This window comes from Astatotilapia calliptera, chromosome 7, assembly GCF_900246225.1.
Source record: "Astatotilapia calliptera chromosome 7, fAstCal1.2, whole genome shotgun sequence".
In the NCBI taxonomy this organism is placed as follows: domain Eukaryota; kingdom Metazoa; phylum Chordata; class Actinopteri; order Cichliformes; family Cichlidae; genus Astatotilapia; species Astatotilapia calliptera.
The window spans coordinates 24,045,001-24,333,358 of NC_039308.1; the positions used below are offsets into that span (position 1 = coordinate 24,045,001).

The window sequence follows — 288,358 nt, forward strand, 5'->3', positions numbered from 1 at the left end:
TCTCTTCACACCTTTCTGGAGTTGTGAGGGGGGAGCTTGCTGGCCTTGCAAGGGGAGTGCCATAATGGTAACTGCCATCTTGAACCTCTAAGGCTTCTGTTGTGGGTCCTGGTTGGATTTGATAGTTTTTTTAACTGCACACTGGCACTTTGTCAAGTTTATAAAACCTTTCAACACTCCCATGCAGCACTGGACGGTTATGTGACGGGAGATCTGTGAGGGGGCCTTGGAGTATCCATCCTAAATGGGTTTTGACTGCAGCAGAGACCCATGAGACTTAAGATAATACATCTGACTGGAGAAATAGGAGTAATAAGGTGGGTATAGTCAAAGCCTATGAGAAGCAGTAGAAAGGCCTTAATAGATGACAATGTGATGCTTTGAAGATGCTTTTACTTTCTATGAAGAAACAATACAAGATATGTGAGGTCTGAAAGTGCTAGTTAGTGCCTGCAGTTAAAGCATTCATAGTGAAAACCTTATCTAGGTGTAGGACAGAAGCGATCAGGACTCTTAAAGAACCTCGAATGGTTTCAACTTCTTGGTAAATAGAAAAGAGTGACAACTTTCAGCTTTCCCATTTAGGTGGACATACTACAAGAACTGTACATGTTTCAAGGGTTCTTTTGCTATTATGTAGAAACATTTCACAACTTTGAGAAATATGCTGTCACAGTCAGCATGCTGTATCTGCACTTTATAGTGCAGATACAATATCTGCACTATAAAGCTAGCAACATTGTTAGATCTCTGATTTACCTCTCACAGGACTTGTAGGTGTTCTCTGAAGCAGCCTGGTGAGTCCCAGTACTTTTTTATCTTTTCATACATCAGTGAACCCGGGACATTTGCTAATGTGTTGTTCAGAGAAGCAACAATATACACAAGTTGCTCTTTTTTTGTACACATTGCAAAAGGCTCTGAAGGCTGCACTAAAACACAAAGTTTATTTGCTCTATGTAGAATTGTTTTAGGGGGAAGTATGGAGTTATGAGATGATGATGATGAGATAGCCTTTATTTGTCAGTTGCAGGTCTTTTGCCCACAACCAAGATGACAGACCTTGCCGACCGTACATACAATACACAAACATCACATTGGGGAGACAGGTCAGGCTAGGTAGCGAGGAAAAAAAACATCGAAATATGTAACACAAAAGGATAATACAGGAATGCACAGATATCAACACACCATAGCACAATAAACGCAGACAAGCAACATGGGAAAGAGTTCCAGTGTGTACAGCTGATCTGGGACCGCTGCAATCTTCGACTGCGCCTCCAACTGTCCCAATGTCCACATCAGAGGGGAGGTAAGCATTGGAGGTGGCGTTGGATCCGGGGTAGGGAGGGTGATGCGTCAGTGAGTGCTTATCAGTATATGTATGTGTGTGCGTGTCCATAGTTCAGCTGAGACAGTGTCCTTCGCCCTGCCAGGCTAAGTAAACAGTCTTCCAGCCAACCTAGGTGGCCTTGCATGGAATGGGAAGGAACAGACTAAACACAGTCGTTATCAGAGAGTTTTTGTTCGGCTCCAGATTTGAGCCCACAGCTGGCGCTGAAGGGGTAGCCGGATTGTGATGGTAATTTTTCTTTTGCAACAACTCATGAGAATTTCAAAGCTGTTCTTTAACACTCCGACACTGGTCTCTCAATCTCTCGTTGGAGAACCACGAGCTTCCCCGTGATGGTATCAAACTTACTGGTGTTGTCATTCTTTTGCTCAGAGAGCCGATTCTGAGACCTCACGACTGCAGTTAGCTGCTCCACGATGTAATCCAACTTTCGCTCAAAGGTGTTATTCTGAGCAGGCCTCTCCTTGATGTAACCCAATATACGCTCAGAGGTGTTATTCTGAGTATTCACGGCAGCTGTAAGCGTCTCCAAGGTCTTAACCATGCTGCTTTCAATGAGCCCGTTCTGAGAAGTCGTGCCTCGTCCCATCGTTTCAATCCCAGCAGGCAGCCTTGGGGGGTTTGAACAGCCAGTTCCACTTTCTTAACTCTCCGATAAGCCAGGGCCAAGCCAGTTCCGATCAGCAAGAACCCTGTTATCATGGTTCCGAATAGGTAGATATCTTCAGCGTCCTCGATCGACAGTCCCGCCAGGCACACAACCCCCCATTTCTGCCACCCGTCCATCGTGTATCCGGCAGGGAAAGTCCCTCCAGGGCACTCGGGCTCTCCCGAGCCCAGACTTCTCATTGAGAAAAGGGTGTCAATAGCATTCAGAGACCAGTTGATCAAATCCATAATTCTCTTTAGGTTTTAGAAACAGACTGTGAGAGAGTGTTCCAGGGAAAGTAATACAAAAAAAACGAGACTAGACAAGGACATAAGAGCTAAGCAGGGAAGATAAGGGAGAAGAGAGGAGAAAAGTGCGTCCGCCTCCTCCGAGAGCCAAAAGGACACGTAGTAACATAGTAACGAATATGGTATAAATCTCTTTTCTTGATTGATACAGTTTCCAACTAAGATGAGAAAAATGGTAAGTCATATTTTATGTCGTCATTACCTCTAGAGATGCTGTTTAAAGTGACTAGTGCATTCTGCAGGCAGCTTTTCAAGGAGAAGAACAACATTGCAGCCATAGCGTAGTTCTGGATGTCCTTGATCATCCTTGGTGCCAAGAAGAAGAGTTTGTACACAACAACGAAAAGTTATTAAGAGCATGGCCTTCACCTACTCTGATAAAGAATGGAGAGATAAAAGGAGATAAAGAATATCTGCCTTTAACAGTTTGAATTTATGGGTATAAACAATATAAAAGGCAAGGGCTAGTCACTTAGCTTTATATTTAAAGTACTGTCTCATTAGGGTCAAGTAAGTTACTTAGTGCCATCTGCAATATCCCGCACTGCATTTCATCTTTAGTAAAGTGTGGTGAATGAAGGGCGCTCAAGCTGGTATGCACGTGCTCTACTAGTAAGTGGTCGTAGTACTGGCTGCCTTTGCAAGGCATGAGATGTAGATGATTATGGCCTTAAAGTAGAACACTGCCTCTGCCCAGAGGAAATGGAAATAAGAGGCTGAGTGGAGCCTGCAACTAGAGAATTTGAAAGCTGATCACAACAACTCAGTAGGGGACCCTGTAATAGTGATGCAAGAAAACTAGAAGGTATCTCATCATCTTGTGCAGCGAGGATTGGTATAGTAAACTAGCTGAAGCATCGAGAACTGACAAATCATTGTAACTGGGACATGGCAGAGGAAACAGATGTAGGGTGATGGCTAACCTGCGGCGGACAAGAACTTGACTGAAAGGTTGGTGGTTTAATTACCAGGTACTGTTCAGGTTGCCTTTGTATTTGGGAAACTGCTGGTTATTTACATACAGAGGGTTTGATATCTCCAGATCCAGATTTGGATATCTGAAGAATCATTGAGAATGGGGAGTGGATGAGTTAATCATAAACCAGCTTCCTTTATTATCGCTTAAAGTTCCTTCATAAATATAATAATTAGCAAGCAGAGGATCAGGGTCTGGATCTTGTTGGCTTTGCTAGTCTTGTTTATTATCCTGCAGCCATTGTGTGTCTGTGTCAACATGCTGACATACTGTTTGGCTTCCTGTTTCACATCCAGCACCTTTAGCTCCAGGATACCAAACGTTATAATCTTGCAGGAAAGCAAAGTGTTGACTTTCGTGACCGGAACATCTGAGGGTTTCAGTTGTTCCCTGTGAATGACAGTAACATGACTCCAGCTCAAAGTACCATTTTAATTAGGGGGTTCAAATGAAAGGACTGCTGTAAAGAATACAGATGTCAATGATTCTCCAGTGTTTAAGGTTCATTTTGTTTTTAGAAGGTTAGACATTAACTTGAAGAAAAATTTATTCAGTAAACTCAAGAGAAGACCAAAATAAGCTCCCCTTCGCCGCTGCGCCATGTGAGAGCGCAAGGAAGTGCAGTCGTCTTATGTGTACCAGGTGAGTCAATTAAGGAACGTAGAAAAAACAGGAGCCAATCAGCAATGGGAAAACAAAGACAGGAAGTGAGGTAAGGGACCTGAGCCATGGACAAGCAAGGAAAGGGGTAAATAAAATATCTTTACTATAGTGATGAAGTTTAACAGCTCTGTTTTACTCACTACGAGGGATATCTCCAAGGATGAATAACCTTTGCAACATAAATCCACATTACACTGAATTTAGGCTTATTCAAGGTCCTTACGTGAGACTTGCCTCTACACTAATGTAGTTGAATATTTTTATTGCACTTCAGCCAACATTTAAAAGATTTATGACACAAAACGTACATTTTGACAGACAAAGTAACACAGCTGACGTGCCGCATTAGGAGAAAAAGAGAAACTGTTAAAGAGGAAAAAGGCTTTTTATTTTCTCTCTGTTTCTATAAATAAGAAGCTCATCTCTCAGAATCAGCATCTGATAACCTCATCTCCCTGAAACATAAAACACTCTGTTTAGTAATAATAATGCATATAACACTGCAGATTTACCCCTGTGAATGTAATCAGACAGTGAAGTCTAGTTAGAGTGTAGGGATTTATTCATATATACTGTATCTAAACATTATCACAGTTTTTAGATCAGTTACATTAATTTATTATAAAAGTATCATGCACAGCACACCCTTTTATGCAGTTACTTTGCAAATTACTTTTTCCCAAGTCACAACAACAAAAACCATTTTCTTTAAAAAAATAACACCTTTAAGGTCAACTTAAAAGAAAGGCAGACGTGAAAAGTAAAAGTGAGGTCAGAGGTCAAATATGACATGATATTTGGATCCAAACTATGATGGTATATTAAAAAAAAATCCCCATTCACCCATATCGTTTGTTAAAAGTTGCCAAAACAAACAAACAAAGACAGCAGAGTTTGAAGGATAGTTTTAAAGAAATGTGACCTTATTTGACCTGGAAGAAGAGGTCAGAGGTCCAAAGTAATCTTTTATTTAAAATTGCCATACATCATGCCCTGTATTCCTATATGTTGTTAATACAAACAGTGGCAGTTTTAAATAGATCTATATTAGCATTACTATGCCATTCAGATCAATTTATTAACCTTGAATGAGAGGTCAAAGGTCAATGTAACAGTTGGTCAATGTGACAGTTGGTTTGAAATCTTTATACAGTGCTCTGTATATGTTGACAGTGTGTACCACATCTGTAAGAATCATAGTTAAGCTAGGTTATAAGGCTTTTTGTCAATTTTTGACCAATAAATTTTTATGTTAACTTTGAAGACCTTGGTGGATGTTGGTGGATGTAAGCCCAATTTTAACCCCACTCTACACCCCTACAAAGTTTTATCAGAATTAATTCAAAACGTTTTGAACTATCATGTTTTAGACAGAAAAACACGCATGCAATCTTCTTTGTGGAGGCAATACTACTACTACTACTACTACTACTAATACTACTACTACTAATAATAATAAGGAATGTTTTTAAAAAAAAAAATCAAACACTATGATAATGGGCTTAAACCCTGGTACTGTAACAACGAGGTGCGCCGGAGTGTTTTGACTTCAGGACCCAGATGCAGATGCAGAGAGAGAGGCGTTGTCAGCTAAATAAAGCTAGACAAAGCATGAAACTTAAAACAAAGAGGACTGTGAACACCGTGTAACTAAAAGACTATGAAACTCAGTGAAAAAACTATGAGGAAACCATGAACACTGAGTGACTATGAAACATAGTGAAGACAAAAAAACAACAACCTATGACTATGGATTTTTTGAGGCTGAGCTTTTATACATGTTGAATTGCTCTCTTCAGTTGGGTGTCTTCCCTGCTGCCTTTAAAATGGCGGTGGTGAGGCCCCTTCTGAAGAAGAGCAATTTGGATTGTAATGATTTTAATAACTACAGACCTGTATCCAACTTACCATTTTTAAGTAAAGTCTTAGAAAAACTTGTTTTTACTCAGATTACTGATTTTCTCAATGATAGACAGATCCTGGAGATATTCCAGTCTGGATTTAGGGTGAACCACAGCACAGAGACGGCTCTCCTAAAGGTTTTAAATGATCTTAGATGTAACTGGGACTCCCAAAAGCTCTCAGTCCTGGTGCTACTGGATCTAAGCGCAGCCTTTGATACAGTAGACCACGCTATTCTTTTAAACAGACTGAAACACATGGTGGGCCTCTCTGGTGCTGTACACAACTGGTTCACTTCCTATCTCTCTGACAGATCTTTTATGGTGAGTATGGATACATGCTCCTCTAAGATCCATAAAATGACATGTGGTGTGCCTCAAGGGTCGGTTCTAGGCCCTGTACTTTTTAATTTGTATATGCTCCCTCTCGGCAGTGTCATCAGGAGGCATGGAGTGAACTTTCACAGTTACGCTGATGACACGCAGCTGTACATCTCCGTGTCTCCTGATGACACCAGACCAATGGATGCCCTTTTTAACTGTATCTTGGATATAAGATCTTGGATGGCAGAAAACTTTTTACAGCTTAACCAGGACAAAACTGAAGTTTTAATTGTCGGTCCCGAGGCTCAGAGAGAGAAACTCTTGTCTAAATTACAGGCATTTTCACTATGTCCTTCGCTACAAGTGAAAAACCTGGGTGTTATTTTTGACTCTGAGCTTGGTTTTATCCCACATGTTAAAAACATGTAACCAAAATTGGATTTTATCATCTAAAAAATATAGCCAGAGTCCGCCCTATTCTCTCTCGGGCCAACACGGAGATGCTGATGCATGCTTTTATTACCAGTCGCATTGATTACTGTAATGCCCTGCTCTCTGGTCTTCCTAAGAAGAATATTTCAACTTTACAACTCTTGCAAAACTCGGCAGCTCGTGTGCTGACGAAGACCAGAGGGCGGGCCCACATTACACCGGTTTTAGAATCGCTGCACTGGCTCCCCGTGTGTTTCAGGATCGATTTTAAAGTTCTTTTATTGGTTTTTAAATGTCTTAATGGTCTTGGGCCTTCTTATCTCTCAGATCTGCTTTTACCATACGAACCCTCGCAGACCCTGAGGTCCTCTGGTACTGGCCTTTTGATTGTCCCTAAAGTCAGGACACATACTCACGGAGAGGCAGCTTTTCAGTGGTATGGTCCTCGTCTGTGGAACAGCCTGCCGGAGGAGCTCAGGGCCGCAGAGAACGTACATGTTTTTAAGAACAGGCTCAAGACCCACCTTTTTAATTTAGCTTTTACTTAGCGTTTATTTATTTTTTATGCTTATTTATTCTATCCTGTTATTCTATTATTAATTTAGGATTTACCTAATATTTTTTGATTTTATTCTTATTCATTTTTTAATCTTCTTACTCTATTTATATTTATATTTATATTGTATCCTGTTCTTATTTATTTTATCATTTTACCCTGTATATATCGTATTGCGTCATATCTCCAGTGTTTCCTCGGAGGGCGCTCTCTGCACTGGGGCTGTTATTGACCGTGGCTGCTGGGTCTCTGGGGTCCTCTCAGCCTGGTTGGGGGGCTCCTTGGCCTCCCTCCTGCTGTGTGCCCAGCCCGGAGGCTGCGGTCTGTGACCGGCTCCCGGTGCAGACGGCTCTCTGTTATAATGTTTCCTCACTTGGCTCATGCGAGCCCAGCCCAATTTTTACTCTTTAAGTGTGCGCGTGTGTGTATGTGTGTGTGGGTGGGGGTGGGGGGATATATGTGTATTGAGAGTGTGGGGAGTGAGTTGGAGGGTGGGGTGGGCTGCTTTTAACTATGTAAAGCACTTTGTGCTACATTTTTTCTGTATGAAAAGTGCTTTATAAATAAAGATTGATTGATTGATTGATTGATTGAGAGCTAACAGACGACGCAATGCTGAACACAGGAAGACTGAGGACTTAAATACACACATGAGGTGATCAGGGGAAGTGGAGACACACGGGGACACAGCTGACTAGAATCAAACATAATGGCAACACGGGAGAGAAAAAGTAACCACAGGAACCCAGAACACACGATTTACTTCAAAATAAAACAAGAAAGTAGACATGGCAACACTAAGCTCACAGACCTAAAACACAACACAAGGAAACAATAAATAATGGCTGCCTTTAACCTAAACTAAATAGGAATAACACACGATCACAACGCTAACATGAGAAGAATACAAAAATAAACTCAGAGCGCTGGGTCAGAGGCCCAGTCTGTGACAGGTACATTGTCAGTTACATGGCTGTAACACAGTTGGCAGGTTATTCATTTTAGACCCATGCGCTTACATCAAATAATGCTCTTAATGCTCTTAATTAACTGATGTTTAAATAAACTTTCTCTACGATTTTGTAAAAATAATATCTAGAGCAAAGACACATGAACATGTTGATCATACAATTGAAAAGCAAACATCTCTATGTGCGGACAGTAATAGAGAGAAATATTGAACATACTGTATTTTAAAGTCCATCCAATGGAGGAACTGAAACCATTTAGTGTTGATTATATCTCTTTGGGGCAAACTGTTGATTTATATAGCGTCAAATCACAACAACAGTCGCCTCAAGGCACTTTATATTTACGGTAGATCGTACAATAATAGATTCAGAGAAAACCCAACAATCATATGACCCCCTATGAGCAAGCACTCCCCACTTCCTTTCAGTGGGAAGGAAAAACTTCCTTTTAACAGGAAGAAACCTCCGGCAGAACCAGGCTCAGGGAGGGGCAGCCATCTACTGCGACTGGTTGGGGTGAGATTACACCTCAAGATGATTCCCAAGATATTAGCTAAAAACGTAGAAATGGTCTCAATCAGTTGCGTTCCCTCAGGGCAGGCAAGCCATGTGCTTGTGAAATCTATTTGTTTTCTGACAGGAGATTAGCGTGCAAGACAAGTTGTCACTACTCTGAGATCAGTTATGAGCTGCACTGTGGGAACACTAAGCACAGCTCCTAACCACCTCAGCCAACAAGTGTGACTTAAGAACTTGTTTAGCACATTAGTAATGAAAGCTTCTGGTCCTGCATGCAGTAACATCCAAGAATAAATCACAAAAATATGAAAACCATTAAATGTTTTTTGAAACAAACATATTTCTTGAACAAAGAAAAGCTCATTAAAGGATGTGTGTCTTAGCTCAAAGATACAGAGCCAAAAGTAACAGATGAATAAGTGATAAAATATCTAAAAGAAAAAAACCTACTGAAAAAAGTGCTACTCCAAGACATAATCCTGTTATCTTTGACGTTTCTTAGCCTTTAAAAAACATTTTAAAAAGCTGCCAAGTAGTAATGAAAATTTTTGTCCACACGGTGACAGGTGGACATGAACATATGGATCTATGAGCTGATTATGCAGTCTAACATTTGATTGTGGGATTACAATTGACTAATGTCAGTGGTTACATGGCCTGAACTGATATCCCTGCGTTGGTGTTGTCTGAGCAGTCAGTTAGCATTAGCCAAGAAGTTAGCAGACGAACGCGACCTAAATTTAGCTAACGGCAAATCTAACTGGATAATATGTTTATTATATTGTATAAATTAATAAAGGAAAAACACAAAAAAGTGCTTACTGTTTGTTCTAAAAGACAGGTTAATTTATAAAAAAGTCATTTTTCTTTCTCCGCCCCCCTCCACACATTATAAAGCTATGACGTCACAACAGTGTGATTGAGTAGCTGCAATTTTGATCCTGGACCAACATTATTCCAATAACGAAGGAAGAACACCAACAGGGGAATGGCAGATACATTGGGCATATGTAGAAATGCACCATAGCCCAGTGGTGTGCATACACGATGAAGCACTTCAATGTTTACATAAAAAGTTTGTCCCCGTAGCTCCAGACAGAAGGTCACAGGTTCAATCCCTGGTTCTTTCAATCCACATGTCAAAGTGTCTATAGGCAAATGTCCATCAGTGCATCCACTGGTGCATGAGCGCGTTTGGCCTTGCAGAATTATCTCAAAAGTAAACAGAAAGCACATGCAGAATGTTTAATTAAAAAAATGAATACTATGTAGGAATCTTAAGTTAATCTTTTCTAAACAACGGGTAGAATGAGGATAAAATGGGGAGATCTTTTGGGTGAAACAGATGGTTGAAGTGGTGTTTGAAAGTCATTAAAATACCAGTTTCTCCCTAAAATAATTTTATTTGGTCAGAAGCTTAAGAATAACAGCACTTAATCAAACACCACAAGAAAAATCTTCCAGATATAATGAAATGTGAAAATATGAAACAAGAAGTGCAAATTATGCCTACAAATGACATAAAAATGGGAATTATGTATTTGGTAAAAGCTAACTTTGTTAAAAGAAATTATAAAGTACATAATTACAAATATTGAACCGTTTCCCGTAATTAGCACACATGAGCTCAGAGGTGACACATCTTGTCTAATGTGTGTTTTTATGTCTATAGATAAATATTGCAAAAAATGAAATGAGGACCTTGGGCAAGGTTTAAAAATAGTGGAAAAGTACCAAAATATAGCTGAACCAGAATTACTTATCAGCGACAATGGACTTTTTCACACAATAAATATGATGGATTACATTGTCATAATATGTCTTCACACAGAGAGAAACACACACTACAACAATGATAATAGGCTGCATGTGTATATTTTAATGTTTTTAATTGAAAACATTTGTACCTGATTGAGGTTGCAGGTGAAGTTGCATCTATGACAATGCTTTTGGATATATAATTATGTGGTGAAACAAAAAGAAGGAGAAGAAACTTTCAGCTGCTCCCTTATTCACCAGGGCTCACCACAGCTGGTACATCCAAACTGTTTCCTCTTAACTATATGTTATGTACATGCTTGGCCACTAGGTGTCAGCATTTACAGTAAAACCAAGCTAGATGCCACACCAGAGCGCAACACTTGGAAGATCATGTAAATGCAGGGCTTTCTATTTTTTCTCATTGTTTGTTATTTGCTGTTATTATCAGATAAAATTCAGTTTATATAGGCCATGTTTGCTGAAACTAAGTTTTTAAAGTCCAGTATTGCCAAAAGTGATGTTTTCAAAAGGAGAAAAGGAGGAAAAATTATTACAGCAGCAGGTAGTCACATATCACAGATCAGATGGTGCACATCTTGCGCTCACACTGGCCCTGCTAAATGCTTCATTTCTCTGGCTGATTTAAAGCACCTGATTATACTTCTGAACTGATTAAACAGAGAGTCTGAGTACACTGTCAGTATTGTTGTACATCTGCAGAGAGCACAAACCTCCAGGTCATGTGGTTGTGAGAAAGGAAATCCTTTATGTACCCTGTCTGTTGGTTTTACAAGGCTGGCCTCTGTGATTCATTTTTTTTTTTTATGTGATCACTATCTAGCAATGTACGATAACCTCTCCACTTAGAATACCTGCCCCTGTGCACAAAGTCTGAAGAGAATGAATGATTGAAAGGATGATGTCATTTTCATAACTTGTGTACCTCATGGGATTCATTCCGAATTACCAAATGAATATGGCATATGTGCCATGTTTGTTTTGGACTTTTTGTTGGTGCTCTGTACAACCATTTAAAGAAGCCTAAGCTTAAAAGGTTGTCCATTAGTCGTTTTATGATAAGGCTGAGGATAAGTATTACAATCCTCAGCCATAAATCACAACACAGGAACACCAGTGACACAGACTCTATGCTTGGTGTCAGAGACACTGCTCACAAAAGCGACTTTTACATCTCTGCTTTACACCCTGTACTGATCTCTGTTCCCACAGCAAGTTTAGTTCACACAGGAAAGAAAGTGTGTCATTACAGCTGGATGGTGACACGTCCGTATGTAAATGTTTGCTAAATTTATAGAAAGAGACAGCTTCTTTCACAGTCTCTCGAGACAGGATCTCTGCTGCCTCGCTTTCACCTTCCTCTCAGGCAGAGTCAGGGGTGAACGCCTGTTTGAAGTTCTCCCCCTGGGCTCCGGGGTTCTGTGGGATCCGGGTGCGCTTACACTGTTAGCACGCCTGATATGAGAGCCTGATCAAAGCTGGCTCATTCTGCCTGACCGATTTCCACAGGATTAAGGATTAGGGAGACAGGAAGCTGTGAGAGGCACAGAGACAATCTGGGAGAGACAAAAAGGAATATGGAGAGTGAAAGGGATGGAGGAATGCTGAAGTTTTATAAAACATAAAACTAATGATTGTACACAGTAATAATAAAGCAAACATAAAAATATAAAAGGATCTTTCTGCAAAACTTATTTTTAGGATTTAAAAGACATTATAGCAAGTTTAGCCTTACTGGACTTACCTAACTTCATCAAAGATTAAATGTGTCAGTTTGAACTATTTTTTAACCATTTTCTCTTAGCAGTATGATTCAGCTTCCTATATTTCAGGGTGGCAATTTTCTTCGTTTTTAACACTTTTTGACCATCACTCATCTGTTAAGTTCACTTATATTTTTAGTTTGGGCCACTATTAGTGCTACATACTACTTTAAGTGAACTATTTCCTTTTAAGATGCTCTTTCTTTTTAAGATCTTGTACTCTGCAGTAGCCATGCACACACTAGCTGTTGCAGAAATATCTCCATGGGCATGTTAAATCTTACTTAAAGTGAAGCCCTTATGCTCCATAGCAGCTCCCTATTTTTTATTTGTTATTACTGTTAACTTTTGATGATTCACGGTTCAAAAATAAATCCTCATTTATTTTATAGTGGCTCTTCATTTGGTGTCTGAAACAAGCTGTTTGACCTGCTCTCCCCTAAAGGCCACCCTCCCGTGTGCCACATGTCAGCCATGTGCCCGAGACGACCATATAGAACAGCAGTCCCCAACCCCTGGGCTGCGGACCGGAGTCGTTTGGTACCGGGCCGCGAGAGTTGAAGCTCGGGTGTGAAATTGATGGTTTTCAGGTTTTTTATCGTTGTTTTTTAATCGTTAACTTGGTCTTTTCCCATGTGTTATGAATACATTTTCTTTTTTTTTTGGTACTGGTTTTATTTTGTTGTTTTTATCCGCGACACCTTAAAGGCCGGTCTGTGAAAATATTGTTGGACATAAACCGGTCTGTGGCGCAAAAAAGGTTGGGGACCGCTGCTATAGAGTCTAGAGCAGTCTGAACTTTTTGGCTAATAGCCTTTTAACCTCTTTATTTTAAACCTTTTGCCATGTTTAGTATGACAGTCCACCACTGTGACGATATAAATGGAAAAGCAAAACACGCTCCCTTTAAGAAGAAAAAGAACGGTTTTGAGTCTAAAAGCAGCAAAAAGATGAAAGCAGTGATATTTTTTTATTCTTTTTTTTTTAATTAAGAAAATATAGGATGAAAGCCATTATCATTTAATTATATGAACATTACATCCAAACGATTATCTCCAGACCTAGTGTAGCCTGAACAGCAGTGTGTTAATCGTGAGGCTTGGTTGTTAACAGTTATGAAAAAACACAGTATGAGACTGTGTGCCGCCAAACACTGGTGCTCTTCAGTGCACAGCGGCTTGTACAACAAGGGGAGACCAAAATAAGATCAGCGAGGTGTTTACTTAAACGAGTCAAGATGTTATGTGAACCAGAGGGAAAAAATGGTGGCAACGGTGCATATCATTTGTGTGTGTGTGTGTGAGTGTGAACGTTTTTGTATTCATATACATCAAAACATGCCTGACGCAAATGTTTCCGTCACACCTGGAGCTTTATCTCCTCTTCTTCAACAGGTATGTCATCACTGGCTTGACATTTGAAGGTGAAATGTCAACAACAGCTACTAAGCCTAAGTGAAAACACTGACTGAGTATAAAGCCAAAACGTCTTATCTGAACAGGCAGGTTGTGTCTGTGCCGTCCTCTGTGCACCAGTGAAGCCTCAATGCAGTCTTGTCCTGTTGAATCGATGATACGGATAGGGGCTCCCCACTGTGGGCGCTTGTGGTTGTGTGTACCTGACTTAGAGTGTGCTATTATACCCATGTTTTTAGTTTCAGTCACTCATCTATCAGAAAACAGTTCCCTCTGCACAGAAACCGAGATTTGGAAGATTTCTGCCGTAACCTGACAGCTGCTAAAGAGGAAGGAGCAGGGTGTTTAAAGTAAATATTGGTAGACGTTGAATGGGGTAATAAGGATAAGGAGAGACGAGGGGGAAAGTGACAGAGAGAAAGAATGGGAGCAGCACAACACGTGCCTGCCGGCCTGGATTAAAAGGCCCAGATGAAAGGTTGGCGAGAGGCAAAGTTGTTCACCCGCACCAGATGTGCTCTTGCTCTGGCCTATAGCCGATTAATTATCTCATTGTTCATGACACCAGGGTTGGTGTCCAGGCAATTGCATTACACTACACACCCTGAGCAACCTGATCTGGGGGATTTCTTTCTTGTTGATCGGTCTGATTTGGGTGTGTGCGTGTCTGTGTGAATCTGTGCGTTAGTAATATAAGGGGAGTCTCTTCACACACTAGCGGCATTCGTAATGACAAAGCAATCACACTCCAGCGGTGCAATCGTTACGTCTCTAGGGGTAGACTTGCGTGTGTTCTCCGTGGCCGCAGTCTAGTCAAACACATTTGTTTTATTGTCGTTCTCAGAGATAAACGAAAAGAGGAAGAAACACAGGAAAAGAACAACCCATTCACACCCCGCATGACACGCTGCCTCATTTGCCCAAGCCTCTATCAGTTCTTTGTTATAGCCAATAGCATTAAAGGAAGTGGTCACACTGTCACAGAAACAGTTGGCACGGAAACAGCACATTACACCATCGTCCAATCCCCCTCCCATTCCTTTGTCGTCATTTCTCCCCTCCCTTCCTCTCTTCTTCTGTCCCGTTCCCTCCTCCACCTCCCTCTCTCCCTATCTTGTATGTTTTTTTTTCAGTCATCAATGAAATCACAACCAATCCTGCTGCTGCACTGTCAACAAGGAGACAGCTCTTTAAGGGGCAGATCTACTTGCCATATATACTTATAATCTAACCTTCAGGATTGCTTAAATACCAATGTGTGTTTTTCTAGCATAAAGCAAGGATGCTGTGGCTCCCCCATCAAAGCCTGCTTTCTCTCTCTTTCTCTCTCTCTCTCGCTCTCTCTCTCTGTTACTCTCATGATTTAATCCTGACCATTTCCCCCTTCTCTCTCTATCCCTGCTGACTCCTCCCTCCATTTCTGCCCTGCGCTCCCTCTCGCTGCCTCTCCGTCTCTGACACACTCAAACACACGCATATACACACCCTCCACCCCCATCGCTGCAGTGTCTCAACTGCCTTGAAGCAAACAAGAGAGGATATAGAACACAGACGTTAATGAGAGCGAGAGAGAGAGAGAGAAAGAGGGCCGCGGGAAGAGAGAGATGTATATGTGAATGTTTCACTCTGTGAACATGAGGAAGGCATGAAGATGGAGCAGCAGGACTAAAGGTGGCTTGTACAGAGCCTTTCTCACCCTGCAAGGGCTTGTCTGCAGTATCCTTTGTAAATGGATGCTGGCTTGTGAACACGGTAAGCCTCGCCACTCTCACAACGCTTCCTATTTCGCTATTTTGGCTTGCTTTGAGACAGGAAGATGATATTTCACTGAAGCCGTTCTGCTGCTGAGGCAGACTGTATTTTCCCATAAAATGCACCAAAGCAAGCAAGCAGCCTGTCCAGTCCCCTCCTCCACCCTGTTAGCTCTGTGCCAGCGGACGCTGCTATCTGTGCTTGCAATTTGACTCATCATCTCTCCAGAGCATCCTCAATTCTTATAGAATGCTTTTATCTGCGTGCAGATAAATTAATTTAATTACTGTATATAGGGCAAGTGGAGGATGGATTAAATGTGTGTGCGTGTGCGAGGCTGTATGTTTGTATGAATGTCTCTATGCTCTGTCCAGGCCATAAGGTGTAACAGAAAGAGGGGAAATGAGCGAAACCGCCATCACACACACACACACGATCAGGTGTTCGGTGCTTACAACTGGCTTTACGAGACACTGAATGTGAACGTGCAGTGTGGGAGTGGGAGGTGTACCATTCCTGTGGAGCTTGGTTCTGCAGACAGTGGGATAGGAAGGCAAAATGTGGCCCGACACTGGCATGGGAACATTGTAGGATTTGCCAGTGTGGAGCTTGCTGTCCCATGAGGTAAATTTACAGCAATTAATAATCTGGATGTTGAACAGGGATTTATTTGGTTTGTTTTCTGTCCAGCTGTCTGTATCTGCCTCATGATTTTAAATCCTGACGGTGAGAAGAGGGAAAGAGGCAGAAAGCAGAGCATGTTCATTACTCAGCAGGCAAAGCAGGGCAATTTCTAACATTTTCTGTCTCAACATTTCACATTTCCAACAGAGCATTACTGTATTTTTATTTATTTATTTATTGTAAGTGGCAGTTGGAATTTTTTGTGTAGCATCAGGAGAGCATGTGTATTTGTGTATATTGTATGTGTGTTTGTGTTACATGCTCGAGAGAGAAAAAGAGAAAGCAAAGCAGGGAGGGGTTGAGGGGCCAGGGATTTAACGATAGGGAGGCAGATGTGGCAGAGGGGCGGAGGTTGATGCAGCATCGAGCAAGAGAGGGAAAGAAGGAAAGGCAAGATTTCGAACAGAATGGACGGATGAGTGGGACCAAAAGACTGTGTTAATGTCACGGTGGTAGAAAGCCAGCGCTCGTTCTGGGCGAAGACAAAGTGATGGATGTGTCTGTGATAGTTCCACCAGCAAAAGCAGCAGCGCCAGTGAGGCCCTGAGACATCTGTGAAGCAAGGCAAAGATGGTGGAAATTCCACCACGCCTTCTTTCTTCTTCTTTCTTGAGGACCAGTGATCTCAGGATGGCTCAGAAATGGTAGATTGATTAAAATAAGTGGAAGGAAATACTGTCGTACAGCATCTACAAATGCAGATAAACCCATTAGGGGCAGCAGGAAATTCAATCTAGTGTTCCTACGAAACTAAATGCTTTGCATTTTCAGACAAGGCCAGACTTTTAGCACTTTTTCGATGAACGTTCTGTTTGTAAATCACATGCAATCTTCAAGTGGGATATGACTGAAATCAATGTAAAACAAAAGGTATTGATATTAGTCATTTTGCCCACATATGTTTGACTTCAAGGGATCTGACCTGTTGTTTAGAGCTTGTAACAAAAACCTGCAGATGCATCGTGATGCTATCTCAAGAGAAGATGCCTGTCTTGGGTGAAAGAAAGAAACTGTGGGCTGTAACATTGCAGCCTGAACCAGGATTTGGTGCAAAACAGTGAACGTTTTGCATTCTCCCTGCATTCTCCCTATATCTCGCATGTTTCAGCTCCAGTCAGCAACGTGCGCTGCTCTAAATACAGATTCATCTCATTTCATTTCAGCTGTGCAGTTTGTTTGTTTTTTCCACTTCTCCCTGCAACATGTTACAAATGTCAGAGGTCACCGATGACCTTGGCTTTAAAATGAGGGATGACAAGGTCCAGTGTGAAGTATAAAGGTTAATCACATGCTTACATAATGGGCCTTCAAGTTTCAGACACAAACACACACACACACACACACACACACACATGCACATGCGCGCGCACACTTAAAAATGTCACGATACCCTCATGCCGATCACTTGGACGTGAGGTCGGAGAAAACAAGTGTATATATATATATATATATACACATATATATATATATATATATATATATATATATATATATATATATATTTTTACCCAGCACGCCCCTGTGGGCGGTTTATCCTTCAAGCTCGGGTCCTCTACCAGAGGCCTGGGAGCTTGAGGGTCCTGCGCAGTATCTTAGCTGTTCCCAGGACTGCGCTCTTCTGGACAGAGATCTCCGATGTTTTTCCCGGGATCTGCTGGAGCCACTCGCCTAGCTTGGGAGTCACCGCACCTAGTGCTCCGATTACCACGGGGACCACCGTTACCTTCACCCTCCACATCCTCTCGAGCTCTTCTCTGAGCCCTTGGTATTTCTCCAGCTTCTCGTGTTCCTTCTTCCTGATATTGCTGTCATTCGGAACCGCTACATCGATCACTACGGCCGTCTTCTTCTGTTTGTCTACCACCACTATGTCCGGTTGGTTAGCCACCACCATTTTGTGCGTCTGTATCTGGAAGTCCCACAGGATCTTAGCTCGGTCATTCTCCACCACCCTTGGGGGCATCTCCCATTTTGACCTATATATATATATATATATATATATATAACGTGGCAGTGTGCGGTTACACTGCACTGCTTTTCATATTCAAATAAGAGCAATAGTGTAGCAAACCCTATGCTGAGTTGACCTCCTTCCACCTCTTTTGTTACTTGCTACATCCATTCCACTGGGTGACATAATGGCAGGGGACAGCAGGGACACAGTTGGTTTTAAAGTGACAGCGGCTGTTGAGGTAGTCACTCGCAACACCGAGCAGGCCAGCGTCACCGTCCGGTGCACTTTTAGCAATCTTTTTAACCTTGTAGGTGAGCACACCACCAGCTTGGACAATTAAACTCAGCTCTATTACAGTTAAGTACCAAGGGGGCCTGAGCGTAGCTCCCTCAGCAGCCTACTTAATAAAATGATTAATCTAAGGTGTCATTTATTTCCTGGAGGGGGACCAGCAGAATTATCACACAACTCTTACAGCGTTTGTCTTGGTAGTTGTGAGAGTGAACATGAAGCCCAATCTTTATGCAGGCACGGTTAAATAAACACTAAGGAAATGCGTGTCCCTAAGGTATGTGTGTGTGTGTATGTATGTTTGAGCTGCTTTGCCGCTATGTTCAGGCGGGGCACCGCTCTGTTCAGCTGGCTCAGCATTTGTGTTTGTTTTGGGTCTTTAATCCTAGCCAGGTACTGGAACAAAGTGTCATCTCCACACAAACAGCTGTAAGACATGCTTTGGCAGCTCATTTTCAACAGGCAGCCGCTGATTGTAGAAAGGGCTAATAATCGACTTCACAGTAAAGCATCAATGAGGGAAAGCTGTCAGAGGAATCGAACAAAATCTTAGGGTGGGGTTCAGTGAATGAGTAAGGATTAGACTATCTTTGGTGTTATATAAAACCACACCAGCTCAATTCATCCTTCTCTCTCTCTCTCTCTCTCTCTCTCTCTCTCGTTGCCCTCCTTTCTAATCTTTGCTGGTAGTCGCATACAGGGGACTGTCTGTTTTCCTGAGGCAGGCCAGCAAGAGGGCCTTGCTTCCAGCACTCAAATCTGAGTGATGAGAGGGCACAGCAGAGGGGACTAACAGAGCAACTTTGTGTTCCACTGCACACACATAACAGTGGTCATATGACAACAAGGAGGTGGTGGAGAGAGAGGGTGGTGGTGAGCGAGGGCTACGGCCTACAACCGACTGCTGAGGGATGTTGATCTTCAGTGGAAGAAGTGAAAGCTGATATATGCCACATATATATAGAGAGAGAGAGAAAAGGAGAGGCAAGCTTTACAGTCTGTACTCTTAGTTCAGGCTTTCTGGATCACAGCCACTTTTCTTTGTTTTGATGAGGGCGTGCAGGTCGCCTTTTCCAAGAAAACATCTGAAAATGACGTGAGGCTGGTGGTGTATCTCGGTGACTTCTTCTTGCTCCTTGCTGTTTCCATAAAGTTCGGCACTTTCACATAGCCGATGCTCTAGGCTCTTTCTTCATGTAAACACACAACATACAGTTAAACTATACTCGTCTAATTGAACTCATTTATTGAAAAACATACTTCATCGTCATCTCCAAGACTTCCGCACCAGAAACCCACTGTAACATCAAAGATAGTTTGCGCCTAATAGTTTAAGTAGCACTTTTTTCCCTTTTCATTTGTCATTGTCCTTTGTGCTTTAATTCTACAGAGCTCATTGGGTGGGTTAATGGCAATTAAAGTGTTGCATCTGCTGCAGTGTAAGATGTTTCTCTTTTTCCTGTTCCCGTTATCAAATCACTAACAGCAGATAATGCCTGTGGGTTGTAGAAGCCTGAAAGTGTCTGTTACCCGCAATTTCCTTCTGTTAGAGAAGGCGTTTATCTTATCTGTCATGACCCAAATGAATGCTGTGCTGTAGTGAGTGTTTGAATGCAGATTACAGTGTTCATAGCACCAACCTGCATTTGATCTACCTAATACGGTTCAAAAGCCGAAGAATGCCTACTGTATCCAAAGGCATGCATGCGCGCCCCCGTTTGCTTTTATACAGCAGCACGTGCACGCGAGCCTCTAGTGTCCACCTTGTGCCATCTTATCCCTTCACATCACACAGCGTACAGGCTCAGCCTGTGCACAAACATGCCATTGTCATCGCTGGCTGGCCTTGTGATTCAGTGTGACCCGCTGGATTAGAGAAGGGGGAACACAGCCGCTGAGATGAGGAACATTAAACAGAGTATTATCACGGAAAAGCATCTATCATACAGCGACCTCACCCCCACCCTGTCTCCACCCTCTAAATAGCCCACTGTTTTGGGGGAGTGGAGAGAGGAGAACACTGCCCATCATTGTTTTCAGTAATGAATGAGTTGTGTCCTCACATGTGTATACTACGCAGGCATCTTCCTCAGAGGTCTGCGGTGAGGACGTGATGGAAAGTAAGAACGTGAAATGTTAAAGAAACAATTTTGAGGGCTAAATTAAGAGTTTACAATGACCAGACTCAGATATGGAACTTTTTTTTAAAAGAGCATTTAAGGCCATTTTTGATCCACAGTGTTTCAAGAGTGTTTACAGAGGGAACATAAGTGATGTTGGTGATTTTGAGTTCACTTAACTGCAACCACCAGCCAATGGTTGGTCTCCTGACACGTGTTTTTGAAGCAACTGTGCGGTCATTACAGGTTCTCAGAATGCCTCTCCTCAGATGCTTCTCAGACACATGGCTGCAGACTAGACTAGTTATTCTTTGACAGCCCATTCAAATGCCTCTTCAGTGTATATATGTTGTTAACTATCTATCAGCTCTCAGCCTGGATGACAAGGCTTACTGCTTCTTTAGTTTTCACTATAATCCAATCTCCTCTCAAGAACGCTGATGTATAAGAAGTGAGGATTATTAGTGTGTTATTAGAAAAAAATGAAGGTTAAGCCATATGGTTAAATCTAAAGAGGTGCAAACTGCTGAATAGAGCTGTGAATGTGACGTAAAGTGGGGCGACCACAAAGCTCTGACTCATCACATAGAACCGGGCCTTCTAGGTTGGAAAACTTTGTTTATTTAATTCCTGTGAGATATGCAAACCAACAGAGTGCCTTTCAGTTATCACGATCGACAAGACACATGGCATGTTTATCTGAAAGCATCACATGGACCACCATAATCTACAGAATCTGTATTAGCAGCTAGCATCAGTTTGCAGCTCAAAGCATGAAACTCACTGTCTGCTTTATGTCGCTCATTCTGCAGCGTTGTGTTGCAGCACAGCCAGTCAATGAACTGAAACATGAAAATCATTCAGTGCAGCGTTCAGATAACCCAGATATTATTTACCAATTCTTTCTGTCCTATTACACGTCGCAGCTCTCTATAAACACACTCTGTGCTTTCATCCTACTTCATCTAGCTAGATTTCTGCCCAGCGTGCCCTGCTTCACATGATAATACTCGCAACAGTGAATAATCTATCAATTAGAGTCAATCTATGTTTGTTTGTTTTTTACCCGTGGAAGCAAAGTGACAGCAATTATCTACACAACAAATGCAGTATGGTTAAAAAATCCAGCCTTTTTTATTTGTTTGTTTCCCCACAAGGATTTTTGAGAGATTTAGATTGTCATAGCCACAGTAACCAGTTCCATTTTATCTTGCTGTGTATTAGCTGTTAGATGTAAGATTTCCTGGAAACCTTCCCAGACTGGTAACATCTCCAGCACCCTTTCCAGAAGCTCGAGCAGCACTGATTTAAGACTCCTCTCAGCCCCTGCTCTGCTTCTTGGTAGGAGACCTAAACAGAATGCCACTGGGACAAATGAGAACACACAAACCCAGCAGTACAATTAAATAACATACACAAAAGAAAAATTAAGAGTGGGTTATGTAACTGCTCGTGCTGCTCCAAGCTAATTTGTCAGCAGCGCTGCCTGTAAATGATTACTTTTTTCACAAGGCCCATTTTAGTGTCTTTTTCTTATTTTCTGTGATAAGAAATCCTGGTTATCTGGGTCATAATTTCCACACTGGAGCCACTCAAGTATATCAAGCTGGCAACGATGATAGAAAGGCTGCAGCATCTTTCACAATATATTATTGTAACTTAAAAAAGACAGTTACCAACAGGTTATCAGTCACTGAGTGAAATGTCTTGTTTTTTGTAAATGTAACTTGAGACAATTCATTCTTAACAACTGTGATTGCCTCGTGCAGCTAAAGCTTCGGTGTCCTTGCTTGTCCTTGTGCAGACACCTACAAGTCCACATTGGAAACTGTTGCAAAACCACTAAAGGCACAATTGGAAACATTACAAATGATGAAATCAGAGTTCAGAATGAAAAAACTGCACAAACTGATCAGCAGTAACCGCACAGCACAACTGCATGCAACCACACAAAATGACAGGCGCACTTCATTGCTAAACAAAAGCAAAATAAACAATAAACAGACGATATTATGCAATAACTTGATGAACATAAAACTAATATAAAATGACCTGAAGTATCCAAAATAACAAATAAGGAAAACTAAGAAACTATAAAAAAAGAGTTCACTGTCGTCACATCCAGTAAGAACAAACCGATAAATAGGACTTGACCTGCATGAATGTCATGTGACCTGATTTGCGTCCTCACGAACATGCAGTAGTGGCTTTTGCTGACAAAGGGTAGCGTTATTTAGATCAAGAGGTTCGGGTGTGGATTTAGAGGGACATGAAACAAAAGTGTCTGAATATTACAGCCTTCTCTCATTTCTTTCAAGAAGGTGACGTTGAGCGAGGCTTTTGTGTTTGAACTCTCTTCACTTATGAATAGCCAATATGTGGTTTTGGAGACACCTACTGTAGCAGGAATTACCACAAAAGCTGCTTTGTATACTTTGTAAGGCTATCTGTCTATCAGCACACTGCCATGACACCTCACAAGAGTGCATTTGAGTTTAAAATCAATGTCAGTTTTGTAGACGGGTATTTTCTGGCTCACAAAGGGGGTAGAAATACATCAAACGCGCCACTGGTCCCTCCACTTAAGCCTCTCCGCTTATGTCTGCTATATAAACATGTAACATTTGTCAAAGATTAAAGTTTGCAAGTCATTTTGTGGCTAATGTAATAATCTCTAATATTTCTCCATATGGTATCTACTTCACTCACTCGCTTTCTCTGTATCTGAAGCCGGATCAGCTAAAAGGCAGTTTGAGCTTTCAGACTTAATTTCAGTCATGTGTAGTGCATCAACCACAATGATGTTGTGGTCCAAAGTATTCAGGAAAATACTGTATAAGATGTGAATCACATGCCTTCAATTCAAATTAGTTTTTACCGAGCTAAATATAAAATTCTCATCTTCTTCCAAATAAAACACTTCCTTATTTCAAGAGTCTTTGCTGTATGAATGTGGATGTGTTTTTTTTTAAATATTTATGGTAGAAGTAACATAAAAACATGAGCACAGCTCCAAATAATATCCATGACTGTGTCAATGCCAGCCTGACAGATGAGGGCATTTTCTTATATATACCTTAATTTAGGAAAGAAAGCTTTTAAACTTATTGCATCATCACCTGTCGGTCAAATTGACTTAAGAAAATCCAGTCTGTACCAAATGGTGTTATTCATAACTTCTTGGAAGTTGCAGTCATCTCAGATTATTCACCACCTCTGTGGTAATCACATGATTGGGCAACTGGCTTTAAGGGCTGATGGTTTTTAAGAATCTCTTACTCGAGAACACCTCAGTTTCGTTTTAGACTGGACTTTTCTATATAAATACGACAATTACTCTGAAGGCAGAAGTGAAAAATGACATACTCAAAGGTTTGATCACTGCTTTATATTTAGAGATTAGCTTCTGTTTCATTTCTGAGGTTTCAGATATGACTATAAAAACAGGGGAAGAAAATTCTTTATCTTGATTCCAGTAAGTTGCTTACTTACTAGTAACTTTTTTTTGTGAGCAGTAAGCAAGCTTTCAGTCAGCAAAACAGATGCCTTTTGGTCAGAACACATAAGCACTGTTCCAGCACAGGGTACAAATGCTCGACTGGACTGGGCTCCAGAAAGTTGGGTGAAGTCCTCGTCGTTCTCGTGTCTTTCCCAACCCACTCCTGCGGAATCTGTAGGACTTGTGGGGCAGTCTGTCCTGTTTCAGGAGGCTGGAGTGGTCTACAAACATGCTGTGACTGGTGCTACCTGGACCCAGTGGTTCCCAGTGGAACATTACATTGGGAAAAAATGTGATATACACAACGCAAGGTCATCCACACCACCTATCAGTGGTTTTAATGCTGCGGCTGATAAGTGTTCATCAAGAAGAATTACGTGAATTTCTGTGTGATCCTATTAGAAACACTAAATGAAATAGTTGCAGTTTCACGTCACAGGTGCCACTTCCCAGATAGTTCTGCTTATATTACAGTCACACAAGGGAAAACTGGTGGGAGACTGTAGCATGACCAAAATGATTGCAAATGTGTGCAATGAACTTTAAAATGGTTTCTTCACAGACAGGGACAACTCGCACTCAGTTGGCATCTTCAAAGCAACTTTGGTGCACTAAGACTTCAATAAAATGGTAATAGGACAGAGTCAGTCTGCATTTAGTCTGTCATCACCTTGCAATTGAACTGCATGCAGTCTCTTTGTGATAATGGTTAACTGTAATCATTCGATTAAAATGGCAATTCTGTTCCTGTCTACATACACAGAAATTCACAAGAATGGCCTGAAACTCATAGATTTGAATCCAAAATTCAGAAACTCCTCCATAAATAGTGATCTAGTTGGCGTACTTTACTTTAATATAGGAATTGGAGTTGGCCTGTCTGCGTTTATTAATTAGATAGCAGTTATTTGCAAACCTTTGGCAATTTGAGTCAGTCTGAGTCGGACTGTGATTGTTTGGAGATGGGCTTCTTACCACATCTGCACAATCACCTTGTAAGTGGTCACCAAGAGGTTGAGGGTGCTACACACTCAACCAGTTTGTTACTGCAACTACTTGCAACCTGTGACTGTAGATTTCTTTCAACTCATAACCAAATGCAAAAAAAATAAATAAAACAAAAAAAAAAAGGCAATAATCAGACTACCTAGTTGCAAGGTCTTTGCTGCCTCATTTTCACTCTAGTGTGACTGAGACATTAGTCATAATAAATGTCCTACCTTTTGGATTCATTCAGTATGGATTTCAATAATTGCTGATTAAATAATAAATCTGCCTGTGAATTAACTTGCACACACACACACACACACACACACACACACACACACACACACACACACACACACACACACACACACACACACAGCCCTGCTCACCTCATTCATAAACCATTACAAGATGACTAAAAGCACACCTGCACTTTTCACCTTTCTTTTAACATTCGACATTTTTCCTTTTCATTTATAAAAACAGTAGAATTTCCATTCTGCATATCACCAGCAGTTCTGTACTGCATTTGTCAGTCTCATCATTGCACATCTCAGCACCGTCTTGGACCTTCAGTTGCCTTTTCTTTGTTATTCCGTTGACATAAGTTTCATTTCACAAAGCAGACTTCAGCAACATGTCTTCATTAGCTGCAATCAGATCTTCCAAACATGCTTTCTAATTGCTGTTCTTATCCGGAAAACTAAGTTCACTGTCAGGATCTGGTCACCACTCCAGTTTAATTTTAACTAATGTTTAAATTCTGTTTAAAAACTAAGGCTTTTAACTGATGTGACTAAAAGAAACACTTTCCCTACCTACCTATATGGTGTGATCCTTCCTGTGTGTTTAAACATCAGTATGAGATGTCAATGTTTGTTCACATACTGTCCATTCTGGTAAGTCATCTGTAGTCGTTACATAATGCATTTTTCTTTGAACAAATTTCATGTCTGAGCAATACCATTCAGCCTCTAATGGATTAAAATCGCCACTCAATCTAATGTGACTGACCCTAATTGTAAGAGCATTTTCGTGGGCTAAATAACTACAGCAGTAGGACAGTAGGAGAGGTTATACAACAGAAACCACCGTGACTGCATATACTCATCTTGAATCAATCGTGTGATTGTAATTATTTGCAGCATGGTGAATTAATAATTAGAGGTAAGCCTCTGGGAGCAGTAGTGAAGGGGGAGATGATGGGCCGTGTGCAGCCAGAGCTGTGCAGGAAAGGCAAGAGAGTGACCAGGCTCTGTCACATGATGGCTATCAGATTTCTTCAGCCCTCATGATGCATCAAGATGCTGTCCTTTCTGCCTGGCCCCCGTGGCTCTGCATTCACTCATCACTCGGCCTCCACGCTGATACTCAGTCATTCGATGTACCCATAACACTCACTTTCTAGAAGACGGTCTGCAATAGTTCTAGTACAAATATTCAGAACTATTTTGTGCAAAATGCAGCAAAATCAAATCAATAGTTAGTGTATTTAGTCAATGCAACAAAACAAACAAACAAAAAACAAACAAACAGGAGAAGCTTTGTATTGTAGACTTGCAAACAGTTTTTCAATCCATTTGCAAGGTGAGCTCCTCCAATGATCTTTGAGACCTTGTAGTGGATTCATGCTGTGTTAAGCTGAGCAATTTTGCACTTTCCCAGACAAAAACTGACCAACAGGAGAGAATCGTTATATCTTACAGTGCTCCAGTGTTGCACTGTGAGAGAGGTTCAAAGTTGGTAGTTGCAACTAAAAATACTCTATATGGACAAAAGTACTGGGCCACACCTATTAATCTTTGAATTCAGGTGTATAAAATCAAACACAGAGCCATGCAGTCTGCCTTTACAAACATTCGTGAAAGAATGCGTTGTTCTAAAGAGCTCGCTGGATTCCAATGTTGTAATTGAACAAGATGCCACCTTTTCAACAAGTCAGTTTGTGAAATGTCTTCTAATGGATATGTCACCGTCAACTGTAAGCACTGTGACACATTGTGTGTAAAAGTCACCAGTGCTCTGTTGACTTATTTTCTTTAGTTACAAACCTCCTCTGGCATTAACATCAGCACAACAAATTTCCCCTGAGAGCTTCATTGCACAGGTTTACATGGTTAAACGGCTCCTGTAGGTGTGATGTGTAGGTGTCCCACATTTGTCCATGTAGTGCAACTGTGGTCAACTGAGCAACCTATAGGGCGAGACATGAAAGCGCACAATAATCAAAAATACATTGGCATAATAAAAAAAAAATACAAAAACAAACCCAAGTGGAATAAGTGGAGGCAACAAAAAAAGAAAACAAAGTTACTAACTCACATGATTTATTACAGCAGCAGGATGCAGTTAGAGTTTGCCATCTAGTGCAAATATTCAATTCAGTTCAGGTGTGTAACAATTCACAGCAACGGCCGCCCCAAGGTAAAGATCCTGCGGTATTCTGGAGAAAACCCCAACATTCAAGCGATCCCTTATGATCAAGCACTGTGCAATGGTGGGAAGTAAAAACTCCCAGAGAACCAGACTCGGGGAGGGGCGACCATCTGCTATAACTGGTTGGTGATGGTGGTGGATGAAGAGAAAGAGAAAAGATAAAAAAGAGAGCTGTGGCAAAACACAGACTAAGGGAAAAAGAAGACAAAAATTTGATAAAAATTGTGAAGTGATGAGTAAATATCCTCCTGGAGCCTATCGGTGGATGTTGGGGTGGTGGAATGGTTGAATCTGCAGGCAGCAATGCTTAAATGTCACGATGGGAAATTCATCAGCTTAAATACACAGAAAAAAAACTGGTGAGGTGTGCTTGAGATATGGCGTGAGGAGACTGAGACACGCTACATAAATGACCCTATGTGACTCGAACCAGCTCATAGGCTTCACGTCATTTGTGACATCAGAAATGCTGCTTGTGTGTGTCGTCCAGAGGTCTTTTTGTCAACAGCGGCATGCAGTTTACTAGACTGCTGAAAGCCCACAGTCTGTAGGCGCCTTTAGTTTCATCTGTCTTCATGTATTCTTGAACTGGCTCCATGATGTTGAGATCAGGTCACAGTGGCATCTGTTGTATATTGCCTGGATATATTTGGGGTTGTTGTCATGCTGTGGAATGAATTTGGGGCCTTTGTGATAGTATTGTGTCTGGTTACAATTACATTTTAAGTCTTTGCGCCAAACTCTTTGTAAGTTTTACCAAAGCCTGAGATGTATCCTTGTAAAGTAAAGTTGGCACTGTAAGCATGATGTGAAATCCTGATATAGAAATGATATTTTCTTGACCTTTAAAAGCTAATTATTTATTTGCTGTCGCTTGCATTTGGAGCTATTTCGACTTTAAACTAGACTGTATAATTTGTTACAAAGAGTAAGCATGTTTTCATCCTCTAGGCACTTTCCTAATTAATTTGTGTTTGTTTTTTGTTAAAATTTTGTGGGTTCCTGCTGCGATATGCTCTAGTTATCCATGTGTAAGGAAGAAAAAGGCCACGTTCCTCTCCATGCAGTGTGTAAATGTGTCTAATATTACTTCACCAGTGCACTACTTCCACAGAAATTATCAAATAAGAGGTATAACTTCAAAAAGTGCAGAAATGTCAGAGCTGCATATTTGTGAAATAACAAAATGGAATGACTTCGCACGCAGCTTTAATGTGTTTCATGGGCTCTAAAAATCAGTGATGTGCATTAACCGGTTTGGCTGGCTTTGCCATTTTGAGAGGGTAGTAAGGTGCCTGAAGCCAGGAACCAACTCTCTTTTCTGTCTGTGTCATGATGCTTTATTATGGCTTTGTTCTGCTTTGTTGTCCTTTGTCTTTTGAAGAGTGGACGCCACGCACCAGAGTAAAAAAAGGTGCTCTCCTTCTCTCTGTGTGTGTCTAAAGATAATACCAATATTCTGCCATCGCTTAGTCTGTTCCAGTGTGCACCCATTTGTTGCTGAATCTGATAGAAACAACAGTAGCACAGTTATTCTTGCTTGTAATTATTCACGTCAGCCTCTGGACATTTGAGACATTTATGTAAATTCAAGCAACCAAGCTTCTTCCAATGCAGTATTTGTTTTATTTAAATAAAAGTGATGCCATATGCAAATAATGTATGAAAATGGGAGATGAACGAAAACTATTTGCATGTGAAATATGAAAGATAGCCACACATATGACTGGACAAAGAGTAAGAGCTTTGCAGTAGCATGAAAGCATGAGAGGCACCTGCTGGCTTGAGCCTGTTATTTTCCACTTTGATAGTAAATAAGCATTTCACCTTGTTTTACTGAACACCAGCGCAGAAAGAGTGCAGGCAGAGACACTGGCTTGTGAGGGAACTAGCATGAGATGCTGTTGTTTGCAAGAGAAAACACATTTTTGTTTACACTGCATCACTTCCCTTTCAAACGGTGGATAGTGTTTGTTTGTTTTTTGTTTTTTTAGTTTATCTCGCCTGGTTCAATCCTATGTTTGACCTTGATTGTGTATAAAATGAGTCTGTGTGTGGTACTGTTAAGTGGATAGGCAGGGTTAGCTTGCCTCAGAGTAAGTGGTAACAAAAGACTCCTGTTAAGGGAAGTAATCTGAAGAGGCAGAACATAGGTATTATGACAATGTTTAAATGGGAAGTGTGCAGGTTAGTAAGCGTGCTTTCAGTAACTATCTGCTGGATCAAGGAAGAATCAATAGTGCATTTATTTTTCATTTCTTCTTCTCAGTTTTGCATAAATATGCAGATAATAATGTCATACTAGGCTAGAGCTTGGCTTGGCATAAAAACCAAAAGCAGTGCTATCCCTACTCCCTCGAGCTCAGAAATAAATCTACCAGCACCTTTAGAGCTCCCTCATTCAAACACCTACCATAAGTACGTCTATGGCCTTTAGTATGCAGCTTGTTTGGATAACGACTTAGTCCCAGTCTTCGAGCAAAATGTTAATAGTTACAATCAGAGAAGTTTTTAAAAGTAAGCACACTTACTGCTTACATAGAAAGAAGAGGGAAAGAGGACACCAGATACTAATAATAAAATACAGAGATTAACTGACCATCAATAAGTGTTAGCATCTCTATAAAAGCAGGAGTTTTGGCAGTTTGCAGGTCTGGAGCATTCAAGTGTGTGTTAACACAATGCCACCATCTTCTTGAGAGTGGACATCCCAGCAAATTCACCCCAGGGCAATGCTCAGAAAATAAATAAATAAATAAATAAAAAAAACCAGAAAAAAACCCAACCTGAGCTACATCTTAGTTAAAGTTCATGACAGCACAATTAGAAAACTGAATAAGTATAGCTTTTTTGAAGGGTTGCCAATAGAAAGCTTCTTCTCTCTAAATTGAACATGGTAGCACAGCTTAGGTTTGCAAAGGTGAATCTCAACAAACTACAGGACTTCTGTAACAATGTCCTTTGGACAGATAAGACCAGAGTGGAGATCTTTGGCTAAGATGCAAAGCTCTACATCTGGTGAAAACCAAAGGCGGCATATCAGCACACTGTGTGGGCATCCCACATACTAAGCATGGTGGTTTAGGGCAAATGATTCAGGCTTGTTTTGCAGCCACACAACCTGGGCACCGTGTAATCATTGAATGGACCATGAACTCCTTTGTGTACCAAAGTATTTTAGAGTCAAATGTGAAGCCATCTATCTGACAGCTCAAACTTTGCTAAAATTGGGTCATGCAAGACAATTATCCCGAGCACAGCAGCAAATCCACAACAGAATGTTTGCAAAAGGAAAGATCAAGTTGTTGCAATGACCGAGTCAAAGTCCAGATCGCAACCTGACTGAAGTGTTGTGGTAAGACCTTAAGAGAGTTGTGCAGAAACAAATTCTTGCAAACCTCAATGAACTGAAGCAACGCTGTAAAGAAGAGTGGAGCAAAATTCCTCCACAATGATGTGACAGACAAAAAAAAAAAGATTACTTCAAGTTTGTACTGCAAAAAGTCTAACTACAAAATGTAAAACATGGTATTTTCACAGTAAATACTATGACTGATTTAAAAGGTATTGCCAAATGGAGCTTTTAAATGTAACTTTCGCTTTTATAACCATAGACTTAAGATGCAAAAAATACAATCCATTACAAGCAAATGAAAACATATTGTCTATAATTGCACAAAAAATGGACATGATATGAACCTCACTCCCCTAGGAGAGAGTCTGTTGTCAGCTGATCTGTTTGTGTAGGTACCAGACAAAGTAGGTAAGTGTTAATTCCTCCAGTGGTAACTATTTGTGCTGAAGTAAGCTTCTAACCTCCAGAAAAACAAAAACATATATAATGAATTGTCGCTTCAGCACAATTGTCATTAATAAAACTGTTGCTATTTATCTTGCTCACGACTCCTCTCTGTCTTGTGTGTTGGCAGATTTGGAGGCCTTCAGTTGACTGGGAGATATTTCACCACAGGAAGACCAAGCAAAACAGGCCAAAGATACAACTTTGGTGGATGATTTCAGAGGCTGAAGAAGGGCAAAACACTGCAAGAGCCATGTGGGAAGAGAGTGAAAGGGGTTTGCTATTTGCTCGCATCAAGCCTAAACACTTTCTCTACTGACATACACTGAACGTTCTCGAACCTTCCTCCAGAACATTTCCTCAGGGGGAGCCCCTGCTATGAACCCCAGGCTTCAGTAGGCAGTCAGACCTCAGAGCCAGGCCACTGTGTGGGCATCCCACAAGTCTGGGTTCTGCCCACACAGAACTCACAGACTGCCCCTGAACAAAAAGCATGAAACACTCCTGAGTCACTCGTCAGTGTGGTAGCTTTCCTGTCTTGTCCTCAACTAGTCTATTGTGAAATCTCTGAAGGCCTGTACACACAAACGCCCCTCTTCTCTCCTTCTACCGCCACATATTCAGTCACCACTTCATTACTATTTGCTTCCCCATCAAGTAGCAGCACGAGTTCCTTTGGGTTTACCACGTGGTGGAGGACCATGGGATGCCGTCAGAGCTCGGAGGAGAAGGAAGCGGCGCGGCGCTCGCGGCGGATCGACCGCCACTTGCGCTCAGAGAGTCAGCGGCAGCGGCGTGAGATCAAACTGTTGTTGCTGGGCACCAGCAACTCTGGCAAGAGCACCATAGTCAAACAGATGAAAATCATCCACAGTGGAGGCTTCAATCTGGAAGCCTGCAAGGAGTACAAGCCACTCATCTTGTACAATGCCATCGACTCTCTCACCCGCATCATCCGTGCTCTCAGCACTCTTAAAATTGACTTTCACAATCCTGACCGCGCCTATGATGCTGTGCAGCTCTTTGCCCTTACAGGGCCAGCTGAGAGCAAGGGGGAGATTACTCCAGAGCTGCTAGGGGTAATGAAACGTCTGTGGGCAGACTCAGGGGTCCAGGAGTGCTTTCAACGATCCAATGAATACCACTTAGAGGACAACACTGCCTACTACCTAAATGACCTGGACCGCATTTCTGCACCCGAGTACATCCCCACGGTCGAGGACATCCTACGATCCCGTGACATGACCACTGGGATTGTGGAGAACAAGTTCACCTTTAAGGAGCTCACCTTCAAGATGGTAGACGTGGGCGGACAGCGTTCGGAGAGAAAGAAGTGGATTCATTGCTTCGAGGGCGTGACAGCAATCATTTTCTGTGTCGAGCTAAGCGGCTATGACCTCAAACTCTACGAGGACAACCAGACGGTAAGAAAATTCAGCCCTAAAAAAAGGCCCAACTTTTGTTCTGACAGTGCAAATGCTCTTATGCACAGATGCCTAAACAAATGCAGACAGGCAGCAGCCACTCAGAGTAGTGTGAAGAGGGACGAGGCAAATATCTACCCAATTTGCACAAATTCAGTAATTATTATCTCTTGTTAAAAGTTAATTGCAGTCATGAGAGAGGGATGTTTCTCACCATCAGATTAGAACATTAAAGTGGAGACAATTCATCTCTTTTATACAACAAACACCATTTATCCGATTTACTGTGTGGATTTTAGGTACCATTTATCTTATCAGCAGCATCCTAGTCTGTAAGATTACTTCTGATTCTTTGACAGGCAAACTTAAAAGCAGAGATATCTAATAATCACCTGCCAGTGAACTGTAGTTCAGTTTCACAGCTTGGATATTCATGCTATGAAACAATCAATGCAAGAAATGGCTTCCGAAAAGTCATTTTTGCTGTGTCACTTCCTCTCTGTGCATCCCCTTCTAGAGCACAGATAAGCCTCCTGTGGTCACATGGATCCACCGAGACACACATGGTTTTTAGTTCGTGTCAGAAATTGTTTGCTATAACATCACTCTGAAAGTATTAAGGGATATGTTCAAAACACTTTTTAGAATCGGTGCTGTTAGATATTTGCTGACAATTAAGGTAACAATTGTGTAGTTTGATTACTGAGTTTCCTGGAACAATTAAGAAATAAAGATTACTCAGTAAAGCCATTGAGGCTTACATAACTTGTATGTTTAGTCTGGTCTCCTCTAAACCAATAAAATTATTAATTGCACATTTTCCTGAAAACCCTGGCAGGCAACTGTTAATAGAGACAAACTGAAGGGAGCAAATGCACAGTATCCAAATTTAGGGAACTTTGGTTGCATGATCTCTTCTAAGGAAAACAAAGATTTTTTGTCATTTTTATTTTTCAACAGGCAAAGGATCTAGGACTTTTTAATTCTCTGCATAAATCCAGATTCCAAAATAGTTCTCTCGATTAAAACATGAAGCTCTTCTCCTACCTTGGGCTAAATGTGCAAAAAAACCCCACCGAAAAACAGTAAACTGTGGTTCCACTTTGTGCGTTTGTTTTCTGTGTGGGAACATTTTGTAATGCTGCCACTTTACAGTGTAAAATTTGCAAAACACACCACTGAGCAAAACCAAACCATGTGCTGCTGCTGACAGGTGCTGCTGTTACAGCTGTGACGCCAATAAAATTTCTGATAACTGCTTGTGCAACAAATGTAATTACCACAATAAACAAAAATGAACTTAGCCACATTAATTCAGACTGGTAGCCACTTGTGACATGGTACCCAAGACTACTCAAAACACGGAATGATACTGCTTTACTGAACTTCATTTATAGTTTTAGTTTTCAATTTAGAAAGCCTTATCTACATTTTAAGTTCCTTATCTAATGTTTTTGGATGGTGAAATGGATTCTCTTTGCCTTAATGTAGTAATCACAGTTATTTTATATCTGTCTAAAAGAGGGGAACGGCTTGTGTTTGTTATCTTCTCTTCATGGTTTTGGAATTTAAACGATTTCTTCTCCATAGCATATTCATCATCTTATCTGAGTGTTTTAGAAAAGTTACTTCTTGTTTAACTGCCTCCGGGATAACGGAGGATCAACAATATAATTGTATTTGGTTATGAGGGGAGATCGTCTCTTGCTTCACTTTTTCCACGATCCCAGCATCCACTTTCACCTTGATGTTTTACAGTCAACTCCAGAAATAGCTCAAGCGCAGAGGAAACTTGGTCATTGCTGGAAGTGGACTGGCCTGATAATGCATGGGTTACCCGGATAAAACAGGGTGTACATCGAGCCAGGTTGGAACATGAAATCAATTAGCTTTATAGGTTAAAAATAAAGTCTGAGGAGAAAATGCAGTATGGTGTTAATTGAGTTCACAGAATAAAGTGTGAGGTTGTACCTGTGAGAATTAGCAGATTGTGCAGGCACTGTATAGCAATGGGAGTTAACTGGTGCAAGGAAAAACAACTTTTATTATTCAAACAAAGGCGAGGAAAGCTATCAGAGTGTATAAATCCAAAGGAAGGGGAGTTATGTGGATTGTCAGGAAAATGCATGATATACTTATGAATTTAAAAACCAAAAATGCCCTCATCAGCCACTTGATTGGGGACACCTTGCTAGTATTGGGTTGGATCTCTTTTGCCTTCAGAACTGCTTTAATGCTTTGTGGCATAGACTCAAAGTGTTGGAAAGGTTCCTCAAAGATTTTGATCCACATTGACATAATAGCATCACAAAGTTGTTGCAGACTCGGCTCCCACTCTACTACGACTCAGCGGTGCTCTACTAGATTGGGATCTGGCTGCTGTGGAGGCCATTTGAGTAAAGTGAACTGTGTCTTGAACACCGCCACATTCAAGAAAGCAGTTTGAGATGATTGGAACTTCGTGTCATGGCAGAAGATACACTGTGGCCATAAAAGTATGGACATGGTCAATAGCAGCATCCAGATAGACTGTGGAGCTGTTACTAAAGGGCCCAAAGTGTACAAAGAAAATATCTCCCACACCATTACACCATCACCAGCATTCTGAACCTTTAATACAAGGTAGGATGTAGCCATCTTTTTATGTTGTTTACAAGAAATTCTGACCCTACCATCAGAAAATTGAGACTCATCAGACCAGGCAACATTTTTCCAATTTTCTCTTGTTCAATTTTGGTGAGCCTCTGCGAACTGATAGCTTCAGTTTTCCGTTCTTAGATGACAGGAGTGGTACAAGGTTTGGATTCAGAGATGCTCTTTTGCTTATATCAGCTGTAACAAGTGGTCATTGCAGTTACTGTTGCCTTTTTGTCAGCTCAAAGCAGTTCGGCCATTATCATTATCATTGCCCTCAATGTAAAGTTGTTTTGACTGTGAATACACAGTTTTATTCTTTAGTTGGACAATTAATGCAATTCACACTTGTGTCAAGGGGAATTCTTGGCTGGAAAAGCAAGAGGAAAGATATCCATGATATCCATGCTCTTTGGCTCAAAGTAATAATTTAATCATTAAGCATTTTTGCAAAAGCAAGTTTTGATCTTGATCTACAAAACAGCACAAAAGAAGGAGGTTTTAGTGTTTGTGTTATTACGAAACAAGAGGAGTTCCCAGATGGTACAGTGGACACATGTGTGACTGCTGTGATTAAAGCATCTTTCTTTCAGCTTCACGAGTGAACCGTCAGCTGTTCAAACACACGTTAAAGTCCGTTTGGCTCGACACCACCGAACAGAGGCAGCAATATAACATAGCTAACATTAACAGTGCAGTGAATCCTCCTTGTGCTGTGATATTCAGGACTGCAAACCGAGCAGCATCACTGACTTTCAGCTTGTTGTGTTTGTGGATATATGACTGACTTTAATTATCCATAAAATCATCACATTCTCTGTAAGATTAAGGTCGACTATTGAACGGCGTATATTTTGAAGTAAAGGCTTTAAAACCAAGTTAGTACAAACATCGCTAATGTCACATAACTTTCCCGACATGTGGCCAACATGTTTTAATGTTCTTCATTATAAAAACATTTGCGCATAAATAAGTGACATAATATTCAGTACTTACTTCCGAAAGTTTACTCTTCGGCGACTCCGCTTCCGCTGTTTTTTTCAGCAAAATTATCCACACCACCGCGGCGCTATGAAATCTGGGATATGTTGGGCCATGAAGGCTACACCGACCCATCCTTAAAATTCAGGAAAATTAAGGACACATTTGAGGGCTGCATTTCGAGCAGCCTTTGAATTGGGACAGCCTTCATCGTGTCGCTGTGACGTAATCGGCCTTAAAATGCGGCCTTTAAGGCTGCAGACCGAGCAACCTGAAACAGTTTCTCATCTGTTTTGGTCATGTAAATTTACGTGTAAATTCTGGAAGGATTTCCACAAGTTTATTACTGACTTTGTTCTCCCTAATCTTCAACTGTACTATAAGGATGTTATCTTTGGCTATTATAATTTTAAAGACAAGGACAATGATGCTTTCTTTTTTATAAATTTGGTTTTTATTTTTGGCAAAATTTCATATACACAAAAGCAAAGTCCTCGGCAGAAAGCCTGAACTTCTTGTATTAAAAATGGAACTTGCACAATATATAAGGACAATCTCCTCATCAAAAAACACTAAGGCTCTCAAGACTGTTAACATCTGTAACCGATTGAAACTGCTAACTTGATTTTGGCTCTTGCAAACTTTTGTTTATTTATGTTCCCCTTAATTTATTTTATTTTTTGTACTCACTTTTGTCTCACTGTCCTTGTCACTCTTTCTGTTCCTCATTGTACTACCACAATGTCATCTTTTATGTGATCCCTGTTTTACTTGACTGTATGTCTATAATGTGATAAATAAAGTTTAAAAAAAAAAAAAAAGGCTGCAGACCCTGAATTGGGATACAGCGTAAATCCTGTCATTGGTACTTCCTGGCTTGTGTAGTTACTAGGTAACAAAAGCTCAACACTGCCCCTAGCGTCCTGGAGCACTTCCGTTGTGTTTTGGAATTTGCATGTGTTTTGGAGTTTGTACGTGCTTTGTCTCTAGGGGCCACTGTAGCTAACCCACATGCTGTGAAGTGACAGCGCTAATCACCGAGTCACATCAATCATACTCGTCAAAATTACACAAGAGAGCATGTAACTAATATTGCTTTATAATAACCATTGTCAACAATAATTTTTAACTCTAGTGAAAACTAATAAAAAATAATGCTTATTACTAATGTTCTAATTTATGGTAGTTTGTGTTGTTTACTGTACTGTAGCTATAAGATGTGGATGACATGGGCACACATTATATTTTATATGCCATTTTAAGCATGTCTTAGTGGTTAACACATGCTGCCATTTTAAAACAAAAGTTTGATAATCAGGTAGTTTTCAGTCCAAAAGTATCAAATACTGCAGTTTTCTCAAAGCGGATAGTATCTAGCATACAAACCAGGCGTACTTTGAGGTTTGTGCTGTATCAGCAAGACAAATCTCACGATTCATATGGGTTCATGTGATGAGACAAACCAAAACCAATAGTATTACAGTGCTGAAAAATCTGGTTAAAAATCTAAAGCTCTGCACAAAGTTTAAAACTACATTAGCATACAGGCAAGGTAAGCTGCTCAAAAACAGCCAGAGAAGAACAAGTTAACATGTTTGTTACACAGAGAAATTGTGTGTCTGAATTAATCTACCAAAGCTACCCGACTCTTTGTGAAAAGTAATTACCCCTTAAATCTAATACTTGGTTGAAAACATGCAATCAAGTGTTGGTGATAACTGACGATGAGTCTTGCACATCACTTTGGAGGAATTTTGGCCCACACTTCCTTGCAGAATTGTTTTAATTCATTCACCTTGGAGGACTTTTCAAGCAGAAAAGGCCTCTTCTAAGGTGATGCCAGTGCATCTCAATCTAATTTAAATCCAGACTAGGCCACTTTAAAAACCTTCATTCAGAGGTGGACTTGCTGCTGTTGGACATAAACTAATATCTGGATATTTTCCTTCAGAATTTTCTGGTAGAGAACAGAACTCATGGTTCTGTCATTCGTCCAGGTCCTGAAGCAGAAACCAGACCCAGACCATCACACTACCATCTCTTTCTCATTGTTGAATCATGAACTCTGACCTTAACTGATGAAAGTGAGGCCTACAGATCATTAGATGTTGTTCTGTACTTTACTGTCATTTACTTTTTGTGGTTAGAAAAAAAGCAAAAATTAAAAAAAAAGTGCAGATTCTGACAAAAATGGTGATTACGAAGCGAAACATTGGTGACTTTTAAAACATTAAAACTAAAATGAATTAGTATTCAGTACAGAATGCAGGGCACACATGTGTGAAGCAGGAAGTGTAAGACTCTTATGTAACAAGCAGTGTCAAAACTCTATGTCTTGTCTTACAACAGACACAACAAGCAGTGTCAAAACGCTATGGCTTGTCTTACAACAGACACAACAAAGACTATACATGTCCAAAGTCTGTTGTTTATACAGCGCTACATATAAAATACATATGTATAACAGATATTTATATTGGATACTTAGTGGTTTAAAATTGAGGAACTTGGGTATAAATTCTGGCAATTTAGTACAGCTGCCACACCACACCCAATAAATCTACATGATCATCAGGTTGCAGTATTACACCACAGCTACATCGCAAAGGTTGCCGGAAACAAGCAGCTTCCGTTCAGGGGAAACATTTTTTATACATTTCTGAGAAATGTTACATTTTCCATCTTTTTAAGTTAGGTTATAGGGAGTCAGCAATGTAGACTCCAAAGATTTAGATAACAAGGCATGACCACATCCTTGCTTTAACATTTTGCAAGATAATCTGCAATAAAGTTGAAATCAAAAGCAGCAAAATGAAGCTGGGTTGACACATTATAATAATGTTGTTAGAGCAGCTGGCTCCATAATGAGGCATTTTAAAGGTCTTTAAATATCTCTGACCTTGTTAAAAGCATGTCAGTAACACTGAATAAATTTGCACAGTATGCAAATTATTTGCGTAGACTCATTCATATTTTTTTTTATTGCATCACAAATATCGAACATTTTATTCAATGAAAACACTTGGAAAGATTATTAACATCTACATTAGAAGTGCCACAATTGAGTCACAGAGTGTAAAACCATTAGTTCGTGGGAATTAAAACTTTGCATTACAACAAGTTTCTCATGAACAAAAACCAGGGTACTGATTCAATAGTCCTACCCAAGAGTGACTCATCAGTTTTCATTTAAGTGCATCTCTGACTCACTGATTTCTCAGAGTAAGGTGGAAGTGCTGTAGGTTTGAACCCAGTCATTGCAGGATGGTTTAATAGAAAAGTTTGCCCTGAGGCTTTGTAAGAAATATATAAGAAATATATTAAACATAGTGACAAACAACACAAGAGGACTGAAAAGGAAAGCTGAATTGCACAACCACATTTGGTGTGTGGTCGTTGTTGGTGTTCTTAACAGTCATTAGAACTTTTGAGACATTCATCAGATTTTTCTGCGCATGTTTACAAATACATTTAAGCTGCTTTCAAGAACAAAAGGTCCCATTTTATTGTGATACCTTAATGCTGTGACCGGTGATCACTTAAGTGGTTTCAGCATTCAGGATTCATACAAGCAGAAAAAAATCAGAACTCATCTGACCGATAAAACACTGGTTCCGTTTCCATGCATCAACTCGCGCAAGACAGAAAATGCACCATAATAATTACAGTATATTTACCCATCATCCCATTGCCTGATGCATTTTCGCTGTCCCATCCCTGTCTTCATAATGAATCGGTTACCACGGCTACTGTTGCTTAGCAACAGGCCAGTCAAATGCTCCTAATCCTGTGCTGTTGACAGTGAGCTGTGACTAGGGAAGGGAGGATGAGAAGGGAAAGGAGCGGGGGGGGGGGGGGGGGGGGGGGGGGGGTACAATAAACAGCAGCGCTGGAGAGAATAGATGAAGTTTCATGCATGTATTGTGTTCCTGTTCGAGTGTTTGTGTTATTATGAATATGTAGCGCAGGTTTATATGCAACGGCTGACGCCGAGCAACTGCAGTCAATTCTTTTTATCTGTGAGGGGAAAATGAAAAGCATAGATATGAGATTAGCGCTTGCTTAAGCTTGTGTTTGCCAAACATGAGCACAGACGCTGACTGTACTGTCAGCTCTACTTCTATTGTTTCATTTATTATTTCAGTAATCTCTCAAATGGGAATTCATTACCTGTCACATGAAAGGACGCTGGAAATCAACGAATAGGGTTTCACGTTTTCGAATGTGGACCTTTGTTGTGTGTGCCTTATCTTTCAAGCTACAGCAGAGATGATGTGTGAACGGGCCTGGATGTAAAACATTTTCCCTGATCGGTGACTTTGAACAGTAGTGGCTGTTTTTCAGAATCGCTCGGGCATTAAATGTGTTTCAGACAGATAGTTTTTTTCAGAAATATTTCCAGCCCTGTGCTTCTTAACTGGCTAATGGGTTATCAAAGGCATTACCATCATGTTTCTTCGTATCAAATAATGGTGTTTTGGAAAAAGAGCTTTCCATTATATGACTAAGAATACAGAAGATATATATGACCCTTGTTATAGCGACATACAAGCCTAGTACCTGTCATGGCCTCTATATTTTTCTTAGAGTGCTTTGAACTTTGTCTTATTCACATCATTGTCATAATAAGGTGACAGACAAAAATATTAAACAAAATAGCCTAGATGAATTTGTTAAATTTGTTTAGCTCATGTTCAACTTTTTTTTTTTAAAGTGCTTCTGGTCATGTGTACAAATACATTGTGTTTATGTTTGTTTGCCTGTTCGTAACAGCTACACCCTGCAGTGTTGCTGCCCACAGTAACAACATTAGTAATTAAAAAGAGAGCGGAAATAGAAAGGGAGCGGTCTGAATAATGCAACTCTCAGGTGCAACAGGGAAAAAAAAGAAATATGTTGACAGAAAAAAAGCAACCTTGGCAGACAGATGCAGGGTGTCATTTCTTGTCAGGCAGTGACATGTAAATTTAACCTTAATGAGTAATGGAGAGATGGCTGCACACTTAAATGGCTTGTATTTGGGAAACAAAGCAATGACACAGTGATGAACTTCCTCATTAATACTTAAGCTTAATTAAAGCCCACACCGCTCTCTTGAGTACTCTGGCAGGAGGAGGTGAGGGGGAAGCAGGGTGTGTGTGCGTGCACATATGTGTGAGCATGTCTGCATCAGTGGGTGCTTGAAGCAAAGGAGGGGGTCTGCGTACTTTGGGGACCCCCCAACCCTGCTCTCCTTCCACCCCCCGTTAGGAAACACTTGCTGTAAAGTGATAGGTGGCCAGGTGAGGAGACTTGAGAGTCCCTTGGCTCAGCTGGCTGTCTCCTGCTATGCTCTCTTTACCATCTGGGCTCTTGTTTTGACACCCTGGAAAAAGGAGGAGTGAACTCAAACAGCCTGACAGGACCATATGCGGTATACAATGTTTAGGTCTCAGCACCCGGGATGCACACTTGTGAAGGAAGGAGAGCTTGTGATTCAATCTGATTAGGTAGCGACATGGGACTGGTAACAGAAAGGAAAACAGACAGACAATAAAAGAAAAAGGCACTTAAATGCTTAAGTGCAGAGCAGATTTGGCAAACACACTCTTATGCAATTTGTATTGAACACTAAAGCCAAAATTATTTCCTTCTTCCTGTTGTGTCTCATTTTGATTTTTTCAAGCAATTAGCTCATTTCTGGATGGGACAATAAGGCTTTAAAAAGACATTTAGACAGAGCTCGGTGAGTTGATCACCTTCTGTTACAACAGATTTTCTTTTTTACTTTTGAGGCTGCTTCCTTCAGTGGTGCATTTATTATTGGATACTCTGTCAAACTGTTGCATTGATAGCGAAAATGACTGCCAGGGAGCCATTTAATGATTCTCAAAGTTAATGGTTTAGTGCATACTTTGATTTTCAGTTTTTCTTTAGCTTTCTACTACACTATTTAAATTATGCTCAAAAAAGCATATATTATTCTGGCTTTACAGTTCACTCTTTACTTGAACAGTCTGTAAAGATTACAGCTTTCACCAGACTAGCTTGCTTTCATTTCATCTGGCTAACTATCACCACTCAATCCACTTTATCACAGTTATTTCTCAACCTAATTTTTTCAACATGCAGGGGTGCCTCCAGGATTTTTAAAGTGGGGTGGCACAAGCTGTGCCAATAACCAGTAAAAGGAGGGTCATTGGAAATTTTTAAATTTTAAACCCAGGAAAGCAGAAATATGTGCACAGACCTGCTTCCTTAAACATGGATTAGAAGATGTTGCTACCTCCATAATAAGACAGCAGCTGCACTGAATCACACACAAGCAAGGTAAAGGTAACATAATCTAGTTAGAAAAATCAAAATATGTTACATTTTACTGAGTGCTAGAAGAGTTAGACTGGTTGGCAACTACCTACCAAGCAGCGGTTGGGGGTTGCTGTCAGTGGCTGAAATTGAAATTGATTGCCAAAATCCCAGTTGTAAAGACTTAGAGACCAGTCTGGTAGAGACCCCTGGTAACGACCAATCACATGTTTTTCTGTTGCTGAGTGGACGGTGGAAGTTGCCTGCTGTTGCTAAGTGAAAATAGTTGCACTATAGCACTGCATCGACAACGTCCTTCAAATTGCTTTGGTCTCTAGAAGATTGTAGCCATTGCCCATTGGAAGATGTTTAGTTGTGTTCAAACAATAGCCAGCTATTTGCTAAGCGGTGGTGATACTGTGAAACTTTGCCCTCAAAGTAAAATTAGCATATTTTGAAATGTGATGGTTTCGTGGTTTAGGCACGGCATTTACTATGGTCTGTGTTTCCAATCTGTGTCGCACTTTTCAAAATTTCATTACTGCTCCATGGTTAGTTACAGAGTGTGCAAAAATTTGGCATCTTCCGTACAAGCTACGGGTGACTGCGGTAATCTACTGGCGATGAAAGCAATCACAAAGAGGTTTTTAGTAGATTTCACCAAACAACAGCCAGCAATCCACATACCCACTAGCAAACAGTCACGGAGTGCTCATTTTTCCCTAGCGACAGTGGTTGCCAGGTGGCACTCAACTGGTCTGTGTGACTGAGGCCTTAGATGACGACAGGCAATGGACCAAGCCACTGTAAAGTATTGTATTCAGGTATTGTTTCCCATTCAGGATTCAACTAGTAGCTTGATATACTATTATTTAACATTACATAATTATCTATTTACAGTGCCTTGATGAAGACAGTTGTTGTGCACGGCACCTCTGTTAATAAGGCTTAAAAGGTGGCTGCCGGTCAGGAAGAGGCAGAATGTACAAGGAACCAGGACTGAAACTTCGGACTGTTTGTATCACAAATTCATTTTCAGTTTCACAGTCAATACACCCCTGGTGGCATTTCTGCTCTTTCAGTGAACTGCAAAACAATTAGCATAATCAAGGGTACTGTAGTTAAAATGAATAATCACTGGATGTACAAAAAATAAAACTAGCTAAAGTATAAACAATATATAGAGGTTAATTAGGGGGTAAATATCAAGCCTGAGGAAACTTTGGTGAAAGTGTATGGAGATTGTGATGTATATGTGCGTGAGTGTGCTTTTATTGCTTAAAACTAGCACTGAAATGAATAAAATAATTATAAGAAAACATAAAAAGTGCACTAACACAGTTTGTGCATGTGAATGCGGTCTTCTTGGCACACATTAACAGCTTTAAATGCATTTTTTGGAGCAGTATCTAAGGGATACCTGCAATACAAGTTTCTCATAACTGCAGTCTTTTCATCATTATCCAAAAATAATGCACTTACACCACTGAATTATGAGGGTTTACTTTGAATCTGGCAGCGATTTCCTAATCCTGTGCTATTTCCCTCAGTATCTCTTTTTTTTCATGCTGTGCAGATCTTGTGATTTGCTCAGAGCATCATGTTGTTTCTGTAACCTTTTAAACAGCAGCGTTTCATCTGACAACCTCCCAGTCACAAGCTACTGGCCACTCGCCACATGCCAGCAGATGCCATGAACAGATCAGCTTTCTCTTTCTTAGCTTTGCCTTATACAATCAACATCACATGAGCACAGCTGTAAGAAAGTGCATACATACTCATGTTCGCAGGCTTTTTGTTTTTTCTTAAGCACCCTAACCTGCATGTTTTTAAAGATTACTGCAACACGCTATCAAAAATGAGCTGCATAAAGTTTCAAAAAAACACATAACTGTGGTAGTCTCATTTCTCTCGCTAGTAGTCCTCTCTGCTCAACCCTTACTTTAACTTATGGCTAACGGATTTGTCTGCAGGATACAGCAGGCATCAGCGATTTCCATCAGAGAGTTGTGAAATCTATTTTTTTATCTCACTTTAGAGAAAATGAATGTGACATCTAATGTGGTCCTACGGCTAAATGTGATAATTGACCCACTTTTTGAAAAGCTCCAATGTTATTTATCAAAGTTTAAGGCTGAAGGTGAACTTTGTCATCAAGCCACAACAGTTATAGCATGCTAGGAAAAAAAAGTTTTCAGCATCCAAATGAACCATAACGGAAAAGAGGTAGGGACTGAGAGGGAGAAATCAGTGTTGTTCTTATTATCCTTCTGTAAGCTTTCCTAAGTCTCAGCTGCACAGTGTTTCTGTTATGACAAACTATATAAGGCCATAGAAGTGTGTTCCACATGAGCCACTCACATTTTCTTATATGTGAGCTACTCTTTAGGGAATAAGTTAGTTTGTTTGACTAAAGACTTGAACACGTTTTCCCTGACTGATCATTTCACTGTGTAGGACTTGGATTAAGCAAGCAGCGGAAGAAGAGATAATCAGCAGTTTTAGAGGAGAGCATAAGAGTTCAAACAAAGGTCTGCGGCTGTCTTAGTCTCAAGTCTGTGTTGACATAACAGAGAAGGCGTACCTTTGGCTAGTCTAGTAGATGTCTGTGACATGTGCTGGATGATTTCAGACTTAACATGTCCTCATTTACCTGAAATCTCGAGCTACCAGAATGAGTCCAGTTCGGTTAGTCTATGTTCTTAACTCTTCACAATGCGAAAATCTGGGCTGGTTTGAGTTGTTATTACAAACTAAATGCTACATTTTCTTTGTCATGAAGTCATTTTTCTCATGATCTAATCCCCCCCCCCCACTACTTTTCTTCCCTTTTCTCCTTCACACAGAGCCGTATGGCCGAGAGCTTGCGTCTGTTCGACTCCATCTGCAACAACAACTGGTTCACCAACACGTCGCTCATCCTCTTCCTCAACAAGAAGGACCTGTTGGCTGAGAAGATAAAACGCATTCCCCTGACAGTGTGCTTCCCCGATTACAAAGGTCAAAATACCTATGAGGAGGCAGCTGTCTATGTGCAACGGCAGTTCGAGGACCTCAACCGCAACAAGGAGACCAAGGAGATCTATTCGCACTTCACCTGTGCCACCGACACCAGCAACATCCAGTTCGTGTTTGATGCTGTCACGGACGTGATCATCCAGAACAATCTGAAATACATTGGGCTATGCTAGGACCTGACACGGGTGGGGTGGGGTGGTGGTAGGGGGTGAAAAGCGGGCTGCTGTTAGCCTGCCGCGAGGCTGGATAAACAAAGGCATGTTAGCCTGCCGGGCAGTTTATCTCTTTGAAGAGGGGGCAACAGAGGACTGGAAAGGAAATGAGTTAATAAGACAGTGAGGGATGGACAATACTGTAGATTCAAGTGTTTCAATGGAAACAACAGAGCTGAAGGTCCATGGTTGAGGTGGGATTTCTACCCTACATGTTTGCACTGAATATGAGTATGCAGAGACACCCAAACACATGCACACCAACACACATCCTTATAGTTTGCTCACACGTGCGATCTTCAGTCAGACACTGGTTTGACAAGGCAACACTGGAAAATTTTTAGAAAGCTGCCCCCAACTGCCTGTCAAACCTGAAACCTGAGTCAGTTAATGCTGCTTAATTGAAAATAATTTCTGCAGAATCAATGCTCTCTTTTGGCTTTTTACCCAAACAATAGTAAACGGCGAGGGCACCTGAGGAGACACAGATATAGAGACAGAGAGAGAGCCTGTATTTCTGGGGGAAAAAGAAGTCAGTAAACATGACGTCACAGGTTTTCTGCCGAAAAGAGGAAACTGCCACAGTCTAAAGTTGAAGTGAAACATGTTTTTTACGCACCATTTCTGTTCTTTCCTTATCAGCTGTCTGTTGTTGTTCTTTTCCTCTCTTTCTTTTATCTTTTTGCGCTTAAAAAAAAAGAAAAGAAAAAAAGAACATGTCTCTCAAACCAGCTTTTACAGCAGGTCCCTGACTTAAAACCAGGAGTATGTTACACTCGGAAGAGTCAAAAGTATTTTTCATTACCGTTTCCAGCAAGAGACAAAAAAAAAACAAAAAAACAGTGCCAAGATCAGTTTGTAAATAAATCTGGATCCCATCCTTTATGTTACTTTTTTTTTTCTTTTTTTGGTTTAGTTTTTATGGACGAAGACATTAAATCATGCATGATTTTGTTACTTTGGGATACTAATATATTTTCTTTGGGATTATGTTCCTCTTTTCCTAGGTTCTAAATAATATATTCCCAAAAATATATATTAAAGTCAAACACTGTGTACGATTGTACAGTTGTCAGAGAGGAATCTATTGAAAAGAGTTATATAAATATAATAATGATGATCAGAATTTTTATGGTGACAATGCTAACGGCGATGATGAATATACTGGTGATGAAGATAACCTCACTACAGAAGTTTGGGGGTGAAAGGGGAGACTGTAGAAGAACCTGAAAACAAAGAAGCAAACTTTCAAAGTTCAATCGTCCTTGCATTATCTAAATGGAAATTGTTAAACCAGTCAGTCAGTATGATGTGTAAATATACTGTAAGGTACACTCTTTGTTCAAACAACATGAAAAATAACGGTTGAGTTGGGATGCTGTGAGTGCGATAAAGAGAGAGTGAGAGACAGAGGAGGAAGATCCCACTCCACTCCTCCTCTTACCCTTTCTTTTTTTAGTTCAGAGAACAACTCAGCCAAGGGCTTGACTTTACAGGATGTCCACTTCAACAACAGACTAAAACGATGAAACAAACAAACAAAAAAAGACGTATAAAAGGACAATAACTATTAATAAAACAACTTATGCAAATTTTTATGGTGTAGTAAATGTGTTTTTGGGTGGTGATTGTGTCAACGGTGTTTTAAATGTGTTCGGGAGGGGAATGTTTATAGAGGACGGACTGCCGCAGGCCCTCCATATTCTTTCGTAATTATGCTGCATCGAGTGATTTTTTTGCAACTCGGAATAGAGCACCCTGTCTGAAACTTTGCTTCCATCTTCAGTGTCCAAACGATGACAAAAAAGTGTTTGTCCTCCTCGTACAATGTAGCCACTGGGCCAAGCAGAACTCGGACCTAAAGTATGCAATTAAATCACTGCAGAATGAACTTGGCCTACGTGTGATTGGGTGACGGTGCACAGCAGCACACAGACTTCATTCTAATTAGTGTATAAACTCCAGCATCACCAGGTGGGCTGATAGAGTCCACAAATACTTTTGGATTTTTGCACTTCTTAGTTTTTAGTCAAGTAGTCATTTCAAACTTCCCTACTCTAAAGGAAGAAGATATGCTATTAAAAAAATACTTTCACTGTATTCAAACCTATAATAGGATGATATGACCCTGTGGCCATCCTAGTACGCTCAAGTGGAACAAACTTTTTCGTGTTTGATTTAGCATTCAGTATGTCACACAGGGGACCAAGCGTTAAATAAAACTACTATTTTGCCTTTTACATCCTCCTCCTTTCATCATGATCTACATCCATGTGTGGGAAATGTCTTCAGGTCATGGGGATATTGTTTTGTGGACTGATTGAACCAACAGTGGGAATCTGTTTGAGGGATGAACATAAATAAAATTCATTTCTGAGAAGGCTGAAATTGTGCCTTATGACTGTCATGTGGTTGGAGTTGGTGCCAACTTTGAAAACTGAGAGAGAAGTCGCTGCAAAAAAAAAGAAGGTCAAAGTCCTGCATTTCTTTCATTAATTTGTTTATTAATTCAAATGAGACTGGAGTTTAAATAATTTATTTGTTTATTTATTTATTTTCCAAATAAAATTTGAAGTACAAACTGGTCGGCCTTATGCTGTCAGAGGGTAGCACTAAGCAGCTCATTGTGACACTGACAGAGGTTTTTAAAGAAAAATAACACAAAAAGTAGCAGTAAAATGTTTCAACACACTCAACAAACCTTTGGTGATGTGTACAGATCTGGGTTTTGTGGTCTAATAACTCTTAAGAAATTCGCTAGAAATGATCGCAGTTTAGCTTGCCAAAACTCATGACAGCTTAAAATTTCATTTTCTAAATACAGTAAAAATAAAAATGCACTCTTGTTGGCCAATCCCAGTAGTTTTAACAATTTTTGAAATACTCACAGCAGTCCATCTGGAAACCAGCAATGTTCAAATTAATATAAATCACCTTTCATCCTCATTCGATGCTCAATTTGACCTCCAGCAGGTCGTCTCGTCTACGTTTCTAAATGCATTGAGTTCAGAGTGATAGACCAAGAGTTTGTCACTGAATGCTTTGGTAAGTATGAAAATAATGTGAATCACATGCTGCCTTTGTAGCCAGAACAAAGTCCGATTTTGGACTGACCTGTCAGACAGCAGCCTCTATGATCAAAATAGCTGGCATATTTCATCCCTGCAGAAGAAACTGGAAGAAATGCTCAGGACTTCACCAATACATGTGACATGATAATTTTTTCAGTACATTGTGTATATACATTGTAAAAAGATGCAAAAATAATTATTCCCCAAGAAAATTAACAAAGAGTGATCTAGAGTAACAAAAATTAGGATGGTAACAGGGGTAAAATAAAGATGATGGAAGGTTCCCTAACTTTTCAATGGTCAGTGTTCCCAACATTTTGAGATATTTAAAAAAAAGAATATAAAATCTTGTGATCTGCTATATTTTAAACTTACCAAAATGAAAAAAATCTATCAGAATATTACAAGAAACTTTGTCACCTAGTAGTCTGTATGGGTCAGTGCGTTCTCATATGAATTCAGAGGTCAGGGTCAGGTTTTTGCTGTTTTACGTGATGGAAATACAGTACATGGAAACAGATTGATGGGCCTATAAAAAAATTACCGGCTTATAACAAAACCTCTGACTGTTTTTACTTTTAGATTGTGAAGCATTGCCCAAAAATCTAAGACTTAAACGGGGGCCAGAAACCTCCGGTTTGTCATCAGTATTGGGACATACAATAAATAATAAGGAAAAAGGACTGAAGCATTTCTAAAAATAAGAAGTAGTTCAAAAAACAACCACAGGCACAGAAAGAGACATTTTTGGCCATATGATGACAGCTCTGAAACAATAAATATCTGTAATTCCTGGCATGCTCCAGCCCTGTCTATTTGTAGGCCTCCTGAATCATTCAGACATTTTTCAAAGAAAGAGAAGGAAAACAAAGCCTTTCCCACTAACTGGTCTTGTCTGTTTCCATGTTGTTGACCAGAACCAGACCTCTATAAGTACACTTCCTCACGCCATTCCCACTAGGTATGTCTTGTGATTCTGTGTTTCCGCTTGTCCTCAGCTCAACTCTTTTAACTTACTTCAGCTGACTTTTCCCTGTGTCTCCGCACTGACCTCCACATTTATTCTTGCACTCTATTTCCCTCAGGGCGCTCTCTCCCTCTTTCCCTCTAAGCTTTCCTATCTGCTCCCACCTGCTTCTTGGCTGTAAACAGCCTTGTGAATCAAATGGACAAACCTCAAGCAGCTGTAGGAAAATTCCACAGGTCTGGCTTTCTTGGAAGAGTTTTAGTATTTCATCTCTGTCTTTCTTTGCCTGTATCTGGTGGCAAATCTGCCATTTACCACTTTAAATCCAGTCGATCCTCTCATCTCATCTCAGCACTGCTCAGCTTACTCCTCCCTCCTCTGTTTGCTTTGTAAAAAGAATGATGACAGCCAAGCCTCATCCTTCAAACTAACCTTTGGACACTGTCTCCTCCTCTGACCCCTGTAACACAAGCTTAACGCCCTAAATGAAGTTCTGAAAAACAGACTTAACTTCTGTCCTCTTGAAACGACCTCCTGCTTGCTGTCCCGGACCACTGCTGCTGATCTGCACTACTTCCTAATGAGTATTATCAACCGTCCCTGACATCTGGCTGTGAACCATCTGCCTTTGAGTCAGCTCTCTGAGCTAAAGTTACCCTCACAAAACATCTTCTGGACCCTGTGACATCAGCTGTCAAAAACAATAAGTTATTGCCAAATATTAAGTCATTTTTAAAATTTTAGCAATGCCATTTTACTGGATTTTAATGGGTGGATAATGCATACTTATCAGTGTATGGGTAGAGAGGTGAGCTCAATTTAAAAGCAAGATTTACATTCTGTTACATCATTTTGTGAAAGCCCAATAAAAGCTCAATCATAAATTACAGAGTAATAAATTTAGAACTTACATTTATTTATTTTTCCGGAAAATGAACGAGCAAGTGTGCAGGTCCTCTTCTTTGACGATCTACAGCACAATTCCAGGATCACTATAACTGCAAATATCCAGTAAGCAGCTACAATGCATGCTTATCATTTAGTAATTTATGAGCATGCTTTGTTTTATTAAATTATGCTAACAAGAAACAACATGTGGTTGATTGCATTGGCGTTAGTTATGCAAGCATTAGTCAAGAACTAGAACACAATTATGATAATTACAGTAATATAATAATATCTGATGATGGTAGATGTTAAAAACATAAATAAATCCAGAATTCAAAAAGTTTCTGCAATGCATCATGGTGGAGGCACAACTTTGTGTGCTGAGATTTAGGCTAAAAAACAAAACTCAAAGGATTACGAACTCAGCGGGCCGATATCATCAACCAGTATCAGCTGTCTATAAATGCTGATATTAATCTATCAGTATCGATATTTATTTATCGATATCATTCTATTAATGATAAGGGAAAAATGAAGAGATGATTGAAGAGATGATTGAAGAGATCACCATTCAGATGTTACGAGTGTGAGTTTGCATAGCTTGTCCACCAGAGGGCACTATGCAACTGCCCTGTTTGTAACAACCAGCTGATCCAAGCTGCGTGAACAAGTAAATAAATATCTACGCAAAATCAGTTTACATTTTGTGTCTGAAAGAAAACAAATATTCCTGATAAATTGATTATTAAATGTGCAAATATCAATCTGAAAAAACGTACATCAAGTTGGATGGTTATGCACCATCAATATCTATAAAGAAAAACTTGTAATTCTAATCTTTCTAATAGTGGTTCAAATGTTTCTATCATAAGAAAAACAATGTCCACCACAACAAGTCTTTATTATACTGGTATGAGAGGCAAAAGCAGAACTCTCTGTACTGAAAACAGGCCTTAACAGGTCTGAAGTGGTGGGGAAGGCCTTGGTCAAGTCCATATCACAGTGCCTGTGGGCATCAGATAAAGTATGCCAACATTCCTCTGCTGAAGCAGAGGGTATAAAATAATATTTCACTCAGCTGCAGTTTGGCTGTGATTGCACAACGCCAGGCAATATAGACTGAATCACAAAAAAGGCTGAGGGTTAGGGCCCAGTCCTACTAGTCTTAAATTTGAAGCTTAAATCCATTCCGGTAAATGGTTTCCATATTTAACTTTGTACCAAGCCTTTAGTTATGTTCACAGTATGGGCAATAAAGTTACAAAATTGCCAAACACTGGCAGCTACATTGTCACTGAGTTGCAGTTAAACTGTTGCGCAAAATGCAGGATTGCATTTGTGAACTTTCACTTCCTATTCAGTTAATGTTGCAACAGTAAATCACCAAAACACTTGTTTCACAGGGTTCCTCAGTCTCAGTGACTGAACGAGCAAAAACCTCTGACAAAAAACAAACAAAACAAAAAAAAGTCTGACAGTAAATTCACCACCACCAATCCAATGAAACCACAAAACTAACACCAGCACCGCCAACCCACAGCAACCCTCGTCGGCTTCCTGCTTCCAATGCGTGTCCCTGCAGCAGTGCCAACTGATGAGGTGTCAGAAATTGTCAGACTGACAGATATAGAGACAGTCACACTAACACAAGGCCAGCAGGAACTGATCAGTGAAATAGTGATGCACAGTAGCTGCTTTGCCATTTGTCTTATTCTGCAATGAATCACTTCCTCCTTTTTTTACTATTTTGGTTCCAGGAAAGCACATACAGGACGAAGTAGCTCCTGTGTTTAGCTTTGGTCAAGTGTGATAGTCTAATGCTGTTAGCCAGTTAAAAATACTTTTTTCCGTCTTTTGTGTGCGTGTGTCTGTGTGTCTGTGTGTGTCTGTGTGTGTGTGTGGGGGGGGGGGGGGGGGGGGATTTGTCTGCCAAACTCTATGAAAAGCTCTTCTCCGCACTGTGCTTTTATGAACTGCACGCTCTTTATTTCTGTAACACTTCTCCAGCTCTGTGGAGAGACAACACTCTGTCTGTTCACATTTTCTATGCTGGCCTCGGTTAATTGCCATAATGTGCTCCTAGTCTGTTGCAATTACTTTTCCCCCCTAAAACATTTAAATGCTTGGGTGTGGGCAAAATGGCCTGCAGGCATTATTAAGGTGTCAGAAAACATACTAACGCCACAATCATTTGCTGTACTGTTGACAAACTTATTTTTGACTGGGAGGTTCTGTTTATGAATGAACAGTATGTCTGTTTTGCATTGACCTTGTGACCTTGATTTGTTGATTGCTCTGCACTAAATAATTTTCATCGTTAGTTGAAAATTGACATCTGTCTATTATTGCAATATAGCCTGTATATAAAAGATAACCACTATAACATCATGCATTGGTCAATGAAGTCCTGTCTTTCAACTGTAACTTGGTGTTATGCAACTTAACAGTGGTGGATCTGACAGTAGGACCCTTATGCCAGTCCTTTATCTTCCATTTTGAATCTAATGAAGGCTACAATTATGTTGTGTTAAATAAAACATGAAATTAGCAATTGAGACTATAAACACAGTAAACTGGGCAGTTTCCCCACAGATCTCAAAACAGCTTCTTTTTGCAACCAGAGGAGTTACTCTAAAGAAATCAGACTGGCTTTCGATTGGCCAACTTATCTGTGCGATTAGGGTTACATCGCCACCTGCTGCTTCGGCATGCTGTGGACATTAATATTTTCATGTGGACAGTAGAAAACTCCTCATTTTCATGCACTCAGAATAACCCTTTTAACACAATACAGCGACAGAACAGGTGCGAAAGTGAGAGAAACTGAAGCATGCGAAGGCTTGCACTGAGATGTGGTGAAAAGAAGCATAGAAACAGATGCAGGTAATGTGTGTTTTAATTGAACAATAATACTGTAGATGCTATTAGTTGTAACCATAGCTGTTCCATCACATTTATCTCTCCCTAACTCACTTCCATTTCTGAGCTTTCTCTAAAACTTATTCAACTTTCATTGTGTTTTCCCCCCACTTTTATGTTTTATTCAGTTTGTGTTTTGCGTGCTTTTTCAGCATTTTTCTATTATTTTTTCACGGGTTCAGTACAATTAACTGATTTGCTATGGATTTGGATTCTTTCAGATTGACAGTGTGATGGATTTTGAAGGATACACTTTTGACAAGTTGAAGTAACACTCCTTATTTTCTTCCTGAACCTGGTCCACAGAGTAAAAAATCTTCTTGAAAAAGTAGCTAATTTATGATCGATACTTGCTGAAAATCCTGTTTGTAATCCACATCAAGATTGCAGCTGCAACCATATTCCAGTTCATTTTCTTTTTATCTCCCTTTCCATGGTGACCCTGCATTTTATAACCCCACTTAAGGACCAGAATCATTTCCAGCCTCTCTGAGACCTTTCATTGTCATCTGTTCCATTACTTCACAAAGATCACAAAGATGCGAGTTCAGAGAAGCAATCCACCTATAATTAACAGGCTTACAGGTTTTCCAAATTCTGGGCAGTCTGCCCTCCAGTCTAAAAATGCCTCAGATGCCTTATCACTAACATCATCTGACCTAACCTTTTGGATGATTTTCGCTTTGATTTTTCCATCCTTCCATCCATTCATCTAAAAAAAAAAAAAAAGCACTTTTCCGTGAGATTTGCTTATGTCTGATAGCTTTTTAACAATCACTTAGTTTCTGTTTTGTTTTGTTTTGTTTTACAGCCAGGTTGATTCCACGTGCATGCTGCCCTATGTCACTTACGTCATTTTCTTTGCTGAGAAGATAAATTTATCCAAAGGTAGACAATACAGAGTAGTCCAACAATAGTTCACAATCTGAACCCCTTATCCTGCTCAGGATTACTTCCCTAGCACATCACATTCAGGAAAATGTGAGGCAACTGCATCCACCAGGACATTTGGTGCTGATAAAAGCATTTGTCTTTATTCAAAGTCCATGTAATATAGGCCAAAAGCATCTAATCACAGAAACACTTTGTCCATGTAATAATTATTAAATGCCACTATATGGGCTACTACAGGGTCATAAATGATACTTACTCTGTCTCTGACGTATGAAAAACTGATACTAGCCAAGCCGCTGTCCTAACAGCACCTCTCCTGACAGCTATTTTAAAAACATAATGTAAAACATTCACCTTCTCAAAATTGTACATTTGCAGCGTCTATGTAGAAATAACAACCCCAGAAGTTCTGTGTCCATGAGGCCCAGGCTGTTTTGATGGACAAAAGGAGCCTACATAATATAAGACAGGTGATTTTAATTTGTGGCAAATAATATCTTACCAAATCATCCAAATAACTTATCTGGAAACTTATCCTGGAAATCCAAATGCATGTTAACAACAACAACTTGGTTACAGTATTAGTTTAACATGTGCTTACTTTTTAACTTTGATAACAAAATGTTTACGCACATAAAAATATTTATCTTGGACTTGATAAGTCTGAACATAGTAGCTTATCTGGCATCACACACCCCGGTCATTACTAAAGGAGAGCTGAGCATAAATTAAGAACACGTACACTAAGTATAAAAGTAAATTATCTCCTGGAACGGGATCAGAAGATGACGGTGACAAGAAGGTTTGAGTGTTTTATGCCTACAAGTAAATCTAAAAACAACCATATCATAGCTGTTTTAGGAACCGTGGAAATAGTTCTCAAAGTGGGTGATTTTTTTTTCCCCCACAGAAAAAAGAGAAGAAAATAAACCAGTCGGACCATAAAAGCAGGAGACTAAAGCTCAAAGAGTTCAGAAAAGCATCACTGTAATTGGTTTAAGGTAGTTGGCAGAATGAATGAACGGACCTCTGGGGCTGGCTTTACAAAGATAGATTAGACTGGTCTGTATGGTTAGATAAAGTCTCACATTTCCACAATGGAAGTCAGACCATTTAACAAAAACAACAATGGACTAATTTTCAGCCACAGAAACATCTTAACCCCAGACTAACTAACTCTATTATAATAATCTAATATAATAATATACCAACTATTTGTACCCAAATAAAAAAGAAAAGGGAAAACTGCTGATATGCAAGTGGTCTGTAGTTTCCTTGTATGCTGTATTATAAATTATATTAGTGAAATTCAATTCAACCTTTCAATTTAATTTTATTTATTTGGCACCAAATCACAACAACAGTCACCTTATATTATAAGCTAGAGAAACTAAAACAATAAAGAGAAAACCCCAACAATTAAACAAGAATCTATGAGCAAGTGATTTTGGTGACAGTGTGAAAGAAAAAATCCCTTTTAACAGGAAGAAACCTCCGGCAGAACAAGGCTGAGGGAGGGCCAGACATCTGCTGTGATCGATTGGGTGATGGGAGGACAACAGGACAAGAGACACACTGTGTAAGAAAGCAAGAGATACATAATAACTAGTGATTAAATCCAGATAGGTGTTTCAACGTATAATGGGTGAAAAAAAGGTGAGTAAAGAAGAAACTGAGTGCATCATGAGAAGCCCCCCAGCATCCTGGACCTATTACAGTATAACCAAGGGAGGATTCAGGGTCACCTGACCCTGCCCTAACTATATGCTTTATCAAACATGAAAGTTTTAAATCTAATCTTAAAAGTAGAGAGGGTGTCTGTCTCTTGAATGCAAATTAGGATCTGATCCAAATTAGCTTGTGTTTTATTTTTCCATTGATTAATATCAACCTGTCCACTGTTTATTCCCTAGACCAGAGGTGGCAGCTCATATATATCTTCAACGCTATATGTTTTATGGTCCTCCTCTTAATTTACCCATAATTCACTGCACTATTGTCCTGCTTAAGATAGTCAGAGTCTAAAGTTCTTTGTGCAATGGATGAATTTAGTCACCTACAGTGTATGTGAACTATGACTGCTTTATCAAAGCCATAGTCAAAATCTGTTCCCTGAAACTTCTGTGTACTCCTCTCATAGGCTCTGTATGTAATGAAGGTTTTACTTTGTTTTTTTAGCTGCTGCCATGTCTAATGTTGGTGCTGTTTCAAATTTCAGCAAAACTTTTGCTAATGCCACTATCTCAACGTTTATCTTTCAAAGGCAGAAAGAAAATTGTATCCCAGATGTGATTATTTGAGATCTCAAGACATCTATATGTCACCTTCAGACTCCAGAAGTTATCCTGTCCTTTTCTTAGGTAACAGTAATGTAAAAATTGCTCAGTACAGGTGAAGGTTATGCTTTCAAAAGTAGAAATACTTTCTTTGTATATAACTATTGGATGTGGCTGATACAATACTACATATGGTATAACATTACTAAATCTGCTTCATCTACTTAAGAGCAGTAAAGGTGTTCTATCACATAAACTCACTTAAATCTTTTTGTCTTTTTTTTTTAAAACTATTTGGCTCTTTGGGATTTAAACAGACATAAAATTACTCATGTCTGAGAAAGATTATGAAGAACCTCGCGAACCTGAATGGATAAGTGTTTAAGAAAATGAATAGGAAGAAGTTAAACAATGTGGCCCCAGCTAAAGGAGATACATTTCCACAAATTGGATACATTTCCACAGCAAACTGTAGTAAGAAACAACAGAAACTGGAAAAGTATAGATCTTGAATGAATGCCGTTGATGTCCAGCTAAGAAACGCCTCTGAACTACCTGTTAAATATAAAGTAGTAGACAATATTATCTCCATTTTTGGCTTCCAGAGTTCTTTCAGTTATTTCTCTTGTTCAGTGACGCACCACTTTTGCAGAGTTATGCTACTATGCCACCTTGTGGATAATATAATATAACATATCTAGTCTGTCTGTCACAGAGTGAACACAGAGGGGCATACAACCATTCACACCTAATTTAGAATTACCAGCTAACTTAACACGCATGTCTTTAGACTGTCAGGGGAACCCAGAGTGTCACGGATAAATACAACAAAATAAAACTAGTACTGGTACCGAAAAAAAGAAAATTTATTCATAACACAGGTGAAAAGACCCAGGGAAACCAAGTAAACGATAAAACGATAGCAAAATAACGCTGAAAACCGATAAAAACCCTGAAAACCATACATTTCACACCCGAGCCTCAACTCTCGCGGCCCGGTACCAAACGACTCACGGACCGGTACCGGTCCGAGGCCCGGGGGTTGGGGACTGCTGACTTAGATCACCTGGCTTCCCCTTTCTGATGCTCGAATTGATCTTCTGTATTTTTCTTGACCATGTCTACCTTAATGGACTGAGTTGCTGGATGTGAATGGCTGATTGGATATTTGCTTTAATGAGCAGCTGACCAGGTGTACCTAAGAAAGCATCCAGTGAGTGTATATTGCAGTTTGATGCCTTTAAAAATATTTTTTCACATCATCAAAACTAAGTAGTAATTCTATTTTCTTTTCTCTTTTCTAAAACTAACTATTATAGGCAGCTTTAAGGCATATTATTTATTTATTTGTTACATATTATTAAGGCAGTGTCTCACAGTAATGCTTGTATTTTGTCAGTTCTTTTGTGTTGGCATACGTCTTCTTCAGGATTATATTTCTCCCATTTTCCTAATAATAGGAGATAAGGTAAAGATCAGTTAGAGACAGTATCTGTAAATAATGTGAGATTTGTACAGCCACAATGTTTACACCATATGAGAATTAACCAGCTTTCACAACTTCTAGGCACACAGCACTGAACACCATGGGTGTCCCATTGGGATCATCACTTATTTGGAAACATTTCTATTGTTGTTTGGGCTACACTCAGAGTAGCGCATATTTGGAGCTTATTTTTTTCATATTTGGATTTTCAATTTTCTTGTGTTTCCATCAGTTGCATGGTTTTTCTCAGCCTGATATTTTTATTAAAGTTTTTGCATCGACTTTTACAAAAGACAAATTGAACAATATGCCGTTTTCTTTTTAAAGAACATAAAGCAATATAAGACATACACTCCCACCTCATAATTATAGCAGTACCAGTGGGTGTACAAACAGAAAAAGGAAAAAATCCAATCTAATAATACTAGTAACAAACCCTAGGGTACAAGACAACAGTTCCTGAGTGTACAAGGGAGATGTGGAGAGTATCCAAAACCCCCACCTCCACACAGACACATAAAAACCAAAACACACAAAAAACAAAAACAAAAAAAAAACCCCACACATGATAAATGGTCAACTTAGTTATAGGGATAAATCAATTCTGTTAGAGAAAAGAAATATGTATAAAGTAGTTAAATAAATACCATCATAGAACGCAGGCACAATAGAATCCATATACTTAAACTTAGGCCTCTTACTTGAACATAAGATAAGAAAAAATAAAATATGATAGAGTCTGAGCTGGCTAATGCATGGTTTTTCTTAGGTTGCAGCCCACTTTGTTCTCAGAGTCACCACACAATAGGGCTCTCTGCAGACACCAGCGACAGAGAGATATGCTCATAAGGCATCACATCTGCATTGAGCGCTGGAGATCACAGTTTATTTACCCAAGACTATTTTTTCACACTAGACTCACCCTCCCACAAATGATTGCTTTTTGGCACTATTCAGTAGTGTCTGTTTGTAGTCTTGCAGCACACTGATAGGATCATCTTTTGTGCTTAAAATACCAAGATGTCCCTGCCACGTTATAGATTGAGTCTTGGTGAACAGAAGCCGAGAGACATAAAACTACAAAGAAAACATTACCCCATCTGGAGACTTTTGATGGTTGAAGTCTCTGCTTGTGTTTTAAAATCAGGACCAAATTCAGCGCATGCAACTGAGCCTTAATCCCCAAAGAGCATGGCCTCATTCCAGTGATTGATTCTCATTCAAATGAATATTGATTGTCCTCATTCAGAGAGTTCAAGCAGCCATTTGTAACAGTAACAGTCTGATATCTCCTCCTCTATTCCTCTTCCTCTCGCTGTCCTGGCTGTATTCAGTATCAGTAGGATGCTGTGGTGTAATAGTTACAAAAGCCTACAGACAAGGTTCAAGGTAAATAATAGTTTTTTTTATCAGAGCTCATAAATATAATCGGTATCATAACCATATAGTATTATAATCATTGTCATCATGCCAGCCTTACCAGGCCATTACTGCCAGAGCTGTCCAGGGTACTCTAGTGTTTAGCTCATCATTACCTAACACCCTAATCTAATAGATAGACAGAGCAACCTTTTTCTCTAAAGCTCACTCTGCAGGGCACAATCCCTCACGTACTGCTGAAGCTTTAAGGCACACGGTGGTCTCTCTTAATTTGATGCTAGCAAACATCTCAGCTCCTGTTACTCTGACAAACTGCAGCCTGCATGGCAGACAGATTGTCCTAAATACAGGTGTTACTTTCTTAAGTTTGGCAACATTTGATTTTTGCGTCATCGTTGACCACAAGTTTGGTGATTTTTATTCCATTTTCAAAGTGATGTGTCTCTGTTTACATTCCTTGTGTTGTGCTAAATCAGTTATTGCCTAATTGAGCCAGCAGTCTCTGATGTATATAATAAAGAAACCTATGGAGCAACAAAGTGTATTTGTTTTTTTTGTACACCTATCTTGGCTTTAAAATACAAATATACCTGAGATACCCAATAACAGTCATTAGTTACTTCTTTTCCCTATTCGCACTTTGCTCCTCTCAGATGGTTAATGCATATCACTCTTCAATTAGTTTCGTTTTTGCATGCTGCAGTCTGGTGTTGGTTCTCATGCTGACAAAGAAATGTTTGCTTATCATAACAGGAAATTGTCATGCTCTGTGGTGACCACTGGGTTGTGCAGCGTTCCATCTGTACCATGTAATTTTTGCTGGCAGTCTTTAAGTGTACCACATGCACCTGTTTCCTGTCATTCTGTATTTGTAGTGGTTGTACAAATGTACCTAACACAGTGCCCCTTCAACCATGTCGTCACGCCCTCATCTTGTTGAATTCAGTTGGGAAAATCCAAAGTTAGCTGCGAAGATTAGACCAGGTCAGCTGATCATAGCCTGTATGCAAATAAAATATAACAAGTCATTATGTGACTACTTTCTAATTAAATATTTTCCTCACACTGCACCGGTACACCCGATCTTAGGTTGGGTTCCCCCACCTCCCAAATCCCACTTTAACTACTGACCCCTTTTTCCCCTAAATTTTTTTTTATCAGATCATAAATATGAGTAAAAATTGGGCAATGTATGTGTTTTAACAAAAATTAAACATTTTTAGTTTGACAAATTTCCTTAATATATATTATATATATAATATATTCTAAAATTGAGGCGTGAACCCAATAAAATATGGAATAACAAGTTTGCTTGTTTGTTTTTTCAGAGAAAATAAACAAATTATAGTTTGGTGCTATTTTGCAGATATTTATTCCACTTAAATTCAGCTTTGATCCTCTGTTGTTGTTAATGATTGATTAAAAGAAACTGTGGTGTGTGGGGCGTGAACCTTTTCCAGTTTCTCAAGTTTGAGAAGCAATGCTCTAATGGTTTCTCCTTTGCTCGCTCCTCGTGGAGCTGGCAGTAAAAGAATACTATAACCTTGGACATAGATCTCACCATAATGATGATAGATAAAGTGCCAAACAGAAATTTACTGGTTGGAAGGAGTACAGAAGCACTCGAACAAGTAAGTGTGAGACGTATGTTAGTGCAAGAAATCCTGTGCAGGCTACAATATGTGCCTTCAGAGGTGGTAAGCAGAAGAGTCTAAAAAGAGTAAAGTATTTGCCGCAGCAACACTTTTAGGAACAACTAATACAGTTTTTGCCCTATCCAAGCTTTTTGAGCCAATTCAAATGAAAAATTACCTTTTTTTTTAAATGTTACAATTTCTCACTTACAACATTTGATTGCAATAAAATAAAGTTTCTGTTTTTATCTCCATTTTATTTTTTAAATTCAGTTGAAAACATCATCCTTGAATAAAGTAATCACTGGTTTAAGCTTCAACTTAAACTGTTTATATATTTGGTTGGTTATTGTTCAGTTCCTTAGGAGTTAGTTCATTTGCGTTATAATTACAGAGGATTATAATTAGCACATTTAAAGTTTCTGAAGATGCCAACAACCACTGCTAATTTGCCTGTGTATATAAAAAGCATAGCTACATTAAATCCCCACTGCTTCTTTAAGGAAATGAGTGTAGCTCTGCTGAGTAAACATTTGCTTTCTATATGGCTGTATTTATTGCTTTAAAAACAATAAAACCTCTGCTGAACAAATGGCAACTACAATAATGACTTTATTGTGCTGATGTCATGAAAGATTTTGATGAATCATGCAACAGTGTAATGCAGGAGGCCACACCTACATCGCTATCAATTACAGCACCATTTGAAAGTTTCAAGCATCACAGGTGGGAGCAGAGCCTTGAACACTAATCTATGGTTTGTCAATCCGGTGGCAGTTCCTCATCTGTACGAGCTTAGAGCCATCTGGTTTAGAAAATTGTTACTGCAGAGACACCTATTGGCTGCTGACAGTATTAGCTTCTTTATTTAGCTCACTATAGTTTTAATGCAGATTTACAATATACATTCATCCATTTACTTTGTGAAAATAATATATATATATATATATATAAAAAGTAAAAGCTGTGATTTATTGATGTACAGAATTCAATTTGAGGTATTTGGTGGTGATAAGGATCGGGGCATTACCCTGTAGACACGGGTGGTGGAGATGAAGATGAAGGCTTGAACTGGGTTGCACAAAGGCAACTGCAAGGAAAAATGACAGATGAGCGGTGAGATTTAAAGTATGGAGTGAAGGCTGATTGGCCTGAAGAAGGCAAGCAGAAAGCTGATTGGGCTAGACCTGTGGTGTCACAATCAGCTTGAGAGTGTGGGAAAGTGGAAATGATGTAAAGCTTAGATTAGCCAGAAGCATAAGCTTCATGTAAAACTGAGGTTATTGTAATCACCTCTAAACATTGACTTAATACTTACATTGGTATGACATATACGTATGTATGTACAAATATGTAGGGACTGCTTTCTTGCATTTGCCCAATATAAAATTAGAAAAATCCTATATTAGAGTGATGCTAAAAACTCTCCTCATCCCCAGCTGATCCAGGCAGACGGCTGCCCCTTCCTGAGCCTGGTTCTGCCATCGGTTTCTTCCTGTTAAAAGAGGGTTTTTCCTTACCACTGTCATCAAGTGCTTGCTAAGAGGGCTGGCCATTTGCCAACAAACGATTGTTGGTGTTTTCTCTGTATTATTGTAAGGTCTTTACTTTATAATATAATTCTCAAATTTAATGGACTTGAATTACTTCTTGTATGTTTGTGTTTTTCAGGCTCTTGTTGTGGTTGTAATTCTGTAATGGATCTTTGTGCCCATCTACATTAAAGCTGGGGTAAACAGAACTCTAAGGCTGCATATTGACCTGAAAGATCCTCAAAATCTATTCATTTCCACTACCCAAATGACATAAATGACTACTATGTCTGACAACACTTTGAGTAATGACAAATATCTCATGCTTTGTGGATGTATTTAAATCATCACCTGAATACCTGAATACTTCAGAAGAGGTTTGGAGGACAGTGCATTCGCATTTATCTCTCTGTTCTCTCCCTTGTCTTGTATATCTTCACCAGAATTTCAGTAAGTGCCTCCAAAAGCAGCAGAAAATATTTATATTATACCTGTTTTCGATGGTCCTAAATGAAATCCTACACTTTTTTTCTCCCAATACAGGCAGATATTTTTTCTGGTACAACCTTTGTCCAACAGGCCCTTGGGCCTTGGTTTTTCACTTCTAGCAGTTACTGCACTATATACTGTCAAAGGTTTGTACACAGGAAAAATTTCCTTCCTTTTCTATGGAACTCACAGATATTTTCCTAGAAAACTACAGTGTTATCGTACTTGAGAAGACTATGCCCAGTCATGGTACGATAATACTTGTTATCATACCATGACTGGACATAAAGTCTTCACAAGGCCATGTGACTACACATGGAGATTTAGAAACACATCACACACACACACACACACACACACACACACACACACACACACACACACACACACACACACACACACACACACACACACACACACACACACACACACAAATTCTCTGGCTTTCTTCATTGCTGGTTTAAATGTGCTGACTTGTTGTAGTCAATTGCCCGTGGACTATGATAACCATGAATTGGCCTACAATATGTGTGTTTCCAATAAATAAATAATACATTTTATCCAAGGTGGACTGATCTACACAGACACTTTACAGACCATCATCGTGGTTATTGGATCATTCATTTTCATGGGCTTTGGTAATATTTTACTTACAATTTATTTGTTGGACAGTTTAAAAAAAGGTGGGTGGTGGAGATTCTCCTCAGCTTTCCATGAAGTGAAGGGCAACGAAAACTTCAAGAGACTCTAGATGCAAGCTGTCCCTCAATCAAGGGTAACATCAGTGCAAACTGCTATGAGCCCCTGCCAGACTCCTTCCATATCTTCAGGGATCCAGTTACAGGAGACCTCCCATTGCCTGGCATGGTGATCGGACTCATTATTTAGGCTACCTGGTACTGGTGTACTGATCAGGTAAGTAAAGAAATAAACAGAAACACTGGGCAGCTCAGGTGCAGTTTTTAGCAATCATTTACAGTTAGTCTGTCGTCATAACCAGAGACTCAAACAACTGATTTACAGATTAACTCATTAACATATACACATTAATGCCCCTTCATATTGCTTTTTGAAGCATACTCAACAAGCAGTCTACAATGGGAGGATAACTATGCTTTTAGTTTAGTTCTCTTAGTAAGAGCCTGACGCCAATGTAATATTTTTTGTTCCATTACAGATAAAGATGAGTTGATTCATTGGTTGTGAAGGAAATTAATATTTAAAGTGGAAATCCATGACAACCAATTTTCATTTACTTACCAATCCAATCAACCATTCATGGAATAAAGCAAAACCCTCTTAGTCTCAGACTTCATCAGCCAATGCTGTGTTACTGCTGTACAGTTTTTGGTTTAAAGTCAAAATTACAAGACTAAACACACAGAAAAATGAAAAAACTCAACTGATGCAGAGTGGGAATGGATAGCTGCAAAATTAACAAGGACTTCTTTACCAAGTTTCATGAGGAACACTCAATAGCATCTTTCTGACTTCACACAAAATTACAAAAAACAGCAAGCCATTTTCTGATGGGAAGTTTATCAACGATTGTTGGTGGGCTCTGATCTGCTAGTAAGCCCATAGAAAAAAAAAGAACAGGCAAGAACACTGAGTCATAGACAGTTTGTCGGACTTTGAAGCACGTGAAACGGAGCATGGTGCCATAGGCTTCCACACAGCTGTCAGGTGGCTAAGTCTGCGTAAAGTGCTAAAAAGAGTATGGGAGCAGAAACTCAAGCATTTTGTGAGGAGAAAGGCAATTGTATTTCAGATCTCTCATATGACAAATTATTGATGTGCACTAATAAATGAACTAAATAGCAAACTACAAGACCAGAATCTAATATGTGAATTGCACACCCTGTGATGACGTTTATGAGAATGTTGCAATTTATATCAAACCAGTTGGAGAGCAGCATTCGTACTCACATGTCAATAGTGAAAGAAATTGTACCATCCGTTGATCGCCTCAGGTGGTACTCACCCATGTTTGGAGCCTTGCATTTTAACTTTTTAAGGTGATTTGAAGACTTCAAATTAGTTAAGAGTGAAATGCACATGATTTTGTCTCCTCCACTTGCACTTTATATACTACATCCAGTGATGTTCAGCTTGAACTCACTGACCTGCAGTCTGATTCACTGCTGGCAAAGCATTTCACGTCAGTATGCTGACAAGGTGTAAAATATACACTCAAGTTTTATCCCAAACATTCATGTTTTTACACACTGGGTTATTCATAGATTAAATAAAGGATGTGTGTTAGTTACACAAACTGGTAAATGCTATTGTGACCATTTACCTCACGGCATTCACACTATAAAGATGGCCTAGGCTATAAGAAGATTGCCAACACCCTGAAACTGAGCTGCACACGGTGGTCGAGACCATACAGCAGTTTAACAGGACAGGTTCCACTCAGAACAAACCTCGCCATGATCGATCAAAAAAGTTGAGTGCACGTGCTCAGTGTCATATCCAGAGGTTGTGTTTTGAAAATACATGTATGAATGCTGCCAGCATTGCTGCAGAGGTTGGAGATGTGGAGGGTCAGCCTGTCAGTGCTCAGACCGTACGCCATACACAGCATCACATGGCTGTCCTCCAAGAAGGAGACCTCTTCTAAAGATAATTCATAAAAAAACGCCTGCAAACAGTTTGCTGAAGACAAGCAGACTAAGGACATGGATTACCTGTGGTCTGATGAGACCAACACAAACTTATTTGGTTCAGATGGTGTCAAATAACCAGGTGAGGAGTACAAAGAGTGTGTCTTGCCTACAGTCAAGCATGGTGGTGAGATGTCATTGTTTCGGGCTGCATGAGTGCTGCTGGCACTGAGGAGCTACAGTTAATTGCAGGAACCATAAAACAGAGCATGATCCCCTCCCTTCATAAACAGGGCCACAGGACAGTATTCCAACATGAAAACAACCCTACACACACCTCCAAAAAGACCAGTGCCTTGCTGAATAAACTGAGGGTAAAGGTACTTAACTGGCCAAACATGTCTTCAGACTTAAACCCTTTTCAGCATCTCTGGGGCATCCACAAATGGAAGTTGGAGGAGCGCAAGGTCTCTAACATCCACCAGCTCCATGATGTCATCATTGAGGAGTGAAAGAGCATTGTAATGGCAACCTGTGAAGCTCTGGTGAACTCCATGCCCAACAGAGTTAAGCCAGTGTTGGAAATAATGATTGCCATACAAAATATTGACACTTTGGGCACAGTTTGAACATTTCCACTTAAAGGTGTACTCACTTAAGTTGCCAGCGATTTAGACATTAAGGGTTGTATGTTCAAGTGACAAATAAAGTATGCTGAAAAGCATGAAACCATGGTCGGGTCTGTCGTACAGTGATGAATTAGAATGGATGAGATGGATGGTAACGTTTTCAGACAATTTAATTGAAATTTTTGCTGTATAAGATGTATATATGTGTTTAAATGCTTTATTATTGCTCACTCACAACTTACATAACTTCAAATGGAGCTTTATATTCATACACAGGGAATTGCTGGTTGGGCTCCCATGAACCCCAGCTGGATGGGCTCTCCAGAGCCTCCGGCCAACGTGGAAGGTGCAGTCTCTGCAGAGTGTGCTCACTCTGAATAAACTGGCTTGGGTGCATAACAGTCCATAGGGGAGGCCTCAGTCTTTGCAGGTGCCAAGAAGAGGCCTAAGTTACAGTTTGTGACATTTGTATTTACAGACAGCTTAGAACCCAGCTGTGAAACACATGGCTTGGACTGTTCATGAATAGTGAACAGTATCGACCAGGTCCAAAAACAGACAGATAAACTGTGCTCACCTTACAGTAAGCACAGTTTGAAGAACACATTGCTGAAAAGCTGGTTCATGAACAAGGTACATGGATCTTTCCAATAACAGGCCTGAAACTAAATACTGCAGCCAGCTTTAGGTTTAGAAACATTAAACATTTTCTTATAACTCCCATTAGCAGAAATGAATGTTATTTTCAGTTGTCCCAGAGAATCCTTAATTATGGCAGATTTGGCCATGCTACATGCAGTCCTATTCCCATTGTTAAACACCTCTAAACACATAGCTACAGTTCTTTCAGGCACAGGGGTTATAATCACTGGACTTAAGTCTTTAGAAACAGAGTCAGTAGAACAATAATAGTCTCTTTTACTAGGCAAATTGGAAACAAAAGCCTCCTAATTCAGCTCTGCTGGATTGGCGGTACATGGAACTGATATGGAACCTATAGTCAGTACTATTTTAGTCTCAGCTCTCTCGGTTCTCAAGAGAGCTGGTGGCAAGAAGCCGCCATTACTCATCCCCGCTGTTTGATCCGGCAGCGTGGTGCAGAGGAAGCCGCTGGGTAGCCGACTCCTCATTCCCAGCTCACATTCTGGCCAGAAACATGGCCGGGCAAACCTGCTGCTGCGGCTGGGTGATGACTGGAAACCTGGAAGGCAGTAACGGGGAGGAGCCTCAGGGTGCTGACCTTAATCGCTGGGATGCCAGAAATACAAAACGAAACTGAACTGGAATATAGAAACCTAAACCAAACACACAGAGAAACACATAGCCATGAGGGAGATGGCAACACAGGACAGAGTGAGACGCAGACATGAATGAGCACGAGGGAAAACGAGCGAACAAACCACGGGAGGGAACACAACTGAACATGATCTAACTAACCAGCCAGACAGCTGTCACAATAAAACAGGAAACACTGAGACGTAGACTGACACGAGCTTGACAACAGGACATGGAACAAACATGAAAACTTAGAACAGACTGGGGAGACGAGATGGGAAAAAAGGAGAGAAACTCTGGAACAGGTAAGGGAGACAAAACAGAGACACCTCTAAGACTGCAACGGCAACAGAGAGGTAGAGAAAACACAAGACAGAGGTCGAGCGAGCGAGAGAGGGCGAGGGAGGGCGAGGGAGAGCTGATGGGCTGGGGAAACATGGGTAAACATGCCAGACAGGGGAGACATGGAATGAACACAAGGAGGGGGAACTTGACAACAGGAAAGGAAAACAAGACACAAGGACACACATAAACAAAAAACACACAGAAGACAAAGACACAAGGGCAACCTAAATAGACAAGAAACTAAAACATAGAATAAACTCAAAATGACTAAATAAACCTGAATAAAGACCAACCAACCAGAATACAAAATTGACACCAAAACAAAAGAACTCAAAAACACTTTGTCAAATGACCCAGGATCATGACAGTTACACATTTTAACACATTTTTCAGGTCAACATTCTTGAATCAGCAACGTTCATATGTGCATCCACCTTCAGCCAACTGGAGTATGTGTTAATGTCTTAGACAAACCCACTCTTTGTTTTCCCTTCTTTTACATCTACACTATCTACGCCTCCTGCTTTCATCTCCCTCTCACATGCACACCAAAGGTTATAAAGGTAATCGCTTTCTGTAAACGCTTCAAACAGAGCCGACTCAAACAACACTGCTGTTGTCTGTCTCAGCTAAAATGTCTCAAGATTATTCTTATTTTGAATTCTCTTACATAAACAGAAATGCAGAAAATGATGCAAAAAACACCACGGCTCTTAATAATGCTGCAGATATCTCTGTTATTGTGGTGTACTTCCTGGTCGTCTTGGCAGTTGGAGTTTGGGTAAGTTTTGCAATCACTTTTAAAACCAATTTCTCTGCAATTCCTCAATAATTTTATAAACTGTTTCCAGCTAAGAAGATTTAGTATAGTTTGTATGTTAATGTGTCCTAATGTGTCTTACACCCCTGATTCTAAAAAAGTCAGGACACTGTGTAAAACGTAAATGAAAGCTAAATGCAATGATTTGAAAATCTCATAAATTCATATTTTATTTCTAGTGGAAATTTCAAATTAACCTAAAAAAACATGTACCATTAAAAAAATCCTAATTATGAATTGGATGGAGGAATTTTGTCCCATTTTTGTCTAATAATATAGGATTCTAGCTGCTCAACACTCTTGGGTGTTCCTCATATTTTTGCCTAAATGGTTGGAGTTGGTGAAAGGTCTGGATTAATGCCAGGGCAGATCAGTCTTTTCTACTATGAAGATATCCTGTTGTGATAGATGCAATGAGCATTGTCTTGCTGGATAATACAATGCTCTCACTGAAAAAGATGTCGTCTGGATGGGAGCATATGTTGCTCTAGAATCTGCACATACAACACCTTGCAGCATTAAAGGTTCCTTTACAGATGTGCAAGCTGCAACGGCATAGGAAGCAAGTCACCCTCATACCGTCGAGTGACTGAATGCTGTTAACAAGCCATGTTTTTCTTCTCCTCTTTAGTCTGGATGTCTTTGTTCCTTCAATGTAGTCTGTTACAGTTTTGCACATATTTAAGGATTTTCTAAAAACGTGCCTTTGTCCTGTTACAGTCTATGGTCCACACTAACAGATCCACTGTAGGTGGCTTCTTCCTTGCAGGGAGGAGTATGGTATGGTGGCCGGTGAGTATCTTTATATTTAGAATTAGATCATTTACAGTATTCTTCCTGCATTTAGAGCCATTAACAATTTTTTATTGCTGTGTTCAAATGGAAAACAATGTGATGTAAGCTATCATAAAAGAAGCATTTTATGGTACAGTGGTGGTTATCATAGTCACGTCATAGCAAGAGTGTCCCCCAGGTTCAAATCCTAGCTGTGCCATTCTGTGTGAGTTTGCATGTTCTCCCTCTGCCTCCAGGTATCCAGCTTCCACCTGTAGTTTAAAGACATGCATTTAAGGTTAGCTGATCATTCTACATGGACCATGGATGTGAGATAGATAATGTGCTGTATGAATGCGTGGTCAAATTATGACTACACATAAAGCATGTTGAATGCACAGGGTTTTCCCAGGTGCCTGGTTTCATCTTATAATCCTAAAAAATGCATGTTAGGTTAATTAGTGATTGTGTTCTTATAGCTGGAATGTGTTATTAAGATTTTGTTTTGTATGATTTGGCACCCTCTTGGGGCCACAGTTGGCACTTAGGAAGCTTGTTATGCCCAGCTAGTAGTGGTGGGAAGTTCGTTTTCAGACCTTTTCAGAGTCCTGCTCTTATGGCTTGTCTCCCAAAGAAGAGCTGGCTCTTTTGGCTCCCAAATGGCTCTTCATTTATTATCATCTGTAGCCTCACATTTTAGCCTTATTTGGCAAATATGAATGCTTTGTGTGTTGACAAACCCTTTTGCATTGAGTGTTTTTATGAGAAACCTTGTAATTGGATAATTTTGTGCATTTGTTCACACAAAAACAAAACGCTGCAAACAAATCCACAGAACAGAAACAGAGCCAAGGTAGCTGTTCAGTAGCCAAACAGTTTGTCCTCAGTGCAGGTTGACATTCAGAAAAATCAAATGCCTCAGCTTGGATGGGCTGATGCGGTTTCTCCACTTAGTTAGTGTCTGCTTCTTTAAACTGCAGCCAGATGCTGCTTTGTTTATGGGTGTCAGTCATATTCACCGCTGTATATCATCTCACTGACTGACTGAGGGGTAGTGATGTGTGGAGCGGTCCTGAACTATCAATGCTTCCATTACCAGCGTTTCATGTTGCAGGATCAATTCCCATATGAAAATATCAATAACTAATTTGATTACACTTTTCTAATTTTAAATTTTTTACATTTTTAATTTAAATATGACTTACAGACAAAAGTAAACTCCACAATTAGCGGGACATTTGGCAATACCCTTTGGATAGGAACTACAATCGCCTTCCGCCTCTCATTCAAGTGCGTGCTAAGGCTCCACAAGAATGTGAGTCAGTGAGATACCCAAGGCACAAAACAGACCACAAAACACTCAGTCTTGACTTTGTTCACAGATTATAACTGCGTTTATGTTCAGCATATAAATTATGCTGTGTGCAATGTGTGTGGGAAGACAGTTAAATACTGTAGCAATGCAAAAAACCTTGTTAAAAAAAAGTGGGGTGCTGGCTCTCACTTGATGGTTTGATACAAGTGCCCAGTAGAGGTGAAACCTTTGGCCATGAAGACTGTTTTGAAGCCTGAGGAAGAGTGCTGGTATCTTCCATTGTTTGGAGTATACCATCTGCAAAAGCCTGGACAAGTAAGGGTTGTTTTTGACTCAAGTGCCAAACACGAGGGGGAGTCATTGAATGATGTCCTTTTGGTCCAGACTTGAACAACACTTTGGTTGGTGTGCTACTGCAGTTTCTAAAGGAGCCCATAGCAATAACTGCAGATGTGAAACAGATGTTCTACTGCTTTACTGTAAGGGACGATCACCGAAATTACTTACACTTTCTCTGGTACTGTGACAATGACCTTGCAAAAGATGTGACAGAGTTCTGCATGACAGTGCATGTGCTTGGCAATAGCCCCTCGCCAACTGTGGCGATGGATGGGCTACAAAAAGTCTAGTTTTGAACAGAGATTAAGACTAGTAAAGTCCCATATAAATATGATTTATGAGGTTATATGAGATTAACAAATCATCATCATTACTTCTGAGTAATCAAATGTGTAAATCATTTACAATTTATACAATATACTGAGATGTGGGCTAGCATAAAAAGCATAACCAAGTTGATTCTTGAATGAATTCTTAAGTCTCCTTAATTTACAAATGGACCTACTGACAGATTGAACTGTGCTCTCCACAGATCGGAGCATCGCTGTTTGCCAGCAATATTGGCAGTGTCCATTTCGTAGGAATTGCTGGTACTGGCGCAGCTTCAGGAATAGCCATTGGTGGATTTGAATGGAATGTGAGTAACTGTTCCTGAGCCACTGATTCATTATCAGTTTTTATTTAAAATAATTTCCTCGCCTCTGATACTGAATCAGTTCATGTCAGCTCATAGTTTATTGATTTTTATGAGCGCTCCATTGTGCAGAGGAAAAAAGGATGAAAGGAAACAGGGTTCCTGATTATTGCATATTTCTTGTGTGTTTCAGTCTCTTTTTGTGATTGTTATCCTGGGATGGATCTTTGTGCCCATCTACATTAGAGCTGGGGTAAACAAAAGCCCTCATATATATATTTATTTACCCTTTATAAATAAGCAATGATTAATGAGTAAAATCTCATGTTTTGTGGATGTATTTAGATCATCACCATGCCTGAGTACTTGAAGAAGAGGTTCGGAGGACAGCGCATTCGCATTTATCTCTCTCTTCTCTCCCTTGTCTTGTATGTCTTCACCAAAATCTCAGTAAGTTCCTGAAAGAAAAGCAGAGAATATTTCTATTGTGCCTGTTTTGGATGATCCTAAATGAAATCCTACTTTTTTTTCCTCCCCATTCAGGCAGACATTTTGTCTGGTGCAATTTTTATCCAACAGGCACTTGGGTTGAATATCTATCTCGCTGTTATTGCACTTCTGGCGATTACGGCACTGTACACTGTCACAGGTTTGTACACGGGGAAAAAATCATTTCCTATTTTACTGAACAAACAGACATTTTCCTCATAAACTACCCAAGAAGCAATATCTACAGTTATATTATGACTGGGGGTAAAGACTTCTCAAAGCCGTACGTGGAGATGTAGACACACGCCACACACACACACACGCACACGCACACACACACACACACACATAATTGCTCTCTTTCTTCAATGTTGGTTTATCTTTGCTGAGTTGCTGTGGTTGATTGCCATGAACTAGGATAAGCCTGAATTGGCCTTCTGTTGCTGTTTTGTAACAACACATCCACAATTACAAGTTTTAAAGAATGAGTAGTTACATACGGTGGCCCCTACAGACAAAGCACATGCAAACCCCAAAACACAACGGAAGTGCTCCAGAACGCTAGGGGCAGTGTTGAGCTCGATTTGCAAAATAAACGGCAAGTTTGTCTGTATGGGACGGTCTAGTTTCCGTCGCGCTTCCCAGGTTGCCTAGCAACCATGATACTAACCGCTGGAAACGTGTCATACAACTTTGTTTGACAGAAATGAAGGAGAACATATTTTGTTCATTTGTTTGTTTGTTTCTACAAGAGCTTTGTGTGATTTGATAAGTATCTGAGGCTGAGACCACAGGACAGTAAAACATGATTTTTGGGCTTCATTTCTGTACTGAACAGTCATTTAAGATTAGTTAGTAAATAAGAATTAGCTAATGTTGTTCATGAGACTAAAGTCATATCACTTTGGTAATGTAAATATAATATGGCCAATATTATAGTTATTATATTAATCATTATTAGCTATTACAGCAGTGAACATGAACTCTGTGTCAAATACTGAGCTTCAGTACAGATTCAAGTTGCAGTTATTTATATGTCTTATCACCTTAAATCTTCACTCAAAGACAAGTATCTTTGACAGTGCATATATAGGTGTATCATATATAAGAGACAAATGTTGTTCCTTCAGTATGTTGGCATTACTAAATTTGGCTCATTGCTTACATATATTTATGTAGCGAGCGAAAGCCACCGAGTAACCGCTAAGGGCCTCTATACTACTTGTGCAAACTTTCAGGCCCAAAGCTCTCACAGGAACGAGCCCAGAATAAACAGGACAAGAGGGTCAATATCAGTCAGATATGTTAAAATTTATTATTTTAAAAGAACACAAAGGGTTTGCAAAAGGCCTAAAACATCAAAATGGTAAAAAGGTCACTAACGACCACAAGATAGTGTTATTGGTGCAACCTGCCAGCAATGCAACTATCACCTGAGGGCTTGCTCTCCCTTGGCGGTCCCAGATGCTCATTGCTTTAAAAGAAACAAATCCACCCCAAATAAATACGAGCCCAACAGAACACTTATCGCATGCACTAAGTGCTAGTTCAGGCAATAATCGGTGGCACTAAAAATCACTCTTAATAAAAACTTATTCACTGCAAATCCACACAGAGCACCTCTAAAGATCCTAATTCCCCTAAGGTAAGAGCCCCACTCAGGGATTGCACATTGCCCGACTAATATTGCACCAGCCCAGTAGAAATAAAAACAAACCCGGCATAAAAAAAAAACAGTTTTAAAAGGTGACCCTACCAAAACCAAAAACACAACAACAAGGAGAAGGAGGAAAAAAAAAAACAGCGACAAATTCACATGTGCAGCCTGCCCTGCAGGAGGCAATACAATATAAATTAGATTATAGTGCATCAATATACTTTTTTTAATGTCGAATATATTAAGTTAACATACCTCCAGCAGACAACTGTGTTTGCTGCACACCTGGCTTATCTTGGCTTATCTTGTGAAAATCACTACTAAAACATAAAATACAATAAACATCAAATACATTTCAACAAATTAAAAAAAAAAAAAAAAACACTAAAAGAAAAACAGCCTGTACCTCGAACCTCTGCTGTAGAGGTTTACAACAACTGTTTGTGTAGCAGACAATTAAAACTTCTCAGGCTCTTCACCTACTCACACAACCATTGTTCACAGCCGCTCGTCAGTGGAAATGAAGAGCACCTGCTGCTACTTCCTCTTTTATACCCTCCATTGGGTCCCCTGGGTCCTAAAGACTTCCCCATTACATTTATAAAAAGAAAATGTACAAGCTGTGATAACTGTTTCTGATAAAATGAAGAGTAGACTGATATATGAAATATTCCTTTATTGGGTGAGAAAATCAGACCATGTCATAACTGCTTTAAGTCATACAGAATAGATATCAGAGCCTTAAACAGGCTGACTTCTGCTAAATGGGTCAAACTGGGCAGAAAGTATACAAACACATAACATCCTTATAGAATATGATGTAACACTATAGATCAACTTAGCTCAGAATATATAAAGCATATAAACAATTACAGCAATATGATGCAACAAACACAGCAGTGCTACTAATCCAAAATACTCAAAGCTTCATAGAACTGGAACAAACATTTATTTTTAGGTCCATTCTGCTGCTGATACATACTTTAGGTTTCTGAACATTAAACTTGTTGCTGCCTTTCATAGTGTGTAACTTGAAGGCCCTGAGTACTTTCTCCCACACTGAAAACACTGGAATGATAAAATTATTTGAACATTACCTAATAAGACTGATTCAGGACGGACAATTAGTGATTCTAAACTTTTCTAGCAGTTCTTCACAAACAGGGAACGGTCTGTCTATTCTCTCCATCTGTCAGCTGCTGCTGGCTCTTCCTCCTCATCTTCCTCACACACTGCTGAGTTTGTCCTGGTGGATCATCAGGGGTGCAAAGCCTCACAGATGACGTGCAGCAGTGGGTCTCTCAGTCTGTCCTCACTCTGGACACTTGCAGTTGTCACACATGGAAATCAAATGTGTGATAAGCTGCAGGATTCAAACACAAGTGTGACTTATCAGAGGTGTGGACTCGAGTCACATGACTTGGACTCGAGTCAGACTCGAGTCATTAATTTTATGACTTTAGACTTGACTTGAAAAAATGTTCTAAGACTTGTGACTTGACTTGGACTTTCACACCAATGACCTGGGACTTGAATTGGACTTGAACCGGTTTACTTGAAAAGACTTGATATTTTACCCCAAATATAAAATTTAACATGCATATTATATAGAGATTGAAAATGTGACGTCATTCACGGGTAGAACCGCAAAGGATTCTGGGAACTCGTGGCAAGCGGTACTAGCGCACGCAGGCTTTCAATTGAAATCAGTCACACAGCAATAAAAAGAAACACAAAAATGTCAAGAAGCTGTTGTATTATTAACTGCAATAGCCGGTCGCATGACAGCCACGGGAAGCCGACGGGTAAAGAGATCGGTTGTTATCGGATTACGTCGTTGAAGAGAAATTGTTCGAGCCATGTTTCCGAAGTAACAAAGAGGCGACGGGTGGCCTGGATTGCAGCCATTCAAAGACCAAATATAACGTCCCAGAACACTCCAGCTCACAGGTTAGTCTGCTCCAAGCATTTACACGAAGGTCAGTGTTTTTTAGTAGTTAATACGTCATTTTCTTAACATAATTGGTGATATAGGTTACAAGCAAGTCTGGCGCTGAACAGAAATTGTCGCGCTATGCTCCTTTGTTTATTGTGTTTATTGTGCATAAATAGTGAATTGTCCTGACACAATATTGCGTTTCGCTTCTGTTATTATGGTACATTGACAAAAACATATACTTTTATTCACAGGATAAAACAGGTTTTTTGTATCACTAATTGCCCAGTACGATTACAGCATACAGTATTATTGTCACTGCTACATTTCTGTGATGCTACCAGAAATTATTTCCACTGCTAATTAATTACCGTTGAGCTCAAAGGTCCTATTAATAAACGGTTAACGAATGTGTATTTATGAAGACGATTTGTGAGACTGGTAAACTTATGATACGTACGATGGTCTTTCGTTCTACACGGTAAATCTCATCTTAGCATAAATATGCTAAGATGAGATAGCTGACTTCATCTAACTAGCAAATGTTGTCCAGGCTACGTTGGTGATGCAGTTTTTTTTAATGTGTATGATATTTTTGTCATGCGATTTTAAAGCCGGTCCTACAACCGCATCCAAGAATAACATGCAGCTTATCTCAGAACTGTCGGTGAAAATTATTCTTGGAGCTAGGTTTAATTGAGCTGCATTTTAAAGAGGTGCAATTTCACAATTTGTGTATATTTTCTAAGTTCACTATTTTGTTATGTGTTGAGATAAACACAGATTTAAAAATTACATGGTCTAATATTTACATTTAGCATATAACTGCAACATGCTTTTTTCGTTTTTTTTTTAAGACTCGAAAGGACTTGAAATTCAAAATTTCAGACTTGTGACTTTACTTGGACTTTTACACCAGTGACTTGAGACTCGACTCTGACTTGCCTGACATTACTTGAGACTTGACTTGAGACTTGAAGATAAAGACTTGAGACTTACTTGAGACTTGCAAAACAATGACTTGGTCCCACCTCTGTGACTTATAAATACATAAATACATTACACAATCAGAGAGAAAGAAAAAGAGAGAGAGTGCAGGACAGACAGACAGGTGACAGTCTCAGGTGTATACACTGCTACAAAACAGCACAAAAGAAGAAGGATTTAGTGTTTGTGATATTACGAAACAAGAAGAGTTCCCAGATGGTACAGTGGACACATGTGTGACTGCTGTGATTAAAGCATCTTTCTTTCAGCTTAACGAGTGAACCGTCAGCTCATTCAAACACATGTTAAAGTCCATTTGGCTCGACACCACCGAACAGAGGCAGCAATATAACATAGCTAACATTAACAGTGCAGTGGATCCTGCTTGTGCCGTGATATTCAGGACTGCAAACCGAGCAGCATCACTGACTTTCAGCTTGTTGTGTTTGTGGATATATGACTGACTTTAATTATCCACAAAATCATCACATTCTCTGTAAGATTAAAGTCAATTATTGAACGGCGTATATTTTGAAGTAAAGGCTTTAAAACCAAGTTAGTACAAACATCGCTAATGCCACATAACTTTCCAGACATGTGGCCAACATGTTTTAATGTTCTTCATTATAAAAACATTTGCGCATAAATAAGTGACATAATATTCAGTACTTTGTAATTTGAGCTACTCACCCCTCCCTTCCTGTACTGAATCGTAAGCGAATCACTCAGGACTCGCTCACCCCCTCCCTCTTGTGCTGAATCATAGAGCCAACGAATCACTCACTCACTCACTAACCCCCTCCTTCCTGTGCTGAATCGTAAGCCTAAGTGAATCACTCAGGACTCACTAACCGCCTCCCTCCTGTGCTGAATCGTAAGCGTAAACGAATCACTCAGGACTCGCTCACCCCTCCCTCCTGTGCTGAATCATAGAGCGAACGAATCACTCACTCAGGCTGTGTCCCAATTCAGGGTCTGCACGCTTGAAGTACGCGCACTACACGTACTACGTACGGTGCGTACTATAAGTACGAGAAGTGCGGAAAGTGAGAGGCTTGTGAAATGGGACGGTATACGCTTCGTCGCGCTGTTCAGGTTGCCTAGCAACCATGATACTAACCGCGAGACACGTTACATACAGCATTGTTTGACAGAAATGAAGGAGAAAAAATGTTTTGTTGGTCATTCATTTTTGTCATGACATCACTTTGATTAGTTGAGTATCTGAGGCTGAGACCACAGGACTGTAAACATGATTGTTGGGCTTCATTTCTGTGCTGAACAGTCATTTAAGATTAGTTAGTAAATAACAATTAGTTAATGTTGTTCATGAGACTAAAGTCATCTCACTGTGGTAATGTAAATATAATATGGCCAATATTATAGTATTGTCAGATTATTATGATATATATATATAAAAAAAACACCCAGCACGCCCCTGCGGGCGGTTTATCCTTCAAGCTTGGGTCCTCTACCAGAGGCCTGGGAGCTTGAGGGTCCTGCGCAGTATCTTAGCTGTTCCCAGGACTGCGCTCTTCTGGACAGAGATCTCCGATGTTATTCCCGGGATCTGCTGGAGCCACTCGCCTAGCTTGGGAGTCACCGCACCTAGTGCTCCGATTACCACGGGGACCACCGTTACCTTCACCCTCCACATCCTCTCGAGCTCTTCTCTGAGCCCTTGGTATTTCTCCAGCTTCTCGTGTTCCTTCTTCCTGATATTGCTGCCATTCAGAACCGCTACATCGATCACTACGGCCGTCTTCTTCTGTTTGTCTACCACCACTATTTCTGGTTGGTTAGCCACCACCATTTTGTCCGTCTGTATCTGGAAGTCCCACAGGATCTTAGCTCAGTCATTCACCACCACCCTTGGGGGCATCTCCCATTTTGACCTCAGAACTTACAGGTTATACTCGGCACAGATGTTCCTGTACTATGCCGGCCACTTGGTTATGGCGTTCCATGTATACCTTGCCTGCTAGCATCTTGCACCCTGCTGTTATGTGCTGGATTGTCTCTGGGGCATCTTTACACAGCCTGCACCTGGGGTCTTGCCTGGTGTGATAGACCCCAGCCTCTATGGATCTTGTACTCAGAGCTTGTTCTTGTGCTGCCATGATTAGTGCCTCTGTGCTGTCTTTCAGTCCAGCTTTGTCCAGCCACTGGTAGGATTTCTGGATATCAGCCACCTCCTCTATCTGCCGGTGGTACATACCGTGCAGGGGCCTGTCCTTCCATGATGGTTCCTCATCTCCCTCCTCTTTCTTGGGTTTCTGCTGCCTGAGGTATTCACTGAGCACTCGGTCAGTTGGGGCCATCTTCCCAATGTATTCTTGGATGTTCGTTGTCTCATCCTGGACTGTGGTGCTGACACTCACCAGTCCCCGGCCCCCTTCCTTCCGCTTAGCGTACAGCCTCAGGGTGCTGGACTTGGGGTGAAACCCTCCATGCATGGTAAGGAGCTTTCTTGTCTTTATGTCAGTGGCTTCTATCTCCTCCTTTGGCCAGCCTATTACCCCAGCAGGGTACCTGATCACGGTACCCTGCTGGGGCCACGGTTGATGGCCCGGATCTTGTTCTTACCAGTCAGCTGACTCCTCAGGACTTGCCTGACCCACTGCAGGTACTTGGTGGTTGCAGCTTTTCTAGCGGCCTCTTCATGGTTCCCATTCGCCTGCGGGATCCCCAGGTACTTGTAACTGTCCTCTATGTCTGCAATGTTGCCTTCTGGTAGTTCAATCCCCTCAGTTCTGACTACCTTCCCTCTCTTTGTTACCATCCGACTACACTTCTCCAGTCCGAACGACATTCCAATGTCATTGCTGTATAGCCTGGTAGTGTGGATCAGTGAATCGATGTCTCGTTCACTCTTGGCATACAGCTTGATGTCATCCATGTACAGGAGGTGGCTGACAACTGCTCCGTTCCGTATCAGAATCAGAAAGGGTTTTATTGCCAAATGTTGAGCAGGTAGTCGGTATCCGTAGCCAGTCTTGTTAATGATCTCACTGAGGGGGTTCAGGCCTATGCAGAACAGCAGTTGGGACAGAGCATCTCCTTGGTAGATCCCGCACTTGATGGTGACTTGTGCTATGGGCTTGGAGTTGGCCTCTAGTGTTGTACGCCATATCCCCATTGAGTTCCTGATGAAGGCTCTTAGGGTCCCATTGATCTTGTACAATTCTAGGCATTCCAGTATCCAGCTGTGGGGCACTGAGTCATAGGCCTTCTTGTAATCAATCCAGGCAGTGCACAGGTTGGTCAGTCTGGTCTTGCAGTCTCGGCTGACTGTTCTTTCTACCAGTAGCTAGTGTTTTGCGCCTCTGGTATTCTTGCCAATTCCTTTCTGTGTCCCGCTCATGTATTGACCCATGTGCCTGTTCATCTTAGCCGATATGATGCCTGACAGGAGCTTCCATGTAGTACTGAGGCAGGTTATTGGTCGGTAGTTGGAGGGGACCGGTCCCTTCTTGGGGTCCTTGGGGATCAGGACCGTCCGACCTTTGGTTAGCCATTCTGGGTGTCTCTCGTTAACTAGCAGCTGGTTCATTTGTGCTGCCAGACGCTCGTGGAGTGCAGTCAGCTTCTTTAGCCAGTAGGCGTGAACCATGTCGGGCCCTAGTGCTGTCCAACTCTTCATACTGGAGACCCTTTCTTGGATATCTGCCACTGGTTACTGGACCCTGTTCAGGGAGGTCGCTGTGGTCTGCCCTCAGATCCACTAGCCACTGAGCATTGCCGTTATGGGTTGCGTCCTTCTCCCATATGCTCTTCCAGTATTGCTCCGTCTCCAGCCTTGGTGGTGCTGTTCTCTTATTGTTCCCTTGCCACTGAGAGTACACCTTTGCTGGTTTATTCTCCTGCCTTCTATCTCTCTGGTGTACCTCCTCAAGCGGCTGGCCAAGGCTGTGAGTCTTTGCTTGGCAGTTTCCAAGGCCTCAGGTATGGACAGCTTGCTGTATTTCTTATGCACCTTCTTTGTCGCACCTTTCTGCAACTCCGTTAGTTGGCTAACCTCCCTCCGTGCTACTTTGATCTTGCCCTCTACCCTCCTTCTCCATGGAGGGTACTGCCCCTTGTGGCTGTTCAACTTGTAGCCAAGCATCTCACTGATCACTGCTGCCGTATTGTAGATCAGCTTGTTAGTGTCGGTAATCGTGGTTGTAGGTATTGTCCGTAGTGCTGCATTAACATCATCTAGCAGACCTTCAGAGGGTACTTCACGTAATCTTGGTAACCGGGGATCCAGGTTTCAAGCTTGGCCATGATCCTATTTTTCAGGTCAGTTCCTCTCGCACTCAACGATCCCTCTCCTATCGCACTTGGGGCGATGTACCCAATCTCGGGTGGGGGTGATGATATCTTTCCCACCCCCCCACCTGGCATCCTGACTCCTCCTTGCCGTAGCATTTGTGTTGCATCTCGTCACCTTCTTTTGAATGTTGGAACACTGAGCTACTAGTTGTTTCGCCGTCATTGTGGATGTTGGGTATCGAAGAATCCATAGGTCCCTCATCCTATTCATGTAGCCCCTTCCGCTGGGGTTACTTGCGTAGTAGCATTCCAACAACGCTCTGTTTTTATCTCTTGACCACTGATGCCTTCTTGTTCCAGTAGCCCACTTTTCGTCAGGGTGCCCTGGTTCCTCAACACCTGACGCGGACCTTGTTGATCCAGGCGACGTCCGAGCCGGCATGCCTTCATATTTATCTGTCTCGCTCATGTTTGCGGTAGGCTTGCTTAGCATAGGGGGTCTGGCCTTAGGACCCTTACTAGATACAGACTCCCCAGGCAGGAATCGAACTTGTGATCCTGTGTTGCAAAGGCATGTAGTCTAACCACTACGCTATCCAGCTGCTGTCAGTGATTTTTATATATATATATATAAATCACTGACTTTCAGCTTGTTGTGTTTGTGGATATATGACTGACTTTAATTATTAAACATTCGCACATAAATAAGTGACGTCATTTTCAGTACTTTTGACAGTTCACTCTTCGGCCGCTCCATCTTATTAGGGAAATTCCACATACATAAATGTAAATTTCAAAACTCAACCCCATCATTTAATTTGTTTTTGATTGAAATTGAATATTATTTAAACTCTCTTAAATTAACTTCCAATAAAAAAGGTTTATCATTGATTGAAATTCATTCAGAAATGTTTAACGAATGAGCTGTCACAACTTTCAAGTACACAGTTGTTATGAAGTCTGTCACATTCCCCCCCCCTTTTTTTTCTTTTTTTCTTTTTTATCCTTTATTTATTTATCCTTCTTATTTCATTGTACTGTATATTGTTACTCTTATTTGCCTTGTATGTCTACTGTACAAAGTGAACTGGAATGACTGACTGTTCGCTTTATAATTTCAATAAAGTTTTGAAAAAAAACAAAACCTCTTCGGCCGCTCCCTTCTGCCGTATTTTGCGGCAAAATTATCCACATCCACCGCCGCGCTATGAATTGTGGGATATATGGGACCACGAAGCGCGCACCGGACCACGCTTGATATTTGGGGAAATCGACAGCGCATTTGGAGTATGCATTTGAAGTACACTTCGAATTGGGACAGCTGTCGTCGCATGGCGGTGACGTAACCGCACTTAAAATGCGTACTTCAAGCGTGCAGACCCTGAATTGGGACACAGCCTCACTCACCCCCTCCCTCCTGGCTCACAGCTTCCTCTTCTTCTTGGTTGGCAACCAATGTTAAGGCGCATTACCACCCCCTGGCTCACAGCTCAGTGGACATTTAGATGAGAAAATATATATTTAACACATTTAAGGAAAATACTAATGAAATAAAAAATAAAAATATATTAAAATAAAATAAAAATGAATAAATGTTTATTAAGCAATTTTGATAGGAAATTGCTTAATTTTAGAAATGTTTTGCTCTTTTTTGCTCTCTAAAATAGTTGTTTTCTTTTAGAATCATTCATCTTAGCAGTAGGATTTACATGAAAAGAGAAACAAATTAAGTTTTAGTGAAAATGTACATTTTTTGCACTCTCTGGTCGACTGACTCAGTGACCCAAATGACTCAAAAAATCCGATTCACTTTGGTGAGTGACTCATTAAAACTGGATTCAGTAAAAAGAATCAAATTTACTATCACTAGCTGTGACATAATCGGCCTTAAAATGTGGCCTTTAAGGCTGCAGACCCTGAATTGGGATACAGCCCAAATCCGGTCATTGGCTGTATCCCAATTCAGGGTCTGCAGCCTTAAAGTACGCATTTCAAGGCCGATTACGTCACAGCGGCACGCCGAAGGCTGTCCCAATTCAAAGGCTGCTCGAAATGCGGCCCTGAAATGCGTCCTTCATTTCCCTGAATTTTAAGGCTGTGGCAGTGTAGACTTCGTGGCCCAACATATCCCAGAATGCATAGCGCAGCGGTGGGTGTGTATAATTTTGCCGAAAAAAAACGGCGGATGAGGGGCGGCCGAAGAGTAAACTTTAAGCAAGTACTGAATATTATGTCACTTATTTATGTGCAAATGTTTAATAACGAAGAACATTAAAAGATTACTGTTGGCCACATGTCGGCAAAGTTATGTGACATTAGTGACGTTTGTACTAGCTTGGTTTTAAAGCCTTTACTTTAAAATATACGGCGTTCAATAGCTGAGCTTAATCTTACAGAGAATGATCAAAGCTCATGTAGAAACAAACAAACAAATGAACAAAAGATTTTCTCCTTCATTTCTGTCAAACAAAGCTGTATGACACGTTTCCAGCTGTTAGTATCATGGTTGCTAGGCAACCTGGGCAGCGCAACTGAGGCTAGACCGTCCCATTTCACAAGCCTCGCACTTCCGGCCTTAGCGGTCTTTGAGTATGCGGCCCTTGAGGATCGTTGAGGCTGCGTACTTTAAGGCTGCAGACCCTGAATTGGGATACAGCCATTGGTACGTCCTGGCTTGTGTAGTTACTAGGTAACAATAGCTCAACACTGCCCCTAGCGTCCTGGAGCACTTCCGTTGTGTTTTGGAATTTGCATGTGTTTTGGGGTTTGCATGTGTTTTGGAGTTTGCATGTGTTTTGGAGTTTGCAAGTGTTTTGGAGTTTGCAAGTGTTTTGGAGTTTGCATGTGTTTTGGAGTTTGCAAGTGTTTTGGAGTTTGCAAGTGTTTTGGAGTTTGCATGTGTTTTGGAGTTTGCATGTGTTTTGGAGTTTGCATGTGTTTTGGATTTTGCAAGTGTTTTGGAGTTTGCAAGTGTTTTGGAGTTTGCAAGTGTTTTGGAGTTTGCATGTGTTTTGGAGTTTGCATGTGTTTTGGATTTTGCAAGTGTTTTGGAGTTTGCAAGTGTTTTGGAGTTTGCATGTGTTTTGGAGTTTGCAAGTGTTTTGGATTTTGCAAGTGTTTTGGATTTTATTGGAGTTTGCAAGTGTTTTGGAGTTTGCAAGTGTTTTGGAGTTTGCATGTGTTTTGGAGTTTGTACGTGCTTTGTCTCTAGGGGCCACCATAGTTACATAATGACATGATGAGTTTATTGAAGAGGACTTTTTTATGTATATTAGTGCTGATAAAATCTCAAGTGATTAAGTGAAGATTTTCACAGACTGATAACATCATATATTTTATCCAAGGTGGACTGGCAGCAGTGATCTACACGGACACTTTACAGACCTTTATCATGCTTATTGGATCATTCATTCTGATGGGCTTTGGTAATATGAAAAATTTTACATACAAATTATTTGTTGGAAAGTTACAAAAATAAATAATAATGTTGATCTAACTTGCACATGATTTTCCTCAGCTTTTAATGAAGTAAAGGGATATGAAAACTTTGAGAAACTCTACATGCAAGCTGTCCCCTCAATCACGGGTAACATCAGTGCAAACTGCTATGAGCCCCGGCCAGACTCCTTCCATCTCTTCAGGGATCCACTTACAGCAGACATCCCATGGCCTGGTCTCGTGTTTGGACTCACTATTCAGGCTATCTGGTACTTTTGTACTGATCAGGTGAGTTAAGCAAATAAGCATTGGGCAGCTCAACTGCAGTTTTCAGCAACCAGTCTGTAGTCAAAAACCGAGACAAATTCAGCTGATTGCCTCGGTGTGTTCATATATTCATGCTAGACTGAATTTAAATAAGGAGAGAACAATTGGAAGAAATTCAGTTAAGTTATGTAACCTAGAGGTGGTGAAGAAAATGCAGATGGAGTCTTGGATCCAGCTATGAGTAAACAGGGTGAAGCAGAGATGAGGAGGACCTGGGCTGCATGAATAGGAATCATAAAGGCAGAATGACAGACAAGCACTGAGATTTAAAAGTATGCAGAGAGGAGAGTAGCAAGGAGAGGGCAGGGGAAAATGATTGGACTAGAACAAGGATGTCAGGACTCAGTCTGATGTGGGAAGTGGATGTAAAGAATAGACCGAATGCCCGGGAAAGCAGGTAGATGAGTGATTATAGATCTTCCTCATTAATCGTACGTGTAAAGTCATTTCAATAACAAAAGATTATTTGAAAGAACTGAACATAATTTACAAAGATACAGAATTCAATTAAGTTATTTGGCAATTAGGCTATTGATCAATGGTCTTTAATCAATGGTCTTTAATCAATGGTCTTTGATCAATGGTCATAACAATTTGCATATTAATGATCAAGAAACTAACCTCACAGCCCATTGTTCATTCAGTGGGCTAGTTTCTGTCATTGTGCCAATGTACTGTGTATAAGGTTGGGCTCTAGTGTGGTGGCAAAATAAAAACCTAGAAACTTGGCTTGATACAAAGTACACTACAAGGCCGAGAATCCTGCGTGGCAGCCTGAAGAACATAACAGAACATTTCATAAGCAGTGACTGGTGTTGTGGTGCTTGCGGTGCGCACTAGAGTGAGAGAGAGAGAAAAGGTGTTGGTGGGTGCATAGTTTGGGCCAGAGGTTATAGTGACTACTGAAATGGAGTGTCGGAGTGGCTTACTTGGGCAGAAAGACGTTTAGGCTCAGAGGGGGAGGCAGAGGTCCGAGTGGCTGGCAGAGGAATGACCTGAGCTTTCTAGGCCCCTGTGTGGGATGGTGATAGCAGCAGAGCAGGCAGGTAGTGCGGTTGGTGGTACTCCCTGGAGTGTGGCTGAGAATCCTGAGAGGTTTTGTGTCCAGAATCCATAAAGGTGAACCTTAGTGTTGGTGTCGTGGTGTAGCAGGCTGGTAGAGCTAGGAGAGAAGATGACTAGGCAAGCATACAAGGACAGTGAAGCTGGCGATTAATACCCTCCATTAATTGGAAGAGGCAGGGAACCACACAGGTCACACCCAGCTGCTCGCACCCTCAAGCCCTTCCCCTCCAAGTCTTGAACAATTTTGTCTCATTGGTTACCTGCTAATTGCAGAGTAGGCATTTCCTTCTTAAAGTCAGGACATCAACAATTTCCATACCAGTCTTTTTATCACAATAAATCCACATCAAACAGATTAAAATGGATCCTCCCTCCAGTGTCTTTTGATTATTTTAAAAGCAACCTTCCAGGCTAAAACTATTTCCTTTAAAATGTTAACTTCTCTCACTGGAGTCTCCAATTTCAACTGGCTTCCCTGCTGCAACTGTGTCCTACAGATGTCGAGTGGAAAGCCAGTCTTGAATTTGCTATTAATGTTCATGAATGAATGAATCTAATAGAAAACTATAAGGCCAGGATCCCAGTGAACATTTTGATAGGAGGAAATATGCAGTAGGTCTCAAGCCAACTGAAGACCAGCATTCTTACTCAGATGCCATCAGTGAAAGAAACCATAGCATCAAGCGATCACCTCCACTGATGCTCTTCCGTGTTAGGAGCCCTTGAGTTTTAAAGGTGATCTGAGGACTTAAAATCACTTGAGAGTGAAATGGATCTCTTTTCACTTGCAGTGTAGATAATGCATCCAGTGATGTTCAGCTTCAACCCATTGAACTGCATTCTGATTCAGTCACAGGTTTCACCTCATAAGTTGACCAGGTGCAAGTTCCCAGCAGAAACATGCTCACTGTATGATTCAGGGTGAAAGGTCTTGTACCTGGGGAGCAGGTGTGAGCCTTCAGCCTAGAGAGAAAGATAAGCCATTCTCCTAAACTGATGAGCCAGTGCGTTGGACTCTGCAATGTGTATGAAAGACTGTCAGATGTGGTTTACATGGTGTGGCTGGTCGAATAGAAAAGGGTGGTTGTGCTCCATCGTGACTGTCATGCACTCAGGGCTCCAGCACTAACCCTAGACTCTCAACCCAACTTGAGAGACCACTGAGAAATCTTCTAATCTGACTTAACGACAGTGTCACCTCCCCCAACATCTCAAAGATTTTGACACAGACATGTGGGTTGTTGGGGACAGCTAATCACCTAGGTGAGGGCTGTGTGGAGTGTGGGAGTGTCTAAATGTAATTTCCCATCATGCCTCTGAAACACTGTGTTTCATATTGAATTTAAGAAATTTATGTTTACTGTTATGTAACCTGCTGGAAGTACAGTGTTAGTATGCTTTTTAAATGCAGAATAAAAGAGCACAGCCTTTGGATTTGTAGGGTTTACAGCAGTATTTGAAGATTCAGTGCCTCCTTGTGAGTTTCTTGCTGTCTGATTTCTCAGCTTGTTGCAATACTTTACATTGAATCTGGCTCTATGAGTAAATGTATTTTGTTGCTTACCACCACTGAATTGTACTACAATTGTTTCCTAATTGTAGGTGATTGTGCAGCGCTGCCTCTCTGCCAAGAGTCTCTCTCACGTGAAAGGAGGTTGTATCCTATGTGGATACCTGAAGATACTGCCCATGTTCCTCATGGTTTTCCCCGGGATGATTAGCAGGATCCTGTACACAGGTGAGTGTGGTGTGTGGTTTTAAGAGTCTGTTGTATGTAACTTATGTAGCAAGCTTACTGGTATATTTAAAGTTGTGATAAAATGAAATACTGTGGATTTCTGCCTTTAATCTAGATGTGGTAGCATGTGTGGATCCAGATGAATGTGAAAAACACTGTGGGACCAGGGTGGGCTGCAGCAACATTGCTTATCCGAAACTGGTCGTGGAACTCATGCCTAAAGGTTGATGACCTTTGTCTTATTAACTTTTAATAATTGCAGATTTTTTTATATTTCTACTTTTTAATCTGTTACTCTATTTCAGGCTTGCGAGGTCTTATGCTGTCTGTGATGCTGGCCTCTTTGATGAGCTCCCTTACCTCTATCTTCAACAGTGCCAGTACTCTCTTCACCATGGACATCTACACTAGAATCCGTCGCTCTGCTAGTGAGAAGGAACTCATGATTGCTGGCAGGTAAAACACATTTTTGCCATTGATTGCAATGAGAAAAATGATTGCATTGCATGACTGATTGCATTTTTTGTACAGAGTTTTTATCTTGGCCCTGATTGGTGTGAGCATAGCATGGATTCCTATGGTGCAGGGATCCCAAAGTGGTCAACTCTTTGTCTACACTGAATCCATCACCAGTTACCTTGCCCCACCTGTTGCAGCTGTCTTCTTGCTTGCCATTTTTTGCAAACGTGTCAATGAGACTGTGAGTTGCCTCCTTCAGTGTTTGCTTGACTTTTTCATGAAATAAGAAAGAAATCTGTTCTTCACTGTCGTTTTGTGCAGTGAAAGAATCCTTCACATACCTCTGGGATTTAGTCAGGAAAATGTTATCAAGAGCAAAGCTTTTGTCATTTGTCGCTTGGGGAAAAACTGTTTTTATGCCGAGTGTTAGGGATAAATGATTAAACCAATCTGTAAGTCTGTAGAGGAAAAATAAGACAAATAGTTCATAGCTCGGCTCAGTAGATGGACTGGGAATAAAATAGAGCTGTCAGAGTGCTTCTTGGCAAAAGTAGTTATTTCCACCCACAACCACTGAAAAAGTTCAATTAATAAGTTGTTTAATCATTCCAGACATCCCAGTAGGTCCTGACCAAAAAATAGTATTACACTTGGGCAAAAGTGGTAAATATTCCTTCATGAACTGTCAAACTACTTTTTGTAGACACATTTTTTATATTTTGGATCTGTACATGTACACAGGATGCATGTTAGCTAACAAGAGTTACAAATGCCGGTATGTTAATATACTGTAAGAATCATGATTCCAGCTTCCTGTTCAATATGCATCCAAATGTAGCGCTGATTCAATCTCACTTTTAGCAAGAAGCATTTATCCAAAACTATTTCTTCAAACACAATATTATATATACATATATATGTTGCTATCTATTACCATTTTACTATATTGTATTTATTTACCATTTTTAAAACCTTTAAACTTTTTAAAACTATTTCGATAAAAAGTAATATTTGTCCTTTTTTCTTTCTTTCCACAGGGTGCATTTTATGGCCTCATAATTGGGCTGTGTATGGGCTTGAGCAGGATGATTACAGAGTTTATTTATGGGACAGGTAGCTGTGCTATCCCCAGTAACTGTCCCACTATCATATGTGGAGTTCACTACCTTTACTTTGGGCTCATTCTGTTTGTCATCTCCGGCATCGTCATGCTGGCAGTGTCTCTCATGACCAAACCTATTGACGACAAACATGTAAGTTTTTAATTTAAGACACCAAAATACCAATGCACCTATAAATTGTTGTATAGAGCATGAGATTTCATGGTCATTGATCACACATCAACAGTGTTGGGTAAGTTACTTTAAAATAGTAACTTAGTTACATTACTAGTTACTTCTCTCAAAAGTAACTCAGTTACTTCAAGTTACTCGTTACTTTCAAAGTAACTAGTTACTAGAGAAAGTAACTTTGGTTTTACTCAGAATTCTCTTGTTAATGTGTTTCTTCCATAACTTTGCCAGTCTTCTAGCTTGCTTACTTGCCACAAGTGCACTGTGCCACCTACCAATAGAAAGGAAAAGATAATGTGCATATTTCCACGAGAGAAATCCCACGCCTGGACCGTCATTGACTGCTGCCATGATTCTAGCCTACGTCACAGCGTCATGTGCGCTTTTTACATGCAACACAAAAACTGTAGTCGTGGTGCTTTCGATTGTACTCAGAACTCGGAAATTCTGCCTTCTGAATAGGAAGATGTAGGTAACACCAGACTGCAGATGAGCTGCATACAGGGCTGGACTGGGACAAAAAAATCGTCCCGGGCATTTTGACTAGAGACCTGCCCACCATTATAGGAAAAATCATAAAGCCTTTGAATGAAAACAAACACTGTTGTGACAGTGATGTACACTGTTTTGATGGTATATATGCATCAATCTATCAATCGTTTGTTGTAAGATTCAGATAATTATTTTTTAAAAGCTAGACATTTTAAATGAGAATAAGAAAGAAAAGTATTTCTTTGTGCCCCCCTTTCCCTGTTAATGCCCTACCTGGCCCCTGGCAACACTTTGCTAGATCCGCACCTGCACAGTTACCAGCTGTCAGCTACCTAAAAAAGGATCCTGGTGTTATTTGTCTCTCAGAAACAGTTCATAACTTCCCTTCAACTCATTCATGTCACCTAAAAGGTAAACCTGTTTCTCCATCACCTGTTCAGCTCTGATGATTCAGTAAGGACATCTCCTGGTTTCATCTTCATGTTTCCCTCTCACCAGATAACCAAACCATATCATGACCAGCAGGTTTACAGCTGTGGCTCCAGCAAACATCAGCTGATTCTAGAAATTAATATTAAATAAATTCTAACAACAGCTGATCAAGCTTAAACGTGCTGCTGTTGTTTAGCGCGACATCCGCTGGTTTCCTCTTTCGGCACAAAGTGAGCGATAAACAAACAAGAGAGCCGATCAGCTGATCATTGATCAGTTTCATGATTGAAGTAGAAACGGGAGAGGGAGGTGGGAGAATGAGAGGAGAAGAGGCAGCTGTGCAGCAAAGACAGAATAACTCCAGCTTTGTGCCTTTTCCATTGTAGTTGAATTACGGGACAAACTGTTCCTTTTCACCTCAATAAGAAACGCGTAATATTTTCTCTGAATACCAGACAGGACGGTTGGCAACTCTAATAACTTATGAACAAAATAAAGTTCAACATCATTAACTTCATAGCACCACCCAGCTGTATAGAAACTCCGTCATGCTAGCTAGCACGCAGTACGGAAAAAGTCAGAATAACGAAAATAAACTCCACCTAAACTTGGTTTATATCTGACCCAGAGAGACTGCAGGTCATAACTTCTTACCTGAAGTTCAGTTCACACTTGGACCGGCGGCCGCCTCGGGTCTCTTTTCCTTCTGTGTCCCCTTTCCTTCATCCACCTGCTGGCCTCCACCACTTGCTAATGTTACTGAATCTGTGGAAGCTCCGCGATAGCCACCACACGAAGTAACGAGTAACGACCCTATCTAAATCCCAGTAACGAGTAACGCGTTCCTGATTTTGGCATAATAACTAGTTACCGTGCTCGTTACCACAATAATAACGTAGTTACTGTAAAGCGTTACTTAATAACGCGTTAGTCCCAACACTGCACATCAATGACATAGAGGTATTATGTCTGTAGCCTAGCGCAGCCTTGAAACTTTCTTCTCTTTGTTGCTCCTGTCATGATGATGAGGAACATACTGCTCTCCTATGAAGTCTGAGAGACATCCACCATCACATGAACTCCATTATTTATTTGTTTGTTTTTTTGTCTTGGTATCCCAGAGCAGCAACTTCCAGTCGCCTTTGTTAATCTAGGTTCTGATTGGAAAACAGATATTTGTGACATATTTGTAAGATAGCCAATGCTCAGTTTATGTGATTGACACTGAAGATATTTACACAGAGGAGCACATTGATAATATTCATCAGCTAACAGTAAAGATTTCGGATGAACCAAACTAGCCAGATGTGGTCAAGTGCTGATCCAGATCTTTGGTGACCTACCAAGCCCTGATGATGCTGCTGTTTGCTTGTCTGTTACAACCATTCAAGCCGTGGCTCAGGAAGACATCGGTAATGAGTTGGTTCAGAGATACTTAAAAGAACTAGGTGCGAGGTAGTGGTGAAGCAAGTTTATTGAGTGTTATTCAGAGTAAGGTCCAAAAAGCTCAACATAACCCCAACACTCACAATGACACCCAACTAAGAATAGTGGCACATCCCCCCAACACTGTAACTATTGATCAATTGATCATGGTGAACCTACCTACAGTGCACCTTCCAGTGCTGTGGTGGAACTTGATAGTATTGATCTCACTCTACTAAACCCAACTCAGATCTAGAAGCTCTTGGTCAACACAAACCAAATCACGCACCTTTGCTGGCCACACTCCCTCTCCCACTGGTGAGGTAGACTATGAAGCATGACAGACTCAAGTAGATCTCCTTCTTCGTGATTACCTTTATAATGATGAACAAAAGATGAGTAAATACTTTGAAGGTTGCTCAGTCCAGTTGCAGAAGTTGTTAAGCTTCTTGGTATGAACTCCCTACCCACTGCTTATATTAATCAGCTTCAATTAATATAAGCAATTTAGTGTTTAGAGAAGTGTTGTTTGCAGCATTTCTCAGATCCAATCAGAATAGTGAGGAAAAACTGTCAGCATTCTTGAAAATACCCCATCATTGCAAACAAGGAGGGGCTCATAGCTGATCCCCGACTTAATCCCACCCCATCTTGCATCCATCTGTTACTTCTACCGCACGCGACACTGTAGTTTCACTGCTCTCTTACATATTAATCTTACATACTTCTCTGCCACTCATGACTTCTTCACGCGATACAACAGTTCCTCTCTTGATACCCTACCATATACTTTCTCCACATCTACAACACCTCCCGACCTCTCATGATCCTGTCTGACACTCTCTTCACTTCTACAACAGTATACACATACTCTTAGTTTGAATCCATCTCCAGTGCTCTTGGCCTTGCTTCTATTCCATCTACTCTTTTGCACACAATACATCTATCTTCTTCATTATATCCTCCAGCTCTCTCCCTTTACCAGCCATAGTTGTAACCAGCCTACATTTAATGTTGCCTCTACACTCCTGCTTTTTTCTTCTATCTTGCTGCCTCCTAACACACCTTCCCTCTATCCTCATCCTCCAGCTTCCACCAGACTGATCTAGTATGGAGATTTAACTTGCTTTAACCTTCATATCTGCTGAGTCTCCTTGTTAAACTGTGTTTAATCAGTTATTAAGAAGTAAAATAAAATGATAAATTTTCTGATAATATTTTTCACCACATTTTGTGTCGTTTGACTAGTTGTATCGACTGTGCTGGAGCCTGAGGAACTGTACAGAGGAGAGGGTCGATCTTGAGATGGATGATTGGACTGATAACCAAGATTCCAACAGTGTGGACTCAGACGGTAATGAGCTGACATACGCAGCAGAGTAAAATATAGCACAGTAAATATGCATCCATACATATAAACAAATACATGCAGACTTTCGTTTGTCTTGTTTCTTCTTTTGCAGATGATGAGCCTGGCTTCTTGAAGAAAGCGGTGATGTGCTTCTGCGGCCTGGAAACCAAAAAAGCCCCCAAGCTGACTAAAGAAGAGGAGGAAGCGCTGCAAAGGAAGCTGACAGACACCTCAGAGGTGCCTCTGTGGAGGAACGTAGTCAATGTCAACGCCGTCATCCTTCTGTGTGTGGCTGTGTTCTGTCATGCCTATTTTGGCTAAGAGAGCTTTTTTCAACTGCTCTCTGACTCTCTAATTTATACCTCTCTGACCTGTCTTCCCCATGTGATGTTTTGTGTAATGTATGTATGGTCGAAGGGTAAGATGGCGCCGCCATTGCGTGCCTTATGAAATTTCCCCTTATGGGACTAATAAAGGTATATCAATCAATTAATTTATACAAATTTAACAGACTGCTCAATAGGCCTCAGCCCTAAAACCCTGTTTAAACCTTATATGTTTAGAGCACTGTGCTTGTCTTTATCGCTTCTTGATATTTAAATGTTTAAGTGAACCAGTAGACAGTACTGTAATAATACAGTGGTATGCAAAAGTTTGGGGACCCTTGATAATTTTCATGATTTTCCTTCATAAATTATTGGTTGTTTGGATCAGCAATTTCATTTAAATATATCATGTAGGAGATGAACACAATGATATTTGAGAAGTTAAATGAAGTTGATTTATGAAGGTAAATCATGAAAATTATCAAGAGTGCCTTGATACCTTGCCCTGTGTCATGTATTACTGCTAATGTTCATGTGATCCATTCCCTTCTCTGTCAGCTAATTCAAACGGCTCTACACTCTTGCACTTATGTATTCTGTATCATTACTACTGTATCAGTGTTGCAATTATTATATTTGAAAAGCACTCTCCTTTTTTTTTTTTTTTAACTCTTTGAGGTATTTGAAAGCTTAAGTGAAGTAAACTGTGCTGTAACATAATAACACATATTAGACCTCAAACAAGTTTAGGTAATATATAAATATTTGCACATTTATATGTTATCTATATTAACGGTAACTTTACAAAAGATCTTAAATGGAGCTGCAGGTTTGTCTTCACTCCAAAACAATTAGTGGAAATCTACGATTTTATTTTTCATTAATTATAATGGATGAGACTTAACATTTTCAGACATAATTTAATTGAAAGTTTTGTGTTTAAATGCTTCATTATTGCTCGTGTGTAAAAGGAATTGTTACATAACTTTAAATGGAGCTTTATATTTAGCCACTCTAAAGAAGGTCTCTCCACTCCACAGCAATCTGTGCATGTTTAGATTTACTATTCACCACAAAAATGGTTCAAAAGTTTATCCCAAAATAAACTTTCATAAAGTTTCTTTTACTTAAAAACTAAGGAAACAAACATTTTTAACACGATCTGTGTGAGCTTAGTGCCATGTGGCTCGTGAAGCTGTTACTTTAGAGACACCTGTTGCTTGCTGATAGTACTTGCTCCTTTTTACAGAGGTTCACTTCATAGATCATATCCCTAAGTTGACTTTGTGATGGAGATCAGCACAAAACTACAAAGTAAGAGATATTTATTTTGTTCTGCATAAGTCTCCCTCTTTTTTAGGGCTTTATTTTTACTTACAAATGTATATTTATGTTCTTTTAATGGAAAAAGATGAAGATCTGTCTTTGATGTTTTGAGAGAGATCGATAGATCTATTACTCAATTTATAAAAACATTTTTGGAATTGGTAAAATATTAGAAAACAAATAGATGGATGGTTACACTGTTATGTGAAGGCTGTGTGCAGGCAGAAATGGTGGACCCAAAATGCAGACGCTCGGAGGCACAACGTGAACTCAAAACAGCTTTAATGCTGAACTCAAAGTAACAAACTTCCAAAATACAAACATTAATGCAGGCAGGAAAAACCAAGACACACAGCATGGGTGAGGGTAGATAAGAGTAGATTGCAACACAGACACACACAGGGCTTAAATACACAGAGGGAGCAATCAGGGAATAGGTAAAAGGAGAGAAACACAAGAAGATGTCACACAACGCGCTCTGTTTAGACACAGAGCAAACAATATTGTTTGACTGATGGCCCTTAATATAAAGACTTCGGACTTCACGTTTCCCAATTTTTGCTTTAAGTTATTTTGTTATTTACATAATAATGTAGATAACCTAATAATTATCCTTATTGCTGTTTTAGAGAGGAGCGGTGCTTCAAAGGATAGTTGCAGATTTCTGTCAGAATCTGCAGATTATGCAGTACAAATAAAATGTTCACGTTTCTCCAACGTTGTCTTCCCAGCAGTTTCACCGGATGGCCAGGAAGCGTTCGCGATGTCTTATCGGGCGCTTCTCCGGTGCTGATAATTGGCGTCTGTCTTGTGTCAGTGACGTAAAAGACGGATTTAATGCGACTTGACCGTTCACACAGCAGTCGCTTTCTGAAACATCGGATATGTATCGGATTCAGGACCACATACGAAAGTGACCCAGATCGGATTTGAAAATATTGGATTTGTGCCGTTCACACTGTCATACCATGATCGGATACGGGTCGCATAGGATAAAAAAAAATCGGATTTGATGCGCTTTTGCCTGCAGTGTGAACGTAGCTTTACTCTTATGCTGTTTTGTGGATCACAAGGTTTAAAACTACTTATAAACACACACACACAAAGTAACTCCACCAGAGTGCCTATTTCGAGTCACTTTTGCCGGTCCAAGCCCGGGTAAAGGAGCAGGGTTGGAATTGTGACATTAAAAAAACAATAATTGCTAAAATAAATTTAATTTGTAGTTCTAAATAAACTCTAAATGCATTTAGGACGTTTTTTACTCACTTTATGTCTCTTCCACAATGTTATTTCTCTCTCCAACAACATAGGTTACAATTAGATTAGCATGACCAATTATGCAAATTAGGCGATGACGTCATTTAGCGACTTCTAGCGACTTCTAGGACAACCAATAGCGATTTTCCTTACTGAGGAGTTGGCAACACTGGACAGAGCAACTAGAGAACAAAGAGACATAAACCATAAGACAGAACTCTAACAAAGAAACCAAAGACTAGAGATGATAAGTAATATAATAAACTCAAAACCCTGGGTCAACGACCCAGGCATCCTAACATACACATTTACACTTAAATAAGAAACTTTTTTTTGCTGCTACAGCTTTATGTTAGCCTGCTGTTATCAGACAATGATAAGATGAAGGATTTGTATGCTTTACTTGACTGTTTTATTGCACTTATCACAAGGTAAAACACCTGTAGGTAAACAATGTTGTGACCAAAGACCCTTCCTGATTTTCTTATTGTAATATTTATCAGACTCTCATATTTCAGATCATTAAACACATTTTTTTATATTCAAATACAAATAAACATAAAACTGTTATTTTTAATTCATTAACCACATTTATTAAACATCCAAGTTCAATATCACAAGCCACAACCAGGCCTCATTACACCTCCTACACATTCTGAATCAAGAAATCACTGAAACAGAACCCGTCTGTCAAAATGAAGCAGTCTAAAAGATCTCAAACATCACGCCATGACCTAAAGAAACTGAAAAACAGATCAGAAGCACAGTAACTGACATCTATCAGTCTGTCAATTGGCAGGCGGGACTCAAAGGCAGGACTCTGACAACAGGGTAAATTAAGCTATTTAGCAGATAAACTATTTACAGCAGGAATTAATCCACAGTCTATTCACCAGATCTAGCTCTAACTATAAACTTTATCAAAAAGAAAAGTTTCAAGTCTAATTTTGAAAGTAGGGAGGGTGTCTGTCTCCTGAATCCAAACTGAGAGCTGATTACACAAAAACCTTCTGAGCTGTCCCACCATCTCTATCCACACTAGCCACAAGCCACCAGGCTGTTACTGTAGAGACACGGCAGACATTGCCGGCTTACAGCCAATCCTCCTGAGGTGGTCCATCACCGCCGAAGTTGACCCGTAGTCAAGTTCCATCTCTGACGCTGTCCAGGCCCCATAACTGTTCTACAGCCTTGCACCTCACCAGTGTTTGACTTTGCAGTGCTCTGTTTCTTGTTTTTGTTCACTTGAGCCTACGAGGTAGCTCTTCTGTGTTTGTAACCCTCTTCAACACAAGTTGTTTTGTTTCCCTGATGTATAATTTACAAGATTTGTAAATTGGCATTTAACAGTGTACACTAGGGATGGGAATCAAGAAAGAAACAGTTGCATTATACTCCTAACACAACTTTGGTTCTTTGCAAACATCTGCTGTTTTTTACAGGATGTGTAAAACACTGATGAGCAGTCAGGCTGGTGCCTCCATTTGTACCTATTCATGTTTCCACTGTATAATCACCACCACAGCTACAGTCTCACGCCACACACTTGGGAGTGTGTGGTGTGAGACTGTAGCCTCAGGGTTATATATTTTTAAATGATAATTATGAGACAATGTGTTTCAGTTATTTTACAGAATAACATGAAAGTAATGTAGCGAGTAGTGTAATGAAGTACTTCTCATTTTTCCCAACACCGATCATAGCAAAGAGGGGAAATACCTCCAACAATGTGTTATCCTGTGGCGGACCACCAGGTGGCTCCACTCACACCCAAGTTGAAGGGAAGTGTTGGGGTGGAGATTTTGGCGCTCACTATATGTGAAGTTCTGAGAGTCAGTAAATAAAGTTGGAGTGAGACACTGAGACCTCTCCTGTCGTTATTACATACCTCCACATTGGTGACCCCTGTAGCGAACATGCTAAGGCTCGACGACGAAGCCAGCTCCGGCCTGGAAGCATCGGCTGCCGCCGGACTTTCACCTCCGCCGATGGCTGCGTTTGCTGTGGCGCTTAAATTGCCGGATTTTTGGCTTCACGATCCTCCTTCATGGTTCGTGCACGTAGAAGCTCAGTTTGCTCTTCGTGGAGTTTCAGCCGACGATACTAAATACCACCATGTGGTGGCCTCACTTGACCCGCTGTCAACCCGCTGCGTGATGACCCCCCAGCCCAAGGCAAGTACGCCGCCCTCAAGGCGCTGCTGCGGCGTTACTCCCTCTCTGATGCTGAGCGGGCCGAGAAACTCCTTTCCCTCGCGGGCCTGGGCGACGGCACCGCTCTCGAGCTCATGGAGAGCATGCTGTCCTTGCTGGGCGCGGATGACGGAGGATTTCTCTTCACCCACCTCTTTCTCCGACAGCTGCCGGCTCCAGTGCGCGCTGGCCTTGCCAACTCCCCGCTATTGGCCACGAAGGATTACCACTCCCTTGCGGAAGAGGCGGATCGCATCCTCCTGGCTACCAGGACTTTCAGCGTCCAGGCGATTGTTCAGGACTCACCAGCGTTTTCCCCCACCCCCTCACCGATGCTCCAGGGGCCCTCCGACTCGTCCACGGTGGCCGGAATCGCTGCACGGCGGCACCGCGGAAAGAGGCTTTGTTTTTATCACCAGCGTTTTGGAGCGAAGGCACGGCGCTGTCTCCCGCCTTGCAGTTTCCAGACCCAGGGAAACGGGCATGTCAGCGCTCTGTAGCAGCCGCGACCGCTGGCAACAAGGAAAGGCTGCTTTTCTTAGAGGACTCCGTCTCGGGGAGGCGTTTCCGGCTCACAGAAGAGCCTTCTTCCCCCGGCTGGCTCGGACAGGCTAGCTGAGGGCTGCGGGCCATTGCTAACAGCGGCTAATGGCTCTCCCATCAAAACCTTCGGTGAAAGGTTGGTGACTGTTTGCTTTCACGACCGTGACTTTCAGTGGAACTTTGTTGTTGCTGCTAGCTCTGTGCCTATAATAGGTGCTGATTTTCTTTGTGCTCATGGACTGCTGGTTGATGTTGCTAACAGACGTTTAATTGATGCTGTGTCATTTTCCTCATTACCCTGTTTGACTCGGGGTGCTCAGCCCGTGGTGCATGCTAACTCAGTAGATTCGGGTGACGTTTTTCAGTGTTTGCTTTCTGAGTTTCCCTCACTCTCTGTCTCCACTTTCTCGAGCACGGTGACGAAGCATGGGGTGGAGCATTACATAACTACAGTAGGGCCCCCGCCTCGACCCTGCCAAACTGGCTGTCGCTCGGGAAGAATTTGCCACCATGGAGCGTCTGGGCATCGTGCAGCGTTCGAACAGTGCCTGGGCTTCTCCGTTACACATGGTGCCTAAATCTGATGGTCGGTGGCGACCTTGTGGTGATTTCCGCCGTCTTAATAATGTCACAGAGAACGATTGTTATCCCATTCCCCACATCCAAGATTTTTCCGCCCATCTTGCGGGGACCTCGGTTTTTTCGAAGATCGATTTGATACGGGGATATCACCAGGTTCCCGTGCGCGCGGAGGACGTCCCCAAAACCGCCGTAATTACACCTTTTGGCCTTTTCGAGTTTCTGCGCATGCCGTTTGGCCTGAAAGGTGCCGCCCAAACCTTCCAGCGGTTGATGGACTCGGTCTTGCGTGGGCTGCCCTTTGTTTTTGTATATCTTGATGATATACTGGTGGCCAGCAGCTCGAAGGAGCAGCACATGTTCCATCTGCGTCAGGTTTTTCAGCGTTTGGCGGAGTATGGACTGATTATTAATCCGTCTAAATGCCAGTTTGGTTTGCCCGTTCTCGATTTTCTTGGGCACCGTATTTCCGCCGAGGGCGCGGTTCCATTGCCTGACAAAGTCCGAGCTGTTTCGGAATTTCCGCGTCCCATGAATGTTAAGGCACTGCAGGAATTTTTGGGGATGGTGAATTTTTACAACCGTTTTCTCCCCAGAGCGGCACATCTGCTAAAGCCCCTTTATGGGGCGTTAAAAGGTAAGAAAGCTAATGACTCTGTTGACTGGTTTCCGGAAAGCATCCAAGCGTTTTCTGATGCTAAGTCAGCGTTGGCTAATGCTGCCCTTCTGGCCCACCCATCCCCCTCAGCGCCGATTGCGTTGACCACCGATGCGTCGGACATAGCGGTGGGTGCGGTGCTGGAACAGCGAATCTCGGGTGTCTGGCAACCGCTCGCCTTTTTCAGCCGTACGCTACATGACAGCGAACGCAATTACAGCGTTTTTGACAGGGAGCTACTGGCGCTCCACCTGGCGACTCGTCACTTCCGATTTTTTCTCGAGGGTAATCACTTTACCGCATACGTGGACCACAAACCCTTGACGTTTGCCATGTCCAAGGTTTCTGATCCATGGAGTGCACGCCAGCAGCGCCAGTTGGCAGCCATTTCTGAGTTTACCACGGACATTTGGCACGTGGCTGGTAAATCCAATCATGTGGCTGACTGTTTGTCCCGTGCGCTGGTTTCTCCCGTCTTTCTCGGCATAGACTACTCCACCATGGCTGCCGATCAGAGCGGTGACCCGGACATCCTCGCGCTTAAATCCACCCAGACGGGCCTCATACTAGAGGAGAGACCCGTGCAAGACGGTGGTCCCCTCCTCGTCTGTGACGTTTCCACCGGCCGCCCTCGCCCAGTGGTTCCCGCTTCCTGGCGTCGTCAAGTTTTTGACTTGGTACATGCTCTCTCTCATCCAGGGGTCCGGGCCTCTGTTAAGCTGGTCAGCTCTAAATTTGTTTGGCCAGGCCTTCGCAAATCTGTTAAGGAATGGGCGTCGGCGTGCATTCCCTGCCAGCGTGCAAAGGTTCATAAACACACCAAGGCGCCCCTGGAGCCGTTCTTCATACCCGGCAAACGTTTCGATCATGTGCATGTCGATCTGGTGGGTCCTCTGCCACAGTCACAAGGTTTTACGCACCTTTTGACTGTTGTTGACCGGACCACCAGGTGGCCGGAGGCGGTCCCCCTGGCGTCCACTACTGCAGCAGTGGTGGCCAAGGCGTTTTTGTCAAGCTGGGTCTCGTGTTTCGGCCCACCCGCGGACATTACGTCAGACAGAGGCCCCCAGTTCATTTCCGAGCTTTGGTCGGCTATGGCTGATGGACTGGGGACTAAAGTCCACCGCACAACCGCATACAACCCGCAAGCTAATGGGATGTCTGAACAGTTCCACCGGTCGCTTAAGGCTGCTTTTCGCGCCTCCTTAAAGGATGGCAATTGGGTTGACCGCCTCCCGTGGGTTTTGCTTGGGCTGCGCTCTGCGGTTAAGGAGGATCTCGGCGCTTCCCCAGCTGAGCTAGTGTTTGGTCAGCCCCTCCGCGTGCCTGGAGAATTCTTGCCCGAAAATCCTCCTCCCTGCTTCGATCCATCGGTGCTATCTCTCTACCCTCTTTTGCACTCGCTTCGGGTTCCTGTTCCAAAGACTTTAGAGACTGCTAAGTTTGTTTTCGTCAGGCACGATGCCCACAGGACACCGCTGCGGCCGCTGTATGGCGGCCCATTCAGGGTTATTGAACCGGGCCAGAAACATTTTGTTTTGGATTTTGGGGGTCGAAGGGAGACTGTGTGTGTTGACAGACTTAAACCTGCACATGTTCTTCCGGACAGTAATGTAGTGCCGGCCCAAGCCCCTCGCCGTGGCCGCCCTCCTTCGATGGGGTTGACAGACTCTGGTTTTCCCCCCAGGACTACCCCCGGACCACCGGCGTTTGAGCCTCCTCCTGCCTTTCCTGCTCGCCTTCACCAGCCTCGTTCACAGGATGGACCTTCCTCTGCCTGTTCTCTCCCTCCCAGGTTCAGTCGTTCGGGTCGTTTGCTTAGACCCAGGGTCCTGGACTGAATAGAGACCTAACTGTGTGTTCGGGGGGGGAGGGGGGGGGGGTATGTGTGGCGGACCACCAGGTGGCTCCACTCACACCCAAGTTGAAGGGAAGTGTTGGGGTGGAGATTTTGGCGCTCACTATATGTGAAGTTCTGAGAGTCAGTTAATAAAGTTGGAGTGAGACACTGAGACCTCTCCTGTCATTATTACATACCTCCACAATCCCACATTATCTGAATGATATCAACATTCAAAATAAATAAGACATTAGTTTAATAAGCAGAGATCATATAGACCAACTGAACATGATTTATGGAGATAAAAAATTTCAATTAATAAGCCATTTGATTTGGCAATTGGACTCCAATGACCCAACACAGCAGAACAGAATAACTGTTTATATTCATGGACTAGAGGAACAAGCATTGAGTTTGGCAGTGTGAGAAAGAGGAAGTGATGTAAAGAATACAACTGCAACTGAACACACGGGAATACAAATGAGTGATAACGGATCTTTCCTAATTGAACTTAAGCTTAAGCTTCATTTATTGCAACGGTGACACTGAGCTTTTGAGAACAAAAAGCTCTTTGTCAAATGTTTTTAAAGGTGGCCTGGATTATATCTATGCTTAAAAAATATAAGAGATTATTTAGCATATGCTCGCTTGAGATGCTGTGCAACAGAACTTTATGGCTACAACGTTCTCCCGTTTACAGCTGCACACTGACTATTTTTCGCAGCAGAAAAATGTCCAGCATGTAACAGTAGCACAGTATCAGTAGCATTGGTATCAGGTGATTTTTGCGTACACATGTAATGATCTCTAAGCAAACAGTAAACAGAAAACAGCTTTCTTAAAGCGAAATGAATGAGATTTATGAAGCTGAACTCCAACTCTGTTCAGGTTTTCCTATCTGCACTTGTAAAATAATTTCACATGGGTTCATATTTGTGTGCGAGTTGGAGCATGTATTTATGAGTGCTCAATAGTTAAACACAAATCATTGTACAGATTTATAAATCTTAGTTTAGGCTTGTGGATCATATCATAACTAACTGAAACTAATTTAAATCCATAATCAAACATTGTCCTTGATGTGCAAATTATGAGTGTGACAAGTTATCAGTGAATGTGTTTAATAGCAATGCTTATTTTACTGATGGGCATAGGTGTCAAAATCCAAACAGATTAGACTGGATCAATTGGACTGAATTAAATTTTAGCTATAAGTCATTGCAATGCAAATATTACCTGTAGAGTTTTGTTTTTACAAACCCTGGTGTATTTACTTGAGGTATTCCCTTTGTTATGGCCCTGTCCATAATCTGTTTTGGTGGCTGTTGTTGTCTGTGCCTTTAAGTCTTTGCAGGTCCCAGAGTGGATGAGCTGACGGCTGCTGATTGGTCCCCTGGCCATGTGATCTTCTTCAAATCCCTCACCAGCAGTTGTCCTGGGGCAGCCACTGACAGCAGCAGCAGACCTGACCCTGGCCTCCAAAAACCTGAGACTTTTGTGCCTGTGATTTTTGTGGCTTTTCTGAGTTTTGTATATAGTGTGTACACTAGTTTTCATTGTAAATAGCACATTGTAAATAGCACTGCAACAGAAGGGGTGAGCTGCCTTATTGTTTGTCCTTGCACTGTTTTCTCCTGTTTATTTCAAGTTAGGGAGTTAGGTGTAGCGCTTGTCTTTTGTTTGATGTTTGATTTCACATAGGGTTTTAGATAGCACCTCCTCCTGACTTAGCTTGTTTTGTTCGTTATTTTGGCCTTTGTTCACCCCAGAGCTTCATTTTTGCAGTGTAGATAATAAATCACGATTCACTAAGAAATTGGTTTCGTTCTGTGTATGGTTTTGGGGACCAGGGCGGGGCAATCTTTTCAAACTTGTGTTGCGTTCCTGTACCCCTAGACTGGGGCGTAACACCCTTGTAGGGTTAATAATTAACAATATTATTTGGTAAACAGTTACACATTTTAACACATTTTTCAGGTCAACATTCTTGAATCAGCAACGTTCATATGTGCATCCACCTTCAGCCAACTGGAGTATGTGTTAATGTCTTAGACAAACCCACTCTTTGTTTTCCCTTCTTTTACATCTACACTATCTACGCCTCCTGCTTTCATCTCCCTCTCACATGCACACCAAAGGTTATAAAGGTAATCGCTTTCTGTAAACGCTTCAAACAGAGCCGACTCAAACAACACTGCTGTTGTCTGTCTCAGCTAAAATGTCTCAAGATTATTCTTATTTTGGATTCTCTTACATAAACAGAAATGCAGAAAATGATGCAAAAAACACCACGGCTCTTAATAATGCTGCAGATATCTCTGTTATTGTGGTGTACTTCCTGGTCGTCTTGGCAGTTGGAGTTTGGGTAAGTTTTGCAATCACTTTTAAAACCAATTTCTCTGCAATTCCTCAATAATTTTATAAACTGTTTCCAGCTAAGAAGATTTAGTATAGTTTGTATGTTAATGTGTCCTAATGTGTCTTACACCCCTGATTCTAAAAAAGTCAGGACACTGTGTAAAACGTAAATGAAAGCTAAATGCAATGATTTGAAAATCTCATAAATTCATATTTTATTTCTAGTGGAAATTTCAAATTAACCTAAAAAAACATGTACCATTAAAAAAAAATCCTAATTATGAATTGGATGGAGGAATTTTGTCCCATTTTTGTCTAATAATATAGGATTCTAGCTGCTCAACACTCTTGGGTGTTCCTCATATTTTTGCCTAAATGGTTGGAGTTGGTGAAAGGTCTGGATTAATGCCAGGGCAGATCAGTCTTTTCTACTATGAAGATATCCTGTTGTGATAGATGCAATGAGCATTGTCTTGCTGGATAATACAATGCTCTCACTGAAAAAGATGTCGTCTGGATGGGAGCATATGTTGCTCTAGAATCTGCACATACAACACCTTGCAGCATTAAAGGTTCCTTTACAGATCTGCAAGCTGCAATGGCATAGGAAGCAAGTCACCCTCATACCGTCGAGTGACTGAGTGCTGTTAACAAGCCATGTTTTTCTTCTCCTCTTTAGTCTGGATGTCTTTGTTCCTTCAATGTAGTCTGTTACAGTTTTGCACATATTTAAGGATTTTCTAAAAACGTGCCTTTGTCCTGTTACAGTCTATGGTCCACACTAACAGATCCACTGTAGGTGGCTTCTTCCTTGCAGGGAGGAGTATGGTATGGTGGCCGGTGAGTATCTTTATATTTAGAATTAGATCCTTTACAATATTCTTCCTGCATTTAGAGCCATTAACAATTTTTTATTGCTGTGTAATAAAATGTGATGTAAGCTATCATAAAAGAAGCATTTTATGGCACAGTGGTGGTTATCATGGTCATGTCACAGCGAAAACGTCCCCAGGTTCAAATCTTGACATGCAATTTAGGATAGCTGATCCTTCTACATGGACCATGGATGTGAGATAGATAATGTGCTGTATGAATGTGTGGTTAAAATATGCCTGGAGGTCTAAAGCATGTTGAATGCAGGGGCTTTTCCCAGGCACCTGGTTTCATCTCATAAACCTAAAAAATGCATGTTAGGTTCATTAGTGATTCTATACTGACCGTGGATGTGAGGTCGATAAATGTGATGTATGATTGGGTTTGGTTACTAGTCTAGTTTTGAATGGAGATTAAGAACAGTAACGTCCCATATAAATATGATTTATGGAGTTATTTGAGATTAACAAACTATCTTAATTACTTCTGAGTAATCAAATGTTTAAATCATTTAATATTTACACAATATACTGAGAATATGGGCTAGCATAAAAAGTAGGGGTGGGAGTCGATTAAAAAAAATTATCTAATTAATTAGAGGCTTCGTAATTAATTAATCTTGATTAATCACATTTAATCGCACAAGAAGTTCAAATGTTTTTTAATTTTAAAGGGTTTTAGTGGACGACAGAAGAAATATTAGACATTGACATGAATATTGTCAACTGAAGCTCTTTTAATTTATGGGAAAAAAGGATTTAAACTGTATTTAAATGCAAAACAGAAAAAATAATAATATCCTTGGCCAAAACTGGACACACTTAAAAGTAGAGTTATTTTAAGTACTTTAAGTACATTTTTCAAAAAGGTATTGTCTTTAAATAATAATAATAATAACAATTTCAACATAAAGTGGAGTTTTAATTCTTAAAAAAAATAAGGCAGAAACATAAGGATTATTTATTTGACCAGCTTCACCTTTAAACTCTGAGTAACCTTAACCAACATTATTTTGTACATTAGGCTAAAACAGTGTGGTCATCGAACATTTTAGTGCAAAAAATAACAAACTCACTGGACTCACAATACCTCCATGCTTATTTACTGTCCACCTCTATCAGCCAGTTACTTAGGAAAAAACTAGCCTGTTTACTTTTTCAGAGCTCAAAGCAGTTCTCTTTTTTGTTACAATGTAACTTGGAAGTGAGAACATTCTCTCACATGGGACAGAAGTGGCAGCACTAATCAAATACTTGCAGGCCAGGACTGGGTTCATCCCTGCTCGACCTGACCACCAGTCTGTCTCGCTGATGGTGATTTTCTGCTCTGTACAAACTCAGGGCCCTGTTGCACAGGGCTTCCTCATCTGAATCTGGAGCACAATTTCTAACGCCACTGATAGTGGTCTACAGTCCAGAGCAATCCATTTTGCGAGAGAATTTGTACGTTTGTCCGATGTTGACTTACTAATTTTGGTCCCGAAACCAGTCATTTCATCAAATTTGGGCTGCTGACACCCTTTGTTGGTAGTCGAACTGCTAGCACTAACAGCTCCCACGGTTTCTGTGCTCGCTGCAACATGTTTTGCATTTAGATGGTACCGTAAGGTTGAAGTGCTTCGGTGGTATGCAAAGTCCCTTTTGTGCTTTCTTCTGATTCTTCCATTTTTGTAACTGTGTGCATCAGTGTAATTGGTACACAAGGAAATTGTGCATTGGTAAAAGTTCTCCTTTGATTCCACTTTGAAATTAATTAATCGCAATTCACAAGTTAAATTCCCACCACTAATAAAAAGCATAACCAAGTTGATTCTTGAATGAATTCTTAAGTCTCCTTAATTTACAAATGGACCTACTGACAGATTGAACTGTGCTCTCCACAGATCGGAGCATCGCTGTTTGCCAGCAATATTGGCAGTGTCCATTTTGTAGGAATTGCTGGTACTGGCGCAGCTTCAGGAATAGCCATTGGTGGATTTGAATGGAATGTGAGTAACTGTTCCTGAGCCACTCATCAATTATCACTTGTTATATAGAAGAATTTCTCGCCTCTGATACTGAATCAGTTCATGTCAGCTCCTGGTTTACTGATTTTTATGAGCGCTCCATTGTGCAGAGAAAAAAGGATGAAAGGAAACAGAGTTCCTGATTATTGCATATCTGTGTGTTTCAGGCTCTTTTTGCGATTGTTATCCTGGGATGGATCTTTGTGCCCATCTACATTAGAGCTGGGGTAAACAAAAGCCCTCATATATATATTTATATATACATGAGGCACATATATTTACCCTTTCTAAATAAGCAATGATTAATGAGTAAAATCTCATGTGGATGTATTTAGATCATCACCATGCCTGAGTACTTGAAGAAGAGGTTCGGAGGACAGCGCATTTGCATTTATCTCTCTCTTCTCTCCCTTGTCTTGTATGTCTTCACCAAAATTTCAGTAAGTTCCTGAAAGAAAAGCAGAGAATATTTCTATTGTGCCTGTTTTGGATGATCCTAAATGAAATCCCACTTTTCTTTCCTCCCCATTCAGGCAGACATTTTCTCGGGTGCAATTTTCATCCAGCAGGCCTTTGGGTTGAATATCTATCTCGCTGTTATTGCACTTCTGGCGATTACGGCACTGTACACTGTCACAGGTTTGTACACGGGGAAAAAATCATTTCCTATTTTACTGAACTTACAAACAGACATTTTCCTCATAAACTACCCAAGAAGCAATATCTACAGTTATATTATGACTGGGGTAAAGTCCTCTCAAGGCCGTATGTGGAGATGTAGACACACGCCACACACACACACACACACACACACACACACACACACACACACACACGCACACACACACATAATTGCTCTCTTTCTTCAATGTTGGTTTATCTTTGCTGAGTTGCTGTGGTTGATTGCCATGGACTATGATAAGCCTGAATTGGCCTTCTGTTGCTGTTTTGTAACAACACATCCACAATTACAAGTTTTAAAGAATGAGTAGTTACATAATGACATGATGAGTTTATTGAAGAGGACTTTTTTATGTATATTAGTGCTGATAAAATCTCAAGTGATTAAGTGAAGATTTTCACAGACTGATAACATCATATATTTTATCCCAGGTGGACTGGCAGCAGTGATCTACACGGACACTTTACAGACCTTTATCATGCTTATTGGATCATTCATTCTGATGGGCTTTGGTAATATGAAATATTTTACATACAAATTATTTGTTGGAAAGTTACAAAAATAAATAATAATGTTGATCTAACTTGCATATGATTTTCCTCAGCTTTTAATGAAGTGAAGGGATATGAAAACTTTGAGAAACTCTACATGCAAGCTATCCCCTCAATCACGGGTAACATCAGTGCAAACTGTTATGAGCCCCGGCCAGACTCCTTCCATCTCTTCAGGGATCCAGTTACAGGAGACCTCCCATGGCCTGGTCTCGTGTTTGGACTCACTATTCAGTGCATCTGGTACTTTTGCACTGATCAGGTGAGTTAAGCAAATAAGTATTGGGCAGCTCAACTGCAGTTTTCAGCAACCAGTCTGTAGTCAAAAACCAAGACAAATTCAACTGATTGCCTCGGTGTGTTCATATATTCATACTAAATTCTACTATTTCTATATGAACAGATCTATTGAAAGAAATTCACGTTCAAGGTGTTGAAAATGCAGATGGAGTCTTGGATCCATCTATGAGTAAACAGGGTGAAGCAGAAATGAGGAGGACCTGGGTTGCATGAATAGGAATCATAAAGGCAGAATGACAGACAAGCACTGAGATTTAAAGTATGCAGAGAGGGGAGTAGCAAGGATAGTATGTATTCTGCCCTCACTGCTACACTGGATACAGTTATGCAGATAGATAAACTCCTCAACAACTGACAGGTGTATCGTCCCTTTTATTGACGCTGCCTTCAATTATCAACAGAGTGAAACTACAAACAGAAGAAAATAAGCAATATTCAGTCTATATATTCACACGATAATGCAAATCAGTTGACTAAACTAGCTAACATTGGAAAGAAAGTAAATCTGAATACAGTACACCTTTAACCATAAAAGTGCATAAATAATAGCAAATAGAGTTGCATTAACTCTTGTTCAACTTAAATACTCACAAGTGATGCTTTCTGTAAAACAACGAAGAGGATGGATGCAGGTGTTTATCCGAACAACATGCTGAGTCAGTCTTTTCTCAAAGTGTGCTGCATTACTGACTCTACAGCTAATAACAAACAAATCTTGGCATGAAAGAACTGTAGTGACTCTTGCTGGTGGGAAGAAGAACTACACCAGCACAGTATGGCGTTATTTTTGTGCCACTATTCTGAGCGCACGTAAAAAAAATTTGCAAGTGTAGATGATGCATTTTGAGGAGAAATTTATTTTGAGCGAAGAAAAGCTCAATTTGAGTGAACAAAATTCATTGCTGTGTGCAAAAAATGTATTTCAGTGTTTGCTATTATCCACACACACACACACACACACACACACACACACACACACACACACACACACACAATGGCAGCCCCTCTCGCTCGGTTTTTGCATTTGCGCTTGCTCGCAATGTGTTGCTTGCGCTCTCAACATTTCTGCCCGTGCGCGTTCAACTCTTTCTGTACACCGTTATATTTGTGCCACAAAACCAGCCAATCACAGACTTGACTCACAAAAATTCTGATTGGCTGTTTTGGTCTCCAATCAGCTCGAAATGACGAAATGCAATATCCCAGAATCTATTTTGTCCAAAATTCAAACAAGGCAGTGGCGGAGGAACACAGAGTGGCGGAGTTTGAAATATTACTCTTTCTGATCACAAAATAAACTTTTAAGATATTTTCATGTGAGAATGGTGCTGAGTAAACTCCAAATATCTGCTCGATTTATCAAGACATCACATATTTGCATAAGTGCTCTAATGTTTTCGGAAATGCCTGTTACCCTCCAGCTGACCGCAGAGCTGGACTGGCCATTTGCCTGTGTGTGTGCGCGTGTGCGCGTGTGCGTGTGTGTGCGCGTGTGTGCGTGTGTGCGCGTGTGTGTGTGTGTGTGTGGATAATAGCAAACACTGAAATACATTTCAGTGTTTGCACACTGCTCAAAATAAATTTCTCCTCAAAATGCAACACTTGCACCTGCAAATATTTTTTACGTGCGCTCAGAATAGTGGCACAAAAATAATGCCATAGGAGACATGACCAAAGGAACAGAATATAGTCAACTGATGAAAAGGTCCAGATAGCAAACAGGAAAAAGGGAAGCAGGACAGAAAATGAGCCTGCGATAAAAGCTCAAGGGCCATCAGAGGCCAGCAGAGAGTGATATGAACCTGCAATAAGATTTGTGGGTTGACAGAGGTGAGTAGGAAGAAAAAGGCCTGTAATAAGGCTGGAAAGCTGTTGGAGGCCAGGCCAGAGCCTGCATTAAGGCTGCAATGTTACAGGGGCCAGGAAAGGAGGAGAGAGAGAATTTTGGCTCAAGGCCTGTCAGAGGCCAGAAGAGAGTGTGAGCCTGAGATAAGACTTAAGGGCCATCAGAGGCCAGGATGGAAAGCAGAAAATCTCCAAAAGGCTGAGAGTTCAAGAAAGAAGACAGAACCTACAATATCGCTCAAGGGCCAATAGAGGCCAGGAGGAAGAGCACAGAACCTGCAAAAGGCTGAGAATTGACAATGGTCAGGAGATACAAGAGAGTCTGCAATAATGCTGGAAAACCATTTGAGGAAAGGAGAGCAGAGAGAGAGCCTACAAAAGAGATTGTAGACTAATGAAGACCAGAGAACAAAGTACTTGTAAACAGTAATAGAAATTTGAATAAAGGTGGAAAAAGGCTAAAACTCGCTGTATGTCTTCTTACCAAGAATTTAACTTTTGAGTGACTTTAACATGAGGAGCAGAAACCACAGATAAAGAAGACATGGATGAAGAGAGAAAACACATGGACGATCGGGGCAATCGTGGCTCAAGAGTTGGGAGTCCGCCTTGTAACCGGAAGGTTGCCGGTTCGAGCCCCGGCTTGGACAGTCTCGGTTGTTGTGTCCTTGGGCAAGACACTTCACCCGTTGCCTACTGGTGGTGGTCAGAGGGCCCGGTGGCGCCAGTGTCCGGCAGCCTCACCTCTGTCAGTGCGCCCCAGGGTGGCTGTGGCTACAATGTAGCTTACCATCACCAGTGTGTGAATGTGTGTGTGAATGGGTGGATGAAGCGCTTTGGGGTCCTTAGGGACTAGTAAAGCGCTATATAAATACAGGCCATTTACCATATAGCATGATGCTGGAATTTAAGAAGAATAGGCTACTGCTGATCATAACAAGACAAGGAACAAAGCCTTGTGAAGCTGCTGAAGCGCCACCTGCCTAGCCTAGAGGTAGCAACCTTACTCAGAGCGGAAAGAGTGGTGCGGCTGGTCAAATAGAATAGGGTGGTTTTGCTCCATGATGAGCACTCCTTGTCTTGCACTCAGGGCCCCATCATCAACCGTAGACCCTAAACCCAACTTGAGAGACCACCGAGGAATCTTCAAAGCCAACTCAACGACAGTGTCACCTCCCCCACCAATTCAAAGATTTTGACATGGACATGTGGGGTTTTGGAGACAGCTAACCACCTAGTTGGGGGATCTCATAAGCTGATGAGGTAGGCCCTCGTTGATGCAAGTTCCCAGCAGAAACATGCTTACTGTATGATTCAGGGTGAAAGGTCTTGTACCTGGGGAGCAGGTGTGGGCCTTCAACCCGGAGAGAAAGATAAGCATTTCTCCTAAACTGATGAGCCAGTGCGTTGGACTCTGCAATGTGTATGACAGACTGTCAGATGTGGTTTACATGGTGTGGCTGGTCAAAATAAAAAGGGTGGTTGTGCTCCATCGTGACTGTCATGCACTCAGGGCTCCAGCACTAACCCTAGACTCTCAACCCAACTTGAGAGACCACTGAGGAATCTTCTAATCTGACTCAACGACAGTGTCACCTCCCCCAACATCTCAAAGATTTTGACACAGACATGTGGGTTGTTGGGGACAGCTAATCACCTAGGTGAGGGCTGTGTGGAGTGTGGGAGTGTCTAAATGTAATTTCCCATCATGCCTCTGGAACACTGTGTTTCATACTTAATTTAAGAAATTTATGTTTGCTGTTATGGTTATGTAGCTGTAATAGTATGTTCCATGCTGCAGGTCTGTTTAGACTTATACGTGTTCTTTATGATGGAAAAGAGATGCATATGTTATAAGTTATGCACAGTGATAGTAACCTGCTGGAAGCACAGTGTTAATATGCTTTTTAAATGCAAATGCTCTCGCACTCTGGGGCCTCTGGATGTCTGGGGCCTGGATCTCCTCCATGCCTGCTTCATGCCCTGGGGGACCGGGCTATGGCTCGCTACATCCTCTTGCAGACCATTACATGTGGAAACCATTTGAATACAAGCGCGCTGATCCACACAGGTGTGCACATGGGTGTTCACTGTTCGTAGACTTAAATTACACCTTTCTTGGCTACTACTTCAAAGCACATTGTGCGCTGTCAGTCCTGCGTGCTGCACAACAACATTGAATATTTAGTATTTACTGCTGTCTACACTTAGCTAGATTAATGCGATGATGTTGTGTTTAGTATGTTGCTTTGGTTTTTGTTGCTTGTTTTCTATCCTTTTTCTCTCAACAGGTGATCCAGGAGATTCCCCCCCCCCCCCCCCCCCTTTTCTCACTGTCCCTCTCACCTTCTGTTTTTCTTTTCCTTCCTCTTTCTTTCTCCCTTTCCTATCCCTCACTCATGTCTGTCCCGCCTGTAACAACTGAAAATAAAATAAAATAAATAATAAAAACAAAGGTCGATCAAATGGACCAATACGGCAATGCCACAATGATCCTTTTGGCAAAATAAATCCATTGGGTATCCTTGTTGGTCTTCAGACAACAATTCTGACGGCTAAAGAACCAAATGGGACAGGCAAAAAAATAATAATAATAATAAAAAAAATAAATGCAGAATAAAAGAGCACAGCCTTTGGAGTTGTAGGGTTTACAGCAGTATTTGAAGATTCAGTGCCTCCTTGTGAGTTTCTTGCTGTCTGATTTCTCAGCTTGTTGCAATACTTCACATTGAATCTGGCTCTATGAGTAAATGTATTTTGTTGCTTACCACCACTGAATTGTACTACAATTGTTTCCTAATTGTAGGTGATTGTGCAGCGCTGCCTCTCTGCCAAGAGTCTCTCTCACGTGAAAGGAGGTTGTATCCTATGTGGATACCTGAAGATACTGCCCATGTTCCTCATGGTTTTCCCCGGGATGATTAGCAGGATCCTGTACACAGGTGAGTGTGGTGTGTGGTTTTAAGAGTCTGTTGTATGCAACTTATGTAGCAAGCTTACTGGTATATTTAAAGTTGTGATAAAATGAAATACTGTGGATTTTCTTGCCTTTAATCTAGATGTGGTAGCATGTGTGGATCCAGATGAATGTGAAAAACACTGTGGGACCAGGGTGGGCTGCAGCAACATTGCTTATCCGAAACTGGTCGTGGAACTCATGCCTAAAGGTTGATGACCTTTGTCTTATTAACTTTTAATTATTGCAGATTTTTTTTATATTTCTACTTTTTAATCTGTTACTCTATTTCAGGCTTGCGAGGTCTTATGCTGTCTGTGATGCTGGCCTCTTTGATGAGCTCCCTTACCTCTATCTTCAACAGTGCCAGTACTCTCTTCACCATGGACATCTACACTAGAATTCGTCGCTCTGCTAGTGAGAAGGAACTCATGATTGCTGGCAGGTAAAACACATTTTTGTTGTTGTGTCTGATACAATGATTGTCTAAAGTGTTAAATACTGACTGGATTTTTTTCAACTATGTACAGAGTTTTTATCTTGGCCCTGATTGGTGTGAGCATAGCATGGATTCCTGTGGTGCAGGCAGCCCAAAGTGGTCAGCTTTTTGTCTACACTCAATCCATCACCAGTTACCTTGCCCCACCTGTTGCAGCTGTCTTCTTGCTTGCCATTTTTTGCAAACGTGTCAATGAGACTGTAAGTGTTTGCTTGACTTTTTCATGAAATAAGAAAGAAATCTGTTCTTCACTGTGGTTTTGCACAGTGAAAGAATCCTTCACATACCTCTGGGATTTAGTCAGGAAAATGTTATCAAGAGCAAAGCTTTTGTCATTTGACACTTTAAGAAAAACAGTTTACATCTTTGCTGAGTTTTAGGGATAAATGATTAAACCAATCTGTAAGTCTGTAGAGAAAAATAAGCCAAGTAGTTCATAGCTTAGCTCAGTAGATGGACTGGGAATAAAATAGAGCTGTCAGAGTGCTTCTTGGCAAAAGTAGTTATTTCCACCCACAACCACTGAAAAAGTTCAATAATTAATAAGTTGTTTAATTATTACAAAATGTCCACATCATGATTGAAATGTAAAACCAACAGATTAAAATGCAACATTGCGATAAGCGCTAGGCCACCACGAACTATTCATCCCCGTGGTGTCTTGGCAGACACTTACTACTTAAAACTCAGCAAGTCAGAAGGATTGTGAGCCCCTGCTTTCAAAGTCTGTATTCATAATTGAATTGCAAAATTTAATTGTCTTATAGTTATCTCTGGATTATATATAAATAGTCACTTTCTATGTGTTGACAATCAGCTTGCGTAACATCCCAGTAGGTCCTGACCACAAAATAGTATTACACTTGGGCAAAAGTGGTAAATATTCCTTCATGAACTGTCAAACTACTTTTTGTAGACACATTTTTTATATTTTGGATCTGTACATATTAAACACAGGATGCAACAAGAGTTACAAATGCTGGTATGTTAATATACTGTAAGAATCATGATTCCAGCTTCCTGTTCAATATGCATCCAAATGTAGCGCTGATTCAATCTCACTTTTAGCAAGAAGCATTTATCCAAAACTATTTCTTCAAACACAATATTATATATACATATATATGTTGCTATCTATTACCATTTTACTATATTGTATTTATTTACCATTTTTAAAACCTTTAAACTTTTTAAAACTATTTCGATAAAAAGTAATATTTGTCCTTTTTTCTTTCTTTCCACAGGGTGCATTTTATGGCCTCATAATTGGGCTGTGTATGGGCTTGAGCAGGATGATTACTGAGTTTATTTATGGGACAGGTAGCTGTGCTATCCCCAGTAACTGTCCCACTATCATATGTGGAGTTCACTACCTTTACTTTGGGCTCATTCTGTTTGTCATCTCCGGCATCGTCATGCTGGCAGTGTCTCTCATGACCAAACCTATTGACGACAAACATGTAAGTTTTTAATTTAAGACACCAAAATACCAATGCACCCATATATTTTTCTCTGTTGCTCCATTCATGCTGATGACACCCTACCATATACTTTCTCCACATCTACAACACCTCCTGACCTCTCATGATCCTGTCTGACACTCTCTTCACCTCTACAACAGTATACACATACTCTTACAGGGCTCTACACTAACTTTTTGCTTTTTGCCAATTGCACCAGCGCCAAAGTTAGGCACACCCAAATTTTTCAACCGCATTGCTTAACACCACAGTTTTAGATGTGCACTTTTTTGGGGGGGGGAATTGCAGTCCATACAGACAATATTGATTTGTAAATGATTAACTAACAATCTTGTCAACACAAAGTTCTTTATTTGGAGCACAGTTGTACAAGAAAGATAAGTTACTGAAAAAGTGCTTGTGCTTAAAGTGCATTGGCATTCTTTGGTAATATTGTTGACAAAATTAAACTTAATCATCACATCGGCCTCCTCTGACGACCTGTTTGCTGCTGCCTGCCGCTGAAAGGCAGTGGGGAGAGGGGACACTTGGGCAGTGCATTTATCACAGCATATAATGTGTTTTCTGGATATATGTATTTTTTCAGCGTTTAGATACTGATGGCTCCGCACTGACTATGAATTTCAGACGGATCAGGCCTTAACAAAAAAGTTGTCAATCGTTCTTTTCATCTTTTCTTATTACCCACAGCTACATCCACTTCTGTCGGGCCTAGGCTACTCACTAGGGCTGGGTATCATCACCGTTTTCTATAATCCATTCAATTCGATTCAACTTTGCCGCAGACAGTCAGAAATATTATAATTCTGATCATTTATCAGTGCTGATACATGTATGACTTCGTCAGAATTGTGAGCATCACAGCCTTTGTGTCAAAGTAACTGAGAATAAAACACAGAAAAACATGAAGGAGGTTTTCCTGGCTTTTTATAACAGAAAACTTAAAAGAAAACTTAAATTTAAAATTATTCTGCAATTTTACATAATTTCAAAAAGTTTAAATTTCTTCAGTATTGACCAGCAGAAATTAGGCTTTGTCCGAGGTCATTTAAGTAAAGTAAAAAAATTTTAAAAAGACAGCGGCCGACAGCACTGTAAACTACGGTAGACTGGTGGGTAATAAGCAGTGTTGGGTAAGTTACTTTAAAATAGTAACTTAGTTACATTACTAGTTACTTCTCTCAAAAGTAACTCAGTTACTTCAAGTTACTCGTTACTTTCAAAGTAACTAGTTACTAGGGAAAGTAACTTTGGTTTTACTCAGAATTCTCTTGTTAATGTGTTTCTTCCATAACTTTGCCAGTCTTCTAGCTTGCTTACTTGCCACAAGTGCACTGTGCCACCTACCAATAGAAAGGAAAAGATAATGTGCATATTTCCACGAGAGAAATCCCACGCCTGGACCGTCATTGACTGCTGCCATGATTCTAGCCTACGTCACAGAGTCATGTGCGCTTTTTACATCCAACACAAAAACTGTAGTCGTGGTGCTTTCAATTGTACTCAGAACTCGGAAATTCTGCCTTCTGAATAGGAAGATGTAGGCAACACCAGACTGCAGATGAGCTGCATACAGGGCTGGACTGGGACAAAAAAATCGTCCCGGGCATTTTGACTAGAGACCGGCCCACCATTATAGGAAAAATCATAAAGCCTTTGAATGAAAACAAACGCTGTTGTGATGTACACTGTTTTGATGGTTAATATGCATCAATCTATCAATCGTTTGTTGTAAGATTCAGATAATTATTTTTTAAAAGCTAGACATTTTAAATGAGAATAAGAAAGAAAAGTATTTCTTTGTGCCCCCCTTTCCCTGTTAATGCCCTACATGCCCCCTGGCAATACTTTGCTAGACCCGCCCCTGCACAGTTACCAGCTGTCAGCTACCTAAAAAAGGATCCTGGGGTTATTTGTCTCTCAGAAACAGTTCATAACTTCCCTTCAACTCATTCATGTCACCTAAAAGGTAAACCTGTTTCTCCATCACAGCTCAGATGATCCAGTAAGGACGTCTCCTGGTTTCATCTTCATGTTTCCCTCTCACCAGATAACCAAACCATATCATGACGAGCAGCTTTTTTGCAGCTGTGGCTCCAGCAAACATCAGCTGATACTAGAAATTAATATTAAATAAATTCTAACAACAGCTGATCAAGCTTAAACGTGCTGCTGTTGTTTAGAGCGACATCCGCTGGTTTCCTCTTTCGGCGCAAAGTGAGCGATAAACAAACAAGAGAGCCGATCAGCTGATCATTGATCAGTTTCATGATTGAAGTAGAAACGGGAGAGGGAGGGGGGAGAATGAGAGAAGAAGAGGCAGCTGTGCAGCAAAGACAGAATAACTCCAGCTTTGTGTCTTTTCCATTGTAGCTGAACTACGGGACAAACTGTTCCTTTTCACCTCAATAAGAAGCGTTTAATATTTTCTCTGAATACCAGACGGGACGGTTGGCAACTCTAATAACTTATGAACAAAATAAAGTTCAACATCATTAACTTCATAGCACCCACCCAGCTGTATAGAAACTCCGTCATGCTAGCTAGTACGCAGTACGGAAAAAGTCAGAATAACGAAAATAAACTACACCTAAACTTGGTTCATATCTGACCCAGAGAGACTGCAGGTCATAACTTCTTACCTGAAGTTCAGTTCACACTTGGACCGGCGGCCGCCTCGGGTCTCTTTTCCTTCTTCCACCTGCTGGCCTCCACCACTTGCTAATGTTACTGAATCTGTGGAAGCTCCGCGATAGCCACCACACGAAGTATCGAGTAACGACCCTATCTAAATCCCAGTAACGAGTAACGCGTTCCTGATTTTGGCATAATAACTAGTTACCGTGCTCGTTACCACAATAATAACGTAGTTACTGTAACGCGTTATTAAGTAACGCGTTAGTCCCAACACTGGTAATAAGCGAATGAATAATACCGAAAACAGAGACTTGAGATGAGAAACTGTTCTTGAAGTACACAGAGAGAGAGAGAGAGAGCTGTGCATGAAGTGTGATTTTTATCATGGTGGAAGGAAAAAAAACAGCAAAAGTAAGAGGGAATTAATGACGACATTTATCAAATGTGAATCGTAGTTTGGATCATCTTTTGCTGCTGGTTCAGTGAATTTTGGTTGGAGAGAGACAAAACCTGCAGCTCTGTGTACCTGCTCTCATTTGCTGTTTGGTGGTTGTTGAAATAGTTTTGTGAGCTTTAACCTGAGATTCTGGCATTTCTGGCAAAATACGTTTATATTTAAAAGTCGATTCAGATTTAATAAATCGATAGCGCTTTATTCAAGAAGCTCACTAGTGATGGGTCGTTCGCGAACGAAATGGCTCTTAGAGCCGGCTCTTTGACGTGAACGACGCGAGCCGACTTTTTATCGCGAGCCGTCACGTGGGTTTTTTGGGGTTTTTTCTTTCTCTCAGCCTCTCTCTCGCACTTTTTTCCCGCTTCACTCTGCACGCGGGCCTTGTGCTTTACGCTGGGCAGAGGGGGGAGGGGCGGTAGTTACACTCAGTAGCACAGGAACAGAGCCAGAGAGAGAGAAAGAGAGGCAGGGACAACAACATTAGAAAGGTATAGTAATCATCCACAACTATTTTCGGTTGCAGATGATAAAGGATTGAGAAAGTTTATTCATGCAGGTCCATATGACAGAGAATATGCATGTTCTTTTTGTTTTCATATTATAATTTATATTTAATTGTGTTGTGGTTTGCAGTGTTTTGTGTTCTTTTCACTTTAAATTTGTGAAAGGAAAAAGCTGAAAATTTAATAGTTAAAACTTGAAATGTGAATAGTTGATTTTTGTATTATATGATTTATTTATTAAATTTTATGTGGAGTGAATAAATAAAAGTATATTTACGGTGGCCCCTAGAGACAAAGCACATACAAACTTCAAATCACGTACGAACTCCAAAACACGTAAAAACTCCAAAACATGTAAAAACACGTACAAACTCCGAAGCACGTAAAAACTCAGAAGCATATAAAAACTCAGAAGCACATAAAAACTCAAAACACGTACAAAAGACAACAGAAGTGCTCCAGGATGCTGGGCGCAGTGTTGAGCCTTTGTTATCTTGTGGCTACACAAGCCAGCAAGTACCAACGACCGGATTTGGTGTGTGGTAATAACAGGTAAATGAACTTTTTTTTAAATTATTTGAATATATATATGAGTGCCTGTGTATAAATACACAAACAATACACACATGCTTTCAATTGTGTAATTTAAGTGATCTAGTAGCTCTGCTTTGGAAGTTCAGTTCATGCTAGAAATGTGTTTTGGAGTTTGTACGTGTTTTGTCTCTAGGGGCCACCGCATATATTTATATATAAACATATATAAATAAAACCACTTGTTTTTACCTTAGTAATTCCTTTTGTGCATAATTTTATATTATTGTTAATAATAAATTAATTAAAGCAACAAAACAACCTGAAGAGCCGGTTCGGAGCCGAAAGATCCGGCTCTTTTTAGTGAGCCGAACCGAAAGAGCCGGATCTCTAAAAAGAGCCGGAAATCCCATCACTACAGCTCACCTCTCTCTATCCGCCTGCACTTTCAAACGTACTTGCGAAAGGCTACAGGAATATCTAGACCAATCAGAGAGGTCCCACCCCTGACTATCCCTGATTGGTTTAGACCACGACAGAGGCATAATGTGTGTCTGTTGTTGACCACAGAGACTTTCAGAGTTGCGGAGTCTTTTTTTTTTCCACTCGAACAGTTGGTCACCAGTGCAACCTAAGATTTTTTTTAGTCGCACCATTGAAATTGGTCGCACTCTAGAGTTTGAATCCATCTCCAGTGCTCTTGGCCTTGCTTCTATTCCATCTACTATTTTGCACACAATGCATCTACCTTCTTCATTATATCCTCCAGCTCTCTCCCTTTACCAGCCATAGTTGTAACCAGCCTACATTTAATGTTGCCTCTACACTCCTGCTTTTTTCTTCTATCTTGCTGCCTCCTAACACACCTTCCCTCTATCCTCATCCTCCAGCTTCCACCAGACTGATCTAGTATGGAGATTTAACTTGCTTTAACCTTCATATCTGCTGAGTCTCCTTGTTAAACTGTGTTTAATCAGTTATTAAGAAGTAAAATAAAATGATAAATTTTCTGATAATACTTTTTACCACATTTTGTGCCGTTTGACTAGTTGTATCGACTGTGCTGGAGCCTGAGGAACTGTACAGAGGAGAGGGTCGATCTTGAGATGGATGATTGGACTGATAACCAAGATTCCAACAGTGTGGACTCAGACGGTAATGAGCTGACATACGCAGCAGAGTAAAATATAGCACAGTAAATATGCATCCATATGTAACCCGTTCATGTGTTACGCCTGTTGTTGTTGCATTGTGTTCTGGCATGAAAGTAAGAGGCACAAGACAGCACTGGGTCTTTGGCTCTTTACTGCACATCTGTAACACAGAAATAAGTGTCTGATCTGTGTGTGTCACGCACCTGCCAGTACACCTCTCCTCCGGCCAGGCTGAAAGGAGCTGTGCCTGCAGCTTTATTAATGCTACAATAATATAATAAATCAAATACAACAAATTGTTTTAAAACAGTAACTTAAGCTCTCAAAAACAAAAAGCACAAAATAAATAATATGTTACTGAAAAATCATCAAAAGAACTTATAAGAACAATAAACAAAATAATTCAAAAACAAATAAACAGTCAGACAAATACAATTTAATAACCAGGACCCAATATTCTAGTGCTTATAGTTCAAACATTATACTTCAGTACAATCATATTAACAACCGCCATCCAACAGGCAATACAACACTGTACCATTAAAAACACTGAATGAAAGACCGCATCTCCAAAACAAGAGAACATCTCCATACCTGCAACACAGAAATAAGGGTCTGATCAAGGTTCAAGGTTCTTTATTTGTCACATGCATAGTTATACAAGTATAACACACAGTGAAATGTAGCCTGACACGCTCCTCGACATGTGCAAAAAAATTGGGGGGGGGGGGGGATCTGTGTGTGTCACACACCTGCCAGTACACCTCTCCTGACGAAGGAGAAAAGAGTGCACACTGTTAAAAAAAAAAACTGCAGCGAATACGCCCACAAGCCGCTAGCGATCAGACTAACTTATCCCGAATGAGTCTCTTAATGACAAACAAAAACGCGGCGGTTCGGCTGTATTCAAATTGCAGCTTGGGGTCTGAGCAAACTTTAATTAGCTGAGAGCAACGTGGCAGTGACTTACCTCCGGCCATGCTGAAAGGAGCTGAGACCGGGGCACAAATGCACGCGCCTACGTCACCACGCAGCGCACACACACGAACGCACACAGACTCAGATCACACAGGTAGGAGATTGAGATGCAAAATGAAATATTTAATTGAAAAAAGGGGTGTTTTGTGTGAAACTGACAAGTATTTGAATGTGTGTGTGAATGGGTGGATGACTGGATATGTAAAGCGCTTTGGGGTCCTTAGGGACTAGTAAAGCACTATATAAATACAGGCCATTTACCATATTTAACACATGTTATGCATACATATAAACAAATACATGCAAACTTTCGTTTGTCTTGTTTCTTCTTTTGCAGATGATGAGCCTGGCTTCTTGAAGAAAGCGGTGATGTGCTTCTGCGGCCTGGAAACCAAAAAAGCCCCCAAGCTGACTAAAGAAGAAGAGGAAGAGCTGCAAAGGAAGCTGACAGACACCTCAGAGGTGCCTCTGTGGAGGAACGTAGTCAATATCAACGCCGTCATCCTTCTGTGTGTGGCTGTGTTCTGTCATGCCTATTTTGGCTAAAAGTCAGCTGATTTCAACTGCTCACAGAGTCTAATTTATACAAATTTAACAGACTGCTCAGTAGGCCTCAGCCCTAAAACCCTGTTTAAACCTTATGTTTAGAGCACTGTGCTTTTCTTTATTGCTTCCTGGTATTTAAAAGTTTAAGTGAACCAGTAGACTGTAATATATTAATACATATTAGACTTAAAAAATGTTGAAGTGCATAAATATTTACACATTTGTATGCTATTTGTCATTCTAAAATGTCTGAAGATCATTTGGGAGAAGTATGAATTTTCTTCTTTATCTTAATGGTAAATTTGAAATATTTTGTGAATGAAGCTGCAGGTTAGCCTTCACTTGTAAAGAACAATCCAGCACTGTGATCTGTGATCATCTTTGGGCTCTTGTTTGTGTATTCTGAACCATTATTACATTTAACTTTCATTGCAGTGGTCACCAGGACATAAAAACCTTGCAATGGCCTGTATTTTGTATAGCACCTTACTAGTCCCGAAGGACCCCAAAGCCCTTTATACATCCAGTCATCCACACATTCACACACTGGTGATGGCAAGCTACATTGTAGCCACAGCCACCCTGGGACGCACTGACAGAGGCGAGGCTGCCGGACACTGCCGCCACCGGGCCCTCTGACCACCACCAGTAGGCAACGGGTGAAGTGTCTTGCCCAAGGAGAAAACGACGAGACTGTCGGAGCCGGGGTTCGAACCGGCAACTTTCCGATTACAAGACGAACTCCCAACTCATGAGCCACGATCACCACGTATATAAACTCACTATTCACATCAGACAAAAACACTCCAAAAGTTTATCCTAGAATAACGTATCATAACGTTTCTTCTACCTCCATCTTTTCCGTTGTAGAACTCGCTCATAGAGTAACACTCTAATGCCATATCTTTTTCTTATATCTTCTCTGGCCTTCAGGCAATATAAAAAAGACAATATAAAAGCAATAAAACCTTAACTGACCAGATAGTAACTACAATAATAATTTTATTATGCTGATGCCATAAAAAAGGTCGCTGAGTGTGGTGAATCATACGATCATGGAATGCAGGGCGTTGCTTTTTGGGAACCACACCTACACCACACCTGTGTCTTCACAACCAAATAATTACTGCAAGCTTTGCGCATTACACGTGAGAACAGAGCCTTGAACACTATCATGTGGTTTGTTTATCAGGTGTCAAGCAAAGTAACTGGAAGCAAAGCATAAGGAAAGAAACTTTAACACAACCTGTTCTTCACCTGTCAGAGCTCAGTGACATCTGGCTCATAAAGCTGTTACTGTAGGGACACCTAGTGGCAGCTGATAGTACTTGCGTCTTTAGTCACCTCATAATATTGTTTGCTTGTGCTGCATCTATTTATTCCCGCTCTGTCCACTCTGATACTGTAATATTGTGAATTTCCCAACTGCTGGAACAACAAAGACTCTCTTATCCAAATGATATTAACATGCAAAGGTTCACAACATCAACTGTATCTGTCCATTGACTTTAACATACATACATAAAAATCATACATATCGCCCTCTGATGTGTTTCCTTTGTTGTTTTGGTGCTGTTTGGTTTGGCTGAATATCACAGGTAACATTTTTTATTCTGACATTGGTTCTCGTGTATTTTTCAGTCTGTTACAGACCTCCTCAAACAGCAGTGAGACTAATAAATAACCTAGAAAGGGGAAATAAAACATCTTTTATCAATATTATTTCCTGTGAGTATTAGTTGTCATAGACTTGCAGTAAGTGAGAAAAAAATATTTCCTTGTTTCCTTGACATGAGTGAGACAAGTTATCAGTGGCAGTGTTTGACGGCTATTCTTGTTTTACTTATCAACAAAGCTGTCACAGTCAGTTTATCAGTGACACAGCAAATGGTTATAGTTTAACAGAGCTGTCATGTACACACTTGCAGCAACCTAAACTGGATTATACTTTATTAAATTTGAGCTATAACCCACTGCGATACAAATACTACCTGTTAGGTTTTTGTATCTCAAGTATCTTCACTTGAGGTATTTCCTTGTAGGTTTATAATTAACAATATTATTTGCTAAACAGTTACATATTTTAACACATTCATTTTTAAACCAACATTTGTGAAACCGTAAGATTTACATGCCAATCTGTACATGCATCCACTTTCAACTAGTATGTGCTTTAACGATTTAGATGATTAAATCATGATCAATGATTAAATCCACTCTTTATTACCCTCCTTTACATCTATGCCTCCTTCTTTGACACACTATCTCTCCAACACACACACACACACACACACACACACACACACACACACACACACACACACACACACACACACACACACACCAAAGGTTATAAAGGTAATCGCTTTGTGTAAATGCTTCAGACAAACACGGGCAGCTCGAGCAACACTGCCGTTGTCCATCACAGCCAAAATGTCACAAGATTATTCGTATCATGGATTTTCCTACATAAACAGAAATGCAGAAAACAACACAATCAACACGGTGGCCCTTAGAAATGCGGCAGATATCTCCGTTATTGTGGTCTACTTTCTGGTTGTCCTGGGGGTCGGAGTATTGGTAAGTTTTACAATCCTTCACCTGATCATTCTTTAAATCCCCTGTCTCTGCAGCTCCCTGACATTTTTATAGCTTTAAGTTGTTTTGAGTTATTACATTTTCTGTTAATAGTAATAATGAATTACATTGCCAAAGAAAAAAATAGCATTTCTTTTTATGTTAATTTGAGAGGCAACTTACTAAATAACAAAGGTGTCATTCTTTACTAATAATCATTTTGCACAATTGACACAGTCATTTTTCTCAGCAACCTGGTACACAATAGCTTTCCACAGCAGATCGCAGACACATATTTTGCATTTCATAATGTTTATCTATCTTTTACTGTGATATCTTTAAGTTGTGTGAAATCACCCACAATTTTAAACATAAGAATTATACCATACGAACAAAATTACTGAGCCACGTAGCCATCACACCTACAAGAGCTGGCAGGCCATTGAAATACATCCTATGAAGCGCCCAGTTTACTCTGATGTTAGTGCCACAGGAGGGTTATTCATCAGGACTCAAACTGTAACCCAAACTCTGTAACTTTACATCGTCGGCTATTTTGTTGCTGAGTTGTTGGTAAATGTAATATCTAGGAGGGAAGACACTTAAGGGACTAGTTGCAACAGTGGTATTCTATTAGACTGGAGTTCTATTATTTTTAAATGACTCATTCTTCCACTAATATTTTTAAAGCACAGTGGCTAGGTGCTTGATTTCATACACCTGTGGCAATGGAACTGAAAACTTAAGCGGTCTGGCCAGATACTTTTGTCCATATATTGTATGTGATGCTTATGAACAGATTATCAGAGTAGTGTGTTGCTATTTTGCACAGATTTAATCATTTTCAAAAATTGTTCTATTACAGGCTATGATCCGCACCAACCGATCCACTGTAGGTGGCTTCTTCCTTGCAGGGAGGAGTATGGTTTGGTGGCCGGTGAGTATCTTTCCTTGGAAGACTCCTTTACTTTATAATCCATGCAAAGTAATTAGTTCTTATTGCTTTGTTCAAATAGATGGAATGTAATGTGATTAAGGGTGTCATAATAGAAGAATTTTATGAATTGTCATATTTTTATTAGAGCAATCAAGTGTGTAAAACCATTTAGTACTTATTTAGTATGCTGAGTATATGACCTTTCAAAAAAACCCATAATGGATTCTAATTGAATTTTAAAAGGAGCTACTGACAGATTTAACTGTGCTCTCCACAGATCGGAGCATCGCTGTTTGCCAGCAATATTGGCAGTGGCCACTTTGTAGGAATCGCTGGTACTGGCGCAGCTGCAGGAATAGCCATTGGTGGATTTGAATGGAATGTGAGTAACTGTTCTTGAGTCAGTTATACCACTTCTCATGTAGTTCTTGTCCCTGATACTCTATCAGTTATCTTTGTCATGTCAACTGATAGATTGTTACGAGAGCTCCGGCCTGAAGAGGATGAAATGAAACAGGATATCTGATTATTTCTTCTATGTTCGTGTTTTTCAGGCTCTTGTTGTGGTTGTCATTCTGGGATGGCTCTTTGTGCCCATCTACATTAAAGCTGGGGTAAACAGAATACTACTGCTACACACTGGCCTGAAAGCTCCTTATATGTATTAATTCTCCTATCCAAATGTGCATTCATAACCAGCCTGTTTATCTACAGTGTGATTAATGAGTAAAATCTCATGTGGATGTATTTAGATCGTCACCATGCCTGAGTACTTGAAGAAGAGGTTTGGAGGACAGCGCATTCGCATTTATCTCTCTGTTCTCTCCCTCTTCTTGTATGTCTTCACCAAAATCTCAGTGAGTCCCTCCAAGAGATGCAGAACACACTGTTCCATTTGTGGATGATCGTGAATAAAATCCTGCATTTTTTACCCTTCCCCATATAGGCAGACATGTTCTCGGGTGCAATTTTCATCCAGCAGGCACTTGGGTTGAACATCTACCTCGCTGTTATTGCACTTCTAGCGATTACGGCACTGTACACTGTCACAGGTTTGTACGCGGAAGAAATACACTTCCTTTTCTACGGAACTTATAGATTGACATTTTCCTCAGAAACTACCCAAGAAGTGTTATCTACAAAAATTATATTATGACCGGGGTAAAGTCTTCCCAAGCCCATATGTGGTGATGTAGACACACACCACATACACACAATCTCTTTCGTTCCTCATTGCTGGTTTATCTTTGCTGAGTTGCTGTGGTTAATTGCCCATGGACTATGATAAGCCTGAATTGGCCTTCTGTTGCTGTTTTGTAACAACACATCCACAATTACAAGTCTTACAGAATGAGTAGTTACATAATGACATGATGAGTTGATTTTTGTTCTTTCAAACAAGTGTAGTCTGTTAGTTGTGATAAGATGTCAAGATTTTAGGTGAAAATGTTTACAGATTGATAACATTGACATAACATTGATAATCCTATTTTATCTCAGGTGGACTGGCAGCAGTGATCTACACAGACACTTTACAGACCATCATCATGGTTATTGGATCATTCATTCTCATGGGCTTTGGTAATATGACACTTATCATATATCACATATCTGTTTGAAAGGTTTAAAAAATCTAATTTCCATATGATTTTCCTCAGCTTTCCATGAGGTGGGAGGCTATGTAAACTTTGAGAAACTCTACATGCAAGCTATCCCCTCAATCACGGGTAACATCAGTGCAAACTGCTATGAGCCCCGGGCAGACTCCTTCCATATCTTCAGAAATGCAGTTACAGGAGACCTCCCATGGCCTGGTCTCGTGTTTGGACTCACCATTCAAGCTACCTGGTACTGGTGTACTGATCAGGTGAGCAAAGAAATGAGCACTGGGAAGCTCAACTGCAGTTTTCAGCAACCAGTCTGTAGTGAAAAACTGAGACACGTTCAACTGATTGCCTCGGTGTGTTCACTAGACTCAATTTCTATACGGAGAGATAATTTGGAAGAAATTTATGTTCAAGGTGTTGAAAATGCAGATGGAGTCTTGGATCGAGCTGGGCACGTCAATAGTTTTTAGCAATCATTCACAACAAATGGGTGGTCATAAACACTGACTCAGCCAACTGATTTACTCACATGCGCATTCATGCCCGTTCATACAGATTTAAAAAAAAAAACAATATTCAAAAAACAGTCTGCAGTGAGAGGATAACCATGCTTTTAGTTTAGACGCTGGATCTCAGCGAGAGCCTGACACCAATTCATGTGACATAGAGCACACGCGAACAAAACACTATGGTATATCTATTTTCCGTTACAGAAGAAGATGATTTGCTTCTTTGGTTTACTCAGCAAACATTTTGAGTTCAACCACAAAGACTGAAAGTGGTTTGAAATCCATGACAACCACTTACCCACCCAGTCTATCATTCAGCCAAGTCCCCCTTATGCTCAGAATCAATTGGCCAGGCTGTTGATTTAAGCTTGATTTATAGTACTGTATTACTACAGCCTGACGTTCAGCTTTCTAGAAATGTTCATACATGTTGCACCAATGCAGACAAAAACAACTATGTAAACAGGGTATATCAATTAGCATAAGGATAATACATCTGCTAAACCAAAGAGACTGCAATTGTATCTAGTTTGTATCCTAACACGAACAACATATGTTGTGTTTTTAATTTTCATGGCTCTGACAATTCGTGTTTCAAGGTTAAGTAAAAGCCATGATCGTTCCAAATGTAGTTGTTTTTTGTTTTTTTTTCACATCAGCTCATAAGTGCAAATGTAAAAATGTAGTGTCAGCCACTTGTATAGGCTTTGCGGTCAATTAATGCAGGGCTAGGAACAGGTGTACACACAGAAGAGACTGGCAACGTGGCAACCAGAGACTGTAACAAGTCAATGAAATTCAGTATTCTCAAGCAACAATGAGTAAACTAACCATTGGCAATGCAAGCAGGTCAGCTGAAGGCTTATCAGGGGGCTTTTAGGACAAGCTGATAATAATGCCACCTAGAAGTAATAAGCATCACTAACATCACTCTGAGACCATATTTTTCTGATTTTGGAGATGTTGCACAAATGCAAGAACCACTACACTGCAATACCTGCAGCGACCCAAGTTAACTGTCTGTTGGGATCTCTGGATCTGTTTCCTGGTGTTTTGGACTTTTTGAATCAATACTGTATTGTGTTTTGAGAAAAGGGTTCTTAATTTATGTCTGGATTTAGTGATTATACTACTGTTGTTTTATACACAAGAGTGTTAGCCAGACAACAGGACCCTGGAATATATGCAAGCAAACTGCTTCCAAACAGGAAGCAACATGCATCAATAGAGAGCCAATGACTTCAAGAGAAAAAGAACAATACACTGGTGACCCAAAGTGGTTGGATCTTAAATTAAACTTTTAGCATCTTTAAGGTCAGCGCTCCAACAGCTTCAGCATTTATAAGGCTGATGAATTAAATTTCAAAAAGTAAAGAACATCACAGTGCACTCTGTGACATCCCTGCTGGCAATACAAATTAAACAAGTAAATAGCAATACATAACAAATGCTAGAGAAATAGATTTATGTTTCGTGTCTCTGAAAGGTGTATCCTGTGTGGATACAGATATATTAAACAAGCCCATAAAAGCCCATGTTTTCATGATAGTTGATGATTTCGAATTTATAAGCTTTTATTTAACACCATGCGCACAAAGCCTGCTCCAATGTGACTGGACAAGAGAACTCTAGAAAGCAGATAAAAGCTTCTAGTACCCAAAGTATTTTCCATGACCACATATTCTACATATTATTTTCTAAAAACGAGTCTTGTTGAAGCTTTTGCTCTTGAACGTTCATAGATGTTCCTCTACATGTATAAACTATACTTTATAATTTGGAAACATATCATATGATTTGTGAAATCTTAGTTTGAATGTAAAAGACATTACTATTCTACAAGTATAATATTTTGCATCGAATCTCAATGAACTAGAAATAACAACTACCACCAAGTTTAAAAGTACAGTAAATGTGGGTAAAATTGTGATACCTGAGTAAATGTATTTAGTTGCTTATGACCACTGAATTGTACTCCCATTGTTTCCTAATTGTAGGTGATTGTGCAGCGCTGCCTCTCTGCCAAGAGTCTCTCTCACGTTAAAGCAGGTTGTATCCTATGTGGTTACCTGAAGCTGCTGCCCATGTTCCTCATGGTTTTCCCCGGGATGATTAGCAGGATCCTGTACACAGGTGAGTGTGGTTACATGCGTGTGACATGGGTGGCTGTAGCTCAGGTGGCAGAGCAGGTCAGCCACTAATCAGAAGGTCGGTGGTTCGATCCCAGGCTGCATCCTGGCTGCATGCCAAATATCCTTGGGCAAGATACTAACCCCATGTTTGCCTACTGGTGGTGGTCAGAGGGCCCGGTGGCGCCTGTGTCCGGCAGCCTCGCCTCTGTCAGTGCGCCCCAGGGCAGCTGTGGCTACAATGTAGCTTGCTATCGCCAGTGTATGAATGTGTGTGTGAATGGGTGGATGACTGAATGTAGTGTAAAGCGCTTTGGGGTCCTATGGACTAGAAAAGCGCTATACAAATGCAGGCCATTTACATGCAACTTATGTAGCAAGCTTATTGGTTAACATTATATTTGTAGTTCATGCACAAAATTATTCAGTGCTGACCTCACGCACTGTGGATTTTCTTGCCTTTAATCTAGATGTGGTAGCATGTGTGGATCCAACCGAATGTGAAAAATACTGTGGGACCAAGGTGGGCTGCAGCAATATCGCTTATCCGAAACTGGTCGTCGAACTCATGCCTGATGGTTGGTGACCTTTGTCTTATGAGCTGTTAATAATAACTACAGGCTTCTTTGCTTATCTTTCCTTTTCTTGATCTGTTACTCTATTTCAGGCTTGCGAGGTCTTATGCTGTCTGTGATGCTGGCCTCTTTGATGAGCTCCCTTACCTCTATCTTCAACAGTGCCAGCACTCTCTTCACCATGGACATCTACACTAAAATCCGTCGCTCTGCTAGTGAGAAGGAACTCATGATTGCTGGCAGGTAAAACACATTTTCGTCGCTGTGTCTGATACAATCATCGTCTAAATTGTTGAATACTGACTGGATTTGTTTCAAATGTCTAGAGTTTTTATCTTGGCCCTGATTGGTGTGAGCATAGCGTGGATTCCAGTGGTGCAGGCAGCCCAAAGTGGTCAGCTCTTCGACTACATCCAGTCCATCACCAGCTTCCTAACTCCACCTGTCGCAGCTGTTTTCTTGCTTGCCATCTTCTGCAAACGTGTCAATGAGACTGTGAGTTGCCTCCTTTGATTCAATGTTCTTTTTTTTTTCTTTTCTAAATCAGATTTCCAGTGTGGTTTTGTGCACTGACATTATTTTTCCCATACCTCTGAGTTTTATTGAAAAATGACATTTGTTTCCATTCTTGCTGTGGGTTAAATGAGATGATTGGTACAAGTCTCATGTCTGTACAGGAAATTAGCTGGAGCCAAGAGCTGGTTAGCTTATGTTAGCTTAGTATATGGACTGGAAATAAAGGAAAGCCTTTAGAGTGCTTTTTGTCAGAGCCGCTCTACACACAAGCCAGTTATCCCTGTGTATCATTTCGGAAATTTCCTGCTTAAAAACCTGAAAGTCAGAAAGCTTGTGAGGCCAAACTTTGATGCTCATTCACAGCTAAATTACTGAGTTCTGAGGTCATCCAATTGTCACTTCTGGTGTGTGGAGACCTTAAGAATACCAGCATTTTGGGGGAGAATCAGTTTTAGGTCAGTAATTTTCTGCCTGGTCCTACTTTAGTCCAAAAGTGTTGCAAATGCTAGTAGGAGCATGTCATGGTGATAGCTTCCTAATTTTTGTGCAGCAAAGAGTGGTGTTGACGTGATCAAATGTACAGCAAGAAGGATCCATCAAAAATTATTCCCTTAAATACAATATTGTGGTAATATCACTCACTTTACTTGATTTAGACTGACCTTTGTCCTGTTTCTTTCTTTCTCCAGGGGGCCTTTTTTGGACTGGTAATTGGACTGGTTATTGGCTTGATTAGGATGATTGCTGAGTTTGTTTATGGGACAGGTAGCTGTGCTTCCCCCAGTAACTGTCCCACTATCATATGTGGCGTTCACTACCTTTACTTTGGGATCCTCCTGTTTGTCATCTCCTGCGTCATCATTCTGACAGTGTCTCTCGTGACCAAACCCATCGATGACAAACATGTAAGTGATAAATTATTATTATTATTATTATGTAAATTAGGGGAGAGCATTTACTCCAACATAACTGTCAAGTTTTTGATGATTGTCGCCAAAGCTCACCTGCCCACAGCACTTTAGGCAGCCATAGATCAGCCAATAAGCAGTCACTTGTTTTGCAGTGACACATTTTGGTTTGCTTCGAGTTCACTATTATTATAGTGAGAATAAATCTGTGAGAATAAAAATTAAACCCTCATATTCTTACACATACACACCTCATCGCTACTAAAAACACCAGTAAAAACAGTAACTATTCTTAATGTGCTGTAACAAACACCAAGAAGCTTGTATAAGAGCAAGAAGGCTAATTGTCTAATTCTAGGCACTCACATGTCACAAGAAATGTTTTACAGAACATTTGTGTTCTGTAAATCTTTCGTGTCAGTGCGTTTACTCACTCAAAACGATTACAGAACTTTGCATTAACCCCTTAAAGGGAGCAGCTGAAAGAAGAAGACACAATATTAAATTGAGAACCCCAATGATCAGATGAGTGAGGACTTGGCAATGATGTGGAGGAAGAACTCCCAGCAGAACCAAGATCAGGGAGTGGCAGTCAGCAGCTCAGGGATAAGAGGACAGAAAGGCATAAAAGAAGAATGTACAACCAGGATAAAATACAAACTACAAGAAAGAGCAGACAAAGGTTAATGCCATACAACAGCAACATAACAACAACTGAGGAGTAAAAAGAGGAGTGCAGCTAATAACCACAGGCAGCTAGCTATTTAAACGGCAGCATCTACACATGAAAAACTGCTTAAGTCTTTACTGGTGGCCTTCACATCTCCTCAAGCTGCCACGCCTAACTGCAGAGGACAAAAGTATTGTTGTTGACATCACTTAGGCATTACGCAAAAATTGTATGTTTGGCTGATGGTAAAAAGATATGTGCAAATTCCCATTTTGTATCTTATTATATTAATATTTAGTGACTATATTATTACTTCAATGCAAACAAACTAAACATGTGATCTATGCAGCATCTTTGATGTTTCTACAGCGCAAAAACTTACTGCAGTCTGAATAGTAATTTCGTAATAACAAAGTGAGTCATCACCAGTCTCTACAACCACATAGCCATCTAGTCAAGTCTTTGCATGAACCAACATTTAGTAAGCTATTAAGAAGCACCCCAAAATAAAATGACAAATAATCTATTTCTCACCACATGCTTTGTCATTTGACTAGCTGTACCGACTGTGCTGGAGCCTGAGAAACCGCACGGAGGAGAGGGTTGACCTTGAGATGGATGATTGGGCTGATAACCAAGATTCCAGCAGTGAGGACTCAGACGGTAAGGAGCTCACGTACCCAGCATACATACAGAGTAAATATGCATTCATGCACAGATACATGCAAACTTTCATTTTTCTTGTTTCTTCTTTTGCAGATGATGAGCCTGGCTTCTGTAAGAAGGCGGTGATGTGCTTCTGTGGCCTGGAAACCAAGAAAGCCCCCAAGCTGACTAAAGAAGAAGAGGAAGAGCTGCAAAGAAAGCTGACAGACACCTCAGAGGTGCCTCTGTGGAGGAACGTGGTCAATGCCAACGCCATCATCCTTCTGTGTGTGTGCGTGTTCTGTCATGGCTATTTTGGCTAAGAGTCAGCTGATTTCAAGTGCTCTCTGACTCTCTAATTTATACAAATATAACACACCACTCAGTAGCCCTCAACACTCTAAAACACAACCATGCACTTGCAACTATATTACAATGTTTAGCCTTTGATGTAAAATATATTTTTGTAAAGCACTGTGCTTTTCATGAACTTGTCCTGGTAGATCGCACTGTAATATATGAACACATATTGCACTTACTGTAAAACATGTTAAAGTTGTGTATATTCATATTTGCATGCTACCCATTGTCCCTATGAGTTTTCTTTGTCGTCTTAACAGAAACATTCAAACAGCTCACGACAGGAGCTGCAGGTGTGCATCCACCTGTAGAGACCACTCTCACGCAGTAAGCGTTATGTAAATGTGTGGTTTTATTTGCAACACATATTAACCACAACACGATAAAATGAGCTGCAGCACACGCTTGTAATCTATTTAATTAATGATTAATCTGTTCAAAGCCAATCTCCAACTAAAGGAATTGTAAAAACGTCATGAGTGTCTTTTGTACTTTCGAGTTTACACATGAGTGGGGAGAAGGGGAATAGAGCATGTCTGTTTTAAAATTCAGGATTCTGTCTTTTGTCAGTGAAGAAGGGAGACAAAATAATATGCAATACCACCAGCAAGTGATCTGTTATATAAAACCAACAAAGCACAGCATGGGAGACACTTTAAAATTCCTCGAATTACAGTGTGTGCTACCTCATTCCACTTAAGCTCTGTTTCCTGATTATGTGTGCTCAAAGTCCATTAGTGCTGTCACTTCTTAAATCCACACACCTTACTCTGTGTTGTTTTAGGTGTTAATGAATAAAAGCATCTCAGGGATGAAGTGCTGAGAATCACTCAATAGTCATGGCTGACTAACTCTACTGCCCTCTAATGGTTTATTCTTGTTTCTGTTAAACTAAATGTAAAATATTTGTTTTCTGATTGATTGTCATTTGGCTAAATTTTTCTTCTCTAACTGAGGATGAATTTCATTCGTATTGCTCGGTAAACAAATGTTAAATTTCAAACAAACATGTAGTACTATTTTTGAATTTACTAGGAGGCCTGTGAGTCATTCCCATTAACTCTATCTTATCAGTAACTCTGTGGTTAATGTGCACTGATTGCAGATCACCAGCATATGAACAGTTGAATCATTTATGATTGCTTGGACCTTCAGGCTCTGTTCCCTTAACTTTTATATCTTTTACCTCCAGCTTACTCTTCACCAGGTGTATATTACTTTATAGCTCCCTGCAACTAATCTCTGGCAGATCCAAACGGTAACTAAGCCTAAAAAAACCTAAAACAAACCAACAACCTGAGACAAAATATATGCTTATCTCACTCCCCCTGGGCAGAAGAGGTTTTTTCCCTTCTTTTTTTTTTCATTTTATTGCTAGTGTGCAAACACTGTCTGTAGATCAGCCTGTCTGTGACGAGGAACTGGAAGTGTTTGACATTATTTCGAAGCTGCAAACAAAAGATTGAGTGTATTGTGATATGCAGCATTGTATGACACTGTGCCTCTGTTTAAGGAAAAGAAGAAATGAAAATGAAATAAATTATCTTCAGTGTGTTCAGCCTAATGCCCATTTAAAATAAGGGGAAAGGGCTTGTGATAACAAATGCTTAATAGCACTGTGAGCCCTTGAGGACTGAATGTGCAGCACAAGACTTACACAAGTTGTGTGATTAAGAATGCAGTGAGTTTGATGAGACGTGAGCCTAAAGGTCCCTCACCGTGCCACCTTTATGCAATAAAAGGCACTGGTTATGACTCTCTATAAATCAGTTCCTAACTGATACTGAGGACGACAAAATGTCTCCCAATAAGCTTCACAAAGCTACTAAATGATTACGTCTGGTTATGGAATCTTTACAGATTTATAACAGGAAGCTATATCTGTGACCAACACTCAAATGATACTGAGTGAAAACGGCACATATTTGTTGTTCTGTAAAGATCCCAATCAGCGTTTGACACAGGAGGAAGAACGCAGGAGAAGACAAAGGTGGCTTAGACACAGGCGCCATCTAGTGGCAGAAGATTGGGGTTGGGGTTTAACATGACATGTGATATTACACGTCCAGTTTAATTGTGTAATTGGTGTGGCACTGGCTGTATTCGCACCCAGCACTCATTTGACTGTAAACTGACACCAGTGGAAGGGCTTTCTAATGAGTTTGATGTGTGTGCTGGATGATATCCTACTTTCTAAACAAAACTACAAAATCATCAGGAGAAACAATTTTCATCTTTCATGCTTATATAAAATTATTTCAGTTCTGTGTTCCCAAACAAATCAGAGCTGTTGTACCAGGAACGACATCATTTCACGCCCACCTCTTCTTATGCATTTGAAAAACAAGTATTATTAAATTTAACTGTGAATTTCAATGGTCAAAACCTGCATGTACAGAACCAACAATCAAGTCAGTTTAAAAATGCTTCAAAGGTTTTTCTTTCTCCTTTCTTCAAAAGGAGTTATTACTTCTTTCCTGTCACAAACAAATTAGTTTCATCTGACACAATGAAATTAAAGAGGGAGGAGAATTTTAACATCAATACAAATACACATGATGGACAGATGATGGACCTATGCATTATATGTTCCTAAAGTTATGTTTTTTTCATAGTGTGAAACATATAAAAGTTATACTGACTTTGTGTTATTAAAGGGTTACTTAAAAATACCAGGCAGTTTATTCCTGGCTACACTGGATGGTGTGCAGTGCTGTTTATAGCTGCTATATTGGACAGATGTAGATGAGCTGTGGTGTTCATGGTCTGTGTGAGGCTACGTTAAGTTTAGCAGACATAATTTTATTAAGGTGATGATACTGATTAAATTCATCCACTGAATATCAACTTCATACAAGCTTTATATAGGCACGACTCAGTACAGAAACTGTACTTGCACCCACAATGCAAATTATTGTGACTTATTTCTAAATAATTCTGTTCCCCATGTTGCCCCCTACCTGCCAAATCCCACTTTAACTTTAGTAATTGATTTTACTCATTTTTCTCTGTGGGTGCTAAGGCTAAGTCACTCTTTTACAATGCAGGTAACAGCAAATACAGCTAGATTTCTTTTACGCCCTTTGCTTTTCTCTGCTTTCTCTGGGATGAAATAAAGTTTATATTCCTTCCAATTAATATTGTTTTAAACCTGATATTAGTATGATACTCTTAAAAAAACGCTTTGTTTTTTATGGGCCACCTCTGATTATACATAACACCAGCAGGTACTTGGCAGCCACCTGGCAACAGCAAAAATTACCTGTTTTCTCCTTTTTGCACCTCCGACACCTTATGAAAGCATCCTGTCACTTTAATTTCAAGACAGCAACACTTCATCTATAACCAGAAAAGCCGAATTACAGGCCCTGTGTTACTTAACCTCATCATGTTGCATAGCAACCACCTAGCCATGGTCTCAAATGACCTACTTTTTTGTATTTGTGCACCTATGCCTTATAACAATCATCATTTCAGCTCATAAACAAACCAAACATTACTGTAGCATGGGCATGCACCAGTAAATAAAAATAACCGAGGTGCTAATTAATTGATAAGATATAATTACTTAGTAGCTATTAAAATAAATTACCTCTCATTGGTGCTGGTAACAGCGTGTATTGCGCAATATTTTTTGACACGTGTGTAATGGGAAATCAGACATTTCATCAAGCAGCCAGCTTACCTTCAGCTTCAGATATTAATGAGCAGATAGTTTAACTTTAGCCTTGAGCGCTCTCCAGACATCCTGTCTAGCCCTCAGCAGAAAGCCACAGATTTCACATGCACTCCCTCCAGCTCCGTATAAAGCCAGGTGATTCATGGCCTCTAAGGTAAGGTAAGGTACGGGGAGTGGGCCTCCTTTTTTTTCCCTACAGCATGCTGCCTTCAGGGAGACAATGCTACATGAAAAATTCTGCTGAAAATATCTTCGAGTTAGTCACTGAACTATTTCGATTCACATTTGGGTCAGATTTATGCAGCAGCATTGATTTACTGTAGTCAGCAGTTGAAGAGTTATTTTATTCTGCAGTTGTACTGCAGTTTTTAGACTTTTAAAATCCAGCTATTAAATGTGACTGTCTTTGTGAATGGTGTAGTCCTGTATCTATAGCAGGCACCATGAATGTTGGACATTCTGCATGATTTCAAACATGAATCGTTACCTGAGGCAAATGCTAAAAAATATGCTAAGAGGGAGCTAATTGGTATGCAGAGTTGTCAAATATATTATGCATTTGATTCCCACATTATGTAAGCAAACCCCTATTGCTTTAATAGAAAATTCACATGCTGTCTTTTCCTACTTTGATCTGAGGATTATCTATTGGTCAGCATGAAAGCTTGAGCAGATAGAAACTTATTATGCAACATCCCTGCTTATGTGGGTCCAGGGCTTAGGATAGTGCATTTAAGTTTTTGAGTGAATTTACAGAAAAGTCTGCAGTCTCAGATTTAGCTTTGAAAAAATCTAATTAAAAGTCTTAAAGAAGAATTAATACAAATAACATCACCCTGCTCCAGTTTGTGTTTATAGAGCCTGTAAACTGACGTGCAGTGACTGATTTGTTTTTCCAGAGTTTCCAGTCAGGTATGCAGTACATCAGTGGGTCAGTTTGTCTTTTGTTTTCTCATCTCGTGTATCAGCTGTACTCTGTAGATTACAGATCTGTTTATACCAGCTTCCTGTGCCCAGCTGGTGCACTGAACCATTCATTTCAGTCTGTGCATGTAAAGTATGATTCATAGCTTCTGGTGCTTTCATATCTGAAAAGGCCGCGTGTGCGCCTGTGTGTAAATATGCGTTTGTGTGCTTAGATGGGGGTATGAGAGTGGGGGTGGGAGTGTGGTTCTGCTCCTCATTGGCTGATTTTTTTTCTCTCTGACAACCAGAAAACGTGATGCTGGCTGCAGAGGCACTGCAGTGTGTGCTGCAGCGAGAGAGTGAACAAGAGGAAAAGAGAGGCCTGTGTGTGTGTGTGTGTGTGTGTGTGTGTGTGTGTGTGTGTGTGTGTGTGTGTGTGTGTGTGTGTGTGTGTGTGTGTGTGTGTGTGAGAGAGAGAGAGAGAGAGAGAGAGAGAGAGAGAAGGGGGCAGGCAGGCAAAATAAGCCACATGCATAAGGAGGGAGCCAGAAGCACAGAGAGAGAGTGTATATGTGTGAAAACACCGCGCATGTGTGACTGTGAGGTGCACTGACGGGAGCAGACGGAGGAGGAGAAAGAGCAGCGATGAACGGCAGTGGAGCCAAGAGGAGAGAGAACAGCAGGGGAGACGGAAGGGAGGAGAAGTGAGGTTTACCTGAAAACCAGAAGAAAGGAAGGAAGAAAGGAAGAAAGAAAGGGAAGGAGACATATGAGAGTCACAGCACAGAAGGTCATATCAGTGCACAGAATGAGCTGTATCATCTGAAGGAGGAAGAGGAAAAAAGGGATGGAGAAAAGGATACCGGAGGCAGACGTTCAGCCACAGCTCAGAGGAGAAGAAACAGGGTTAGTGGAGTGAAGGACGAAAGGCTCCAGAGAAACGAAACAAGGGATGTGGAGGTCGATGAAAGCAGCCCAGAGACGTGATGTATCCACCTAGCAGCAGCTTCCTCCATCTTACTTCCCCGTTGATGCCTCCCTTCGCTGCTGCTAGTCGCTGATGCTTCAAGAAGAAGACTGAGAGGAGAGAGAGCGTCCTCCCTCGAACAAAGAGACCACACGGTTTGGTTTTACCTTCACAGAACGAAAGATATCACAGCAAAAACAGAAAGACAGGAACGTGGCACGAGACAGGACTGAAACAAGACAACTGCGTAGACAGGCAGGTGAGGCTCAGTGTATGCTTCATGGTGAAGACGCTCAGGTTTTTGCTCTGTGTTGCTCCTTGGATTATCTGTGTGACCTGTACATTTAGGCTCTGAGAGGTGTGGCTCGTGTATGTTGCGTTCATAGCAACATACACACTTTTTGTTTTTTGTCTTTGTGCTTGAATGAAATAGACAGGCTTTGCCTTATTTTTTTATTTATGTTTTTGCTTTGTTACATTAAGCTGGGATTTGTGTGAGTGTTGCATCATGGCCATCCGTTCTGCAGACACACACACCCACCTGGATGTATGAATGGAGACACACGTGCGCGTCTGCAGAATGGGACCTGCACCTGCCTGCGTATTTATCTGCACGGAGCACAAACAAACATTGTCTGGAAACTGTGAACAGAGCCTGAGCATGTGTGAGTTTGCGTGTTAACAGTATATTCAGGTTTTCCTGTCTCTGGTTTTGACATTTGACAGACCTCTGCGTGGATGGACAACAGGGGCAGGAGGAGGAAGGGTAGTGGTAGCAGGGATGGGGCAGGAACGCGCTGTTCTGTAGCTGTCAGCATCTCCGTATTGGCCATACATTGGCGCCGCAGTGAGAAAGCGGTACACCACCATGCTGTGATTGCATAACTGCTGCTCCCGAACGCACCCCTCCCACATGCAACCAGCACACTGAAGCGAGCTCATCTCACACAGTCCGAACATTTTGGCCAACGCACATTAGTCCCTCCGGAGCATCATCAGTGCCATCAGCCTTAAACATGTGCCGAGACAGCCTCTTTAAAGAGAAAAAAAATCAATTGCCTCAGTCAATCGAGCCACTGTTGTTGAAGAGCTCACCCCCCCCCCATAATTCTTGTATGAGGTCTGTGTGAGGCATGAGACATTCAGGTTGTTGCTTTTATTTTACTGCCTGTGTGCGGCTCTGCCATGTTGCTGTGGGAGCTACACAGATGAGAACAAAGAGCACTTGGCTGTAATAAATTGTGAGGGAAAATGGCCGATGTCTGCCATGAATGGCAGCGTGCTTAATTATTAAAAACAACACCTCGCCGCTCATGCACGGAGCACTCTGTGCCCATCTAAAAACACAAACATCAGACTGCATTCAGCCAGTCAGTCAGCTGACTGTAAACATGACAGATGGATGGTTACAAACATGTGCCTAAAAATCCAGCAAATAACAGTGAGATGTATTTAAATGCTGTCATTTAAATTTTATTAGCTTGACAGCACTTTATTGGATTATGAGTGAATGAGTGTCCAAAGCCAGGAAATTAGACATCTATATGTCGCATATAATGGGGTTAAAAATATTAAGAAAAACAGGAATGTAAACAGGAGAAAAGCTCTGTTGTCTTTATAAATTAGCAACCACAATTAACCACAGGAGTAACTCATACTTTCGAATCAGCAACTCCATAATTTGCAGAGAAAAGCTGCAGCCAGCAAACATACAGTAAATCTGGGGATTTGCCCTCAGTGCCCGCTAAGGTCACCACACGTTATGCAATCAAAATAGAGCATAATATTTCACACGGGTCCGACTGGAAAGTTTGTTTGTTTGGCTTTTTTTACCAGCCGGGGTACGAATGTAGATGCAAATTTCAACATAGCTGGCATACTTGACATACTACTGGTATGAGGTATCGGGGCATGATGACCCAATCCTCTGCTCTCTCCATCCGGACAGATATATGGGAGACAGAAACGGTGACGGGCAGATTTTCACTGAGAAAATGAGACAGACAGACATGGAGACTCGCGCATCGTCTCTATGACTCATTCAGAACATGGTGCCCTTCTCCTGCACTCCGATGTGCACAGGTGGAATCTATCCACTGTGATCAGGAGGACCAGAGCAGAGCGCTACGTAAATGTGTGTTAATAAATCCACCACTAAGTATACGAGACGTTTAAAAATCCTAATTTTAGCGGCAGTTATCAGCCGGTTATCTGGTTTGTTTGTGTGTCCAGGAATGTAAAGGGTGGTGCCCTGTACGTGATGGGGAGTATGCTGGTGAGAATGTGCTGTGTGTGTGTGTGTGTCAGAAATGTGAATGCAGCTCTGTGTGTCTTCTAATGGTATGAGGAATGTGCAGCTGAGGCAGCCTCCTCTAACATCTCTGTGGTCAGCTCTGCTTTTCCTCCTCGTGCTTGTGATGATGAGGTCAAATGCCTGCCATGATTTCATTAGTGTAATAATTCCTGTGCAGGAAGATCCAGCTATGTACACACACAAACACACACAAACAGTGTCAAAGCTGTGTAGGGCAGTTTGCACTGTTAATATGGTGTCTTGGTAGAAGATGAGCTCCTTACATAACCGCAGAGGGCTCCGTTGGTTAGGAGGAGGCTGCGCCAAGGCTGGCCCATCAGCAAGCAATCTGCATCCGTTATCAGCCCTTTTTGTAACACTGTCACCAAATTAGAGGGTAATTTTAGCTTCTTCTACTCCCCCAGGCTCAAAGGATCCTCATGCAGTCTAGATACTTTATCAAATTGACCCTTGCCATTGTCAGAGTTATTTTTACAAGCTCCGTCTAGACATGAAAGATCTTTTTTGATTAATAATCATTTGATCCAAATAGAAATTTCAGACTTTTAGATAATGATATTTTCTGTGTTATCTATATGAACATATGACAAAGTTTATTTGTGCTGCTGTGGTGCATAGTAATAGTTGTTGTTGTTGTTGTTGTTTTCATCTTTTTAAGGCTCTACTACAGATTTTGTGTTTTAAGCTACATTTGGTGAAAACGTAGATAAGACTATAAGATTAGAGGGAAAAAACTTGTCTAAGTAAAATGCAGTCTAAAATGGACAAAACGAGATTTAAAGTAGACCTATTAAATTATTTACTTTCGCTCATACAGTATATATGCTACATTAGTGTCTATTCATGTCAAACATAGCTGAAGTTTTAAATAATAAGTACAAAGGATCCCTGTGAATGATGAGCTCAGGGCTCAGGCTGCTGTAAACTTTTGTTTCAGGTTGTTTTTCTGTTAGTGGCTCTGTATAATGTCAAAGAAAGGGCACATTCTAAATATGGTCATGTTAAGCACACTGCTTTCACTGTTAGCAAATCAGCTCCACCCACCTGCTGCTGGAGAGGGGCAGAGGGGCCACCAGTCAAAAGAAGGGCCTAAAGTGACAGTGGCATTAAAGTGAAGCCCAAATGGTTCATTTCGGCACCTTCTTTTTTGCTTTCTTTTGATAAATATATGTATATAATGCCTCCGCACAACAACACTCATTCCAAGGTGCTTTGTATTATAAGACGAAGACGCTGCAGTATTAGAGAAAGAGTCCCACTAACTTGGTGACAGTAGGGAGGAAAGACCTCTTTTTTAGCAGGAATGATATCTGATAGAAGCTAGCTCATGGAGGTACATCCTCTTTAACTGGGGTGGGTGGGTAAGAGCACAGAGAGAGACAGAGGATCAGTGGAAGAGTTCCATGAAGGCCTGGTATAATATAAAGAAGGATTATTTTACACTTTGAATCATGTAAAGCTACTGTCACAACATCCAAACATTAAAACATGAAGCTGGAAATTAACAAAGCATCAGAGACACGATCGAAGAATAAAGTATAGAAAGCAAAAAAGTTGGTCTTTGCACCTGACCTTAAATATACTGAATCCATGAAATAAGTTTGATATCTAGTAGAAAAATTGTACAAATATTTTGTCTTTAACAAAAGTTTTATGCCAATTATTAAACGAATTGTGAAATCGGTTAAACGTGTCCCACAGCATTAACATTGTCTAAAAGAAGGCGCAAATAAAAGTCTGTAAACTATATCATGTACATTCTTGTTGTTTATCTCTTTGAGAATTCCCACGTAAATATTTTTTGAAAGAATCAAGGATTTTAAATGAAAATGAGATGGCACTTTGTCTTAACTGCCAACACCACCGAGCCTTGTGAAATGCACAAATTTTATTAATGTTGATTGTGTGCGCAAGAGGATGAGAAAGGCTGTTTTTGGGAGGAGTGTTGTGGCATTGCAGTGTTGGATGATGGTGTAATTGTGAATGATGTTTCCCCACACCTATGCCTGTGTGCAAGTATGACAAGAGATTAATAGAGAGCAGATAAATGGGAGAAACAAATCCTAAAATGGCTCGCTGCAGAGTAATGAGCTAAAGACTTCCGCCGTCTGCGTACATCTTCCTCATTCAGCGTGAATCTGCAGCAGGGGTTGGGGGCAGGAAACCACTGAGAAGTGAATAGATAAACAACCCAGAAATAGAAACCAGGACCTGTGCTGTGCTCTCTCTCTCTCTATCTCTGTCTTTTTTTTTCCTCCTCGCCATGTAGGTCACCTCCTCTGCTCATTTTTTTCCCTCTCTCTCTAATGAATCATCACCGCTGACAGCCACGCGGAGAATGAAAGATGTGTCATCCTCCCTCTTCTGCTTTTCGACAGCTTTTGTTTTGGTCAAGCTAAAAAAAAATTCATCTGTGCATTTGTTCTTTCTCGCAAAAAACCCACACGCGGTATGACACAAGCTCCCCATTGCTTGATTGTAACCTGTTCCCACGCGTGTTGGAGTCGGACTGACGCAGCTCAGATGATGGCTGGGTGTTGACAGGAAGCAGGAGGAGTGACAAGAGTAGGCCTGAAACTTGTGGCACAATCACCTGCTCTAACCACACGGTGTAGCAAGCTATGACTTAAAATACATGTCAGTTACATTTACTGGGGGGGGGGTGCACCCAGTTCCCAGCACCGTTTACTTTATGTAGAAGATATAGGTACACACTAGTGTTTTTGAAGGCTGCTACTATGTTGAGGCACTTCATGACTCAGTGCTTCTTCAATCCTTGCTGCAGTGTTACCAGAACATTAGTGCAGTCTACTACACTGAATGATAGAGGCTCAAAAGAATAAAGAAAGGCATACACTGAGTGGTAACTTTGTTAGGCTCATTCCAGGCCCTGTGTTTGTGATTCTTTCGCCATTGCACATTAGATATCAGCACGATCTTCAGACCTGGCAGCGTGCTGATTGTGTTTAGTCACAGGAAGGCATGCTCCCTGTGCTGTGCCCCAGAGCGTCTGGAAACATGATATTTATCTGTCTTTGTAGAGACTCACCTGAGCCAAATGTCAAGATGCAGAAGGAAGTAGGACCATTTTTTTTTACCCCTTAATGAACTGTTGTAATATCCTCTGTCATCAGAATGAAAAACAATCAGTATACAGATAGAGCGGAACAAATTCCGGTCGGTCACACGCACATATTTGGCACCATTTTAGAGAAAGCAACCGTGGATTTTTCGAGAACCAATGCTAAAACTATTTTCTTTTTCTTTCTGATCACAGGTGGATGGACAAAAGGAATCCGGTTATTGGACTGAGGCACCAAACTGTTACCACTCTTTCTGCTTAGCTGGGACGACTATCTGAAAGTCCAAATAAACCACCCTTCACTCCCACCTCCGAGGAATTCAGGAGCCTTGGAGATTTAAGGAGTCATTGCAACAGCTTTTTTTCCTTTTTTTTTATGGCACCTTCCAATAAAAGGCCTCCTCGCTACTTCTTATCACTGAGCCAGTTCAATTCAACTTTATTTATATAGCGCCAAATCACAACAACAGTTGCCTCAAGGCGCTTACAAGGGTCACACAGGGTCAGCTGACCAACCTGGACCAAGAATTTATTCTTTCGTTCTCACACACTCAAGTTGATGTGTAACACATCCGCAGCCAAAAACAGGAAGCTAAGCAAGGCTGAGCAAGAAACATATCTAAAGCCTTAGCAGGGCACAGGATATCGTTTCAGACAATACCTCGTGGACCTTTCTGAACTGCCTGTAATCCAACCCTCCACTAAACCTGTACTGTATGTGTACATGTGAGAATCTGTGTGCATATGAGATTATTTATCAGTGTTTATCTCTGTGCTGAGCAGTTCTTGTGAGTGAATAGCCATCAGAGACAGCAGAGAACCATCAGCATAAGTGAGTTAAAACAGCAACAACAAAAAAAACTACCTTTAAGTAGTCAACACTGGTCCGATACTGTAAGCTGGACTGTTAAGTCATCTGTACATATTAGCTGTGACAGAATAAGAGCTACAGATTGTGGTGCTCTGGCAAAGCTCTCCTATCTGTCTCCACCTCATAAAGACTCAGGCTGACAACAGTGCCCACCAAGGGGAGGGTGTGGGGGATCTCTGAGGGAAACATGGAGGGAACCATCCGTCCCCATGTCCCCTCTAATGGCTGACTTCAAAAAAGGAGTCTAATCTTTTTTGCCGTCGCACAGAACCAGGCAGAGTTGTCTAGCGCTGATAAGAGCCATTGCTCCTCTCTTTCCCACCTCCAAAACCGTGCGAATGTCCTGCCTCAGGCGTCAGCCCGTGACCATCCCGATGGACACCGTCAAGATCATCCAGTCTGAGAAGTTTCCCAGAGAGTGTCCTGTGCCCGTCACCCAGCCACGCTATGCCCCGCCCCCCAGAGTGGCGTGGGACGGTGGAGGTGAGGGTGAGATCATCGTCAACCAGGCCTGCAGCGACCTAACTCTGGACATAGCAGGGTCTCCCAGGCCGATGGTGTCCCCCCCGGCCCCCGTGATGCGCAGGGAACAGAGCTTCCTGGCGCAGCGAAAAACCAGTGCCAATGAAATCTGCTACCACCAGTTCCACTACAAGATGGACGACGTCATAGTCAACCAGTACGTGCTACGTTCCTCTTCCACCTCCTCCTCCTCTTCTTCCTCCTCCTCCTCGGGACCCGTAATGCCCTGCGAGCCCCTGGATTGCCCTACCTGTGGCCACACATACAACTTCGCCGGGAAGCGGCCGCGCATCCTCTCCTGCCTGCACTCAGTGTGCGAGGAATGCCTGCAGATCCTCTACGAGTCGTGTCCCAAGTACAAGTTCATCTCCTGCCCCACGTGTCGCCGCGAGACAGTGCTGTTCACTGACTATGGCCTGGCTGCTCTGGCCATCAACACCAGCATCCTGAGCCGCTTGCCCTCTGACCCCAACGGGCCCGTGCAGTGGGGCGGGGACGCCGACCGCAGCTGCTACCAGACTGTGCGTCAGTACTGCCAGTCAGCCTGCACCTGTCAGATTGCCAACCCCTTGTCTTCCTGTGGCATCATGTAGACAAGGACGGACACTGCAGGCATGACTTGACGCTGCTCTACCACCACCACCACCACCACTCCTCGTCTATAAGCTCTGCCTGTTCTGCCAATTCCCTCCTTCACTCACACATACAGTAAATAAAGCCCTCCATAGATGTTATCTATATATATTTAATAGCACAGATGGATGCTGTGTGGGACTAATGGATGCCGGTGGTTCAATAAATAGTAAATAAATGTATTTTATGTATGGACTGGAATCCTGTTCACCCTCTCTCGTTTGGTTGGACGTGTTTGTCTTTGTTGACATCTCTTTACATGGGAATGCCTGGGGAGGTCCATCTCCCCCAACCTAGGTGAATAAAGATTATCTAAATGAGAAAAAGTACCTCTGTGTGGCCTGCACTTGTTGGGTGGGAATCATAGGGTACTCACAATACTGACTTTTAAGTACAAAAAAAAGAATGCTAAACCAGTTTCTTACAGCATTCAGATGAAAACCCCAAAATTGGATTAAAAAGTGTAAACTTTTTGATAAGCAAGGAAATTTTAAAGGCAGTTTTAGCCCATGAAACCCTTGAATTGAATAGATAAAGTTTCTAAGTAGTGAAAATCAATTTACTCCAAATCTGAAATAGCTGATTCATTAAGTTCAACAGTCCAACAGCAACTGATGAACAATACATTTGGCAGTTGGTTAAAATCTTCCACATACTGTAATGAGTTGGTTCAAGTCTGTTCTGAGTTTCCTAAAAACTTACTGGACGGTTTATTAGGTATACCATGTTAGTACTGGTTTGGACCACCCTTTATTCTTTGTGGTACAGATTCAACAAAGTGGTGTAAACATTTCTCTGAGATTTTGTTCCATTTAGCATGATACCATCACATAGCTGCTAAAAATTTGTCAGCTGCACATCCACGAGCTTCTTATTTCTAAAAGTGTTCTACTGGAATGAGATCAGGAGTCTGGAGGCCAATCCCTTGAGGTGGTGTGAGATTTGGGACATGGTTAATTATCCGGCTGGAAGCAGCCATCAAAAGATAGGTACACCGTGGTCATAAGGGGATGGACAGCAATAATACTCAGATGGGTTGTATTGTATTTCTGTAACAATACAGAAAAAACACTATTACACCGACACCAAAAGCCTGAACCAGTCATACAAGTGAAGATGGATCCATGTTTTCATGTTGATTATACCAAATTCTGACCCTACCATCTGAGGGTTGCGGAAGAAATCAAGAGTCATCAGACCAGGAAATATTTTTCCAGTGGTCTGTAGTAAATTTGCTTCAAGGTTCCATATGTTGTATGTTCAGAGATGCTCTTTGGCACACCTTGGTATTAATATGTTGTTGTTTATGTTGTCTTCCTATGAGGCCATTCTTGTTTGACATATCCTGTGGTCAGAGAACTGCTGACCACTGGATATTTTCTCTTTACTCTTTGTAAACTCTGGAGATGTTTGTGCTGAAAAATCCTAGTAGATCAGCACTTTCTGAAATACTCAGACCAGCCTATCTGGCACTAACAACAACACCATGCACGTAAGTCACTTAAATCACCTTTCGTTCCCATTCTTCTGCTGCTTGGTTTGAGCTTCATCAGGTTGTCTTGACCATGTCTACGTGCCTGAATACAGTCTGTTGCTGCCATGTGATTAACTGATAAGAAATGAATAAGTTGAGTCTATGAAAAGGTCACTGAGTGTAACCCTTGAACTCCTGATGATTAAAAATTCTAAATAATAAGAAGGAAAAAAGCAACATTGTTTAAACTGCACGGTCTAAGGTAGGTTTTCACATTAAGCAGAAACTCTGTGTTATGTAATCATGGTTCTTCTTAGACATGAACAACATGAACTTTGTGTTGTCAAATTACAAGAAGACAAAACTCTGGAACTTCTGTGAAGTATTTTCATCATTCCTTTATTTGACATTTGCAGTATAGCCTGCTTTAATTGTTAAAAACAGTAACATAGGACATTTTTGTTGTGCTAATTGTAAATAATGAGAGAACCACTTAACCATTTACTTCCCAGTCAAATAAACAGTATTGAAATTGCCTTTATTTGTCAATATAAATTTTTAAAAAGCAAGTAAACTTTTTACATTTATATAATGCAGCACACTGGTGCATAAAGGGATGAATAGGAAGTAGTTTTGAAAGCAGTTAAAGTGCTTGTAGTTTTGCAGAAAAGCCTTTTCTCCTCAGAATCTCTAACATCAAAACATCAAGCCAGACACTGTGGTCCATTTATACAGTTTTGTCTTTCCTCTTGAACAGTTGGCTCAGCCTTCGACGGGTCGAGTTTTTCTCAGATGGCTGCATCTGTTGGCTTTAAAAAATTCATTAGAAAGAGATGAAACGAGTCAACGTCAGAAAGTGGAGGTTGCGTTTGTGCTGCGTTTCATGAAAAAAAGAACAAAATGTTCAAGAGGAGCAGATGCATCGTCTGAAAATCAACACCAAAAATCTCACCAAAGCCTCCTTATCGATGATCCATTACCTGTGGACCACTGCATCAGTGTATAAATAACACAACTCACCTCCTTTTATATGAAGCATTAGACCCCTCTCTTCTCAAGGACAGGAGTTTTTTCCTCCAGTTCATTATAGGTTTTTTTGTCTCCTTCTCTGTGGATTCCTGAAGAGGAAAAGAAGATTAAGAGTACATTAATAAAATAACATATTTCTTATCACTTATAATTCATGATATACACATGTATTTTTTCTTATTTACTTCTGATGTTCTACCTGATTTTCTTGGACTTCCTCAAGCTCCTCCAGCAGGTCATGTGTACTCATATGCTGCCCTCTCCAGCCTGCATTCACTTTTTCTGCAGCAGGAACACAAATAAGGCTTCATGATCACAGAAAGTACACATTCTATTCAACAAATGGACAGAAATACAACCACAAGAAGTAATCAGGCTTTTTTTAAAAAACAACAGTAGGATGATAACTCACTTAAATGCATCATGGCAAGAGTTGTATCTGAAGCTGATCTCTGCCGAAAATGTCCGTATTTCCTCTGCTTGGGTTCGCTGCTAACATGCTCTACATTTACTGTATCTTCAAGGCTTTGACAAGTGGTTAAGTCCTTCTCTGCAGTTACAGAGTCAGTCTGACAGATGTCAGGAGTCTAAAAGAAAAAAAAGTGAGCTTTTTAATTCATATAGGTCTCCAGATTGCAGGATAATTTGTCATCACTAATCTGACAAACTCGTGTCAGTTTTATTACCTGTTGAAACTGTTACGAGTTCTTAACTGTGAGACATCATAGAGCCTTGAAGGGACTGTTGTTGTGATTTGGCGCTATATACATAAAATTGAATTGGACTGGACTGAATTGAATTCATACATTAAGAAATGAATGACGTTACCTGGCTCACTTGGAAGACTTTGTGTTGCACGAGGACGTCTGCCTCCATCTGTAGCGCTCGGTTTTCCATCTGCTGTCTTGCAATATCTTCTAGCTTCTGACACACCTGCTCCAGGTAGATGAACCCAGGACTCAGTTCTTTTATCTCATTGCAACCAAAGCCCTGCAAATGTCAAAGAGCAAATCAAATGTTAACTTAAAAATCCTGCTGTTTTGTTACAAATACACTTCGCACATGCAAGGAAATTTTGTGCAGATATTACTTCTGGGAGTGGGAAACTCTTCCATGATTCCCCTTTTTGTCAGTGCGCCCCAGGGTGGCTGTGGCTACAATGTAGCTTGCCATCACCAGTGTGTGAATGGGTGGATGACTGGATATGTAAAGCGCTTTGGGGTCCTTAGGGACTAGTAAAGCGCTATATAAATACAGGCCATTTACCATTTACCATTTTTTTAAATTTAGCACCACTATGAAACATACCTGTTTAAAACATCTCAACACTTTATTTAAAAAACTCCAACAACAACTGGATTTTCTGTCCCGCAACCCCTGCAAACTTGATTACAAGCTGTGAAGCCAACATTTGCACATGCCAGAAATTTGAGTCAGTACCTTTTATTAAAACAGGTGTCAAAAGATGAAACAGCTGCGGCAGTCATTTTACATTATAATGCTTCCTCTTGGCCACGAGGCAGAGTGGCTAATTGCCAGCAGAACTGGCTCTGACAGTTCCTGTCACAGTTAAACTGATTAACCTGCAGTTCTGCCGATTAACGAAAATCCCACTTTTTGTGCAAAATGTATGCGATTCTCTGCAAAGTTTTTACATAGCGCCTTCTTAGGGGCCTAATTTCACCATGCCTGTGGTGTTTGGAGCTAATTGAGTGTGTTAGCATGTTAAATGAAGCAATATCTCATATAACTTTTTCAAGTTATTAAGTTCAGATGAGTTGAGATGAAAACCTAACAATGGAAATCACAACCTGTTTAGTTAGAATATCCACATTCATCTGACTGACACATTCATACGCATCTGATTGCATGTAATTAAAAAAGTATATAGTTATGTAGATGTGACTACTTGGCATTAAGTAGCTTCCTTGTATTGCATTACCCAAAGCTATTTAACCTTGGCCAAACGAATACAAGAACAAACTTATGACACACACCCAGTGGCTAAAAACAAAGCATTGTGAACTAAATGCTTTCAAATGGTTCAGGTAATCCAGTTGTTTCTTCACCTTTGTGCACTGTCAGCGTGAACTGGTTTTCACATTTTTTGAGAATTGAATCCATTCATCTCAATCTTGTACACCCAAAATAATTTTCCAAAACAAGACATTTTTTCTGCCCTCTGATTAACGAAATATGTCTCACATTCTGAAAAAAAAAAAGACCCACAGACTTCTCCCCACATGTCCTATATCCATTCTTCACATGCCTGCTAACTGGGCAGACTGGTTTATGAGCCCATGCGCAGACGACGGTCTTGTGAAAGTTTGTTGAAAGAGATCTTGTCTGATTAATGACATGCAAGCCTTACTTTGAATATGAAAGCAGCTTTCTGTGTTGCAACCCTCCAGGAAAAAGTGGAGGGCCTGTTAAACCTCTTGTACAGTCTATCAACCGTTCCTCTAATGTCTGGCTTGTGCCGTGCAAGATGGTACATGTAACCGTGACTAAATTATGTCATCCCGAAACTGGCCCCAGAAAAGCACAAACAGAAACCAAAAACAATATTTAAGTGATAGAGCATTACTATGGAAAAAACACAAAATCTTAAGAGATTTAAAGCTTGGTTCATGATAGAAGAGCTTCTCACCTCTGATGTCCGCCTGTTACTAATCATAGACTGAGTCCGTCTGCACATTTCTGACACTGGCTGAATGGAAACAGGTGGACTGACTGTCCTTCTTTCGTCAAGTCTGTCTGATCTTTGACCTCTTACTAACTCCGATGTGTGCCGTTTGATCGGAAAAGACGCTTGAGGTCGCCGACTGAGCATTTCTTCTGGTGTCAGGGGCTTTGAGTTGCCCTTTGAATACATAGAATCAGTCCTTTGTAACACTTGCTCTAATTTAAGGTGCGAGGCAGTAGAGTCTTTCTGAGTGCTGCTGGAACATAGAAGCGGGGATGAAGAAGGGCAGCAGGTGGGCTTGGGAGAGGAGAACACAGGAGACTGCGATGTTAATGCTGGAGTGAGATCTTCTTCTATTTCTGTTGAGGCAAAGGACGATGTAGCACGAAAACATGTGTCACAGCTGGCCGTCTCCACTCCAGAGTCCACTGATTCTGAGCGCCCGTTTGTTTCCATCTCTGAGGAAGGTGTTGGAGGGTCTTTAGCATTGCGCTGAAACCACTCTGAGTCAGGACTTGTGTCATCAGTTACCCAAGTCTCCATGAGGTTTCCAAAGCTCTTGTACAGATTCATGCTTGTTTCGTCCCTTGCACCTGTGCTGCCAGGCTGAAAGAGGAAAATAAGCGAGGCACCAGCTCAGACAACCCACGCAGTCATTTGCAGAGATGAACTAGAATTCACAACATGCCTTCTGATTCGCCTGTGCGCCTTCACCACGCCCATCCCGGTCACAGCTTGCAGCTGCATGTTGATACCTGCTCCTTCCTCGCTAATTACTTGGAAAAGAAGGTGACTCAGATGCAATGCAGCTGAAATATTGCATTTGTCCTCACACCTGTAACAACGTCCAGAAAATGACATGAGCAAGCCTCAGCATGGCCACACATCTTCAACCTGGGAATCGTGTGTAATTACAGGTGAAATAATAATAATAATAACATGCACTGAGCTTCTAAGAAAGTGAGGTAGAAACGAAGGAATGCTGATATTTAAGGTAAATCGTATAAGTGCTGCCATTTATGTTACCCCCACGAGATAAAAGTGGAAACATACTGACGTTCCTCAGTGGATACAAAGAGTCCAAGAGGGAAAAGCAAAAGAGCTTGACTGATAAACGCTGCTTCGTCACTTCACAAAACTCAGGTTTATCTGATCCTGTAGGCATGTGCAGCACGGACGGTCATGTCTGCTGCATTCCCCAGGTGAGCGGTGACAGCACGGGTCATCTGAGCAAATGCAAAGGCTCCTTCGCAATCCTGGAAACACTGAACAGACATAATGTTCTCACAGTGGTGTTTGTTGTCATCTTGATAAATATTTTCCTTACTCCAAAACTTCATCACACTCTGTAAATGACTTTTAAGGATACTTATTCAGTCTTTTCAAAGGATTTTAACACACATATATGTGTGTGTGTGTGTGTGTGTGTGTGTGTGTGTGTGTGTGTGTGTGTGTGTGTGTGTGTGTGTGTGTTTTCAAAAATCAGTGTTTCTCACATTGTATTCTGTATTAGTACATTTTTTAATCTAAATGCAGTACTGTGCAAAAGTATTGAGCCACCTCTCATTTCTTTTTATTTTGCTTCCATGAAGCCAGACTTTCTTATCCTTTTTTTTAGCAATTGAGCAATCAATCAATCAATCAATCAATCAATCAATCTTTATTTATAAAGCACTTTTCATACAAAAAAAAAATGTAGCACAAAGTGCTTTACATAGTTAAAAGCAGCGCACCCCACCCTCCAACTCACTCCCCGCACTCTCATTAACATAAATGATGTGAATACACACATATCCCTGAAACACACGGGGAGCCAATGCAGCGATTCTAAAACCGGTGTAATGTGGGCCCGCCCTCTGGTCTTCGTCAGCACACGAGCTGCCGAGTTTTGCAAAAGTTGTAAAGTTGAAATATTCTTCTTAGGAAGACCAGAGAGCAGGGCATTACAGTAATCAATGCGACTGGTAATAAAAGCATGCATCAGCATCTCCGTGTTGGCCCGAGAGAGAATAGGGCGGACTCTGGCTATATTTTTTAGATGATAAAATCCAATTTTGGTTACATGTTTAACATGTGGGATAAAACCAAGCTCAGAGTCAAAAATAACACCCAGGTTTTTCACTTGTAGCGAAGGACATGGCGAAAATGCCTCTAATTTAGACAAGAGTTTCTCTCTCTGAGCCTCAGGACCGACAATTAAAACTTCAGTTTTGTCCTGGTTAAGCTGTAAAAAGTTTTCTGCCATCCAAGATCGTATATCTAAGATACAGTTAAAAAGGGCATCCATTGGTCTGGTGTCATCAGGAGACACGGAGATGTACAGCTGAGTGTCATCAGCGTAACTGTGGAAGTTCACTCCATGCCTCCTGATGACACTGCCGAGAGGGAGCATATACAAATTAAAAAGTACAGGGCCTAAAACCGACCCTTGAGGCACACCACATGTCATTCTATGGATCTTAGAGGAGCATGTATCCATACTCACCATAAAAGATCTGTCAGAGAGATAGGAAGTGAACCAGTTATGTACAGCACCAGAGAGGCCCACCATGTGTTTCAGTCTGTTTAAAAGAATAGCGTGGTCTACTGTATCAAAGGCTGCGCTTAGATCCAGTAGCACCAGGACTGAGAGCTTTTGGGAGTCCCAGTTACATCTAAGATCATTTAAAACCTTTAGGAGAGCCGTCTCTGTGCTGTGGTTCACCCTAAATCCAGACTGGAATATCTCCAGGATCTGTCTATCATTGAGAAAATCAGTAATCTGAGTAAAAACAAGTTTTTCTAAGACTTTACTTAAAAATGGTAAGTTGGATACAGGTCTGTAGTTATTAAAATCATTACAATTCAAATTGCTCTTCTTCAGAAGGGGCCTCACCACCGCCGTTTTAAAGGCAGCAGGGAAGACACCCAACTGAAGAGAGCAATTCATCATGTATAAAAGCTCAGCCTCAAAAAATCCATAAAGTGTTTTAAAGAGTGAAGAAGGGATTGGATCTAAAAGACATGTGGTGGGTCTCACTGTGGAGAAAACTTTCTGAAGGTTCTCAGCATTAACCAGGACAAAGCTGTCCAGTGTCTCCTCAGGTACAATCAAGCCATCAGATGTGTTTACAAACATATCGCGATTAGATAAAATATCAGATCTGATGGCGCTGATTTTTCCCCTGAAGTGGTCTGCAAACTTTGGGAGCTGTTAAGATCAGGGTTAAATAAATGATCTATGGTGGAAAAGAGGACCTTGGGATTATTTTTGTTATTACTGATTATTTTGGCGAAGTATGAATTTCTTGAGTTCCTTAATGTATTATTGTACATTTTAAGTTGCTCGCAAAATATTTGATGGTTGATAGTATTTTTATTTTTCCTCCACCTCCTTTCTGCTGCCCTGACTCCGGGGGCGTAGTGGTGGAGATGGCGCAGACCTCAGCAACACAGCGGGATGGCGAGGGCTAGCGGTCAGAGGAGGAAAGTCCACAGGATCCAGGACATTGAATTTATTCTCCAGTACTACCGCGCCGGAGGGGTGAGGGTGCGAGAGACGGATCCTCCTGCCCCCTCTGCAGCCACCACGCGTCTCAGCCACGGTCCATGGCGCTGGTTGGAGTGGAGTGGAGCTGACCAGAGCCTTGTGTCTGGCCCCTAGCTGAAACCAGGAGTTCTCGTCCATCCATGCGTGGCTGACTGTCCGTCCCGTGCACTGGTTTCTCCTGTTTATGTCGGCATAGACTTTGACGCTATGGCCGCTGACCAGCGTGCCGACCCGGACGTCCTTGCTCTGTGGTCTGCGCAAACGGGCCTTGTACTGAAGGACGTTTCGTTTCGGTCCCCCCACCGACATCACCTCAGACAGGGGCCCCCAGTTCTTTTCGGAGCTTTGGTCTGCCATGGCTGATGGCCTGGGGGGTTAAGGTCCACCAAACCACTGCGTACCATCCGCAGGCCAACGGGATGTGCAAGCATTTCCACCAGTCGCTTAAGGCCGTGCTCCGTGCTTCTCTTACAGATGGCAACTGGGTTGACCGCCTTCCGTGGGTTTTACTGGGGTTGCGCTGTGCGGTTAAAGAAGACCTCGGAGTTTCCCCGGCTGAACTTGTCCTCGGCCAGCCCTTCCGGGTCCCCGGGGAATTCTTGCCCGAGAGCCTGCCCCGTGCTTCGATCCCTCTGTGCTGTTTCTCTGTCCCCCAAGAGACTCGTTTTCTGATCCTGGCCCAGTGCACCATTGTGTGCCCGTCACTTTTGTTCCGAGGTTGTTGCAGTTTGTTTTCGTCAGGCATGACGCTCATAGGCCTCCGCTGCGTCCACTGTATGAAGGCCCGTTTAGGGTTATTCAACTGGGCTGGAAGCATTTCCTTTTGGACTTTGGGGGTCAGCAGGAGGTTGTTTCCAATGACAAACTTAAACCGGCACATGTTCTTCTGGATGATCAGGTGGTGCCGGCCCAGGCCCCCCGCCGTGGCCACCCGCCTTCCATTGGACTGGACAACTCTGCTTCTTCCCCCACCTGGCGGGGCCCGAGCTATCTTCAGCTTTTCCTGACTGCCCATGCCAGAACTGGACTGAAAATCAGTGTCAACAGGTTTTACGAAGTGATTAACCCTCTGGGGTCCAGGGTATAATTGGCCGTTTTTGACCACTTTTGATTTTACCTCTATATTTCACCTTTAAAATATGTTTTTCTTGCCTTGTTTGGTATCATTATTTTCAGCACAACCTCAAATATCTGAAATTTGAGTTCTTTTTTCATTTGGGTATACTATATTATCACAGTTGATCTAAATTCAAACAAAAAATTCAAAATCCGAGTAGAAAAAAGTTATATTTTTTACTGTAAAACCCACAAACATGTTTAACGAATCATTTTCATAACTTGAAATGCAAATAGAAATTGTATATTTCTAAAAATTATGCACAAGTTTTGCAAACAACAAAGTTATAAGGTACTATTTATTTACCTAAAAATGCAGCCAAGGCCTCAGGCGTTTTTTTATATAACCATTTAAATCTATTTACAGAACAATCAGGTGTGCTGCATCAAATAAGAAGGCACACAAATTATTTGTGCCAGTCAAAAAAAATAGTTTGTGTTCAGTATAAGACAGAGGAGAACACCACAGGCCCAAACCCTGCAGGTCTGACAGCAGGAGGTGCATCAGTCCAGTTTTCCATATGGGAACTTTGACGGCTTTTTTAGAGCAAATATGAAATTCAGCAGTCTAACTGACACACAATACAAGACAATAACTATACAACAAACTAACTATAGCCTCCAAACACGCTAAACGTCACTAATGTCTCACATATGAAAACTTGCGCTCTCTCTCTCTCTGTCTTTCGCTCACCCGCTTTCCGTTGCAGGTGTCACCCCTAAAAACTTCCCCTTCTCCCTAAACAACCAAATCTCACATGTTTGCCATATCATTTTTTTGATTGGCTGACATGGTAAACTCTAACACCAATAGGGAAGGGGTGTTTTTTCTTTTTCTTTTTTCACTCGCAAGCGGAGAGTGTTTGCTAGCGCTGTCTGTAGAAAATGCAGTTTTACCGTTCTTCCCGCTGTAAACACCACTGTTTTGTTCAGAAAAAAAACATCGCGTGTATTTTTTATCATAACTCTGGTTTTACGTGGCCCATCGACACAATTCAAAAACTGGTATATAGCAGGGGCGGAGCGGGGGGGTGGCTTACGGGGCTTAAGCCCGGGTTGTTTTGTCAGAAGCCCGGGGTATTTTGGAGTGTAATTTTTTCATAGTTAGATGCCTGGCTGACAACTGTATAAAACAAAAAGTACACACAATATTCGAAGCACATAGTGCACACTGTGGGAATTTACGACTGTGCGTGAATCCCCCCTGATATTGGTATGATCCAAGCTCAGGCACTAAGCGACTGAGCGAGGGGGCGGGGGGAGCTGCGGCCCGTGAGTGCGCTGTTGGAGAGACGGAGCCAGCCATACTAAGGAGAGCTTAAGTTTGAGCAGGTACCAAAGCAAATCATTCGTACCGTACAAATAATGTAAATATGACGGTGCATCACGAAAGATTGATATGAAACTGATCACTTGACCAATATTACGTTACTTGCTCTTCAAGTGAATCAACAAATGGCGAAATGAAAAGCCGAACAAATGCTATTTTTTTAGAGTCTTAGCTTACGTGTGTTTATTTCATATTTTCAGTTCTTACCCTCCCCGACTAATTCGGTTTCAGTTATGTACTGAAATATAAGAATGGACATTAGAGGGTTCTTTCAAAGAAAAAACTCAGGTAAATGTTATTTTATATATTATGCTTTGTATGTTGTTCAGTATATTTCTATGCAAAACAAGAGGGATTTCAGTACACAGCAGGATATTCACATTTGTAACCAGATATTTACATACACTTTAGGGAGAAAACATAAAACATTTTTACTGTACAACATCAATTTAGCGTAAACTTTTGTTTTAGATAAATATTGAAATATATTTTGAATTAGTTAAATGTCAGAATAAAGAGAGACAGAGCTGTCTATTTTTTATCACTTTCATTAAATTTAGGAGTACATGTACACTAAGTTTATTGTTAATTAATAAGAAAACTCCAGACGATTCCATTCTGAGCTGAAGAAGCTTCTGATAGGTTAGTAGAGTCCATGTGAGTAAATTGGTGGCACAGCTGTGGATGCATATAAGGCAAAACACAGAGCCTGTTTCTTTGACATGGGAAAATCAAGAGATGTCAACCAAAACACCAGGAAAAGAACTGTGGAGCTCCATAAGTGTGGCTCAATTTGAATACAATTTGGTGCCATTTGCAATTAAAAAACACAGACAGTTTCTCTCTTTACTCTTAAAGTTAACAAATATGTTTTTATATTTATCAATCTAAAAAAATAAACATTTAGTCTGATTTGATGTTACAATTAAAAAAGTGTTTGTGTTTTGATCTGAAGAGTTTGTAAATATCTGGTTTCAACTGTATATTTGATGATTGTCAGCACAAAGAGGGAGAGAGAGGAGCAGAGATTGAGATGGAGAATGAGGACAGAACAGAGATGAACAAGAGCAGGTGAGACACACATGTTAGTCAAATGGTTGCTTACTAAAAGTATCACTGTATCATAGGTACTCATGTATCTCGTACCTAGTGTTTCTTTTTAGGTTTGTTATTTTTCAGATTCTATATTTATTAAGTTCTGCAGGCTTGTTTGCACAACAAGGCTAAATAATTATATAAACTTTTCTCAATCTAAATATTGTACTTTGGTAGAATTAAATAAATAAGTGTAGTGCAGGTCTATGATGATTTTTAGTGCTACTATCATCTAGTTCTGATTGTGGTTATGTCTTGGTTAAGTCCTCAGTAATCCTGCTTTTGAACTGTTGTAGTCCTGTTTTAATTCTGGATCAGTTCTGGGTCTGGTTGAATTGGGGTTTAGTCCCTGTGTCTTGATACAGCCCCGACTTCGTTCTGTCTTGCTGCTCAATTAAAAAACTAGTTTAAGGTGTCCTGCATGTGTGATATATATATATTTCCCTATATGAAGTCATTCTTTTTTGAACAAAACTCAAAACAGAGCCTATTAATCTTTCAGTCATTTCTACACCCCCCCCCCCCCCCCTCAAAAAAAAAAAAAAATCCCACATGCATACTACCCTTTAGGGCTAAGCCCCGGGTGTTTCAAATGTCTGGCTCCTCCTCTGGTATATAGTTTGAAGTCCGCACTTTCGACCCAAGTTGAAATGGAGACTCTGACGTGCTGCATCTTGTAGCTGTGTCGTCTTAAATTGGTCATGTGATTTTGATGCGCCAGCGCGTCCGGTATGGAACGCCAGGACTGCCATAATGAATTAATTAAATACACCATTAAATAATTAATTAAATGTGGCAATAATTAATTAAAATTGGAATTAATTAATTAAATAAATAGCTATGACACATGTAATTAATTAATTATTGACACATTTAATTAATTATTTATGTATTTCACATTTTAATTAATTATTGACACATGTAATTAATTAATTATTGACACATTTAATTAATTATTTATGTATTTCACATTTTAATTAATTATTGACACATTTAATTAATTATTGACACATTTAATTAATTATTTAATGATATATTTATTTATTTCATTTTGGCAGTCCTGGCGCCTGGCTCTCATCATGAAATAATTTTATCTGTCAGCCTCACCCATCAAACTCAGGGGGCGGGGTTAACGCTGCCCATGCAGCTTCTCTAACATTTGATTGGTTGCCGTGCAAAGTAAGTCAAAACAGGTCGATCCTAGAAAATCGATTGCTTGTGTAGACTTGGGGCAGCCAGGTATCCCAGAATGCAGATCAAATCACAGGCAGCAATGGTGGTGGTGTAGTTTTAAAATACCCCGTTTTTCTGTCACCAGCTACACTTTTAACAGTGTTTTAGCCGTGAATGTCGCGCCGTATGTCTGGTCAGGTTGTCAACATAGAACATGTTTGCAAAAGTGCTCAGATGTTTTCAGAGATTTCACTAGCTCTGCTAACAGTTAGCATGCAGAGCGCACCGAGGGGGTACGTTAACCGGTTTGTTTACATATTCCACTCTCCGTGTTCCACATGTTGCATTCGCAGATTCTCATTTTCACCGAACGATCGTCTCTTTCCGCCTGGTCTTGTGTCTCTGTGCTTCTGTAACATAAAGAACGAGCTGACATTTTTCTCACGAAACCAGCGATCAGCTCAACAGACCCTCAGTTTACCTGCATGCATCCTCCTCCTCATCTGTCAGCTGTTTAACACCTGCTGCTAATTCAAGAAACACGCCTAGTTACCTGGTGATAGTCACAGTTTAACTGGGCAGCCGGTGCTCGATATAAAGCAATGTCAGCGCATTTTTCTGCACAAGATAAGTAAATATAGTGTTTTCCCCGAGCGCAGAGCTGCTGGAGCTCGTTTCCTTACAGAGCACTTTATAGGCCAACAGCTTCATCAGCGGCTGATGTCCAATCACCGGCACACAGCTTTGAAACCTCAGCTGAATTTTAGCTCTCAGTGGTTAAACGCTGGACTTCATTCACTCAGGTTCTGTCTGTCGGGTCACGTTTACGTCGCTGTTTTATTTACAACTGAGCAAATCGGTTTGGCTGAGGTTAAAGTTACGTTTCATAACTGCATAGTTTCACAGATGTTTAATGAACCACTGGCACATGTGTTAGACTGAACTATCATCTAAATATCATCTGTTTTTTAATAGTTATTCAACTGTATTCTAAGCACCAGCTGTCTGTTAGAATGTGATTTTTTTTCTCTCTCTGTTGGCAGAGGTATAAAAATGCGCAGGAAAATCTGACGTGCATGGCGAACTTCACCGACGATATTTAGGGAGGAATAAACACACATCAAACATAAATGAACCATTTGCCTGTCTCCATAATTGAGAGCATTTTCTCTTCTTATGTCAACACTCTCTCTCTCTCTCTCTCTTTTTTTTTTTTTTTGCTTTTTCGGTCATGTTATGTTTACCTGTCAAAGGCTTGTTACAAACTATGAAACGCATCGTGCAGACTTCTGGATGTTAGAAGAAAACTAATACTGCTCATGAATGAGACTAAAGGCAGGAAGGTGTCCTTTAAAACTAAACATGTTAATAGGACCTCCCTATTTATATCATAGTTTATGATATAGCACGTGTATTTCAGTAATAGCCTGCTGAGGCCACTATACGTGCTGGCCTCATATCAAATGTGAAGGCAGACTGAGTCTATGTTTGACGTTTGTTTATATCTAATCTTCCTTTTCAAACATTTAAACAGCAGCGAGTCTGCAGCTGAGGGAATACAAACTCAAATTGTCGGAACAGGTTTGCTCGTTTCTTGGATTCATTTATCAAATCTATAACTGTTATTCTAATCTGCTGCTGAGTCTCTTGCACTTTTCTTTATGCTGTATATTTTCACGTCTCTGGAATAGTTGGAAGTTAGATAGTCAGCTGGGAAACTTTGTGTTAACTCATGGAGCTGAGGATATCGTGGATATCGTGGATATGCTGATCTCGCTCCGTGGTGTACAGGGCCGTTTACCCTCATGATTAATATTCACAATAAAAATATTAGCCGAACATCATGAAGTCTGTATGTGTTTCATAGTGTCGAACAACCTTTGTACAGTTAAAGCCAGCAGTTACTACATGACGGAAACACCAACGTTATCTCTTTTATGTGTTTATACACAGGTCACGCTGATTGCTGAAAAAAAACCCCAAAGATCAGATGTTAAACAGATTTATTTGCTCTCTCTCCTCCTTAAACATGTTTTTAATGTTAGTTATAATTCAGAATTGGCGACTGAAACACGTAGGACACATAAGAACATCAGGAAATAAAACACCGATAAATATAACCTCAGTAAAAGAAGTCAGCGGGGGTTACTACAGTTGTGTACCGGGGCCTGCGCTTTGTCGGTGGGATTGCTTGCGAGGCGAGCGGGTCTATCCCACGCTTTGCCGTGAGACTGGGCAGACATCTCCGAAATCATCGAAGCACTTTTGCAAAGAGGCTGTATCTTGACAAACCGACCAGACACATGAAGATTAAACCACTACATTCTCGGCTAAAAAAATATTAAAACGGTATTTGGTAACACACAAACAGGGTTTTTCAAAGCTCAGTTCTGTTAGCTTCCACATGCCGGTTGTTGTGTGCTAGAAACAATGGCCACCAGGCCAAAGCAATGGTTTTGACTCGATCAGCGTTAACCCCGCCCCCTGAGTTTGATGGGTGAGGCTGACAGATAATTTTCCAATTTCATTGTACTACTGTACTATGTATGACTGTGCAATGACAATAAAGAGTTATCTTATCTTATCTTATCTTATAAAATTATTTCATGATGAGAGCCAGGCGCCAGGACTGCCAAAATGAAATAAATAAATATATCATTAAATAATTAATTAAATGTGTCAATAATTAATTAAATGTGTCAATAATTAATTAATTACATGTGTCATAACTATTTATTTAATTAATTAATTCCAATTTTAATTAATTATTGCCACATTTAATTAATTATTTAATGGTGTATTTAATTAATTCATTATGGCAGTCCTGGCGTTCCATAGATCCGGCGACCCCAGAGGGTTAATCTAAAACTTTAAATTTTCAGTTCAAAGAAGTACAGGAGTGAGTATGTATAGCTATCTGTAAAACATGGTGGAGGCTCTGTCATGGTTTGGGTTGCACAAAAATGTATCAGATTTTGATCCTCTATGTATCACCTGAAAGTGTCAGATTAGCAGCAGTTTCATTTTTTGGGCCCATGATGCTGAACACACTGCCAATCCAGTAAAAGTGTGTGTCTTCAGGTTGTGTCATGTGAAGGCTGTGTGCAGGCAGGAGTGGTGATATAGAGGACCCAAAGTGCAGACACTCGGGGGCAAAACGTGAACTCAAAACTGCTTTAATGCTGAACTCAAAAGTAACAAAACTAAGAATCCAAAATAAACTTATACAGACAGACAGAACACAGCAAGATGAAGGTAGATTGCGACACAGGAGACAGGAGGGAAACACAGCTGGGGCAAATCAGGGCTGACGAGACAAAGGAAGCAAAACCAGAGGCATTAACATGAGACACGGACTTTCAAAGTAAAAGAGGAACCACAGACTGAACTTACAGTCACAGACTCACAAGCAGGCACTGCAACAGAGGGAACAGAGACGTGGGACCAGGCAGCCCATTCTCACTCCCGAGGCGTAACATGTCGACGTTTTGTCACGTCCCGCGGCGTTCCTGAGGAACGCGAAAGGAGACCTTCGGCGTTCTTATGGTACGCGGCGGGTTATGGCTGGAATCCAGTGCAATGACGTTCCCGCGTAATAGACATTCCAGCCCTGTATTCCAGCCCTAAACCTAACCTTATCCGTAGCCCTGACCATAACCTTATTCCTGACCTTAACCAGGACTTTAATGATGTTAAATAGCGTGTTTCTAAGCGATTTGAAGAAAAAGAGCAAACGTGTAGATTCAGTCCAGACGGTTCTCATATTTCCTCTTTTTTCCGAGGTCGTCATTTAGGAACGTGGTGGGTAGCCGAAAGTGTAATATGTTGACGATTTGTCACCTAGCGTAAAATGTTACGCTTTGGGAGTGAGAACGTGTTGAGACACAGACAGTGACACAGATAGAATAGAGGGAGTATGGAAACTAAAACTTAAGAACTACATAATCACACAACAAGAAGAACTGGGGAAAATAGAAATGCAAAACAGAAACCAAAACCTTCACAATAATAACTAAGATGAGAACACAAATAAAGGTACAAAACTGAAACCACTGGCTCAACGACCCAGGTACCCTAACAGGTTGTGTTGAAGAATAAAGTTTGCCATACCACATGTTGACTTTTAGGCTTATTTTAATTGTACAAACTCTCATTTTACCTTGCATATTGTATTTCCATGTATGTGTGCATGTTTCAATAAATCACTGCAACTATTTCCCATTTTCCAAAGATTAAGTATCTTCTGGTAAGACACTGAATGTAACACTTTATAATACAGCCTGTGACTAAGCATGTAATTCTGCTGTAATAGGGTTGAATTTTGTTTTATTTGAAATTCAAAAGTAAATAATATTTACCTACAATTATTTAAAGGTAGGTAGACTAGATTAAAGTAAATTAAGTACAGCGTAAGTCATTCTAAGTAATACTTATATTTACTTTTACTTATAATCGAACCCAAAACTTAACTTATCAGAATTAACAATAAACTGTTCCAAATTCCTGCTAAATGCCTAATATAAAGTGGGGGAAACTCAATAATAGAACATCCATCGTGCACATTAACATAATCATTATTAAATACAGATGTAAAAAAAGGCAAGATTAATGCACTCCATAACATGAACCGCACCCTGAGAAGTACACATTAACAATTTAAGACATGAGGAAAGAATGTTTGTTTTTTTGCAAAAGAACCATAAAAATTATGCAGTACTTACAGTTACTTACACAATACTGTGTGCTTCCTTTCCTGTAAAGTTGTGCAATACTTATAATATTTAGAATTACTCGTGCACTAAGTAAAATTACTTAGACATTACTTAAAATGTACTTACAGTATAATTCTTTTTTCCCATAGACTTGTTGCTCCCTTATTCTAGCTTGTTTTTAAGCATTTGTAGGCAAATATAATTAAATTCTAATCTGAAATAAAATACTTTGACATTCTATTTAATTACAGGGGGATTTACAGCCTTGGTCATATTATAAAGTGTTAATCTATAATTTATGATCCCTTTTCAGTAAGTCTTTCGAAAAATTCCTCTAAAGAGTTTTAGTTAATGGTATTTCGTTTCTTCCCAGAATAAGATATCCACAGTTCATCTTCTTTCCATTGAAAACAATTTGTGAAACGTTCTCACACCCATCTTCGTCATATCACGTGTCCTTCCTGCTGACAGTCGCTAGGGGTCGCCCTTGAGCGTTTTCCCAGAATTTTATTTTATTATTGTTTTTGGTGTGTGTATTTGTATAAAATATTACTTATATGAAGAAAACTATCACTTGAAATTCTCTCTGAGATGAAATGCTGCTTACTCGACTACAAATATTTTTTGGTGGGGGAATAAATGGAGCCGATAATCTGTTAACGGGACTGAACAGAAACGTCTCAGCTCTGTTAGCGAGCACAATAAAATCACCAGACCACAGACTGTGCACTTCTTAGCAGACATTTTAAAGTCTTCTATCGGGAGAGGTTTCGGTGCTCTTGTTGGTTCCATTAGGACTTTGAGCTCCATCAGTTTGTTTCAATTTAATTCTCTGTAGCAACTGGTAAACACCACAGTGCAACCAGGAGGCCGAGCGCTGCTTCCTGTGTGTGCTTCCACATGGAGAAATACCCCCCCACCCCCGCCAAAAATAAAAGAAGTGGACAGATCTTTTTTTTTTCTTTTCCAGAATTCTGAGAAAACAGTCAGAATTCTGACTGTTTTCCCATAACTCTGAGGTGGGCACCTGCAAGCAACTAGCTTCAGTGACAGCGATGTGTTTATTTTGAGTGTCTTCATAGTTTTATTTTTGCAATACACCAATTTAAACTTCCAACAGTGCAATTTGAGTTCTGGGCATCCCAGGCACTATACAGAAAGGCATAAAGTCAAACATGACGAGTAAAGACAAAAGGACCAAACCATAAACACAGAATGAAGACAATAAAAGGAGACGCAAACTGAATCACTGTCTACTGTTAAAAACAGACGAGGCAGTAAGCAGAACACAATATATATATATATATATATATATATATATATATATATATATATATATATATATATATATATATATATATATATATATATATATATATATATATATATACATATATATGTATATGTATATGTATAAGTAGCTGCTGCCATTGTTGGAAACTGGAATTGACTGGGCCGCGCTATGAATTCTGTTATATTGTGGGCCACGAAGGATACACCTGACCCATCCTTCAAATCTAGGGAAAAGGAGGGTGCATTTGTTGGCTGAGTCTATGAATTTGGACCGCCCTGTGACATAATCGGCCTACAAATGTGACCTCAGGAGGATGCAGCCTATGAATTTGGACACCCCCCCTTCTGTCTCCAAAAGTGCAACATGGCAGCTCTCACAAGTGGGATATGTCTATTCCTACACCATCCTACAGGGTACCTTTTCCTGTGTGGACATACCTTTGGTAAACCTTCCCAGACTGCACTGGAAAAGAGCAGCAAGTCAAAAAAATACCACACATCCCAATAAAATGATCGTAACCAGCATGATGAAGTTGTAAAATTTGTCAAATCCTTTCAAATCACAAGCAGTTAAATGTAAAGACACAAAAAAGAAAAAGGTGAATACATGTGAAGATGTCAAGTCTTTATTAACAGGTTGATTGTCACTGGGCATTAGAGGAAGCATTCGGGGGAAAAGAGAAACTATAGGAAGAAGGAAAAACTTAACAGACCTCATACTATTCAATGAAAGTCACATTTACCTCCATTTTCTTCCATCTTATATCAATACCAGTCAATCAAAGTATACCTGACACACAGTTAAATACCTGAAACGGCCACAAGGTGGCTTATGTGGTTAACATCACTGGAAGACCTGAAGGCATGCTACAGTATTAACCAAACAGCTCTACACATTTAAAAGTTCCATGCCAGAAAATGTCCAGAACAAAATCTGCACCTGTAAAAACGTCAAAGGGGAGAAAAGCAGCGAAAGGAAGTTGAGAGATCCAATGAAGACAGGACGACCTTCTGTACTTTTGCTGACTCGACATGCATTTACAATAAATCCATGCTGTGAATATGGAGAAGAAAGGCAAGTTACTGGGAATAAAACCATCACTGACAATCTACTACAGGAGGCTGGTGTGTGTGAGTGTGTGTGTGGCGTATCTGGCACTGATAAGCACCTATTTCTTTCTTTTTTCTTTTTTTCATCAATAAAATGACAATGACGGAAAGTAATGTGAGAAACGGGAAGTTTTGAACATCTGTCTACAACAGATTCACATTGTATGAATGACATCGCCTTGCAGGAGAACCCTGTGTGTGGCACCCTGTGTCATATGTTGTATTTACACAGAAACCTCCCAGTCTCTACTACAGCCATGATGCTGGAACATGTGCATATCAGGTGCTGACGTCCTGATATCAGTTTAATCTTCCGAGAAAATGATGGTCGAGATGTTCTTGAAAGCGAATGCTGCCCCTCAAGGGCCCAAAGATCACCAGTACCATCTTTACTTCGGACAGACAGCGCCTCTATGATGCTCTTTTTTATCATTTAATCACGTTAGACTGCAAAGATGGTTCACAAAGTGCTTATTTTTGTTTTGTTTTGTCCCCTATTTTCTGAAAAGTGTTACTGGCATCAAATTAAAAAATTTGCTTAAAACCAATTACTTACCATTTTCAATATTTGATGCTGTCTTTTTCTACTTTTTGGTAAATGATGGGCTAAATTGTTTGCAGGTAATTTTATTCCTGTTTTTTGTTTGTTTGTTTGTTATTGGGGTTTTTTTTAAAGATTTTATATGGCTTCCCATCTTTTTTTAAATAGATTTGTATTTTTGTTAGCCTGATCATATTTATCAAGTCATATCTGACAACTTATGGCACAAATTACAAAACTCCACAGAAAAAAAAGAACCAATTGCTGTACTCCCTTTTTGAAACCTCAGACTAAGCAACCTACTGAGCAACCATCTGCAGGTTATAAACACACTAACTGGCTCTTAGAAGGTTTGTCACTGCACATGCACACACCTTGCTACACTGGGTTGAACCTGGACTTCAGAACAGCCTTTATTCTTTATGGCATAGATTCAACAAGTTGCTGTAAACATTGCTTGGAAATTTTAGTTCATATCAACATGACTACGGATGCAGATTTTTCAGCTGCACATCCATGATTTGAATCATAACGAGGTCATAAAGGGATGGGCGTCATCAGCAACAACACTCAGGTGGGCTGTGGTGTTTAAATGATGCTCGGTTACTCCTGAGCCCAAAGTGTGCTAAGAAAATATCCCCCACACCATCACAACAACAACAACCTGAACTGTTGATTCAAGGCAGCATGAATCCATGCTTCATGTTATTTACGCCAAGTTCTGACCCTACAGAAATCGACACTCATTAGACAAGGCAGTGTTTTTCAGATCTCGTTTTCCAATTTTGCGGACAGGAGTGTCAAGGTCCCAGGTTTGATGTGCTGTGCGTTCATGCTCTTCTGCAAACCTTGATTGTGACGAATGCTTATTTGAGTCACTGTTACTTTCCTATCAGCTCAAAGTAGTATGGCCATGCTCACCTGGCCTTTTTTTGACCATTCTCTGTATTTTAGAAACTGTAAACTGGTTCCTAAATTACCCAGCCTAGCCCATTAAGCAACTATTTTCATGCTCAGTTTGAACTTCAGCAGGTCATCTTGACCTTGTATACTTGCCTAAATGCATTGGATTGCTACCATGTGACTAACTGATTAGATGTGCATCAACAAGCAGTTGAACAGGTCTAGCTTATGAAGTGAGTGCATATCTAATCCAATTTGAGTGACTAGTTAGAGAGCTATTATATCAGTATCACTAGGTCTTTTCCTGACATTTATAATTTCATGAATACTATATGTAACACATGTTTCTGCATACATAGACAATTAATTTATACATTGACACATTATTAGTCTGATGTGAAGATCTGCCACTTAAACTAGTCTTTTTTTGCTGTTATGCTACACTTTGTGATGCTACACCCTCCCCTGTCCATAGCGCTAATTTGTTTTAAAAGCACAACATGGTGATAAGCTGATATTTAACAGGTACTCAGCAAGAACACAAAAACATTGCTTTGATTCACAACATTTGGTGTAATGCAAAGCTTGCTGAGTAAGAGCCAAAGCTGTTAATCTTGCGTTTTTGTGCTTTCTTCTCAGTTCTGCAGCAGCATGGCTAAGCGCTGCACTTTCATCCAGTTAAGACTTTTGTTCTTACAGTAAATAATCTGCAGTCTGGCTCTCCCCCATGGAGGGTTTAGTTTTCAGCAGTCCTTGTCTGTTTGAGCTCCTCCTAGCTTCATGGACCTGATGGATTGAGCCAAGAGTCCAAGCTGTGATCGGTCCAAACGTAGCCACTGTGATGGTCGCCTGTGGCTTCAAAACAAATGATAAAGAGATAATGCTCATGAGTAGAGTAACACACTGTCTGGATAGCATCCTCACAAAGACAACAACTACAACAACTACTACTCAGGATTACTCGCTCATTCACTCACTGGTTCTTACTTTGTGGTGTGTGCTCCTGTGTGACTCTGAGAAATTGCTCCCAGTGTGGATGAAGTACCAGTTGCTCCAAACAGTTTAGCCCAGCGAAGCCCACCCCAACAAGGACTTTGTGCCTGTTCGGTAGTAGGTGGATTTGAGATGCCACAGTCTTTTTCCACCTTTGTTTCTTCTTTCTTGTTGTCCATACTTATTTGAAACCAAGTATCTGTATGATTTTGGCTACAGTCCTCCATTCCATCCACAACGTCAGGCTCCTTAGGACACCACTCTGGAATAGGAGCTAACACTGGACTCCTGCTGGTCTGCATACAACCACACTGTTGCTTGTTGCAGCTTGAACTGTGAGAGCTGAGAGACTCTTGGTGGTGCAAATCAATCTGGTGTGAAATCTGACTGTAGTAGCTGATGCCTTCCTTTTTGTCGCCTTGCAGTCTTGGCCAGCTGGTTGCTAAAAGCGCTGAGCACGGTTGAGGTGGGGAGAGAGCCTGCTCCTCTGACCACAGCTGTCTGTGGCGTAACAGTCGGGGCTCCAGAAGCAAGTTGAGGTCAAAGGGCAACACAGAGAGTGGTTGCAGGAGAAGAAGCAGCTCCTGAAACAAAGGATGACAGCGACCCAGGGACATAGACAGGAACCCCCAAGAATGGTAGTAGGTTTTCACAACATCTAGGAAGAAAGTAAAGGAAGTGATCACACACAGATCCACACATAAGCAATAATATTTTGATAGCTTCGGTTCAGTTTTTATCATGGGTACTTTGGACTAGAGCATTTAAAAAGCTGTATTATGTCTTATCTTATTTAAAGTTGGATGCTCGTATTTTTCATGGATAAATGTTCAATTAATAAGATAAATCTAGTGCTGGTATGCTTCAGAAAGACTCCAAACACAAATTCTCCAACATTTTTTCTACTGACCCGACATTCCTGGCGAGGGACAACCAGTCAGAAAAATTGAACTTCTAGGGAGACAGCCTTAAAGCGACAGGAGCTAAGATTTCCAGCTCCTGTACTATAGATAACTACTGACAAGTTTTTGATAAGCTTACAGCTGTTTAGCTGGTTAACCTGACTTTAGGTTGTTAGACTGATAGCATTCCCTAATTGGTGCTAAATCCAAAGAAGACAGCCAACAGACTGAAAGTATTGAGGAGTAAAAAAAAGCAGGATACAGGTGGGAGATTATGTTATTTCAAGAGTCGTTGCAATCCATTTAGTTGTTAAGCTCACTGAGTGTCAGCGAAAGTGGTGCACAAGCTGAGTTATGGCTCCCTGGAGGCAGAAATAAAGAACTATAAATTGCCTGTCGCCTCACCTTTTTGACTCTGAAGATGACTGAGCCAGAACTCCAAAGCTCTCAAGCTGTAAGAAAAGAAACAACCAAGAGAACATCAAAGGTTATGTTCTTCGCACATCTTTATTTGCCTCATTAGTAACATCAAAGGTATTTACTTAAGCAGGCCCATGATGAAGGCTCTCAGTTTCATGCAGTGGCTGGTGAGCTGGGGACAGCGTCTGATTTTGGAAACAAGACTGTGAAGAACTCTGGTGGATGGACCTGTGTTAAACAGAGATTATAAAACTATATCAAAGACCACAGAATCCTGCTTGGGCAAACTGATGAGACCCTTTAGCCTACCAATCCTAGTAGAGGTTTCGACCACACTCCAGGCATGATTGCGGCGTTGTCCGATTATAAAATCCAGTTTGTGATCCCTAAGACCGTCCTCTAGAATATCCTGGATCGTTGGACACAAGTGTTCCAGGACCAGACCAGCGATTGTAGGACTGTAAGAACTGTTCCCCAGGCGCATCTGAGCCAGAGGAAATGTTATACATTATATTTTTTGCTTACACAATATACCTGCTGGCACATTTATATTGTGATATGTCAATAACAATGCTAAGGTCAGCAAAATACCTTTTCTTCAGGATCTCTGCTGCTGCCAAAATGAGCCATAATCAGATCCACCGCCCTGCTCACAGACCTCAGCAACCCTGGAGACACCAAACAAGCAAGTTGGACAGGATGAATTTTATTCAGATACAATATCTGACAACTTTATACTTTATACTTGTTCAAGAGCATGACCTGGTGTGGTGTTAAGGTGTCTCTGTTGATTTCATTGCTAGTTAAAGCTTATGTGTGGTGTGATGCATGACCAACCAATGAGTAACACCCAGAAACTGTCAGTTTTAGGCTGATATACACTCACTGGACACTTTGGTGCAACTTTTTGACTGCCATCCAATCAGCCAGTTCCATGGCAGCAGCAATGCATTCAGACATGTGGAAATGGATAATGTCAGTAACTTAAATAGCAACTTTAATAGCCGTTTCTAACAGGAAAGGGAGCCTACAATTCACACAAACTCACCAAAATTGGACAACAGAAAATTGGAAAAATGTTGCCTGGTCTGCTGCGACATTCAGAAGGTATTTGGCCAAAACTTTGGCCTGCCTTGTATCAACAATTCAGGCTGATGCTGGTTGTGCAATGTATGGGAGGTATTTTCTTGGCACACGCTGTTGCTGACCATGACGCCATCATGTCACAAAGCCTAAATCATCTCAAACTGGTTTCTTTAACATGACAGTAAGTTCACTGTACTCAAATGGCCTCCACAGTCACCTGATCTCAGTCCAATAGATGTTTGGCATGTGGTAGAACTGGAGATTCACATCATGGATGTGCAGCCAACAATTCTGCAGTAAATGCATGTGCTATCATAGCAATGTTGATCAAAATCTCAGAGGAATTTTTCCAGCACCTTGTCGAATCTATGAGACGAAGAATTAAAGGCAGTCTGATGGCAAAAGTGATCAAACCTTGTACTGACAAGCTGTAACTAATAAGGTGGCCAGTGAGCGTATTTGTGTAAGTTAAGGATTCTGACAGTGTTCAAAATGTATTAAATGAAATTCAAAAACTAATTCAGGAAGCTTAAGCTTTCTAACTGCTAGACACAGCTCCACTTTAGCCCTGTAAGACTGGGACTGGCCCGGAGAGACTGGCAACCTGTCCAGGGTGACCTCTGCCTCTTAGCTGGAACAGGCTCCAACCCCTCCACAATCCTGAATTGGATAAGGAAAAGAAAAATGGATGGCTGGAGTTTTTTTTTATTTCAGTCCTCAATTTCAGATTTTATACTGGCCAACTGTTTCCCCCTAGTGCGACTGATTTGCTGCATTGCTGTCTCTCTATGTAGATTATTTTCCAAAAAGCCATATCTTCTTTTAATGATGAATTAAAACTCTGGAGATGGATAGTTCTAGGTAGGTTTTGGTATAAGTCAGCTTGTTTTGGGACTTTCCTTGTACTATCAGTTTAAAATCATGACACTAGACCAGTGGTTCTTAACCTGGGTTCAATCGAACCCTAGGGGTTCGGCAGAGTCTCCACCGTGACATGCACGGCTCATTTTGTGCACCAATAAAAAACATATCTATGTCTTGAATTTGAAAAATAAAATCATATTTTATTTTTCACTAAAGAGGGGTTCAGTGAATGCGCATATGAAACTGGTGGGGTTCAGTACCTCCAACAAGGTTAAGAACCACTGCACTAGACTATCAGCGTGTGTTTCAAGAAAGTGTTCACTAACTGGGTCAATACACAGTCATAGGAGAGCAGGGTTTCGGGGTTCATTATCATATTTCAGGAATGCAAATGTCGAAGGGAACCAAAGATGAAAGAGTCGTTTTTTCCATTTCAGCAGCGGTCTTCAATGACTCGCTTCACCCTGTCTCTCTTCTTCATCTCTCATACTGGCTAGCCTCTGCAAATGTCACAGTAAATTCTTTATGCATGTTGATGCTGCCTGCAGTGCTGCACCACATAGACTTTTTGCAGTTGTGCAAATGCCTCCTCTATTACTAATCTTTACCTTATTGGAAATGGTTTACATTTATATAACTATATTTACACCAAGCGACTTATATGGTAGCACTAAAACAAAGTGATTGCGATATAAATCATTAACACTGTTTCTACTGCATCCTTCTCTCTTTTGTCCCGCAGTCGCGCACACATAGGCTACAGAGAGGACGGCTCAGCCAATCCTGTGCTGGGAGAGTTAAAAATAGGTCATGTTTGAGAGGAAGCCCCTTCAGGGTATTCAAAGCACTGCTGCAGCACTGTGAGTTTTTATTGCTGCTCTTAACAACTCATCACCGGCTAGACAATCCAGTCACTTTTTACTACATTTCAATTATAATATATTGACAGTATTTCACATCATTTATCAGCAGTCAACTGAGGCTCACTTCTCCTCTGAAGATGGCTGATAGACATGGACTCATAAGACGTATCGGGTGAGAGGTTGAACTCTGTGGGCGGCCTGTCGCTCAGGATCAGAGACTCACTGTGATGACTCTGATTTGGCTTCAAACTGTGTCCAGCAGAGTCCTGGATTTGCAGCCCTGAAGCGGCCAAGGAGAGGAGAGAACTCAGAGAGGAGAGAGGAGCCACTGAGGAGAGGGCAGCTGTGAAACTAGAGTGAAAAAAGCCTGAGTCAGCTGCAGGTGCCGCTCCACACTGTGGGAGCTTTTCCTGTGGCAGTGAGGTTTTGGGAGGAGAAACAGACACCTGCGAGTTTGGGTGGTGGGTGTCAGTGGTGATGGTTAAAGTGGGTGGGTTTTGAGACAATATTGAATGATAGGTGGTGCAGTTAAGGGAATGATTAGCACTTTTAGGCTCGGCGCGCACTTGGCTTTGCTCAAAGGTGAGACTGATCAAGTCCTGGTAGGTGGGAATCCTAATGAGACTGGATCGACTCGGAGCCGAGACAAGACTAAGCAAAGTGTTAGTCTGAGTTTGGCCTGAATGTGGGCCTGCTTTGTCTTGCTCTTGGGCCTCTGTGGGACAACTAGTATGATGTGAATCCAGGCTGCTGTTTGACGTGCATGGACCGGTGCAGTCTTGGCTTTCACCCAACTGATTCCATGAACGCGTGCGGATGAAGCACTCTGGGCTTGGTGTGCAGGTGGAGCAGGTATCAGAGCTAGAAGGAGCCTCTAGGAAGATGGAGCAGTGGTTGTCTGTCGGTGATGGGTGAAAATCTGAAAAACTTTGGCTGCTTTTGCCTTTGAAACTGAAGGCCGGCTGCATGTTAGCAGTCTTACTGCTCTTTTTATTTAGATACTGCTCTAGCAGGCAGCCAAGGGGCTGGGACGGCGGCTGCGGCTTTCCTGCAGGAACCAGAACAAAGGGCTGGATGGGCAGCGAGGTTGGCCTCTGGGCTTTACTGTAGCGCACCACATCTGGACTTGGTCCTGAGAAGGACATGTAAGATAAAGATTTTTCACTCAAAATCACAGACACAAAGCAAAAGAACTGGATTTTTCTATTAGCCACTGCTTTACCCTTCTCAGTATCACAAGGATAGTTGTGCTCCTGGTCCTGCATCACAGATGGCTGTGTGGTTGCCACTCTTGCGTCTTGGCATTTACTGCTATGTGGGCCACACTGGCTGGGGCACAGCGAGCAAGGCGTGTGGGAGAGGTTCTGGATGCTATCTGCCTGTTTCTTTCTGCAGAGGGCTTTGTCAGTGGAGGTGGTTGCAACCTGGTAATCTTGGATCTGAAAATGAGAACAGCAAAACTGAACACCCGTCTCCTTTTGCTGGTCCTCTATCAAGTTTATAAATGCTGTTCCCAAAAGGTGGTCAGATTGTCAAAAGGGAACAATGTGTGCAGCAGCAAAGTTCATTACTCTTATCAAAGCTGTGTAACTGATATATAAAACATTAGTACATAATTTAATTGAGTCATTTGCCATTTCTTCTATTTGCAAATCACATTAAAATTATAGATCTAAAAACAGTACTTCTAAATCTTTTTTTTAATCATCCAAACACTATAAAGTTTTTTTTTTTTACCTTCTCAATTTCATTCTGCTGTCCTTCTTTCTTCTGATCAAAACTGAGAAGGAAGGGGCTGCCTCTGCTCTGACCTTCGGGGCAGCCGGTGACACTGGACCAGGCCGGGCTGGGTGACTGGGAAGAGAGGTCACAAGTCACAAGCTTGTAGTACTTCTGGTTGGTCCCCATGGCCAGTGTGGCCTGGCTTTGAAGACAGGCAGTCAGGTCTGATACCTCTAGAGAGGAGAGACCCGCGGGTAGCTCCTCTAGTGAGTACAGATTGCAGTTAGAGTCAAGGCCCCGAGGGGACAGGCGGGAAGCAGAAAGCAGCATGTCAACCTCCTCTTTCGGAGGAGAGTAAACCGTCATGCTATCAAGTTTGACTTCTTCATTCTGACTTTGGGGGACAGGTTGGAGGTTGAGGAATACACATCCCTCTGATGACCCAGAGGGGTGAGCTGCAGGACTGCTGAGATCATGAGGTGTGGCAGGATTGTTGCTCCTGTTGTACATAGTGCAGAAGTTAACCAAGACGCCGTCAGAACTGTTACAGGAAGAGTCACTGACATACTCCGTGTGGTTGTTGGAAAGAAGCTCTGGGGAACATTTGTGTTGGCCGTGGAGGCAGCAGGACATGTTATCCTCCAGTCTGTCTGAGTCCTTCTCCAAACAAGCCAACATCGTGATGCTAGATCTGCTCATGTGACAGCACTGGCATTCAGGTGGCAGTGAGTCCATCTGGTTGGACTGGTTAGAGAGCCACTCCTGATCGCTCTCACTAACCAGCATAGTTCCCTCATTGCCCCATTCACTGTCCAGGTTCCCGTGGGGCTTTGGGTATATTGGGTAGTTTGTGGCGACATTACTTAGCGGCCAATTGGAATTTCCATGCAGCACGAACGAAGAGTCCTCGTGATATCTGTGCAGATTATCTCCGTCGCTGTCTTCATCCTCTTCGTCCTCATTTAGCTCTGTACAGGGAAGGAAGGAGTTGCGTGACCGGACATTGCTTCTAGGCACGGAGCTTTCCTTCTTCTGGTGGGAACTCGTCTCTTCGGGCGACGAGGTGGATTCGTACTTCCAGCTTCCGTCGCTGCCTCCCTCCTCTTCTGTCCGGTCCTCGTTGAGGCTGCTGTAGCTGCTGGAAAAATGTCTCCGGTCACCGGTGAAGGCATGCTCACAGTTTATCGACTCTTGCTCTGGGAGGGACACGGCCCGAGTCAGGCCTGCTGAGCACAGCCGGCCGGGCCTCTTGGCAGAGCTGCACAGGGCCTGGACAGGAAGCTGCCAAGTGGAAAGCTGCACCACGGGGAAGTGGCAGGCTATCAAGGTGTCCCCAGAGAGACTGGATGCTCCAATCATACTTCTGGATAGGGCTGGACAACGAAAGCTGTCTCCATGTTCCTATAATTTAATCCTGGAAGAGTAACACAGAATAGATTAAATTTTGGGGATTCTGCAGAAATTCATTCAGAATTATACAACAGGAAGCTTGTACAAGCGAAGATAAAATCAGTATTAAGCAGTGTTGGGACTAACGCGTTATTAAGTAACGCTTTACAGTAACTACGTTATTATTGTGGTAACGAGCACGGTAACTAGTTATTATGCCAAAATCAGGAACGCGTTACTCGTTACTGGGATTTAGATAGGCTCGTTACTCGTTACTTCGTGTGGTGGCATCGCGGAGCTTCCACAGATTCAGTAACATTAGCAAGTGGTGGAGGCCAGCAGGTGGATGAAGGAAAAGGGACGCAGAAGGAAAAGAGACCCGAGGCAGCCGCCGGTCCAAGTGTGAACTGAACTTCAGGTAAGAAGTTATGACCTGCAGTCTCTCTGGGTCAGATATGAACCAAGTTTAGGTGTAGTCTATTTTCGTTATTCTGACTTTTTCCGTACTGCGTACTAGCTAGCATGACGGAGTTTCTATACAGCTGGGTGGGTGCTATGAAGTTAATGATGTTGAACTTTATTTTGTTCATAAGTTATTAGAGTTGCCAACCGTCCCGTCTGGTATTCAGAGAAAATATTAAACGCTTCTTATTGAGGTGAAAAGGAACAGTTTGTCCCGTAATTCAGCTACAATGGAAAAGACACAAAGCTGGAGTTATTCTGTCTTTGCTGCACAGCTGCCTCTTCTTCTTTCATTCTCCCCCCTCCCTCTCCCGTTTCTACTTCAATCATGAAAACTGATCAGTGATCAGCTGATCGGCTCTCTTGTTTGTTTATCGCTCACTTTGCGCCGAAAGAGGAAACCAGCGGATGTTGCGCTAAACAACAGCAGCACGTTTAAGCTTGATCAGCTGTTGTTAGAATTTATTTAATATTAATTTCTAGTATCAGCTGATGTTTGCTGGAGCCACAGCTGTAAACCTGCGGGTCATGATATGGTTTGGTTATCTGGTGAGAGGGAAACATGAAGATGAAACCAGGAGATGTCCTTACTGGATCATCAGAGCTGAACAGGTGATGGAGAAACAGGTTTACCTTTTAGGTGACATGAATGAGTTGAAGGGAAGTTATGAACTGTTTCTGAGAGACAAATAACACCAGGATCCTTTTTTAGGTAGCTGACAGCTGGTAACTGTGCAGGTGCGGATCTAGCAAAGTGTTGCCAGGGGCCAGGTAGGGCATTAACAGGGAAAGGGGGGCACAAAGAAATACTTTTCTTTCTTATTCTCATTTAAAATGTCTAGCTTTTAAAAATAATTATCTGAATCTTACAACAAACGATTGATAGATTGATGCATATTAACCATCAAAACAGTGTACATCACAACAGTGTTTATTTTCATTCAAAGGCTTTATGATTTTTCCTATAATGGTGGGCAGGTCTCTAGTCAAAATGCCCGGGCTGATTTTCTGTCCCAGTCCAGCCCTGTATGCAGCTCATCTGCAGTCTGGTGTTACCTACATCTTCCTATTCAGAAGGCAGAATTTCCGAGTTCTGAGTACAATCGAAAGCACCACGACTACAGTTTTTGTGTTGGATGTAAAAGACGCACATGACGCTGTGACGTAGGCTAGAATCATGGCAGCAGTCAATGACGGTCCAGGTGTGGGATTTCTCTCGTGGAAATGTGCACATTATCTTTTCCTTTCTATTGGTAGGTGGCACAGTGCACTTGTGGCAAGTAAGCAAGCTAGAAGACTGGCAAAGTTATGGAAGAAACACATTAACAAGAGAATTCTGAGTAAAACCAAAGTTACTTTCCCTAGTAACTAGTTACTTTGAAAGTAACGAGTAACTTGAAGTAACTGAGTTACTTTTGAGAGAAGTAACTAGTAATGTAACTAAGTTACTATTTTAAAGTAACTTACCCAACACTGGTATTAAGTACACTACATTGATGGAATGCTCAGTCTCTATGTACAGCCATCAGCTAACACTGACAAGCATTAATCATAACTGAAAACGTTTAGAGTTTTGTGCAAAGCACAATTACATCTTTTTAAAAAATATATTTGCTGTTGCCATTTGCATGAGGATTTGTCTATTACTGCATACGTGCTTCTCATTTTTCTGTTTTCTTACCTCAGTGATTACTGCAGCTCAATGTTTTATGACGTGAACAGATTAAAGAGAAAAGCGAGAGTGTACAGTTTATCAAGTGGATTTTCCAACTGTATATGCAGCTCAGGGGCCTACTTAAACATTTTAGTGTTAGATTTAAAAAAATGCATTTTCAAATCTGGAGTAAAAAAAGAAGAAAAAAAGAAGAAGATAAAAACCTAAAACACATCTGCAAGCTACTGCTGTCACAGTCTTCTCCCTCAATTTACCCCGCCGGTCCTGCCATCCAAGTCTGCTTCTAGCAGCCTACACTCCATAATTCAGTCAACCATAACAAACTCCTCCTCTCTCAGCCTGGGCCAACCACAGTCACTCACAGTCATCTGGCTGCTCTGTAACTAGGGCAGCTGCACTGCAGAGTTGCTCCGCTGGCACTCCTAAGAGTAAATACACTTTCACATCACTTTAGTTAATTGAAAGTGTTCCATCATGTTCACGTGTAGTGCTGCTGACTTTGCACACACTCGTTTAAAATAAAAACATCTCCCCTTCATGCAATAAAATAATGAGGACAAGAAAAAAAGATAAATACAAAGCAAGTGCAAACTACATATAAAATATTCATCCAGTGGTGAGCGCTAATGATGTTCAGTCACAGAAGAAAAGTGTGTTGTTGTAGTGTTGTTTTATGACTTTAAACCAGACTGAAATTGGAAAAATAAAGAACAAAGTAGAATAGAGGTTTAGGAACAAGTGAAGTAGCTTCCTGAAAACAAAACAAGTGTCTGATTTTCCTCACCCACATTAGCTCAGTCAGTAATGGAGATTATGTTGATGGATGAGTGGCTATGATTACCGTCTTGCAGTTATAGGCCTTCACTGACCCATAAAGCCTGCAGTTTATATTCCTACCCTGACTCGTATAACACGCGCAGTGAAAACTTTCAAGAGTCAAGAACTTACAGATATGATTGTTTCAAATTTAAATGTGTAATGTGTTACTGATTAACTATTAAGGTTTTTTTTAGATCTCTTATTTTCTTTATTTGAAATTTGATTGCACAGGTTCACAGAAAAATATATTTAAAATACCATTTTTATGATTCTGGCTCAGATACAGGCTTTATATATCAGAGGTGTCAAACTCAATTTACCACAGTCAAAATTTTGAAATAGCTGACACCATAAGAACGATAAGAACGGTGAAAGACGTCCCTCAGCGAAATCTTCTTAATATATTTGTGTCATTTAGTGTGTGATCTATTAACAAAACCTGATTAACAACCAGAGATAGGTGAACACACACACACACGAACACACAGTGGAATCCCAGTAAGAAGGGATAAATCCTCCACATGTGGATATTTAGTAACTGCACATTAATGTTTTATAGTCAAGCATCTTGTCTACATCCAGAAATACTTTCAATTTTCCAACCATTTTCACTCCTGTATAATCCACAAGAGGAACAGGAGTTCATATTACTGAAAAATGTAAGCGATTAATGAGTTCGTTACAATTTTTACATTTTCCAAAACCATCCATTGGGACAGATTACGCAGATTTGGATTTCGCAGACGCTTTTTTAAAAACACTGTAATGTAACTGTAATGTAATTCAACACATACATACTAAAATAACAATTGTACGCTTTTTTGTTTCTTGTAGGAGTTTTGCTAATTTTTTGACAGCTAATTTTTTATATTATGGCAAAAATTCACTTAGGGGACTGAAATAACAGTTGCAGGACAGCAGTGCTCATAAAACAACATTACACAGTTTACAATTATCATAATTCAGGTAATATAAAATATATATTATTAAAATATGCGTGTCACGCCTGGCCATAAAGTAAAAGGCATACAGTTATCACCATCATATAGACGAGTTATCTTTGATTAAAGCACATTCTGTGTATTTCTGTGGGTTATTGCACATAACATATAATCACATCATATGACACAAAATCCTGTTTCTGGTAAATATTTTTGAATGATTATATAACATTGTTTAGTGCATGTCACACTTCAACTCTTTGTAATAAACCTGGTTTTCAAGATTGACCGTTTCAATTGACTGACAGTTTAATGGCCAGGTGAGGCCTGCTCCCTTGTTATATCATGACAAATAAAGTTGATTGAAATTCTGTACTCATATTTTATATATTTCACCTCATGTTGACAAAAAGAGGTGTCAGGGGCAGTAGGGGGGGGGGGGGGGGGGTGTAAAAATCATGCAATTGAAGCTTTGAGAGACAGCAACAACTTAAGGAATTGGTCCAAGTGTGCAATCAAGAAATGCCTGCATGAATGTAAATACAGAGTTCACAACAAGGCACAAACCACTGGCTACACTCAAGAACTAGCAGGCCAGGTTAGACGGCCAGAAAACATCTGAAAGTGCCAGGTTTGGAAAAAGCATTTTAGACAGACCAAGATGAATTTTTCAGCAGAATGATAATAGTAAGAGAAAAGTCTGGAGAAGAAGTGAAACAGCTCATTATCTGAAACGTACCACATCACCTGTCTAATTTTTGTGGAGTCAATGTTATTGCATGGACATATATGGCTCCCAGTGGAACTGGGTCACTGGTGTTTATTGATGATGTGACTGCTGATAGAAGCAGGAGCATGAATTGTGAAGTGCGTAGGGCTACACTCTCTGCTCAGATTCAACTAAATGCTGCAAAACTGATAAGACAGAGCTTGATTGTGCACATGGACAAAAACCCAATACATGCTCCAAAAGCAACCCAAGAATTTGTCAAGGCAAAGAAACGAGATATTCTTCAATGGCCAAGTCTTTAACCTGATCTCAGCTTTTCAGTTATAATGTAATACTGTAATACTGGCTGACGCTCTGCTGGCTGACCCCATGTAAACCCAACTGGTGGGAAATATGGCCACCTCTGCTTTCATATGTAAGCCAGATTTTGAAGGAGAGAATTGGGCATCTATCAAAGCATAATAAGAGTGAGGACGCAGCTCTGAATCTACAGTTTTAAGGCCACCTCAGAGGGCAAATCAGTTCTCCTCATTAATGCGAGATATAAACCATTTAGGGCAGGTATCTTCAAATCTCATTGGTGTGAGGTCATGGGCTCAGGCAGTATTTGTGGCATTTTTAAAAGAGAGAGATCCACAGACAAGCAGCAGCTGAAGGTGGCTGCTGTAAAAGCCTGGCAGAGCATCTCGTGGGAGGAAACTGTTTTTGTGGGGACTTCAGGCAGTCGCTGACTGCAGAGGATTTTCAAACTTTTAAAAATAATGCTTATTTTTTTAAAATGATGTTAGTTTGTCCAATTAATTTTGAGCCTCTGGAGATGAGGACTGTGTATTAAAAAAGTAAACCCCTTGAATTAAAGCTTAAAGTCTGCGCTTCAGTCACACATTGACTGTCTGATTTGAAACCAACTGTGGTGGTGTACAGAGGCAAATTTCAACAATGTTTGTCCAACAAGTTATGAACCTGAATATGTTTTTCTGTGTTTGTCTTTATTTCTTCATTTCATTTGTTGCAGATCATTTTTGGCTCCTTAAATACGAGGACATGATTAATTTAGAAATGAAAGCTTTTCCACTTCCCAACTGCATAACAGCCTTGTTCATGGGCATCATTCCCTGATGGTCTTGGAACATGTAAGATATTATAGCTACATTTGACATTAGTATCAACAGCTATACTGAAAATAAAGGCATTTATGAATTTCAGTCCAGGTATGTATGGTGGAAGGTCTCAGAATCCCACTGAACCCCTGAATTATCACGAGTCACATCTATACATCAAGTGTCAGTATCCCAAACCTCAGCACATGCTGCTTCTGACTTCTAACCCTTGTCTACCTTATATTATGAAGGAATTTGCTCATAAAATGTAACTATAGTTATGTTTATTATTTAAAGTATTATCCATACTCGTAATAAACAAATCAGTTTAAGTTATTTGGTCAACATTTAGGAACCTTACACGAATATCAGTCCTTTAGTTTAGTTTCCCTTGAGTCACCCTATTTTCAGTATTATAATATAACAGGAATGTAGGCCAGAACCTCAGACTACTTGTCTGCAACAACATCACTGCAAAGTGGATACAACTCCTCATCTTTGCCGGTAGTCCTCCTACCTTGCATCTCAAATATCTAAGCCAATCAAACCGGCCCTCTGCGTACTGGAGCGCATGGACATGGTTCTGATTAACTGAGCTGCTTCTCTAGAAATATCTGTCAGGTCTAGTTAGCATCAACCTGAAGGATGGATGTTGTGGTTACATGAAAGCAAAGAGGCCCAGACAGTGCTTGTTAAGAGCGACGATGCCCTGTAACTAGACAACATCAGTGACTGCTCATCGTGGTCTCCAGTTAATGTGAAGGGAAAGTTTCACGAGGATCTCGAGAATCAGAGATGATGTCTGACCTGCATCTTACCTTGCGGCCAGGTGTTTGTGTGCATCTACACAATGGCAAAGAAATATTCAAAGTGGCTTAAGTGGGACACGTTAGACAACAAGAGGCAGGGCACACAGCTTCTAGAAATAGCAAACCCACACACAAGAAAATGTGAAGTGACCAAATACGAGAACAAGATATGAGCTGAAGCACTTAATGAAAGGCAACATAGCAGGAGCGCAAAACGCATTCAAAGCAGCACCTACTTGAAAACAGCCGTCAGTTAAAGGTGATCTCCATCCGAGCAGGTGCTTCATGTGGATGTGGTTTGGTCCAAAAACATGCACTTTTTTTTATTATTACGGACGAGACTATTCGACGCACTAGAGCCGTCAAAGGCGTATTATGAAAGCTAATGTTTTCATCTATGTTGTCAGAGATCTCCGGTTAAAACCTCTTATTCATAACTATTAATAAACACTAGGGTAATATGAAACCGCTCCGGCATTGAAGTCCCCCACAGACACAGCGGTCCCCACGCCGCCGCTTCTCCACCGCTCAGGATGGATGGGTTGTTGCGTCACGACCAGGTTAGCCAATGAGGAGGGAGAAGTTCCTGTTACTCAAGTATCCAAGACACCCGGTAGGAAGCAAGTAAAACCTAATATACTTCGATTTTTCTTATTTTGTTGTTGTTGTTTTTTGTTTTGTCTTGTTTTGTTTTTGGCGGGGGTGGAAACGATAAAAATAAACATGCTGTTCAGTGCCTCGTCTGATTGCTGACATCATTTTTCTTACTCAAGAATAAATATTATTATTATTATTGTTATCCACACTCATAATAAACAATATAAGTGGTGGGTGTAGTAAACAGTGAAGGCATGATCCATTGGTTCTCAAAACTATACGCCCTTGCTGCTCTAATAATAGAGTATTATTTGGCGGATAGCAGGCCTGTACGTCTCAAACGTGCTTTTGCCATAGCATATTCACTTCTTAAACAGCCCCAGCTCGCCCTCTAGCGGTGAAACTGAGGATTTAGGGTTCAGTTGTTGATGTGTTTCACTTCCCATTCTCACGTGATTGACAGCTCTAAAACCCCTTTTAGGTGAGGGTATCAATAACAGCTTCAGTCCAAGTAAGAGACGTGATATGTTCAAGACCTTCTGTAATACTGGCTGACGCTCTGCTGGCTGACCCCATGTAAACCCAACTGGTGGGAAATATGGCCACCTCTGCTTTCATATGTAAGCCAGATTTTGAAGGAGAGAATTGGGCATCTATCAAAGCATAATAAGAGTGAGGACGCAGCTCTGAATCTACAGTTTTAAGGCCACCTCAGAGGGCAAATCAGTTCTCCTCATTAATGCGAGATATAAACCATTTAGGGCAGGTATCTTCAAATCTCATTGGTGTGAGGTCATGGGCTCAGGCAGTATTTGTGGCATTTTTAAAAAGCTGCCAAACATGTCAGAATAACTACAGAGGCATAAGTACTAAGTACTACTGCAGGTATGAGTAATGACAGTAGATTTTGGCACAAAGTTCCAGCCCAAATTCTTTTTTAGAAAAGGTTCGACGACCTCAGTGTCAGCAACTCCTTGTTTTATGACTGTTTATCCTTCCTGCAAAGCTTAGATTAGGTAGATGCAAAATGAGTTTCTCTCATCTACTGAGCCCTAAGATCAGCCATTTTCACCCCTGCTGTTGTTATCGACTACATTCAGGGTTTGTAATTCAGTACTACTACTTCTCTTAGGATAAAAGTGGCCTTTGTCTGGGTTACTGTAAGCTTTTTGCTGGCACTTTTAACACAGGAAGTGGTTATGAATATGCGTTTATAATCTTTCTTATTCTTCCTTAAAATAAGGTTTATGAATGCAGGAAAAGTTAAAACAACATCCCCAGCGCTGTGGTTTGGATGAGTAATGCAGCTTACGCATTAGCTGGGTGGAAAGCTGTTTTTCAAGCTCCTCAACTGAAAGAGTAGCAGGAAGTGTGAGAAATATATAAATGTGTTTTGAATTTATTTTACTACTAAAAAAGAAAATGAAGATGTGGGCAGTACAACCTCTTCAAAAAAAATGTATAGTATATTTGAATTTTTACATTATTTACAATATTTACAAATAAATACATTAAAAAAATCTCTTTAAAAAAAAACAAAAAAACAACAGCAACAACCTTGAACCAATAAACCCAGAGCGGCTCAAACTTTGCATGGATATTTATATTTTCTTATAAAACACATTCAGATTACACAGCTTGTGTGATGTTGCAGCAGCGTTTTAGACAAATCACTTAAGGTGGTGCCATTTGATTGGTTATGCATGCCTGGATTTTACAGCTTTGTTTTTGATACAGCGCTGTGGAAAAAGATCTGATTGCTCAGAATGAATGTTGGAGCCAGAATAAAGGAGCGGGCAGGTTTTTGAAAACAAAACAAAACAGGCAGTTGTGGTCCATAAAGCAGATGTCTGTTGTAGATTCTGATGGTGTTTGTGCATCTCTTTTTCAGGTGGTGATCCAGAAAGAACAGATATTTTTCCTGTAAAGATAAGAATGATTGCACCATTATTACCCTTTGACTTTATCCAGACCATGCATGCAAAATACACGTGTACACACCTTCACACTGCCTATGTACAGCATAGTAATGAACACACTGTGAAAACTGTTTTTTTTTTTAAAAGAATATGATGCTGAGTTTGACATTTAAGAGCTACACAGAGTTAATGTAAAATAGTCAAAAAATGATCAGGAGTATCAGGAAGACAGGTAAACCGATGGACTGTCATGAAATATTTAAGCTTCAGCTGTACCTGCAGTATTTTGTGCCACACTCTAGGTGATCCCTGCAGCTGGCACCGACTGGCTTCAGACTGTTCCAGCGCCACAACAGTGAACGTTTGGTTCGCTGAATTAAGCCATGCCACTCGTCAGGCACAGGCATTGAATGAACCTGTAAAGGTAAATATTTGATCCTTTAGCTTTGTCATATAAAACACTGATTAGAAAAAAAAATATTTCCATGAAAGTTCAACAAACAATAAATAACTTACCTGAACGACACATAACAAAGACAGAAAAACAGAAAGGATGATAATTTTTTCCTGGAGAGTCCTCATGCTGCTTACAGATGACGTTCAAGACAGGGGCTGTTTTGCTGCAGGCTTGGTTTGTGAGCTACGCCTGTATTAAAGGCTTTAATTGGGTTGGGGAGGAGTTACCTTCTGAATAATTCATTAATTTGTTACTTTATTGACTAAGGCGTAAGGTTTGGCAGACTGAGCAAGTCAAGTCAAAGTCACTGATGGGAATCTGTTGCACAGTGGTAGTTATCACACAGCTGAAGACAAAGTTTATCTATGTGACTCCAAAGTACACTTTGGACCTCAACCTACTAAATGAGGCCAACTCCACGTCGGAGGTTTCTAAGTGAAACCCTAACGTGACTTTAGACCACTATGCATTTAGCCATTTGCTCCACCCATGGAGTCTTGCCGGAAGGAACTTAAAAAATTAAATGAAGTTGCTTCATCAGATGTCCAAGATCTGATGAAGTGACTTCCCGAAGATTCCCTGAATTCCCCCCTTTCCCTACAATCAGTTTAGTTTCTGCCCAAACAAAACTTCGAACAGAGAGACCGCTTCCAGACTTTAAGCTAAGCTAACTAATAACATAACTTAAAAATCATTCAGATATGAATATGCAATTCCCACAAATTATCAAAATATTCAAGAATTTAGGATTTTGTGCACTGAAGTTTACATGAAGCTGGCAAAAAGAAACTAACAGTTAATGCAGATATAAACAACCATTTCTAATGGAAAAAAAATTAATTACACCATATGCACCCGTAAATATCAGGGATTAAACTGCAGTTCACTGACAGACCACTTGGGGCAATATCTAAAAATGATTTCATAAATATCTTCTTGCTATGATATAGCAAGCGTATTTAAAGCGTATGCATGTCTTTATGCATCATAAATATTACAAGTTATTATTATTATTACTACTACAGCCTCCTTAATGGTTGGGCCATTCTGAACAAAAGTCTTCATGACCATCACCACACATTGATTATTAACATCTATGTGTTTAAAAAAAAAAAAAGATTTATTGTTTCACGTGTTGCCCATATGTAACAATGGTCACTAATATTTGTATTCATGACGAATTTTGTTTGAAGAATTAGAAATAAAGTCTTTAAATATCACAGATACATAACAGACAAAAATTCTAATTCTGTCGATACTGAATATGTTTACGATGACCATCAGGACTTGCGTGAATGCTACGGCAAGTACTGCTAAGTTTTATGTAAACCTTTAATTGTTGTTATTCATTCCTATATTACACATGTCTGTTCTGCATGTAGCATATACCGATTTAAAATATAGATGAAAGACAGTGAAGGCAGCATTTTAAACTAAATGATCAGCCTGTGGGCAAACTTTGATCAGCAGCCATGATGTGAATCCAGAAGGCTACAATACAATTGGGTTGTTTGTGTTTGTGTGTGTGTGTGTGTGTGTGTGTGTGTGTGTGTGTGTGTGTGTGTGTGTGTGTGTGTGTGTGTGTGTGTGTGTGTGTGTTTTTAATGATTACTACCGGTCACACCAACATTATGGTATTACGGTTTTCCACGTAAACATTAAAACCCAAGGTTTACAGGTTAAGTTTTTTTCTCCTTAAAAACTAATCAGCTTTTCTCAAAAGCTTGCAAAGACAATGACTGAATATATCTTTATATTGTTGTTACAACCAAAAAAGATGTTTTGGTTATCAACCTACATACAGCGCTATATTAAAGAAGGGAAAAAGCAGTGCACCGTAGTTAGTCAGACCTTAGTTTGTCATAAAGCCCGTCTTGCTTTATTGGTCATCTGCAGAGCAATGATTCAATACTTTTGCAATGTCAGGCAGGAACTACAAACACACCTTCAGGGAATAGCATAGAAAGTTTATTGTTGAGTCATAGCAAACGACAACGTGCAAACTGTCATACATGTGACCCTAATGAGAGATTTGCGTATAAATCGTGATTATAGTTAAGTACTGATTTTGCCAGGGAGTAGTAGTAGTGTAAACAATGTTCTCTTTTAGGCACAAAACAAACACACACACTCAAAAAAAGAAATTGAACACAAAAGATTTTGTCAGCAAAAAATAGTGACTGAAATAGCAAAAACATCTATATTATAGTGAAACTGTGTGCAACGTTGGATAGAAAAATAACATTTAGTCATATGTGCTCTAAAAAATCATAGGCCAATAGGAAAACAATGTGGGGTTGTTGTTTTTTATTATTAAAAATGCTTCAATAAAGTTATAAAATGCCACAGAAGTTAAACTGGGGAAAAAACAAAATCAGTCTAAGTGCTTCAAAAGTTTTTGTGTGTTTGTCAGTGTCACTACCACAAAGCTTCATATTCCGGTTTCAGCAATGTAAATCAGTATAATTTATATTAACATATTTATGACAGTACTGGAATTAAATGAAATAATATTGTATTAGACATTCACAACAGGAAGAAAGCCATCCTGTCATTGTTGGGTTAATACTGATTGGATCACAAGGAGGACACACATGTATATATACACTAGGGCTGCCACAAACGATTATTTTGATAGTCGACTAGTCACCGATTATTTTTGCGATCAGTCGACTAATCAGATCATCATCCATTGGACGTAAAACGTACAGCTTATTGCACCAGCATGAGTCTGCTCTTATATAACTATCATTAGCTTACAGCTTTAAGTGTTTAAGGTATGTGGTAACTAAAAATAAAGACAAGATGATAGTTTATTAAATTTTAATGAAATTTGCAGATCGTTTCAGTGCAGTTTAATAAACTCAGCCGTCTGCTCCTTGCTATCTAAAATATAACAGGACACCGGAGTATATTCTCGAGCATCTCACACTTCTGATAATCAGCTGTCTGCTTGACGTTTATTCAGATGTGTAAAAACTATAACTTTAATCTCAGACAAACTGATTTACTCAGGAACAAATAAAATACTAAAAAAAAAAAAAGCCAAACAATAACATTTTTAATTTATCTAAGTGACTTATATATGTTTAACCTGAGTGGCGAAAGACGGCGGTGGGTTTGAAAACGATTTGCGGGGAGTCCGGTGTTCTCACCGGCTCTAGTGAGCCTTGAACCCCGGCTAACACTGGAGCTGGTGGGTAACAGACGTCTCCGAAAACGTCGGAGCGCTTTTGAAAATATGAGATGTCTTGATAAACTGAGCAGATATTTGAGGTTTACACAGTTACATTCTTGCCTGAAAATATGTTAAACGTTTATTTTGTGGCCCAAAAAGAATAATAAGAGTACTATTAAATAGAGATGGCACGATACCACTTTTTTATGTCCGATACCGATACCGATATCATAAATTTGGATATCTGCCGATACCGATATGAATCCGATATAGTGTGTTTTAATCAATAAAACTGTTTTTTTAAAAATATCTTGCTGCATTTTGTATAAGTTCATACTCAAGTTTAAAACAACAACTACACTAAAGCTATTCTGTTATACCTGTATCCAAAAAAAAAATATTTATAGTTCAGCAATACTGATCAATCTAATAAACTTAAACCTACACCATCCTCCCTATTCTGGTATTTTAAAGAGTACTTAGTGTAAATATTAAGCAACCTAACTAATAGGGTTCCAACTCCCAGCAACAACAAAAATAAAAAAATAAAAAAATAGGGAACCACCCCTCACGCTCCACCTCATGATGCTTAATCGACGTAATCAACCTTAATTTGATGCAGTGTGAAAAAAAATGCACAGAAATCAATTATTTTTCAAGAAATATTAAATAGATTCAACATCTTTCTTCAACAAAATTGCAGACTGTACAGATGGTACCTTCACAAAGGAAAAAGTACTATAGCTTACTAGGGTATATATATTAGACTTAATAGTCACTATATACAGTAATTGACTTCTATTCATTTTACATCAAATTAAAACTTTCGGTGTAAGATTCGGATAATTATTTATTAAAAGCTAGACATTTTAAATGAGAATAAGAAAGAAAAGTATGTCTTTGTGCCCCCTTTTCCCTGTTAATGCCCTATCGGCCCCCCTGGCTAAACTTTGCTAGATCCGCCCCTGCACAGTTACCAGCGTCAGCTACGTAGAAAAAGATCCTGGAGTAGAAAGTAATATTAAATAAATTCTAACAACAGCTGATCAAGCTTAAACGTGCTGCTGTTGTTCAGCCGCTGGTTTCCTCTTTCTGGTGCAAAGTGGACCAAAAACAAACCAGAGAGATGGACTCGCGACAGAAAAGCCGATCAGCTGATCATTAAGCAGTTTCATGATTGAAGTAGCAGCAAGAAGAGGCAGTCGCTCCATATATCGCTTGTTAAGCTTAACGCAGGAATGCTTTACAAACATTCAGAGATGGACTTACACACTTGCTGTACTTCTCTCGGGGATAACTTTGTCGGAGATGAAATGCCGGGTTGCTAGCGAAGCTCCAAATGCTATCCAGACCACCGACAGGTCCCGCATGCCACAGCCGCTCTATCACGTGATGCCTACTGCTCCGACGTGCTAACGTTCTGAGGTGAGTTACGGCGTGTTGCAAGTTTTGTGAGGTGCTTTCGTGATATTTAATGGATCGGATTACATTTTTTATTTTTCTCCGATATCCGATCCAGTAATTTAGGTCAGTATCGGACCGATACCGATACGTAATATCGGATCGGTCCATCTCTACTATTAAAACTAACTAGCTGCCGCCATTGTTGGAAACTGAGCTGGGCCGCGCTATGAATTCTGGGACAGAGCTACTTCTTCTTCTTCAGGGTTTTGAAACGATATTTTGAAAAACAAGTTATGGGTACATATTTGCATAACTTTTTAGGTATATGTACAAGTAGCGGTAATTACAAGTACAAAACATGTACTGTGCTTCATAAATGAGTAACAAATGTAGTACATAATAACCTACAGCACACCATCTTTCTCTTCTTCTTGTGCACTAAAACCACCAAAGTCCTCTCCTCCAGTGTCGGATACGAACAGGCTCATGATGGCTTCGTCATCCACTCTCCGCTTCTCTCCTTTGTTGTCACTTTCAAAACCAAACAAATCCTCGTTGTCAGTGTCAGAGTCGAACACCCTCAGAAGGGCCGTGGCGGTGTCCTCCTCTCCATCATGCAGCAGTCCAGCCCTTCGAAATCCGTTGGTGATCGTGGATGTTTTCACACTTTTCCACGCTGTCAGAATCTACTGGTGGAGTTGAGCATAACTTGCTTTTTGCAAGTTTACCGCCGCTCATCATCCACGCCTCCAACTGAACACATAGCGCTACTTTGAAGTTTGTTTTTCCCGCTACTTCGTACGGCACTACGTTGCCTGGCAGACGGACATGTGACCAACATACCACTCTTGAACCCCGATCCTTCCGCCAGGCAACGTAGTGCCGTACAACAGCGGAACAAACAAAACAAATCCGCTTACGATATGACAAAAATCATGGACAATCCATAGAAAAGCCGCACCTGACTAAAAGCCGCAGGGTTCAAAGCTTGTGCAAAAAGTAGCGGCTTATAGCCCGACAATTACGGTACTCATTCCTGCGTCTTTTGGGATCTTACAAAGCTTCAAACGACGCATCGACTATTAAATTAGTCGTGACTAGTCGACTAATCGTGGCAGCCCTAATATACACTGTAGATTACTGAGCTTGGCTACAACACAGAACATCATTTTAAAATGAACAAGACCACATCGCCATAGCATCTGAAGCCAAAAGGCTGAAAGACAAGCCCAAAGTAATCTGCACTTCGAACAGGCTGCACTACTAGCCTGACTTTTTACATCCACTTCATTATAACATACAACCAACCTGGCTTCTTAATACTGTTTTTTCTTGCTTTTTAAAACTAACTCTGACTCCCAAACTAGTCTGGGAATCTAGTAACTGTTCAAGCTCTAGCCAGTTGCCTTGTAGATAGACACAACGTCTTTTATATTCAGAAACGCAGCAACAGCTCACACATATATGGCCACTTTGCAGTACAGTGTTTTTCCCACTTCCAGGATGTTTGATTAATTCAAAGCTGGGTTGTTTAAGGGGGTTAACTAACCCCGTGTTAATCCAATTCAAAAATCCCATAGTTAGGAGTTAAAATAAAAACAAGCTCAATTTAAGATTGACTGGAAAATCTGGATTCCAGCATCATTACAACTTGAAATGAAGACATTATCCTCCAAACCCAGCAACAAACACAACAAAAAGACAGTTTTTACCACTTTCTTACAACCATGAATGCGAAAGTAGATTAAAATATGAAAACCACTGTATTAGTGTTACTTGAGAATTAATGGGTGAACCCCTTGAATTGTATTGCAACCAAGGCAATCTTCCTCTTTCCACGTTCTGTTTGCTGTTACGATGAGAGCAGGGGCTGTCGTTCGGCAGCAGTGCTCTGAAAAAGAAAAATATAAAAAAATATATATATAAAATGCAAATATATTACAATTTAAAGTACTGAGAGAGGAACTGTGATGCTGCATGAGTAAGTCAGGAAAGGCAGTGAAGTATGTGAGGGTTGTTCAGGACATGCATGTAAGGAGTAGATGGAAGAGATCCTAGAGTGGTGGAAATATGCAACGGAGAGAAGAGGGATTTAAATTCACAGAGGACAAAATGCATGTGTATGAATGAGACAGATGCATATAGATCGATAAAGATGCAAGAAGTAGAGCTAATTAGGGGGAATGGGTTTAAGGTAAGTTAGAGAGGCGAGGCTGAGATGATTTGGACATTTAAAGGGGAAGGGTAGTGGAGATATTGGACAAAGGATTCTGAAGATGGAGCTGCCAGGCAGGAGGAAAAGAGGGAAACCTCACACAAGGATATAATGGAGGAGGGACATGCAGAGGATTGGTGTGACAGGAGAGAATGCTAAGGATAAGGTCAGATGGAGGCAGATGATCCAAATACCTAAATATCTGATCAGACAATGGCCTGTATTTGTATAGCGCTTTACTTGTCCCTAAGGACCCCAAAGCGCTTTACACATTCACACAATCACACGGCAGCAATTGATTAGCTGCTGATGCTGCTCATGTTCAAACTGAACATCAAAAGGGGGGCAAAAGTTGATTCGAGTGACTTTGAACATTGCATGATTGTTGGCTGGGCATTTCAGAAAAATATCCAGTAAGCAGCAGTTCTCTGGGTGCACGTGGCTTGTTGATGCCAGAGGATTGCCAAAAAAATGGCCAGACTGCTGCTAGCTCATAGGAAGGCAACAGTATCTGCTCTGAATAGTCTTAAAATCTACTACAATATTTGAATTAGGGCTGCCCCAAACGATTATTTTGATAGTCGACTAGTCACCGATTATTTTTGCTATTAGTCGACAATCAGATCATGCATCCATTGGACGTAAAGCTTATTGCACCAGCATGCATGTTTAAGGTATGTGCTAACTAACAAGAAAGACAAGATGATAGTTTATTAAATTTTAATGAAATTTGCAGATTGTTTTGGTGAAATTTTAATAAACTCAGCCGTCTGCTCCTTGCTATCTAAAATATAACAGGACACCGGAGTAAACTCTCTACCATTTCACACTTCTGATAATCAGCTGTCTGCTTGATGTTTATTCAGCTGTGTAAAAACTATAACTTTAATCTCAGCCAAACCGATTTACTCAGGAACAAATAAAATACTAAAAAAAAGCCAAACAATAACATTTTAAGTTATCTAAGTGACTTATATATCATGTTTAACCTGAGTAGCGAAAGACGGTGGTGGATTTGAAAACGATTTGCCGGGAGTCCGCTGTTCCCACGGGCTCTAGTGAGCCTTGCCCCCGCCTAGCTAACACTGGAGCTGGTGGGTAACAGACATCTTTGAAAACGTGGGAGCGCTTTTGAAAATATGTGGTGTCCTGATAAACTGAGCAGATATTTGAGGTTTACACAGCTACATTCTCGCCTGAAAATATGTTAAACGTTTATTTTGTGACCCAGAAAGAATAATAAGAATAATATTAAAACCAACTAGCTGCTGCCATTGTTGACAACTGAGCAGGGCCGCGCTACGAATTCTGGGACAGAGCTACTTCTTCTTCTTCGGGGTTTAACGGCAGCTGGCATCCTTGTACATGCAGTGCTGCCATCTTCTGTTTCAGTCCGTTATTACACTCTTAAATCCTGCTACTTATTCCTGCGTCTTTTGGGATCTTACAAAGCTTCAAACGACGCGTCGACTATTAAATTAGTCGTCGACGATTCTGATAGTCGATGTAATCGTGACTAGTTGACTAATCGTGGCAGCCCTAATTTGAATAGACTCACCCATTAACTTATTTCAGTTAATTCGTTTTTTTTAGTTGTAGTTTGTAGTTCTTTAGAGTGGAGCGCAGCATGGCATTAATTAAACAGGTTCGATTTGTATTTTCTAAGTTATTTTTCTTGAGCATTTATAGGGCTTTTGGGGCATGCTGTGGACTAATCTAAGGTGCTTCATAATGAAAAATAAATCAATTTATTTGAACTATTTTTTAGATTATTTTAAATTGACCACATACACCATCATAAATCTGAATGAAAAAAATTGAGCCATCCTGTATGTGCAAGCACTTGGCAGAACCAGGCTCAGGCCATCTGTCCCAACATAATGACATCACACAGTTGCTTATTGCACAAGCTCACCTCGGGGACTTTCTGTTGACACACCAAGAACATGAAGATTCCTCCCACAATGATGGCTAGGCCAATCAGCATGAAGGGAATGTTCTCCACAACGTTCTGCTGAACACCAATCGCCTTTAGCTTCTTGGCTGCTGTGTCATCAATGGTGGCGCTCTGTTAAGACGGTAAGAGAAAATATTGTGTTATAGCACATAAGAACACAAACACAGCCCCTACAAAAGTAAATGGTACATTTACGGCCCTTTCATTTACCGTCTGTTCATCTTGGTGTTCAAGTTTATGAAGAAACTGAGACCATAAGAATTCTATAAACAAGTAATATTAAATTTACTAATTAGTGATTTATATTAGATTAGTCTTCTGTAGCTTTGATTCTGTGGAATCATAGTATCTACCTCTGTATTTTTCTTTTTTTGCCTCCACACAAGTTAGATTTACTAATTTATAGTCTGTCTGAGCAGGATTACACAATGCTTTAATACATAAAAGAGAAAAACACGAGGTACATACTGAAAACAAAAATGCCTCCTTTAACTACAGGGTACTCAAGGGAGTCTTTTCCCTTTGAATCATTTGTATTTAACTGAGAGTTATAACAGAAAATGTATATAAACCAGAGCTGTGGTGTGTGTGTGTGTGTGTACGGGTATTAACATCATTGTGGGGACCAAAAATTGGAAGTTTACTTTACTTGTGGGGACCAACAGCCCTTGTGGGGACCAAAATCCCGGTCCCCACGAGTTTGAAGGCATTTTTGAGACTCAAAATGTGGGTTTAGTGTCAGGGTTACAATTAGGTTATGGTTAGGTTTAGGCTAAGGGTCAGAGTTAGGCATTCATTTTTGATGGTTAGGATTAGGGTAAGTTGCTAGGGAAACCACACGTACGTACGTGTGTGTGTGTGTGTGTGTGTGTGTGTGTGTGTGTGTGTGTGTGTGTGTGTGTGTGTGGGAGAGTGAGAGAGAGAGAGAAAGAGAGAGTTTGTACCTCATTCAGATAAGCCACAGGGAAGACTACTGTCCTTACATTTCCCGTTTGACTGAAAGAGAATGACATGATAATCTTTAACTATGATGTAATGAAAAATAGCAACTTGGAAAACACAATATAATATACTTGTGTAATATAAATATACTTATACAATGTCTTCCCGGGCATGTTCTGTAAATTCATACTATCTGTATAATAATAATAATAATAATAATAATGGATTGGATTTATATAGCGCTTTTCAAGGCACCCAAAGCGCTTTACAATGCCACTATTCATTCACTCTCACATTCACACACTGGTGGAGGCAGCTACAGTTGTAGCCACAGCTGCCCTGGGGTAGATTGACAGAAGTGAGGCTGCCATATCGCGCCATCGGCCCCTCTGGCCAACACCAGTAGGCGGTAGGGTAAAGTGTCTTGCCCAAGGACACAACGACCAGGACAGAGAGCCCGGGGATCGAACCGGCGACCTTCTGGTTACAGATACGCTTCCCAACCCCCTGAGCCCCATAAATAAAGCTTGATTACGTATTAATCTCACACCATAAATTATGTGGAGAGTTACATAATTTATTTTTGGACTTCAAGCTCTGTCTCTAGCACCTTTAATTTGAAACGGAATAACAGATATAACATAAAAGTGCCATATCTGGGCTTGTTGGCATCAAAAGAACTGCACAAACTTTCCTTTCAAAGTTCAATATTGCACAAAAGAGCCGACGCTTGGCTAGGGATTCAATTTGATAAGATTTTACTGATATCAGCCCCAACATCAGTTCTGTTTATAAGTTGGATTCTATATTTACTCCCTTAGGCCCCAGAGACAGGGGGCAGCCTCTCTCTGACCAAAGTATTCACCATTGTGAGTGCTTTTGCTGCTAGCAGATAGCAGCAGTTGCCTGTAGTTTGCACTCGTGTGCAAAACACTCACCAAATACTTGCTAAGTGGTAGTGAAATTAGAAACAGTGTGAGTTAGCGCGGTTAGCTCATCTACGCGTTAGTACCGTATAGCCCCGCGCACGGGGCGATCCGCGCTAACTCGCAAACTGAGATTTGCCACGTTATTGCAGTTATGGTGTTAACGTCATTTTAACAAGATTAACGCTGGCAGCACTACTTTAAAGTAAAAGCTTCACCTTTTGAAACATGCTGGTGTGTTGCAGTAAGGCACAACCTTTACTTGTCTAAAGATTTTGCAATCTAGTTCACAGCAACCACAAGCAACCTCCAGGAACTGCTCGTCATCCAAGCAGGAAAAACACATTTTTCCCTAATGACCAGAGACTGGTTTCTAAGCCTCAGTTACTGGGGGGTTATGAGCATTTGTTCCATGGGAAAAAAGTAGATTTGAAGAGTTTTTTACCAACAGCATAAATACTTTTATTATCTGAGTTTAACTACAGTGAAGAAAGAGAGTATAAAGAGGTTTTCTTCACTGACTGGCATCATTTTCTTTGTAATGCACAACACTGTGGTTGTTGCATTCACAAAAGTAAGTGTGGACTGTGTAGCACCCATTCGAGACTACAGTACCTACAGTTAGCTTACTTGAAGTTAAGAGTTTTCTGTCATTCCGAGTCATAAATAAAGTGACTGTGCAAATGAAAATGAGAATAAAAATCTATTAGAATGATACAAAAGTTCATGTCAGTGATGCGGACGCTGTACCGATCCATCGTGGTGAAGAGAGAGCTGAGCATAAAAGGGAAACTCCTCCTTCCTGGTCCATCTACGTCCCCACCTTCTCCTATGGTAACAAGTTTTAGGTAGTGACTGAAAGAACGAGGCCGTAAATACAAGCAGCAGAAATTTGCTTTCTCCAAAGGGTGGCTGCCCTCTCCCTTAGACATAGTGTGAGGAGTTCGGCCATCCAAGAGGGGCTCAGAGTAGAGCTGCTACTCCCCCACACTGGAAGGAGGCAGTTGAGGTGTTTCGGGCATCTGACAAAGACCCCCCCCTGGGTGAGGTGTTCATGGCATGTCCGGACCCAGTACACGCTGGAGAGATTAGATCTCTCAGTTGGCCTGGAAACGCCTTGGTTTTACCCCAAATAAGCTGGAGGAGGTAGCCAGGGAGAGGGAGGTCTAGCCTTCTCTGCTTAGGCTCCTGCCCCCATGACCTGGCGCCAGATAAGCGGAACAAAATGGATGGATTCGCAAAAGTTAGTTTGCCAAAAATAAAGAGGTATATTCTAAAAGCAGAAGGCATGCACAGGACAGATCCAAAATAGCCTAGTGGACAGAAGAGCACAAATCTTGTAGATGAAAGCAAAATGATTTGCATGGGAAAGAAAGGCCCCTTCATGACTCTATGGCAAATTACAAATATTCTCCAGGATGTAGGCCAATGTGTTTCCTTGTACATAAAAAAAAAAGCCAAACCTCATAACCAGAGCCAATTATCTACTGATGTCAGTACATTTAAGAGACATTGTTAACATTATTCAGTATAATAAATTCTGGCCACTAATGTTGTCTTGAGGGCTCCAACCTTATACATTTCAAAATATTGATGTAAACCTACTCACATTAAAGCTGACTTGCCACTTTAATATAGCTTTTGTTATTTTATCTTATTTCAAATAAAAATAAAAATAACAGTAATATGTAACTATCTAAACACATACAGTCTCATTATCTTGCTGCTAGTTCCTTCTGAATTCAGATAAACACGTAACAAGTGAGCCAGGTCTGTGCAAAAGTCCACCCATAATGATGATGGTGGCATTATTGCTTTACAATTAGCTTACTGGCAGCCCTTCACAGACATGGGTACTCATGCAGCTATTGCGGCTTCACTCTTCATACTAATATAGTGAAAGTGAAATTCATGAAAAATCAGGTTATTCAGCTGCTTGAACTGATGGAAAGAGCTGCTGATTACCTGAAGGTGGGAATTTGCTCTACATAGACGTTAATCTGGAGTCGCTTGGCTGTTTGGAGAACCACTCCTGTCAGCTGTAAAACACAAATTCATTTTGTTAGGGACACAGAGAATGTGGGAAAAACTCCTGTCACTCCTGATGTATGAACACGTATACCTAAACACCTAAATAATCGTTTTCTGCCCACACTGTATTATGGCCATAATTTTTATAGTAACATGTTGACATTATTTGTAAACCAACAAACCACTGGATAGAAAAACACAGAACTATGCAAAGGTTTTTAGTTAGGTACAGCAGATTTTCCATCCATTACATAATACCATCAGGGAGGCATGTGCTCTGGCCCAGATTCCTCATGCAGCTTGAGAATGACCTCAAACATACAGCTGGAGTGATAAAAAGGTAACTTCAGTGAAAAGAAAAGAAATAAACTGAGTTAATCTGAGATTATGTGAAAAAACGGAAGACGGTGAGACATGGCAGCTGTCAAATAAACCTAATTGGGAGTTTAGTCGTTTCTTTCTTCAGTTTTCTGCATTTTGAAAAACTTAAAATAGAGAAAAAAATCTCAGGATGTATCATGTATTTATCTAAAGTTACCCCAAACTGTTTGCATAGTACTGCCTGTAGTTTTAATATCTTTACTGTAGGCAAAAATAACTTCACAGCTCTGGGCAAGCAGGGAAGACGGCTGAGGGCATCACAACTCAGCAGTTATGATAAAATTCACAGGACTTTGATCAATCTTAATGATATCATGCCGTGGCAGAGTGATCAAGGAGGATAAACACAAAAAAATGGTAGCTTGTTTATTGGATTCAATACTTTTGTAACTGTAAAACCACCACTTTATATGTGGATGTGTGAAATAATTAAGTGTACTTTTGTACGAAAGCGTGAGAGCGACTGTAAGAAGGAGTTCTGTGTTAGACTGGTCAGACTGGTGTACAAAGAGCATCTTAAGAGTGGCGTAGCAGTAAAGACAAGCAGAGGTACACCAATCTGCAAAATATCGCATCTGCAAATTGTGAACAAAAATCCGAAAAATACTGCACAATGTAAAAATGCTAAGACTTCAAGTATCTCAGCATCTAATAACATGATCAAAAGACTCAGAAAATCTGGAGAAATCTCTTTGGTGTAACAAAAAAAGAAGAAAAAAAAAAGTATTTTCTCTTAAATTTTGAAAACATGGTCGCTGCATCCTCCAGATTCAAGTGGAGAGGGATCATCTGGCTTGTAAATTAGTGTTCAGTTCAGAAGCCTGCATCTCTGATGGTATGGGAGTGCATCAGTGCCCATGGAAGCCATATATAAAGCTATACACAGGCTTTACATTAACATATGCTCTAATCTTGTCTGGGAAGAACTGCCATATTTCTTCAAGACAATACTAAACTCCATACTGCATCTATCACAACAGCTGTAAACCCACTGAAAACATCTGGAGCATCATGAAGAAGAAGAATGCTTTCTGTCTTTTACTGTGAATGTAATACAGTTTATTTATTTTTGGGAATTGCACTTTTTTTTAAACTTTTAACTATTACAGAATCATTCATCGTTTTTTTCTGTTTTCTCTGAAAGTGTATCATGTAAAATTTGTAAAAATAAATAAATAAATAAAATCAGAAAATTAGATCATATAGCAATTGTTAATTTTTGGCTGCTGTGGCATAAATCTTTCATTGGATGGTGGTCTAATACATTTGTTAAGCACTACACAGTATGTTCAGCTACACGTTGTGCTGCTGGAGGTGTTTTTTTCAGTCTGTCTCTCGCTATCAAGACTTTACTACAAGTTCAACCAGGTAATTAGAGTATTATTATCATGATAAGAGCAGTTAGAGCTTATCTTTCGTGACAGCCCTGTACCACGTACCTCTGATTTAATTTTTAACCACTATTTTAAACAGAAGCTCAACTATTGGCTAGTCATGACAAAAAAAAAAAGCTGAGACACTACTCCATCTAGTGTTGAAGATTTAATACTATATAAATCATAATTGTATTAGACAAAATATGTATTATAAATTGAAGAGAGATTCACAGCAACACGAGAACGAATTAAACATTTAAGCTTTAAAGTTGTGATTCCTACCGGATTGATATCAATGGCAGTCTGGTGCTCTTCCTTGTTTGGCGTCATTCCGAATACATCCTGAGCAAATTTCTCATCTGCCTGGTAGAAGTGTGGTGAAGACATTATGATAGGAGCCCCTAAACAGCAGAAAAAACATTACAGAAGATATTAACAAAGCAGGGACAACATCTTACTCGACCTGAGGAAAATATGCCATGTGTAAAATATACCTGTAAATGTAAAACATCAATATTCTAATAATGCTATGGCTTGTAATAAACACAGCGTACAATTGTCAGGGACACTGCTAAAGTAGGCCCCAGAAATGACAGTCAGTGAATTAATTTCAGGGAGTCTTTTGCTAAGTGTTGACTCCATATTCTTTACAGTGCAATGAGGAATTGATACAAGTTATTACTCAGCACTAACAACCATAGTTTGTTTGCTTTAAATCAGATGCACCAGAGCACATCACAACAAACCACAAGAGAACTTTCACTTCACTTATTCTACCGTGTCTGAGGAGCCAGAAAGTAAATATGGGAACAAGTTCTCGTGCTTTCGACTAGTGGATGCGTTTGTAATGGAGACGGTCTCTGGCTAGCAAGCATTACTCCTTTTGTGTGTGTGTGTGTGTGTGTGTGGGGGGGGGGGGGGGGGGGGGGGGACGACACACGCCTGACAAAAGGCGCGGTTAGCTGAAACTTGGTACAAACTGATACAACTCGGTCAGATCATGTTTTTGCCGCAAATAAACATTTCCAGAGTTCATTGGTTGAGTTATTTTGTTTTAAACACAATTGAAACACAATTTCTTTGTTCTCACCTGTCCACACAAATCACACCATGGGGGAAAGAAATGAGTCTGAACTAATGTAACTTAAAAAGCAGCATATCAAAGATCATTTGGCTATGTTTAACACAGTAAAACATTGTCTTACCTTTTTTACATACAGACACATTCAGCAGGCCAGACCCCAGGCAATTACCAGCAGGCACACAAAAGCCTGCGTTGTCTGGGTTCACAGTCAGATTGGCGAACACTGAGCTGGGAGGAACAAATCGATACCCAGTGATCCCCTTCACTGTCACATCCTCCTCATACACTGTGTACAGAGACCTTAGAAAGAGAGTTACATGCTTGTTAATCTCTGGATGCACTGCGTTACTGGACAATGACACATGGTTTGAATTCATGAGCTCAGCGATAAACTGATTTACAGAAAACCTGCATTGAACAAACTGGTTATACCAGTTTTTCAACGGTTGTGTTGACACCTCTTATTAACCAAGCTGTTAGATGACCTGTAAATGTGACTTCTGTTTCTAATATATTAACAATCACAGAGGACTGACATTTGTTGTTTTAAGCAGCATTAAATAGGCTGTGGCCTCATTTAGGAGGCTAACACTGACCAGCCTTGAAACCAGCCAAACTAAATTAGGATCCTTAATCCAATATTCAGACCAGGGAAAGGCTCAGGAAGGCTGTGGGGGGAGCCATTTCACTAGCTCAAGCCAAGAGGGAAAATACAGCAAATGCTGCATGAGTCAGCAGAATATGGCTTGAAACTGAACTGAAATAACCTTCATATGAAACTACAAAAGTCCAGATGCTCAGCTGAAAAACACATTCAGCTACAATGACTAAAATAGAAACAAACATTTACAATGAATGTTTTATACATTTCTAAATTCAAATAGTTTAAATTTACATTTAAGTTTTTTGGGGTTTTTTTTAAATACACAACCTTTTAAATTCAAGTGACGTATTAAATGTGTCTTTCTTCAATAAAGATTACATTTTGAGTCGCACGGCTTCAATCCAAATTTGAAGGTTTTGGAGGTTGGCCTCAACATTACTGAAGCAGTGTGGGATCGTCTTGACAGAGAATGGAACAAAAGGCAACCGGCATCCAAAGAAGAGCTTTGCATGTCTTTCAAAAAGCTTGGAGAACTTTTCCTGAAGACTACTTCAAGAAATTACAAGGCTGTGTTCAAGAATAAAGGTGGTCATACCACCATGTGTTTCATTAAATTACTGCAATTATTTCCCAATTTACTAGCACACCAGTAAGAGATGAGGGGTGGCTCAACACTTTTGCACAGTACTGTATATGCAATCAAAAGATTGCATCTTTCACTGGTACAGCTTTTCTGCTCTACTCACCTGCACAGGTCAGACGAGAAAATGTAGAGCATATCATTCTTGGTGATTACAGGATGGAAGCCTGTTCCAATGGTTCCATTAATCATGTTGCACTCATCAGACGTCCACCAATTCAAGGAGCTGCACAGATATTCAAAATGTTACAAAGTTCGAAGGTTTAAAAATGTTTCAGACATTTAGCACGCCCAGCTAAAAGCCATGGAAAGCCATTTGCTGGGCAAAGAGGACTGGATATATTTGTAGGTTAGGAAGCACACTATAAAATAAGGGTGTTTCCCAAAACTGCTGCTCAAGGTACAACAGCCTAGTCTTAAAACAATTAGGTTTGTAAGACAGGCAGAGATAAAAGGCAGTGCAAGAAAGATGATCATATTTTGGGGGTTTAGTGAGTACAGATGCAGAGCCGATGGTTGGCTGTTCTTCTCTGTGACAAAGATAAGAGAGTTTGGTGCTTTACCTAAGTAGTTATTTCATTATTGATTACATTTTTTAAAATGATGTTAAAGGGAGAAACATCAGCGTTTGATCCCTGCAGTGAGTGATTCTGTTTTGCTGTTGGGGGGGATTTGGCTAACATGATTTGACTTTCCTCATTTAATGGCTATGAAATGAAATGATAATTATAAAAGGTATATAAGCCAAACTAGCAGCCAGTGGTTATTTTGGTCACATGTCTGTAAACAGACTCAGTTTCAGTGTCCTATCGGCGGTGATATAAGAAAGAGAACGAAAACTCAACAGGAACACAGTTAAACCCACCTTGATCATATGACACAAATCACTTGGTGTGCATCCATTAACTTCATGTCACCAACAAAACTCACTGATGAACAATTTTACAATTAAACTGTAAATCCAACATGTGCTACAGGTGAGAGGAGACAATTACCTTTCACCTTTCCACGTGTCCACTCTGGAAAAGTCCCTATAGTTCTGCTGACCAGTGAAAAACACATATTCTCCATCATTGGAAGCATTGTTCTGTAAGATGGGGGGAAAAAGTTTTTGTTTTTTTTTAAATATTAAAAAAAATATATATATATGGTTTACACAAAGAACACAATTACACATTTATGTGCATTAAAGAGACCTTATAGAAAAGTCCAAAAACATCATCCAGATCCGGATCATGTGTAATGGTTTTCAAGGCTTTAAGAAGTCCATCTTCATATCCCCACAGCAGCTCTCCCACTGAACGAGTGGTAAAAAGGCCTTGCCCGGTGCCCTTCATGTAGGCAGAGATCAAGTTGGCTTCAATGAATTTATCCTTGAGTCTTTCCATCACTGTCTACCAGGACAAAAAGAAACAAAAAAGGGAGAAGAACGCCGTTACAGGATTATTAGTTTGAATAAACATAAAGCAGGCCATGTAAGTAAGTAAGTAAGTAAGTACATACGTGTATGTATGTATGTATGTATACACACACACACACACACACACACACACATACATACATATATATATATATATATATATATATATATATATATATATAAAAACATATTAAGAGAACAACTTCCTTATTTAATCTTGCTGATTGACTGAGGTTTTGCAGACATGTGAACACAAACCACATGCCCATGTGCCCATTAACCATGTTACGTGAACTTCTCCACAATTTTGGACAAGTGACAATCATGGTGACAATGTAGGATCAAGTGACTAAGCCCCCAGTCACACAGACCTAGATATTGACCCTCTGGCAACCACCACTTGCTAGGGAAAAACATCTCATCTCCAAGCAAAAACCTCCATTTGACTGCTATCCATCAATCCTCTTCTGCCTACCCAATTAAGGGTCAACAGGTGGATGGAGCCTATCCCGCTGCCATAGGGCGAGAGGTGGGGTACACCCTGGACAGGTCGCCAATATGTTGCAGGGCTAACACAGAAAGACAGAACCATTCGCACTCATATTCACACCCGTGGGCCATTTGGAATCACCATTTAACCTCCATTTAGAGTCTGAATGGAAGTGATAGACTTGTCAACAAATACTACCCAACTACTCTCCAAACTGTAGTGAAACCGTAGAAAGTGCAGCACAAACCAGAAATCTACCCCCTTTGAAACATGTTGACTGTAGCGCTGAGGCAAAACATTACTTTGAAGACAAACCTTCTCCATATAGGAAATGCTCCACAGGAAATGCTATAGGCACTGGGCAACCTACTAGCAACCAGAGCAAGACCCCTAAGAGGTCTTTTCTGCAGCACTTTCTTTGCAACCAACATGCAACCGACAACCAGCAACTCCTGTGAACCACTCAACAACCAGTTGAGGAATATACATGAGCAATGCCCACATGTGAGAAACCTTAATATTCGTCCTAATGTGAGAAAACTATAATACTGTGAGTGGCAGATCAGATCGGTGCTGTAGACTATTGCTCACCATGGCAGGGATATTAACTGTCCTGATGAGGTCACTCTCTGGACCTCGGGACATGTTACGCTGAAAAATGTAGGTTTTAGTGTTGACAGCTGTTACTTTAGTGCCATTATCCTGAAAGTCAATTTGCTCCATAGGCCGGTACTCTCTGTGGAGGAAAAGCAAAACATTTTTAGACAAGAGAAAAGATTCTTTGTTACAGAGCTGCAGCCAAATATAACAACTAGCTTTGTTTGTGATTTAAAAAAAAAAGCTATAGCGTAACTCCCTACTTTGCATCTGCACTCTTTAACACGCCATGTTATATAAAGCACAATACATGAAAAAAGTGTGGGGATATTAAGACATGCAGTTCTTCACATGACTGATAATGTCACATTTACTCTACATGAAAAGTGGGTTGAAGATTGTTCGTCTATTGTGGCTCAATTTCCCTTGACACACATCTGTGCAGTTTGTGACTGTGTTTGTGACATGTGACTGTGATGCAATTATTGGAAAAAAAAGAAGAAGCTTTTTTTTTTAAACCATAAAACGTGTCAATGGTGAGTTGTTTCTTAATAACTCAATAACAATTTCCTAAAACTGCTTTATTTTAACTGATTTGGTGACCCAGATAACGTATGTAAGTATTTACGTTAGCTTTCAGTGCTACTGAAAACAAGTCAGTGCCAAAAGAGATAAGATGGTTATCAGCTGTGTGCAGCGATATATTATACTATCACTGGGTATATGGATAATATGAATCAAATAAACTTTCTTTTCACCTTACACGTATATCTAGTTCAAAGTGCTTTACAGGTAAAAAAAAAAAAAAAAAAGGCAAATTAAAATTGGCATATATTAAAAGAAAATATACACCAAGTGAACAAAATAAGGCCAATAAAAATTCATTTTAAAAACGTAATGCTACATAAAACAGGAAAACCAAACTGTCAAATGATTAAACCAATAAATTAACCTATCAGCGAATAAAAATAAAAAGATCTGAAAAGGGAAAACAATGAAATAACATCAAGTCAAACAGTAAGTTAAAAATGTAAAACAAAGTAAGTAATATATGTAAAGCACGTTTAATCAAAAGCCAGTTTTATGAATGTCGAGATCCTGTGGGTGTGGACTGGGTAGAAAATAAACTGCACATTGACCTTTCATGGCACAATAACACTGAATGTACACAATAAAAAAAACAATAAAATGTGCTTTCGGAAAAATAAACATCTCCGTGTCACAGTTCGTAAGTCTCAGCACCAAAACTAGTACAAAAATGCTGTCTCTCAGGTGCTTACAGGTATCCAAGCACAGGATTGCTCTGCATCTCTTTAAATTTATCTCTAACAACATTCACATGTTTTTTTCTTAAACACACTATAGACCAGGGGTGGGGAACTCCAGGCCTCAAGGGCCAGGGTCCTGCAGGTTTTAGATATCACCCTGGATCAGCACACCTGAATCAAATAATTAGTTCCTTACCAGGCCTCTGGAGACATGTGTCCAGAGACTTCAAGACATGTTGGGAGGTAATTTAGCCATTTAAATCAGCTGTGTTGGATCAAGGACACTGTGCGACGACAGTGTCCTGTGAGAGCTAAGCACACCCTGGGATTCAAAAGCTTGAGCAGAAATGACTTGATGTAACAATTTTCTGTATTGACTTTATCACTTCGTCATATTGTTGTCGAGGAATTTTGGCCTGCTCTTTTCACAGCATTGTTTCCATTCATTGAGATTTACAGGCTCAGCTCTCTTAAGGCCCTGAAACAGCATTTCAGTCAGGTCGATGTCTGGACTTTGACTGGGTCATTGCAACACTTTGATCATTTTCTTGTTTTCAACCATTCTGTTGTAGATTTGCTGCTGTGGTTGAGATCATTGTCCTGCTGCACGACCCAGTTTCAGCTGAAGCTAACTGTCAGACAGATGGCCTCACATTTGGCTCTAAAATACTTTGGTATACAGAGCAGTTCATGATCTAATCAATGACTGCAAAACAAGAACAAATCATCACTCCTCCAAAACTGGCTGAAAATTTGTATGAGGCGTTTGTGCTGATACACTGTGTTGGGCTTTCTCCTAAAACTGTGCATTGTGGCCAATCATCTCTTTGGTCCATCTGAAAAAAAGCACAGTGTTCAAGAAATCTTGTGGTTTGCTCAGATGCAACTTTGCAAACATAAGCTGTGCTGTCTTGTTCTTTTTTTTTAGAGTGAAGAGACTTCTGCCAGGGAATCCTGCTGAACAAGCCACGCTTGTTCAGTCTTTTTCCAACTGTCATGAAGTGTAATATTTAGATGCTAACTAATGCCATCTGATTAACCGGACCTGGCTGCTATTTACCTGCTTAATTACTATTGCAGTGTCTTTTTCTGATCTTTTTAACTGCTCCACAGTTTGCGTGCAGCAGCGTTGGCTTTGTTACTTTTATCAGGTTGTTGATTTTCCAAATCAGATGTATTGTGCTTTTATAAACCTTTTTCATCTAACTCAACACCTTCACTAGTCAAATTTATTACTAGTCAATAAATTTGTATCACATTTATTCTTAATATACATCGTAAGACTGGCACCACTGAATCTTAAAAGCTCCCATTATGGGTGCTGATACATCATTGCTTTGCCTCCACCTCTTAAAATGTTCCAGTAACTTGACACTTAGTTTTTTTTGTTGTTTTGTTTTCTTTAAATCAAGAGATGAATGGAGAAACAAATGTTAAGCGTTTCTCCTTTCCCTCCCTCACCTGTATGTATACGGTCCAATCTCCACCACAGCTGGCCTCTCCCCATCCAACACCTCTTGGGGATTTGTGAGATTGAAGAAGTAAAACTGCATGTAGATATGTGCCGGTGGATCCTTCCAGGCCTCAAACGCATCTGTATCGTTTTTCAGAATGACTTGCTAATGGGGGACAAAGGGCGGTGGGGTTAAAAATGTTATTTTAGATGACTACTGTGCTGATGATATGCAGTTTCACTTCACGTTACACGGTATGAACCTGCTGAAACAGATGAAATCATCATTTGGTGTCATGACACACACACACACACACACACTCACAGGCCACTGCTTTTCGGCACAAATACATAATCAACTCATTGAATTTAGCAACGTAGCCATTCTCAAGAGGACCTGCTGAAGTTCAAACTGAGTATCGTAATGGGAAAGAGACGTGATTTAAGTGACTCTGAACATGACTGCTGGTGCCAGATGGGCTGGTTTGAGTATTTCAGGAAATGCTGTTTTACTGGGATTTTCCCCAAACAACTAGATTTTACAGAAAACTGTGTGAAAATAGAAAGAATATGTAGTGAAAGGCAGTTCTCTTGGTGATTGTGAAGGTTAGAGGAGAATAACTAGACCACTTCAAGCTGATAGAAAGGCAACAGTAACAGTAATTACGTGTTACAACCAAGGTATGATAAAGAGCATCTCTAAACCCATAACACATCAACACAACCTATAAAATTGGAAACTTAGGCTACAATTCACACAGACTCACCATAATTGGACAATAGAAGATTGAAAAACTATTGCCCAGTCTGAGGAGTCTTGATTTCTGCTACAACATACAGGTGGCAGGGGCAGGATTAGGCTGGAGCTGATGGTGTAATGGTGTTTAGATATGTTCTTTGACCTCTTAGTACCATTGACTGTAGAAAACAGTTTTCTACAGTCAATGCTTAGTACCAGTTGAGCATCATGTAAATACTACAGCCTATCTGATTATTGTTGGTGACCATGGCTATTGCTTCAGCAAGATAACGCAGTATGTCACAAATCATCTCAAACTGGTTCCTTGAACATAACAATGATTTCGCTGTACTCAAAGGGCCTCCACAATCACCAGACCTCAATCTAGTAGAGCACCTTTGAGATGTGGTTAAACATGAGATTCACATTATAAATGTGCAGCCGATAAATCTGCAGCAGCTGTGTGATGCTATCATGTAAATATGGACCAAAATTTCAGAGGAATGTTTCCAGCACCTTTTTTGACCATGTGAATTAAGGCAATTCTGAAAGCAAAAGGATATCCAATCTGATACTAGTAATGTGTACCTAATAAAGTGTCCAGTGAGTGTTTATGCCACATATGATACACAATATTTGGTGACAATCACAAAGCACAAATAAAAGGCAAAATGATCAAATGCGAAATACTGAGATGGCATCTATGTCACATGTTAAACTATATTTAGCAATGAATGTTATAAAAGCATACAATACTCTCTGTGCCAATTGTCGAATAAGCAGTGGAGAACTTTTTTTTCAACTGATCCACACAAAATTTAATTTAATTCAACTGTCTACAATACAACAGATCTGTCTAGCGGATAATCACCTGTTCTCTCATGTAAATATTTTTAGACCCTCTACAATCAAAACAGTTAAGACAAACTCAAAGCTCTTACTGCACAGCACTGTCTGTGCCCATTTAAAATCATCTGATTTACTATCCTGGTTTTTTATTACATTTAGTAAGACGTGTTACATTCTGTAATACTTTGTTGAATTTGCGCCATTTCGCTTTTTTTTTTTTTTTTTACAATTACTTAATAGGTCTGAACCATACTGAGATTTGGGTTTTGTCAAATTATGTTTGCTTTTACTGAGCGTTTATTGATATATTATTCTATTTATTTAAACTATTTCAAGCCGTGTTAATTTTAGCTGTGCTACCAAAAGATTTCCGCATGTTTAGGATACAAAATGTACACATTGTGTGATCTCATCTTTTCAACCCTAGAAATAAACACTGCTACTTAAGTAAATGGGTGACAGAACAGATCTGAAATTGTATCCTAAGGCGAGCCATTTGTAAAACATTCAAACCTGAAACGCTTAAAACTGTTAAAAACACTTCCATAAATAATTCCACGCTGTATTTCTTAGACGCTAAATGAGCTAACTTTAGCTACTATGACAATGTCTCATATTAGCTTATCTGAGGTTAACGCCTACTGCAAAGGCTAGCCTAAATTAGATGCTTACCTTTTTAACCATTGACTGTACTAAATGTGGAAACACGCTGGTCAAAACCAACGAAATGCCGAGAATCAGCATCAGTACAGAAACAACTCCGACGCTGTAAACGCAACATGACTTTAGCACCATGACGAGGCAGTAGAAGGCTAAACACGTCTCTCAGCTTTCACTGACAGCAGCTACCCACTGTTTGCTGTTTTTGTTTTGAGAAGCCAGGAACTTGCTCGGTAGAGCAAAGACCCACTTCCGGAATAAGACACTTCGCTCCTACCACATCCGGTTTCATAGACAGTCGATAGGGTCAGTGAGCATTCAGCCGTAAAAAAGAAGCTGCAGTGATTTTAAATAATCTGTTTAACCTTTGTTATGGGGCTCAATGGTGAAATATGATGTATGAAAAACATAACAAATTAAACTCCCTCCACAAGAGCTGGTCGTTATTATAGCTGAACCGCAGAACGAGTAGGCTATCTATCTTGAAGGCAAACATTCTTTGTTTTTTTTATCTAAAGCAGTAGCAGTTTAAACCTTTTGTTACGGACTTAAAAAAAAAACAAAAAAAAACATATTTGTTAAATATGAGTATAAAATTGTGTCATTCATTTCAGTGCGACTCGGACTAAGCTTTTTTTAAAAACAACAAACTGCAATAAAGAGACAAGAGAAAAAGACAAAAGAACCAAGACAAGCCAACTGTCACGAGGGGCAGGACGGACAGGTTCAGTCTGCGAATCACAAATTACAGTTCTTTATTCACACAACACCAGGCGCTACGTTTTAGGAAGTGGCATAGCAGTAAACAGCTTCTCCACTAGATGTCCCTGTCTTACCATTTACTAAGATTTTTGGTTCTCTTTGCTGCCTCTAACCTGAAATTATAGCGGACCGTATACCGGGGTTGTCATTCGTCTAACCAGACTAAACTATGAGTAACAACGTGTGTCAGTCTTTGTCTCACTTTGTTTTCTGTTTTTTTTTTCTTCTCTGATCAGAAATTCCCAAATTAGACCGCTTCATTAAAAAAAATGCTGCTCATTTTCATCTGAGAAGCAGATCAGAACACACTTTATATTAGTTTATTATAAAAAAAAAAAAAATACCAACAATTTAGTAAAAATGTATAGTTTACAAGCACAAAAACCCTAAAATAAGGAAAAAAAAAACTTTGAAAGAATGGCTACTATATGACACAGTGAGCTACAGTGGGGCAAAAAAGTATTTAGTCAGCCACCGATTGTGCAAGTTCCCCCACTTAAAATGATGACAGAGGTCAGTAATTTGCACCAGAGGTACACTTCAACTGTGAGAGACAGAATGTGAAAAAAAAATCCATGAATCCACATGGTAGGATTTGTAAAGAATTTATTCGTAAATCAGGGTGGAAAATAAGTATTTGGTCACCTCAAACAAGGAAAATCTCTGGCTCTCACAGACCTGTAACGTCTTCTGTACGAAGCTTTTCTGTCCCCCACTCGTTACCTGTATGAATGGCACCTGTTTGAACTCATCATCTGTATAAAAGACACCTGTCCACAGCCTCAAACAGTCAGACTCCACACGCCGCCACGGCCATAACCAAAGAGCTTTCGAAGGACACCAGGAAAAGTATTGTAGACCTGCACCAGACTGGGAAGAGTGAATCTACAATAGGCAAGCAGCTTGGTGTGAAAAAATCAACTGTGGGAGCAATCATCAGAAAATGGAAGACATACAAGACCACTGATAATCTCCCTCGATCTGGGGCTCCACGCAAGATCTCATCCCGTGGGGTCAAAATGATCATGAGAACGGTGAGCAAAGATCCCAGAACCACACGGGGGGACCTGGTGAATGACCTGCAGAGAGCTGGGACCAAAGTAACAAAGGTCACCATCAGTAACACACTACAACGGCAGGGAATCAAATCCCGCAGTGCCAGACGTGTTCCGCTGCTGAAGCCAGTGCATGTCCAGGCCCGTCTGAAGTTTGCCAGAGAGCACATGGATGATACAGCAGAGGATTGGGAGAATGTCATGTGGTCAGATGAAACCAAAGTAGAACTTTTTGGTATAAACTCAACTCGTCGTGTTTGGAGGAAGAAGAATACAGAGTTGCATCCCAAGAACACCATACCTACTGTGAAGCATGGGGGTGGAAACATCATGCTAAGGGGCTGTTTTTCTGCCAAGGGGACAGGACGACTGATCCGTGTTAAGGACTGAATGAATGGGGCCATGTATCGTGAGATTTTGAGCCAAAACCTCCTTCCATCAGTGAGAACTTTGAAGATGAAACGAGGCTGGGTCTTCCAACATGACAATGATCCAAAACACACCGCCCGGGCAACAAAGGAGTGGCTCCGTAAGAAGCATTTGAAAGTCCTGGAGTGGCCTAGCCAGTCTCCAGACCTCAACCCCATAGAAAATCTGTGGTGGGAGTTGAAAGTCCGTGTTGCTCGGCGACAGCCCCAAAACATCACTGCTCTCGAGAAGATCTGCATGGAGGAATGGGCCAAAATACCAGCTACTGTGTGTGCAAACCTGGTAAAGACCTATAGTAGACGTTTGACCTCTGTTATTGCCAACAAAGGTTATGTTACAAAGTATTGAGTTGTATTTTTGTTATTGACCAAATACTTATTTTCCACCCTGATTTACGAATAAATTCTTTACAAATCCTACCATGTGGATTCATGGATTTTTTTTTTTCACATTCTGTCTCTCACAGTTGAAGTGTACCTCTGGTGCAAATTACTGACCTCTGTCATCATTTTAGGTGGGGGAACTTGCACAATCGGTGGCTGACTAAATACTTTTTTGCCCCACTGTATCCTAGCATACATTATCACATCTTAACAAATGACATAAACGTCAAACCCTTACAGCTCAGACAGGTTCACACCTGTATTATTACGTTTCACCGCAGTCCTGTTGCAACATAGACCCATAACATCAACATGACTTGTTCAGCTAGGAGCATTTCTCAACTTCAGAGATGATGCACACTGAATTTACAGCCTGGAGACCAGGTGACACCCTGTGCACAACTTAAACAAACACCCATTCACAATCTTTGGGGCACTGAAGTGCAGAGTCCAGATTTGTGGAGGTTGAATAATATTAGGGCAGAAATGTTATGATATATTAAGTCCTGCTGTGCTGATCTTCACCATCCAACATAAAATACAATCAAAGTTTTATTTCTGTTGCTTTTCTGTCTGGTAATCATCTTTGGGTTTTACTCAGGATTTATCCATACATCAATGTTTTTCTTTCAGTACAAAGTACAACATTTGCATCTAAAATATAGTGAAACATTACATAGAATTACTTAAAGCACATCCCCTTAAAGCATTTGAGTAAATTTCCTGAGTTATGTTCCAAAAAAAAAAAAGAGAAACAAAAGAAAAAGAAAAGAGACACTGGACTTACCATAAACAATGCTTTTCGAGTTTCAGGAAAGCTTTATAGGGTTTCATCACTGTGATGTGTCCTTTCTAAATAATAGACTTTTCTTAGAATGTAACATCAGTGGCACATCTCCAGGGGACCATTATTTTACAACATTTAGCTTACATACATACATAAAACATTTGTCGCTGTGGCTCAGGAGATTGAGGTGGTAACCTGTAGTTAGAAGGTTGGAGGTTCAGTCCCTGGGTGCTCCAATCTGCATGCCAAAGTGTCCTTGGGCAAGATACCTAACCTTGACTTGCCTCTGATGCATTCATTGGAATGTGAAAGCACATAGATGTAGAAGAGAGTGAATGTGTGTGTGAATGGAAGAAATGAGACATGTTGTATAAATGCTTAAGCAAAAACATGCTATGTCATGTTTATAATATATTTGATAGTTTTATATAATTACACCATTTTAAATGTCAAAAAACCAAAACATATTTTTGACCTGATAAAAGCACAGCTCTTACGCATGATACCTGCCTGTGGCACTGATGGCAAAGGCAGCTGTAATTGTTCAAAATACATTTTATTTTATTTTGTTTTAACAAATAAATAAATTGTAACCCTAAAGTGTTTTTCAAGTGTAATATCACTATAAAAGCTCGAGACATATTTTTTTGCATTAATATTATTATTATGTAGTTGAATTAATAGCTGAAGCAGAAGTTTAATGCATGAAAACGCGTGTTCAGTGGGCGAGGGTCCAAATGTTCTCAAATGTGCACCCCTCCGGTGGGGTTTTGTGGGAAAGGCCCCTTTAACCACAACATGAATGGGGGGTACAATAGAGAACAGAACAGGGCTCGCTCGCCGCGGTCACGAGAGCTCCAGGGGAGTGACGTCACTTTCCTAAACCGGGCAGCGGCCGTTGAGTTGAGTCCCAAACCAGAGACGAGCAGGAGTCCACCAACAGCTCAACTTTTAATGAATGCGGGCCGAGGAGAGCCGCCGTGAAGGGTCGCGCCGGTTTCGCCTTCCGTATGCTCCCTCCTGGTCGACATAGCTCCACAAAGACTCGCTGTGTTCACACTTGTTCAGCGGCTAATCTGGTTTTAGCTATTTTTAAAAAGCGCTTGTCTCTTCTTTTATGTGTCTCGCGCTCCCCGCGACTCTCGGCACAAGGACTAGGGTAAGTGTGTCCGGTAATTTCACATCATGTAAGCAGTTTAGGTCGAAATGATGCTTAAGAGTTGAACTCTGTGTGAGTCCCGTTGGTGAATTTAAACGGAGCACCGCTCTCGTGTAAGTCCAATCTGATATCCAAGCTTTAACCGTGTCTCTCCGCGTATCCATAATATCCGTGTACAAAAAAAAGAAGAAGAAGAAAAAAGAAATGTGGTTGTTTGATGTGCAGTGAGGCAAATATGCAAAGGTTAGTTGCTTGAGACGCTCGGGTCAGAGATGCTTGTTGACAGCAGTCAGTAGTGAAGTTTGCTTTTCAGCGGGACATCCTGGACAATTATTTTTTTATTCTACTCCCGTGTTTTCTGCTGAGAAATTATAACAGCACACGCCAGTTTCATTGTACGCAAAGCAGGATTAAGGTTGCCTTATGAATGCGGTTGGCAAATAGCTTGAATGTTGGCTATTTTGCACCCTCCCACTTCTCTAATAAGACTTAGAAAGAGTTAATCAGATTTTAACTTATGCTTCTGTGCTTTCTACACATTTAAAATATGTTTATTCCTGCACCCCAGACTGCCAGTAATGTTTGCAAAGAATCTCAAATTGCTTACACTGTGCTCTGAGTTGTAATACAAGCAGACCTTGGAAATAATGAAGTAAGTTAGATGCCCAATTTCGGCAGGAATGTGCCAAAGGATATTTGGGGGTTAAATCACTGACAAGGTCATTTCAGACTTGAGGAACTGAAAATTACTTGAGGCAGTCAGGCTGCAAAAATACAGTCGCCAGACATCCCCAAGGGTTCTGCTGTGATTTATAACATCCTTGTAGGAAACGATAGAAAGCGAGGCATCGTAATCAGCAACAGGTTTAAAAGAGAATTGCATGTGGTACTATAAAAGAGGAGAAATTAAATGAAAAAGTGCTTCTGACATATAACAAATGTAGGACTCTTTTTGTCCCTTAGCGCTACACTACAACTCATTGATGAGGCTTTAGCAAACACTGCTCTTTAGTTTTTACAGACTACTTTTTGTCTCTGCTTCTGTGCTCTGTGTTTACAGCTCACCAAGGCTAACCTATGCAAATATAATGTTACAAAAAGCCCAAAAATCAAGTCTTCAGAAACACTGAGTCACATTTAAAATGGGAACTAACATCACAGAGGCTAAGTTTAAACATCTGTGTGGCTTTTTTTCCCCTCCCTTCTTCTTCGCAGTCTCGACTGAGCGATTGAGTGAGCGACTGCATGGGTCGGACTGAACATGAAGAGCCTCAAAGCCAAGTTTAGAAAAACTGATGTAAGTAATGTAACATGTGCTTCTGGCTATGTATGTTTTGTACATGCAACCGTGTGTGCACATGTGCATGTCTGCATGGATGAGTCACTGTCTGTGCATGTATGTCTTGAACAGTCGGCAATGATTTTTGGCAGAATTCCTCAGTTTTTGGACTCTGCAGCAGAAGCCTGTGGCTTGTTGATATTTTGATATTTTCTGTAGAAAAAAATAAATGGGTTTAGAGAACTAAAACAAATCATGGTGCCCGTGTAATCCATTTTGGAGCTCTTTATAAACATACTTGATTTCGCTTGGCATGTCATGGGATTTTAAGGGCCCAAAAAAGGATGCAGAACTATTTATTGTGGTAGCTTTTTGCTTTTTTTTACCCTGCTTGACAACGTAGAAGCTATATGCGTTTCTCTTTGAGTCACTTTGGAAACTTTTTAAATGAATCCTACAAAAACCACAGATACGTCTGACTCTGCATTGCTCCGAATGAGAATTTGATCCTGCTGACTATGAATCATTCTTTTGGGAGGAATTGCTCCAAGGTAGTTCAGTCATTTGTTCGGTCACAGTCTGAGATGCTCCACACTCACAGGAAGTTAGGCGTCTCCACAGCGTCTGACTCATCTTTTGTCACAGTGACCCTAATGACACAGAGCCAAACGGCAAGACAGGAAAGGTCTGCAGAGTTTACTGGATTTAAGGAGGGTGTGTCAGAAGTGGAGACGTTGGCAGCTGTAGTGAGGAATGGTATCTAAATGAGACGCTTGGTTTATGTAAACAGTTTCCATGTGATCAAGTGTGTGGTGGGGCAGGATGGTGAGCTCTGATTTAATGGCATGCTCTGCTGAGGGAGAGGGAGAGAGACTGATCTGCAGAGGAGGAATTAGGTGAAGTACATGCACCCTTTTATTCAATTATACCCACAACATGAGCTGCAAGGCATAACACGACTCGGGATTATTGTGTAGTGGGCTAGATGTGTGCTAGTATGGAGAAAATGAAACCCCCCTCGAGATCTACACGTAAAACATCAAGGAAAACAATCAAATGTGCACTTAAAATTATTCTGGGAACAACAAAACTATCAGCAATTTATTCCTAATGTTTGATTCCATTTTTTTTAAAGCTGCATCATTGCATATAAAATCAGAATCAGAATACTTTATTGATCCCTGGGGGAAATTATTTTTTGTTACAGTGCTCCATTATAAACCAACATTAAGACAAGACAGACAATACGCTAACTAAGAATAGTACCATATATATACATATATATATATATATATATATATATATATATATATATATATATATATATATATATATATATATATATATATACACGCATACATACATACATACATACATACATAAGTCACTCATAAATAAATAGCTGGAAAAGAAACGTGTAGTCAAAATCAATCAAATCTTAGATAAGGTCCCCCCCTTGGAATACATTTTCTGTTTTTGTACAATAACATCAGAATATTTAACAAAACCATTAAAAATAAATGGTTGTTATTATGAATATTTTGTCAGTTAACGGTTCCCAAGGTCTGGTGCTTTTTAATTTGAGTTATTTTTTTCAAGCATTTTGAGCCTTCATAACTTTTTAGGTACACCGCTGAAAGGTTTGTCAGAATGGAAATCAATTTTACACCTACTCTCGAAACCCTAAATCACAATTATTCAGCTAAATTTTTTTTTCCTGCAAGCGACATTGAGCATACATTATAGTTTCAGTAGCAAGCCTGCACCGAATTAGCATCTGTGATAGAAAATAACAGAAAGAAGCATTGGTACCCTGGATTTTTGCTTTGTTTTCTGATAATTAACTGACGAAAACATCAAAATACCTAAGTGATTTTGGGTAAACCTTTAAAGTGTCACACCACCATGTGGGCTGGTCTTAGCACGTGCTGATTTCTCACAAAAATGACCCAGTTTTCTCTGTTTTGTCTCTACTGCCGAATATCAGTAAATTATTGCAAATTCATTCATTTATGTGGGAGGAGTACAATAGTGTCAACTGTTCTTGAAAATGTGGAGTCCAGCACTGGGCTCCAAGGTCAAACAGCTCCTTCACAGTGCGTGTAATGGATGGTGTCTGCGTCACCTTTGCCAGGTGTTTTCCTGTCTAAGCCCCTGTTATATCAGTAGCAGCTGCAAATTGTTCGAGATGTTTTTACAGTGAAATGCCCATCCTCACTAAAATAGCCAGTCGTAGGTGGAATGAGAGAGGAAAGAGAGAGCTGTGGATGTGAGCGTTGCTTAGAAACAGAACCGATGCCGTTTGCTGTCATGCATGCCTTTGCAGACCTGCCACCCACATACAGTACACTATTGCACTTTTGATTGCTTGGACAATTCATTGGTTTGTCTCCTACTTTATGTAATTGGTCCCCATTTTCGTATTTGTAATTTGATGTTTGGACCTGCACTTCTGTGCCATGCATAAGTCATAGACAGTCTTTTGATAATAGCTGTCTCTCTTGTAAAATTCCATGTCAAATTGACTATATTCAGGCAATGTTTTGCTGTAAAGTAGGCCATATTTTTAAATAATTTAATAACCTCATTGATCTCCCTGCAAAAGTGTCTGTTTCTTTATGGTACACGTTCCTCACCATCAGTCAGTATAACACCCTCAGTGTGTCTTGTATTGATTTTACTATATTCAGAAAAACAGTTTCTGTCTTACTGGCTGCTTGAAAAGTACAGTAGCCAACATTTTTTTTTCTAAAATGTTAATTTTTTTTCACCATTTAATTAAGAACAGATGCTTAAAAGAAGCTTACTTAATTTTTTATTTTAAAAGCAAGAAACTTTCAGTAAAGCACACACTTGTTTTTATGCTGTAGAAAACTGGTTGAAACAGTACCAGGACTTCAGTCCACACAGAGTGATAAAACCTACTGGTCGTGATTAGGATATGCGGCACCAAAGTTTCACAGGCTGCTGTGTTTACCTTAGCCTATAGTCATTCCATTGCTTTTTACAGAAACCCTTAACAGCCATTAGTACTATTTCAGTCTGGCAGTGACAGATGCTCAGGAATGTCTCCCTGAAAAACAGAGGCTCCTTTAAAAGAGAAAATCAAAAAACAATAGTAACAGAAAGTTTATAAATAGCTTTTTTATGACATTAAGGTATTTCCAGACAATGTGCAATGGAAACTGTGGTTCAGTGTCAAATCTTAAATAAATGCTTCACTTTAACGATCCTTCTCCAGCTCAGCCAAACAAGCCTACAACACGAGGCTTAACAGGAAAAGACCAGCCTGTGTTAATGTCACAGTGTGATTTATGAGCTATAGAAGGTCAATGATAACACATTGAATACATGTTTTTTTCCAGTTTGAGAAGGGTTCATGATGAAAATTTATTCAAGCCGTAGCGTAGCTGTATATGACCTGTAAACTTTGTAATGACACATTTTATTCACATAAGGAAAAGCACGTGAAACAGATTACTTTACCAAAATTAAACTTCTATTTAAAACCAGGAAAACACCCTTTTCGTGTCTTTAATGCCACGTCTCCCACTCAGTTTTGTTCTAACCATTGCATTGTTAGAAACTGGGGTCATTTATTTTGAATATTTACTGGATTGCACTCTGCTTTTTTCTGACGTCCTGTCCTCCTTACCGTCATAATAATAATAATAATAATAATAATGAAACTTGCTATTACTATTAAAGTTACTATTAACTATATATAACTGCTCAAACAAGTGAAGAAGTGGAAAAAAAGAATGCATTCAAATGCTATGCTCTCAAGCTGTTTCATGTGTTGTTTCACATGATATCTGGATTGGGGCAATAAACTTATTTGTTTCTTTCTCACCAACTGTATCTACAGAGAGGAGAGAATTTGAATGTTCAAAATAGGCTTTCACTTGAGAGAAAGCTGTGCTTTTTCCTATTATTTCTGGCTATTTTATATACAAAATTGTATTTTATAAACAAATTAAACCCCATTTAAAAAAAGCTAAGTAATTTGTATCAATAAGTGAAACCCTTTTATGCTACTCTTCCTTCTTCTCATGCTTACTTGCAGAAATTGTGCAAATGTGACATGCAGAATTTTCCATTTAGTGCAGCATAACAACTAGAAGTGTAATCTTAAAGTTTAATATTTAAACCTAGTATACCGTAACACTAATATGTTTATATGACATAACACCTGATCACCCTTTACACTCCCTTTTTGCCAGTTGCCCCTGCACAACTTAATCTGCGATAAAGACACGGACACAAACACTTTGCATGAATAGTGAATATTAAATGTGTTTATCATGGGAGTTACGTTCTAAAAATAACCTGCGATAGGTGAAATCCGCGAAGTACCCAGCTTTATTTTTTACAATTATTATAGATGTTTTAAGGCTTTAAAACCCCTCACTACACACTTTATACACTTTTCTCAGACAGGCACGAACATTTTCACACTTTTCTCTCTTGTTTAAACATTCTCAAAGTTCAAACCTTTGTAGAAAAATAAGTCCAGTATTATAGAATGAAACCAAAGATCAAACCTTGTTTTCAGGTCCAAAACATGGGAATACAGCAGCTGTGAGAGAATTCAACATTAATGAATCAATGGTACGGAAGTAGAGGAAGCAAGTTGAGTAACGTTTGACTTATCTGACGGATAAGTCAAACGGACGGATTTGATTCGCGCCTTATAATCCAGTGCTCCTTATGGTGCGAAAAATACGGTAACTTTACCTTCCTTTAGCATGTCCAGAAGTCCAACTTTTTGTGCGATGGTTAGCATCTTCATCTGCCTTTTGGGTGCTACCGCAGGCGCCTTTGACGGTGCAAAACGTTTTGTGGACATTTTTGTGTTTGTTGGGGAGAAAACTTACAAACATACGCTACAGCACTTCAGAGTCACACTGCTAGCGATCGAAGATTTATGTAAATTTGACAAGCTGAATGCATTCTGTGCTGTACAGGAGACACGGCACAGGATTGATTGACAATGGTCTACAGACAATCAGGACGCAGAACACAACATGCTGTTTTTACAAAAAAAAGCATGCAAAATTGCACACACACAAAAAAAATTCTGCGAAACAGCAAGGCTGCAAAAGTTGAACTGCGTTATAGCGAGGGACCAGTGTATAGTGTGATCTTTCTTTGACTTTGTGTTTACTTGAATAAAAAGTTAACAGTTTTGATGACGTCAAACTTGGCACGAATAGTTAAAACACCTCTGTCTTTGTGGTGTGTTGCTTTAATGTTTAGGCTGCTGTGGCAGGGTGTGTCACCTTCAGGCTTAAGTGTGATTATTTGTGAAAGAGAAGATGGGAAGAAGCCATTGGGGTTAATTGATCCGTTTTTAACCACACAGGAAAGAACCATTGCCCCTGTGTGATAGGATTTTTTTTTTTTTTTGCCATCCTTGTGCTATATAGACTCACTGAAACAGTGGGTATAGAGCCCAGACATTGTAATTGGTTACTAATGCAGCTAAAATCTGATATTGTGGCATATAAAACTGTTTGAGTGAAATGTCACCTCTATCATAAGTCAACATTTGCCATTTTCCACTATGGCTTTACTAAACTGGCGTCATCATCTCTATTATCTTATCCATGACAGAAACCAGGGCTTTCTTTCCCCATTATGTTTAGCAAATCCAGTATCATTTACTTGAATTATTTTACAGCATGTAACAACAGGTTTGATGAAATAATAGACATGAATGTAGAAACCAGCTCAAAACTGTACAGCCAGGCACACTCAGCAGAATATGCAGGCAGGTTAAGTAGATCAGCTTCCTCAAATGCTGCGCTGTGAATGCACTGTGAGGCTGAGTAGTGTGAAAATGCCTCCTACGCTTGAGGTGATCATGCATTTCCAAGTTTAATATTAAACAGCGTTAATGCTGTACAAAGAATTGACTGCGAACACAGCTAAATGTGTGATTTTTGTCACAGATTATACAGCAGCGATAATAACATGGGTTTTTCTGCACTGGGGTCATCATGGCTGAGCTGTGCTCTGTCTTTTGACACAAATTCAGTGCATACCAATGCTTGATATAGAGGGAGTGGTGCCATTTTTGCTTTATCAGAATCTGCGAGCAGGTGTGCAGTTATGCAAGGTCAGTGAATCAGAAGAATTTCTCTTTACTGTTAAATGGAGAAATATCACAATAACTATGTTTGTAGCTGTAAGCTTGTCTGCTAGACTTTGTGTCTGCCTTGTAGTCCTTGTGCCTGAGCATCTCTTTGGACTATGCTACTGACATTTTGGAATTTATGGATCATTTCAGCTAAGCCTATTTACCCAAACAACCAGTATAATGAGGGTGTGTGTGTGTGTGTGTGTGTGTGTGTGTGTGTGTGTGTGTGTGTGTGTTGGAGAGAGACTTGTGTTTAAGAAAAGCAGACGGTGTAATCTGGTTTCTGGGAATGAGTTTGGCAAATAGCCACAGTGAGATTTAAAGCATTCTGCTTCAGCCATGTCTGAACAGTCAGCTTTCAAAAACTGTGCATTGGCAGTGTTATTAAAAAATATTTTAACTGTCTTGTTAAAATGAATTAAAACATAATTTAATTTAATTTAAGTTCAGTTAGGTCAATGTTACTTTATTTAAACATGTAAAAAAACCCAAAAAACTGAAGCCCAAAACCTTCTTTAAAGTAAGGTACCCTAAGGATGTAAACGCCTTTCAGTTTATTAATAACCAGCTTTGCAATGTAATATTAATGTACTTTTAATTAATTTAAATCTAAGCTGAACTGTCGAAGATTAATTAAGTGTAGAATATAGGCCAATGCTCAGAACCATATGTGGTAACACTTCTATCATATGTTACATATAATCTGTATATTTAATACATGTGTTATATATTGTGTTGAAATAATGTGTTGGCAAGTATTATCTTAGTTCTGTATTAGTGTAGATGAATATGGAAGTACTCAATATGGGAGTATTGCAAAATCACATTTGAATTTCTCCACCCATACCAATAGTAAGCTTTCCTTACTGTGTGTTTAATATGATTATTTCGTGCAAGTCTGTTTTCTCTTTAACTAAGCTTAAACTATGTACTGTTTTTTGGATTTAAATATTTTGTGTAGAAAGCAGCCTTTTGGCTTTTAATTTGGAAGAGAACAAGTATTTAATTCCAGCACTGAGTAGCTTCTTTCAGTTCTTGGTCGTGCAAACACTTTTTGGTTGATAACAGAAATAATTGAGATTTCAGAACACCTCCCAAATGCTACTACAGTATAATACATAGTTACAGTGATATGATATGAACACTATTCTAAAAACATGTACACTCTAACTAATGTCACAGTTAAAAACTGTCAGTACACACGGTTACATTTACAAGGTTTTAACTGTTATTTTACAGCGTACCTATTCAAATCTATGGCAACAGATTCTTACTATAAAAAAGTAGTACTTTGCTCTAGAATATAGACTTTACAGTCTAATACTCTCAGCTTTGTTGCTGTTGTAAAAATAAAATTACAGTATTCCTGCTGTAAACTCTGAAGCTACTGCAAACACAGTAGGAATTGGCAGTGCTTGATCAAAACTGTTACTGTTAAATTAGCATTAGAAAAGTACATTTTTGTAGTCACTTTCCTGAGTGTTACAATGTCACTTATTATCTATTGTATCTACCATAACCACATATCAAAAAAACAACTTGCATAAAAATACTCGATGTACATGGCATATGCACAACAGAAATATAATTGAACGCAGCATTGGGTTGTTGTATAAAAAGTGCCTATCACGTCTATTGTGCACCAGGTAATCTACACAATTTCCCTGTTAAACTGTAAATTACAGGCAGCTAGATTTGATAGCTTTTCACTTTCATTTTACACTCTGTCTATTGTAATCTGTAATCTAAAACAACCGTTTTAGCACAGTTAGCTTGTTTACTGGTGTACTGTCCAAGAAATCGTCTTTGTTCTAGTTGGCCTATTTCCTGCACTGCAGAGTTATGATAATGCTGCTGTTTTAACAAACATCCTGAAGACAGCTGCTGGCCAGTCTGGTTGCCTATTACTAGCTAAACCTTAACACTCTTTTTAGAAACCGTTTTGATGGTTTCTAAGAACAGTGTTTCCATCAGTTTTAAAGCTTGGAAAAGAAAGAAACTATTGTATTATATGGCATTAAAAGTTACAGTAGCATACTGTCAGTATTGTTTCTTCCTCAAAGGCATTCTTTTAATTATTTAACCTTTCACCAAAACAGCGTAATTTTCTTTTTACAGTGTCATGTAACATTTTTGTAGCATACTTTTTCTTGATTGTGTCAATAGTTTGAGAAATCTTCACTGACTCTCGTGTGCTTCGACCTTTTGAGGCCGCATTAACAGCTTGGTCCCTGCGGTTTGAGCAAAGCTTCTATAAATGAGTTACCTTGCTTTAGCTGTTATCTGACTCTCAGCGTCTTACTACCCTCCCCCAAGCACATTTTCACAAGCTGGACAGTTGTGGACTGAGATGCAGACACATACTTACACACACACTGATTGACTGCATGTTATTGTCTGTGTATTCAATTATTGTTGACAGTGGTCCTGGTGTTATATCCTCTTCCAGCCCTTCAAACTGCCAGACTGCTTAAACCTGCTCCCCCAGCTGCTGGACTAAGCAGGATTACTCAAGGCTTACACACTCACACACATTCAAACACATGCATATATTCACATTCATGCGCAAAGACCACTATCAGACACACACATACCCATGCCTTATCATCCAGCCTCTCTGTGTCTAATTCATGTGTGGATTATGCGGTCTCCTCTCACTTGGCACAGCTGTTCCATAGCATAAATTTAACGGAGCTGCTAGAATCTAAACTGTACACGTAGCTTTTGCTGTATTTTTGCCATATTCAGAATATGTAGCGTCTGTATGTGGTTGTGCAAAAACGGGAGGAATGGATGTCCATTTCATCAGTCCTTATCAGGAGTGATGAAATGTGTCCACTGTGTTAACTGGTGCAACAATGCAATCATAATCACATGCTGATCATCTGAAAACATTTATAAAAGAATGCCTTTTGCACTGGGTGGTTAAACATTGAACCAAAAGAATTTACTGGGTTATAAATGCAGAACATCAAGGAAAATCTTAGAAAAACATTACATTCTATTTTTCCCCCCTGTAAAGTGTAAGAATCACTGTAATATATTTGTTCTTCAATTAAAGAAGTTTTCCTTGTAAGTAAGCCATAGACTGCACTTGGCATTGTTTGATTAGGCCCAGTCTAAGTTGGTTTGGCATTTAATGGTTTGTTCTGGCTGGGTGTAGTGAAAAGGGTATTAGTACTGAGAGTGACAGTAAACCCTTAGGGACAGGCGGGCATTAATCTGGGAGACTAGGAGGAAGGGTTTGCATCTGTCTGTGTGTGTGTCAATTGTCAGCAGGAGATTAGGGAGTACACAACTCTAACAGATAATTATGACACTTGCTGCATACAATCTGAAAATATTGTATCTTAGAATCAGTTGAGAGAATATTCCAAAATGTCAAAACGCACATGTAATGGTGATTATAGGTTCAAAACACTTGCCATATAGTCACAGGAGCTTTAGAAACCTGGTACGGCTCACCAGCATGAACAATGAAATGGAGCTAAAAGCTTTCATCACTTAACCATTTAATTGATTGAAAATTGGTCATCTAGCTGGATAGTGAGCCTTTGAGATGCATGTTTAGTATACCAGTATTGGTTCTTTATAGGCTGTAGTTAGTCAACTGCTGACAGCACTTGCAATGCTCTCATCATTCCAGATTTACTCCACAAGAATATTAAAGAATACAGCCTTGAACTAGTTTCAATTAATCCAAGGAAAGGCAGAAGAAAATAGCTTAGGGTCTGCTTAAACATGGATCCAATTAAAACAGGACTTTCCCATGGGATCCCTTTATTTCTTATCGCCTGTGCACATGAACTGCAGACACACTGCTAGAAAACCTGCTCGTCAGCAAATACATGAAACGCAGAGCGTGTAAAGAAGAGCCGGGTATGACGAACCTGGTGCCTGCATGTGTTTGCATGCTCATTTATGTGTGGGTGTATGTTTGTGCATGGGCTAGTTTGTTGTCTCATGTGGGTGTGAAGACATCAGTGGTGATGTAAGGTTAGCCTGTTGGCTGCCTTGTGTGAGTATTGATGTAATCATGTCTGAGAGAAAGGACATTTATCAGACTGGGTTTAGGAAAAAGCATGTGTTACATCCAGCATAGCATGACTGCACTACATGTAGATGAAGTAATGAAGTAAGTAAGACCCAACAAATCACTGATAAAAATGGCGGAACCTTTAAAACAGACAGAAACCGATAAAGTGAGTGAAAGGAGTTCAGTTAATGGGGAGTAGGGAATGAATACTGCGATGAAGTCATCCTGAGCAAAATGTGACAAAAAGATGATATTACAAGAGCAAAGAAATAGTGATTGTAAATGATGAGGAAAGGATGAAAGTGTGTAAGAAAAAGCCTATTTCTCTGAGAAGGGTACTTAGGCTCCCTGCCCCCAGTTCAGTTCAGACGGGTTGTTTAGTTTGGCCTTCTCTGAACAACTGGAACAATGTTCATGCTAGGAGATGGATGGAGGGAGGGTTAGACACAGTTCATCTGAAAAAACTGAGACTTTCCTTTTTAAGAGACTTTTGGCATTGTACTTCTGAGAACAGTTTGCGAGACGTGTTTCTTGTTCTGTGTAGTGGTTTAAAATTAAGTGAAGCAACAGACAGGTTTATGTATAAGATTGGCGCAAAGAGTTCTAGCTTTTAGCTCAACACAATGTCTTTTTTTAAAAAAACAAACAAAAAAACCCCCAAAACTTGATACACATGCGAGTCTACAGTTGAGTGTGTTTAAACTGGCTCCTATCTTGACTGAAGTGGAACTGTGTATTTTTTTTATACTCCCTCAACTTTATGAGCAGCCCTCTAGTGTAATGAGGCTGGTCGCTTTCCAAGTCTAGCAGTGTTTATTTATAGGGCAGGAAAAGCTATTTGTGTCAGGAGGAAGTGTTGTATGAGAACTATTTTTTAACTGGAGGTCCCCTTGCACACACAAAGCCCCCATGCTGGACATCCTATGCAGTCCTTTGGCTTTAAAATTGATTCGAAGTAGTGTATTTTATTGAAAAAAAAATTGTTAATGGGTTTCAAGTGATCTACTGCCTGTTTATAGTCTAAGGAGGTTGCAGTCTGTAATACAGTTGGTTCATTAAAGCTTTAGCTTGTACACAATTAGCTGATCCTTGTATTCACAGCAGATGTGAATGAGCACATAGTTACAGTGGGCTTTGCTCAACAGTTGGTCTTATTGTTCCTGTAACTGCACAAGTTGTTTATGACAGGAGCACAATTAAAGCTATAAAAGCAGAGGCAATTAGGAAGGTTAACTAATTTGTGTTGTTAATTTGTGTGTGTGTTTTAATAAGACAGCGCTTAGTGATGAAGTGAAAAGAATGGAGGGATTTTATGGATGTGCTCACAGTTTTGTTTTTTGTTTAGTTTTTTTTCCTGTCTTTATGTGTACTGCAGTGTTGGCTAGTAGAGCAGGGCGATATGGCCAAAAATATTTATCACGATATATATTTGAAAATTTGCGATAACGATATAACCGACGATATAATTGATGCGAGACAAAATACAACTCCACAACATTACTAGCGCAAAAAGACAACCTATCATTTATTTTCACTTAAACAAGAAGCTGGTTTTTATGTACATTAAAGCTTTATAAAAATGTAACAGTGCAAATGCAAATTCCTTGCTGAAAGTTTAACCAAAAGGCATTTCCAGTAGAAATGGGCTGACATATCCTGAGCATAACCATGTATAATATCCACTGAAGTTAAAAAGAGGTGCTTTGCAACATTAAACTGCAGTGTGCAGTACGCATTTTTCGGACCATAAGGTGCACGGGATTATAAGGCACATTAAGCGAAACAAAGCAGTCAGATAAATCAAACTTTATTAAACTCATTCTTCTTGCTTCCTCCACTTCTGTACCATTGATTCATTAATGTTGAATTCTCTGGCAGCTGCTCTATTCCCATGTTGTTGCAGTATATTAATGACTAACCTTGTATTGTGGATGGATTATCTCAGTTGTTCTCCTGACTGAAGTTTGGTCCGTTTACAGCATCCTGCCATGCGATTGCATTTGTTTCTAACCATGAAGAACCTTCACGTTAACTTTTATAAGTGGAAAAGTGTTAGTGTTCGTCCTCCAGCTTCACTGTTTATGTTATGCTAACATAGCTGTGTCGCTAGCGATCACGTAGCACATCATTATATACCAGCTAGCTCAACTTCAGTAACCCTACAAACGTCACTGCTGTTTAGTTTCCTGTCTTCATTTATGTTGGAAGTGATAGCAGAGCTGTACGTTTGATTTTTTTCAGAACTCTCTCAGTCAGAACATGCAATAGGGCAGGGATAGCTCAGTAGGTAAAGTGGTCGCCCCATGATCGGAAGGTCGGCGGTTCGAATCCACTTAATGGCTACCCTGAGGTACCCCTGAGCAAGGGGTGGCCTCCCCCGGGCGCCTGCTTAGTGGGCTGCCCACTGCTTCACTGAGTGAATGGGTCAAATGCAGAGAAAAACAAGTAATTTCCCCATAAAGTATCCATTATTATTATTATTATTATTATTATTATTATTATTATTATTATTATTATTATATCATGCTTAGGTAACTAGCGAAACTAGCGAGCTAACTTCCGCTAGCTTCCTGCTAACTTCTAACTCCGTTAAATGTAATAACTTTTGTTTTCATGGATGCCTGGAAGTTAAACTTTATAGTTACACCTGGTAAAGCAGCAATGCTGATCGTTTTATTAAAGATGAAAGAATTTAGACAGTTTTTAACTCTAAGTGATGCTGCAGTGTTGTTTGACCTGAAGCATACGGAGTTTAGGACCCAGATTACTCCCAGATTTAAGAGCATCTTAGTCCGACAAATACGACAATAACAACAGCCGCTTGCATGTTCTGCAAAAAAATGTGCTTTGTTGTGTATCTGACGGACAAACACCAAACCAGTTCCACATCACGGAAGTTGCACCATTTTTACAAACCAATTCTGGTTCATCTGTTTCACTCAACAATCGGCCATGTGCGTATGAAAACAAAGGCACTGCGCATGCGCGTTTTACTCCCATTCTATCGCGATATTTCATTTTCCTATCGTTGCCTAACATTATACCGGTATTACCATGAACGGTATAATATGGCCCAGCCCTATTGGCTAGTGATTTTAAAAAAACTGGGAAAGATGGAAAGAAAAGCAAACATGTCAACCATTGTCATGTCTTGTTTTAACACAAGTCAGCTACTTTAGCTACTTCCCTCTGATTAACAAAAAGTTATGCAGTAAAACACAATGCAAAGAACAGAGCATTCACTACTTACTGTGGAAATTTAATGACTTCTATGACTGAAATGGAAATGTACTAAAATGCTGGAAATATAACAGTGAGGCAGGCCAACATAGTCATGCAGATGTAATGCATTTGAAATGTATGTTTGGTCACTGAATCAAAGACAGATATTCTGCATGGCAGTGTTGGTTTTTGGGTACGTTGGCACAAATTAATAAATAAATCATCTTCATTGGCCGACATCAGGTGTTAATGAGAGCACCATTTAACTAAGTTCACTATTTTTATACAATGGAGTCTATTTACAGGTCATGGTGAATATTGTATACGTTTGGGGGAAGGAAGTTGTGTAATCTTTTTGTTGCGTCAGAGGGAGCTGATGAGTCTGATAAATTGATGTAAGTAATCCATTAAATAAGCATGGGTAGGTTCAACATATTAAAGAAAATCTCTAGGTCATTGTTTTTGTTGGCTTCTGACCACTTTAGTCACCACCACTAGTGTAATACACCCAAATCTGTGATGCAACTATTAGCGGTTGAGTTGTAGTGTGAGGTCCAGGTTTGAACAAGAAAGAAGACCTCGTGTTTTCTGTTCGTTTCTTTAGTTTGTATTCTAATTCTCCAAAAACTGTCCACCAGGAATTGGACAGTATTATAGATATACTATAGTGAATCTTGTAGTCTTTGTAACTACACAGCTAACTAATGTTAGTTAACGGTCAGTAGTAAAGTATGTCAGGCAGTTTTTCACAGTCACCTGTGAAGCAAGCTGGCTGAGTGCTCACTTACAAGTATTTATTTATTTATTTATTTATTTATTTATTTATTTTTCAACAAAAATGTGTCTGCTAGGGCTGGGCCATATCATACCGTTCACAGTAATACCGGTATAATGTTGGGCAACGATAAGAAAATAAAATCTCACAATAGAATATGGGTAAAATGCGCATGTGCAGTGCCTTTTATTTTCATACGCACATGGCGGAAAAAGCATGGCGGAGAATGAGAAGGGCGAAAGCCGATCGTTGAATGAAATGGATGAACCAGAATTGGTTTGTAAAAATGCTGCAACTTCAGTGGTGTGGAACTGGTTTAGCTTTCGTCCGTCAGATACACAACAAAGTACTATTTTTGGTAGAGCATGCTAGCCGGCCGTCATTATTACCATGTTTTTTGGAAAATACGGCACACCTAAAATCAATCCTTTGATTTTTCTGAAAATCGACAGTGCCCCTTATAATCCTGTGTGCCTTATGTATGAATTCTAGTTGTGTTTACTGACCTCGAAATGATTTTATGTCGTACACGGCGCTCAAAAATCTGTCAAATGTTTTAGTATGACTTTGCTAAACTACGAACCCGCACCGCTTGATGGATTGTCGGAGCATTACGGCTATCGTAGGCAGGAGCCTCGCTGAGTGATACATACTGTGCTTCAACATAATATTACGGTATTGTATGTGTATAACTCAAGTTTTGTGGATATTATACATGGTTATGCTGAGGATATGTTGGCCAATTTCCACTGGAAATGCCTTTTGGTTTAACTGTCAGCAAAGAATTTGCATTTGCACTGTAAACTTTTTATATAACTTTAATGCACATAAAAAAACAGCTGCTTGTTTAAGTGAAAATACATTGATGGGGTTTTTTGCACTAATAAAGTTGTGGAGTTGTAAAGTATTTTGTCTAGTGTGTCTTTTATATTTATGTGTGTGTGTGTGTGTGTGTGTGTATATATATATATATATATATATATATATATATATATGTATCATTATCGCAAATTTTCAAGTGTATATCGTGATAAATATTTTTGGTCATATCACCCTGCTCTAGTGTCTACCAGTTTGTGTTTTGTCCTCATCTCTATATACTCCCCCACCACCCCGAGCTGGACCAGGCAGGCAGCTGCCCCAACCTAAGCGTGGTTCTGCTAGAGGTTTCTTCCTGTTAAAAGGAAGTTTTCTCCTTCCCACCATCGCCAAGTGCTTGCTCACAGGGGATCGTCTGATTGTTTGGGTTTTCTCTCTAATATTATATGTTCTCTACTTGGTAATATAAAGCACCTCAAGGCAACTGTTGGTGTAAATTGGCACTATATTAATAAAAATGGAATATAATTGAATAAAAGTTTTTCATCGAACCATTTAAATGGGAATGAAAGACATCTTTTCACTTGCTCCTGCCCACTGCTGATTTGGTGATCCCTGCAGCAGAGCTGAGTCTATATAACATTTTAAAGCTTAGGTTACTAATTAATTTGCATATTAGGATTGGTAATAGAAAATATAAGTCTAATAAATTATGCTTCTATGGATTAAGATAGAAGCATAAAAAGTAATTACATGAGCTTTTTTGTGCTGATCTCTCTCCTGATGGTCCAGTGCACAAAACATGTTATGTTGGGCACTACAGCATGCTCTAGTTTTAGAGCGGAATATCTTTTGTAAAGAAAGGGTGGTGCTAAATGTTGCTGGAGATTTATAAACAAGAGCGTTAAACTAGAAAATACTCTCATGATGTAAATTTGTCTGATTATCTAAACGTGCGGCCCACATTCGGCAGTGTTGTGAAATATGTGGCAGCATCTTTCCTTACAAAAGCAACCATCTGGTCTTTGTTTGACAGTTCTATGCTAACCCTTTCTATTCTTGCTTTCAGAGTCTATTAAACCATTGTGATGTGTATGTGTGGACTTGTGCTTGTGTGTTTTTGTACTACAGAGGGCAGTAAGCAGTTTCAGCTGTGGCCTTAGAGAAAGGATGTATTGTCTGAGGACATTTGAGGATCTGTTTTGTTACAGATAAGGGGTTTGAAGTTAACGTCCACAGCTTGATCAAAGGGCATAGATATTGTTGATGCACCAATCTCTGTATTTTCTTCTGCTGCTTTTCCTTTTATTTTGTACACTGTTCTTTCTTACATCCTCTAGACCACTTCCTGTATGTCCTGCCTTCTTCTGAATCTCAACTGTTCTCAAGCTGAAAATACCCTTTCTTGTGTAGATGTGTTTTTCCCCACTGCAGTTAAACCTTGTTGTATCTGTGTCTGACCTACTTTTAATGTGAGTAAAGCTAAAAAGATTCTATCTCCAGTAAACATAATGAAGATAAATGTAGGTGAGTTAACTGGTGCAAGTTTCAAATCGAGTAGTGTAGTGTGTGTGTGACTAAATAAATTTACCTGTCTGGCACAGTGTTTCTTTTTTTTAAATTCTAATGTCTAGTTTTTTTATCTTGTCTGTTACCTACTTATACAGACACAGATGTTGCTTTTTATGAGTTTTCCTTGTATGACTCCCTAATCCTTGACAGGACATCTGGCAAAGCAATTGTTGTATTTCAATGAAATTTACCATGGATATACATTAGAATTCCTGGGAAAAGTTTTGCATAGATCTGTTGAACAATAGCGTCTCAGATGCCTTCTGGTGTTTCTGATTCTTGGGTCAATCTTAACCAGCTGGCTCAGAGAAGTTGATGTCCTGTTCTCTTTTTTTTTTTTTTTTTTTTTTTTTTTGGTTGAGTGATTTAGAGCATATTGAAAGTAAACAGAACTACATGAAAAGTGAAAGTAGAACAAACACCTTTTCATTCCTAGATCAACATGAATGTCATTTGAGGGTAATACTATTGGGTTTCCGAAAGTAAATGTTTATGTGTTAAACTACATCTGCTCTTAGCAGTGCAACTCTACAAACATACAGAATCTGATGTAGGAATTACTACTTCCTGATATTAGTTTATTTTTCCTTCTGAGAACTAAGAAGGGAAAACACAAATTGTTTATGCACAGATCTTTAGGTTAACAAACAGGCACACAAACACACACACAACCGATAGGCATCTGTTTGCTATTTACTTTAGAAGGGCAGAGGAGTTTCAGAGCTTGACAGAGAAATGTATACCTGTGAAACACATGTAGAAAAAGAGTGAGTCTTTGAAAAGAGTACAAGTTAACAGAAGTCAGAGTTATGCCACTTTAGTATTTCTGTCCCTCAGTATCTTTTCTAACACAGTACCGGTAGTTCCTTTTTCTTGGGTCTTTACTACTGTTAAATGCTGGCTTCTTGCTCTCTTGTTCTTGCCCTTTCTGCCTGCTTCAGGCTTGGACAAACAGGAATCGCTTAGTGTTATCAGCACAGTCTTTGTGTGTCTTAATGAGCGTCAGGGCAAAGACAGAGAGGGAACACACACTCTGAGTGCAGTGTAAACACTTGATGCAGACTTAGAAATAGAAAGAAGGGGGATCTTAAAACTAACACCGGCAAACAGCCAAAGGCAGGGGAAACTGACTGAAACCAAGAGAGAGAGGAAGTAACAACCCATAGTAGAAGCAGTATGGCGGGGTCTTACTAGTTAATAATCTCAGAATAAGTGACCTGTGACATGTTGCTTAGGCAAAGCACGTGTATATTATTCAGAGTTATTCAGGGTTCATGTGTTGTGCACTCACTTATGTCAGTGTTTTTCAAATCTGTTTTGCTTTTTGCTTCATTGTGTCCAGCTTACACATAACAAGGAACAAAACTTCTGCTAATCTATTGTTTTTCAGTGATAATTAATCTGCCAAGTTTTACTTTGATCAGATTAATAATTGTTTATGTTAAAACACTGTAAAATCATATTTGTTGACTAATCTGTTAACTAATTGTTTCAGCTCTAATGAGCACTTCAAGGTTAATGAGAAAAACTTGGACTGGTCTGCCTTTTGGTGTAGATAAAAACATTCATATAGTGTAGGGTCAAGGTCCTACAATATTAGAGAAAGAGCCCCTGTGATCCAGCAATCCCCTGTGAGCAAACACTTGGATGTGGTGGTGAGGAAGAACTCCATTTTAACAGGAAGACCTCAGGCATTATAGGCCTAAGCCAGGCTGTGAGACGGGTTGGCCATCTGCCATGACTGGTTGGGGCAGGGTGAGCATAGAGGAAAAAGATTAGCATAGAGACAACAAACAACCCACATGAAAGACGTTTGGCTGGCTGGTGGGAACAGAAAGGGAGAGATCAGACTCACAGTTAATGTAATAGCGATTATATAAGGCCATACATAAGGAGAGTAGAGGCAAGGTGCCTCGGCAGCAGCAGGGAGGCCCCACATTCCAGACCCCAATCGGACAGCCAACTCCTCCTCACAGACCCCCCGCTCCAACAGGCAATAGAGAACAGGGGTGTGTGAAGACTCCAAACCTCCCTCCGCCCGCTCATATGTAGTGTTGATGCATGTGTGTTCTAAGGTGCATTAAAAACCCAGGAGGGCATGGAGCTACCTGCCAGAGAGCAGCTGGTAAGCGCACAGCCCCTCCTGATAGCCCTCAATGTCTACGTGTATTTAAAATTGAGAGGAGGGCGACAACGCCAGGGGTGAGGTTGTACACCCTGATGGTCTTTTGGATTCGGTGTAGCGTGCCCACCCCCAAGATCGTATATGTATGTGTTATGAGAGTGTGAATAATGTGAATGTCTTTAAGTTGTGGGATAAAATTGAGGCACAGGCAGCCAGAAGGGGACAGAGGGGGGGATGCCTCCCCTGCACCCTGGTGACACACCTTTACCCCAAGGCCCTGCATGTGTGGGTGATTGTGGTGGAGCAGGACGAGGGAGGCAGCTACAGGGAGTGCAGAATTATTAGGCAAATGAGTATTTTGTCCACATCAACCTCTTCATGCATGTTTTCTTACTCCAACCTGTATAGGCTCGAAAGCCTACTACCAATTAAGCATATTAGGTGATGTGCATCTCTGTAATGAGAAGGGGTGTGGTCTAATGACATCAACACCCTATATCAGGTGTGCATAATTATTAGGCAACGCCCTTTCCTTTGGCAAAATGGGTCAAAAGAAGGACTTGACAGGCTCAGAAAAGTCAAAAATAGTGAGATATCTTGCAGAGGGATGCAGCAGTCTCAAAATTGCAAAGCTTCTGAAGCGTGATCATCGAACAATCAAGCGTTTCATTCAAAATGGTCAACAGGGTCGCAAGAAGCGTGTGGAAAAACCAATGCGCAAAATAACTGCCCATGAACTGAGAAAAGTCAAGCGTGCAGCTGCCAAGATGCCACTTGCCACCAGTTTGGCCATATTTCAGAGCTGCAACATCACTGGAGTGCCCAAAAGCACAAGGTGTGCAATACTCAGAGACATGGCCAAGGTAAGAAAGGCTGAAAGACGACCACCACTGAACAAGACACACAAGCTGAAACGTCAAGACTGGGCCAAGAAATATCTCAAGACTGGTTTTTCTAAGGTTTTATGGACTGATGAAATGAGAGTGAGTCTTGATGGGCCAGATGGATGGGCCCGTGGCTGGATTGGTAAAGGGCAGAGAGCTCCAGTCCGACTCAGACGCCAGCAAGGTGGAGGTGGAGTACTGGTTTGGGCTGGTATCATCAAAGATGAGCTTGTGGGGCCTTTTCGGGTTGAGGATGGAGTCAAGCTCAACTCCCAGTCCTACTGCCAGTTTCTGGAAGACACCTTCTTCAAGCAGTGGTACAGGAAGAAGTCTGCATCCTTCAAGAAAAACATGATTTTCATGCAGGACAATGCTCCATCACACGCGTCCAAGTACTCCACAGCGTGGCTGGCAAGAAAGGGTATAAAAGAAGAAAAACTAATGACATGGCCTCCTTGTTCACCTGATCTGAACCCCATTGAGAACCTGTGGTCCATCATCAAATGTGAGATTTACAAGGAGGGAAAACAGTACACCTCTCTGAACAGTGTCTGGGAGGCTGTGGTTGCTGCTGCACGCAATGTTGACGGTGAACAGATCAAGACACTGACAGAATCCATGGATGGCAGGCTTTTGAGTGTCCTTGCAAAGAAAGGTGGCTATATTGGTCGCTGATTTGTTTTTGTTTTGTTTTTGAATGTCAGAAATGTATATTTGTGAATGTGGAGATGTTATATTGGTGTCACTGGTAAAAATAAATAATTGAAATGGGTATATATTTGTTTTTTGTTAAGTTGCCTAATAATTATGCACAGTAATAGTCACCTGCACACACAGATATCCCCCTAAAATAGCTAAAACTAAAAACTACTTCCAAAAACATTCAGCTTTGATATTAATGAGTTTTTTGGGTTCATTGAGAACATGGTTGTTGTTCAATAATAAAATTATTCCTCAAAAATACAACTTGCCTAATAATTCTGCACTCCCTGTAGAGATGAGGAGGGAAGGAAGGGAGGGGCAAGTGACCCCTCCCTGGGGCCAGCTCCCCCACTGACCCCAGTAGGCATCCCCATACTTCGCAACCCGCCAGGGAAAGGGGGCCCAGGCCCATTCGGACCGGGGCCCAGTTCAGCAGCGCCGCCCGGCCCCACCACAGAGAAAACTGCACCCACCCCGTCATCCACTCAGCTTCCAGACTACACAAGACAATAGACGCCCAGGCTGAGATCTTCCTCCACCTCTCCTATATCTCCCCCTCCTGCAGAGTGAGTTCCTGAAGAGAGGAGACCTCCTGCATGATGTAACAGCCTCCCCCACCAGTTGAAGAGCCCCCCAGGTGGCTCGATGCACTGGCGGAACCCTGCGCCAGGGCCAGGCCCCCATACACCCACCCGCCCACAATCCCGGCGACACACCAACCAGGACCCAAGCCCCCAAGGCCCAGCCAGGGCCCCAGCCCAGAGACGGAGCACCCACAGAACCCCACGCCCGTCCCGGACCCACCCAGGGGCAGCCAGGCTACCAGGTCAGTAACCGTCAGCACAGACCCTCCCCTGGCCCCGCTGCACGCAGCCACGAGAAAACCGTCACCTAAGAGCCAACAGAGCCCTTAATAGGCCATGACCGCAACCCCAGGTTGAGCCCTCCGAGAAAGATGCTCTTGGGGAATCCCCCGATGCCCCAAGCCTGTCTTACATTTGTATACATTTTTTTTTGTTGTAGAAAAACTTGAAAATACACTTCTTGTTCAACCTTTTTGTTGGAGCTTACATCTTTGCTGATATTACATCACCTCTGCCACTACATGATTATTTCATCAGCCTCCCGTTGATGACACCGGTTGTGTATGTGGCTGAAAGTGGAGCAGTGCATTCCGCTCCACTTAAATCTGTCCAATACAATGTAGTCTAACGCTATTGCTGTCATGCTGCTCTGATCCGACTTCCCTTCATTCTTTCTTCGGCTTTGCAAAGCCACATACTGTAGGCCATTAGGAGCGATCATGTTATACTAGACATCAGTGCTAGTGGCAATTTTTATCCCAACATGCAGTTCTTGTTAATGGGACCACAGCATTCACTATCCCACTGTATCCCAACTATATCATCACCTGTTGTGTAGGTGTTTAAGAACCAGCATAGTACTTTATTGCACAGGAAGGAAGACTTGCTTGAAAATAGTGCGAAGTGGTAAAAATGATTTAAAGTGTCGCCCTACACTGTAGACATTGTAGGCTTTTAGATGAAGTGTACTAAAAGTGAAAGATGTTGTGAAGTAGGCAGTAATTAAAAGATGGGGATAGTGGGCCATTCTACTCTGTTCTTTTGACCTAAATATTCTGAAGTTCTTTGAAACAAAGTAACTGACAACCAACAAAAGCATGAAAAAATGTCCACTGAAGCAAATATGCAGGGTGCTGCTACGCTTGTACTAGTGGCGTTTATTATAGCGGAGTAAAACTCCTGACTGAAAAAAATACATCACTTCAGCTCACCGATCCTTAGGCTTGTATGACCGACCATCTTTAAGGGGAGCTTTATTCCTCCTTGGGTGTGATCGCATTTCAAGGAAAAGGCATTAGTTTAATTTCAGCTTGTATTAAATAGCCTAGTCTATCTCCTTAATGGGTGGGCCAATCTGAATGAAACTTTGCACAAACATCGCCATGCATATAGCAATTATGTACATCTATACGTTTTCATGTTTATTATAAATACCAACTCTTTTGAGTTTCCTATACATTACGTTCATTTCATCATAACCCTGCAAATGCATTGTTACATTTTCCATTTGCATTTGATTCATGTCACATGTTCAGCGTATGTCAACCAAATGTAACTTTAACACTCACCAAAATTTGCATTCATACTGGAATTTGTTCAACTCTCCAGTAAATGTGAAATGAAGAATTTGAAAAAGTGCCCAGAGAGCACATAGGGTGGGTTTTTGCAAGTATTTATAATTAAGTAATAAGTGTCTCTGACTGCTTTGATATTCAGTCTGTCATCCAAGGGGGTGGGTTTGTTTTGCTACTATTTCTGGATTACAAAGGCACTCAATTACCACAGTAGGTTCTGCCCTTCCTGGTTTCCACAAAACAAGATAAGGAAAGCACTGGCCACACTAAACAAGTACTGTCCCTGTTTAATTAAATGTCTTGAATTGTGTAAATAAACTATATTTGTTTGTTTATATTAGTCAAAGTTTTGGGGAAACAAGCACAGAGTTGGTATTAATTTCTATTTTCTAACCTCATTTTTGTCATTTCTATTCCAATCCCAAGCACAACTATGTTGTATGAGTGATTGAAGTACATTCTGCATGTAGGAAATCACCAGACTTACAATAATGTAAAAGTAAAAAGCAATTTTAGTTAATTAACTAATAATTAATTAATATCATGTCTCAGATAATTTCCAACATGTGACATATATGGCAGTTAATGTGTGAAAATAGCCTTGTTTTGCTTTTTCCTCCCAGAATTTTGGGTTTAGTTGTAAATCTTAGTCCTCTGGTGGAAATAAAACCCGAAAGCTGTAAAAACCTGTTAATTTAAAGGTTCCTGTGTATTCTTGTAAACAAACAGAAGTTATATTTGCATGTATTTTTTCTATTAACATATAATGTGCACTTTTGTTTTTGTGCATGTTTTGAGTTTATATGGCTCCCACCTTAAACAGTTCTCCCTTTTAAAAGAAGTTGGCTCTCAGTGGGGCTTCTTGGTTAAATGAAAGAACTAATAATTGTATGTGGTGTGGTGAGATTAATAAAACATTTAAAAGCCCTTTATTAAATGTTTTGTCACATGTACAGCATGTGTGCAGGTGTTTTCCAGTCTTGTTTGTTACGTTGCTATATTTTAACACCATGTGTGTTAAGGGAGTGTTTCTCTGTAATTTATTTAAAATCAAATCTGTAATGGTTCTTGGATGTATTACATGTGCCTGATAGAGCCCATCTTCAACTTGCACACCTCAAATCTTACCCCCCCCCCCCCCCCCCCCCCATTTTTTTTTCCTGTGTCTTCTCAATGTCCAGCTGAATGTTTTTCTAACCAATCTGTTATTTCCAGTCTGTCAGAGAACCTTCTCGTGCTACCACATGGATATCATGTGTGCGTGGGGGTGGTATTGAGTTACAGCTGGATAAGAATTGCTTTTCCAGAGTTAGCTTTTAAAAAATAGCAGGAATACTCCTCTGTTCTCAGCCATCTTACACATTACATTTGAAAACACAAACACATTTTAATATTTTTTCATACTCAATAATCTGTTAATTACCTTGTGGCTTATTAGGCTGCAGAGCTCAGTGGTCATCTTTGCTCTTTCGGTGACAGGAGTGACAGGATTTTTATAGCCCAGCATTTTTCCACCAGTTGTGCAAAATGTATTGCAGTGGTTGCATTTGGGTGTTTGCCACAGAGGTTACTTACACTCGGTGTTGCTTTGCCTGCTTATTGCGCTCCTAAAATAGCATCCAGTCTACCACCACAGGTATTTCTAGAGTCAGAGAGTTCACCTCCTTGTCACGTGTAGGTCAGTGGGCTATCAGGTCAAGATCTAATACTGTACTGCATCCTAATATGCACAGGTGTTTGTAGGAATAGCTGACGCATGAACTTGTTTGCTGTTATGTTTGGGGTCATGGATTCAGTTCTCTCCCTGATTCTGCTATTAGATTTAAGGAACCTCTTCCAATATTCCCCAGTAAAGGTTTCCTTAAATACATTTCCTGTTAATAAAGTAGGTCATTATAGAAGTGTTTCAGCTATGCCAAATCTTGCTCATTTCATAGCTGTATCCTGCAATTAAAGCTTGCTGTGCTGTATCTTGTACTATCAAACTGCTCTGTAGCAAGATGGTGTTTGAATGAGATCAGGCTAGAAGCTTTCCAATAGCTGACTTCTTTCTGTGTGAGCAGCCTATCAGTGGTATAAAGGACGATTTGGTTTGTGTATGCGTTCTTTGGTGAGTGTGTCTAGACTGGATACTGTGAGTGTGTGCTCTTGTACACATATGATAACAAATGTTTTGTGTGGGCCACAGCAGAGCCGAGAAACATTCCTCCCTGTGAGAAACATTACTCACATTTTGGGCATCACGGTGACTTTGACTGCAAAGTAAACATGCTGATATGAGTGTTAACAAATGGAGCATACCATTTGTTCACATTATTATTGATATTATTTGATAAGTTAGTAGATAGGAGATAAGTCTTAAAGTCAGTAAAAGTCTTTGATAATATAAAAAATATGGGACAGTGTATGCAATACAATAAAAATAGTACACACTGATTTGCAAATATCATAAAACCCATAGTTTATTCACAACAAAATAAGAAAATATTTAAACTGGGATAGTGTAGCATTTTAAAAAAAAAAGAAAAAAAAAAAGGTGGTGGCAGTAACACATCTCAAAAGTTTACATGGGGCAACAAAAAGCTGGAAAGTAAGCGGTACTAAGACGAAAAAGCTGGCAGAATAGTTTCTGTCTAATTAGGTTAATTGTCAACAGGTTAGTAACATGATTGGGTATGACAAGAACATCTTAGAGGCAGAGATTTAAAGAATTAAAGATAGGCAGAGGTTCACCAGTCTGAAAAGCTGCATTTACAAATGGTGGAAAAATGTGCAAAATTTGAATATCTCATCATCTACAGTACATAATTTCAATAAATCCTATGAATTTGGAAAAATCTATGTGTGCAAGTGACAATGCCAAAAATCAGTATCTGATGTCTATATTATTTAGGCTCTCAGGTGGCCCTGCATTAAAAACAGGCATGATTCTTTCATGGAAGTCACTGTTTGGGTTCACTTCCAGAAACATAGTTTTATCGTCAGAAATTTAAAATTCTTTTTGGAAAACCTGGACAGAATGTCCTCTGGGCTAAAGAGGAGAGGGACCATCCATCTCTGATGGTACAGGAGTGCATCATTGCCTGTGGAAAGGCAACGTCAACGCTACATCTCCACAGTGGTAAACATGGCCCTGTCCCTACTTTTTTGAGATGTGTTGCTGACATGAAATTCTTGCCATTTAACAGCGTCTCACCTAACTGTAACCTTATGGGGTTATATATTTGTATATTTATATTTTGTGTAGTCTTCGTATATTCTTCACCACCTTTTATTCTCCTTCTTTGTCCTCTGTCTTTAGACAAATGAGTGGAACAAAAACGATGAACGCTTGCTTGCTGCAGTGGAGCATGGCGAGGTTGAGAAAGTCTCATCCCTTCTTGCCAAGAAAGGTGCCAATCCTGTAAAGCTGGACAGTGAAGGCAAATCAGCGTAAGTGGTCTTGGACTTATCCACTTACTTTTTTCTGATGGTATTTAAATGTTTATGTTTCCAGTGCAAGAATTCCATTTGATTTTCCTGAGGTGACGATAAAGTCAAAGCATAACTTTTGCTTAAAATAAAAACTAATTTGTTGATATAGACACACAGAGATCACAGTCTGCAGTGCTTTTTGTAGAATGAGGATGACATGGGGGAAGCAAACTGACTTGAGGCTGCAAACCAGAGAAATGCATTAAGTGTTGACACCAACATGGTTTTGTCTGGCAAGCTTGCACATGTTTTAAAATAAATATCCAGCAAAGCACAGTGAATTTTCTCATTTCCTTTCAATTCAAAGATTAAACATATGTCTATACTATATGCTCAGATTCTCAAGTAATGGCCTTATATAACTGCTTTCATGCTCCACAGCACAGTTTTAAAAATGAATGGCCAATCTAAAAATATGTCTCTTACTTTTTCTTGAAACGGTGACATTCATTCAGCCTCTCTGAGATTCTATGTTTTGAAAGCAAGTTCACTTCCGCAGAGCCAGTGGAGGTTACTGTTGCGTCACCGCTTAGTATTAGTGATAACGCAGAGGCTTGTGTTAATATTTGACCCTTTTCTTTTTTTCTGAAACTCAACACCTCTGACCTTGATTTGTAGAGCAGCTCTCACAAAGCCAGGAAAATCAAATCTCAGGAATAAATGCAGTGAAAAACAAATATGTAGGTTTTCATTTATTTTCCCATTCACCTGTAGTTCACATCCTTGGCCTTTTCCTCTGTGTGCTGCTAGAACACAGAAACACACATCCAAATGCATGCAAAGCCTTTGTAAGTCATGGCAAATGTGTGGGCTTGGAATCGCAATGCTCCGATCTTTTCAGCACGCACGAAGGGGGAGTCTACAGTATCTCTATGGTGATAAAACCTGACTGAAAGGCATGTAGACATACTTGTGTGTTTGTGTGTGTGTGTGAATGTGTATCCTACGCACACACTGATGGAAGGCTGAGCTTGCCCTCCCCCCGTTCATCTTACTGAGGTGGAAAGAGGTCGTATTGATCATTTGCTGCATGCATATGCACAAACCTGCGCACACAGTGCATACACAGGGCAATTTTTTTTTGCATACGCAGTCATATCGACTTACAGCATTCCTGCTCACAAGTCAGCGCTTTACCAGATTTTCTAGAAATGGTCAGTAAATGGGTATTTATTGCAAGAACTGAAGCTGTGCCCAATAACTTCTTTTACTTATTTAGTTTTGCTATAGCTAAAGCTTCCCTAAAATACTATCACTTCCAAGCTTATCCATTGCTTTTATCAGTGCTGACATGTTTTTCTGGCAGTTGCATATTGCAAAACAGTGGCAGTGGAGCTTTTGCATACCTGGGTCACGTGAATACCTTCTTCTACTGTAAGACTGGCTGAAACACTGACAGTCAAAAAGCTCTGAAGACCTACTTTTTTCTTCTCCATGGTGAATATTAATTAAGAAATCGATATTTTACTTTCAATAAAGGATCTGATCTGTAAGCATAATTAATACTGGCTTTTGTATCAACAAGATCAAATCTCATACTCGTTACACGGTTTTAAAAAAAATAGTTTGACCCTTTGGGAAGTGCACGTATTTTGTTTCATGTTGAGTTGGAGCAGAAGAGGTGCTCCCATGCCTTTCTGCTAAATATAAAGTTGGTTGAGCATAAAGACCAGAGGCAGAAGGAAACAGCTAGACTGGGTCTGTCCAAAGTTTATGAATTCTAAATACAACAGCCTCTAATTAACACACATGCTTAAAAAAAAAAAGAAAAAAGAAACGAAAATCAAGAGGAGGCTCTAGGAAGACGCTGAGTCGGCTAAGTTGCTGAGAGGGATTAAAGAAACTAAGCATAAGCGTATTACATTATAAGGACCAGAGCGTCGCATTTAACAGATATGGGAGTAGTTTAATCTTCTCATCTAAACTTAGGCGAGTGAGCAAATAACTTTATTTCCTAAAATGTGAAAACTTTTAATTGGAGACTAAGAAATCACTCTTCAGTGTAATTTAGAGTCGTAGATGGAGGACTAGTGTGGCCGAGCAATCAGAAAAGTAGATGAACGTTTTATTTATTTATTTTTTTAATCTTTTATTTGCACTCACTGCTGCAGCATAAGGTTCTCACCAGAGCTGCACCATGTTTTATAATATTTGTAAAACTGTTAAAAGCATCTGTGTTGCTGTAAAACTACTGGCAACAAAGTACTGTGTGTGTAATTTGTTCTTTTAATTGTGTGTGTGTGTGTGTGTGTGTGTGTGTGTAGTCTTCATGTAGCTGCTGCTCGTGGTCAGATAGACTGCCTCTCTTTCATCTTGGCTCATGGAGCTGACCTGTCAGTCACTGATGCTGCTGGTATGTATAGCTATATTCACTATAACTTAAAAAATAGTTTCTGCATAAATTTGAGAGTTTCCCTCTATAAATACTGTAAATACTGTAACATGAACAGGTGTAATGTACTGTCTGGACTGATACATAAGATTTCACATACGTTATCTCAACTTGCCTGTCTTCTTGCTGCGTGCATGTTTTTCTCTTTTTTTCCCCTTTGTGTAGGTTTTAGTCCTTTACACCTGGCTGCCAAAAACAACCACACCGAATGCTGCAGAAAACTCATTCAGGTAAAGCTCATGAAGTGAAGTTGGGTTTTATTAAGTTAAAACGATTTAATTTCCCTCCCCAAATGCCTTTGAATTAAAAAGAAATTGATTCAGTCTGTCAAGCCAGATATTTAAAATACATATACCCTGGTCTCTCAGTGTTAAGATGAGACATAGTGGTCCCCAACCCTGGGCCGCGAGAGTTGAGGCTTGGGTGTGAAATTTATGGTTTTCAGGGTTTTTATCGTTTTTTGTTTGTTTTTTAAGCATTTTTAACGTTAACTCAATTTCCCTGGGTCTTTTCCTGTGTGTTATGAATAAATCTTCCCTTTTTTGTACTGGTACTGGTGTTATTTTGTTGTATTTATCCACGACACCTTAAAGGCCAGCCTGTGAAAATATTGTCGGACATAAACTGGTCCATGGCGCAAAAAAGGTTGGGGACCGCTGACTAGAGCTGGGCGATAGAACGATAACGATATCTATCGCGATATAACTTTTACTCGATAGAGAAATTAAGCTATCGCGATAGACCTCGCCGCTCTTGTCCTCTTAAAAAAAAAAAAAAAAAAAAGGTCGGCCGATCCAAATTAAGTAGCGCAGAGCCGAACCAATCACAGCCGCAGCTTCACGTCGCGTGACTTGTTACATACAGCACAAGTGCCAAGCCGCACGTGTGTTTGTTTGGGAAGCAGCCAGCGGGTAATGGAGGAAATGAGTGTACCGACTAGAAAAATCAACCGAGCGTGACCGAAGAGAAAACAGATGACGGTTCCAACGCCGGAGAGATTGCCGAACGGAAGAGCCATAGAAGTTCCGTAGTGTGAAGGTATTTCGGCTATTTCAAGTCTGACAAAAAACAGAGTAGCGTGCACTGTAAATTGTGCCGAAAGCAAGTCTGGAAATACAATAAACTGGTGCATGCGTCACACTGTGCGCCACGTTATTGTTTCGGTGAAATGAATTTCTACAATACTGTTAATTCTACTCTCTGCAGTGTTTAAATGCTTACATATACACACAGTTACTGTCGGTCCACACATACGACTCGGTTCTGCTTCTATGCCCCAGCTTTGTTTACTTTTTCCCACCGAGGCTTCTAGACTTCTGATTGGCCAACATTTCTGCACGGTTAGGAATCTAGCGCCACCTGCTGCTTTGGCATGTTCATAGCACCGTTTTTCTTCATTTCTGCCTTTACGTGTGAACGGGATTATTTTTTTAAAACGAAAACGGAAAATCTCCGTTTTCAAAAATACCCATGTACGTGTGGACGTAGCCTCAGTCTCTGACTGGAAGCGCTAATTCGTCATTCGGCTTTTGTCAGACTAAAGTAACTGTTAAAACTGTTTGAAAAGCTCAGCTATACAACAAGGAGAGATTGAGAATTTCCTTTTAGTTCTCAGTTTATTTGATATTGACAAAAGTTAGTCAGTTTTGTCTGTTCTTCTGTAAAACAAACTAAGATTTATTTTTAGAATTAATACTTTGTTTCTAAGTGGAATTGACAATTTAGTCTGTTTCGTTTGTTCTATTTTGAAACTTAAACGCTTTAGCGGCTGTCTTTTGTGTAGTTTGCAATATTTGCCTTTATTTATCTGAAAAAGTCTCATGTTCCTTAAGTACATCTACCCTGTTGAACTTATTATGGGAAATAAATATTTAAATAAAAACAAGCTGCTGATTATTTCACATTTTACTTGTGAGCAACAGCACATTTAAATCTTACAAATATAGTTATTTGGCTTATATCGTGATAGATATCGTTATCGCCTGAAATGAAAAAAACATATCGTGATATGAAAAAATCTCATATCGCCCAGCTCTACCGCTGACATAGTTCTTAATATAAGGGCTATAAATTATGTTGGGTATAAATGATTAGGCAACATAACTTCAAGATGTGTTATACAACAAAGAACTGATATAAATATTAACTTAAGATTGTTTTGATTGTGACTGTCAGTGTCACCCAGCAGGACCACTTGTTCTTGTTTATGAATAACAGTGTGTGAAACCCACATCTTGAATCATCTTACTGTTCAGTGAAGATGCCTGAAACCAAAAAATGTTATTGCTTCATTTCTTCAATCTGCTGATTCTTGTGTGTGCGTGTTTGGGTTTTGGTCAGCAGATCTTAGCAGAGACACACACACACACACATCCAGCTCTGATCTGCTGACCTCACTTCCTCGTGATAGTCGGCAGCATCTCTGCAACATGCACCTGGCTGATCAAATAGTCATTCAAGTCTTTTTGTATATAGCAAAACACAGTACTGTGAAAAAGAGAAGAACCAAAAACATTCAGTCATATATTGTTGTGACGTTGGACCCCAACACTAGCCCGGGAGCTCATCATGCCAGCCCTCCTCTGCAGCGGGCCAGAGACCACACCCGCGCCACAATTGTTTACTGCAGATGTATGAATTTATGGTATAACCTAATATTACATGAAATTGCATTTGCCTGAAGCACCACTGGCAAACAGATTGTGGCATCAGTTCCTCAGATAATAAACTCCAGTGTGTATACACAGTTTATAAAAAAAATTGAAATTAAGCAAGCAACACACAGATACTTCAAACCAAATTTAAAACGTATATTTTGAGTTGTTTGGGGCCTTTCATGATTTCACTTGATTAACAATAGTCATTGCATATGCTGTATGCGTATACTGTATGCTATTGTTACTAATAACTTTCCCACTTTATCCAGAGTAAATGTCCTATCGATGCTGTAGATGGATCAGGAAAGACTGCTCTGCATCACGCTGGTAAGTATATCAAGATCTTGAGAGTCACTGATATAAAAAAAAAAAAGGCTGCTATGCTTTGGGGATGTGGAATAATATCTACTAGTTTTAAGCTCTAATTTTATTTGAATAAAATCATCATATTTGGTCGTAAGTGACTAAAATGCATTTTAGCCCAGTTAGTTTCTGTTAAACACAATCCTATTTTTCCTCACTCTCTTGTTTTAATTTCTCTTGTTTTGTTTCACCCCCTTCCAGCTGCTAGCGGGAACATCCAGATTGTCCAACTGCTGTGTGAACTCAAAAGCCCCATCAACCTTAAAGACACAGTATGTACTTCCATTCTTTCGTCCATTCCCCAGACTTATTTTTCCTGGCTCAATAGATTGGGGGGCTCTGAAACAGAAGAAAGACCACAAAAATGCTTCAATGAGTCCATTTCCAGGGAGGAATGTATTGAATTTGTTTGAGGAATCATTGTCCGTTTATTGACTCTGATTGTTTTATGTCAAATAGTTGTTAATCCACATTATAAAGGCTCCTCATTAACTGACTGCTTGAGGATTAATATTTGTGTGTGTGTGTGTGTGTGTGTGTGTGTGTGTGTGTGTGTGTGTGTGTGTGTGTGTGTGTGTGTGTGTGTGTGTGTGTGTGTGTGTGGTAAAAAAATCAGCGTACTGTGGGAATGCAAGCCGCAGACATGTGGTCTCCATTGCAGTGACGCACCATGCCTGTGGTTTCTGTCTGGCTGGGGTTGTGTGAGCATGAAATTTTGTGTGTGTGCATTTGTGTACAACAGAAACTGATGGTCTGTCAGCCTATATGAAAAGATGTTCTGTTGTTTCCGATTAAAATTAATTTTAGCAATTTTTCATGTTTAAATCAATGGCAGTTTGTATGTTCAAGCTTCTTAAACTGGTTCTTGTGACCACTTTGTACCGTGTGCTTTTTGGAGTTGTAGCTTAAGTGTAGTTTCAAATCCTGGCCCTGCCAGTTTCTTGTGACTTTTACTTGTATTCTTCATAAAATAGTAAGACAATAATAGACAATAAATAATAGACAAAACATTTTTCTTGATGCATATTGGACTGGTGAGAATCTAACTGTAAATAGTGGTGCAATTTGAATTTTGGTATTCATATTTTCTTGTTGAATGAAAGTGGTCCAGCCAGCGAAATCTGAAAATCTGTATGTGAGGTTTGCAAAGCTCTTTCTTTGTTTTGTGGACATGTAGACTGTGAATGCATGAATGCAGGCCGGCTTGTTAGCCTCGGGCATACGCTGTAATGTATATCTGTACCTGGTTATATAAGTTACTTTCAGCTGTTCTCTTATTCACAAGAGGTCACCACAGCAGGTAGCTCCATGCACGTGTGTGCGTGTATTTATTTACTTTTTTAAATGCCGGATGCCTTATGGGATGTTTCCTCCTGGGATTTAACCAGGGATGTTTTGCTTTGCAATACACTATGGAGTAACTCTGTACCTGATTATATATTTGTGACTTAAACAAACACTCAGGCAAGGCAAGGCAAGGCAAGTTTATTTGTATAGCACAATTCAACAACAAGGTGATTCAAAGTGCTTTACAGAGACATTAGAAACAAAAACAAATAAAAAGCATGATTTAAAATTGATTAAAACAAGCAAACAAACTAATTAACAAACAAACAAAACAGTATATAAAATCAACAATAGATAAAATCAGTAGTTAAATGTAAGTTTTGAAATTTAAGCTTAAAAGTGTGGATTTGGTGCTTTATTCAAATGCAGCTGAGAATAGGTGAGTCTTCAACCTGGATTTAAATAAACTGAGTGTTTCAGCTGATCTGAGGCTTTCTGGGAGTTTGTTCCAGATATAAGGAGCATAAAAGCTGAATGCAGCTTCTCCGTGTCTGGTTCTGACTCTGGGAACTGATAAAAGACCGGATCCAGATGACCTCAGGAATATCTTGAAAGAAACAGAGGGACAGCTGCTAGGCCTGACATGTGTCAAAGAATGTGTATAGAGGAGAAGAGGTAAATGTAAACTGTAATATGAAACCTTACTGCTGTTGGATGAAAGGGGAGGAGAAACCTTTGCTTGATTTCTGTCATTTATTTTTAAAGTTTCAGATAAAGAGGCCAGGATATGTACAAGTAATCTCTGTGAGCCAAAGTTTTTTCCTACTCTTGATTCTTCTATGATGTCATTGACAGTGGATGTCCTTGTATGGTCGTCTCAGGCACACAGTTCCGGCTGTGAGTGCAGCAGTCCCATCTACCTGCTGTTTAAAAAAAAAAAAAAAAAAAAAAAAAATTGTTTCAGAGCAGCAGCCAATCAGAAGAAAGCTAACTTAAAGGGCAGGCTAACTTAGAATAGCTGAAACGACTTATTTCAGAAGATGAACTGAAGGACTGCACTAAAGTGTGTGCAATGCAAATTCATGCTTTTCTGTTTTGGAGCCATGTGTGCCATAGCTTGAAATCTTAACAAAACTGGTAAAGTAAATACACAGATTGTGGAAATGGGTATAAAATTAAATAGATAAACTAAATTAAAATAAATATACATAAATAACAGCAAAAACAAAAGTAATGGTAAGAGAGGGAAAGAAGAAAGAAACGAAAATCCTGCTGTTGTGTGTATGCATGAGAAGATGGACTAAACAATACTTGTATTGTTTTGAATTCAGATCTAATCACCAAGTCATGATCACCATGGTCAGACACCTCCATTTGATAGACATCTTTTTGAAGTCTAAGGGAGCATGTTGTTGGTTCCACCTGATATCTATTTCTTGATCTAATTGGTATACTATGAAGGGCTCAGGTTTAAGCTCTCTAACTGTGCTACACTTGATTAGTGCCTACATTTAGCTCTTTCATCAGTATTCCTCTAATATTTGACCCATCTGAAGAAGTGGCATCTTCAGATCATTTGGTGGAATACCTCTTTAAGTGCCTTTAATATCTCTTCCCAAAATATTCATAGATTAAGACATGACTAAAATATAATAAGGATTATTTTTGAACTCTGCAAAGCTGTAGAAGAGTCCAAGAATAAAACTGTGGAGCTGAAAATTAGCATAATATTTAAAGCTCAGCTTTGGCGCAATTCATTGTTATGCCCTCATAATTCTTCAGCATCCGTGTATTTGGATTTGAGTGGGTTGAGATTTTTTACTCTACTATTTACTCTCCGTTTCTTGGCATTTCTAGATACTTTTTTATTGCCTGTTATAATTTGACATTGATATGATGTGCTCATATATTCATATGATGTAGTATTACACATTCAGCTGTTATCTATTAAACAGTTAGGTTGAGCAAGTAGTGCAGTAAATTGTTTACACACTGATGTATAATTATCACACAGTGAGAGAGCAACTGTGGATCGAGTATGCTCACTGTGGTCACTTAAAATCTTAACTAAGTTACTTTTACCTGAGTAATGAAGTATGTTTACATTTTACTTGTAAAGTAATGTTTCTGCACTACTTTTACATAACTGAAGGAGCCCCTTTAAACGGAGCAACTGGGAATAAACTTGATCATACACAAGCAACTACTGCAATACAGTGTTGTAGTAAGATATGTTTGAAATAGTCTAAGACTGCAGAAATGCTGCAAACACAATTAAGCTTCATCTGAGGTTGTAGTATACCATAAACGTACAAGTTCCCCTGAGCTGTAGTGTTGTTTATTCATCTAGATTGCTTAGGATTCAGTTGCTAAATGTTGGAGCTACCTGCTGAAGACAGAGGTGTGGTGCTCAAAGCAAAAGAAAAGAAAATGCATTGAAAAAGTCAGAAAAAGCGGTGTCTCTTTACAGAAATCATGAACTGGTTGCTAGTTGTTAGCCGCTTCATGTAGGAACTGTTGCCCTTTGAGCTGTGATATACTTGCCAACTTTATCACTGCAGGAAGGCTTTAAAAAATGTGAAGGAGGGCATAATCGTAGAGTCTTGCTTGTGAAATAATCATAAATTTTTAAAGATGGCGCCGGTGAGGTCGGCTGCCGTCACGACTGCTCCGACCACTTTTTCTTTGTCTTTGTTTTTTAAGTTAGTTTTCAGCGTTTCTAAATCGGCAAAATCACCACCATTGGGTACATTAGGTATGACAGTGACACTCTTGTTTCTATTGGTTTACAATGTACTCACAATTCGAAGTTTTTAACTCCGGATCCGAGCTGGCCGAGTGAGATCTTGAGGGAGAACAAAGGGAAGCGGCGGCGGCCTAGAGGGAAGCGAGCCGGCGTCAGGAACAGGCTGAGAGCTCGTGCACACCGCACACCTCTGCCTAGCATCCTGCTCGCCAACGTCCAGTCACTGGAGAACAAGCTTGACGACCTCAGGGGCAGGGTAAAGTTCCAGAGAGACATTCGGGACTGCAATCTCCTCTGCTTCACCAAGACATGGCTGAACCCAGCGGTGCCGGACCACGCCATCCAGCCAGCCGAGTTCTTCTCGGTTCACTGCATGGACAGGACACGGGACTCGGGGAAGTCAAGGGGAGGCGGCGTGTGTTTAATGGTGAACAACAACTGATGCAACAGTGCGAACGTTGTTCCTCTCACACGCTCCTGCACACCAAATCTGGAACTGCTGTCCATCATGTGTTGTCCTTTTTATCTACCTCGGGAATTTACATCGGTCATTATAAGTGCCGTTTATACAGTGGGGCAAAAAAGTATTTAGTCAGCCACCGATTGTGCAAGTTCCCCCACTTAAAATGATGACAGAGGTCAGTAATTTGCACCAGAGGTACACTTCAACTGTGAGAGACAGAATGTGAAAAAAAAATCCATGAATTCACATGGTAGGATTTGTAAAGAATTTATTCGTAAATCAGGGCGGAAAATAAGTATTTGGTCACCTCAAACAAGGAAAATCTCTGGCTCTCACAGACCTGTAACGTCTTCTGTAAGAAGCTTTTCTGTCCCCCACTCGTTACCTGTATGAATGGCACCTGTTTGAACTCATCATCTGTATAAAAGACACCTGTCCACAGCCTCAAACAGTCAGACTCCAAACTCCGCCATGGCCAAGACCAAAGAGCTTTCGAAGGACACCAGGAAAAGTATTGTAGACCTGCACCAGACTGGGAAGAGTGAATCTACAATAGGCAAGCAGCTTGGTGTGAAAAAATCAACTGTGGGAGCAATCATCAGAAAATGGAAGACATACAAGACCACTGATAATCTCCCTCGATCTGGGGCTCCACGCAAGATCTCATCCCGTGGGGTCAAAATGATCACGAGAACGGTGAGCAAAGATCCCAGAACCACACGGGGGGACCTGGTGAATGACCTGCAGAGAGCTGGGACCAAAGTAACAAAGGTCACCATCAGTAACACACTACAACGGCAGGGAATCAAATCCCGCAGTGCCAGACGTGTTCCGCTGCTGAAGCCAGTGCACGTCCAGGCCCGTCTGAAGTTTGCCAGAGAGCACATGGATGATACAGCAGAGGATTGGGAGAATGTCATGTGGTCAGATGAAACCAAAGTAGAACTTTTTGGTATAAACTCAACTCGTCGTGTTTGGAGGAAGAAGAATACTGAGTTGCATCCCAAGAACACCATACCTACTGTGAAGCATGGGGGTGGAAACATCATGCTATGGGGCTGTTTTTCTGCCAAGGGGACAGGACGACTGATCCGTGTTAAGGACAGAATGAATGGGGCCATGTATCGTGAGATTTTGAGCCAAAACCTCCTTCCATCAGTGAGAACTTTGAAGATGAAACGAGGCTGGGTCTCCCAACATGACAATGATCCAAAACACACCGCCCGGGCAACAAAGGAGTGGCTCCGTAAGAAGCATTTGAAAGTCCTGGAGTGGCCTAGCCAGTCTCCAGACCTCAACCCCATAGAAAATCTGTGGCGGGAGTTGAAAGTCCGTGTTGCTCGGCGACAGCCCCAAAACATCACTGCTCTCGTGAAGATCTGCATGGAGGAATGGGCCAAAATACCAGCTACTGTGTGTGCAAACCTGGTAAAGACCTATAGTAAACGTTTGACCTCTGTTATTGCCAACAAAGGTTATGTTACAAAGTACTGAGTTGTATTTTTGTTATTGACCAAATACTTATTTGCCACCCTGATTTACGAATAAATTCTTTACAAATCCTACCATGTGGATTCATGGATTTTTTTTTTCACATTCTGTCTCTCACAGTTGAAGTGTACCTCTGGTGCAAATTACTGACCTCTGTCGTCATTTTAGGTTGGAGAACTTGCACAATCGGTGGCTGACTAAATACTTTTTTGCCCCACTGTATTCCACCACAAGCGGACACGGTCACCGCCTTATGCGAGCTGCATGAGGCACTCACACAGCACCAGACACAACACCGGGACGCTGCGCTTATTGTGACGGGGGACTTTAATAGCGCCAACCTCAAACGCGCAGCGCTGAACTTTTATCAACACATCTCCTGCCCCACCAGAGGTGAAAGGACACTGGACCACTGCTACACTACAGTCAAGGACGGCTACAAGGCACAATCCCGCCCTCCTTTTGGCAAATCTGATCACGCCGCCATCTTCCTCATCCCAAAATACAAACAAAGGCTGAAACAGGAAGTTCTGGTTCAGAGGAAGGTCGCGCGCTGGACGGATCAATCGGTGGCCGCGTTACAGGACGCACTCGATGACGCAGACTGGGGCATGTTCAGAAACAGCTCCGATGATGATGTCAACGTGTTTACGGAAGCGGTTGTGGGATTCATCGGGAAACTAGCGGATGATACCGTGGAGACAAAGACTATCACAACGTTTCCCAACCAGAAGCCGTGGGTGGATAAAACCATCCGCGACGCTCTGAGATCCCGCACCGCTGCCTACAACACGGGACTCATGACGGGGGACATGGACCCGTACAAAGCCGCGTCATATAACGTGCGGAGGGCGGTGAAAGAGGCGAAGCAGCGCTACGGGAGGAAACTAGAGTCACAACTCCAACAGAGTGACTCTAGGAGCCTGTGGCGGGGACTAAGGACAATAACGGACTATAAATCACCAACAACCGGTATGACGAACGCGGCCGTGACTCTGGCAGACAAGCTGAACACTTTCTATGCTCGCTTCGAGGCTGCAGCTAAGGACTCCAACAATGCTAGTGTTAGCGGCGCTAACGGCTGCAGACAGGAAGATACTGCCAGCACCGGAAACATGCTCGTCATCTCCGAGCATGAAGTAAGGAGAGCCTTCAAGAGAGTGAACACCAGGAAAGCAGCAGGACCAGACGGCATCCCAGGTCGTATCCTAAGAGACTGCGCATACCAGCTAGCTCCTGTGTTCACTGAGATATTCAACATCTCTCTATCTCAGTCGGTGATCCCCACATGCTTCAAAGAGTCCATCATTGTTCCTGTCCCGAAGAAACCCCTGCTTCTCTCAATGACTATCGCCCTGTAGCCCTCACCTCAGTAGTGATGAAGTGCTTTGAACGCCTGGTCAGAGACTTCATCATTTCTTCACTACCAGACACACTGGACCCACTACAGTTTGCTTACCGTCCAAATCGTTCCACAGACGATGCCATCTCTCATCTCCTCCACACATCACTCACTCACTTGGACACTAGAAGGGGGAATTATGTTAAAATGCTCTTCATAGACTACAGCTCTGCATTTAACACCATAATTCCCTCCACACTCACCACCAAGCTGGAGCATCTGGGACTCAGCTCATCTATGTGTCTGTGGATCTCCAACTTCCTAACTGGCAGACCACAGGCAGTAAGGATGGGCGGACATGTCTCAGCCTCCACCACTCTCAGCACTGGAGCCCCCCAGGGGTGTGTTCTGAGCCCCCTGCTGTACTCTTTGTACACATATGACTGTGTGGCCACTACCAGCTCCACCACCATCATCAAGTTTGCTGACGACACCGTCGTGGTGGGCCTGATCTCTGATAACAACGAGACGGCCTACCTGAAGGAGATTAGGAATCTGGAGAACTGGTGCCAGAGGAACAACCTCCTTCTAAATGTCAGTAAGACAAAGGAGCTGATAGTGGACTTCAGCACTAAGCAGGAGAGGAACTACCAGACCCCTGTCATCAACGAGTGCCCAGTGGAGAGAGTGGACAGCTTCAAATACCTCGGAGTTCACATCACGCAGGACCTGTCATGGTCCTGTCACATCAACACCGTGGTGAAAAAGGCCCGTCAGCGTCTCTACCACCTCAGACGCTTGAGAGACTTCCAACTGCCCTCCAAGGTGCTCAGGAACTTTTACTCCTGCACCATAGAGAGCATCCTGACGGGAAACATCTTAACCTGGTTCGGGAACAGCACCATGCAGGACAGACGAGCTCTACAGAGGGTTGTGCGGTCAGCTGAGCGCACCATCCGCTCCGAGCTCCCTGACCTGCACTCAATCTACAGCAGGCGGTGCTGGACCAAGGCCAGGAAGATCGTGAAGGACCTCAGCCATCCCAACAACAGACTGTTCTCTCTGTTGAGGTCAGGAAAGCGATTCCGCTCCCTGAAGACCAACACAGAGAGACTGAGGAGGAGCTTCTTCCCGCAGGCGATACGGTCTCTCAATCACACCACCACACAGTACTGACCCACACATACACTTCTTACACACACTGGACATTCTGGACATTGTTTCACTTCATTACTTAAATCACGCTGCTGTTATTGTGTATATGCTGCTGTTATTGTGTATATATTTATTCATATTTCTTCATACATTCTTATATAGTTCTATATTGTGTATTTTGTTGTACAGTTATTTTATTTTCAACTTTAATTTATATATTTTATCTTATTCTCCCAGTTAAATTTACCCTTCATTCTAATTTGTGTTGTACAGTTATTTCATTTTTAACCTTAATTTATATTTTATTCCTTCCTAGTTAAATTTACCCTTTTTAATTTTTCATATTTATTTCCTATCTTATTCATAGCCTTTTCCTTTTTTGTTTTCTTTAGGTCACGAGCAGTTGTCCAAGCATTTCACTACATATCGTACTGTGTATGACTGTGTACGTGACAAATAAAATTTGAATTTGAATTTGAATTGTAGAAATTGACTATAACTGTGTCCTTCATTTGGTTGGTGGGCGCAGTTAGGATCCATTTCAATTATACCAAACTGAGGAAAAAAATTTTATATTTTATTTTGAAGTGAACTGTCCTTTTGAAAGCTCACATCACAAGGTGCTCAGCTGTCCTGTCTTTATAATGACTGGCTCTGTGTAACTGCTCATTTTCCTTATGTTAAACACAGTTTGTGATCTGCGTTGGGGTAATACGTGTACCCTGCTTTCGAGTCATAGCTCAAACATTTCTACATGGCAAAATTACAGCATTTGTGTGCATTCCTGGCAGCATGGCTAAAATTAAAGCATGAGTCAAATTTTGGCTCGTATAGTGGAGAACATCCATATACAGTATACAAGGAAGTAGCTGGGTGAGTGCAAGATTGGAAACAAAGATAAATATTTCTACAACATAAAATGATTGTTGTCTTTAATGGCGCTCAACTACCTGAGAACTGAGACTCTTCCCACTGATTCATTTTCCTGCCATTTTTCATGAGTAAGAGGTGTTGTTCTTACATTTAATAGTCACATGCAGAGGCCTGCATGTATGTGCAGTATCAGTGTGTACATGAAACAAGAAAATGAAAGTATGCAGCTACTTGTAAATGATCTGGTTTTGTTAGGCTCCAAGATGTCTGGTCCATTATCTTCTATGTTTAATGACCAAAATCAACAACTTCATTAGGTATAGCTGGTCAGCTGCTTGTTGTGAAACTCAGTGCCTTTAAGATATAGATTACCTGATTATTATTATTATTATTATTATTATTATTATTATTATTTTAATTATAGAGGTTAATTTATAGAGGTAGCCCCACTGAGTCTCAATGTCTCATTTACTAGCAAGACCTGTTTCAGACAAACATATTAAAATTACAATGAAGTTCAAACAGCATGGGGAAGAAAGGTGATTTAAGTGACTGAATTTAGCATGTTTGTTGATGTTAGATGGGCTGGTCTCAGTATATTAAAAACTGCTGATTTACTGGGATTTTCCTGCACAACCACCACTATAGAACAGTTAAACTGTCAAATTTTATATTCTGGGTCACATATAGCACATTTTGAGTTTAAGTGGGCCGGACCAGTGAAAGTGCCCCTTCAGTCAGTGTAAAGAAATTTAATTAAACCTTTATTATAGTTCAGAAATAGCTCAGAAAAAGAAGCGCAGTTTCAACTGTGTGTCTCAGTTTTATTACATTATAAATATAAAAAGCATGAGAAGACCACACTGGAAGCGAGTCCTGTCAGTAAAGAACAGAAAACTGAGATTGCAGTTTAAAATTGGACAAATTGGAAAAATGTTTGCCTCATCTGACAAGTCTTAATTTCTGCTGCAATATTTAGACGGTTGGATGAGAATTTAGTGGAAACAACATGAAAACATTGATCTATCCTGCCTAGTATCAACAGTTCAGGCTTGTGGTGGCAGTGTAATATTTGGGGGGCATATTTTTTTGGCACACTTTGGTCCCTTAGTACCAACTGAGCATTGTTAAAAAAAACACCACAACCTACCTGAGCATTGTTACTGACCATGTGTATCCCTTTGTGACAACTTCTGTTAACTGCTTCCAGCAGGATAAAGCCCCATTTCACCAAACTCATATTTCAAACTGGTTTCTTGAGCATGACAATATGTTCACTGTACTCGAATTGCCACCAGATCTCAGTCCAACAGAGCACCTTTGTGGTGTGGTGAAACAGGAGATTGTCATCATGGATGTGTCATCTGACAAGTCTTCAGGAACTATGTGATGCTGTCATGTCAATATGGACCAAATGTTTTAAAGAAATATTTTCAGCACCTTGTTGAATCTGTGCCATGAAGTATTATGGTGGGCCTGAAAGCAAAAGGAGGTCTAACCCAGTGCTAGCAATGTGTAACTAATTAAGTAGCCATTGACTGTACATGCAACCAGCAGACTGACGGTTTTAGGATCCTGTTCATACAAACAAAGACACTATTTGGATTTAAACCAGTTTTCAGGTGGCAAATGAACATATAATGGTAATGCTGAGAATACTGTTGCATGGTGAGTGTATTCAGGTTTAAGCAGAGCTGTGTTTTTATTTTAGTTGTCTTGATTGACAGGCCTCTCTGACTGTAACACCTTGTCCTAACAGTTAACTTGTCATGCATCACCTCTGCCCAGCGTTTACACTGTTGCCCATATTTGGGTAATATGGCTTTAAATGTCAGACACGATGACAGCAAGTTAGAAACACAGCGAGTAACACATGCCAGCAAACTAGCAGTAATACACCTGTGCGCCCACATGCCTTTATACACACGCATTGAACCTATTACCCAGAGAAGAACAAAATTACTTCTGTCTTTTAGATTCCAGAGAAATATAAAACACAGACAGGGCAAACACAGACACATGCCTGTTAAAGTGTTTAGCAGAGCTCAGAGGAACCCAGAGCATAGTTCTGTTCTCTGTGGTGTGTGAAAGCAGCAGCCTTGTAATATAAAACACACACAAAACTATGCTGACAGACGTTAGTGCTTCTTGAAGTTCGTTTTCCTACTTTTTTTTTTTTCTTTTTTCAGGAAAGACTTGGATCCCCCTCCCCCAAACATGTTTCACAGTGGAAATGTCTGTTAAACAACTCAGTGCTGAAGAGTATTATCTATTGCTCCTCATAGTTTTTAGAAACTACAGTGGCTTGCAAAAGTATTCGGCCCCCTTGAACTTTTTCACATTTTGTCACATTACAGCCACAAACATGAATCAATTTTATTGGAATTCCACGTGAAAGACCAACACAAAGTGGTGTACACATGAGAAGTGGAACGAAAATCATACATGATTCCAAACATTTGTTACAAATAAATAACTGCAAAGCGGGGTGTGCGTAATTATTCAGCTCCCTGAGTCAATACTTTGTAGAACCACCTTTTGCTGCAATTACAGCTGCCAGTCTTTTAGGGCATGTCTCTACCAGCTTTGCACATCTAGAGACTGAAATCCTTGCCCATTCTTCTTTGCAAAACAGCTCCAGCTCAGTCAGGTTAGATGGACAGCGTTTGTGAACAGTAGTTTTCAGATCTTGCCACAGATTCTCGATTGGATTTAGATCTGGACTTTGACTGGGTCATTCTAACACATGGATATGTTTTGTTTTAAACCATTCCATTGTTGCCCTGGCTTCATGTTTAGGGTCGTTGTCCTGCTGGAAGGCGAACCTCCGCCCCAGTCTCAAGTCTTTTGCAGATTCCAAGATGTTTTCTTCCAAGATTGCCCTGTATTTGGCTCCATCCATCTTCCCATCAACTCTGACCAGCTTCCCTGTCCCTGCTGAAGAGAAGCACCCCCAGAGCATGATGCTGCCACCACCATATTTGACAGTGGGGATGGTGTGTTCAGAGTGATGTGTAGTGTTATTTTTCCGCCACAAATAGCGCTTTGCATTTTGGCCACCAGAAAGTTCCATTTTGGTCTCATCTGACCAGAGCACCTTCTTCCACATGTTTGCTGTGTCCCCCACATGGCTTGTTGCAAACTGCAAATGGGACTTCTTATGGTTTTCTGTTAACAATGACTTTCTTCTTGCCACTCTTCCATAAAGGCCAACTTTGTGCAGTGCACGACTAATAGTTGTCCTATGGACAGATTCCCCCACCTGAGCTGTAGATCTCTGCAGCTTGTCCAGAGTCACCATGGGCCTCTTGGCTGCATTTCTGATCAGCGCTCTCCTTGTTCGGTCTGTGAGTTTAGGTGGACGGCCTTGTCTTGGTAGGTTTACAGTTGTGCCATACTCCTTCCATTTCTGAATGATCGCTTGAACAGTGCTCTGTGGGATGTTCAAGGCTTGGGAAATCTTTTTGTAGCCTAAGCCTGCTTTAAATTTCTCAATAACTATCCCTGACCTGTCTGGTGTCTAAATCCAATCGAGAATCTGTGGCAAGATCTGAAAACTGCTGTTCACAAACGCTGTCCATCTAACCTGACTGAGCTGGAGCTGTTTTGCAAAGAAGAATGGGCAAGGATTTCAGTCTCTAGATGTGCAAAGCTGGTAGAGACATACCCTAAAAGACTGGCAGCTGTAATTGCAGCAAAAGGTGATTCTACAAAGTATTGACTCAGGGGGTTGAATAATTACGCACACCCCACTTTTCAGTTATTTATTTGTAAAAAATGTTTGGAATCATGTATGATTTTCGTTCCACTTCTCATGTGTGCACCACTTTGTGTTGGTCTTTCACGTGGAATTCCAATAAAATTGATTCATGTTTGTGGCTGTAATGTGACAAAATGTGGAAAAGTTCAAGGGCGCCGAATACTTTTGCAAGCCACTGTATACCCTTATGCCTGTGATGAAGTAGCTCTCTCTAGACTGGGAATTTCCCTTATCCATCTTAGGCAGTCAAATATTTATGCTTGAGCATTACAAGACTGAGGTTAAGTGAAGGGTTACACTTGGGGTCAGACCCTGACAGTCCTGGAGAAAAATGGGATAGCCTGTCTTATGAAATACTGCAGTCATCCACCAACTCTCTGCAACCTGCTGAGCTCAATCAGTAATATGATTTGGGGGATTTTCCCATGCTCTTATTTCTTTCATCTTAAACATACCATCTGAATTTTTTCTGTTTATCTGCTGGGGAATTCATTTAGAGCAGCAGACATTCACTCATTTTTCACACAGGCCTGAGATTTTTCTCACCTTACACACAGTTACCATAGTCTGTCAAGGCCCACGCTGTGACTAGTTATATTGCTGTGGGTGTGCGTCCATTTAAATCTGTGTCATGTTGTCTTGTCTTTTATTTTTCTCTATAGGATGATTTTAGTCATTTTGTTTTCTCGTTTTTATGTTTGTTTCTCCTATAGGATGGCCTCACTTCCTTGCTGTTGGCAGCCAAACACAGTCATGCAGAAGTATGCAGCACTTTGCTCGACTTTGGTTCTGAAATCAACACTTCTGACAACAGTGGCAGGTATACAAAACAAAAAAACAACAAAAAAAAGACCCCAACAAAGTCGACACACAATAAGACACAGGGAAAAAATTACAAATAAATTGTTGCTCATTGTAGGATATTTGATTGATGTTGAAGTGGTGATCAGTATGCTGTGTTGTCTGTGTTGTAGGACGGCCTTGATGCTCGCAACCGAGTCCAATGCAGTATCTGTTGTTGAAGTGTTGGTTCAGAGAGGAGCAGACTTGTCAGCTGTAGATGCAGAAGGCCATGAGGTTTTACATTACGCTAAGGTCTCAGGCAGCTCTGAAACCAAAACTGCCCTTTCAGCTGCACTAAACAAGCATCAGGTCTCAGGTAAGAGTTGTGCATAAACACAAACCTACAGTTCAGAGAAAGATAGGAAGTGAGTGCAGGTGGCTTTATGCAAGTGTTGAGGAAGTATTCAGTAAAGGTTTGTATGTAAATTTTGCGGACAATGTCACTCAGGCTGCGGTAGGCAGGCATATTTGTTTTTAGTTTTTTCCCCCTCCCCCCTTAAGGGCATTGCAGTGAACCAGTACATTTCCAGGGAAACTTACTCTGTACCTAATCTCAGTCTTAACCCTAACCAAAAACAATGTGAGATCCAGTCTTAATGCTTTCAGGGTTTTTTTGCCCTCCCAAAACCTGATCAGTGCCAATAAAAACACACATACTGCCCCTGTGAGACAGAGATCCATACTGCTCTGGGTTCAACACAAGTTAACACTGCCACCTGCAGTTGGTTTCCTGTTACTGTTGAATTTTTCTTAGATGTTTAGTGTGTTGTACCTAACAATACCTTTCCATCTTTTTTGGCAGATACGAAGTCTCCTAAAAGTCCCCAGGTAAGATATCGACCATCAAAAGTACTAAAACATGTGAAATTCCACAGCAGATGACAGTGAATAAACATTTTAGCACTGCCAACTGATTTATAGAATTAGGAAGTAAAATAAGGAATAAAACCAACTTCAGACTAATTTCAGTTTCATAGCTACAAATAATATAGTTCAGTTTCTCTCATATGTTAGTGTCATAATTCCGAGCTTTGAAAAAAAAAACTTTAATTGCTGTTTTTGAAAAAGAAACCTTAATTCTTACTGTAGCACCCACCGATTGACTCCTCTTACTAACCAGCACTGAATCCCACTTTTCTTTCTCTTTTTTTGGTCACCTTCCCTCTCTGCCTCTTTTGCTGGCTCTTCAGCATGATCAAGTAGCTAAGATAAGTGATGAACGGATCATAACTCCCAAAAAACGAAAAGCACCTCCACCTCCCATTAGCCCACCTCAGGTAAATGCATGTGTCTATGTCTGGCAGCTTGTACCAGTGTGCCACTCTCCATATTAATATCAATGCATGTTTGTAGTGTATTCATACAAAGTAATATAAGAACAAAATCAGCGATTGCTTATTTACATACTATCTGTAAAGGTCTCTTCGACAAACTATTAACTGATTTCTGGTGAGAAAATATCAGCCAAATTTTTCTGTTGATGTGCATGTATAATCACTGGCCACTTTATTAGGTACAGCTTTCTAGTACTGGGTTGGAGCCTCTTTTGACTTCAGAACTGCCACAAGTCTCCATGGCAGATTTAATTAGGGGCTGGAAACATTCCTCAGAGATTTTGGTCCATATTGGCATGTTAGCATCAGATGTCCATAATGCAAGTCTCCCATTTCACCACATCCTGAAGAGCTGGTGACATTGGAGGTCATTTGAGTACCCTGTATTCCTTGTCATGTTCAAGAAACCAGTTTGAGATTGTTTCAGCTTTGTGGTGTGGCATGTTATGCTAGAGGACATGGTTAGCAACAATACCCAGGTATTAAGTGATGCTAAGTTGTTAGTAATAGGTGCAAAGTAAAAAAAAGAATATATGCCAAGCATCAGATTCTCCATTCTCATGTTCAGTTTGAACTTATTACACATGCGGACTGTCTGGACACAAGGCAGGATGGATCCATGCTTTCATCATGCTTACTCACAATTTTGACCCTGCTATCTGAATCTTGCAGCAGAAATCAATACTCATTAGACAAGGCCACATTTTTTCCAGTCTTCTATTGTCTAATTTTGATGAGTCTGTGCCAATCAAAAGCCTCGCGTTCCTGTTCTTGGAGGATTTGGAGATGTTCTTCTGCAAGCCTCGATCGTATCAAGTGGTTATTTGAGTTACTGCTGTCTTCCTATTGGCTTAACGCAGTCCAGCAATGCTTCTCAGTTATCTAGCATCAGCAAGTAATTTTCACCCAGAGAACTACTGCTCACTGGATATTTTATCCCTTTCTGACCATTTTCTGTAAACCCTAGAGATGTTTTTTGTAGGAAAACCCATTAGATCAGCAGTTTCTTTAATAATCAGAAATTCTGTTACTCAGTTTGAACTTCAGCAGGTTGTCTTGACCAAGTATACATGCTTATATGTATTGAGTTGATGTCATGTGATTCGCTGATTAGGTATTTAGTATTAGGTATACTGAGCAGTTTAACAGGTAACCTATTAACGTGGCCAGTGTGTATATTTTATGCACTGACATAATTTATGTTATTTTAGTTGTTTAGTAAAACATTTCAAGTAAGTTATGTTATACATATGGGTTCAAAGTGCACACCATCAGCTTTAATTGTAAGGTTTTTGTATCCAAATTCAATTAAAAGTTTAGCGATTACAACTCTTTTAGCATTTAATATCTCTCTCTCTCTTTTTTTTTATTTTTATTTTTTATTAAGAGGCCAAAGGAAAAAATTGTGGAAAGTGTGGCGTTTGCATTTGCAAGCTGTTTCTATAAACAGTCAGTGCAGTACAGGACATCCTTAGGGATTGTAAAATGTCTGAGAGATGGTAGCGACATTAAAAGTGGACAAATCAATGATAGTAATTTATCAGGAAAATTAATGCAACAATCCTCCTTTAGAGCTCTGGACCCTCTTCCCCTTCAATTGTTACATCTACTGGCACTCCAGCATCCAACAAAAGTGACACTCCTAAAAGATTCAACTACAAGGTAACAGAAAAACACAAGGTATTAAAAAAGAAATATGAAAGTAAAAGCTGCATTAGCCTTTAGGCTTCCATTTTAAGTACTTGGGTAAATTCTTTCCATCAGCCTTCATGTGATGTTTTTTTTTCCTCCCAGTTTTTTCTGCCACTCGTCACTCCTTTCTCCTCCCCTTTTTTTCACAGGAAGATGAGATCAGAGGAACAGCATTGAAAGAGGAGGTTGACAAGGAGAGAAACATGCTGCTGGAAACAATCGAAGACCTGAAGCAAACGGTGGAGACGGTGACGGGTCCTGAGCTGGATACAAAGGTGACTAATATATAGTTGACAACACTTTGGTGCTTTATTTAAATTCCATATATGCAGGTTTTTAAACCGGGTGTATTGACTAGACCAAATTATCTGGAGAAAAATAATTAAATTAATAATAAGTATTAGCATGCCTTGTTCATGTGAGTACCCCACATAGAGTCAATATACTGCATTTATATGTATTTTATATGAAAGTTAATCTCTTTTCATGCATTTAGGAAAAACTTGAATCAGAGATGTTTGTGTTGTGCATATTTTTAACTGAATATTTTAACTTTAGATTAATCTTAAACAGTTTTCTACGTATAATATGTTTACAAAGAAGCCAGCCTGCTTTTGTAGTTTAGTGCTAAACAAACACAACAGCTTTTCAGCATTCTTGAAGGAGGTCTATACTAAGCTTAAGACGTGCCACGACTCGTGTTGTTTTTCAGTAGGCAGGTAGTGGTCCTTAGCGTTGTCTTTATGCCTCAGTCTGGTATGTGAATGTATGTGTGCGTATGTCCTGGCAGGCCGAGCAAAGTTTCACAGCGTCTGCTGCTCTGGTTTCTGTTCTGCAAGCCAAGATTATGGCTCTCACTTTGGAAAACCAGCAACTTGCAAGCAAACTTAAGGTATGTAACCCATTCATTCATGCTCAGGAGTTTAGCTATGAAATAAACAACCAAAAACAATCAACGAAACAACAGTAAACTGCTTGTTTAAGCCAGGTTACTACTGCAGATTGTTTAAAGTGATAGATTTTTAAAAAAATGTTTTCTGTTTTTTAACAAACCACAAATAATGTAGTAGAAGTAGAGAAAAACAGAAGCACAGAAGAAGTCGGCTTACAGTATTTCGGTGTTTGATCCTTTTATGCCCGGCGGGAAATCATGAAGATGATGAATGCCTCTTTACTGAGCGTGCTCGTTACACTTAGGAAATAGGAATGTGTCAGTTTAACTACAGATTACGTGACATTTGTTTGTGATTTAAGCCGGAGCCTGAAAAGCTTACGAAGACGATTGCGGTGGTTTTTGAAAGCGTTTAAGACTTCGAACAACAGGATTCAGTTTACAAGTATACTATTGTTTTGTTCCGTTTTTCACATTAATAAACACACAGAATAATTACACTTTTGTTTGTGTTTCCATTCTAAGTTTTGTCCTAGAGCTTATTTAAAGCATATTAAAAAGGTAATAACTTGTGTACTCTTTATGGTTAGCTGAATGCCTGGGAGCACTAGGAAAACTGCAGAAAAACTCAGCCTAACAACAACAACAGGATTACCAGCAAACTGCACATTCTTAAAAGAAGGCAACCTATAGTGTGCATATGCATCAGTGCAATGACCTTACTGGCTTATGTGTCACGTGCAACGGTGTGTGTTTATTTCTGGTAACCAAAACGTAGTCCAACTTTTACATGTTTTAATTTAATGTTACTTTTAAACGTAATATTACTCAACACTGGTTTCTGTTTAACCTTCTAACCTTCTCTTTGATATTTGGGCTGATTGGGACCCAATGAGTGTAAAAACAAAGAATCACCAGATTTTTTATTTTTTTTTACCTGATTTTTTGTTCCTAAGAAAAACGAGAGCCACATATGAGGATATTCGTTTAAAATTTTGATAAAACAGTAGCAGTATAATGTCCTCATAAGTGGATATCAGGCCCTAGTAGAGCAAAATTAAATATTTTGGTCTAAATAACTCAAAATGTGATGTTCACATATGTGGACGCCAGGTCCTAGGAGGTTAAATAAATAAAGCTGACACTCTAATTATCCCTCCTGTCCTCCCTTAATGCTGCTAAGTGTTGCTCAGTACACTTGAGTAAATGAGCAATAATCCATTTGTGTAATATCTTATATTTAATTGTTAATTTAGTGGGTGTGTGCATTATTAATTAATCTGCCAATCCTGATCAAATTAAACAGTTGACCCAGCTTTGTGGTATTTTCATAAAGTGACTGTGCCCTAAAATTGTGTAAATGTGGCTGAGATTGAATCCACCAGATTGTGTGATAAAAAGAAAACATGGCCACTGGCTGTGGGTTGTAGTAAGAAGTGCCCTAAGTGTTCAGTAAGAATAGAAAAGTGAAAGTTTATAGTGTATTTTCATATTCATATAATTTTTTTTATAAATATAAATTGGAAAAAATATTTTATATGAAAAATTTGACTCCTATTCTTAAGACACCCACAGCTATATAAATACTAGAGATGGACCAATCCGATATTATGTATCGTATGTGTCACGTGATAGAGCGGCTGTCTCTTCGAGACCTGTCGGCGGTCTGGTGGAGCATTTGGAGCCTCACTACATGCTTCCAAACCGCGGCATTTAATTTCGAAGAAAACTATCCCAGAGAAGTAAAGCAAATGTGTATAAGTTCATCTCTGAATGTTTGAATAGTATTTCCGCGTTAAGCTAAACAACTGATATTTGGAGCCACAGCTGGACTGGCCATCGGAGTTTCATATTGAGGAGAAAAGGAATCGATTTGTCTCGTACTTCAGCTAGAATGGAAAAAAGACACAAAGCTGGAGTTATTCTGTTTTTGCTGCACAGCTGCTTCTTCTTCTCTCATTCTCTCCCCCTTCCTCCCCTGTTGCTACTTCAACCATGAAACTGATCAATGATCAGCTGGTCGGCTTTTCTGTCGCAAGTCCCGTTTTTCTTGTTTGTTTATCGCCCACTTTGCGCCAGAAAGAGGAGACCAGCGGATAAACAACAGTAGCACGTTTAAGCGTGGTCAGCTGTTGTTAGAATTGATTTAATATTACTTTCTAGTATTCGCTGGTGTTTGCTGGAGCCACGGCTGTAAAAGCTACTGCTCATTATATCGGTTTGGATATGTGGTGAGAGGGAAACATGAAGATGAAACCAGGAGATGTCCTGATGTTACTGAATCATCAAAGCTGAACAGGTGATGGAGAAACAGGTTTACCTTTTAGGTGACAAGAATGAGTTGAAGGGAAGTTATGAACTGTTTCTGAGAGACAAATAACACCAGGATCCTTTTTTATGTAGCTGACAGCTGGTAACTGTGGAGGGGCGGGTCTAGCAAAGTTTTGCCAGGGGGGCTAGGCAGGGCATTAACAGGGAGAGGGGGGCACAAAAAATACTTTTCTTTGTTATTTCATTTAAAATGACTAACTTTTAATAAACAATTATCTGAATCTTACAACCAAAGTGGTCATCTGATTAAATGTCTAGAAATCCATAATTGTATACAAGTCTAATAATAATAATAATGGGATTTATATAGCGCTTTTCGGGGCCCTCAAAGCGCTTTACAATACCACTATTCATTCACTCTCACATTCACACACTGGTGGAGGCAGCTACAGTTGTAGCCACAGCTGCCCTGGGGCAGACTGACAGAAGCGAGGCTGCCATATCGCGCCATCGGCCCCTCTGGCCAACACCAGTAGGCGGTAGGGTCTTGTCCAAGGACACAACGACCAGGACAGAGAGCCCAGGGATCGAACCGGCGACCTTCCGGTTACAGATGCGATTCCCAACCCCCTGAGCCACGGTCGCCCCTAATATATACCCTAGTAAGCTATAGTACTTTTTCATTTGGGAAGGTACCATCTGTGCAGTCTGCAATTGAAGAATTGAAGAAAGATGTTGAATCTATTTAATTATTACAGAAAAATAACTGATTTCTGTGCATTTGTTTTACACTTACATTAAATTAAAGTTGATTACGTCGATTAAGCATCGTGAGGTGGGGGGTGGTTCCCTAATATTTTTGCTGGGAGTTGGCAACCCTGCTAGTTAGGTTGTTTAATATTTCTGCTAAGTACTCTTTAAAACACCAGAATAGGGAGGATGGTCCAGGTTTAAGTGCATTAGATTGATCAGTGTTGCTGAACTATGAAATATTTTGGGTGCAGTGTATTTTTTGCATACAGGTATAACAGAATAGCTTTAGTGTTGTTGTTTATTTAAACTTGAGTATGAACTTATAAAAAATGCAGCAAGATATTAAAAAACAGTTTTATTGATTACAAAATACACTATATCGGATTCATATCAGTATCGGCAGATATCCACATTTATGATATCGATATCAGACATAAAAAGTGGTATCGTGTCATGTCTAATAAATACCTCTGTTTTTTTCTTTGTAATTAATCAATCCAAGCGAATGTGAGAGAAAAACATAGCTGCAGTTTCATTACTGAGCTTTTTGTATTTCCAGCCTCACTCACTTTCATTCACTTTTGCCTGTTCCCTCATCCCACAGAAACATCCATCCCTCCAAGGAAATGAAAACCTGAAGGAGAGGAGTCGTCCAAACAGCATTGCCTCCAACTCATCTTTCCACTCTACCCAGGATGAGTTTGAGTCATTGCCTCAAGTCCCCTCCACCACTCAAGTAGAAGGGGAAGATCCAGGAGCTGACTCTGTGATACTGGAGGAAGACGAGAGGGAGAAACTACGAGGAGGAGGCGAAGAGGAGATCAGATTGTTAAGGCAGACATTAGAGAAAGTTCAGATAAAACTGCTTGAAACCAGGAAGGAAAACCAGTCGCTTCAGGCTCAGCTGAAGCCAGAGCGAAGCAGGGAAAGAGAGGACAATGAAAGCGAGAGAGGAAGAGAGAGAGAGCTGATGGAGAGTCTAGCAGAGCTGCAAGCCAAGCTGACTGACACTCAGGAGAGATACCACCAAGCTGTGGAGGAAGTGGAGAATCTGAGAGTACAGGTGGGAACGAGAGAACGAGAGAGCCAGAGGCTTACATCATCCACACTTGAACATGAAGTAACGCAGCTAAAGGCCCAGCTCGCCCAATCAGAGTCAGAGGTAGATAAAGCAACACAACATATCAAACGTCTGGAAGAGGCACTGAAGAAGACGGAGGATGATAGAGAGCGCGCTAAAGAGAAAGAACAGAGGGCAGCACAACTTGAGGAGCTGTACAAGGAGGCACAGGAGGAAGTCAGGGTGCTCCAGGTAAATGCAGGGTTCTTCTATATGAACAAAATTGATTTGTCCAACCTTTGTAGTCTGTTTCATCTCTGCTTGAGGCTGACAATTCAAGATTTAGTTGATATCAGAGGAGCAGAGTTTTTTTTTTTTTTTTCTTTAGACTGCTTTTTAAAATGCAGTTCGCCACATATCATTCATCTTTATGGCCTGCAATTTATCCCCTTTCTGTTGCTTAGGAGGCTCTAAAGGGCACAGTGCCTGTTGAATCTGCAGCCAAAGACTTTGAAGAGATGAAGGCTGCCCGAGATGAGGAAATCACTGGACTGCAGCTCCGCTGCAGGGAACTTTCACGCTCCTACAGTGAAACCAAAAATCAGCTCAATGCCACTCAGAAACAGCTGGCTGAAGCTCAAGCTGAGAAGAGTACCTCCCCCTCTCCAACTTTGGAACAACAGGTGCAGGTGTTAAACAGTAAGGTGGAGGAGCTGCAGAGGCTGCTAGCTGAGGCTGAGAAGAAATATTCATCTGCTCAAGAGGAGATTTCACTACTGAGGAAGGCGGCAGAGGTTCAGGCACAGAGCTCCGTGGCTCTTGCTGATCAAATGCAGGTGATGTCGTCTCTGGGTAATGCGATCAAAGAGCTGGAAAATGAGGTGGAAGCCTTGAAAGAGGAGCTACATCAAAAGACCACGCAGGTGGAGGCTCTTCAACACAGGTGAGTGAAAAATAGCAACACAAACACAAAACTAAATATGTCAAATTTTGATGATGAACATGTTTCCTATTTTTTACTGAGCTCCACCTTGGTTGGCTACAACAAAAATCTTACTTATACATTGACGCACCTGTATAAATAACCTTTTGGATAATGTGAAATGATAACAAGTAAAAGAACCTAATATTGTACTAATGATTATCAGTAAATGAGTATAAAATTAAGGCACAGACTATATATAAAAGAAGGATGCACATAGTGTACCACAAAATCACCGATAGGTCTTGTGGTGTAGCAGCCTCAAGTTTAGCATAATGATGCCAAAAGTGATCATAATGAGGTAATAGAGTGCTAGTATTAGTGTTATCAGCTAATACTAATTGGCTTGTTTAGGAATGTATATCTGTAGAATGGCAAGTTAATGAAAGAAAAAAACAAGCTGACTAATCTTGATTGTTAGAGAAATACATTTATCTCATTTTTTTTAAAATATGAAAATGAAAAAAATAAAAGATATTAAAATATATTCACATCAATTACAGGGTTACTGGGTTTATCCATTTCCATTAAATGTTCCTCCCTGCTAGAATAAAATGTACTTCTATTTACTACCATGTGTCCCCTTCACAAACAGGCTGACAGCTGAGAAGGATGTCACCCCAGATGACTCAGTCTCCCGCGTGGAGCATGACACAGTGCGGGAGCAGCTGGAAGGTGAAGTGAACCATCTGACACACCTCCTCCAGGAGGCCCTCAGGAAGCAGGATGAGATGGCCCTGGAGGCTGCTGATGCCTGGCAGAAGGTGGGAGGATAGGCAAAAACAACATATCCACTTTCCAAAGGCTCTTTTCTCTCTAACATTTAGTACTATCTATTCTTAACACTTATCTTAACCGCTCATCCATCCATCAGGCACGGGATAATGGTGCAGAGCGAGAAGCCCTGCAGGAGCTAGTTATGTCAAAGGAGAAGGAGAACCAGACGCTGACCTCCAAACTGGCCGAGTCCCAGGATGCTGTGTGTCAGCTCAAACAGCTGGTGGAGAATCACACTGCATCAGAGAGAGAAAAGAACAAGAGGGTCAGTAAGGAAATGGCAGCTAAAAGTATTTTCATTTCACGGTGAACTTGTTCAACTTGTTCTATCTTGTTGTAGATAGATGACCTGTCTCGAGAGGTGGTGAAACTGAAGGATGCCTTAAACAGCCTATCACAGCTCTCCTACAGCTCCTGCTCCCCCTCCAAACGACAGCAGCAAAATCAGCAACTCGAGACGATGCAGCAGCAAATCAAACAACTGCAGTACCAGCTTGCTGTAAGATTTCTCATTAATAATTAGCGAATCGGTTTAAAAGCTCCACAAAGGTCACAGAAATGTTCCCTTAAACTGCTTTTGTAATAAGTTACAGCACAATCTGTCACCACACACACACACACACACACACACACACACACACACACACACACACACACACGTATAACAGCCAAAGCACAGCCATGGAAACAGCCACATTCCCAGGTTTGCCACCCCCAGGCTTCAGTTATAATCAGAGAGATCTGATGAGCTTATTCCTTACTGGAGTCACAACAGTGCAACCTTCTGGGGGCTCTGTAAATTACTTACACTAGCTTTGATATAAATAAAGTACAGTTGTTAAGTTTGGGTTTTCCTCATGTCTTTTTAGGAGTCAAAGAAGCAACACAGTGAAGTAGTGTCAGTTTACAGAATGCACCTCCTCTATGCTGTTCAGGTAAGTCCATCCATTTGTTTATGTCTTCTTGGACTACAGCTTAATGATGTTCACTTTTAAGGGATCAGGTCACCCTAACTAACTTTAAGTCAGGCATTCAGATACTTTTGTTTGTGATTCGTTGGAAGGTTTTTCAAATGAATGTCACTTAATATTATCCGCCTAGTAATCACTTTAGCAGTTGTTTTCTTTATTTTTAGTCAGTTGACTAACTGACCGTCTGTCTTGGACCTTTAGGGTCAGATGGACGAGGACGTCCAGAAAGCCTTGAAGCAGATCCTGATGATGTGCAAGATGCCAAGCCAAGCCAACGAAGCCTCCTGAGACAAGCAGGGAGTGCTTTACCAAAAGCATGTTGTCAGACACACGGTGCCTCTGGATGAAGCTTGAGGATTTGTTTATAAGGAACTGGTTTACAATCAGGTGTTCATTGCCTTTACCTAATGTCATTTTGACCCAGTTACCTAACCTACACCTGGTATCAACATGTCTAGGTAGCTTACTGTAATGTGAACGCACATGTAGTTGAAGTCGGCCGTGTCCTCCCAGCTCATCTTCTTGTTAATCACATCGCATGCACAATCAAGACAATGAGAGGCTGTTTTAATACCAGGATGAATGCAAACATTCATGGACCGGCTGTCAGGATCTAGATATAGTGTGCATGTTCATACCAGGTGGAATTGGGGCGTTAATGTTAGCATGTTTGTCAGGTCAGGGTTGTGCTCATCAGCTCACTGATAATTCAGATAAACAGAGGAACCAGGTGTTTATCGTGTGTGTACCAGCCAAATTTAAAGTGTGTACATGTTAACACTACACTGAAGATGTGCAGTAACCCTAAATCACATGCAGTTCCACACATGCACCCATCAGCCCAGTGAAAACAGTGAGTCCGTTTCTGTTCAAGTGTCTATTTTATAATACAGCAGTGTTAGTATTATCTGAGTTTGCTGTAAAATGTTAACTGTCCACAATTTCCCGATAGAATTAAAATCATTTGTGCTGTGTTAACAATTGCATGAGTCTTTGCTCTACAGCAGCTCAAAAATTGCTGGACTTGTATGTAGAAAAAGCAAAATGCTGTTTGATTTTTTCCTATCAGTTAAAAAAAAAAAATGTAAAAAAAATAATAATTATTGAGCCGTTTTACCCTGTCGTTTTTTTTTTTGTTTTTTTTTTAAATAACTGTACTTAAATGATAAGGGTTGATATCTTAGATGTCCTTGTTTTGTGTCAATGTTTTTCCTCGAATATAACAACGCACTATTGTTCCAGTGGCACCTGAATTAGAACATTTTCCTCTTAATATTATTATTATTATTATTTTTACATATGAGGGGTTAACTGTTTACTGTAGTAAAAAAGTAACAAATCTGAATTGTAACAAAAGTCCAGCAGTGGGCTGAATATTTTTGTCTTTCTGACACAGAGGGGGATAAGAGTTTTACTTTTTATATTCCCTCTACTCTTCTAAGAGTTGCAATCTCTTACATGAAAAGCATGTAAAATGTATTGCTTGATATCAGATGGTTGAGTTGTGTAAAAACAAAACACAAGTTCTCCTATCATGTGCCTGTAATCACACAGTATTTTTTTTTTTGGTTCTACAGCAGCTTCAACAGGATTCTTTGTACCATCTTTTAATTTATTTATCTTTACCAGAAATTGCATTTTTCTCCCCTTTCCCTCAGTTTGTAATACTGTTCTTTCTCTCAGTGCTCCTTTGTGTGTGTGCAGGAAAACACTGTACAGTGTACTCTATTGGACACTTTTAAAATGCACAACCCGTTCACTGTTTAACTGGAGTCATACTGAATTAAATTGTATCTAAGTGACTGACCTTTGTTTCTCACTGACCAGGTCTTTATCGCCCGTCTGAGAATTGTTTGATCGTATGCCTGTCTTCAGTTCTTCTCGTTTTCTCTAAGCCTTGACTGAAACGTTTTTACCAAGAAAGGGAAACAAAGAAGCAGCTTGTCCTGTTGGTTGTTTCTTTTCTAACACTTTTGTAGTAAAAAGAGAAACTTGTTTGACAACTGTATTTTATCCACATAATAAATTTTGAAGATACTGCACATTTATCTGTTTTCTGTTATGATTAAGAAAGAGTAGCATTTAACCAGAAAATGAGTGATGACTGAGTGCTTATAGCTAATAGGAAGGTAACAGTAAATCATATGATTGGGGATCATACATGAACACTACATAACACAATACATAATTGGTTTATTTATTAGGTACACACGTTCAACTGCTCAACAGGCATGTAGAAATGTCCGAGACGACCCCCTGAAGTTCAGAGAGTCCGAATGAGGAAGAAAGGTGATTTAAGTGATTTTGAATGTAGTATGGTGACTGATGCTGATCTACTGGGATTTCCCACACAACCATCTCTAGGGTTTATAGAGAAAAGTAACCTTTATTGAAATGGACTCCTACAATTTGCACAGACTTGCCAACACTGGACAACAGAAGATTAAAAAAATCATTGCCTGGTCTGAGGAGTCTTAATTTCTGCTATAAAATTTGCAAAGCAATGTCGTAATTTGGCGTAAACAACATGGAAAGATGGATCGATCCTGGCTTGTACCAACAATTCAGGGTGCTGGTTGTGGTTTAATGGTATGGGGGGATCACTTATTTACCTAACCCCACTACGTACCCAGAGAACCCATGCAGACACGGGAGAACACGCAAGCTCCACAGAAAGGTCTCAAACTCATGACCTTCTTACTGTGAGACAACAATGCTAACCATCATGCCACAGTGCTGCTACTGTGTGATTCTGTCATGTGAATATTCTATTAGCAAGGTGTACCTAATGAAGTGGTTGTTGAGTTGCACCTTCTTCAATAGTTGGTTTGCGTAGAAGTAGTAGTGAACTTGTACACCAGAACACTTTAAGGATCTGGCACTTTAGTCAGCAAGCACCTCTGGTAGAATCCCCCCCCCCCCCAAAAAAAAAAAAAAAAACCAAACAAAAAACCTCTGTATATGTGACTCGACTAACAGGATGCACTGGCCTCATAAGTATTTACCAGTATTTACCAACTTCAATATTCGCAGGCCACAATACTCCTCTGCAAACACCAAGTCATTCTAGCAAAATTAGATTTAACACACGTTTTGGATCCAACTTTGAGAGAATCAGCCACAAGGTTTCTTCATTCATCTCAGAGTCATTAAAACATGAACTCACACATATGCTTGGCAAAGATCACCAGCCAACAATTACTGGACAGGTAATGTATGACCACTAGATGGCGGCCATCACTAACACTAGATCTTTCATATCCTAATAGGTGGTTTTTACAAAGATATCTTTATCTAACAGGGGACAACCAAGTGAGATAAAATTTACAATGATACCCTGCAAAGCAGGCTGAGATCTCAACCAAACTGACCACTTTGTATGGAAAAGACTTTCAAACAACACCATCAAGAAACAAAAGGGAATGTCTTTTGGTGTTATATAACTTCAGTAGAGTTTTAAAGAGCATCTAGTGTATGTATGTGATATAGTGAGGCCATTTTGAATCACCATTAGATTGTTTTTTCCTAAAAACAAATCTCCACAAATCTCCACTTCAGAGTTTAATATATCAAGGGAATTAAAAAAAATAATCTAGGATGTATTGTTTGTTTTTCTGTTGGTTTAGGCCCACCAGCCTCCATGTCAACACTCTGTCCTCCTTCAATGTCCTCTCAGCTTTGGCTCTCAGAAGTCCTGCCAGTCTGACTCTTGAGTAATGTGTCTGCCATTCTGTTTCCTCTAACCGGTGGCACAACTACTTCGTTTCCTGCCCTGGCCCTGTGTTCTGCCCGCAGGCAAAGACACACTTCCACATGAGGATGCAAAAACACACACACCTCTGCCTTTACACGACAACTTCCTCTCAATCTTGCTTTCACACACGTTCTGTCCTCAGGCCTTGGGTGTTAGTGGGCCCTAATCCAGTTAGGACTCATGTTTGTCAAGCATCACAGCTGCAGAAAACTCTCCAAGTCTGGAGTCTGTGAGTGGCAGGATGAACTTGGCTAAAAGTTCGAGGCTATGGTTTATGATGAGTAGAGCCCAACTTTTACGAGTTTGTGTTTGGTTACTTGACTACAGTTCAACAGATTTTTCAGTTTTCCTGAAGCTTTAACTTTGAATAAAGACACCACAAAGGTAGATTTTTCTTTATCTGCTTATTCCAAAGACTCAAGTGTAGGTAAAGCAGGAAATAAAACATGAAATAATTAGATATATTTCAGGTATTTTACTGCCAAATGTGAAATCCTGCCAATGTTATTGCTGCTAATGGTTGCAGCTGTTTAAGTATGAAAATTTGCCATTTATTATTACTTATCTCATATGCTAAAACTGAAAAAAACTTTGAGTTTCATCCTTTTTAATAGTTGGTTTATTTAGGAAATAATCTGTTAATCTGCAATACTATCTTTATTTAAATACTCAAAACCAGAAGCTGTATTTTTGTGAAAAAAAAAAAAAGATATCAAAGTGTGATCATGGACGTTAATTTTGTCAGTTATGTTTCCATGCCTAAAACTCACTCTTTGACAATAAAAACACACCACTGTCATACTAAAATTTAAGAGGTTGAAAGATTCAGCCATGACACAGTAAATCTCTGGGGACCCAGGGGTGAACCGTGGGGAACTCCAAACCAAGTCTGGATATATTTTGAGCATGTGTTTACAACATAGTGTTCCTAACTATCTAGATTTCCTAAAACAAACAAATAAATAACAACTCTGTTTTGTGAAAAAGAGTTCAGAAGTGAGGAGACAGAGTAAAGCAAAAGGGAAGAAATCATACCAGAAGGTCAAAGCCCAGGAGAGGAAGGCCGTTGCTGAAGGAGCCCATTCAGGGAGGAAATGAGGCGAGTTTGTGGCCAAAAAAATACCAAAAAACCCAAGGAGAAGCAAGAGCAGCAGATCAAGAGGGACAAGTGTATATGTTGAATCACCAGGAGGATGACTAATCCACCACTGAGACTCTCTTCTGAAGTAGCGTACAAACTCGACTCAGCTGCCAAAGGCATGAGAGGAGCAGGCTAAGGAGAGGAAGCTGCTGATGAAGAGGTCAGCCCTCTTGTTAGTTTTCTTGACGACCATAACTTACTAGTGATTAAAAATGGCAGCAATAAAGTCGTGTATTTTGATCTTCCACCTTGTCACATTTTTTAAAATGTCCTCTGTTTTTTTGTTGATTTTTTTGCTGTTTGTTTAAACTCTGTATTTCCGGCTAATCAGGATTTGTGTTCTTAGTAAATATTGTTGAATGGCTTTTTGCTAACGTGCGTCATAACTCGCATGCTTGCTCTAAGAGAGCTGGCCTGTAATGTCAGCGTAAGTGTCGTGTATTTGTTTCTGTTGTTCTCCTACTTAATTATTTCCGAATATTTTCGGCTGGTAATAATGACATCTGGACCGGGACTCTTTTTGCCTGTCTTTGAACTGCTGTGAGTTTACAGAAAGATTTATTTACAGGCATTGTTGTGTCTGCTCGCCAGGTGCAAAACAGTCTGCCCTAATCAAATCTGATGCCGTGAGTGCTTAGAGGTTCTTCTGTCTGCTATCAACCTCTCTGCTTTGTGAAAATGCAGTGTTAAAGAGACAGGATGCACACAGTTTGTCGTCTGTACATGTAAAAGTGTGTGCAGAGCAACATTGCTGTATATATCTGTAATTTTACAGGGCTCAAAATATTGTGGTCAGTAATGTGTGTGTAAGCAGCACTGTTGCCTCACAGCAAGAAGGTCTGGGTTTGAATCCATCATCTGGCTGAGGCCTTTCTGTGTCTTCTTGCTCTCCTCATGTTTACATGGGTTCTCTGTTGGTACTCCGACTTCCTCCCACAGTTCAAAGACATGCAGTTAGTGGGGTTAGGTTAACTGGTGATTCTAAATTGCCTGTAGGTGTGAATGTGAGTGTGAATGGTTCGCTGTTGCTCTGTGTTAGCCCTATGACACACTGGAGAACTGTTCAGGGTGTATCCTGCCTCTTGCCCTATGGCAGCTGGGATAGGCTCCAGCCTTCCTGTGACCCTGAAAGCAACAATTAAGGGTGATTAAATGGGATTAAGCAGGCTCTTATGTTTAGCTTGGTACATATTTATCAGCATGTACTGTATATTAGCAGAGAAATAGTAATAATTAATAAAAAAAACGAACGAGTAAATAATAATCCAGGAAAAGGTCACCAACATGTAGCCACACATCTGAAAGCATATTGATTTGCTCCCCTGATATTTAAAGGCAAAGGTTAAAGGTATCTGATCAACAGTATGGGGATACTTTTATGTCTGGATTGGTCCTCAACTGTTCTAAACTCTACTGAGTGAAAAGAAAAACTGAACTTTAGCTTGACAAGCAAATTCTGACTCCTAACTTCACTATTTGCTTGTGTGCCTCCTGCTACATGGTTTGGCTCACTAACAGGCCCCAATAGCCCTTACAATTTCTCATTGACTGCAGTCTCCATGGACAGATTATTTTACTCCTAACAAAGAATATATTTTTATATATGCAACCAGAACAATGAAAATGAATAAGCGGTGCCAGGCATAGAGAACACCGATCATATCTTGTGTCTCTCTCAATCTCCTAGGAGTAATTTTAGTGATTGTCACCAACTGGCATTCAGCTTTAAAAAAAAGCTTGCAAAAACATAACACGAACATGGGATTTTAATTTGCTGCTAAAGCTGGCTGATGTAAAGTTTCAGATGGGGTCAAAAACTAACGAGGGTGGGGCTACGGTGATGGCTACATTCATTATTTGTACTGTCTATACATGTGGCACTGTTGTCCACCTATTCCAGGTTCTAATTGTAGTTTATGATTTGCTACATTTACTTTTATTAGAATCTCCTGACTGAATATCTTACAGCCATCTTCTACAGGCCTAGCAGAGCTTGCTAAATATACTAGTTTCCGGGGGAAAAAATAGAGCTATCTTCTCGGTGGATGCATTGTCTCCGTAAACAACTTATGCGACTCTACACCTCCAACAGATTGTTTATCTGTTGTTCATCTGCTGAGTTCAGTGACCAGCCATTCTATTGTGACATGTAGTTGTGTTAAGTGCCTCTCAGAAATGCTAGGCACAATTGGCTTTTGGCATCCGGCCTGTTATCAACAGTTAAAGGTTTCGGTATGTCAGTAATTTCGGCCATGATAACTACTTGCATGTTTTCAAGTCATCAGCGGCCTCGGTGAAAACCCCCAGAGTAATTCTCACTGATCCGTAGCTCTCTCTCTCTCGCTCTCTCTCTTTTTGGAAGAACATGGAGACCACAGGGGTGTTTACATGTGTATTTTAATGGGAGGTCTGATGGTAGTGAAATAAAACACGTCTGACATTTTTATGCATTTCAATCTGCTTTTTCGGTTCCAGTCCCAATTTTTCTGTCTTCACTTTACATCCTTCACCTAATTTTTTATCTCATTTATCTCCAACCTCCTCATTTTTCACATTTGCACCCCTGAGCCCTGCTGTACATCTCCACGGTTTGTCACTGCTGTGCGCCAACTTGCATTCCATCTAATACAACCGCATTTTATTGTCATATAATTAAGTGATGTGTGGAACATGTTTGCTGTGTTCAGCCACCAAGCCATCAAATGTTCTCAGTTTGTCTAACACAGGCTGGCCTTGAAATAAGACCCCGCAGCAGACGAATGGAGGGGCGTAAGAGACGCATGCAGCTTAATTGCTGCAAGATGTAACCTCGCCTGCAGCCCGCGGCCTACAAACACACTCGCACACATTTATGCATGTGAAAGCCAGCACAAACACACAAGCATGTGTGCAAGTAGAAAACACACTGAAGGAAACACAAACTGGTCTAAGTGTGTTACCAAGTGACAGCATGGCAACGGAGGAGGGGGTTCACATGCTTTCTTTTTTTTGTGGAAAAGCAAGGTTTTAATTCAACAAGAGGCCATCCTTTGATGGGGAACACTCAAAAGCACTTCTCTCTGAAACCAAACCAAACCCATCCAAAATCTACGTCGTGCATTTCCTTACGGCCATGTTTAATGGATAAAAGATGATATTAATGCAAAGATTCTTTGGAGTAGTCTCCTTTTGGCTCTTCATAAAAGCCCACAAAGCATTACTGAGTAGAAACGCTGACCAGTATGGGAGGGGATTGAGGCAGGAAAGAGGCCTGATTTGATCTTTAGCAGTTTTAAAAACCACAGGGATCCCCTCTAAATTAAGCCATTACAATATAACATTTCCAGGACAGCTGATACGGTGCAGCATGTGAACATTTAGTGCTGTCCCACGCCGATGAAAAACGATAAAGAATGTGTGACCATCATGTAGTTGCATAAAGAATCAATTGGGAAAGTTGGAAAAGCTGTTCACTGGAACATTTCCTATGGGGAGGAGAAAAACAAACAAACAAAAAACGTACATTTGAAGACTTGAAAAACATCATCTCGATTGTTGCTCCAGGCCGCACGCTAGAATGACATCACAAATTACGTCCTTGACTCTTTGGTTTCTTGCTCTCGGAGAAAAGCAAGTTGGGTCCCTTAAAAGGGGATTTTACAATGCTACACCATCTCTGGGCACGTCGATGATGTTCCCTGACATCATAGCGCTCACTGCGGTGGCAACCCAGGTCACTGAGGTACAATTACACTCACCACTATGGGAGACCGCAACACAGCAGACACAGAGAAGTTCAGCAGGAGGGTCCACCACGGAAACACTGCAAGCAGTGCATTGCGAGTGGTTATAGAAGCCATGGTTAAGTTACTGCAAACACAAGAAGAGCTACTGATAAGGTGCCTGTTCTGATTTAGCACTGAAGTTACATGAGAAGGAAGAAGATACCATTTACTGCGCTGTGTTTCAGGAAAACATAAGTCAGCTACCAGTTTGTGTATGCACAGTAAATATTCAAATATTGATAGTATTTAAGCCATAATCGTTGTGCTGCATCACAGATTAAACATGTTGTTTTCCTCTGAAATAGATGTGGGATAGTTGGATGAGTTCCCTGATCTGAGCAAGTTTTGGCTACAGATGCAACCCCTCGAGATATTTATTTCTGCATCTGATTTAGCACAGAATGATTGCAGCAATACAGTCTGGAGGTGGGGTAATAGCAGCGGGCAGAACAAGGCCTTTGATCAGACCATTTTCATGTTTATGTTTTACATTAAAGCATCTTACAAATATGTTAATAGTGAGTGTGTCCCAGGGCACCTACACTTTAAAACCAAACAAATCCTACAAGAGTATCACATGATCGTGTGTATGTCATGAAAAATGTGTGCAAATAAACTTTGGTAAGGAGCCACAACAACAGCAAAAAAAAAGGGAAAAAAAAGTGCAGCATGCTGTTTCAAATTGTAAAAGAGGACACAATTACAACATTTCTGTAACAACTATTAATTGAAAGCAGGAGAATCACCTTTTGAAGCCCATCGGCTGCTTTTCTCCAACGGGACTGTCAGCTTGTACGTGTCCCTTTAGTGTTCATCTATGCACTGACATTCTGGATGCCTGGTGATTTAATTGTCATGCTCTGCCCCGCCATTCTCACTCTAGACCAGGCTTCCCAGTTTCAGGTCCTCTCGCTCACTCCAGCCTCCACACATCAGGTTCTGATGAGTCTAACTGGAAACACGTGCTCCACGCTGGCTCCCCCGACAGATGGGACAATAATCATATTATTAATGACACAGAGAAAGAGAGAGAGAGAGAGAGAGAGGAAGAGAGGTAGGGTGGGGTGGGGTGGTGTTCAGGGTGGGGGGAGTGGAGGAGGAAAATCCACCCTCCTCAAAGGCTTTCTGGTCTTAAATAGCTCAACGCTGAGCTGCTGACGCTTCTGAGGAAGTTATTATAGGAAAAGAGCACCTCTGTGTTTGCATATGGAATATCCTCTCAATTTAACTCAGTGCTCACCAGGCTTAGCCCCGTGTCACTCATTATAAAGCAGCTGAACTCTGGATGGACCCTGGTTCATGCACTGACTTGGGAAAATGTGTGTGTTTCAAATATATGTAGCCTTCTTTGAACTTTTGTTGTAGAGCTCATCTATTTTTCAGTGAAATTACGTGTGTGCCTGAGAGAAATGACACTTGAATACAAATCGTTCTGTATCCACTTTGTAAATTCAAAGGGTCACTTTATTTGATCTCTTTCAAGTGGGTGGGGAAAGCAACAGAAAGTGAGCACACACGGCCAGCAGAGCGCACGGATGCTGTCAGATGGCTTAGCTGAGGAGGCAGCTAATGCACATGCTCTATTGGCCCGTAACATAGACATCTTTTAGCTGATGCTTCAGAGAGTGACTTTGGAAGGATTCAATAAAAGGACTGTCAGTGACAACTTTCTGTGCTGCAAATTAAAGACAAAAAAACATTTAAAACCTGCAGTTCCTCGATTGGCCACTTGAATTTGGCTCCAAAAGGGGCTATTTTTCAGACTCCAGTGTTACAATATCCAAATTTTAAGAAGAAACAACAAAAAACAAAAAGCAAAAACAAAAAATTTGTTATTTTATGCATAATTAGAGGCTTGGCCATTTTCACTCAAAACCTTTGTCTTGTTCGCCTTCTGGTTGCACTCACAGGCAATCATTCTGCAGTCGCACTAGAGGACTTGGTAAATGGAGACAGCAGTATAATGACTTTCCAGTCTTGTTGCCTCTGATATGGTTGCTTCAAAGACAGGAATCAGGTTGGCAACCGCTTGCAGCTGTCTTCGAATGTGCAATGTGCTAGGACAGCAATACAACAACAATAAGATGGAGTCATGCTGCTATCAGTTTGAGTTTAAATGCGTAGGCAATTATATGCAGTCTGCTAGTGATTAACTGTGACAAACTGGTGAAAATCTCTAATCTCTCGCTTTTTACATATATACAGAAATTCACATTAACAGTCAGAGTTTGATAGATTTGCAGCAGAAATTCAAAAAAATTCCTCAATAAATAGTGATGTAGTTGCTGCAGGATGGCAATTTAACTGCAAACCTTGCTCAGCAACCCTGCTTTTATAAAATAATTAGTTGAGTCCCTCATTGCAAGGAGACTTATAAATTAGATGACAGTTATTTGCAAAAATTCACCAAACTGTCTGAGAGTGATTGCAATTAGTTCAAGATAGACAGCAATTGTTTGCCTCCCACCAGGTAAATTGTGGAAATCACCTTGCAGTCACCTGGTGAATGGTCAAACAGAGGTTGACGGTGTTGCTGGCTTGACTTCTGGATCACCACTTTGTTGCTACAACTAAGTGCAAAGCAAAATAAATCAGTGCAATCACTGAGCAACCGCACATTTTTCAGTCACAAAGAAGTTTCCGTCAATTGTGACTGAGCCATTAAAGGAGTCAGGTGTTTAGTTTATTGAGGTGAACGCATTTAGCCACCATAGCCTTACAAAAAAAGAAAGAAAGAAAATGCATTTAAAGAACAATAATAATATTAATATTGTGTGGCTAAAAGGTAGTTTCACAGAGATTAGCTTGGATCTCTGTGAAACTGCCTCCGGACTGTATGCCCGAGGAACAAAGGTGCTGGAACAAAAGTGTTGTTTCCCAGTGCTGGTGGTTTTTGATGCATCCCTATCTTTGTCCATTCAGTTTCCTGAACAAACTGGAGACACAACAATGAAAGCCAGAAAACAAAAAGAGGATAAAGAATAGGTCATTTTGATATTGTTTGACTATGTCTCAAACTATCAGGTGATGCATATTACTGTGGGAAAAATGGAGGCACCACAAGTAAACAGAGGAAGCTTTCAAACATAAGGCAAAGTACTGTAAATTGAAAGAAAATAAAAAACCTACTGATCACACTTTTCACTGTTAGTTCTGCACAATCGAGAAGAAGTGGCTAAAACGCAGTGCATCACTTCAGTGCCCTGATTTTGGATTACAAAGGAAACAAGCTGAGCTCTGTTAGAAGCTGAGTCACACAGTCCAGATTCACCTGCACCAAATTACTCAAGCAGCCCAAGGCTGTGTGTCTCACCAGAGCAGGAAACACTGAGCAAGTACAGATTGTGGTGGTGGTGTGGGGGGCAAATTGCGAGAGTGGGGGTAGCTTGATTTCGATTTGGAATAATGTTTGGGTATCCACATACTTTTGTGTATGTTTGTGCAATAAACAGACAAATGATCTGTCTTGAACAGAACTCCACACAAATTATGCACAAAAATAAAGGGCACATGCTGAGAGGCAATTAGGTGGTCCACTGCCTTAATGACTTATTTCACCCCCGGTCACTTCTGATTCACTTTGTATCAAAGCACCGGAAACTACATTAACGCTGAGTCAAACCTCCAGGAACCACCTCTGTCTCTCTTTCATTTGCCTACTCTCTCACAAACACACTCACATGCTTACAGTACCTCTGCATGCACACAGGAAGGGGTCTCTTAGTTTGTGGCCAAGTGACCAAAAATTTACAGGCGCGTTGTATGAACCTGTGGCCGTAAATGTGCACGTGTGTGTGTGACAGCGTCTGAGACAGCGAGCAAGAATAAAAAGGTCCAACACTTGTCTATGAGTGCCTTATTAAGAAGGTGAGAAGTGAGTTCGGTGTCTGGAGGAGGGGGTTAATTGTGCTCTTAAAAGAGGACTTCAAAGCGAGGCTGGTGTCAGAGCTGAGGGGCAGAGGAGTGAGAGGATGAAGATGAAGAGGAGGAAGGAAAAAAAAAAAGAAAAAGTAACTGATGTTGGAGGTTTAGGGGAATTCGTAGGACAGAGGTTATACCAATCATTTTGAAATTCCCTGAGGACAAAAAACCCCTTAAAGTCACAGTTAATTAAAAAAACCAATAAAAAAATCAATCTCTGCTCAGTGTTACCTCTCTTAGATGTTTTTAGACACGATTTTCAGATATGTTTGGAGGCTCTTTGGAAAATCAGAGGAAAGAATGTAAAGAGGAGATGTTTCCATCAAGAAACAGGAGCAATGAGAAGAAAAATTAGCATTCAACGCTTTGAAGTAACCTGTTGTTTGGTTGAAGACAGGCGCAGCGGGGCTTCCTCAGCATTTTGATATTATAGAAGCTCACTCAGCTGATCAGTTTCTCTAGTAAGTATGTTTCATTTAAGGCTGTTTTTTTTCCTAGCCAAAATTAGCACAGATTAACACCCAGACCTACATTTAGCTGATAACTCATTAGCTGCCCACCCATTCAAATATGTTCTGATTAATTAACCGAAAAATCAAGATGGAAAAGCCAAAGTGCCATACTTGAGGATTCTAGTTGACCAGAAATGTTACATCATGGCTGCTACTTCTGTCATTTATATGCAGTCAATAAAAGGTCTCCCAGGTCAATGTTGACAGTAGTTTTGAGATATCATTCTTAAGCTTACTGTCAAAGCTGCCGGGGCGAGCCGTGTGGTGTTGGAGGAAAAGGAGGACCCAAAATGCAGGCAGTGACTGATGATTCGAGTGACGTTTATTTACAAGTGGTGGAGTGGCAAAATCAGGCAGTGAGGGAAGAGAATTTACAGAACAAACCTAAACTGGGAAAGCTAAATAACAAACCGGAGATCATATGAACGGGGTGAGAGGCAGCGAGACGAGGCCGAGGACACCATGAAACACAGGATACCTAGAAACACAGACGAGCCAACAACAAACACAGACCGACACCCACTAAATATACACACACAAGGTAATCGGGTAATCACACACAGGAGGGAAGAACAGCTGATCCTAATACACATGATGACTGGAGGACACAAGCTGAACACAATGACAACAGACAGAGACCTTCAGAATAAAACAGGAAATCTAGAACCCGAACAGAGGAAAATAATCATAAAACACAAAACGCTGGGTCAACGACCCAGCACCATGACACTTACTGGTTCTTAAACTCGGGGAAAGAGCCACTGCAGGTGAGTGTGAATGTTTAGGTAAAAACATAGAGTTGAATATTTAAGCTAGCTTTTTTAAGTTCAAAATCCTGATTTTCTTTTGAATCTATATCATCAATTTGCATGTTAGAAAAATTTAGAGACCCACTGCTCAGATGGAGGGCTTGCTGTGCTTTCATCACTTGTTGAAGACTAGGGCTCTGTCTTCTTGTTCACTCACTCACCAAATAGTTTCTGCAAGTCCAAAACAAGTACGAACCACTGGTACATCTACTGGGATGTGCCACTCCTGCACAATTATTTCTGGCTGCTCGAAACTGTCTGCCACTAAAACTGATGGCTGTGGCACATTTATGGCTACATTTGCCATTTTTGTAAAACTATATGTCGGAACTGATTTTTAATTCTGACTGCAGCTGTCATAGCTGTCACTATGGATTACACAAAGTTTTGCTCACATTGGCCCACCCATTAAGGAGGAGGTAGGGTACCTACCTCCTCCTTAATGGGTGGGCCAATGTGAGCAAAACTTTGCACAAAACATCATCACACATTAGTGATTAAATGTTGTTGTTTTTTTTAAACATGTCAGATTATTGGCTAAAGCACGTTTGACAAATTTGCACATTTGTTATCAGGTGTAATGTTCAACTTTTGTTTCCCATATGCAACTTAAAAGTGCATATGGGACAGAACAACTAATTATTTGTATTTTTTTCCTTTTCAAAAGACGAGCCAGTGTCCGACTGAGACTGAGACTCACCAGTAACAAAATCCCATTAGCTCCATATCTAGCTGCCATTCTGCAGAAGACAGAAAGACGGGCTGTAATGCATGATGGGCTTTGTTGATGGATGCAGTTTACAGCTTCTGTACACTGCTTGTTGGTGTGTGACAATTCAAGCACAATTCATCCATCTATCCATGTTGTTCAGCTTCTGTCACAGGCTGGCTGTGTGGAGTGAGGAGGTGAACCCAAGTGCGGACACATAAAATAGACCAAAACCTGAGTGCAACAAAAGGAGCCGTTTATTCAAGGCTGGTGAAACAGAAAAGGCAAAGGCAAAACTAAACCATAACCAAAACTGGGTGATCTAAACATAACAAAACCCTAGAACAAGAACATAGACATAGAAACCTGACATGAATTCATAACCCTGGAGACATGGCATGAAGCGGAAACAAGGTAGGATAACAATCGGACAAGGAATGAATGAAAACACACCGACTAAATAAACACAGGAGGCGATCAGGGGAAGTAGAAACAGATGGGGAAACAGCTGATATGAATGAACATAATGACGTCGCAGGGGAACTGAAACTAAAAACAGTGAACATGGTACGCCAGACCTCTTCAAAATAAAACAGGAAACAGGAGACGCAGACATGACAACACGAGCTTGACAATGCAGGTACACGCAGACATGAAACACATGAAGGGCGAGGGAGACTTAAACACAGGGGAGTGAGGACACAAGGGGAATCTAATAAACCTAAGAACTATGATGGCAACCTCGGCGTAATAGAAATGAACTTAGATAACCTAAAGAACTTAAATATAAACCATAAACATCAAAATATATTAAAACTCAAAACACTGGGTCAGATGACCAAGGATCATGACAGTCTAAGGAGCTTGGAAAGAAAAGCATCTGGATTTCTTTAAGTTGCTTGAAGACGTTTCAGCTTTCATCTGAGAAGCTTATACAGGAGAGTCTTCTCCAGGCATGACATCCCAGTGTACTTCGGACACAGCCACACACTCAGACAAAAACTGGCTCATCCAAAAGACAGAACTCCTAAACACATACTTAGCAACGTTGTGTATGCTGTACAGTGTAGCTAGGAATGCTCAGACCTCTACATTGGAGAGACCAAACAGCCACTTCATAAACGTATGGCACAACAT

At 40.5% G+C, this 288,358-nt stretch overlaps 9 protein-coding genes, 1 long non-coding RNA gene and 1 pseudogene across 20 annotated transcripts; 7 read left to right on the top strand and 4 right to left on the bottom strand.

The window, feature by feature from the left end:
- The first annotated feature begins 15,010 nt into the window (after nucleotides 1-15,010).
- On the top strand, nucleotides 15,011-48,074 carry gnaz (guanine nucleotide binding protein (G protein), alpha z polypeptide). The gene is made up of 3 exons (XM_026173991.1): nucleotides 15,011-15,362; nucleotides 31,263-32,556; nucleotides 45,303-48,074. Exons 2-3 carry the CDS (start codon nucleotides 31,834-31,836, stop codon nucleotides 45,645-45,647), a joined length of 1,068 nt encoding a protein of 355 aa, XP_026029776.1. The 5' UTR covers nucleotides 15,011-15,362; nucleotides 31,263-31,833; the 3' UTR covers nucleotides 45,648-48,074.
- A 7,992-nt stretch (nucleotides 48,075-56,066) lies between these two features.
- LOC113027358 (sodium/glucose cotransporter 1-like) lies at nucleotides 56,067-64,110 on the top strand (annotated as a pseudogene).
- A 4,604-nt stretch (nucleotides 64,111-68,714) lies between these two features.
- On the top strand, nucleotides 68,715-93,628 carry LOC113027317 (sodium/glucose cotransporter 1-like). 2 transcript variants are annotated; one of them, XM_026176932.1, is made up of 15 exons: nucleotides 68,715-68,861; nucleotides 69,621-69,692; nucleotides 71,861-71,965; nucleotides 72,156-72,215; nucleotides 72,308-72,412; nucleotides 72,506-72,611; nucleotides 84,633-84,713; nucleotides 84,806-85,014; nucleotides 87,721-87,856; nucleotides 87,972-88,079; nucleotides 88,162-88,312; nucleotides 88,388-88,556; nucleotides 89,353-89,568; nucleotides 93,205-93,310; nucleotides 93,420-93,628. In XM_026176932.1, exons 1-15 carry the CDS (start codon nucleotides 68,715-68,717, stop codon nucleotides 93,626-93,628), a joined length of 1,980 nt encoding a protein of 659 aa, XP_026032717.1. The 2 variants fall into 2 exon arrangements, with proteins under 2 accessions (XP_026032717.1, XP_026032718.1); XM_026176933.1 differs by lacking the exon at nucleotides 68,715-68,861 and having other exon boundaries at nucleotides 93,205-93,330; nucleotides 93,428-93,628.
- Nucleotides 74,251-74,546, bottom strand: LOC113027318 (uncharacterized). The gene is made up of 3 exons (XR_003273021.1): nucleotides 74,515-74,546; nucleotides 74,364-74,428; nucleotides 74,251-74,281 (listed from the first exon to the last, which is right to left on the bottom strand). It is a non-coding gene; the product is annotated as an uncharacterized LOC113027318 (long non-coding RNA).
- A 7,775-nt stretch (nucleotides 93,629-101,403) lies between the features above and the next one.
- LOC113025822 (sodium/glucose cotransporter 1-like) lies at nucleotides 101,404-122,643 on the top strand. Of its 6 annotated transcripts, none has more exons than XM_026173998.1 (16): nucleotides 101,404-101,428; nucleotides 104,344-104,396; nucleotides 105,158-105,229; nucleotides 107,145-107,249; nucleotides 107,435-107,494; nucleotides 107,603-107,707; nucleotides 107,801-107,906; nucleotides 108,381-108,461; nucleotides 108,554-108,762; nucleotides 113,452-113,587; nucleotides 113,705-113,812; nucleotides 113,896-114,046; nucleotides 114,132-114,300; nucleotides 115,345-115,560; nucleotides 120,756-120,861; nucleotides 122,176-122,643. In XM_026173998.1, the coding sequence occupies exons 1-16, from the start codon at nucleotides 101,404-101,406 to the stop codon at nucleotides 122,382-122,384; spliced, it is 1,911 nt and encodes a 636-aa protein (XP_026029783.1). In that variant the 3' UTR covers nucleotides 122,385-122,643. The 6 variants fall into 6 exon arrangements, with proteins under 6 accessions (XP_026029783.1, XP_026029781.1, XP_026029780.1 ...); XM_026173996.1 differs by lacking the exon at nucleotides 101,404-101,428 and adding an exon at nucleotides 121,032-121,037 and having other exon boundaries at nucleotides 103,919-104,396; XM_026173995.1 differs by lacking the exon at nucleotides 101,404-101,428 and adding an exon at nucleotides 121,727-121,748 and having other exon boundaries at nucleotides 103,919-104,396; nucleotides 120,756-120,848.
- A 2,140-nt stretch (nucleotides 122,644-124,783) lies between these two features.
- LOC113025823 (sodium/glucose cotransporter 1-like) lies at nucleotides 124,784-134,673 on the top strand. Its single transcript, XM_026173999.1, has 15 exons — nucleotides 124,784-124,964; nucleotides 125,827-125,898; nucleotides 126,176-126,280; nucleotides 126,453-126,512; nucleotides 126,651-126,755; nucleotides 126,845-126,950; nucleotides 127,399-127,479; nucleotides 127,557-127,765; nucleotides 130,012-130,147; nucleotides 130,614-130,721; nucleotides 130,811-130,961; nucleotides 131,045-131,213; nucleotides 131,924-132,139; nucleotides 133,370-133,475; nucleotides 133,572-134,673. Exons 1-15 carry the CDS (start codon nucleotides 124,818-124,820, stop codon nucleotides 133,778-133,780), a joined length of 1,980 nt encoding a protein of 659 aa, XP_026029784.1. The 5' UTR covers nucleotides 124,784-124,817; the 3' UTR covers nucleotides 133,781-134,673.
- Nucleotides 134,674-138,862: 4,189 nt separating this feature from the next.
- On the top strand, nucleotides 138,863-147,120 carry rnf208 (ring finger protein 208). Its single transcript, XM_026174001.1, has 2 exons — nucleotides 138,863-139,628; nucleotides 144,961-147,120. The coding sequence occupies exon 2, from the start codon at nucleotides 145,975-145,977 to the stop codon at nucleotides 146,749-146,751; it is 777 nt and encodes a 258-aa protein (XP_026029786.1). The 5' UTR covers nucleotides 138,863-139,628; nucleotides 144,961-145,974; the 3' UTR covers nucleotides 146,752-147,120.
- An 81-nt stretch (nucleotides 147,121-147,201) lies between these two features.
- Nucleotides 147,202-152,706, bottom strand: LOC113025824 (uncharacterized). The gene is made up of 6 exons (XM_026174000.1): nucleotides 151,945-152,706; nucleotides 150,123-150,284; nucleotides 149,707-149,881; nucleotides 149,494-149,576; nucleotides 149,286-149,383; nucleotides 147,202-149,074 (listed from the first exon to the last, which is right to left on the bottom strand). The coding sequence occupies exons 1-6, from the start codon at nucleotides 152,551-152,553 to the stop codon at nucleotides 148,993-148,995; spliced, it is 1,209 nt and encodes a 402-aa protein (XP_026029785.1). The 5' UTR covers nucleotides 152,554-152,706; the 3' UTR covers nucleotides 147,202-148,992.
- A 15,723-nt stretch (nucleotides 152,707-168,429) lies between these two features.
- LOC113025826 (iporin) lies at nucleotides 168,430-184,084 on the bottom strand. Of its 4 annotated transcripts, XM_026174003.1 has the most exons (11): nucleotides 183,794-184,084; nucleotides 175,864-177,046; nucleotides 175,648-175,764; nucleotides 175,133-175,349; nucleotides 174,035-175,042; nucleotides 171,689-171,765; nucleotides 171,407-171,581; nucleotides 171,220-171,325; nucleotides 171,083-171,129; nucleotides 169,770-170,433; nucleotides 168,430-169,637 (listed from the first exon to the last, which is right to left on the bottom strand). In XM_026174003.1, the coding sequence occupies exons 2-11, from the start codon at nucleotides 176,989-176,991 to the stop codon at nucleotides 169,526-169,528; spliced, it is 3,651 nt and encodes a 1,216-aa protein (XP_026029788.1). In that variant the 5' UTR covers nucleotides 176,992-177,046; nucleotides 183,794-184,084; the 3' UTR covers nucleotides 168,430-169,525. The 4 variants fall into 4 exon arrangements, with proteins under 4 accessions (XP_026029788.1, XP_026029789.1, XP_026029787.1 ...); XM_026174004.1 differs by having other exon boundaries at nucleotides 174,134-175,042; nucleotides 175,648-177,046; XM_026174002.1 differs by having other exon boundaries at nucleotides 175,648-177,046.
- An 8,730-nt stretch (nucleotides 184,085-192,814) lies between these two features.
- On the bottom strand, nucleotides 192,815-210,982 carry scarb2c (scavenger receptor class B, member 2c). The gene is made up of 12 exons (XM_026174006.1): nucleotides 210,757-210,982; nucleotides 208,505-208,662; nucleotides 205,770-205,914; nucleotides 204,465-204,662; nucleotides 204,264-204,355; nucleotides 203,375-203,494; nucleotides 202,146-202,324; nucleotides 201,223-201,341; nucleotides 199,118-199,191; nucleotides 196,229-196,280; nucleotides 195,243-195,395; nucleotides 192,815-193,003 (listed from the first exon to the last, which is right to left on the bottom strand). The coding sequence occupies exons 1-12, from the start codon at nucleotides 210,877-210,879 to the stop codon at nucleotides 192,965-192,967; spliced, it is 1,452 nt and encodes a 483-aa protein (XP_026029791.1). The 5' UTR covers nucleotides 210,880-210,982; the 3' UTR covers nucleotides 192,815-192,964.
- Nucleotides 210,983-214,971: 3,989 nt separating this feature from the next.
- rai14 (retinoic acid induced 14) lies at nucleotides 214,972-273,711 on the top strand. Of its 2 annotated transcripts, XM_026174008.1 has the most exons (21): nucleotides 214,972-215,319; nucleotides 216,535-216,616; nucleotides 242,335-242,465; nucleotides 244,772-244,860; nucleotides 245,065-245,129; nucleotides 247,826-247,883; nucleotides 248,121-248,191; nucleotides 261,750-261,856; nucleotides 262,011-262,195; nucleotides 262,682-262,707; nucleotides 263,070-263,156; nucleotides 264,786-264,875; nucleotides 265,055-265,180; nucleotides 265,696-265,797; nucleotides 269,426-270,133; nucleotides 270,346-270,824; nucleotides 271,459-271,627; nucleotides 271,738-271,905; nucleotides 271,981-272,139; nucleotides 272,510-272,575; nucleotides 272,813-273,711. In XM_026174008.1, the coding sequence occupies exons 2-21, from the start codon at nucleotides 216,581-216,583 to the stop codon at nucleotides 272,897-272,899; spliced, it is 3,009 nt and encodes a 1,002-aa protein (XP_026029793.1). In that variant the 5' UTR covers nucleotides 214,972-215,319; nucleotides 216,535-216,580; the 3' UTR covers nucleotides 272,900-273,711. The 2 variants fall into 2 exon arrangements, with proteins under 2 accessions (XP_026029793.1, XP_026029794.1); XM_026174009.1 differs by lacking the exon at nucleotides 263,070-263,156.
- The last annotated feature ends 14,647 nt before the right edge of the window (nucleotides 273,712-288,358 follow it).

Excerpts from the sequence above, each read along its gene's own strand:
- gnaz (XM_026173991.1), top strand. The coding sequence starts at position 31,834 with ATGGGATGCCGTCAGAGCTCGGAGGAGAAGGAAGCGGCGCGGCGCTCG. Across the intron at positions 32,557-45,302 it reads TCTACGAGGACAACCAGACG|AGCCGTATGGCCGAGAGCTT; the intron begins GTAAGAAAATTC and ends TCCTTCACACAG.
- rai14 (XM_026174008.1), top strand. The coding sequence starts at position 216,581 with ATGAAGAGCCTCAAAGCCAAGTTTAGAAAAACTGAT. Across the intron at positions 248,192-261,749 it reads CCATCAACCTTAAAGACACA|GATGGCCTCACTTCCTTGCT; the intron begins GTATGTACTTCC and ends TTTCTCCTATAG. Across the intron at positions 271,906-271,980 it reads AGAGAGAAAAGAACAAGAGG|ATAGATGACCTGTCTCGAGA; the intron begins GTCAGTAAGGAA and ends ATCTTGTTGTAG.
- LOC113025823 (XM_026173999.1), top strand. The coding sequence starts at position 124,818 with ATGTCACAAGATTATTCGTATCATGGATTTTCCTACATAAACAGAAAT. Across the intron at positions 132,140-133,369 it reads AACCCATCGATGACAAACAT|CTGTACCGACTGTGCTGGAG; the intron begins GTAAGTGATAAA and ends TCATTTGACTAG. Across the intron at positions 133,476-133,571 it reads CAGCAGTGAGGACTCAGACG|ATGATGAGCCTGGCTTCTGT; the intron begins GTAAGGAGCTCA and ends CTTCTTTTGCAG.
- rnf208 (XM_026174001.1), top strand. The coding sequence starts at position 145,975 with ATGTCCTGCCTCAGGCGTCAGCCCGTGACCATCCCGATGGACACCGTC.
- scarb2c (XM_026174006.1), bottom strand. The coding sequence starts at position 210,879 with ATGGTGCTAAAGTCATGTTGCGTTTACAGCGTCGGAGTTGTTTCTGTA. Across the intron at positions 208,663-210,756 it reads TACAGTCAATGGTTAAAAAG|CAAGTCATTCTGAAAAACGA; the intron begins GTAAGCATCTAA and ends GTCCCCCATTAG. Across the intron at positions 202,325-203,374 it reads TTCTCGTCTGACCTGTGCAG|GTCTCTGTACACAGTGTATG; the intron begins GTGAGTAGAGCA and ends TCTCTTTCTAAG.
- LOC113025822 (XM_026173994.1), top strand. The coding sequence starts at position 104,250 with ATGTCTCAAGATTATTCTTATTTTGGATTCTCTTACATAAACAGAAAT. Across the intron at positions 113,813-113,895 it reads CGTGGAACTCATGCCTAAAG|GCTTGCGAGGTCTTATGCTG; the intron begins GTTGATGACCTT and ends ACTCTATTTCAG. Across the intron at positions 120,882-122,183 it reads GTAATGAGCTGACATACGCA|CCTGGCTTCTTGAAGAAAGC; the intron begins GCAGAGTAAAAT and ends GCAGATGATGAG.
- LOC113027317 (XM_026176932.1), top strand. The coding sequence starts at position 68,715 with ATGTCTCAAGATTATTCTTATTTTGAATTCTCTTACATAAACAGAAAT. Across the intron at positions 68,862-69,620 it reads TCTTGGCAGTTGGAGTTTGG|TCTATGGTCCACACTAACAG; the intron begins GTAAGTTTTGCA and ends GTCCTGTTACAG. Across the intron at positions 93,311-93,419 it reads CAACAGTGTGGACTCAGACG|ATGATGAGCCTGGCTTCTTG; the intron begins GTAATGAGCTGA and ends CTTCTTTTGCAG.
- LOC113025824 (XM_026174000.1), bottom strand. The coding sequence starts at position 152,553 with ATGAATCTGTACAAGAGCTTTGGAAACCTCATGGAGACTTGGGTAACT. Across the intron at positions 149,577-149,706 it reads TCTTGCCATGATGCATTTAA|AAAAAGTGAATGCAGGCTGG; the intron begins GTGAGTTATCAT and ends TTCCTGCTGCAG. Across the intron at positions 149,075-149,285 it reads AATGCTTCATATAAAAGGAG|CCAACAGATGCAGCCATCTG; the intron begins GTGAGTTGTGTT and ends AATTTTTTAAAG.
- LOC113025826 (XM_026174002.1), bottom strand. The coding sequence starts at position 176,991 with ATGATTGGAGCATCCAGTCTCTCTGGGGACACCTTGATAGCCTGCCAC. Across the intron at positions 171,130-171,219 it reads TTCATCATGGGCCTGCTTAA|CTTGAGAGCTTTGGAGTTCT; the intron begins GTAAATACCTTT and ends CTTTTCTTACAG. Across the intron at positions 170,434-171,082 it reads TCATCTTCAGAGTCAAAAAG|ATGTTGTGAAAACCTACTAC; the intron begins GTGAGGCGACAG and ends CTTTCTTCCTAG.